At 43.0% G+C, this 288358-nt stretch overlaps 5 protein-coding genes across 5 annotated transcripts; all 5 read right to left on the bottom strand.

Moving 5' to 3' along the window:
• Positions 1 to 19575: 19575 nt before the first annotated feature.
• Positions 19576 to 47605, bottom strand: LOC311309102 (potassium channel subfamily K member 5-like). Its single transcript, XM_084438268.1, has 5 exons — positions 47137 to 47605; positions 29003 to 29114; positions 24477 to 24643; positions 24157 to 24325; positions 19576 to 22787 (listed from the first exon to the last, which is right to left on the bottom strand). Exons 1-5 carry the CDS (start codon positions 47320 to 47322, stop codon positions 21841 to 21843), a joined length of 1581 nt encoding a protein of 526 aa, XP_084294394.1. The 5' UTR covers positions 47323 to 47605; the 3' UTR covers positions 19576 to 21840.
• A 25083-nt stretch (positions 47606 to 72688) lies between these two features.
• Positions 72689 to 79264, bottom strand: LOC311309592 (potassium channel subfamily K member 17-like; the record flags this gene model as incomplete). Its single annotated transcript, XM_084438922.1, has 5 exons — positions 72689 to 72921; positions 73938 to 74106; positions 74911 to 75077; positions 75309 to 75423; positions 79049 to 79264. 5 exons carry the CDS (start codon positions 79262 to 79264, stop codon positions 72689 to 72691), a joined length of 900 nt encoding a protein of 299 aa, XP_084295048.1.
• Positions 79265 to 81044: 1780 nt separating this feature from the next.
• LOC311309591 (potassium channel, subfamily K, member 16-like) lies at positions 81045 to 90451 on the bottom strand (the record flags this gene model as incomplete). The annotated part of the gene is made up of 6 exons (XM_084438921.1): positions 81045 to 81110; positions 82311 to 82477; positions 83575 to 83743; positions 83982 to 84148; positions 88230 to 88344; positions 90239 to 90451. 6 exons carry the CDS (start codon positions 90449 to 90451, stop codon positions 81045 to 81047), a joined length of 897 nt encoding a protein of 298 aa, XP_084295047.1.
• Positions 90452 to 92751: 2300 nt separating this feature from the next.
• LOC311309589 (kinesin-like protein KIF6) lies at positions 92752 to 175127 on the bottom strand (the record flags this gene model as incomplete). Its single annotated transcript, XM_084438919.1, has 12 exons — positions 92752 to 93211; positions 109771 to 109886; positions 112874 to 112960; positions 113444 to 113529; positions 113940 to 114075; positions 116695 to 116782; positions 117239 to 117304; positions 120629 to 120679; positions 155171 to 155226; positions 161541 to 161643; positions 174222 to 174410; positions 175046 to 175127. The coding sequence occupies 12 exons, from the start codon at positions 175125 to 175127 to the stop codon at positions 93201 to 93203; spliced, it is 1071 nt and encodes a 356-aa protein (XP_084295045.1). The 3' UTR covers positions 92752 to 93200.
• A 607-nt stretch (positions 175128 to 175734) lies between these two features.
• LOC311309588 (kinesin-like protein KIF6) lies at positions 175735 to 201257 on the bottom strand (the record flags this gene model as incomplete). The annotated part of the gene is made up of 12 exons (XM_084438918.1): positions 175735 to 175779; positions 176234 to 176339; positions 179988 to 180091; positions 183016 to 183102; positions 184877 to 185020; positions 185319 to 185525; positions 192901 to 193030; positions 193634 to 193743; positions 194762 to 194909; positions 195807 to 195881; positions 199944 to 200056; positions 201198 to 201257. 12 exons carry the CDS (start codon positions 201255 to 201257, stop codon positions 175735 to 175737), a joined length of 1329 nt encoding a protein of 442 aa, XP_084295044.1.
• Positions 201258 to 288358: the final 87101 nt, after the last annotated feature.

The raw sequence follows: 288358 nt of genomic DNA, 5'->3' as shown, positions 1-288358 counted from the left end.
AAGAGGGAAGTTTTAGATATACAATATTTAATAATTAGCTATACAAATAAAGCTTTGATTGATTGATTGATAATTGATGTTTTGTTAATTGTAGATGAAGCGAGTTCATTTTAGTGTTATTTTTTTTGAGTGATGCATTTTTTTTCCCCCATCTCTGTTTTATCCTGACTTCAGGGAATTTGTTTTCACCCTTAGGGGGTGTTATTTTGTTGAGACGAGAATGTTTTTATTTTATTTTTATTTCATAAAATCGCGAGAGAAATTCTATAGCAAAATCCAATTGCCTTGATCATGACTGGGGACTGGGCGTGTTAAAGTAATTCTTACACGGCCCCTGATGTCACTGTAGGCTACTGCAGAGCCTAGATCCCTGCTACTGTCCGATTCGGTAAATGGACAAAAGCTAGATCCCCACTGACAAACTACATAGACTGACGAGCCCGACTGGCTCTAATGACACTTGAACAGACACCCTGTTTAAGTTTTCCTGACTGAATAACACAATTTTTCCCCAAAGCAGGATCATCTCCTGCCAGGAAGAGGGGATGATAGAATGTGGCTTGCACTTAACCATGTTTCTGAGTATCTTCAACAGACTGCTAATAACCGTTCCTGACCAAAGAGGGGGTTCCTGACCAAAGAGGGGAACAGGGAGACCAGACCAGACCAGAGGACTCAAAGAGGGAACAGGGAGACCAGACCAGAGGACTCTCCTTTTGCTCTTCTGTTTTGTCTCTGTTGTCTCTCTCATCTGTGGATTCACAGGTCTCTCCTCCCATGTCTCTCAAAGACATTGCCGACCTGCCCCGTATGAAGTCCCCACTAAGGAAAGGAGCAGATGAGCAGCCTGAGAACAGGCCAGAAAACATGGAAGAGAAGTAGATGTAGCGGGGTGAACCTACCCGTCAAAGAGATGTAGCGGGGTGAACCTACCCGTCAGAGAGAAGTTGCGGGGTGAACCTACCCGTCAAAGATGGAACAATCAGGACCAGGGCATTCTGGCCTGTGTGGAATAGCTGTCAAAAGTAGCTGAGAGGACGGTCCATGCAGCCGAACCAGAGATCTCAAGGGCAAAGCGGTCACCGACACACTGTCCTCTCCTCTGATGAGCAATCGGAGAGTGACCTTGACGGTCACCGCCACACTGTCCTCTCCTCTGATGAGCAATCGGAGACTGACCTTGCCGGTCACCTCCTTCTCGTGGTTGTTGTATGACAACGTGGACAATCTCAACAGCAATGACTGCACCTCTAACCGCACACACTGGAACCTACATTAAACATTCAGAGACGCAAACATGGAAGCTATGATCCAGAAGAAATTACATGCGATTATTCACAACAAGAGTGAATGAACTTTGAAATTATCTTGAAAAAATATCATATTTGTTTACAAGAGTTACAATGGTTGAAACATGAGTTGATAAATAAGTTTGGGTTTTTCCTCTAAATTGACCAAGAGTTTTTTTGCCCTTCTTACACTGGTAACCATTCATCTTTTTACCTTGTTTCAAACACCAAAATCAAGGTTTTTGGTGAATGGTTGTCCACTTTTAGACTATAAATAGTATATAATCATGTCATCTTTTTTACCTTGTTTCCTGTCATATTTCTGAAACAAGGGGTTTTGGTGCGTGATTTTGCACGTGGAAAGAAAATAATCTATTTTTTTTGTTAAATATTTCACAAAATATATATTTTCTTTTTTTTTTTGCTCCACCTAGTGGAGAGATTATTTCCTTTCCACATGTATAGCATAGCTGAATGTTTACACTTTGTGTTTGGATTTTATATTTTATTTTTGTGTACCTGTTCAGGCACAAATGGGGGATTGTTGCGGAATTTACATCCAAACACCTTAAACCTTTGTTCTCTCTCTCCTTTTGTAATTCATCACCTCCCCCAAATATTCACATAGCTGTGCTAACATACAAAATGGCCTCCAGGAGGCCATACACTTTGAATCTGTCTACAACAGAATAACCATCCTTTGTCATCCTTTGTCCCCAATTGCCGCCTTTTTCTCATGTCACATGTCTGTACTCTTGGCCACGCCTGCCATTTCATATGACGTACAATGGAGTAGCCAATCACATCCTGGAAGCACCGTACCTGTGTTTTGATTGCATATAAGGCACAGCAAGACCCAGGGCCGGGACTTGTCTGGATAAACCACTCTGTTGCGTTGTCCAGAAAGTCCTTGCGCTCGTATGTTTTCACAATAAACCAGACTTAACCTTTTGAGCGAATCTTGGTAAATCCTTTTTACTAGAACAGTAATTCCATTACACAACTCACACACATTGCTTATTTTGATCGTATAGAGCTTACTGTAACTGCAGATCAGGGCCGCCATTTCTCATTTTGCAGACTGCTGTGTACACGAAGCAACTGAGTTTGACAGTCCCCTTCTCGAGTTGGGTTACTGTATTGTTTGTATGTATTATATGTAATAAACTTTGTTGAACTTAGAACTTTGGCATTCAACTCTCTTCTGAACAATACCTTCGTCACAGACAATTCCACAACAATATTGAGGTACAGTACACCTCAATCCTAGACAATTTCGTCAGTTGGTGAAATACCATCAGTTGGTGAAATGGCTTTCACATCTTCCTCTCAACACCAACAAGAGAAAGAGATGACCAATGACAGAAAAAGCACTTCACCCCTTCCTGCAACAACTATCATGACCAGAAGCTGTAGAGAAATGTATCTGTATTCTTTTGAACAGTAAGCCACAACAAATGCTAAATCTAGATCTAAAATGTTAATCAGAATTCAAAACAATTTCATGAAACAATTCATTACAAATTTATTTTTGTTGAAGTATCATTCAGAACAACATTCATGACACAAGCAGACTAATGCATTTTTTAATTGAGAGGGAAACATACAAGGTACTGTAGAATACAAGTATCTGTCCACAACGTAGGTGCTGGTGTTGGGATTTGATCCTCCAATCCACAGATGCAAGGCAAGCCAGGGCCAACAAGTTGAACCTGTTCTTCAACAGGTTTGACACATGGTCCCATGCTCAAACCTCCCCCCAGACGCCCCAACCCACACTCTCTCACAACCCCTGCTTTGGCCTCCGATACATCTGCCCCCCCCTCCTGAAGGAGAGGACCAGGGAGAATAAGATCACCTACAGCAGGAAGATGTGGGACAAGCTGCAGCAGAACAGTAGAGAGTTGTGGAATGGAATGAGGGTAAGTACTGGCTACAAACAGACCAGCCAATCCACAGATGCAAGGCAAGCCAGGGCCAACAAGTTGAACCTGTTCTTCAACAGGTTTGACACATGGTCCCATGCTCAAACCTCCCCCCAGACGCCCCAACCCACACTCTCTCACAACCCCTGCTTTGGCCTCCGATACATCTGCCCCCCATTAGCATTTTTGGTCCACTTACAATCGGTCAAGCGTTCATAAGGACCGGGTCCTACAAACATGCCGGAACCTGGTAAATAGACGAAGGACAAAAGAGTCCAATTGACATAGATATCAAGATATAGGAAATAGCCTAAGACCACAGGGCTGTACCACTTGCCATGGTCGAGTATCACTCACCTAGTAGGGGTTAAGGGGAGACGCTACAGTCAAAATGGTGTTTTTTCTAAATCTTTCAATTTTCAGATTTTTTGATATTCTTCTACTGTAACATGTACAGTATACTATCCCTACATTAACAGCGGAATGGCGAGACTTGATTAAAAACGGCTATTTTTCAAATTGTTGTACTTGAAATAAGCATATGAATGCATAATGCTTATCTTTATCGGGCATTTTCTTAAAATTACGTTTTTTCTGTACCTGACATCACTCGGAAAACTTCCAGGGCAGGTGCATTCACTAAACTTTACATACTGACTCTAAGATGTATTCTGCAAATATTTACAGCTGGAATTGTGAATATATTGTTGTCTTTTCATTTTAGGTTGCATTTCGTGTCTAAAAATAGGCAGAAAATTATTTTTAATGGATGTATGCAGTATTTTTTCAATATCTCTTGAAAATAAGCTTGTATTCACAAACCCAGCTGTTAATATTTAAGTTTTTTGTATATTGTCATAACAAAAGTAAAACTTTAAGCCTGACTTTATCCATTGTTTAGATAGTAGGTACCGAAATATATGCTAAATTACGCATATTTAATGAGTTATTGCCTAATTTGCATACCTAAACTTTTTTGGAGAGAGAAAGTGTAATTCAAGAAATATTTCTCTTGATGTGAACATTAAACTGGTAAAAATTCATGAGGATATCTTTAAAGGAAAAAAAATCCTATTCAACTGTAGTGTCTCCCCTTAAGTTGCACCCCTCATACAGTACATTACGCTATATAGGAAGTAGCCTAGGACAATATCACTCAGTAACATATGCTTATACTATATTCTGTTAGCATAGCATGGCACAGCCAACTATTCACATACAGTAAAAACTGTTCAGTTACAGACAAATAACAGTGTGTGTGTGTGGGGGGGGGGGCGGGGGGGGGGGGCACCAAATCCTAATCTCGCCTAGGGCACTAAAATGGCTTAAACCGGCCCTGGTTACAGACCTGATTATATGACATCGCCATCTACCCTGTATTGCGGACGTCTTTTAACCTAGCACATTTTCTTTCACATTGTATCATACTTCTTAGATATTATTGTGGAGAATGTACATACCCGTGCGTGAGACAATTCAACTTACGGTTCATGAGTAATATGACTTTGAAATATGAATACCCATTAGCATATAGCGCTAACTTGAGAACACTACACATCACACAATCTTAAAAAAAAAAAAACTTGTCCTTATCACTTTTGATGGAGAATATTATCTAGAGTACACCAGTGTGATGGCAACTGAATCAGATAAATCAGATAAAGCATGAGATTTTTAAAGCATTATATTACCATTATCTTCCGGACAAAAATTTTAAATTTAAAATACCTGCCATTTCCTTTTTTTTTTTTTTTTTGATATCTGCAAATGCTTCAGCACAATGTAACATGGTAGTGTCGTCTTCATGCTCAGTCCATTTGTCCAATCCAGTCCCTAGATTATTGTTGTAAAAAAATATAAGCACTTGAAATTAGTGGGCAGGTGTTTTTTTCTTTTTAAATACCTATTTCTCCACCATCTTGGAATGGTTTTCTCAGCCCACCCTATAGGGGGGGGACCAATACACCATACATGTACATTGTGTACATATATGTACATTATGTACATGTACAATATGTACACCATACATGGTCATTCTTTCTGGCATAGTTAGCTGTAGCATGCCAATTTAAAACATTTTTGGTCAAGGACTTTTTGAATTATTTGACCCCGTCAATGAAAAGAATAGTCGTGGGAGAAGAAGAAGTAGAAGAAAATACTAACAATTACAAAAATAAGAATACTAACAAATATAGCTGCAAGCAGCAATGTGGGGGCCAAGCTTCAACCAGCACATCGAAGACAACAAGTGAATGCCATAGCTGCATTCAAATCCCTACTGCAGTTTTGAAAATAGGGCATACGGTTCAGAATAAATGCACTTAAAACTTTGACAGGTTAGTGGCGCTAGAGAGTTTGAGGTGTCGACATAGACTTGGTGACAGGGGTCACGGGACTGTCCCCGATAAGTGTGCCTAATGTGGTTATGATACATCAAAACGTTACTAAGGTATGACCACACTTCCTGTTTGGCGGCTTGGACGCCAAATTCGATTAGCTGTAGCGAGCGAACGCCTTCGTCAATCGAAAATCCCTGTAAGACTTTTGTGGACAGTGGTCTACAGAATGTGTACAGCCAGTCTCATGTAGATTGGTGAAAATCCCTAGGAGAAGATACATTTTAAGTGTTTTACACAAAATACAAAATGGCGGGAAATCCAATTGATGGAATCATTGGGTGCGATAAACTCGGCATGAGCCAGGGATTCCAACGGTACCTCATTTTTGAAAATCCGTCACATAGGTCAAAAGTTGTGTGCCTAAACACACTTCCAACTTTGACATGGTGGTGGTGCTAGAGGGTTCAAGCTGTCGTGATGACACTTGCTGACAGGGGTCATGGGACTGTCCCCGATAAGTGTGCCAAATGTGGCTTTGATACATTAACAATTTGCTGAGATATGACCCCATATCCTGTTTGGCGGCTTGTACGCCAAATTTGATTGGCTGTCGCGGGAGAACGCTTTTGAGAATCAAAAATCCCTGGATAACTTTTGTGAACATTGGTCTATAGAATGGTCTAGATAATGTGTATATGTTTCGTGCAGATTGGTTGAAATTCCTAGGAGGAGATACATTTTAAGTGTTTTTCACAAAATCCAAAATGGCGGGAAATCCAATATGACGGAAAATGATGTCATAGGGTGCGTTGAACTCGGCTTGAGCCAAGGAATCCAACGGTCCCTCATTTTTGAAAATTGGGCTTACAGGTCAAAATGCACCTCCAACTTTGACACGTTGGTGGCGCTAGAGAGTGTGAGGTGTGGACATGAGACTTGGTGAGGGCGGTCAGGGCACTGTCCTGAATGAGTTTGCCAATTTTCACAACTTTTTACCATACGGTTCTATGGGCTGCCATAGACTCCCATGGCAGAAGAAGAAATAACTAGAAAATTGCATTTCCTGTAGAAAATGCATGTGAATGCTGACCAGCTGAATGGAATAGTGAAAGCATTGCTGAAAATGCATGAATGTGAAATATCTGAAATGTCAAATGCATCACACCTGAACGGCTGAAAATCCTGGAAGCTGAAAAGCCTGGAAGCTGAAAAACCTTGAAGCTTAGCTGAGCTGTGAAACTGGCAGAATTGGAAGCTGAAGTGCATTACATAAAGAAGCTAAGAACTTAAATACATTGCTACAAAAGCTGGAAGATAAACTGTTACACTGTAATGATGGAATGTATAGCTAAAAAGATTGGAAGATGAAAAACTTGGAAGCTTAGATGAAATATGAAACTGGGAGAGTTGGAATCTGAACTGCATTGCCTAATGAAGCTAAAAACTTAAATACATTGCTACAAAAGCTGGAAGATAAACCGTAATACTGTCAAAGCTGAAACATGGAATAAATGATGGAATGTATTGCTAAAAAGCTTTTAGGCTGGAAAATCTGGAACCTTAGCTGACATGTGAAACTGGCAGAATTGGAACTGCATTACCTAAAGAAGCTAAGAACTTAAATACTTTTAAACTTTTCAACCTGAGTGGTTTAAGCCTTGAACTGAGCCTTTAGCTCGAAAGATGAGCAACAGAGTAATACTGTCAAAGCTGAAAGATGGAATAAATGATGGAATGTATAGCTTAAAAGCTTGGAAACCTGTCGGGGACAGTACGGTGACCTCTGGGCAATCTCCATGCACCCAATGGTGACGGTGTGTCTCTAGCCCACATGGGCTGAGTTCTGTGTTCCATAGCGTGGATAGTGGTGTGGTGGAAAGACTCCGCCCCCTTGGTTCAGAGTTGGTCGGGGGCAGTGCATTGACCTCCGGACAATCTCCTTGCACCCACTGGTGAAGACTGTGGGGCGAATTCACTAAAGCGGAATTGTGGCCGTTAATTGCACCATTACATTGCTTTACATACATTACAGTTGCTCCAGCTATGTGCTCCGTTGTAAAAACCTATTCACTAAAGACATTGCGCTAATAATATCCCAGCGCAAACACGCCCATTCGGTGTTTGCAGCTGAGTGCAATTTGCTGCTGATATAGGAAATTACTATAAATACTGCGCATACAGTGCATACAACTCCTATGCATATCATTGGACGATGGCAGACAGAAAAAGAAAGATACAATTTTCAGACAGCGAACTTGGAAGTCCTCACGGACGAGGTTCATGTCTCACAGGTTTCCGCAAAAAATATCACGGCTGCAGCAAAAAATCATATTTGGGGTTTAATTTCCAAATCAGTCAGTGCCATTGGTGTGTGTAAACGCGGAAGACTGCAAACGGAGGTGGAATTATTTGAAAAGACGAACAAAGGAAAAATGGTAATTTGATGTCATGCAAGATGCAGCACGCTACGATGATCTGGCATACTTTTGGGGGAGTGTATAACATTGCCCCACCGGTACGATCTAGGCATCTAAACGGCTTTTCAGGATTCCAAATGTGCACTCAATCACACCGCGCGTCCTGATGTGAGCCCGGTTGTACGCCGCCTCTCCAACGTTGGAAGGCCTACGCACGGGAGTCATCGTCCATGGCTGAAGATGATACCTGCCGTCACCTATGATACAAAAGCAAAATATTTTCATGACCATTCAAATAAAAAAAATATTGTGTATGTTTTTTTTTAAATTTATACCTATATCGGCCGCCAGCCGTTCAATGAACGGCTATAGGGAATGCGCAGTTTCGCGTATAGCCTATTACAGTATATGCACAGTTTCGCGCTATGTAGGCTATTATAAATAAGTATTATTCATTGGGGGAGCTTGGACTCGCTGGGGACTGGTGGAGAGACGCATAGTCTACAGAGCCTCCCCAGACGCGACTACATCCTCCAGTTGGCTATAGAGCTCTGCGCGCTCTGGCGTCCAAACAGCTACCGGCGGCGCCCCACAGTGTCCACAGAAGAATACCCCCCCAAAAAATACCTGCATGGTGAAGACAAGCTGCAGCAAGAACAGAACTGTCTACCAATGCACGAAGTGTACCAAAGCTGTCTGTGGCAGTTGCACTGCCAAGGTGCAGAGGATATGTGCGGAGTGTATTTGAGCTGTCGCCTCAACCGCGAGTAAGAGCAGAGTGCATCAACTCGTGTATAGCCTACAACTAGTAGCCCATAGCCAATAAAACGGCTTATTGTTTTATTCATATATCAACTAGATAATTAGATAATTATTAATTGTATTAGATAATTATTAAACATCTAAGTTCTATGCTGCATCTGTAATCTAAAGACATATAGGCCTAGCCTACCGTAAAAAGCGATGCATTTTCATATATTAACTTAGATAATTATTAATTTGATAATTATTATGTACCTACGTTCTATGCTGCTGTTCTATACAGATGTACAGTAGGCTACTGTTTTATTTGGATCCTTGGCCAAAATGCTGTTCTTGTAGCGTTTCATCAATCTAATCTCCTTTTGTGAGTGTAGGCTATACTATTCTTGTTAAAGTGCAACGATAACATTTTGTTGTGTTATTTTATTGCCATATAGTCATTTTGTGAGTAGTATGAAAGGACAACATTAAGCCTTGAGTTGTACAGTACAATCTAGACTGTATACCGTAAAAAATTATGCGTTCTTACGGTACGTCGACCGAACGGCTACTGGCCGATATAGGTATATAGTGAGCCACGGTGGTTCTAGTGTTAAATCAAAAAGTGACATTCTTCTTCTAAATATTCTCTCACGAACAACATGCCTGGAATTGCGATGCCTTCGCCTTGCAACAATCACTGCTGCCATGATCAGCGGAAAGGCTGGCCATGACACACCCCCTGCGCTTAAATACCACCAAGTCTCTGAAAACGGAATTCATTTCACTTTAACTGCGTTAAGCAATTGGCTCTGATCTTTGTGAATTGGGCGGATTTTGCAATAATGTTAATTTGCATAGATAGGAAACATTCTCCGCCCATATTACCTAATTTAAATATCAGCTAATAATACCGGCGCAGAGAAATGCTATTACGAAGGGAACGCAGTTAACACCGTATTTCACACTTTGCGAGGGCTTTGTGTATAGCAAAGGTTATTTTTGACTTATTTGCACAGGTTTTGCATCAGGAAAAGCTGCGCAATCCTTTAGTGAATTCGCCCCTGTGTGTCTTTAGCTCACTTAGGGGCTGAGTTGTGGGGTCTGTGGCGTGGATAGTGGCATGGTGGCGAGACTCCACCTCCTTGGGTCACAACCCATCGGGGACAGTACAGTGACCTCTTGGCAATCTGCATGCACCCACCCGTGAAGACCATGTGTCTCTAGCCCCAGTGGCGTGCTGGCAAGACTCCGCCCCCTTGGGTCAGAGCCGGTCGTGGACAGTGTAGGCCACTCCACCCCCTCCAGTCAGAGCAGGTCAGGGGCAGTGCACTGACATCCGGGCAATCTCCTTGCACCCACTGGTGAAGACTGTGTGTCTGTAGCTCACTCTGGGGCTGACATGTGGGGACAGTGGCGTGGATAGTGGCGTGGTGACGAGACTCCTCCCCCTCGTCAGAGCCGGTCGAGGACAGTGTACTGCTCCCCGGGCCACCCACATGCACCCAACCGTGACAACTGTGTCTTTAGCCAACTCACGGTCTGAGATGTGGGGACCGTGGCGTGGATAGTGGCGTGGTGGCGAGACTCCGCCCCCTCAGGTCAGAGGTTGTGGGGGGCAGGTCAGTGATTGCCAGGCCATCCCCATGCACCCCTCACTGGAGACTGTGTGTCTATAGCCAACTCCGGGGCCGAGCAGTAGCTGTGGAGGTGTTGTATGGAAGTTGAGGTGAGAAGCTGTAGGTGTTTGTTATAAGTACTGCTAGTACTACACTCAAAAATAAATTAGACCACTCATCATAACTCATAGTTGTATAGTTGTATTGAGTTCAATAGCTGAAAGAGTAGAAAAGCTATTAATATGAGTTTACAGCCTGAAAAAGAGTGTCATTCTGAATATTTCTTTGAATATAAGGAAGGTAGGAAGGAAGGAAGGAAGGAAGGAAGGAAGGAAGGATGGAAGGAAGGAATATGAATGCTACCACAGTAGTCTGACACTGTGAGCATCCTCTCATTCGCTTCAATGGAAAGGCATGCCGGCTTCAGACAGCTCTCACTCAAAAAGTATAAAGGTCACAGATATTGTCTAGATATTGACACTGTTGGAATCCTGAGAAAATGCTGAACATTTTGGGCTATGATATGTCTGTGTAGCTTAAAAACTGTAGGCATGGCGACAAGCTAGAAAAAGGGTAAAAATGCTAAATTTGCAGCTCAAAAGTAAGAGTGTGGGCCCATACGTTTCAAAGGAGAGCGCAGTTGCTGAACAAATCGTCATACAGCGAAAACTATAAGTCACACGGCTTAGATACTTACATTGTACGAATCAGCACAGTTGTGTTAACGTTTTAATATATAATGTGTATGAGCTGTTAAAACTGTAGGAGCGACAGCAGTTTACAAAACATGTAGATGTTTTCAAAAAACAGGCTGCCACACTCTAAAAACTGAACATTCCACACATCCACTTCAATGTTAAAAAAGGTACAAAACAAACTTAAATTACATAAAAACTATAAGGAATTTTAAAAATATGTTGAATGTGCTGAAGGTCCTGAACATTTTAAACTTTGAAGGCGGTTTCTAGCACAAAAAATTAAGGAGGAGATAGGTTTCAAAGCTGAAGAGGAATTTCAAGGTCCACCCATAGACTTCCATTGTAAACCAAAAATATTGAAAAAGCTGAATATTTTGAAAAGTATAAAAGATATTTAAAAAATCCGAAAGATACCCCATAATGACCTTAAAGGGCTGAACATTTTGATTGTTGAGTTGTTTCTGTAGCTCAAAGTATGAAGGAGTTGAAGGCTGAAGAAGGTTTCAACCCCCCCCCCATTGACTTCCATTCAAATAAAAATGTTGAAAAAGCATAATATTTTAAAAAGTATAAAAGTAGTTAAAAATCGGAAAGAAGTCCCATCGTGTCCTTAACAAGCTGAACATTTTGATACTTGAATGGTTTAAATAGCTCAAAGTATGAAGGAGCTACAGTGAGACAAAAAATTTACAGAAGAAGAGGTAAAACAAAATTAAGAACTGGGGTGCGCTCAAATTCAGCGAACATAGAAAACGTTTGTGAACGTTTGCGAACTATTTTCCCTTAGCTTTGTGTTCGCCGCAAACGTTTGCTAACAGAAACAGTCTGGAGAGGTAGTTCGCCAGTAACAGAACAAGGATCACAATGGACCCAGACTTAGGCTGCGTGCACACTATGGGTATTTTTAAAATGCGCTGCGGATTTCGGCAGCTTATTTTCCATTCAAAGCTATGGGAAAATATCAAAATGTGGGCGGATATTGAAATGTGCTGCGCATTTGCGCTGTGCGCTGGCCAGAGCGGATTCCTGAAGTTGAAAATAGCCTCTAAATAGCCAGAGCAATCTTTCTACTTTTTGACATGACAGTAAAAGCCAAAAAGTTGCGAAGTGCAAGTAAATAATGTAACGGTTGGTTACAAGATAAAACGTAAGGTATAGGCAATGTATCGAACTTGGGTAGAGTCAAGAATGTTGTTATGGAAACAAAATACACTTTGCGAGAGCCGCATCTCTTTTTCAACACAAAATCCACTCTGGGTAACTTTATCTGCTATATAAAATATCCGCAGTGTGCACACAGCCTTACTGGAGATGTACTCCCAGATGGGGATTGTTGCGTTTATGCGAACTATTTGGAAAGTTCACTAAAAGCCGTTCAAATGTGACCGTTTGGAGAAAACATGTTTGCAACGAAGATTTGCCTCTGTTCGCTGAATTTGAACGGACCCCTGGATAACAATAGTGTGAATGCTCTAAAAAGAACTGGATAACAATAGTGTGAATGCTCTAAAGCATTCACACTAATAAGAAAAGGTACAAGAAAAATGCAATTACAATTTTGCCTACCAGTCTCAATATAGAAGTGGACAGTGATATGTTTTTTTTATTTTATTTAACCTTTATTTACAGTATACTTTTTGTGCAATCTAGGTGCTGCTGCACTCTTGATTTCTTGTAATTTGGGATTTCTTGTAATCCACTTTAGATTGTGTTTTTGGTATATCTTGTCATATTGCTGCTGACAATACAATTTAAGATACAAATACAGTATCTATCTATCTATCTATCTATCTATCTATCTATCTATCTATCTATCTATCTATCTATCTATCTGCCTGTCTGTCTGTCTGTCTGTCTGTCTGTCTGTCTGCCTGCCTGTCTGTCTGTCTACACCATGCTTCAGCTCTAAACTATTGCATAATTAAACTACTCTCCTTAACTGGCATGGTGATTGTTCATAACAGTTCAGCTGTGTAAAGTAGTTCATTGGTTAAAACAGAATAATTATACATTGTAGAGGCATGCAACTAGTGTGAAAGTAATTCACAATGTACACTAGTTTGGCCAACAGAGGGCACCACGCTTAAAATAATGTGTACGTTAAAGAGATCGCAGACACTATGGGTTCCAAAATACATGACATCATAATCTGTAATATAGATGGTAATTTAAAAAGTGAGACACTATTCTCAGTTGTCCCTCACTGTTTTACAACCTTAATATTTACTTTACTGTATGTGTGTGTGTGTTCATAGAGTCTCCCATGGGATTGTAAACTTATTTTTTAGACTTTGAAAATGTTATTATTGAGTCTATAATCAACCGATTGAAAGGGCACTTTCTTGGGTGGACACACAGAAGACACAACTATAAAGGGGAAAAATAAATGACATTCTAAAAAAGGGTGTAAATAAAAACATCAGATAAAAAGTGTATATGTCTTCAGTGTACAGTAAAGACGGTGCTTTTCGCCAACGCGCTGTACACACGGATGGATGTCGGATGTTGAGCCAAAATCACCAGGATTGGTACCCCTCTAGGCACATTGATGGTGTTCATTTATAATACTGTTGTATGATCATCTACTGGTACATGTTATGTCTCCTGTTGTACCTTAAGTTTCAAGTTACAACTTAAGTTGTCCCCAGAGGGTAATTGGTTTGCAGCAGAAGAGCATTAGAGAACATAAAAACATAAAATCCGCACGGATGCATAAATGTAAAGTAGTGGATACACAGCTAGTGCTTGTAAGTGTTAAGCAGATGGCCTTTCTGTGTGAGGTTAAGGTCAAGGAGACCCATGTCCTTCCTCTAAGCAAACAATACCCATACTCTATGAGAATAGCTGTGAACACTTTGTTTTGCTCCCCCCACCTCCCCCATCACCCACTCACCTCATCAGGAGTGCCCACCCCCTTCCTTTCTCGTTGTCCAGACTTTTTAAACACTAGTTGGACCATCGCCAACACGCTTCTCCCAGGGTCCCCACCGCCTGCCCCAACCTCCTACCCCTCTTCACCAGCCAGGGGTGTCCAAAAGCTTCCGTTCTAGGAGGCCCTGCTGCAGCAACTAAGGAAACAATTGGTGTCATGGAGGGCATTCATCGCTCTCCCTCTTAGCATTGGTGTGTGTTTGCTGCTTTGGACCAACACTCCATCTGGTTCCTTCTCTTCCTTTGTTGACTGCGAAGCGAGTTTGCATCATCCAAGCTGAATGTATTGTATTCCAGGCAAGTGAGGAGCTATACACCACACTTCCACACAGACAAGAAAGGTTGAATTTGATTCTATGGGTATAGTGAAAGATCTAAATGTTGGTTCACAGAGAATCGCAGCCTGTTCATGTCTGTTATAGATCGCAGGTGAGAGACTGACGACATACATTTTAACACTGGACAGCATGTGTGTCAGATAAAATCAAACAAGGCCTCAATGTAATCCATGCTCTACACACTGCACCTGGTAAACACACGTTCTGAAGTTAGGATGACCGTGTGAAAGACGGGGGATGAATTTCTGGCTCTTCCAAAGGGGCTTGCATAATCTATCCTGTCTTAAGGTCTCCAAGATTTTTGAAGCTTTAGCTCACTCTCACTTACACTCTCACACACACACACACACACACACACACACACACACACACACACACACACATACACATGCAAAGCACACACACATATCGCACGCACGCATACACACATACACACACACACACACACACACACACACACACACACACACACACACACAAACACAATACAAGAAAAGGAAACTCAAAGATCAGATAGTCTAGCCTGTGGGCATAGGATTCCTGAACCTGTAGGAGAAAGTATTAGAGGCTTGAGAGTTTGACACTCTGACTCTGATGTAACTTTTCAAGGACTGTGTGTGTCAAACATCTGTGTGTGTCAAACATTTGTAAGTTTTTTTTATTTCTCTTAGCAAATTGCGAATGATGATATGTTAGTCTTTGCCACTATTTGTTGCCTGTGATCTGTCATTCAACACATCTGTGTAAGATTCAGCAGCTCATCACACCTAGGCTTAATTTTTCTCTGTACACATGCAGTAAATGCACATACTGTATGACTCCATTCAGAGAGGTCCATGCACCAAACAAGGACTTAAAAGTTGACCTTTGCTATAATTCTAACCTCGATTCTAATTATTTTGTTGGTGCTGACAAGTCAAAAAGGGTCTCTGAAAATGATGTCTGGGTATCGATAACGATACATGGGTCACGATACAATACGTATCACGATACATTGCGAGACGATACGATACAATACATATTGTGATACATTGCGATGCTCTTCATAACTTACTGAAAGCTTTAAAATACAGCTGAAAAGCAACTCCATCCCCGCTCCCTGGAGGTGATCCTGAGGGCGAAGGGAATGTAATCCATTTAAAACATGAATTTACATATGACAGAATTCTATCCTTAATTTATATCTATTCCCTGTCTTGCTCTGTATATATTCCTTGTGTACTTTTTTTTTTTTACTGTTTCGATACTGTACTGCGGAAAATGTATACATTATTGCGGGAAAAAATATTGCTGTATTGATTTTATTGCATAGTCCTACTGAAAATTGTGTATTACGTTATGCCACACTCGCACTATTTAAAGTTTGTCATCTAATCGTTTCAAGGTACCACCTCAAAATGATTGGATGACCTAGCTGCCTGTCAACCTACTTATTTGTTGGGGCTTGTTTGGATTTTCAAAATCTTTCTGGTAGTAGGATACAGCAAGGCTTGATTTCTGACAAGAAGCAGTTTTACTAGTTTCTGTCTCCATTCCTATCCGTAGCCATTAATAATTTAGTTTGTATGCCTAAACAGAAAGCTAACCTGCTATTTGCAACAAAATCTATTAGAACCCGGTGCATTTAAGCAGACTCTTACAGTTAACTCCCCCCTGAACATTCTGGAAATATGTACATTCCAAATCCTATACTTCCAGCGGCAGGAGATCGCAGGATAGCAGATTGCAGATTCTGTGATTTTGCTACCACACAACAACATATCTCTTGATAGACTTTTGTAATTGTAGTTGACTTGCTCTCCATGTATTGTAACAAAATGTTGTGTGTGTGTGTGTCAATAGACTGACGGCGTAGCCTGTGAGAAGATAATCACCACATATGTTGTGCCAGTAATAGAGTATGTGGTAGCCTATACATTTTGTCAACTGTGAACGCAGTAATGAAGAGTGAAGAGTAATATGACACATTCACTGAATAAATATTACCTTTAAGCATATTGTAAATGGTAAAGGTAAAAGCATATCTTTAGTTGAGTGTAGTTCTGGTCCATTGAACATTATCAGTTCATGCCTCAGCATATTGCCAATACTGATTTTCAAGTAAAGTAGGTCCTGCCTTGCCAAAGACCAACTCGGACCCTGTTATGTAAAATCTGAGGGGTCTATGATGGTATGGTTTTTAGCTTTGTGATGACCCAGGTAAAAGCTATTTAACCGACCAACTTCAGACAATGGCATCCATTTGCAGACTATCCCAACACCAACTGGCTGGTATGCACGCAGTCTTTCCAGCGCATTAGGAATGAATCCCAAATGTAAACATACTGTACTAGCTTTCAGCCCCAGCGCTTTTCTTTCACCCACAGGGTTGAGAATTCCACTTATTTGCAGATTAGCTGACTTGAACAGTTCATTGAGGGAGTTTTTAGAGGACCCATCACTTGTGCATTGCCGGGATGGGGGAATACTTCATAAAATCGGGTGGAATGAACTTTAATTTGTTCGTTGATTCGTCCGTCACACTGTGCCAGAGACCACCAGTAGGGGACGCTTGCCAAAGGCCATTTTTGTGCGAGGCTAGTCGAATGAGCGAATGTCCCTCTCTTCCGTTGTTGACCTGCAGTTCTATGTTGCTACCACAAGAGGCAGTGGTCCCAGAACATCAAAATAAAAGACTATGACACCATTGGTTTTCAAGAGCTCTGGTGGCCTAGTGGTTAAGGAGCTTGTCTACCATGCTGATTGTTGGGAGTTCAAAACCCACTGAACTTTGGGAGTTTAAAACCCATAGGTGGTGTGGGGTGTGAGGGGGCGGAGTCTTGCCTCCACGCCACGGACCCCACAACTCAGCCCCTGAGTGGGCTAGAGACACACTTGTCTTCACCGGTGGGGGCAGGTGGGTACCCCGGGGAGGGGTCCACAGCCCCTGACCCAATATGGCGTGAGGGGGTGGAGTCTTGCCACCACACCACTGTCCATGCCACAGACCCCACAAATCAGACCCTGAGAGGGCTAGAGAAACACGGTCTTCACTGGTGGGGGCAGGTGGGTAGCCCGGAGAGGGCTCCACTGCCCCCAACCCAATATGACACGAGGGGGCGGAGTCTCGCCACCACACCACGGACCCCACAACTCAGCCCTCGAGTGGGCTAGAGACACAGGGTCTTCACTGGTGGGGGCAGGTGGGTGGTCCGGAGAGAGGTACACTGTCCACGACCAGCTCTGACCCGAGGGGGCGGAGTCTCGCCATCACGGCACTATCCACGCCAAGGATCCCACAACTCAGCCCCTGAGTGGGCTAGAGACCCACGGTCTTCGCCAGTGGGTGTATGGAGATTGCCTGGAAGTAACTGCACTACACCCGAACCGCTCTGACGCGACGGGGCGGAGTCTTGCCACCACACCACGGACCCCACGGCCAATGGGCCTAGGATATAGACACTTAACTACCGTCGGAATGGTGGTGGAGCATCCATCGGGGACCCGCTGTAGGTCCGCTAGCCTTGTGTTATATTCCGCAGGAAGTCCACCAACTCGTCCATCGGGGACCCGTTGTAGGTCCGCTAGCCTTGTGTTATCTGGGTTTATCCCTTACCTTTGTCCAGAAACAGAAGTTGAACCAATTACAGCAAAAAAGCTAACATTACAGGAATCATCAGTGTAACTGCTTTAGCCACTGACCGCTACCATTAATGTTATGGAAGCTGCTGCAAGTTGTTGTGAGCTCATGAGCTAACTGGCTATCCCGCTCTCATTGTGCTGGATTAACATTGGAACTGATATGTGCAGGTGACAAGACCCATCTTTATTTATCAGACAGTATTTCATGTAATTTCAATTCACAGCTATTTCAGTGCCACGACTAGCTTCCGTCCTACCAGTCCTGAACAGAATCAAGTCAGCCTCGCACCTAAGCCAGGCTGGACCTGGCCTGGTTCCCATTGCCAAGTACATTTTACTTTGCACATAAAAAACTGTGCTTGCTGTAAAAGTATAGTCTATTCTACCTGTCTACTTTCTGAATCCACAGAGCTCAGAGCTTGAGGTGTTAAGTAACTCTTTTGGTGCCTGTTCTCAATGTTAGGATTCTCATAGGTTAGTATCAAGAATAGGTGCATTGTGGGTACATTGGTTATAGTCATTATATTTCGCAACATAGATCAGATGACTCTTAAGTGAGTATGTGGGGTTTGATCGCAAAATGTACTGTTGTGCTCCCTGCTTCTGCGATTGAAGTCAGGGTACGTGCTTAGAGACTTGCACTTTGAGACTCTCGCTTCATAACGACTGAAGCTACATGTATTGTATAATACTGTAGTGACCCAGGAAAAGGAGTGGATCAGCAGGGGAGAGGGGTGGGTTCGCTCTGCTGGGGTATATACTGTAAGGGGCTGCGTATTTCAGAGTCCAAGTCAAGTCTCCAGTCACAAGCAAACGAGCTCAGGTAGGGTCTCCAGTCTGTGTGACTTGAGTCCCCATCTCTGTCTCAAAGAATACAAACTGTTCTCATGTTATAGTAATACATTCATTATTGGAATATATTGTTGATATCAACTGGGGTGGTTATCATCAAACCATTTGAGTTGTAAGTGCACTACATTTAACTCCCAAAATGTGCTTTGAATTTACCAGTGAAATGGATACACCTTAAACTGCAGAATGTTAATGATTTGGAACCTTGAGCTTTCTCTTGTTACAGTAGCAAGAGTAGTATATGTGGCTTATCTTCTTATCTTACTATGAAGGCAGGAACCTCTGTATGTCCATTTGTCCGTCCTTCTCACCATTATTTCGGGAACCCACGCTGTATGAAGTTGATATGCGGCAGGTGTATTGCTCGGTACCCTAGGCCTAGAACATGTACTGTCGCGTAAGTTGTTTGGATCAGCGGTTTGTGAAAAAACAAAAAAACAAAAAAAACCTGTTTCGGCCCATTCCCAACAGTCACTAGGACCCAGTGTGGAGCTCCGTTCTCTTGCCAAGCTGGGACAGGACCTGGAGTGGAGTCACTGGAATGGAACACTTCTCTGGCATCAAGGAAGGAGAGTGGGTAGAGTGTAATAATGCATAGCAATAGCCTCAACGGCCTTTATAAGGGTGCAGGCAGAATAGCCACAGGCCCCGACCGGCAGTAGTTTTTTGACATTGACAAACATTTTTTTAAGGTTAAGCTGGTCATGAGTACTAATTATGGTGCCAAAGGACAACAAATAAACATGCCCACGTTGGATGATATTCTCAAAGTTCTTTATTCAAAATGAAATAAAATCCCTGCAAAATTGTATATATTGTATGTACAAAATAATCTTACAAATGTTAATAATTTAATCATATAAAAGTATGCTGGAGTTCTATAAAGTGGAGAAACGAATGGAGCAAGACATGGTCAAACATGGTCAAATGTTAAGAATTTTGTTATTTGTTGATGAAGAAACAAACGCTTTTAATTCTATCAATCCAGATAAGTACCATAGAAAGTACTAAAGCCTTCATATAATGCTGCAGGTCAAGTAAGACTATTTGAAATAGAATGATGGGTCCTGTGTGTCCTAGATGTTCTCTTAGACTAACAGCTACACAAAATAACAACTAGGTATAGTTCCTGTGTATAAAATTCAATAAGGGTTGAAGATATTAAGGTGTTCACACCTGCTTCGTATGTTCACAGTAGTCAGTCCAGGTGTCAGTTTGGGACATAGTCATTTGACCTTTGTACATATGACTGCAAATGCCCTCATGGATTTGCTATCTGGGACACTGCTCATAGGTCACAGCTGGCATAAAATACACAACTAAACAGTATGTTTGAGCTGAAATACACAGCTCAATTTTTTTTTTCTTCTTCACAGATTACGGTTTCAAGTTACACACCGATTAATGTTTGTGTATGTGAAAGAGGCCGCAGGAGAGATAACAATTACTGAGGAGTTATATCTATGGGTGAGCACAGTCAACTGTCTCATGACTAGCCTTACTGTACATCAGGGGAGCATTGATCTATAATACGTTAACCTTGACCACCCACGTGAGTTATGTTACAGTCATTAATGCCAGCACGAGCCCCCTTAAATAAACACAGGCGGCAAGGTCATGTCCTGGACAAAGCCATGTTTGGATCTACTGTCAGGCACTTTTCCAATGTTTACATGACAAATACAAAGAGCTCACAAAGGGAGAGACTATTGAAAAGTAAAATGGTTATTGTGACACAAAGGACATTTTATAACCTCACAAACAAAGCAGCCGTCTGGCCTGTACAGTAGCTTGAACAGGTAAAGTTAATTAAACCGGATAGAAAATGCTTTAGGGGAAAGGCATTTCAGTCACAGGAATTACTCAGAACCTTCAATGGTCAACATTGATGCATTCAAAATAGGCTTGCTGTGATGGTTAATTATAAACAAAAAAAGAAACCATGGGACAAAGACCAAGACGTGCTCTTACAGTATGTCACTAGCAGCCTGGAAGCGCAAAACAGGAAACAGGCCTTTAAACTCACAAGGTGGTTTTGTGCTCTGACGCAGAAGGATGGTGTGAGAACCTGTCTCAGGAGTATGGGTGCCACTTGGGCAGGATATCCACTTGGCTGAAATGCCTTTAATGGAACAGCCATTAAAGACATGCAAGTCCACTCCGAACTGGTCCAAAAATACTTCAAGGCTTTACTTTCCAAGTTCCCTCTCTGCAATTGGTTCTAAGGACTCTCAAATGATTCCCTTGCCCCACCTATAACCCCTAAAGCAGTCAAAACAAACATCTATTTACATAACTTGCAGTCAAAACAAACATTGAACTCCAACATTTAAAGTAAACATGGATTTCACACAGTGAAACAAATGTATAATGGAGACAGAAAATTGGACTCCAAACTCCTTATCCAATTTAAAAGAAAATGCTTGGCTCAGGAAGTGAATAATCTGTTTTCGAATGGACTTCAAACTCATTGGGTGATGAATTGTGCAATGTGAGAGATTTAAGCCAGTATACCATTTATAAAACACCTGCAATTTCCTTCATCTTATAAATACAACAAACACACCAATATGGTGAATATAAATCAACTGGGAACAGTCCTATAGAGAATTGTCATATTTTCTGTCATTTCTTAGAAAAGAAGGGAAGTTGAAATTTTGGACACATTGAAGCAAAATGTTATGAATTTGTTATGAAAAAAAAGTTGAATACAAAAAGACAACTTTATCAGTAGGTCAAACATGTCAATCGGTCTGGTCTTCTCCAAACATCAAGCATATTACTGATATGAGACTAATTGGAATACAACTTAACTAAATAAGTCCATGTAAAGCAGGCTTCATCTTTTCATTAGATTGATTGAGGTCAGATACTGTAATGTGCATTGTCTTCAATTTCGTATAAAAATGGCCATCCTCTATCATATCCAACTTATGTCAGAAAAAGGAATACTTTAAACCATGTGTTAGTATGAAAATACAGTATACATTGTCATAGCAATACTTCATCTCAATCCCAATCTAAAACTAGAGAACAGCAGCATGTGATAGCTCCAACTCACAACTGTTTCTCAGGACTCTGTGTTATCTTCCTTGGTATATTCCTCCACAAGCTTCTCATAGGAGTGTCCGTGTTCTGAATCATCACTCGTGAACACAGACCCTTCTGACTCGGAGACCTGCTCCTCTTTGGAGTCCGTCTCTGACTCTACATTCTCATCGCATGTGGTAATGGACAGTTTTGCTTTGGCATCGTTGTCATCATCGTCCTCAAGGTTGTTATTATGCAAGTTCTCCTCATCAATAAAGGTTATATTTGCATTCTGGAAGATCAAGGACTGGTAGTCTTTTGAGTCCCATGTCCTATGGCTGCCCATACTGCAACCTCCCACCCCTCCAAGGCTACCTCCTCCACTCTCCTGGTCAACATCTTTGTCTAGCTGGTTCTCGTACATCCTCTCTTGGTCACCCTCTCCCTGGTCCTCAGTCAACAGCATACCGTTCTCTGAGCCCAGGAGGTAGTTCTTAGACTTTGAAAAAGCTACAGTGACCCGGTCGCTAAAGCTATAGCGTCTCTTCTGCCGTGGTGATCGGTCCAGGCTGAGGATGGTGTGGCCATTAGAAGTGACTGCATCATTGCAACTCTTGGAGCGACTCATCTCCTTTGTTTTGGTGCCAGTGGCACCATTGCTGCAGTGGCTCACACCGTTTTTCTTGGCCCCAATCTGCTTGATGAGGTCGTTGTAGCCCTCTTGTTTCTTGGACAAGAAGCTGAAGATGTTGACATCGTTGGCAGTGGGTGGCAGGCGTGGGCTGGCCTTGTTGCTTTCCTTGTAGTGTCTCAGCTCATCAAGGGATAGCTTCCGTCGCTTCCGTCGTTTCTTCAGAGCCTTGTGGGCCTCTACTACCATACGAACCTTCCAGTTGAAAAACAGAGAGAGCCAAGCCAGGCCAAGGTAAATCCACACCTCAACAAAGTACCGGTAAAGAGTGGGGTAGTCGGCATTTGGATCCACACCTGAAATAGAGAGTAAGAAGGTGTGGCTTAAAACTAATACCCTACCATTATTCATATTTGCGCAGGATAAGGTTTTACCATGACATCTTCCATCATTCAGAGTCAGGGCTGTACCTAACTCTAAATTGAGTGAGTTAAATCAGATTCGCCTGTTCAAACCAGAGATTTGATGATTCTTTTCTCCTTTTTTGTTTTCATATGCCTAGGCTGAGGGAAGACCGTGGGAGTCGGCACAGCTGTCAAACTTAAAACTCAAACTCACAGGCAGCGCAATAAAAGACGCCTATTTTTCTTGCTATACATGCATCATCTAGCCCACAATGTGCATTGACGATAATCTCCTCAACTGTGCATTTCAAAGCGTGCGCGAATAGGCTCATGCGTTAGGCAGCAGTAATTAAGGAAATGTTTTGGCCGTCACTAAAGCATTTTCGCAGATGTGAGAGCTCACTGTCTATGGGAAAACTTTTTTTTTCCAGCGGATATCTTAGGCAATAGCCTACAAGAAGATTGATCTAGGAAAGCAGTTTTGTGTTGCGATATTCCGTTTAGGAAATGCCTGTGATTGCTGGCGCATACAGTAGTAGGCTAGGCTCATAGTGGAGGGGAGAGGGGTTCCTTGCCTTCTTCCCTCCGCTACAGTATATCAGTCTTAAGTCTCCTTTTACTGCACAAAATAGCAATGGTAATAGCCTAAGTTTAAAACGAATGACTGGCCTGTCCTAAATAAATCACAAGGCAGGTGACATGGTCTTAGGCCACCAGCCCATCTTGACAGTGGAGCAAAATAACAACTGCTCGACCTCAAAAGAATCTCAGTCGACTTAAGGGTATCCAACTGATGATTCGACTCATCAGCTTTCAGGGGGAAGCCTTATCCAGCAGAGCATTCATACGGGACAATTTCCTATTTTCGGCTGAAATTCGTGACCCGTGTCCAGAATGTGAAGTGAACATAAAGGTCAGGGATTCTACTTTCTAATACATCTGCAGCAGTCGCTCACTAGCTAAACATTCAGATGTTTATTCGCTCAGGACTAGTATTAACAGAGATCAAGATTATGGAGATTTCCAAAAAACAGTAGGTTCTTACAACTGGAGTAATTGATCATAGACTGTATAAGATCACATTAAACACAAGATTAAACTGACTCATCCCAGTGAACTATCTTAGATTGTTCACAAACGTATTGAGGAATGTGTGTTTAATATGATATTCGTTGTTATTTTTTATTCTATATTCTCCATTATTGTCTTGGATTGAACATGGGTTAATTGAATAGAAATATGTGTACACACACACACACACACCTGCACACACACACCTACACAAACCAGTAGCTTAGTTAAGAAAGGGAAAAGGGCTTACCTGCAACAAGGTCACCAAAGCCAATTGTGGTCAAAGTGACAAAGGAGAAGTACAAGCCCTCTATGTAGGTCCAGCCCTCTTGGGACATGAACACAAATGGGGGAATGACCAGATGCACTAGCACGCCCCAGAGTATGAAGATGGCTGTGCAGGTAAATTGTGCCTTACGCTGAAAAACAAAAGAAAACACAATAGTAGAATTGGGAGGGTAGATTCACCAGTCAGGGCTAGGGGAGTACTGGATAAGTGAAACTTTAAAGCCCAGATCACGGACAAACTGATAAACCATATGAGAAAGAATAAAATTGTATGCCCCTTACCAGTGAAACTCCTCTCTTGGTAAGATACTGGCCCAGGTGCTTAGCCCTGCCACCAAAGAACTTTCCAAGTTCACTGATCCAGGTAAGACAAAGTGGCACCCCAAAGAGCCCGTAGAAGATGCAGAACACCCGTCCTGCTGAGGTTTTCGGGGCAATGTTACCATAACCTTTAAAAGAAGAATAAGAAGTAAGGGTGTGTGTCCACCAATGAGCTGTATGTAGCTACACAGCGCCAAGCTCACAGCTGTTGGGAACACACTAGGAAAGCTCTGGACGCTGTATCCATCAATGAGCTGTATGTTGCAAAGATGTTTTTTTTGTTAATAGATATCGATAGCCATTTTTGTTCTATAATTTATATTTCCATCTGAAATGTTTTGTAACGTTCCAAGGCAATTTTTCGACCCGATTGGTCGACTGAGCTCAAAGTGACATTGAAGCGTTGGGCTTTAGCCCAAAAACAAACTTTTTACAACTGGAAAAAAAAAAGCCAAGTGCTATAGTGCTAAAAGCGCATAGAACACAGGTTTTATCTGCAGAGCTCGAAGTGTGACCTACCCATTATAAACAACGAGAAAACGGTGCCAGCGTTAAAATACAGCTTGTTTGTGGACACACCCATTTTTAATTTTGGCATTCAAAGCATTAGCATTGTAAACCTTAAAGGGGAATGCCACTGCAAATCCAGAATTTCCAAGTGACATACTGAATTCCATTTAGTGGAGACTGCTCAATATTCACCGCTCTTTAAGTCCAGAGCTTTGGATTTTCTGCAGTGTTCCCCTTTAGATTTAGGGTGTGTCCACCTAGCTATCTGTATGCAACTGTTCAGCGCCAAGCTTACAGCTGTGTAGAGTAGGGCTGTCACGGTGAATACATTACTCCAGTGGTACAAAAGGGTGGCACCACACCATAGTATGCGATATTGCAGCTTTTTTTGTTGCTATTCTACAACAGCTGGCTCCTCTGTATCTAACTGAACTCCACCATGTTCATAGCCCAGCTAGGGCACTCAGGTCAAGCAATCAGCTCAAAACCAGTGGTGACCAAGCTTTTGTAGTTGCTAGTCCCAAGCTGTAAAAATGCAGTAGGCTGTGAAATAGTCTACTGCTGCATATTAGAACTGCCCAGACTTTGGATGCCTTTAAGTCTTTGCTGAAAACTCACCTCTTCTTAGTGGCCTTCATCTCATGATGAGCTTAGCTGCGGTGCTAATACAGTAATTTCTGTATGTTTTTTTCTTTTTCTTTCCTTTATTGTCTTATTTGCCATTTATTATATTGTATTTTGTTGTTTAGTGCCTTAAGCACATTTAAATTGATGATTAGTTGCTTTATAAATGACAGTTATATATATATATATATATATATATATATATATATATATATATGTATATATATATATATATATGTGTGTGTGTGTGCACCCTATTCATTTCAATACATTTCTATCAAACAAAAACATAGTGATATTGCTGCTGGAACGGTACACACAATTAAACATATCTATGCAGGCTACAAACATTAAAAATAATAAAGAAAATATACATATAAAATAAATATAGGCTAATGCTTTTATGAAATGGTTACCAAAGAAAGACAAGACAAACTGTAAATTAAAAGGCAGAGGCCTACTAATTTCCTTTAGCCGTGAGAATGGTCATGGTAGAACGGAAACATTTGAACCCGCCTAATAATTAGACAAGAATAATAGTCTGGATGGAAGACTCCCTTTGACATGAATACAGACTTATGGTGGATAACATTGCCTTTTTTCATTGCTAGAAGAAGGCCTGAAGGCTGAAACATCTATTTAAAGAGAAAATGCATGAAGCCAGAGTAGCAACACTTTTTTCCTGTTTCTGCTTCCAGTGATCAGCATCTCCCAGTAACCCTTGGTGTGCGTTTATTTTTCTACACATCATAACACTGTCATGTACAAAACAAAACTTAAGTACTTCTTAAAGGAGTAGTAAAGGGAAAATGCATGTTTAGCCCTGTTTTAGGGTTACTTGTGATCATACAATGATTCAGATCAAAACCTTGACAAATTTTCGAGAAAGTTGATAATTGCTCTACCACCGTTTTGGTCATACAATGGATGTGGATGGGCATCTTGAAAAATCATTCAAAAACATGTTAAACCCTCGATTTCAAAGACAAGAAGCTCACCGAGGGTGTAATTGGTGTCCGTTGGTGTTCTGACATCAAATTCGCCGCAAAGTATGAATCCTGTAGGGTTTTATTGATCATTTTATGAAATCCATTGACTTGTATTGACGCGACCGTTGTAGATGTGTAGATCAATCCGCTGAGGTGATTCTACTTACGGTAGCTATTGTTTATGTTAGCTAGGCTAGCTAGTTTGCTCACTGCTAACGCTACTCTTTAGCTCACATACAAGGAAGCCCTAGGCTAGAGTTCAGAAAACGCTTATCAAAATGGTTGATCTAGAAGAGTATGAATTTGATTGTGAGGAATTAGACTGACGGCAGCGCTTATCGTTTCGAGCCTGAATATAGTGAGGAGGAACTACAGCAAATGGAAGAGATGGAGGCTCGCCGAAACCGCAGAGCCAGAGACGGTCGATGAAGCTGTTGCTATACCACGAACCACGGGTGTTTGGTGGTGTGCTTGTTGAGAGTTTAACATGTTTTTGAATGATTTTTCAAGATGCCCATCCACATCCATTGTATGACCAAAACGGTGGTAGAGCAATTATCAACTTTCTCGAAAATGCTAGCTTTGTCAAGGTTTTGATCTGAATCATTGTATATGATCACAAGTAACCCTAAAAGAGGCCTAAACATGCATTTTCCCTTTACTATTCCTTTAAGCACAACTTCTAAAGCATGTTCTGCGTGTGTGCATGGGAGACAGGAGAAGGTGTTGACTATACGGGCCTAACTTTGCAAGCGAGGGAGAGAGGGGCTGCGTGCCATTGTGTGGGACTTGGAGCCAGATTGCCATCACTCAAATCCTACAATCACATTCAGGGCTGTAACATGGTGTTCTGTGTTTGGGTAATAAGACGTTAGTTATCAAGGTAGATGTGGTGGTCTGCAGAGCCCTACGGTTGCTTCACAACACAGCGGTTGTGCAATATTGCAGTAAATGTGACAGCCCTAGCGTAGAGCACACTAAAGCTAGGCTACCAATATTTTACACCTACTTTAGCAACGAGTGTCGTGTTTTTTGCAGACTGCAGATTAACTTGCCAAGTTAGTTAATATTAGCTAGAAGAGATGTACCGTTCCACTTTTTTGTAGTTCCGATCTGATTCTGATACCTGAATTTGGATATCTGCCGATACCTATCCGATACTGATACTAGCGGTCTTTTGAATGAAAGATGAAAATGAAATTCAATGAAAGCATTTTCGAATCCTACTACACGCATATTCATTTTTGTGTATCAGCGCCCAAGTTCATCAAATAATATAACTAATTTGTAAAATATAAGCTTGGAATAAAACCCCTCTGTTCTGCTGTCACTCACTCAGCCTGTGCAACAGAGCACGTCTCAGCCTCAGCAGAGAGCAACGGGGTCATATTTCACTATGACACGATAAGAGTAAGGAGAGGGAGACATACGCCTGTAGTTTGATTTCCTCATTAATGTTATCAGGTTCCCTATTAACATTGGGTTTAAATATGAAATATTGCCGAATAGGCGCTTTTGCTTTTGGAAATCCTTCGCCACCATCTAGTGTAGGCTAACCAACTCCAGCAGCGTATGTATATATATATATCCCCAGACGTCAGGCACAACAAATACACGTCATAACCACCACAATTTACACTTCATAATTTATAATTCACAATTTATAAAATAATCTTTATTGTAGAGAACAATACTTGGCAAGGCAAGGAACATGTCAACCATTGAAAAAGCCTGCAGGCATTCTGAAATGTGGCATGACACCAAAAGAGAAAAATTACTCTGCTGACAAACTAAACCAACAAAAAAAGCTCTAACCTTCAAATAAGAGTTTTTTTCTTTTCTGCCCGATCCCATCTCATCAGGATTACTGTACAATACGTTTAGACTGTACAGTGGCATGATACCAAAATAGGAAAATTGCTCTGCTGACATAAACTAAACCAACAATAAAAGCTCTAACCTCCAAATTAGAGTTTTTTTCTTTTCTGCCCGATCCCATCTTATCAGGATTACTGTACGTACAGACATGTAAAATGAGCAAGCTATCCACTCATATGTAGAGTTTGTCTCATACTGTGGCAACAAAGTTAAACAGATCATTACAGAGAGATCACAAAATGAAATCCACAAGTCCTTCTACAATAACTTGACAATATCCTGCCTTGCTGTGTAAGTTGACATATTCCTTGTCCTTCCCACTACCCTAATCTTCCTTCCCTATGCCTGGAAACGAAGTTGAAGAATATATCACATCAATACAACAATGAATAAGGACCTGACATTACATATGTTTTAAGTCTGAACATTTCTAACAGAAGAAGATATTGGGTCCAACTGCCATTTTTAGTTTCTCTTAACACCTACCAATAGTTGTGATGACAGTAGCAGCAAAGATGACTGCATTGGGCCAGTTCCAGTTGTTGAAGGTCTTGCTGCCTGTTATAGTGACACCCTGTCCTGAAGCATCCGACACCACCTGGGAACCAAATCAGCAAAAAGATGATCCGAGTTAATGGAATTTCACTGGAGGCAAGCCTGAGATTTGACTCGAGACAACATTCCTCTTCTAGTAACAAACACAGTAATATAGCCAAAACAAGCTCATGCCGCCAAAGGTCAATTATATAGAGCCTAAGGTCTGGTTGAGCCAGAGAGGAGTGGGACTAGGGGGGTGAGAGAATTGTTGTCTAAAGACCCATTTCTTCTACCACCTCCTTCCTGTGAGCCATTGATTATATCTCCAGATGCACCGATTAGCTGGCCTTTGCCAATGACTGCACTCAGGGACCCTAGAGGATCATTGCTGACCTGAGGGGTTTATACACTGCTGCTTATGTTAGTAGAGAGACAGGAAGAGGTGAACATGGTTGTCCCTAAACAATAATTTTGCAATCACATAATAAAATACAAGTCCCAACTGGTGTTCTTGGAGCTAGCCAAAATCCCAGTCTTAGTAAGTTTAGTTGAACTAAGGTTTTGGCCGTTAAACATCTGTATTATAGATATGTCTATAATGTCTTAAGTGTCTTTACAGCTGGGAACTCGATCTCTGACAAAATGCCCCGCTGATGTGACAGACAGAGAAATTCCCACCGACAAGCTCCCACCTACAAGACATTTCAAAACTAGATCATGCTCTTTCATGAGTGCAACTTCACTGACACAACGGTGTGAATTGTCCTTTGATAATGCACAACTGAGCTTTCTGACATATGCAGGGCCTTATGATTGTAGATCATTATTACTTCTGCAGTTGAGATTGAAGAAAAGGGACAACACAATTGTGTCCACAGAATACCATCATTACAAGCTCTGTGTACTTGAACAGGAAAAATTCATTCCCCTGAGAATGTGTACTTCAGGCAACTGCTGAAGTGTTATGGGACAATGCATTACCCCATACCCAAGCTCTTCAATTTCTCTAAAATGTGCTCTTGTGCAAGCGATTGGCAAAGTGAGCCTAAGCTCTTAAATACTGGAAGCCTTTGGTTCCTTAATAACGGGGCTGTGACAGTTCATCTCTATAATTAAACAAGTTCTAGGGTAGGGAATTTCTTTGTCTGTTGAACCAACACAGTCATCCCTGATCTTCTCTATCAGGACAACAGACTTGATAGTCAGAGCAACCCCAAATTAGAATGGAAGTGTGCACGTCTGTAAGTGGACAACTGACCATCTGACCAGCCTATGCGTAATTTTGTCAGACCACTGCTTGAAAAAACTGCTTTGATTAAAGAAATGAGTCCCCTCCATACCCAAGAAAGGTGTTAAATGTGTCGCATGGAATGTGACTTTTTGGGTTATTCCTGAATAACCGCGTTGGTGGTCGTCAGACTACAGGCTGTGTGAAAGGAACACCTGCAGACAGTATTTCACAAAAGATGAAAAAATCGAATATGTCCTGTGACTACAGGACTGCACTATAAACACAGAGAACCATGTGATATTGTTATCACGAGAATCCAACTACAAGGAACTGACTGTTATCCAATTGTGCAACACATACTACTTTGACCCTGTCTAAGCAGCACCAATGAGGAATTGAAAGTTGTTACAGAAAAAAATAAAGTGCTATTTTCTCAACCTACAGCATACAGTCCTGTAAGATAGACCTCTCAACAGTAGATCTCTCAACTAGGTCGATATGCTAGCCACACGGTGTCTAGGAGATGGAGAGAAATTCTAGGAAGGCAGAGCAAGGCCATAAAGCTATTGAGTTGGCTATAACACAGGGAAGGTTAGCAGGTCAGCTCTGGGTCAACCCAAGTCCAGTAATGCCAGAATTCTCCTGGAGAGAGGCCGTAAACACCCAACTACACATATGCTAAGGATAAAATACACACTTGTGTGGGCAGTGGTGGTGCACATGCCTAGGCATAGCTACATTTTAATAAATATCTCAAGAAACGAGCCAGTGGGGTAGCAGGCAACAATTACTCAATAAGTACACTGTGATGACTGCACCTCCAAAGAAAGAGACATGTATTACTAGTATATTGATGTTCTTGCCAAGGCTCTCATGATCATCAGGGGTGGTAGGGAACCTCTGACCACTGCATCTGACCAGTGACTGACAGGTTGCTGGTTCAAAACCAGGCCAGGCAGCACTAGAACATGCACTGATGTCACTGGTAAGGTTTTGACATGGTGGATTGGCACCAAAAAATCACTAGCGAGAGCAAAGAAGACTAATTAACCCCCCCCCCCCCCCCAACAAAAAATGAAAAGAATGAATAAATATATTCATGCTTGAACTCACTTTCAAAAATAATTCTCACCGTATGCTAAATACGGAGTGAATGGTGGGCATTTCAAACTGGATAAACGGTGATGTGCCACAGAGTGGTTCATATCAGTCCTGCCACCTCCTTAATTCTGGCCGATGCCAACCTTCTACAACCCTGCAAAGATATTTTGGTGGGTGTATCCTCATATATCCCTCCAGTATTATAGCCTCCTTGACTTAGCCTCTACTTAAGGTCCTACACAGCCAAGAGACACAAAAACCACAATGCACCATGTACTGTACCTGTACATTCCCAGTCAATGATCAAAGTGCATTCTTCACCAGGAGCAAACAGTCTGAAGTAGCTTGCTAGAGTAGAGAAGTTTGCTACAGTAAAGCCCTTAAACTAGAACAATGACAGTCTGCTGGTCTGTCTACAGCAGTCACCTACAATTTACTTAATTCATTAATTGATTTTTGTAAACCATAGAGCTGATCTCATTATTGCATTACAACTGTTTATTGTAGGGGTAGTATGCATGGCCATTCTCCTCATCCTGTTGCTACAGTAGGAAGCTGCACAGCTTTTCTCTCAAATATAAACATGTATTACTTGTAAAGCTATCAAAACTGATGGTTGTAGTAGGCGATTAGTAGGCTACAACTCCATTTTTACATGTTTGCTTAAGGTTGTGAGTGGGAATTCTCTTCACCTGGTAGCAGTATACTGTATTACTGTAGCTTGCTGTGCACATTTCTAATTGATCTAGAACATGGGTTCCCAAACTCCATCAATGTGGGCCTCCCCTCTGAAAACAGTGACACACCCGCACCCCCCCAAATTTGTCCATTTTGCAAGGCAGCGTTGCTAGCCTATAATGTTACACAGCTAAGTTAGCTCGGTGGCACCTGCTGCTAGTTAACGTTATGAAGTTTTCGCACAATACATTCATGCCTGTTGGGGGAGACTCTCTCTGCACTATCCACAAATTCAGTATACATCTCTCCCATTATTTATTTCGATTTTCTGACCTTTAAAATCACATTTCATTCATAAAAACCATAGACATTTTAAAAAAGTAAAACATGTTTTTCCTTTCTTTTTTTTTTCTAACCATCCCTCTGCGCCTCCCCTGAATTTCTTTGGGGCCCCCCAGGGGAGGCCCGCCTCACAGTTTGGGAATTCCTGATCTAGAAGATTAATTCTAGCATTGGCAACTATTAAGAATTTAGCATTGACAACCAGTTTGTCTCTAAAGCTGTATAGGACAAAAAATACTTTTTACAGTTCACTTAATTTTGCTTCCCTCTGGGAAATGTAGGGGTAGGATCTATGTCCACCCCCCTTTGCTCTCTGTAAAGTGCATTGTGTTGCCTCTGTGTATGAAATGCATTATATAAATAAAGTTTGATTTGATTTGACTAATACATGAACTAATGCTGAAAATGTGCCCCGTCAATCAAGCACAACACAATTTAAAAGGATCACGCTACCGGAAATCAGGAATATCACAAATGATTTCACTAAAAATAAAACAGGTCAGGTACTGTAGCTGTGTGATTGGTGTGAGAACATTCCACCTAGAACTGTCAGTAGATTTCAGCAGAGATTACATAAACGATACAAGGGGGGGGGGGGGGGAGTAAATGCTGTGTCAGGTGCTGGAAACTAGACAAACCACTTCCAGAGTATCTCTACTTCCCCTGCACAAATGAACTTGTCATGGGAGAATTCTTAGACAATAAGTAATCATTAATTAGCTACATTTTAAAAGGCAATTGGCTAGATTTAAACCAGGAGAAATAAACATCTGACAGGAATATTAAACTCACTAAACTACTTTAAGTGAAAGGTTGGGTTGTGTGTGAGTGTTACTTTTAATTTTATTTGTATATTGTCTAGACTTGTATGCTGTTGTATCAGGTCTTGTTATGGAACAATCAACAAGTAAAATGGCAAACAAGAAGGCTGTGTCATGAATATTCCAAGCTACCAGTTACAAATTACAAAAATTCAGCATGCAAAAAAATTCAGCATACAAAAAGGCCTGATTTGACAAATGAAATAATCTGTCAAAAAATGCACACACAACAAAAATTAATTGTTTTAAATGGTTGCTTGACACAAGTCCCCCATCTAGTAATTCATAACAATGGTTTGGGGCCAATGCCACCCGACACCCTCCTCAACCCCAAAACCCAAAAATTACATCTTGCAATTTTTGATGGATGTTGGTAAATATGAGCAGAATACCACTGTTGAGACAAGTAAACTTATGCCGGGGAACTGAGCTAAAATGGAAGGCTAAAGTACATTTGCATGTAACTTCTTGAGGACTGCATGTACATTTGCATGCAACTTCTTGAGGATTTAAAACTTATACAGAGTAGTAACCCCAAGGTGCAACAGGAAGGTGTTGAAACATGAATGGCCAAATGAACCATCAGTCAAAGTATGAATGTGTTTGGTGTGTGTGTGTGTGTGTGTGTGTTTCAACTATTACAGGGCACATACTTATGCACACTGCAATGCAATGTACAAGTCTGCACGAGTTCAACATGTTCAGAGCCAGAACTGTTTTCAGAACATCATTGGTGAGTAGGATTAAATGTAGGCTATGCATTTAGAATGTTTGGTAGTCAAAAGCTCATATATATATATATATATTACACAGGACCTTGAAGGTTGTGTGAGCAGCGACATGGAACACACAACACAAAAAACATGCATTTCAGTGGGCTTGTCTGATTGGTCCTCTGCATTTCTCCCATCCCAGCTGTCCTCCCCCAGGGGCAGCCAGTAGCAGTGGGCAGTAGGGATGTCACGGTGTGGATTTTTCCCCCACTGACTAATAAACCCATGACAACACCGCTATTACTGTTAACACCATCTAGCCTACAATAAGAGAGTGATTACTTTAATCTTTAACGACCTTTGCCTTATGTTGAACAGCACTGTTGTGTATTTGAATTTGGTGTTGTGTGCCTCCATGACTTGTCTGCAAATGTGCAATCACAGAAAGTTAAGATATAAACTCACTTTCAAAAATAATTCTCACCGTATGCTAAATACGGAGTGAATGGTGGGCATTTCAAACTGGATAAACGGTGATGTGCCACAGAGTGGTTCATATCAGTCCTGCCACCTCCTTAATTCTGGCCGATGCCAACCTTCTACAACCCTGCAAAGATATTTTGGTGGGTGTATCCTCATATATCCCTCCAGTATTATAGCCTCCTTGACTTAGCCTCTACTTAAGGTCCTACACAGCCAAGAGACACAAAAACCACAATGCACCATGTACTGTACCTGTACATTCCCAGTCAATGATCAAAGTGCATTCTTCACCAGGAGCAAACAGTCTGAAGTAGCTTGCTAGAGTAGAGAAGTTTGCTACAGTAAAGCCCTTAAACTAGAACAATGACAGTCTGCTGGTCTGTCTACAGCAGTCACCTACAATTTACTTAATTCATTAATTGATTTTTGTAAACCATAGAGCTGATCTCATTATTGCATTACAACTGTTTATTGTAGGGGTAGTATGCATGGCCATTCTCCTCATCCTGTTGCTACAGTAGGAAGCTGCACAGCTTTTCTCTCAAATATAAACATGTATTACTTGTAAAGCTATCAAAACTGATGGTTGTAGTAGGCGATTAGTAGGCTACAACTCCATTTTTACATGTTTGCTTAAGGTTGTGAGTGGGAATTCTCTTCACCTGGTAGCAGTATACTGTATTACTGTAGCTTGCTGTGCACATTTCTAATTGATCTAGAACATGGGTTCCCAAACTCCATCAATGTGGGCCTCCCCTCTGAAAACAGTGACACACCCGCACCCCCCCAAATTTGTCCATTTTGCAAGGCAGCGTTGCTAGCCTATAATGTTACACAGCTAAGTTAGCTCGGTGGCACCTGCTGCTAGTTAACGTTATGAAGTTTTCGCACAATACATTCATGCCTGTTGGGGGAGACTCTCTCTGCACTATCCACAAATTCAGTATACATCTCTCCCATTATTTATTTCGATTTTCTGACCTTTAAAATCACATTTCATTCATAAAAACCATAGACATTTTAAAAAAGTAAAACATGTTTTTCCTTTCTTTTTTTTTTCTAACCATCCCTCCGCGCCTCCCCTGAATTTCTTTGGGGCCCCCCAGGGGAGGCCCGCCTCACAGTTTGGGAATTCCTGATCTAGAAGATTAATTCTAGCATTGGCAACTATTAAGAATTTAGCATTGACAACCAGTTTGTCTCTAAAGCTGTATAGGACAAAAAATACTTTTTACAGCTCACTTAATTTTGCTTCCCTCTGGGAAATGTAGGGGTAGGATCTATGTCCACCCCCCTTTGCTCTCTGTAAAGTGCATTGTGTTGCCTCTGTGTATGAAATGCATTATATAAATAAAGTTTGATTTGATTTGACTAATACATGAACTAATGCTGAAAATGTGCCCCGTCAATCAAGCACAACACAATTTAAAAGGATCACGCTACCGGAAATCAGGAATATCACAAATGATTTCACTAAAAATAAAACAGGTCAGGTACTGTAGCTGTGTGACTGGTGTGAAAACATTCCACCTAGAACTGTCAGTAGATTTCAGCAGAGATTACATAAACGATACAAGGGGGGGGGGGGGGGGGGGAGTAAATGCTGTGTCAGGTGCTGGAAACTAGACAAACCACTTCCAGAGTATCTCTACTTCCCCTGCACAAATGAACTTGTCATGGGAGAATTCTTAGACAATAAGTAATCATTAATTAGCTACATTTTAAAAGGCAATTGGCTAGATTTAAACCAGGAGAAATAAACATCTGACAGGAATATTAAACTCACTAAACTACTTTAAGTGAAAGGTTGGGTTGTGTGTGAGTGTTACTTTTAATTTTATTTGTATATTGTCTAGACTTGTATGCTGTTGTATCAGGTCTTGTAATGGAACAATCAACAAGTCAAATGGCAAACAAGAAGGCTGTGTCATGAATATTCCAAGCTACCAGTTACAAATTACAAAAATTCAGCATGCAAAAAAATTCAGCATACAAAAAGGCCTGATTTGACAAATGAAATAATCTGTCAAAAAATGCACACACAACAAAAATTAATTGTTTTAAATGGTTGCTTGACACAAGTCCCCCATCTAGTAATTCATAACAATGGTTTGGGGCCAATGCCACCCGACACCCTCCTCAACCCCAAAACCCAAAAATGACATCTTGCAATTTTTGATGGATGTTGGTAAATATGAGCAGAATACCACTGTTGAGACAAGTAAACTTATGCCGGGGAACTGAGCTAAAATGGAAGGCTAAAGTACATTTGCATGTAACTTCTTGAGGACTGCATGTACATTTGCATGCAACTTCTTGAGGATTTAAAACTTATACAGAGTAGTAACCCCAAGGTGCAACAGGAAGGTGTTGAAACATGAATGGCCAAATGAACCATCAGTCAAAGTATGAATGTGTTTGGTGTGTGTGTGTGTTTCAACTATTACAGGGCACATACTTATGCACACTGCAATGCAATGTACAAGTCTGCACGAGTTCAACATGTTCAGAGCCAGAACTGTTTTCAGAACATCATTGGTGAGTAGGATTAAATGTAGGCTATGCATTTAGAATGTTTGGTAGTCAAAAGCTCATATATATATATATTACACAGGACCTTGAAGGTTGTGTGAGCAGCGACATGGAACACACAACACAAAAAACATGCATTTCAGTGGGCTTGTCTGATTGGTCCTCTGCATTTCTCCCATCCCAGCTGTCCTCCCCCAGGGGCAGCCAGTAGCAGTGGGCAGTAGGGATGTCACGGTGTGGATTTTTCCCCCACTGACTAATAAACCCATGACAACACCGGTATTACTGTTAACACCATCTAGCCTACAATAAGAGAGTGATTACTTTAATCTTTAACGACCTTTGCCTTATGTTGAACAGCACTGTTGTGTATTTGAATTTGGTGTTGTGTGCCTCCATGGCTTGTCTGCAAATGTGCAATCACAGAAAGTTAAGATATAAACTCGGCCCTGTGCTTTTTATAATCAGAAATTATTTATTGCCATGTAGTTTCTCAACATAGCCTACTAGGAATGTGCACCATCCCTGAAGCAATTTCGAAGTATGTTGAAAAACTACATGGCGATAAACAAAGTCTGATTCTGATTATAAAGAAGCACAGGACTGACTCTAACGTTCATCTCATTCTTACTTTACTGTGATCGTGCATTTGCAGGCAAGCCGTGGAGGCAAACAATGCCAAATTACCTCCGCAAATCTTTGTTATGAACTGAATGCTGCTAGTATAGGCAAAAGAATAGGCTCCTTGGTGGCTAGGTTAGCTGTTAACGTTAGCTAGACTAGCCAGCCACTAAAGGCTATTCGCTTTATTCATGCAGCTGCCATATTGGTCAAGTCTGACGTAATTGGTGGGACGAATGCGGAAGTGCTCGCGTTCGCATTTGGAAATACATGGAAGTGAATGCAGCTGACGGCTAACGTGAAAACTATGGCAGTAAAAAACAATCTGAGTCTGGTAATGATGAGTTTGTAATCCCGATCCCAATCCCTTCTTCAGCCTGTTTTTTTTGACTATTTTGGTTCTTGGAGTGGTGTTTTTATAGTGAACTTTTTACATTGGAGTCAATGGGCACTTCCGCATTCGTCCCACCAATTACGTCAGACTTGACCAATGGCAGCTGCGTGAATAAAGCGAATAGCCATAACGTCCTCCTCCACTCCCCTGCCACCCCTCTGTATTCTCTTCACGTGAACTGAAACTGAAATGTGATTCCTCTAGACTCTGTGCTGCGTGTACATGTTTTTTGTATTGGTTTCTTTATGGGGGAAACCCTTGCAAACACGGGGAGAACATGAAAACTCGGTAGAGAAAGGCCTGGGAGATACCCCACCCGAGTACCTGACAAATAAAGCTAAATCTATTTTGTGAGGGAGATGTTGCTGTTTCATGTTGCAAAAGTGATTCCAGAAATACAATCAAACAGTTTTCTGAAATGATTGTGTTAACATGCACAATAGCCTAAACCTTTCACAAGGTCTCTTTGAGAATTCCAAAAGGGGCTCTTGCTACCTCAACCAAATAGCTGTAACAGAGCTTAAAAAAAAAAAAAAGACAGGTGTCCACAATGTAAACATGAGATCTCAAGAAGTGAGTCAGTAGATAAACAAACACGTATGTGCCATTACTTGTATAAAGTGCATGATTTATTTGTAGGCCCTCTCTGAAAATGTTGCCAAGAGCAGACTTGGAGACCCATTGCTACACTCTGATAACCAGAGAGCAAAACCACAATGACAAACTGCAACTGTTATCACAACAGCTGAGCAGTGTTACATTCCAAAGGTAGTTTTCCACTCTCGTGAAGAGAGCAATGGAGGCCGGATGCAGTGAACAGATGCTAGCATGCACAGTTTGACTTTGTGGCAAACAATGGAGTCACTTAAAAGTGTGCTGACTCCCTGTCAGCACTGCGATGTGCAACAATCAATGCAGCCAGAATTCAATATTGAGTCTAAGTAAGTCTATTTGCCCCGGTTTTAAATCTATCCAAATGCTTTTTAAAATGTTGTAATGATTACTTATTATGTAAGAACTCTACCATGATAAACCAGGTCCGGGTCGGGGTTATGTTTTAGGTGCCACGTGTTTGTTAGTTAGTTTGTCTGTCAGCAGGATTATGCAAAAACCACCCGACCAATTTTCATTAAACTTGGTGGAGGGGTGTAGCATGGGCCCATTACATTTTGGAGTGGATCCGAATCATGGGGCGGATCTAAAGTTTGACAGCTGTCCCGACTCCCGCGGTCTCCCATCAGCCTCTATATGAGAGAGAAAAAAAAGAAGAGGAACGAATCGTCGAATCTCTGGTTTGAACAGGCGAATCCAATTCAACTGACAAAATTCAAGGAACAGGTGAATCTAATTCGTTTAACAAAATTCAAGGAAGGACTAAGGCATACCTGTTGGTTTCAAATGTGTTTATTATAGGCTAGTGCCTAAAGTTGGATTTCAAAGAAATATTTAAATTGTTCAGAGGAAATAAAACAAATTCAGGTGGATGAAAATAAAATGTATGAACATTAAAATGATTGATTTGATAAGAAACAGTATCTCTTGTGCATTTAGCAATAGTGTAGAGTAAATTGTAGTACTGAGTAGTTTCAGAGCACTTGATGCAGGTGGTGTCTGGGAAACAGATTGTCTCCCTCACCAGCCAGGGAATGAAGATTAGGGATGGTGATTAGGGAACCGGTTCCCAGTGAATCGATTCCTTGGAATCGTTAGCCAAAATCCTTAACAATTCCGCTATCGATTCCTGTTGTTGCTGCGCATGCGCGATGACGTCGCACGCACAATGCCTTGTTTTGTTTTATTAGACCGCGGTAGAAGAAGCCAGCAACATGTTGTCTAGGCATAAACGTTCAAAAGTGTGGTTACATTTCATGCGACAAGATGACAACACGGCCACTTGCAAAAAACGTATATCACCAAAGGGGGGAAATACTACAAATATGCAAAAACATTTGGCCACACAGCATGCGATAACTTTTGCAGGAATGTCCCGTTCTTGATGCGCTCCAGGGTGACGACAGCAGCGCAGCTAACGTGTAGTCGAAGGTAAACTACTCCAGAGTCCCTGTCTATTGTGTTAGTGCCATTTGTTTAATTGTGTAAACCAGCTTTCACTATATGAATAATCTCCATTTCCATCCATGTAATTTAGATGATGACGTTCAGAGTCAGGCTCGTGGTCAGTCTGGGTCAGAGGCTACTTCTTGTAGAAGTAGTAGAATTGTTAATTCTCCATACAGTTGATGGTTGCAGACCTACTCGGTTCCATTTGGACTTCACTCGATTATATTTGTTGCCAGTTGCCGCTGCTAGTTTTATTTTTGTCAGCTCAGCTCATATACCCTTTTTAAATGGAAGGAGCATTGTACTTTCCATTAGTAACATGTTAGACTGTTATTGGATTTAAAATTCAACAGAATAATAATTCATGTTTTATTTATCTTTTTCTATAGAAAAAATACTGATTTGTTTATGTCAGTTTTATTTTTAGTTCAAGGTGAATACACCTAAAAAACAGCACTGTAATTGGCATGTTCAAAGTATATATGAAAGAAAATTAATGTTAATAACCCTGTTTGTACTCTTTTGCCCAATGAGAATCGATAAGAGAATCGATAAGGAATCGGATCGATAAGCAGAATCGAAAATGGAATCGGAATCGCTCAAATCTTATCAATATCCATCCCTAATGAAGATTATCCTCAAGTGTTCTTCCACAGTGTCAATCCAGTAGTTAAGAATTGTACTCACCATCATCCCTGCAATACAGCAAAGCGCTCAGCTAGGTCACACTCCAACAGATTGAGCTTAATCAATGTGATAAGAATAGTTAATTGCTAGGCAAGGCTACTGCAGCCCAGGCAGGTGGAGATAAGTTCTGTGCAGGCATGCACCACAGAGCAAATGGAGACAGAGGGAGAGAGACGTAGGGAGGTAGAGAGAGCGGGACAAAGAGAGGGAGAGAGACCTTGAGAGTGCCCTTTTCTAGTTCCCATTGCACATGACAAAGCATTTACTTTTTCCCCCTTCCTTGTATCATTTATGCCATCTCTGCTGGAGAATCTGCTGACAGTTCTAGGTTGTTCTCACACCAATCACACGACTATAGCTCATCTATTTTTTGTGAAATCACTTTTGAAATTCCTGATTTTGTTACGTTCTCCTACATGCATTAACTAAAGTAGCAAACCTGCTTTAAAAACCAATTAAAACTAAACTGAAATTGAAAACAAAAAGTTAAAATTATATAAAAATAAAAACTAATGGAAAAAGCAAAAACTGAAAAAGCAAACCTATTTTAACCTTGGTTGACAGAGCGAGAGGTAATGTTTTCGGTGGCACGTGTTGGTTCGTCTGTCCGTTAGCAGGATTCTGCAAAAACTACCATACTGATTCTCATAAAACAGGGTGGAAGGGTGTAGCATGGTCCAGCTTAGAACTCATTACATTTTGGAGTGCATCCAAATCACAAGGTGAGTCCACAAGCCGCACAAACACAGCTGGGCCAGACATTCACCTCCATTCATTTTTGGGGGACTTGCATGTAGGCTCAGGAATGAAAAATGCATCCCATTCACCCCATTCATTGTTAATGGGGGGATTGAAACAGCCATTCACCTTTCATTTTTTGGACTAGGATTATGCAAAAACTACCAGACCGATTTTCATGAAGCTCAGTGGAGGGGTGTAGCATGTGCCAACTTAGAAACCAACACATTTTGGAGTGGATCTGAATAACAGGACGGGTCCTCGAGCCGTCCAAACACAGCTGGGCCAGCCATTCACCTCCATTCATTTTTGGGGGACTTGCATGTAGGCTCAGGAATGAAAAATTCACCCCATTCATTGTTAATGGGGGGATTGAAACAGCCATATCTCAACATGGGAAGGTCACAGAGACTTGGGGTTTGGCAACCTGGTCTCACTTGGCAGACTTCAGAGTTTGTCCATCGCCTCCAAACGTCACTTCTAGACAGCCTCCAAACGTCATTTCTAGACGGCATCATACAAATATCCGTGGAGGCGCTCGGGCAGCGAGCATTGAGCAATTCCCCTGCGCGCCCGTGCAGGGGTATTGCGATATGTGGAGCGCGCCCACTAAGCACCGTCCGAGTAGCTCCACTCTTGGGTCCAGTTTCGTAAATTAGCCTGATCCCTGTGTCCATGTCTATCCTCTGTGTTGATGTAGATGGTGCTTGTGTACACTGTGAATAGTTAGCTAGCTAGCATCCAAGCATTAGCTAGTGTTAGAATACGAGCTAGCTAACGCGAACAGTAGCTATAAGAACAGTACCTAATGCTAGCTAATAATAATGACAGTAAGAATGTGAGCTAGTTGGCTAGCTAGTAAGGTTGTTTGCTAGTTGCTTGTAAATCGTTGTTGACCCACCCAACCCAAAGTTGTTTGACCCACCCAACCCACCCTCCTCAAAAGCGCTTGCAAATTTATACCCCTCTTCTATCACGTGTTCCAATGTGAACAACCAACCACAAAACTCTGAGAACAACCAATCAAAAACTTAGGCCTATCCCACGTCGTCTGCCGACGTTTATAACTGTATGATGCCGTCTAGAAATGACATATGGAGGCGATGGACAAACGTTGAATTCTGAAGTCTGCCAAGTGAGACCAGGCTGGGTTTGGACAGGCATAAAGCTCTCAACCTAATGAATACAGCAATATCAAACATGTCCTGCCCTGAAATGCATTGATGGGCAGAGGTCTGTGCTCTCTGAGTTATGCATTTTTATTGGTTTGGGACACACTTCACCAAACCTTTAAAGCCCAATTAACCCTAGTCTGTCAGTCCAAAACAGTGGGTGTTCTAACTGGCGGGCCACCTTGGTTTGGTGTGAATTGGTGAGAATACCTCGTTGGCCGCCGCTGAACCAGAGAGGTTAGACTCACTTTTTGGCCATTTTAAGTTGTGGAATCTGCATCAGATGTTGGTCACAGAAGTCCAACATGCTGCCATGTTAATTTTGCATCTATACTTAATTCTCTCCCAAGACAAATAAAGGAGCATGTCAAGCCTTCTCTGACAGAGTGGCTATATCACGTCACACCGTCTCTGCTGTTTTCACTTATCACTTCACTGTTTGCATTCCTAAGAAGCACCTCACACTCAGCTGAAAACGGTGTTTGCAAACAGTCGACATTCAAAGGTTTTTCTCTAATTTGCTTGCTCAAAAACGATTAGTCATTATAGAGTCAGCTGCACAAAATGCAGAGAAGACTGCAGCTATCAAACTCATCAGCTTCTGAGGATTTCACTTGTTTACAATGTCTGGCAAATACTTCTACTGCTACTTCAAACATGAAATGAGTAAACCAAATTTCATCCCTACTCTTACAGACAGATTTTTACTATTCAGTCTTTAATTAGCCCCCCTTTGGAATTTTTCAGTTCGTGTTTAGGCTATGTCATACCATCAGGGGTTAAATTGGGCCAGGGCTATCTGGGGCTCAGCCTGTCCAATGGAAGACCGGCATGCAGGCCATTTCATCTCAAAGACAGATCATTAAAGGCTTGATATTTGCTATTTATGAAGCAGTATTAAGTGCCACCATCACTGCTGCCACTGCACGCACCCATGCCAACCGTACTAAAACAGCCCCCCCCCCACATAACAAATTAACAAATCCCAATCCCTGCATACCAGGTATGTAAGTTCAAGGTATACATTTTATTTCCAATAGCAAGAAAACATTGATTTGTTTGTTGAAGCTCCAGGCAAGCAGGTATTGTCCCATCTCAGGGTCTAGACCTGCTACTACTACACCAATACTGCAGCAGTGCCAGACAGTACTCACAGCCCTGCTCCACTACAACCATCAGTACTGTCACGACTCACAGCCCTGCTCCACTACAACCATCATCAATACTGTCACGACTCACAGCCCTGCTCCACTACAACCATCATCAATACTGTCACGACTCAACCCTGCTCCACTACAACCATCATCAATACTGTCACGACTCACAGCCCTGCTCCACTACAACCATCATCAATACTCTCACGACTCACAGCCCTGCTCCACTACAATCATCATCAATACTCTCACAACTCACAGCCCTGCTCCACTACAACCATCAGTACTGTCACGTCTCACAGCCCTGCTCCACTACAACCATCAGTAATATCATGACTCACAGCCCTGCTCCACTACAACCATCATCAATACTGTCACAACTCACAGCCCTGCTCCACTACAACCATGAATACTGTCACGATTCACAGCCCTGCTCCACTACAACCATCAGCTTTCCAGCATTGCCATAGCTATTGTGTCTATAACATTGTGTTGACAATGTGGTTGGCTAATGCTAATATATCAAGGATGACTAAACATATATCTGCCAAAGAGTGGAGATAACACTAAAAAACATTTTTAACATAAATTGTTGTAATGACCAAGTTTACTATTATTAGTAAAACAACATCTGGAACATGACAGCTTTGCTTCAATTTTGTTTCAAGTTTCTGACTTTGCTTCAGTTAATTTTAAATTATTTATATATATAATTAATACATTTTCCTGTCTAAAGCATTCAAGTCAGAGCAAGACAAAACATTCACAGTAGGGCCTTGTGACATCTTCAATAATACATAGTGTAACATGTCAATTCTTGCTACTCATCTTTGGATTTATTACATATAACAGCGATCATCAAATAGTTCAAGTCAACCTGTCTGAGTTAATGACAAACTAAGGTCCTCCTTGAAGGGCACAGACATGTACTAGTTGGTTAATTTGTAATTTGAAAGTCTGCAACTATGTCTTCCAAAACAAGAAGCCGTGTACCAGACTGCCCCTTGGACCTTCAAGTGCATTAAGTAATCTGTAGCAGGCAAGTACAAATACGATAAGATACCACCACAACAACTGAAGGACAATAAACTCAAGGTTTGCCCTTGGACCTTTAAGCGAATACTCACCTCCTGAACAGGATTTCAGTGGTCTCTAATGTTATAGTTGGTCATTGGAAAATGTATAGACTTGGGTAATATAAACTTATAGGCGGTTGTTTGGACATTTTGAATAGCTTACTGTCCTTCTGCCCTCCTCACGTCAGCTAAAACAGTGATGTGCATGGACAGCTAGCTGGAGTCTGCTTTGTATTCACTATATCTTAATTTCTTCTCACTTTATTTGTTTTTATATAATCATATTTGATGTTAAGCATTCTAAGCATTTTAAGAAGATATATTTATTGGGATGCTGTCATGAAGCTAGCAACGATTAGCCGATCAGCTAACGCCAGCTGTGTCAAATCCAATTGCTCATGAACATCAACGATGTTGCACTGTGAGCAGCTGTTGTGCGAGCTTGATTTTACTTTCTAAATTGTTTGGGGTCAGTGATATTAGTGTACAGATACTGATGTGACAAATGTAAAACATGCAGTGAGTGATGGTTTTGTTTTTTCTCGTATCAGCTATATTTTTGTCCGCCATTGTTTAAAAAATGTTAGCCTCATTTTGGATGTCAATGCATCACGTTCACAAAGCATTGTGGGATTTTTTGTTGTGCGCTCCTGTTGAATGTGCATCGATGTACTATCGGCAGAATAAACCTGCAAATAAAACAAAATGTATACACTTTTTTCCCACTGCTTCACTGACACAAAGGGGCAATACTTTGTTGGTGGAAGACAACATGTTTACCGTGCATTATTTCTTTTAAAGAGCACACCCTAGAAGTCTAACTGGCCCATCAACAAGCTATCAGGACCACAGCTAACAACTGCTACACAGCACTAACTGTGCCATATTTAAATGCGTCTCACCCCCTATTTCTACCCTCTATTCAACTACACACAAATAAAGAGACCTGAAACTAACAGGTGCCTCACCTGAAGGAGGAAAAGGCATGGCACATATGTATACCATTTCACTCCCAAACCCTGAATGGAATGGGGGTAGTGGGTCATAAATCTTCTCAAGGTCTCAACATTTGGGGCAGAGAGGGCACATGTTAAGACATGTTCAGTTTTTGGTCAGATACACAAGAGAGCCCAAATCCATGTCTTCTAAAAGACAACATTGTAAACCAAGAGTTATGTTATTATAAAAGTGTTGAGATAGGGTAGATAATAGTGTTTGCAGAGGCTGTTCAATCTTTGTTTTGATGCCATGCTCCTAACTTGATGCCATGCTCCTAACTGCCAATTCATTTAGATAAATGTAGGTATTGTGGTTATTCTATGTTCCATATTGTACCAGGACATTTCTGTTGAAATAACTGTGATGTTCTACACGTTTGTTTTCACATGGTAGTCTACTACTGTCTCCACAAGCAGAACAAAGAAAAGAGAATCTTTCCACTTACATAATCTACAGTATCTGACAGAATCGTAAAATATTCCAAAATAGACAGTGCCAAATATATATGTTAAGTGAATTGATACTTTCATTGGGCCAAGCTTTTGTGATATGTAATTCAATGGTTAGCAAACTTAAGAGTTTTCACTAAAAACACGCTTTCTGGAATACCCCCAGGAGTGTGAGCAGACTGCTGACACTACAGAGGTCAATGATACTGCTACACCCATTTTTAGTATCATTTTTACGGGACATAAAATCTTAACCATTGAACATTGTGAAACGTTTAAAGAAAGACTGTTCAAGAACGTTAAAGACAGACTCACAGTAAACTCTTGGTAGGCTATTATAGCATATCACAACAGACAAATATTCCTGCAATTAAAAGTGTATAATAGTCCCAGCATTATCAACCAGTGTTAGGAGTTATGGAGTTAGGTCAGATAAGGCTCGTTTCCTAGAGCAGGGATTTGGGGGTTTTGGAGTTTGAATGACTCCTAATCTGTATTTAGAAGTGACTGCATCACACTGAAGTATAACTGAGTGAATACAGACATATGGGGCTCTGTTTTGACCCCCAAGTGAATCGTTGATATTTGACTCATCCGCAAACTCAGAGTGAAATATATATAACGCGATCAAATGTTTGTTGAACTAAAATCGATCTATGACAAATAGCCTAATGAGTTTGCCTTTCTGTGACACATGGAGTTAGTATTTTCTTTCAGTCTATGCTATTTCTACCGCTACGAGCAAAATGTGGACACATTGCTCGCGTGCATGGTCTCCTGATTGTAAGAGTTTGCTTTACAAAGTGACCATGTTATAGTGGATTTTCTTACCTCCAATATTTTGTCCAAGTCATCCTTCGTGAGACAGGGATAGTCCTCGAGTATTTTATTCTTTCGAGCACTGTATTGTTTTGCGGCGTGTTCCCAATTGGGTTCCTCGAGAACTTGGAATATCGCTGCCCCAATGGACAGATAAAAAATGATTGCCGAAGTCAACAATGGACCTTTATCTACCATACTTATGCACAATGACTACAACTTTAAAATAGCAGGAGAGGGGCCCCGAATAGCCTAAAATGTAGAGCTATAGCCTATCAAGCTCATGTTCAACACTATCTTTGGAGTAGGTTACTTATTTCTTCCGCACTACTTTCATAAAAACCTTTTCGGAATAATCCCATGTAACATCAGCTTCTTTAGTGTAAAACTGTGCAAAATTGTTCATAAAGTTAACAGGACCGCTCGCATGTTATCCTTGTGCCAAAGGTCCGATAAAGTGAGAGGTCTCGCTGCGACCCAGTTGTTTACTCTCCACGTGCGCATACAGTGTGATAGCGTGCAGCCTCCTGTGTAGCAGCCTCTACCTAAACTTTGCAAAGGAACGGAGAAGAGCAAAGATCTATCCACGCGAGAAATAATTTGCTGCGCGACAGGTAAACTGAACTGCATCTTGCCTATTAGCCTACATAAACAGACGCCGCTCAATGTGTGCTGAGTTTATGCCTAAGGGCTCTCAACATGCTGGAAGTGTAATATTTTCGCAATTTCTTTAGAACTAATTCCGATTTCTTTGATGTTGTGTTAAGCAATAGTCAACCGTTTTTAAGCAACTTCTAAAGTTGCTCAAAGTAGGTAAGAAGTAGCATTTTATCGTCAATCTGCGGCAAATGGGCACATTTTCAAATCTTTTTATTAGTAAGCTTCTTTTTTTTTTCAATGAACTTGCATTATTGCACTATATCTAATTGGGGGGCAGTATGAAACCGGACAGAGTCCCTGTCATAGCCGGATAGACCTGATTTGCATTTGATTGCACGTTTTACATAGCCTGGCTTTGCCAGAGAGTCCACCAAGCCCGAAAACTTGGCGGACTCGATTTGCCTCCATGCGGGAGTTGAAGGCGAGGGCGGAGAAATCCGATGAAGTGTGCAAAAATTACACTTTTCCATAGGCGGGAGAAGTAGAGTGTTGCGGGTGCTGCAGCACCCCCTGGTATTTGAATTGCATCTTGTTGCAAGTGTGTAAAAATGGAGCCTGCTTAAATGTATGTAAGCCTAAACATGTTGTCCCCCATGATGTAGGCCTATCGCCAATTTGTGTCTACTGAAGAAGGGAAGATAATTCAAGGAGTTCGATTGTGCTAGTGTTAGGCTACTATTATGACTTAACACAATACACTTTCATTGTGACTTAAATTGTGTTTTTATATTTCATGTCAAGATTCAAGATCTGTTTATTAACCATGTATATGGTTCACAAATACTAGGAATTTGACTAGGGTTAAGGCATACGGTGTTGCAGACGACACAGGACAAGGGTGCAGGACAGGACAGCGCAAAGACATGACAGTGCAAAACTGTACAAAAACAAGACCAGGTCCAGCCTGGCTTATGTGCGTGGCTGGCTTGTTTCATTAAGGGGGAAATGGTAGTCCACCAGATGTATAAAACATAAACAACAGCGTTTTTTTAGCTACATATAGACTAGAGGAGTTTCGCTCAGCATAGACGGTAATCTCTGAGAATGTTCCGTGTGAGAGTCCAATGCTCTGACCACTACTCCATCCATCCATCCATCCATCCATCTTCATCCGCTTATCCGGGGTCGGGTCGCGGAGGCAGCAGCTCCAGCAAGGGGCCCCAGACATCCCTTTCCCTAGCAGCATCAACCAGCTCTGCCTGGGGAATCTTTAGCCGCTCACAGGCCAGTGCGGAGATGTAGTCCCGCCACCTAGTCCTGGGTCTACCTCCCAGCCGGACACGCCTGGAACACCTCCCTAGGGAGGCGCCCAGGAGGCATCCTCACTAGATGCCCGAACCACCTCAACTGGCTCCTTTCGACGAAAGGAGCCTGACCACTACTCTACTTGTGGAATTTAGGTAAGGGATAAAAAGGTTGGAGTGAAAGTATGAACGTGTGGAGGTTTGGGGTATAGTCCCATAAAGTCATCCCCACCGGGTCTTGAACCCTGGTCTCCCAGGTGGGAGTCCAATGCTCTGACCACTACTCTACTTGTGGAGTGGAGATGGCGGGTTGATTTTGGTGTCCTTGATTTTGTGCTGGGAATACTGCCTCTTGTGGAGCCAACAGAGAGATGCAGGCCAACATTGTCGGGAGTAAGGGAGGGAGGGGGGGATCTGACAAACGCTATACTAGCTGTGCGGCTGGTCAGCCACGCACAAACAGTGCAAATACAGAAACAGTGCAAACAAAATACAGTGCAATGTGTAAATTACGATGCACTAAAAAAGGGGATGGGCAGTGGCTAGTTTTCTGTGCAAAACTAGAATGGAAGACGCCTCCTTCCCTCTACTAGTCTGGGGGTCCACCTTGGGCAAGTGGTAGTACCCCCTAGCCCCCCTACCTGGGGTTACAGGTAAAAAACCCTTATGACTAAAAGGAAGAGAGACCCGGCCCGGAGGAAGCCCGGGGCCCTCGTCTGGAGCCAGGCCCAGACGGAGGGCCCGCATGCGAGCGCCTGGTGGCCGGGCTTACCATGGAGCCCGGCCGGGCCCAGCCCGAACAAGCAATGTGGCAACACCATCTCATCCTCCATCGTCCCTTGGACCCACCACCCGCGGGAAGGGGGGGACTCTGACTGTGGTTTGTGCTTATGCACCGAACAGCAGTTCAGAGTACTCAGCCTTCCTGCAGACCCTAAGTGGAGTCCTATTTGGGGCTCCTGCACGGGACTCCACTGTCCTACTGGGGGAGTTCAACGCACACGTAAGCAATGATGGAGAAACTTGGAGGGGCGTGATTGGGAGGCATGGCCACCACGGTCTGAACCCGAGTGGTGTTTTGTTGTTGGACTTCTGTGCTAGTCACGGTTTGTCCATAACAAACACCATGTTCGAACACAAGGATGCCCACAAGTACACCTGGCATCAGAACACCTTAGGCCGAAGGTCGATGATCGATTTCGTTATTGTATCATCTGATCTGAGGCCATGTGTTTTGGACACTCGGGTAAAGAGAGGGGCAGAGCTGTCCACTGAACACCATCTGGTGGTGAGCTGGTTTCGATGGCGGGGGAAGCTTCTCGACAGACCTGGAAAACCCAAGCGGGTAGTGAGGGTGAACTTGGAACGTCTGGAGGAAGAGCCTGTCCGGAGTGATTTCAATTACCACCTCCGGCGGAGCTTCTCAGGCATCCCTGTGGAGATTGGGGACATCGAGCATGAGTGGTCGGTGTTCAAAGCCTCCATTGCTGAAGCTGCGGCTGGGAGCTGTGGCCTGAGGGCCATAGGTACCTCAAGGGGCGGTAACCCTCGGACAGCGGTGGTCAGGGAAGCCGTCCGACTGAAGAAGGTGGCCTTCCGGGATATGTTAGCCCGGGAGACCCCAGAAGCAGTTGCATGGTATCGACTGGCCCGGAGGGCTGCGGCTTCGGCCGTGACCAAGGCAAAGCAGCGGATGTGGGAGGAGTTCGGAGAAACCATGGAGAAGGACTTTCGGTCGGCACCAAAGTGTTTCTGGAAGACCATCAGACACCTCAGGAAGGGAAAGAGGGGGACCATCCAAGCTGTATACACACTGCTGACCTCAACTGAGGAGGTTGTTGAGCGTTGGACACGCCGTTTGACACGCCTCTTTAACATTGCGTGGAAGTCTGGGTCAGTGCCAAAGGAGTGGCAGACTGGGGTGGTGGTCCCAATATTCAAAAAGGGGACCAGAAGGTGTGTTCCAATTATAGAGGCATCACATTACTCAGCCTCCCAGGGAAAGTTCACCTATGGTCATGAAGGATGGGTCATGACCGAAAGAACGAGATCACGGATACAAGCGGCCGAAATGAGTTCTCTCCAGAGGGTGGCTGGGGTCTCCCTGAGAGATCGGGTGAGAAGTTCAGTGTATGTACAGTGAATGTGCAGAGTGTATAGTGTAGTGTGGTGGATGAGCAGTGTTATGTACAGTGTGTGCAATGTATGTGCCGTTGAGGTAGTATGTGGAACAATCAGAGGTCGTGTGCAAGTGGTGCAGGGGCATATAGAGTCAGTATGGGGGGGGGTGTTGTTGGGGGACACAAACCTTGTTAATGAGTCTAATGGCTGTGGGAATGAAGGTGTTTTTGTGGCGTGAGGACCCGGTCCCGCTGGCCCGCAGTCTCCTGCCAGAAGGGAGTGGGTCAAAGAGACCGTGGCTGGGATGGAAGGAGTTGGCCACAATCTTATTGGCCCGTTTTAGGGTCCTGGAGGCATGCAGGTGCTGGAGGGATGGCAGTCTATAGCCGATCACCCTCTCAGCGGAGTGGATGATGTGCTGCAGTCTGCCCTTGCCTCTGTTGCGCCTGAGAACCAGACGGTGATGGAGGAGGTGAGGATGGACTCAATGATGGAGGTGTAGAAGAGTACCATCATTGCCTTTGGCATGTTGAATTTCCTTAGCTGCCTCAGGAAGTACATCCTCTGCTGTGCTTTTTTTGGTGATGGAGCTGATGTACAGCTCCCACTTGAGGTCCCAGGAGATGGTGGTGCCCAGGAGGTGGAAGGATTCAACAGTGGTCACTGGGGTGTCATTCTGTGTGATGGGGGTGAGGGGGCTGGATTCTTTTTAAAGTCTACATTCATCTACACTGTCTTGAGAGTGTTGAGCTCCAGATTGTTTTAGCCGGTGGACTCGTTGCCCCTGGAGATGAGACCGATGACGGTGGTGTCGTCTGCAAACTTCAGGACCGACTAGTGGCTGCGTGCAGCTGTTTGTGTACAGGGAGAAGTGTAGAGGGGAAAGAACAAAGTCTTGGGGGGAGCCTGTGCTGCTGGTCCTGTATGGAGTCAGAGACATGCTCGCCCAGTTTCACATGCTGCTTCCTGTCATTTGAACCATCTTGGTGTTTGTTTTCATATCACGTTATATAAAAAGTTAGAATTATTATTATCTAATTATTCAGATACTACTGTGATCAGATGGGCAGATAGGCATAAACGCTCCTATCTGAAAACATCGACCCCAATCTGGGTTGAAAATGCGTTAGGCAAAACTTTTTTTCTTTTTACACAGTGCTGTGATAATATTATACTGTAGGACTAGCCCAAGGCGAAGGCCGTAACCATGGAGTCAACATTGGTGAGGGGATCAAATCTGGCCCCCCACCCCCCTCCCCTGGGAAAAAATCACAATTTGAAACCCATTTCCTGCCATTCTAAAGTAAAATATATACTTTATTATCAGTAAACAAGTGTTTTTTCTTGCTCAACCATTTCTGATCTGAATGGCAATGCTTATTATATCAAGAAACATTGACTCATCTTTTGTACTACCATATACTATACGTACAGTACTACGTATATTATCATCTGACTGGTAACGTTACTCATTTTCTCACTGCTCTTAACTTACTTTTTTTCTTTTCTGAGGTAGCCCAAAAACTGTTGAATGTCACTGCCACCCTTCCTCTTGCTCATGATGACTCACTGTGAAATTACATATGCAGCGCTACATACAAATCCCCTTTACATTAGGCTATCACAACCCTCTGTTACCTTCAAAACATTTCTGTTCAACTTGTTGAAATCATTTCATTTTGTGGTCATGCGAACTACATTACTGCCTGTGATTCTTGTTTTATGATGTAAAGTATTTACTTAAGAATTACAGCACACATTTCTGCACCTCACAATTTCCATATTCATGTTGGAAATTTCAATTCAAAGAACAATGTACTGAGATGGATGGTTAATGTCATGCAGCTTTTAACTGGGGAATCACATGATTTAGAGCCGGTGTTTTCAACTGGTGGTCTGCGGCCCCCTGATGGTCCGCGAGGGCATTACAGTGGTCCATGACACAAGCGAACGAGGAGAAAGTCAGTGCGTCCACCAGGCGGCCGTTCGTGGACGCACAAAAAATCTGCGCTGAGGAGGGGAAAGGAGATGTCGGCAGTGACGAAGTCCCACGCGAATCGCTGACCCCCGAAACACAAGTCCACAGTCCTTGTGCCATACGTGCGGATAGGGGTGTCGTTTGCGGACGTTAAGGGCGGGCCCTGAGCCCCACCGGCAGTGTCGTCTGCTGTAGCCGGCAGGACGCTCCTCTGGGCGCCGGTGTCGCAGAGGAATTTGCACCTGGAGAGGGTGTCTTTGATGAAAAGCAGCCGGTTTGTCACGCCCACGCTCACGGCCGCTACGGAGCGCAGGCTTTGGCGTTTCCTGCCGCGTTGTAGCTGCAAGGGGAGCGGCACCTCTTCGCTTTTGTGGCAAAGCGGGCGTGGAAGTAACACAAGCCTGTGCTAGCGCGGCCGTTGGTGGCGATGGGGGCCTTGCTAGAGGGCGCACCAGTGCCCGGGGGCGTGTAACTGCGCATTGGGGCTAGCACCTTTAGGGGCAAAACGCTGGATGGCCAGGAAGAAACGGTTGGCCTCCTCTGCTAGTAATAGTAGTATTAGTGAGCGCTGTCTGTATGTGCGGCGGCATGTGTCGAAGAAACAGCTCTATGAAGAGAAAATTGGGTTATTATTCTGTACCCAGCAGGTTAAGCATCATTTCCATGTGTTCGGAAGGTTTGTTGTCCCCCAGGCCATTAATAGCAAAAAGACGCCGGGCTCACTCTCACCGTGACAGCTCGAAGATCTTAAGGAGATTAGCCTTGAGCCCTGCATATTTATCCTGGGCAGGGGGAGATGTGATGAAACTTACTGCCCTGGCCGCAGTGGAGCTCCTGAGCACCGAGACGACGTGGTAATAGCGTGCGCTGTGATCCCACAGAGGGCGAATTGAGCCTCCGTCTGCGTGAACCACGCTGCCGCGGATGTCTCCCAAAACTCCGGCAATTTGAGAACGGCGGTATTTGCCATGTTCAGTTCAGTCCCGGAATCTTCGGGACTGACGTCAGGGTCACCAGTGTAGTGCCGAAGAATTGGAGTCGGAGTTGGAGTGTCAAACAAAGGAGCTAGCTTTACTTTGGTCAATGACATTAACCTAATCGCTACCTTACTGGGAAGTAAACTCGCTAGGAGAGCCACAACAACAACAATCTTGGCAGTATGTCAAAAACATTTGTCCGTGCGGAACCATCTAACTTGACTCAAAGTCCCGTAGGTGAATTACAGTATGTAAACACCACACCATTACATTTGTTTATATCTCTCTTCTGTGAATGAGACCTTAGCCCAGGGGTGATAGATTCTCAGCCCTTTCCAGTGCATTCAACAAAGCGAGAACATAACAACACGATAGTAACAGTTAGCCAATCAAAAATATCTCATGGGGCTGAAGATATTGTCGCCCCTAGCCAATCAAGAAATAATTTCCCCAAGCTGGACTGCGTTCTGTCTCATTGCGCCCTCAAACACGGTAAGTTGAGGCTGCTTGATGCCGTCTCACTATTAGCAATGATGATGAAATAGTACTTGTCATTGTAAAATAATGTTAGCTAGCTACGTTTTCTAAGATTAGTGTAGCTTAATTTCATAAAAAATGTAAGGTTCTTTATTATGATCTCCATGTCTGATAAATGGATAAGCAGGTGATGCTTGCTCACATTAGTTAACAAGTGCTAGCTTGTAACATTAGCTATGCTAGCTAACGTTAGTGCAACACGTTAGCTAGTATACGATTAGTTGTAATTGCCATAAAGATCAGAAGGTTTTTTGTTAGGTATGATCTCCATCCTTAATAAATAGATGGCTAGCAAGCAGGTGACTAGCTAACGTTAGTAGTAGTGCAGCACATAGTAGGTAATGTTTTACGTCTGCTATAAAGTTAGCTCCATAATCTAACATGATAGGATTCACTTGCATTAATAGCAACTAGTTGGCTTGCTAAAATGACCAAAAATGCTCTCCATCAACATCCTCTGAACCAGGCTCCCAAGCTCTCCATGACCATCCCTCTGAACCAGGCTCCCAAGCTCTCTCAATCAACATCATCTGAACCAGGCTCCCAAGCTCTCTCCATCAACATCCTCTGAACCAGGCTCCCAAGCTCTCTCCATGACCATCCCTCTGAACCAGGCTCCCAAGCTCTCTCCATCAACATCATCTGAACCAGGCTCCCAAGCTCTCTCCATGACCATCCCTCTGAACCAGGCTCCCAAGCTCTCTCAATCAACATCATCTGAACCAGGCTCCCAAGCTCTCTCCATCAACATCATCTGAACCAGGCTCCCAAGCTCTCTCCATGACCATCCCTCTGAACCAGGCTCCCAAGCTCTCTCAATCAACATCATCTGAACCAGGCTCCCAAGCTCTCTCCATCAACATCCTCTGAACCAGGCTCCCAAGCTCTCTCCATGACCATCCCTCTGAACCAGGCTCCCAAGCTCTCTCCATCAACATCATCTGTCCCAGGCTCTCTCCATCACCAGACTGCCCCAAGCCTCTCCTCACCAGACTGCCTCAGACATTCCAAGTCCTGTCACCTCTCTTTTGAGGTGAGTGTATGAGACAGTATGTTTGTGGGTGACTAAAGTATCTTTTCTGAGCATGTCAGAGGCCATACACTGTATTCTGTTGTCTCACATTCTTTGTCATTCACAGGCAATCCTGCAAAGTCTAAGGCCACCAGCCTCTATCCCAGTCTCTCTCCTCACCAGACCCCTATGCCAAAGTCATATGCCCTCTTTAATGAAATAATGTTAGATAAAAATTGTTGGTGTTTCACCACACCTCAGCACCATAACTTAAATAGGTGATGATTTTTTTTAAAGAACAGGGTAGTACACAGAATAACATTTTCATGTACGTGAAAATGGAGCTACCTGTCGTCCAGGTCACACATATGCTATTTTAATGGCACTCTATCAAACAGTAGATTTAAACTGCGGTGTTCCACAGGGGAGCTGCCTTTGCCCACTCCTTTATTACATATTCACAAAATTGCCATCTACTATTAGAGAAGCATCCCTGACTATGTACGCAGAGGATTCTACTCTTCATTATGTTGTAATTCATAGTCATTCTAGTCAAAAAGCCTGTTCAATAACATTCAACATAAGAGTTGCAAATTTGCTTTTTCAATTAAATCAAGTTTAAATTCTGTTTGAATTTTAACTTGAGGACCCGCTGTAGGTCTGCTAGCCTTGTGTTTTCTGGGTTTATCCCTTACCTTTGTCCAGAAATAGAAGTTGAACCAATTGCAGCAAAATAGCTAACATTACAGGAATCATCAGTGCTTTAGCCACTGACCGCTAGCATTAATGTTATGGAAGCTGCTGCTAGTTGTTGTGAGCTCATGAGCTAACTGGCTATCCCGCTCTTATTGTGCTGGATTAGCATTGGAAGCATTGGAACTGATGTGTCCAGGCAACAAGACCTATCTTAATTTATCAGATAATATTTCATGTCATTTCAATTTACAGCTATTTCAGTGGCATGATTAGCTTCCGTCCTACCAGTCCTGAACAGAAACAAGCCAGCCACGCACATAAGCCAGGCTGGACCTGGCCTGGTTTATATTTAATTTTTTGTCATTTGCTAATGATTATTTCGGACAGTGGTATGTGGTTACCTGTCGTAGAATAGCAATATCAGTTAGGCTATACTCCACCTGGAAAAAGGAAACAAAAGAGGCCAAAAACAACCTGGTGAAGAACTGTGCCCTCAGAACTGAAAACAGTTAAAGTCCAGGTTAACCCAGTTCAAATTTTTGTTATGAGCTTCACACACCACATGAAAACATGTCATTAACCACCCAGCCAAATCTGAGTGATTAAAAATGTCGCTAAGTATATAAAATACGGCTTCAAAATCGGTTAAAAATCAGCAGCATTCTCTGGTCTGAGACTGTGGGGGCGTGTCTGCTGAAGGCACCGAAGCCACACCCAATTGCGTGGGGGGGAGGGTGTGGAAGAACCTGTCAAATAGTACCGTTCTCTGGTCTGCATATTGTCACACTGGCACGCTGTCTCTTTTGTGGTAGGAAGGCACAGCTTTGTGAAAACAGAGAGGAGTTGAAATTACACTTGTCTAATGAGTCAAACGCACAGATGCTTCCTCCTAACCTACCTCCTGACAAACAACACAGGTAAAACTGTAGCTACTCTATACCAACGCGCCAGTGTTACTGCCCTTAGATGCAAAATACAAAAACAGGCAACGAGGAATGTATGAGTCTGTCCCTATTTTCTCCCTGCCACCTCCGGACCCATTCCTATCCCTCCCAGGCGATCCTGTCGTCCCTTGGGATCAATGGAAAAAGTTGTTTAAAATGTACCTTTTAGTCACTGGCTTGAACAGCGCTGATAGCGCGAAGAAGCGTACACTACCGCAGTTGATAATCGGGACAGACTCATCCACTCTCGTTGGCAATGTTATGTGTGAGAATAACGAGCACTCGGCTTCAACTTTCCCGCAACATATCCAACAGAACTGGAATGTTCAGCCAGTAGCCGCCGAGCACCGCTTCACTGGGAGAAGGTGCGTCTTTCTCCAGCTGCAGCTGGTCTACCTAACCATCCCCCTCGCTCCCGCCTCCCGGTCTCCCGCTGGAGAAATATACTGTAACCATTACCGGTGAACCCATACGCACATCAGCCACAAATATGGCAGGCAGTTTCTGTATAGTTAACGCTTATAGTCATAATATATCATCCGTAACGTTATTTGGTGGGTGGTCGCCTGGTCGGTGCTGCTAGCTATGTTAGCTAGACACACACTCCCATCTGCAACAAACTACATAGCTAATGTTAGCTATAATTCCTCCTAAGATTACATATAATTCATCATAGCTGACATTACCACATAAATGTCAAGACACATATTTTGTAGATTAATGTAGCAGTGTATTTTCCTATTGCTTACGTTACCTAGCTAACGTTATAACGTTAATTAGCTAGCACACAAGGCAGCGGTGTCGGCACCAAAGGTTGATGCGACAGGAGGAGAATGGAGGCCGGGGAGGTAGATAGTTGGCTCCGCCGAATTCACCAGGACCAGTCGTGAGTCCGTGAAACCCAAAAGCCTCATATTATAATTGCAGAAGCTTCTGCATGAGCTTGATGTTGAACTGGAAGGAGTCAGAGTCGACACACCACTGTAGCCCCAAAGCTCTTTCAATGGGGAGGCTATCCTTGTCAAGATCTAAAGTTTTAACTCCCTTTGCCTTCTGCTCTTGCGGGATGGAGGCTAGAACAGCCCGGATATTGCTAACCCACTGAGTGAGCTGAAAACCTCCTTTACTGCATAGGGCACGGAGGTCTTTCACTAGCTGTCTAGCTTCTAGTTCTGTGGCCACTGACGTTACACAGTCATCTACATAGAAGTTGTGTCTGATTGTCTGAGCTAGGTGAGGGAGGAAACTACATTGATGGTCGTCGGCGGTTTTTCTTAAGGCGTAGCTTGCACAACTTGGGGAGGACACTGCATCAAATATGTGCACTAGCATACGATACTCCCTTGGGCGCTGACTGATATCTCCTTGTGGCCACCACAAGAAGCGCAAATAGTCTACCTGGGACCTGTCTACCCTGACCTGGTAGAACATTGACATGATGTCCGCCATGAGCCCAATGGGTTCTTTCCTAAACCTCAAAAGGACACCTATTAGAGAGTTCGTCAGGTCAGGACCCTGCAGTAGCTCCGTGTTGAGGGACACACCTTTGTAGGAAGCGGCACAGTCAAAGACCACCCTGAGCTTCTTCTTTTGGGATGGTACACCCTGTGGTGTGGTACATACCAAACCTTTGGCTGGCTCAGTTCCTTCTCTGGGACCTCCTCAGCATAGTTGTTCTCCAGGATGTCATTGAGGAAGGCAACATACTCCGGTTTGAACTGCTCGTTCTTTTCCATTTTCCTTTTTTGGCTTTGGAGGCGCTGTTCTGCCATTGGGCGGTTGTTGGGCAGGTTGACTGTGGTTTTCCTGAAGGGTAATTTCAGACTGTAGTGTCCGTCCTGTAGGACTGCCTCATTGGCTATCCCTATAAACCGCTTGTCTTCTACTGACATCTCTGTCTTTTCCTCTGACGCTAGCTCACTGAAATCCTGGTTGTACTGCAAAACCAGAAGCTCTTCCAGATTAGCAACCGAAATTCTGTTCACTGTTGCACTCATTGCGCTGCCACCCCCCCCTCTAAGTGGCCCATTTACAACCCACCCCAATAGTGTTCGGACTGCGTAGGGGCCCTCACCTCGGCTATTGATCACCTCCCATGGCTCTAACAATTTTGGAGCATTCGTGCCTATCAACAACTCCACCTTAGAATTGATGCTGGGAAGTTTGACCTTACCTAGGTACGGCCATTGTGCCACATCTTCCTGTCTGGGGATGCTGCTTGTGGTAACTGGCATTTCTTTCTGAGTGAAGACATCAGGAAGTGGTAGGAAGTTCTCGCTGTCCAGTGCTGAAACTTCCAGTCCAGTTATGACATGAGTTGGAACAGATTTTTCCTGGTTCATTGTGCGAAGTAGGATGTGTGATTTTCCTCCTTTTAGATTGAGCTGGGACATGAGATCTTCAGAGCAGAAGGTGGCAGAGGACCCAGGATCCAGGAGAGCATACACCGACAAGACCTCACTGCCCTTTCCTGCCTTAACATTGACTGGAACAATGGACAGCACACTGTTTTGGTCTCCGGCCCCTATATGGCCACATAGCCCTGCTGCTGTATGGCCTACAACACTAGAGGGTCCCTCTGCCTCCCTAAACACTTTATCTTTCCTATCTTTCCTGTCAATATGTAGGAGACTTGGGTGAGCTTGCTTACATAGACTACAGGTGAGACGCCTTGTGCAATCTGAACTCATGTGGCCTACGGTGAGACAACCAAAACACATACCCTTGCTCTTTATGAAGCTGAGCTTGTCTCTGTGTGTTTTCCTGGTGAATTGTTCACACATCTCTAAAGCGTGCCTACCTCTACAAAAGGGACAAGATAGCCCAAACCTGGACTCTTTAGGGGCAATGGCAACACTTGTGGCAAAACTGCTGCCTGCTGACTTTGAGACCTGTGACTTTACAGGGGGTCTAGCCTTTCCTTTGCTGGCTGAATAGTCCTGAAGGTCTCCAAAGACTGGATGGGCTGCCATGTGAGCTTGCTTTTCTATAAAGCTGACCAGGTCTACAACCCTCACCCTGCGGTTGTGCTCTTCCTGCTGCACATAGGCTCTGTTGCGCCATTTCTCCCTGAGCTTAAATGGTAACTTAAGCACGATGCTTCTCATGTTGGACACTGTGTCCAGTTCCTCCAGGTACTCCATCTCCTCCATCGCATTTCAGCAGCTCCGGAGGAACATGGCATAATCCTGCAGCGACTTTGAATCCTCTGCTCTAATATGGGGCCAGGACAGTGCCTTGTGCAGGTATGCACACGAGATCTGGTAATCATGGCCAAAGTTGTCCTTCAGTAACTTTTTTGCTTTCTGGTACCCCCTACCTGCTGCTACACAGCTTTTGACTAGCTTTTGAGCTTGGCCCCTTGTATACTGGATGAGAAATTGCAACCTGTCTCTGTCATTGTCTGTTTAACACTCAATCATGTGCTCAAAGGAGTGGGTGAATGACTTGTACTCCAGGATTTGTCCATCAAAGAGTGGAATGGTTGCTTGTGGTAGAGTAGACAGAAGTTGCTGTTTCACAAGAATCCTTGTCAAGTCGTTTTGAGTCTCCAGAATTTTGGTCAGGTGATTGTCCTGTGTTGAGCTGGGTGTGGATGGAACTTGCCATTGTGACTGTGCTCCAGGTGACTGGGAGCTGATTGGGGGAGCAGTCTGAGGTGAGGTCTGCTGAGGTTGAAACTGGGAAGCAACTGGGAGAGCATGGTGAACAGAGGTTTGTTGAGGTTGCAGCTGGCGAATGGCAGGCGAACTGTGAGCTGAGGCCCGCCAAAGTTGAGGTTGGAAGGTAGCAGGCAGACTGTGAGCTGTGGCCTGATGAGGCTGGGGTTGGGGTTGAGGCTGGAGGATGGCTGGTGGAGCACTGCGAGCTGTGGCCTGCTGAGGTTGAGGCTGAGCTGCACTGGTGGGTGTAGGATGGGCAGCCAACTGACTTTGACTCATAGCTGTACCTAGACCAGTAGTGGGAAACTGTATCTGAACACCTGCCTTGGGCCTAACGACTAGGTCTCCTACTGCTGGATCAGAAAGTGAACTTTCCACCCTATCCTGCTGTGATGCACCAGCCGCTGCCTCTGCACCTAACACCGGTCCCTGCTCTGAGTCTGCACCAGCCTGTACAAGACTATACACCAAACCTTCCTGCTCCTTCAGGTAGTTGATTTTTTGCATTCGCTGCTTCTATCTCTGTGCTTAATTCTAAAGCTTCTCTTCTTTTTCTAAATAGCTGTTCCTGCTCTTTTAAAGCATGTTTTTCTTGCAGCCTAGCTGCCTTGGCAATCAAAGCTGCCTTCTCTGCCTCTGCACTAATGCGCAAAGATGAAGATGAAGAGGTTGATTTGACTGACGACTGTCTGGTACTGACTGATTTGATTGATGACCGTCTGCTACGGATTGATTCTGAATCAGTGTCAATGTGACCAGTTTGTTGGAATAAACTTGCATCTCTTAAATCCTCTTGCTGAGGGACAGTGACAGGGGTGTCAGGGGTTTTCTGAAGTGGGGGGCTTTCAACAAGTGATATCCATCGTGACACATTGGAGAAGAAAGCGTCCACTTGCGTGAGTTTGGGCCGATACCATTTTTCATCGTCATCCATTCGTGCGTCTTCGTCTATATGTTCAACATATGAGTCATGCAAAACTTTAAATTCATCGTAAAAAGCAGTAAACTTTGTCATGTTTCCTTTCACTTCCTCTAGAAAGTCTTTATCGGCCATCAAGTTATTCACAATCTTCATTCTCCGTGTTAAGTGGGACATCTTCCCTGACCGGGCGGAGCGCAAACGCACAGCCTCCTCTGCCATGCCTTTCGGAGTAAATGCCTCTCCGTCTGAACTCTTCAAATCCTTTTCCGAGGTCATGCTCGTTACATATTTTCACAAAAATAAACTTAACCAAACACTTATACAATTCTCTACTTTTGATCAAGCACAAAAGGTTTCCAAAACAATCCTTAACTTTTACGTTATTTCACATTCCGTTTTGGTCCAAGTTCAATGCCATGCATTCAATCCGCGCGCGCTTTCATTTCCTTGAACACGTCGTATAAAAGTTACAAAATAAACGATCGTGGACCAATAACACAAAAGTTTGCGAACCTAACCTAACCTAACCTTTGGCACGAACCTAATCCAAAGTCAACAGTCTTTGTTCTCCGCGCACCAGGCGCTCCTATGGCGTTTCTTTTCCCCCAGCGTTTTGGTGCGCAAAGTTGCAAATATCATTCCAAAGCGACTCCTCAGCACGTCATTGACTATGTGAAGTGGCAAAAACTAAAGATTGTTTTTTCCTATAACCCCAATGTTCCATTGTTTGTACCACGTTCGGAGTGCGGGTTCAGTTGTCAGACTCACAGCCTTTCTCCTTATGTCAACATTGTCTCCATTCCTCAATAAATCCATCCATTAATCCATTGAGCCAGAGATGAGTCCACTGTTGCTCTTTGGTGACGTTTATTCACAAAAATAAATATAACAAATAGAAAATCTTAAATGTTCGGCATGAGGCCGTGCCTGCTACTAAGGCTGAGGTCAATGACGGTATCTGCTGTATCCGCCTTCTCCATGCTGCGCGTTGCATGCACCCCTATATGCGGGAGCGCTCACCACCTACAGGGGGGGGCACACTGACACACGCAAATAAGCCTCAAGTCTGGACATAAACATAAACCTAAACGCGGCTCCTACAGTTATGTTTAGTCCAGTCAAGACTGATGTGTGTGGGTTGACTTTGTACAAATTATATTTATAGTTTAATGGACTAGTATTTCCTAACCAATTAGCAGAAGCTGCACCGTATAGTCATATACACGGCTATCAGTGCACATTCCTACTGTAATTTCGTTAGTTAGCTAGCTTACCGTTAGTTAGCTAGCTTGCCTCTAGAAGCTATCGTACACAACAGCCACTGTCTGGAACTGCAATCGTTATGAAATACTACACTGTAGGGCTCCATCTAAAAGTTAGTGTAAGAATAAAGCATAATCATGGTTCAACAAAATAACTGCGATCACGTCAAATAATTGCGGTTTGACAATTATGTAATAACTATTACAGGCCTATGTATTTTGACAACAGAGGCTGTTTTTGTTAGTGCCCATAGCTTGTGTAAGGACATGTCTTTGCAAATAGGCTACTATCAGGAACTAAACCATCTCATTGGCTCATGGGAATGGGCTCTGTTAGCTTGGTACATCATTGACTGTTCCTGAAACAAATCTCACATTCCCAGCTCTGGAGTGTCTTCTCTGAACATCGATAAGTCCATAGAGCAATCCTTTTGCCATGCAAGTTTTGTAATTTCCATCAGTGCAGTAAAACCTACAGTACAGTGTATAATCACACCATGTACTCCATAACTGGGGGTGATTCAGCTTTGAACTCAATGGTTCTCATGACTACAATGTGTTAGCCTATCTTTGTTCAGTGAAAATACAAGGATACTATGAACTCAGAGGATTCCCAGGGGCCAAAGTCAGTCAAGTTGTCTTTTACAAGCTGGAAGGCAGATAATATGTCATAGACTCTTTCATAGACTTTTTACAATACACATACATACATGCACATACATAGGGACGGAGAGAGGGACTGAATCAGCAATTTGTTGAATCACACTGTGTTTTAGCCTGTCCTCAGGGATGTCATCTTTTCAAATTGTGAACTAAGAGGACCTTTTAGCTGTGGCACAATAACTTTTAATGGGGTGTGTACTGTACATGGTCAACTTTGAAGGAATCAAAAAGCAGCATTTAGCTCTGTTTACAGTAAAGAAAAACATTTTTACTAAGCTAACAAGTACCCTTAAAGCTGCAGTATGTAACGTCTTCGCTATATACCTGTTGTGAGCTAGCAATAAGGGAAAATTCTGTCTGCCAAGTTAAATTCAAGTTAGCTTTGTTAGCTTCAATCTCGTTTGTGGGTTTGTGTACCCATAAGGTCATAGAATAATGTTCTGTGTTTCCTAAAACAAACTGTTCATATTGAGAACACAAGAACAGCTGTAAAGACTTATTTTGCGCAAAATGTTAATGTGGATAAAAGTGCTTGGTGCAAATGTTGATTATAGCCTCATTTGTAAATAGGCATTTATCTAATTAAGTGTTCGAAATTGCACCTGTTCGACGGTACGCTTCGGGGATCACAGTGACTCTGGTGAAATCATACCAGTTTGTTTGTATGTGTCAAAGGGTTTAGTGTAGTGGTACATACTGTATGTAGTCTCTCTGAGCATTGTATTTCATTCGCCTGTGCTTCTCAAAGATGCTGGTACCGTCTTGAGTGCATGCTTCTAAGCGCGCATTTGGGAAACAAATCTAAACTATACAAAATGATCAAACTACCTAAACAAGAGTCTGATCTATGTTGTGAAATATAACGACCATATCCACTAATACCCACAATGCACCTAACCTCCATACTGACCTATGAGAATCCTAACATGTAGAACAAGGTCTAACTAAACACTAAACCTTAACTTCTACTGTAAACAATGTGGATTTGAGAAGGGCCCCTGAATAGAATGGACAGACACAAAGTTCTTTGTGCACAAAGCAATATGTATTGGCAATGGAAAAATGAACTGTGGGTAGCACACCTAGTGGTGGGCTCTGCTACGTTTGATGTTTAACAGATTTTTGCATTCATGGACAGTAGTGAGTTCATAGCAGAGACCATCAATTTTCACTGAAGACTTGTGTCATGATATTGCATAATATAACGTAACACAAGAAGAGCTGTTGGGTCTGCTCAAGATAGGGTCATTTATGGATTGCCCTTCAATCCATAAATGCCAATGACCCAAGGCATTGAATCCTGAATGTTAATTACTGTCCTACCAAATATACTGCTAAGGTTCTGGTGGTCTACCCTAGCTGAGAGAAGCACTGCTTTTCAGAGGTCACGTGTTTGTAAATCAGAGGACCTCTTCTTGTGTGCAGTGGATATGTTCACTATATATCTGCCTGTGTGTGTGTGTCTGTCTGTCTATCTATCTACATTGCCAAATACCAATTGTGTAGGGTAATTGCATTGATTCCACTCCTTTAACCAGTGAGACCCTATCAGAGCTTAAGTGGACCAGAAAGAAATCCGATACCCCTGTCAAATGAAGGGACAGTGCGGATGCAAGGAGTACTGTGGGTCCACAGACAGGCAGGTGGACACCAACCCATTCATGAGTGTATGTGTGTCTGTGTATGTGTGTGTGTGTGTGTGTGTGTGTGCATGTGTGTGTACGTGCGAATGAGAGTGAGAGAGAGAGAGAGAGAAGCTGAATGTTACTGGAGTGGTAAATATTAACAGAAACGTTGTATGTTTTGTTAGTAAGAACAGAGGTGAAGGTGACTTCTGGGTACGTCATTATGGTTTACCTCATAATGATGACACATTTGTTCAACAATGGCAGCCATTAGCTAGTTTTGGAGACTCCTTGCAGCTGACATTCCGGTCCTATGTAATTCAGAAAAGGTACAGTACACCAGAACTGTTCTGTTTTCGAGTGTGGCCCCAAGTCAAACAATACTTTGTAACACCTTGTCACTTATTACAGCAGAATGTTTTTCCTTGTTGCTAAAGAAGGATGGTATACAACCTCCTATTATACACAAGAAAAACAACAAAACAATGCTGGTGGTTCTCCAAGCTACCTGAAAGTGTTAATAAATTTAGTAGCTTTCTCAGGTATGTCGAATCTCTTGGGCATTCCTTTGACCATAACCCTCAATGTGGCAGGGTAGAGCAGATTCAGATCTTTATTTGTCACATGCAAACGGTACAGTGTACAATCACTGTGAAATGCTACTGCTGGCTCTGTGATGTGCTCAAAAGTTACAGGTAATTACAATATACATTATGTATATGCTACTGTATAAATATGGAAATAAATAAACAGCCCGGGGGGGGCATGGGTCTATGACATGGGTGTATTTTGTACTGTATAGAGACTGTATCTATAGATAAGTGAAAATACTTGACATGTGTGGACACTAGATATGGTGACACTACACTAGATAGGGTTATTCAGGTGCCAGATAGCCTGCGTAAAGAAGCTCCTTCTGAGTCTCTCCGTGTTCGCCGTGTGTGTGGTACCTTTTCCCTGACCGAAGCAGAGAGAACAGTCCATTGTCTGTGTGGCAGGGGTCTTTCAGGATTCTGTTGGCCTTTGGCTTGCATCTCTTGGTGTAGATGTCCTCGAGGTGGGGGAGTGGCTCCTCTAAGGTAAGTTCAGCTGACATCAGTGTATAGTCCATCTTCTTTAAGTATTCCATGGTTCTTAAAAATAGACGTTTAACTACAGTATGGTTTACATCCCTTGTACTGTACATTTGTCTGCGTATGAACAAATATAGCTTTGACCAATTTTTTATATTTTTTGCTGCTTTGATTTATTCATTCATTTTCACTTAAACCACATAACTGCATCATATAGTAATTCAAAGGTGATTGAAAATGTGAAATTTACTTCGTCCAAAACGTCCAAGTTTACAAATCCTGTGTTAACCACAGACTGACACTATCATGTCGGAAGCCCATTTATTTTCCTCAGACAAAAATGCTTAGAACTGGTAGGAAAGTGCGGACTACAGTGTGACGTCAGACACCAGTGCTCTTACATATTAATTTAATCCAGATCGAAGGCACTTTGTGCCAGTTAGAGGTTTTTCAGGTTCAATCACAAAGCAGAAGTTTGGTCATGCTGGTTTGGACAGTGCAATCATGGGGGGGTAGAGAGGTTAACACAGAGAGAGAATATGTGGGATGGAAAGACAGAGAAAGCTAGTAGTGGCACCTATTGGCTCAAACCTAATCCAATGAGTGCTCGTCTAAGTACTGGGATGGGGAAGGAGGAATGGAAGGCTAGAGGGAGGGGGGAAAGTGTATGGTGCAAAGTCCCCCAATCTGGTTATGTGGCCTTCAGGTTCTGTTTATCAGGGTTGAATCTTTTTTTTACCTGTAGTTATCTCCTAAAATGACTGTCCTTTATCAGACTTCAACAGATTATTTTATAGATTATTGTTCATTATAATGATACAGTATATAAACTTCAATATAAATATAAATAACTTAAGTAATAACTTGAGCTTATTACTTTTGATGACATGGTTGATAAGCTTTTTAATGATTAATATCTAATATTCTCCTGTTGAAGCTACAGTATATGCTTATCATAACATACCGTACTGTAGATAGGGAAAGCCACTGATATAGGAGATAAGAGATAAGACACTGCACTGTACATCTGTACTGTACATGGTATATGTAGTATGACTCCAAAGCTTTAAGACTCTAAATGACTCTAAGACTGCTACTGTGAGAAAAGTTAAAGAAGCAGTTTTCATCACCATAGGGTAGAGCCAATTCTGAATTGAGTTGAGAATGGCAGGGACATTCCAATTAACTAAACACTTCCAGAATGAATTATTGGAATAACAGGAAGTAGAATTTCATTTTATATATCAATAATCCCACTGGCCTCTCCACCTTGTACTGTACCCTACAGTTTCTCACCATTACCCTCTTACTTATGTAACTATTGGTACATGTATGTGTGTATGAAAACCACCTCCTTTACCCTAAACCAGGTTTGCATTGGGCCACCCCCCATGCAGAAATTAAGTTTATGTGTGTGAAAATGAAAAAATATTGTCCTTGTTCTACCACTGTGACTGACTACTGGTTCTAATACAGTAGAAAGCTTTACTGATGATGACTGGGATACTGTCAGTTAATTTACTCTTAAATGTACAGTACTCCTTGTAATGTTTGCATTATGCTACGTTAACACCTACGTGATTCACCGGCGATTCTTGCGGCGAGTTTACATTGAAAGTCAATACAATTTGCGCGAATTGGGCGGCACGCCACAGCTGCCTAGCCGGGCGGCGCGGTAGGAGCAAATCAGGCGGCGTGGCACGGGCGAACCACCGCCGGCGGCGAAACGCCAGAGTTGGATTTTCTCAACTTTTGCGGTGGATTCGTGCGGTGACCGCCACATTTCAATATGCGTGCGCTGATCTGCGATGAAATTCCAGCGGTACCGCTCACCGCCGGTACCGGCGAATTCTGCGTCGAGATCAGGGTGAACCCCGAGGCGCAACCTGCCGGTTGCCGCTCTGGTGTGAACACAGCATAAGTTGCGTTGGATAGAAGTGTGTGCTAAATGACTAAAATGTAAATGTAGAATCTACCTCATCAAGCTTCACTGAAAGCAAGTATAGGAGAGAAACTCTGCCTGCGACAAGAAAAGCCAAACTTAAGCACTCAGATTTGAGTAATGTACCTTTTGGTCTAGTGCTAAGATGGTTGGATTCCATCTTTCGCTTTCGCTTTAATTTATTATTATTATTTTTTTAAATACAGTTATAAATCCTGTGACACCAATTCTAAATTCTGAAGGTGTTAAATTCAGCTCCAAAAATAACAATAAATTTGTTCAGATGACACAAAACACAGAGAAAAGCACTGATCTTACACATAGTGAGTACTCATTGACTCATGGCCTAATGAGTGAGAGTAGAATGTAGCATGAGTTTCAGGTCACTGTGGATGATGGATGTTGACTTCTGTGGGATCAACCTGTGTTTTTTTTTTGTTTTTTTTATATTTTTTTTATTCTTTATTGCCATCAAGCTGCCAAGATACAACAGATTACAAAATATTTGGTGGCTAAATCTGGCATGTTTACATTTGATTTAAAATGCTCATTAACATGCACTGTCCCTATATTGCTTTTATTTCTTTCTTTTTTTCTTTTTAAAAATACATGTATGCAAAATCAGTCTACATCTCCAAATGTCTTCATTCATATGCTATGAACCAGAACAACATTCTTCAGATACTACATATCAAGTGTTTGAATAACAGGAAGTGTTCACATCAGTCAAATGATGAGTACTCAGCAATGTTCAATATCTTGCTGTAATTTGTACTGTATGCACATATATATATATATATATATATATATATATTTTTTTTTTACAAATGTCACCAATATATTTGACAATAAACCCGAAACCAGGATAATGGTTTGGTTGGTTATTCTGGTTTGGTAACCAGAATATTTTTTTCCACAAAATGCTGTCTCCAACATTTTGACTGTTATAATGATTTTCATTTTAAAAACCCAGTTTTTCACATGTAATATCATTGCCTCAAGTTGTGCTGTGTGGCACAGTGGTAATTCACCTTCTTGGGGGATTCAGAGGTTAACGGTTCAAGTCCCCAGGTTGCCACGCCCCCTTGGGTAGATGCACCCTCCTGTTTCTGCCCATCTGTTGTGAACTCGTGTGCTTTAAAAGTTGACATACTGTACTATATCCATAAAAAATGCCAGCCTACTCATTAGGAACAATTTGGGGTTCAGTGTCTTGCTCAAGGACACGTCCACATGTGGTCAACTTAAAAAACTATTTTATTTTACAATTTCTTGGGCTAGACATTCCTTCATTCCAATCAAGTCATCTGCATCTTTGCTTCACTGGTCTTCTACTCCTTCTCCAAATCCTATTTTTGACACTTCATTGCAAAGCGCTTGGACCCCGATATTTAGAATTACAATGCATTCCATAAAAATACAATTTTGTAGATAAGGATGTTAAGGGTTATGTATCTGTACTTAAAACGCTTATGTCAGTGATATACATGACTTAACATGCCTTTGGCTATAAATTAACTTGGTGTATCTGCATTGCTAAGGTTTTGCCTGGATTTGAAGCCTGGCAGTTATGAGATTAGCCAATTTTAATTTCATGGAGTTCACTCCCTCTTATGCCAGATTTACAGAGCTCTTTAGTCGGACATGGATCTTTGCCACCATTTTACATGGGATCTATAATTTTTAATGAATACTTAATAAGATAAGATGAATTTTAATAATCTCCAGGGAGGGGTGACAGCAGCAAGGAGGAATAGATCAGAGTAATAAATATACATAGAAGAGTACAACATAGATACAATACTACTACTACTACTACTAATAATAATAATAATAATAACAATGATAATAATAATACATAAAGACAAAAGCGTGTTGTTACAATTATATATATATATATATAATAGTACAGTATATTGATCGTTTTCAACAACTACAACTACTAACAACTACACAACTACTGTATGTACTATAACAGCAAATAAAAACAATGACATACTATAACAACAAATAGCAAGTGTCAGGTTGACCCAAATAAATGAGGAACCAGTGAACTTTTCACCAAAACAAGCACTGATCCAATATTGTTCAATGGGCTTTGGAGTCTCAGGGAAAATGCATGTTTAGCCCTGTTTTAAGGTTACTTATGATCATATACAATGGTTCAGATCAAAACGTTTACAAAACTAGCACTTTTGAGCTTCTTGTCTTTGAAATCAAGAGTTTAACATGTTTTTGAATGATTTTTCAAGATGCCCATCCACATCCATTGTATGACCTAAACGGTGGTAGAGCAATTATCAGACTTTCTCAAAAGTGCTAGTTTTGTCAATGTTTTGATCTGAACCATTGTATATGCCCTTAAAACAGGGCTAAACATGCATTTTCCCTTTACTACTCCTTTAAGAGCAAAATGGCTGACTTCCTGTTGGATGTTGGGTATAGCTCCAAGAGACATTTTAGTGTGTCTCGATGAACTAGATATGCCCACCGAATTTCGTTCGCCTACATCAAACTGAAAGGTGGGGCTCGCCATTGTAAATTTTCCAGGGTGTGCTCTTGAGCCGTTTTGCCACGCCCACTTCCGGCACCTATGAAATATCAAAATTTTCACCGGGACTGATGCATCTGCAAAGTTTAATGCGTTTTCATCGATGTTTAGGCTGCCAAAAAGGCATTTGTTTGGGGAGAAGAAGAAGAAGGTAGGAGAAGGAGAATAATAATCCTTAGAATTTCAATAGGGCCTCGCACCGCCAGTGTTCGGGCCCTAATGATTGTATCATAGTTTCTTGACTGCTAAATGAGCATATTGACAGAACAACTCCCCAGTGATAAGTAACTTTAGCTAAATGTATCATACAAAACTCAAAGAGGGTGCTAATGCATAATATACACAGAGCCTATCCCTACAGCATAACTTAATTGTATCATCAAAAGGGTTTTCAGGATACATTTTACCTCAAGCAGCCATTTGTAAGTTTGTTTTGTGGTGGAAAGGGAGTTAATGTTAATATGTGAAAAAGAAAAATAGCTAGCCATTCCTAAGCTACAATAAATAATGGTGATAAATGTGTGTGGGCATGACAGGCGTAGGCTTTTATGGATATAGCGTAAAAAGTCACCTAGGTCACCTACAACCAGGTCAGTGGTGTTCCATAAATTGTCCCTCTTGTTATAGTCTTTGCACATTGGGAGCTGTGGGTCCTTATACACAGATCAACAAATACTCAATATAGGGGTAAGTGACATGATCAATAATTCCCATCACAATGTAGAATTGTAGGATATATTTGTTAAGCGTTGTTTAAATTTTTGGAATCTGTGATATACAGTAAAGTGCCTACAGTATGGAAAGTATTCACCTACCTTTGACTTTTTCACATTTTATTGTGTTACAACATGGAATAAAAATGTATTTAATTTAGATTTTTCTGTCACTGATGAACACAAAGTACTGTATAATGTCAAAGTGTTTTTTTTATGATTTTTCACGTTGCCAACCCACATCCATTGTATGACCAAAACGGTGGTAGAGCAATTATCAGACTTTCTCAAAAGTGCTAGTTTTGTCAACTTTTTGATCTGAACCATTGTATATGATCATAAGTAACCTTAAACAGGGCTAAACATGATTTTCCCTTTACTACTCCTAATTATTAAATTAAATCAATTTTTATTCCATATTCATTTACAATAAAATGTGGAAAAAGTCCAAGGGGGTGAATATCTTTCATAGGCACTGTATTTACTTTCATTGGGTATAGAAGTACCTGCCTTACTTAGACATTTTTGTTGTTGTTTTGAGAGGCCTAACATTCAATGCTGAACATTTGATAGTGTAGTGGATTATGTGAGCTATTTTCTCACAATTTGTATGGTGATTGAGGTTATCTGAGAGACACAGTGAGTTCTTTCAACGGTAGCTGACTGACAACAGCTTTTTGTTCTCTGCAGGGTGATGTGATGCTCCCTGTGTAGTTTGGATATTATTAGGCCTTGGGGTTACCTACAGTAAGCGCCATGTTTATTGGCTCATTCATTGATGTGTGATAAAGTGTGATAAATTCTAAGAAACAACTCAAGCAAATGTCACTGTATAGCAGAAGAACCACTTATCCCTCCAAAGTAGTACCGTACTATGGAGGTGCCAGGTCACTGCCCTTTATCCAAGCTCAGACTTGTACTGCCTAGAAACTGTGAGCAGTCACCTCTCTATTCCTCTATACAAAATCAAATCACCCGTGTATCACCCATTCACTGGAGCCTCCTTGACCTCCTCCACCTCTGTGGATGCGGTTCCAGGTTCTTCATCCTGGCAGTCATCTGTGCCACTCCACCAACGTTTGAGATGGGCGTTGAGCCTCTCTAGAATATCGATGGAGTGGTTTATGACGAGGGCCAACCACGCCAGGCCAAAGAAGATCCAGGAGGCCGTGAGAACACTATACCACTCTGGGTAGACTCGGTCAGGGTTCCAGTCTAAGCGTGCGGAGAGTTGGAGGGAGAGAACAATGAGAAATTCTTTATTGAATTCTACAACTTCTATTTACACCCTATAAAGAAACACAAAATGTGTAGCTACTGTAGGACATTATTCAAACATTCTCCATATACTGTACATGTATATTACCAGTGTACTCATTTGAAACACTGCATCAAAATTCCAGCTGCTCTGTGATGCAGTTAGCTAAAGTGTTGCTTTTGGAAGGTGGTGATGTGTGTTAATGTCAGAAGGTTAGACATCGAGACCAGGTCACAGTTTATGTCTTGTGAGGGCGAAAACAATATTGTTGACCAAGATAGTGACACCTGTAACAGTGGACTCAGATCTACAGTTGAAAACAATATTGTTGACCAAGATAGTGACACCTGTAACAGTGGACTCAGATCTACAGTTGAGTCCAGCTCGATGGCTGGGGTCGCTATGCAGTTTAGTGTTCAGTATAACAAGTTAAATTAGTTAAATTCACTCTTTAATTACCGCCACCTACGCCTGCAAATTGCCATCTTTCCGATGTAGCAGCTGTACAAAGCATGAATTCAGGATCTGGTCACATCATGTGTGTTTGTAAGTCAGAGGACCAAGATCAAGGCCAGGTAATAGCTTGTGAGGAAGGGAACTGATGACGAGCACCACAGTGAGTGAAACCTGTATAATTAGTACAACAGGTCACACCATGTCCCTATGATAATGCAATGCATGTTTTCCCACTTTTATCTCGGCAAAATATATATTAGCTAAGCTGGACCAAATGATCAAATATGTACCATAATTCTCAGAATACTGTGGAAGTATTATATTGATTCCTTAAGCATGATTTCACCTGTTGAGGTGCTAATTACTAAAGTTAACTTAAGAGAAAAAAAAGTCATGTCATTTGCAAATTTGGACCTGTTGTCAGGCCTTTTAGGGTGATGAGTTGTCCAACCCCAGCCATGGTATGCCACTGTATACCTATATATACATAGTCCCCAAAGCTGATGGTATGCTATACCTGCAACGTAGTCCCCAAAGCCAATGGTGCTGAGTGTGATGAAACAATAGTAGATGCCCTTGGGGTAGGTCCAGCCCTCTTGCTGTTCAAACACCATCATGGGCATCACAAAGAACAATGCTACTCCACAAAGGTAGGACACCAGGTGAACCATGAACCTAGTGCACCTCTAACCAAGGTGGACGAGAGGACACAAAAAAGTGTGTAACAGAAAATAAGAGACTACTGGTGAGTCATAAAAAGGCATATTCTCAATAAACAATATTGATTGCTTTGAAGATAAAGAACAGCGACAAAGCAGGGCAAGAGGTAAAGTTGCGTGTGTTTGTTCGTGTGTTCTTTGTGTTCGTAGCATGGGCCAACTTAAACCATTCAATTTTGGAGCCGATCCGAATCGCAGGGCGGGTCCACAAGTTGTTTCCTTGTTTGTCCATTCACGTCCATTAATTTTTTGGACTAGGATTACACAAAATCTACCACAAAATCTACCAGACAGATTTTCAGGAAATTCATTGGACACCCAGCATGGGCCAACCCAGAACCCATTACATTTTGGAGCAGATCCGAATCACGGGGCATGTCCATGAGGCGCCCATGCCCAGGCGGCCAATCACCTCCATTCAATTTTTAGACCAGGTATACACTAAAACTACCAGACTGATTTTCATGAAACTCCACAAGCCGCCCAAACACGGCTGGACCTCTCATTTTTTGGACTAGGATTACGCAAAAATTACCAGACCGCTTTTCATGAAACTCGGTGGAGGGGCAATTTAGAACTTATTCAATTTTGGCACACACACAGACACAAAATACATTCATGGGCGGAGGTCTGTGCTTTCTGAGCACCATTTTTTAGTAAGTATTGCTGTGCAGCGAATACACTCTTGTCATGTCATAGCATACCCTTGAACTCAATCTATGTACATTTTTAATTTCAGTCAAGTTTCTGTGCTATAAATGGAGTTCTCACCCTGTGGCTGGTCTTTCCCTGGAGGAAGTCACAGGTTTTTCTCTCTATGACCAGCATGTACTTGCCCACCCTGTTAAGGACCACCACGTTAAGGGGAATCCCGAACAGAGCAAAGAACACACAGAAGATCTGGCCAGTCATGGTGCGAGGACTCATGTTCCCATAACCTGGTACACAGAAGTAGATCACAAACAGATTCAAGCAATTATTCATAACTATAATATAATTGCAGATTATTATTTATTAAATGTCCATTTGTGGACATTTAATGTCCAGGTACATTTACTGTAGGTACAGAAAAATATAATTTTACTGAGCTAAATCTGTGCCTGGAAAACCGAGATGAATTAGATATACTATGAGATAAATTTTTTATCAAAAGTTCCTTGAAGTCTTACCTATGGTGGTGACCACCGTAGCAGCAAACACAGCAGAGCTAGTGAACTTCCAGAAGCCATCCATCGTTTTGTTGCTATTCACACTAAGCCCAACCTTCGAGGCTTTCAGAACCATCTGAAATCCACAAGAAGGACCACTTCATTGTTAATAATCACTCTGAATAGGGTAAGTACAGTGGCTTTAAAAATGTTAACTTGCTTTGAAAATATTCATCCAAATTGGGCATTATTTGATAATCTACAGTACTGTAGCTGTAGTCCTCTATAGCATTTTGCTCTTTATAGCTTCTTAAAACTGTCCGAATGCAATTAACAAGCAGGATCTCATAACCACAACCTGGTAAAAAAAAAAAACACAACTATAGCCTACAGTACCTCTCAAACATAGCTATTATATAACATTTGGCCTGCTGTGTGGACATACTGTACCAAGTGCCCCATATTCTAATGATCATATGAGCACAATCTGGGCATTTAGGTCAATGGCACACAGTTGTCATAAGATGTCAAAGTTAGTTATGTCACACACCTGTGTCAGAATGGAAGTATTGACACAGCCCATTGCATAATAGTCTTGGCATGGTTCATCCCAGAAGAGAAAGCTTAAACTCACTTGCACAAAGTTATGCAAGGGCTTGGGGTTAGACAGGCGTGATATTTCTTAGGCTAGAGGTGAAAATCTATGTTATATCATACAGTATGTGGTGTATGCTATTTCCATTATATACCAGTCTATACAATCATAATAACACCAATAGTAATTAAATTCTAAACAGTTTACTCCACTTTCAATTTCAACATTAATAAGTAATAGACTTATTTGTAAGTGCTAACTATGTACAGTATACTGACATTTTGATGCCATTTGACAGGTTTTTCAGTTCCCATATGCCCTGAAGAGGGCACTCTTGTTTAAGCCAAACTGACCAAGAGAGCAGTGGTGCATTAATGAACCAAGGAGTATGTCCTATTTGTCCAAAAATGTATCCTCCCCTCAGTCCCTGGATTGCTACCGACTTGTCTCCTACCATTATGCATATGAAAATGTATGATTGTTGATATGCATACTCATATTACTTGTCCTAATACTAGAGGTGACCGATGGTACCTTCAAACACCTCCAGAAGGAACAAACATGGAGGATACACATGTGCATGCTTTGCCAGATGTACTGTATGACCAAAACCCACAAACACACATAAGCCAATCAAATGTAAATAATAATAATAATAATAATACATTTTATCTATAAAGCACACAATCTTAAGGTTCTGATGAAATCAATCTCAAATGGGCAAAAGAGAGAAGATTGAATAGAGGGAAATTGATGGAATGATATTTCTCAGCGGAGCACCATCATTTCTGTCTGCACAAATATGTACATTCTTTCTGCAAGATAGGCTTTCAATAAAAGAATGGATGAACAAATGAGTAAATTAATGAATTGGCAAAAAAAAAGTTAAAGTATCTGTAATCAGAAGATTAATAAATGGCATGAGAAGTGGTGGATGGAAAACAACCAACATAATATTGTATAATAGCCAAATTATATACTAGAAATGGTGCTCTGCGAGCACAGACCACCGCCCCTGAATGCATTTTGTGGCTCTGTGCATGCCAAAATTGAATGGGTTCTAAATTGGCCCATGCTACACCCCTCCACCGAGTTGGAGGTGAATGGCCATCTGGGCCGTGTTTGGGCGGCTCGGGATTCACTGGGGCGGAGTTAAAAATGACTGGAGGTGAATGGGTGGCTGTATTTGGCTGGTTCTGTGGCGCCCCCCTCGGGTCACAGCCAGCGGGGACAGTGTGGTGCACTCCTGGCTCTCCCCCTGCACACCCAGCCCAAACACAATATCTCTAGCACCCTCACACAGGTAGCTGGATTCGTTCTAAGTTTTTGTTTTCATTTTGTATAATCCTAGTCCAAAAAATGACTGGAGGTGGAGTAGTGAATGGATAGTTCTAGCTCCCCCACACAGTTAAGTTTTGATTTCATTTGTGGATCCAGCCTGTGATTCGGATCTGCTTGAAAATGTAATGGGTTCTAAGGTGGCCCATGATACACCCGTTCACCGAGTTTCATCAAAATCGGTTTGGTAGTTTTTGCGTAATCATAGTGCAAAAAATGAATGGAAGTGAATGGGCAGTCTGGCTGCGTTTGGGCGGCCTGTGGACCCGACCTGTGATTCAGATCCACTCCAAAATTTAAGAGGTTGTAAGTTGGCCCATGCTACACCCCTCGGCTGAGTGTCATGAAAATCAGTTTGGCAGTTTTTGCATAGTCCTGGTTCAAAAAATGAATGGAGGTGAATGGCCAGCCGTGTTTGGGCAGGCCGTGGACCCGACCCATGCGTCAGATCTGCACCAAAATTGAATGGGTTCTAAGTTGGACCATGCTACACCCTTCCACTGAGTTTCGTGAAAATCAGTTCAGTAGTATTTGCGTAATTCTGCTAAAAATAAATAAACAAACACACACGCTCAGCACCAAAAAATTACGTCTCTCCCTGCGCTGTCGCTGGGGCGGAGGTAAATATAGTATCATATAGCCGAAAGATTTATATTTTAAGGCTGATAACTCAGTTCTTTAGAATTTTTTCACAAAACTTCAGCAACTAGAGCTATTGTTTTCCATATCCTATGAACTAGACCTCAATTTCAGGTAGGTGTGGATTGGTCTATTCAGCGACCACCACTGGAGGTTTTTTATTTTTATTTTTTTTACAAATTCTGACAGTGTCCAAAATTTAATGGGGTTTGAAAGCTTTCAAATGATGTGCCATACATTGAAATCTGCAAATATTTGAAGAAGATATGCTTTCATGAATGTTGGTACACCTGAAATCACTAAACAGAGAAGGCTTCAATGATTCAAAGCTGTTCGCACGTCTTACAGGACATGGACAAAATATGACTATTTAGTGATCCTAAAGCTGTTGCTTGTTATATTGAGTGGGTTCTTTGCAACTTCAATTTTCGGGTTAGGGTTAGGGGAATATCTTTTGGGATCCAAGGAAGATATATCATTTTGACCAATTCCATGAATCGGCTCTTACAAAGTACTTGGTTCAACGCCCTGGAGTCAAAAGCAGAAACACATTTTGCAGATTCTTGTTAAGTTAGGGCAAGTGCACTGAAATGTTGACTGGACTACACCTTTTTTCAATGTGTTTTCAGAATGACCAATCAGAGGAGGACACAAAGGCAAGTACTGTAGCAAGTGCAGAATTACAGGCAGTAGGCATTGGATTTGCATGGAAAGAGATGGCCATGTTGCCTAAATGTAATCTTTCCAGCAGTGAGTTAACACATTTTTACTTTTAAATGGAATACTGAGATGCTGCTGTTTATATCTTTGCATTTGTTTACCATACATTAAAGGCTGAATTCAACACTAATACAGCATAGAACCTGGCCTACGTACAGTACATGTTATACTTTGTAGAAGGTACAGGGACATTCACCAAAGGTAAAGTCTTAAAGAAGCTTTAAGAATCATCCCCTCATCACAAGCTTTCCAACAACTGCTGAGTTAAATCTTTTATCTAGTTTATATTACATTTACCTACTTACACAACAACAAATCTTACTCATTAACTCAAATTCAACACATGACAAATTAATTTGATTCAGCAGAGATAGTAAAAAAAAGAACATGGAATAACATATAAAGAGTAAGAACACTCTGCCCCATCTCTTATTCTCCCTATTTCAGATCTTCCGCAATTGTCTCTCACCCCAGCCAGTGCTTCCATACCCTCCTGGTTCAGGCAGGAGTAGGTGTTCAGTAGCTGGCCTTTCTCCTCCAGAATACGGTTTATATCTTCCTGAACAAGTCGTCCTTCCACCTGCCAGAAAACCACCCCACCAATCAACACATAGGCCCCATACACCGCTCCCAAGATCAGGATGGAGGGCACCCGAGTCAGGCTGCACTGCTGGAGGAAGCCCATTTCAGTACTATGGTCTGGATTAACAGGGCAACCTTACTTTAGTGGCGAAGGTGAAGTGTGTGGGTTTAGCCTGTCTGGGTTCTCAGGCAAATTAATCTACAACCTCACTCCTGTTTGAAATTTCCAGTGGCCTGCCATGCAAATCTCACAGGCTAGAGAAATGGGAGGTCTGAGAGAGGGAGACATAGTGGTAAAGACTGTGGTTTGACGATTTGTTGTATTATGTGACCTTGACAGAAACTGTGGGCCTTTATAAGTGACATGTCAGGTCATTCTATCTTGTCTGAAAACCCCCAGGCCTAGCTTTTATAATGGGAATGAGAGATTTAGAGAGAGATACTGTATGAGGCATGGGCATGGGTCACAGGTAGAGAAGGCTGTATTGAAAGAAAGAGATACAGAGGGCTGCAATGTGGGCTCAATCTCAACAATCCAGCATGGCAGTTGGGAGAGCTACAGTCGTACTCTGGCCACCAAAATGAGCGACCAAATTGTAGCGTAATACTGTATATATTGATGTGACTAAATTATGTGATGTGTTAAACTTTACCTAGGCTAGTTAATTCTTTATGGCTGGTATATGCTTTTATATATTTCCAATTCAGTATCTGCACATCTGAGAGTATACTGTGCATTTATTTGAGAACTGGACATGGGAACAGACAAGGGAAAAGACATTTTAGGATTAAATGTGCATGCCCTTCTACTCATCCATGACATTCATTTAAAGGAGTCAACAAAAAATCACAACATGTGACAGTAATGCACTTTATCAGTGGATTTACTACTGAAAAGCTAAGAGGAGCACAAATTATACACAGACTTAGACGATGCGGCACCTGAAGGACTGGGGAGTTTCAGGCCAGCACAGATGCATGGGTAATTGTTTTTAATTGACTATTTTGGATTTGACCATCATCAAAGCAAGCAGCCTAATTGTCCTCAACAAAGCAACAAGCTATGATGTCCACTAATGAGGTAGCATGCGTGTGGCACTTGCATCTAGCTACACACCTCTCAGATTCAGCTCAGACAGTAAGGTTAGCAATCAGTTTGTTAGCTTATAACCCAGCTAGCTACTGTACTGTAAATGTAACTGTAATTACTTGCTCATTCATTGTCTGATTTAGTTACCACTAACATACCTGTAAATGTGTTCCTTTGTAAACAGACATTAAAACATAATACTAATAATAATAATAATAATAAAAAAAACAATAATTAATAATGCATAATAATTCATCATTATTAATACATTACATTTATATAGTGCCTTTCTAAAGACCCAAGGATGCTTTACAGTGAGAAACAAGTCAGACCGACAAGACAGACCAGAACAAAAAAGGGCACATTAACCGATTACTTGTAACTAACTAACTAACTCTGGGGTTCTCAACCTTTTAATTACTGAAAAAATTGGGAGGACTGAGGACTACCTTCCCAAATGCATGAGATCTGAGGGAATGTTTGCTAGCTACGTTAGCCGAACACATTTGTCTCAACACCAACGGATGTGAATGGCGTGGTGATATTCAAACGTAACTAGTCATTGAAATTATACATTTTAACTTGACATTTTTTATTTATATGTGAATTTTTTAGTACATTTAAATACAAAAGTAACTAGCTTTGTAAATGACCAAACTTTCATTTTATTTTTTTCAAACCATTTGGCAGTAGGCTACCACTGCCTCCACGGCCCACATGATGGAGCTCTGCAGACCACCGGTGGGCTGCGGCCCATTGGTTGAGAAAGGCTGAACTGACTAACATACTAAAACTACAGGCCAAAGGCCTTGGTGAACAGGTGGGTTTTGACGGCTGAGGGCTGGGGCGTTATAAATGTCTATGGGGAGAGAGTTCCATAGGGTGGGGGCTGCCACACTGAAGGCTCTGTCCCCAAAGGTTTGCAGGCTGGTGCGGGGGGTGAAGAGCAGACCCGTGTCTAAGGACCGCAGGTTCTGGGATGGGGTATGTTGGTGGAGGTCATATACTGTAGGTACTTGGAGTCAAGGGCATGGAGGGATTTGTAGATGAGGAGGAGTTTGTAGGAGATGCGGGACTTGATCGGAAGCCAGATAGATAGATAGATAGATAGATAGATAGATAGATAGATAGATAGATAGATAGATAGATAGATAGATAGAGGGGAAATACAGCAGTAAGGACAACAACGAAGACACAGTCAGAGACTAATTACAGTAGGTAAAAGTACAGTAGGTAAAAGGATACTGCAAACCTCTTGGTCAACTACTACAATTTCTGCAAATCAGTCATTATAACTTGTTTAAAAAATCATCAACTGTATAAAATGTTAGCAAAAGAAGAATATTAACATGTAAAGTAAATATATATATATAAAGGCAGCATTTCCAGTATATTTTACTAATATAATTATATACATATGGTTTGACCCAGGAAACAAACATTCAACTCTCTACTAACAACTACGAACTATAAAGTTTATTAATTTATAGTCTGTCGCCATTAAAATAGCACATCTTTCCACTGACGACAAGGTCCTTGAGGTGAACAAGTACTGTACTGTAGCTCTCCCCTGCACGTTAAAATAATCCAGATGGATTTTATGTACTGTACTAAAAATCGAAATGTGGCCTAAATAATTCATAGGCATGTAACAGTGGAAATATGGAGAAGAGAGATGACATGATTAGGTATCTCATTAAACCAACTGTTTCTGTTGTTTCTTGTGTCAGTTGGCGAAGGTGAACCACAACGCAGGTAGCCTACAGCTGAGATGGAATGCAAATGATAAGATGTGAAAAAACTCAAAATCACTATGTGAGGAGGCCTCGTGAGCATTTAATTGTATATGGTACATCTTGTACACATGACACAAACATCCTTCAATCCACATACCACACATACCACACATATCACTCTTGTAACTTAGTACATTTAAACTGGTGCGTCTTTACCTAATATATATCTCCTTTAACTGCATAACAAGTATCCAGTTCCCATTCTCAGACCATGACAGGATGACTCTCTGCCCCAATCCCTCATCCTATTTGTTAAGTGACACCTCTTTATCCTCCTGGGTCTCGAAGCCTGAATGTGTTAGCCCAATGGTGTGTTCCATTAAACTGGACATCATGTTGAGGATGATTGCAAGCCATGCTAGAGCAAAGATGATCCACACTCCTGCCAGGCTCCGGTACACAGATATGTAGTGCTTGTCTGGGTCAGTTCCTGGGAGAGTTGCGAAGACACAAGAACACTGTCACATGTACTGTAACTTGCCATCATGTAACTTAAGGAAACACAATCATGTTTTTGTATTTTTCGTTTCCAAAATGTAAATATAAAGTAGTCTTCCACTAGTCTGGTATGACCATCCCGATCTAGCAAGCTCACTGCTTCGCCCCATAGAGAACGATTATGTGGGAGGGGGTACTTGCCTTGACAGACAAACACCTTCAGCCAATGAGCGTTCAGCAAACTTTTGCCAAATCTAGTCGGAAGTAGCCTCGCGTCATCAGTCTCTCCTCGGGGAGAAGAGCCTGGTGTCCATTTACTTCACTGCCTTAAGCCCGCCCCCTCATCCGGCTCGAACCTGTAGAGCCCGCCTCCAACATCAGCTTGCTTTATTTTTCCTTAACCGGTAGTTCTCCTCGCATCTTCTTTTACAATTTTCGTCTGTGTTATGCCTGGCGATGCCATCGCGAATGTTATCTAGGCTACTCGAAACTTCACCATGTGCAGCCTACAGTAAAAACATTACAACAACCGTTTTTCTTCCGGTCCAGACTGGATGATTATGCGATGCAACATCGCGCTTCCGCTCTAGACCGGCAAAACAACTGCGAACGAGAAAGGCCCTAGACTAAGTCGGAAGAACGGCAAAACTGAGAAACTCCGCTAGTGCATACTCTTGTTCTTGTTTAAGTGTTGTGTGATTAAGTCTATTTCTGCAATAACTGCACTTATAGCTGCGTTTATTCTTCTAACGTTAATGTTTGCTTCGGGAGCCGCCATGTTTGTTTAGCGAGCAGCAGGGACACGAACCAATCAGGGGCTGCTTTCCACTGTGCGGCGGGGCAGCAGTTAAAACACAGTCCCTGATTGGCCCGGTATGGTCTGGATTTTGGCATAATCACTCTGGAGGAGGCGAAGGCCAGACCGTTCTGCGTTAGTGAAACAGAATGAGCTCTCGAGAACGGGATGGTCGTACCAGGCTAGTCTTCCACTACATTTAAATTAAATTGTTAAATCATTTTACTTTTACACAATACTGAGATCTGAAGGTCTCATCTCTACACATTTTTACTTCCAGTAAAACTACTCACCCACAACATAATCTCCAAACCCAATGGTGCTGAGGGTGATGAAGGTGTAGTAGAAACCCTCTCCATATGTCCAGCCCTCCACACAGCTAAACACTAGAGGAGGGATGACCAGAAACAGCAGGCTGCCCATGATGAGAAACAAGCTCACAGCTAGAATGTCCACTGATTGCTAGAAAGACAATCAAGTAAAGGGGATATTAGGAGCTTTCCTTCATTTCATATATTTCATGACTGATGTCATTGGGTGTAATGGAACCTGCCACCTAATTATACCAAGTCAATTTTGTTCTTTTTTGTAGCAAAACATTTAATGTAAGCTACTTTAAAAAGGCCATACAGGAAACTCATGGTAATATAAATTTATACACTGCTTTCTTAATGGAGTTTGAAGGGATATCCTTATACACCTTGTGTGGTACCACAGACACCACGCCCCTCTCCAGACGACTCAGGTGGAGGGTGAGGCACTTCCTCAGCTGGTTGAGGAAGGACAGGTTGAGAGGGATCCCGCATAATGCATAGAACACGCAGAAGACCTGACCAGAAACAGTGCTAGGGGACAGGTTACCATAACCTGTGAATAAACAATTATCTTCTATTAGCATTTGTTGGGTACACCTAACTCCAATAAACCAGACATTGTAGAAAAAGTCGACAGACATTCAAACACTGCACCAACACCTTAAAAACTGCAACAATGCATAAATCTCAACCTAACAAATAAACCAGTTGAAATTACAATAAAGATCACCTCTTTTTAAAGCTGCATGAGAACTCGGCACTCGGTGGCCCCTCTGGTTGATTAGTCTACAATCAACTTTATGAAAATTTATGATGAAAACAATGTTTTTGTAGCCTACATAACACATCATGGGAATGTCTTTTACATTTTATTGAGCCAAATGAAATATGACTATCCATAATATAAATCCAATCTGTGAACAACATTTTCTCATGTACAGGGGTAATTTGATAAGCCTGGCGTCGCCAGCCTGATCTTGCGAGTTCACATTTGATTTCACTCCGCAGATCAGTCTGGATATCCAACCGTTCTAACGGAATCCGCTTGAACAGAAATTTGTTTGTGCCAATCACAACCGTTTATCTAATATGGGGCGGGTTTAATAAGATGACGGAACAGAAGCACCGTAGAGACATTTTCGCTGATTGGTTGTAAGTCTATCCAATTGCGTCCAGAGGCATTTTGATCTACGCCCGTTGGTAACGCCCCTTGGGAATCGGAAAGCAACTGTGAGTTTCCAGACCCTTTTCATTTTTGTGAATTGGGTCTGGCAAAGCCAAGCTATAATTTGATAACATGGCTTTTCTGGCTGTCTGTATACTATAAATGGTAAATGGACTGCACTTATATAGCGCTTTTCCACCTTAGCGGCACTCAAAGCGCTTTACAATGGCCTCTCATTCACCCATTCACACACACATTCACACACCAATGGCGGTAGCTGCCATGCAAGGTGCTAACCTGCTCATTGGGAGCAATTTGGGGTTAGGTGTCTTGCTCAAGGACACTTCGACATGTGGACAGTCGGAGCTGGGATTCGAACCGCTGACCCTTCGATCATTGAACGACCCGCTCTACCAACTGAGCCACAGCCGCCCCACTATATCCACTATATTGTAGGATACCGACAGATATTAGGCGAATTGATTAATCCAACGAGCATTAGTGTGTCACAGACAATTCATGCTTTGTGTATACATCATGGCTGCATTATACAACGCATCCTTGTATTGAACCAAAGGAACCAACACTGACGCCGTCTGCGTAGCCATTGGGTTCGTGTTAATCAGTCCTCTGCATGTCCTCTCGCACAGTGCATCCTCTCCAAATACAGACATTCTGAAAAGTTGGCCTACCTCCTCAGAATGACCTACCAACCATTATATTGTGCTTAATTAATAGGTAACACATCGTCAGGTAGAAAATGTCTATTAGAATGTCCTATGACCCATTTTATTGTGCATAAACCATGGGTAGCACATCCTGTCAGGTAGGAAATGTCGAAATGTCTATCAACATTTCCTGCCTGACAGGATGCGCTACCCATGAATTGAACTTAAAGGACCATACTTGTCTAAACATGATTTGATATCTTTAAACTAGTCACCCAACAAGATATATCACATTACCACAATCAATTTTACAAAACAAAGCTCACGTTAAGAGATATTTGCATTTTCGCGTTTTACTTACATTTCAAAAGTAAGTAAGTAAGTAAGTAAGGTTTATTTATATAGCGCTCTTCACAGCACGGATGCACAGAGTGCTTTACAGTAATAAATTAAAATGGCAATACACAACACGAGACAAGAGTGTTGAAGAGACAAAAGTTGAACGTGATGGCTTTAAAACATATTTTTTATTGTTCCCTCGTTGCGCTGACAAACTTGCCCCAGTTAGTTTCAAACAATTTTCAGTAACTCACCCCAGTTAGTTTCAAATAATTTTCAGTAGGCCTAGTTTTTATTTTATATTATTTTCGTTTGAATCCGTTGAACTCCTGTGTTATATTCTCTAATCCACCTATGCTAGATTCTCTAGCCAGTGTTACTAGCAACAGCTACCATGTAAACAGGAAAAAGACAGACCGTTGGTATAGGCTGTGCAAAGAGGGTTAAAACGAAAATAAAAACTACTGGAAAGTAGTTGTCTGGAGCTATCTCCCCCCAGAGGAAAAAGAATCCTGGCTCAGGAGACCGATTGGAGTTTTTCGGTGTATGCACTGCCCTCATTGTAATCATGTTGTCTGTCAAGCTTTGTTGACTTTAAGGGCCCATTCATAGTCAACGCAAGCGACACTAGTGCGAGCTACGCAAGGTGACGTTGACGCGTCCTTGCGTAGCAACGTGTGTCGTGCAGAAATTTGTAACTTTACGCGAGCACAAGTGCTATTTCACACAAACCGATAGGGGCGCTGACGCAAGGCAGCGACCCCCGCGCGAGTGAACCACTTGCGTAGAGCCACGTTCACAGCGTTGTCTATGAACCACGCTTAAAGGACATTGTCCTTTAAATCTAACAAGACCTTTCATGTTAAGGATTTCATCAACTGTAACACGACTTTTGTTATTTATCGTCTATCCTGCCCCTGTGATGGTGTTTTCTATGTAGGTCGTACTAAACAACGCCTACGCGGTCGATTAGCTGAGCACAAATACACCATACTAACTCTTACAATTTAGATTATCCCATGGCCCAGCACTTCATGCGGTTTCACAATTAGAACGACTCACTTTTGAAAATAGAGGCCATTGAACATATTAGACCTCTAGTGAGAGGAGGTGATTGGATCCGGAAGCTAAATCAACGAGAATCTTTTTGGATCCATCACTTAGATGCGCTGAACCATCCAGGTCTGAATGAGGACATAGAGCTTAAATGTTTCTTTTGACTTATGGCTTTATGATCTTCTGTATTATAGTTTAATGTATTATTTATCTTTCTCTGTCTTGTTTGTGCTTTTGTACTTATGTAGTTTTTTTCTCTCTCCAGGTAGCCTAATGTCTGGGTATGAGAGCTCTTACCTGTAGGCTATAGACTGCATATTTGTATAGGCCACATATCCTGATCATACTGACCCAGTGATTGGATAATTGTCCTGCAGTGATTTTCTATTAGGCATCTGTCTGCTGAAGGGTGTGGCTTGATTGTCTGATATTATGCATCTGTCCGATTGTCTGATATTATGCATCTGTCCGCTTAAGGGTGTGGCTTTGTCTATTTAGCCCAGACAGTTCAGTGGTGTGTTTACCATTCTCTGCCCTGAAGAAGACCAGTGCAGTCGACACATGTCCGTTTTTAATATTTTTAAGCCCATGATGACTGAATAAAGGCTTTTTTATCCTACCTTCCTCATCTTCTGGTTTTGAGTACCTGGGGACCTGCTGTTTTTGCATTGAAGTTTCCCTCCCAAACCCCAAGAGCACCTGAAAGACTTGTATTACCCTGTTATCACCTGAGCGCCAAGTTGAATCTGCTCTAGTTCAACTACTGAAAATTATTTTCTAACTAGCCGGGGCAAGTTTGTCAGCGCAACGAGGGAACAATTAAAAAATAGGTTTTGAAGCCATCACATTCAACTTTTGAAATGTAAATAAAATGCGAAAGTGCAAATATATTTTAATGTGAATAATACTTTGTAGAATGGATTGTCGTAATATGATATACATTGGGTGACTAGTTTTAGGAGATCAAATCATATTTAGACCGGTATGGTTCTCTAACATAATGGGTGGTAGGTCATCCTGCGGAGGTAGGCCAAATATCCGGGCTGAGAACAAAATCAATCACCCATTTAGCTATCAACATCATCATCAGCTATCATCATTATCAAACATTTTCCTGGCCTTTCAAGAACCAGACTAGGCTTGGCCTATATGTCCCGATTAATGCTCATTATTTTACATTTTGTTGGCTATAATGTATGAATTGGAACTATCACAAGGTATTGCTTTGACTCTTAAATAGATCAGCAGATGAGCTTTAGTAGGCATAGCATCCTTTTTGTTAATATTAGATTGGGGAAAAATGAAAACCCTAAAAACCCTGATTATTTAACCATAAAAACGTTCATTCTCATGCAGCTTTAAATGACCAAATGTGAAAGGGACCAATGATAGACTACTACACTCACCTATTGTAGTAACCACAGTGCCAGCAAAAAAGAAGGAACTGCTAAAATCCCAATTACTCGGGTTGGTAGAGTTTCCAGATGGGTTCACCCCATTCTCCCAGGCTTCCAGTATCACCTACAGAGTTAAAAGTTAACAGTTGTCTTTGGAATATTCTTATGGCCTTTCTTAGACAAATATTTGTAATTAGGAACCAACTCAAAGATTGAGTCAAATGTGAGATTTGTGTAAGTACTGTTACTCTGACTTCTTCATAAACACCAAAGTGTTTTTGCATACTATATTGATTCACAGGTTTATACGTTAATATAGAATGTGGCTCTGTGTAAGAAGACTTTGGTTATTGTAACTTTAGTTACTGTTGGCTATTTGACATTACTCTTTTAGATATAGCTAGAATTTTGTGGACAAACGGATTTTAAGGTACTGTACAACAAAAATGTATAATCAATCTGATGACAGAAATACCTTTTTGCCTCCGTGCCTGGCGACCGCAGGGGCAGGGGATATATTTTCAGTCGTATATGTTCTTTCATTAGTTTTTTAGCAGAAAAAACAACGGTGGGGGGTTGTAGCATGGGCCAACTTAGAGCACATTACATTTTGTAGCGGATCTGAATTACTGGGCGGATACACAAATTAAAATAAAACTAAATTTGGCTATATTTGGACAATGCCCTTCACTTCATCTTTTCGTCTTTTGCCAGATTCACTGTACTGCCCGGTGGCTGAGTGTTTTTTAAGGTGTTGCAGTAGTAATCTGTAGTCCTCGGTTTGAATCATGATTTATTTTTTTTTGTTAAAAAAAAGAAAAGAATTTTGGCTCTTCGTTACAATGAGTCAAATCAGCTTTAGATAGATCAAGTTAATTTATTTGCTGTTCAAGCAAACACTATTATCTTATAGCCCCATTTCAACTGAGTTACACCAACAATATGCATCAATGCGCAGAGGCCTGTGCTCTTTCCTTTCTAGTCTGATAATAAAATGCAAATGTGGAAATTCAATGTTCTAGTTTTGGAACCAAAGTCTTCGTTTTCTAATCAGTAGGTCAAGAAAACCTTTATTTCTTACACACTCCACTTAGGTTTCCTCATACACAAAATATTGCACATACTTATTAAAAAACATAAATTTACTGATTTAAAGCAGAATTTATTGGATTAAGATGAACTACCCAGCTACATTATATTGATAGTAGGGCTGTCAGTCGATTAAAAAATAATCTAATTAATTACATGATCTGTAATTAATTAATTGCATATAATTTTTGCTGGGCCCCCTAATGAAGATAATGAAGATATTTCATTAAAAATATTCTATTATTGTGGCAGACAAATAAAGCATTGAATAGACATTACAAAAGGTGGCTTTAGAAGTCAATATATTGTTTTATTAAATTATTTGCAGTATCTTGTTATATGGAAGGCTATCAATCAATCTGAGCAACATATTCAGCTTGCGCCAATACATCCATGGATTTTCGAAACTATTATTGTGAGAGCTTGATGAGAGCTTGTAGCTGCACTGGAGGATGTAATTTGCAACGTTTCCATTAAGCCCCTGTCTTCTACCATAGCAATTGACCTGCTGTCTGAGCTACATAGCCTACTCATTCTGTGCAGCCTGCTCTCTGTAACCTACCGGATCTGCCGGGTAAAATCGATTAATAAAAAAATAGTTTAGTTTAATAGTAAGTCTTTATTTTTTAGATGAATTTGCATTAATTTAATTAACATGTTAAAAATGGCAGTTAATTTATCTAATCAACACATTAAATTGTCCTGTTACATTTGATAACTATGAGGTTTACTACCATTCTAGGATCAAGCTAATAACATTCTAATAAAGTGGATGCATTTCCTGTATCTACAGTAACATACAGTAAATATATGGGTCACTGTGAATAAGTGCAAAATGCACAATCTGTGGCTAAGAACAGTACTTTCTGGATCATTAGCCACATTGCAAAATAATACACAGAAAATATATGAACATAAAAAAATCAGACCTTCACAAATTTCTCCAGGGCTGGTCTGTCCAGACAGGTGTAGTTGGTCAGGAAGTGAAGCTTCTCTAACTGAAAGTGTTCACGGTTGTTGCTCTCGGCTTCTCTCTCCAATATCTGGAAGATGGTGGCCCCCAACAACAAGTATATGAATTGGGCCAGAACCAAGAATGCAGTCCTGCTCACCTTGACACGGGTCACCTGGAATCTCGCCATCAATACCCAGAACTGGGCAAGATGCAGGGAGATATGCCGTGCTGTATAACTAGGCCAAAGAAGGATTAGATGGTACTGTACTCTTGCTGCTAAAATCTTTTATCTCCTCCTCGAAGTAGAACCCATAGGCTTAAAACTCAGACAAGTACAACTTCATTCAAAATAGTGGCTTGTAGGTCTCACGTAGAGTTCCTCGAAGCAGTCTTCCATCTTTGGTGTAAATTACAATAGCCTAAACAGACTGAAATGAATGGAATTTAGTCAAGGGCAACAACACCAATCTGAATATTCTATTGATGAGGTGTTCCCCTTTAACTAAGCTAAATTAAGCCCTAGACAAAATGTTCAGGTTTATTGTATCCTCATTGATTGATGTGGCTGTCCACACTGAAGCAGGTATTCTGCAATCTGATCTTTATTGGGTAAAGGCAGCAGCACAGTTTGGTTGTGGTGGTTTCTCTGACAACCATCAGAATCCCCCCACCCCCTCCTCCATAGAATTATAGTGACACACAAATGCAAGCATGCATGTATGCACAAACAACACGTCCATAATTTTTCCTCCTCTTTCCTTTTAAGGAAGCAGGTGCATCCTCTGGTCAGCAGAACATAAGTTAATATTTTACCTGATGGGGTGGCAGGCGCAGAGTTGGGGGATGCATGTTCCATAGTGATGACATTGTTGCATGTGGGATTACTCCTCACTGATCACTGACAACATATGTACATGTAGCACAGTAGTAGCACCAGGCATATTTCTAGATACAAATACTCAACCTTTTGAATTAAATGTTCTTCAATTTGTTATCATTGAAATAAGTTGACCTACTGTAGTTTCTTATGTGGTAGCCAGTAAAACTCAACGACTCAGGGGTCATAGATTCTCATTTAATTCTCTCAGATTAAAATAAAAATCACACAATTTGCTATAGCTATATCTTGAAAAATGGGGCTACAACGTTCTTGACAAAGCAGTGAAGACCTTAACAGACGTTTCTGATGAGCAGAAAACGATACACTGAATATGACCTTATATGACCAGATCACCAAGGACCTGACATGGTCAACAAACATACTGTAGACACTGTGGTGAGGAAAGCTCATCAGAGACTGTACCACCTCAGACCACTGAGGAAATTCAGAGCGTCCCACGAGATCCGACGGGGCTTCTACTCCTCCACAATCGAGAGCATCCTGACTGGGAATATCACCATCTGGTACGGAGACAGCAGCTCTCAGGACCGCAAGGCCCTACACAGAGTGGCAAGGTCAGCTGAACGTACCTTGGGGGAGGAGGGGGGCACCACATCGGTAACCAGGCTATTTTATATTTATAGAAAAGGTACTTATTGTGTAATTGTGTACATTTGTAAAATTGGAATTTTGTAATTTGTAACTTGTAAATTTGGAATTGAGTATAAGAGTTTATCTATACCATAATCTTGGAGCTGGAAGCAACACTTCACTGTGAGCGTACACCGTACATTACATGTGACGAATAAAAGGAATCTTGAATTGTATACATTTCTTAAAAAAAGAAATTAATCAGTCAATCTAAAAAGTTATTAATAAGTATCAGCAAGCAGAGTAACCCAAAATGGAATCAACATGTCAGAATCAGAAGTCATGGAAAATGTGACTGGGCAGTTTGGCAGGGATGGTGACCTGGACTGTGATTGTGGCTTTCTCCTAAGACAACTTTGAACCTCAATGCAAATTTCTCACCTCCCAGATCATCTGTAAAACAAATCTCCCCTGAGCCATGCAAAAAGGCTTTGGCTTTGCCATCAACAAAATGTGTATGAGGAGTTTTTAGAGGTCAGCCATCACAAGTGAATCTGTTCATTTGATGGTTTAAAAAATATATTGTACTTAATAAAGGGGTACAGATTCACTAAATTCACAAATAATGATATTCAATTAAACATTTAATATTTTGATATTCAATAGAAGCAATTATATGACAATTCATATTTTTACAAACTAAGAACGAACATGTACATGTTTACATATTTTGTCCACTTACTAATTCTGGTCTTTGCCAATGACACTGAAGTGAGTACTTACCACAACAGGTGGAGATCAACCTGTAGGGGTGTGAATGGACATCATCTACAAGATTTACACCACTGTCACATTTATTGTAGAGCAACACATGGAAAAAAATACAATTCATATGAGGACTACATTTGAAACACAACTTTTACAACACGTGCCATCTGGTAAAACCTCTTTGAACAGTAGAGATACAGTATCATGATTCATTCCCCTCTTTAAACACATCAAGGTTGTCCGGAGGTGGGATGCAGTTAATGTCTGTTCTAGTAAGCAGTTAGTCCCTCTGATATCTTGAGAAAACATTTGTTCAGATTAAACATGCAGCACTGCCTGTGATTTATACTACTACAGGCTGCTGTTACATAACATTGCACATCTATAGTGTGTGTGCGTGTACGTGTGTGTGTGTGTGTACACCAACGAGTCTGTGGCCGAGGCAGGCCACCTTGGTGGATGAGAACAGAAGGCGCCATCAGTTTTTTGTCAAACCTCTATCATCCAAAATGGAAAAGGCTGACCACAATAGACATCTCAGGATCTTGTAACTTCTGTTTGAGTGTGTCACATTTCAATTTGTTGTCGGATGTCTGGAAAGTGTATTGTTTCACTTCATGGTTGCAGATGGTTGACCAGCAGGCAGGAAAAAGCATTTGGGGGAACCCTTTGGAAATTCTCCATCACAGGTCATTTACTAGTGTGGCCCTGAAAGGCAAAAACATTGAAAGGAATGGGTCTCAATGGGGGTTTACATTTTTCATTAATTCTATCTTCATTACACATTAATGACATTAACATAAATGACTAGATTAACTCTTCATGGTAATGATTAAGATTAGAAATAAAATTGGATATTTGTACAGAAATAAGTCCTACGGGTTAAGTTTAAGACTCATTGTACATAATACAGGTACCATGTAGGCTACAACTAAACGCTTACAGTGCATCAGGAAAGTATTCATATCCCATCACTTTTTTTTTTCTTCTTTTTTTTTCTTACATTTTGTTATTAGTTAGTTACAGCCCTAATCCTAACCCTTCTCAGAATTCAACACACCTCCATAATGACAAAGTGAAAAACGTTATTTTATTTTTTTTGCGCAAATTTATTAAAAACATCCATCCATCCATCCATTATCATCTGCTTATCCAGGGCCGGGTCGCGGAGGCAGCAGTTCCAGCAGGCAGTCTGATTGGCTCAAGTGTGACTGACATTTGATGCCGATTCAGTATACTGAATCGTCCAGAAAGAGGGTCCACCCTCTCCCACTAAGCAACAACATCCCCTGACAAGGTATTCACACCAAACCGAGGCAGCCCGCCAGTAAGAGCCCCCACTGTTTTGAGCCAATTAGGGATTATGGCTAGTAGCATAGTCTAGAATGTTGTGAGTTTAAAATTCAGTTGTCCAGCCATCCTGCCGTTCTCCATTCACCACGGATCTTTCCAGTAATCCAAACTCTATCCAATTCCTATTTTGATTTTGGATCATTGACTCACACAAACCAATCAATTCTTTGTTCAATGATTACAGATCTGATTCAGACTATTATTCCCGATTAAACTGACAACATCGAGGGGTTCTTTTGCAAAAACAGACATCTCAGTTTGTAGGCCTATTAGCTATCCTAAATCATATTTGCCCATATCTGCAGTGAGGTTTTAAATAGGCCTATTCTTCTCTTGATGGTGATGTTACAGAGTGACAGCATGCGGGGCATGGACAATTGGCGTATTCGTAAAAACTTTCACACACCTTAATATTTATTCACCAGTGACGATGTGAGGAAGGCATATGGATCCCCAAGGTAGAGAACTCGGAGAACATCAGCAAGTTCAGAACCATCTCACTGCTAAGCGTTGAAGGCAAGATATTCTTCAGTGTCACAACGACTAACTGAGTTCCTTCTGAAGAACAGCTATATTGACACCTCTGTTCGGCTGTTTGGAATATACAGGAGTGGTCACACAACTCATCAGGGAGGCTCATGCAGGAAAAGGAGACCCGACTATGCTATGGCTGGACCTCACAAATGCTTATGGATCCATATCACACAAGCTTGTTTAACTTGCCCTCCAGCAACATCATGTTCCCAGAAAAACCATGGATCCTGGATTATTACAGCAATTTCAGGCTAAGAGTTACTGCTGAGTCAGGTACATCAGACTGGCACCGGCTTGAGAAAGGAATTATTACAGGCTGCACAATCTCAGTCATCTTTTTTGCCCTCGTCATAAACATGATCGTCACGTTGGCAGAGGTAGAGTGCAGGTCTGGAGTGCAACAACCCCCAATAAGAGCCTTCATGGATGACCTGACTGTCACCACATCTGTCCCAGGCAGCTTCTCCAAGGCCTACAGAAGTCCATTACTTGGACAAGGATGAGCTTTAAGCCAGCAAAATCAAGGTCTCTAGTGTTGAAGAGGGGGAAAGTAGTGGACAGGTTCTGGCTTTCATTGGCTACATCCATTACAGAGCAGCCAGTTAAAAGCCTTGGGAAGCTCTCACTGCAGCCTGAAGGATTCTGCTTCCATCTAGAAGGCTGGCAAAGAGCTTGATTTACCAGCACTCAATCCTGCCCCGGATCCTGTGGCCCCTGCTGATGTATGCAGTGCCCATAACAACAGTTGAGGCCTTGGAGAGAAAGATCAGCAGCTAGCTATCTAATGCAGCAGGGCGTGCAGGCATTGGCTACTTCCCGGCAGGGTTGACAAGGCCCAAGGCAAAGAGCGTCAGCACCTCGTTCAGGAGGAAGTGCGGGCAGGCTTGGAGGAAGTACGAGCTAGCAGGATGGTGGGAATGGGGCAGCAAGGAGCTTGAGCTAAATGGGAAAACGTTCTGCAAAGAAAGATCACCTGGTCCAACATCTGGAAAGCAGACTTCCATCCTATCAGGTTCCTAGTCCAAGCTGTCTACGATGTCCTGCCAAGTCCAGATAACCTCCATGTTTGGGGCAAAAGAGAAACACCTACCTGTCCCCTTTGTCCGGGAAGGGGATCCCTGGAGCACCTGCTTAGCAGCTGCCCAACAGCCCTCGGAGACAGGCATTATCACTGGTGCCATGACCAGGTGCTAAGGGCCGTGGCTGAGAGCATAGCCTCTGCCATTAATACCATCACGGGACACCACAAGCCAAAGACCATCAGGTTCCATAGAGCTGGAGAAAAGCTTCATGCACAACCAAGTGCAATGTCCGGTCTCCTCACCACTGCCACCGACTGGCAACTGGGAGTGGACTTTGGCAAACAGCTAAAGTTCGTGGCCAGAATAACATCTACAAGGCTTCACCCAGACATGATCATTGTTTCCGATTCCACCAAGCAACTAATCATGCTGGAGCTCACAGTGCCCTGAGAAGAACGCATGGAGGAGGCCAATGAGAGGAAGCTTGCCAAGCTGGTTGACGAGGCTGGTGGACTTGCTGTGAGCCTGTGGAGGTGGGCTGCAGAGGATTTGTTGGCCAATCACTCTGCAGAGTGCTAGTACTGCTCGGCATCACGGGACAGGCAAAGAGGAAGGCAATCAGATCAGCAACTGAAGCCGCAGAGAAAGCCACTTGATGGCTTTGGTTCAAGAAGGCAGAACCGTGGGCAAACACTGCTAAGACACAGACCAGGATCTGATCAATCCTGGCCAGGTCACCTGGGCAAGGGTGTCTAATGTTGAAAAACCTGAAAAACCCAACGACCCCAGGTTACATCACTGATGATGTGTCCCAGCGCATCTGCAAGATGTATCTTCACCATTCACAAGCACAAACTTCTGAGTCAGGATTACTGACATAAAACTGTTCAATAAGTCTTGTCATATTCAAGTTTCATCATATTATGGGAGCTATAACGTATGGGAATGGATGAAGGACTTAAGACTAACTGATTATACGGACTATAAATTGGAACATTTGGACTGAATTTGATCATTGAATAGAGAATATTATTCAAAAATAAAAGGGCAGGAGTGCTCGGAAGTTCAGATAGGGGTGATGAAGGTGCTATTTGGTCAAGAACACAAACTGAGCTGGGGAGCCTACCCACGTGCATAGTGGCAGATCTCAATAAAAGCTTTTTAACTTTTTGCCTGTTACTTTTCTTTGAACAAGAGAAAATTATTATTTTAAGTGTCTACTCTTGTTTGGGTTATGATTTGAAGTGTCTACTTTTTTTCAGGATCCTGTAAACATTGAATACAGTTTAGGTTCATATTATCCGCTTGCGTTATTTGTGTTATTCTTATTTCCAAATTGATATTAACTATAGTATCCACTAAGATACTATATAGCTCAAACTCATAAATCACCGTTTGGATTTTTAGAATGTGAAGTGAATACAGCGTTAGTATAGGCCTATTCCCATAGTCTTTTTCAAGAGCCTCCGGATCTGCCTATTACACTAGAATGCAACTCCGGATTTCGACTCTGACCACATCGATCTGCCTTCGGGTTCGAGCTTTGTTTTGGTCACAGTAATGAATTGCTAGGCGCAAACGTAGGTCTTTTTCAGGGAAAACAGAAAAAAGCAGTAGTGTAATCCAGGCCCAAGTCCAACAAGGGGCAGACCCCAATCAGCAGCCAGGCAAAGGATGTTGTATTGTGACCCCAGGAAGAGTAGCTGATGAGTCTCTCAACAGCTAATGGGGATCTTAATAAACAATCAATCAATCAATCAATTGTATTGTATTGTATTGTAGAGGCAGAGAAAGAAAGAGAGAGAGAGAGCGGGAGATGGAGACGAAGACAAAGATGTGAAGAAAGAGGGAGAAGGGGAGAGAGGATGAAAGAGGCTTCTGAAAGGATGGCAAGTAGAGAGAGCGGGAGAGAAGAACAGGGAGAGGAAGAGTTGAGTTAAAGGGGAATGAGAGAGGGATGATGGAAAGAAGCTGCTGGAATGATGACAGAGAAGGGACTGTGCTATGGCTCAACAAGGAGGGGCTGATGCTAAAGCTGAAAAGCAGACGACTGGTTTGTGAACATAACTTTGGGAACAATAGTCTTGCTTACTGTGAAATAGCAGGGTGGAGGACTGTGGCACCGATACACTCCACGGCTCCCCCCCCCCCCTTTTTTTAGCGGGACCACTGAGTGTGAAACTGCTATGACCACCTTTGTTCTAGGGTGCCTTGTGTCAACAGACGGTGGGAGACAGGACAGGCCGAGTGACGTCCTGTAGATAACATCAAACAGACTCCCCCTTAACAAAAGAACTGGAGTGTGACCAGTTTTATGAGGGTCACTGTTCTTCCTCACTCCCTCTCTGAGAACATTCCAGAACACCAATATACTGAAGTCATAAAATGCATAGAAAGTCAAAATGCATAGAAACTGCTATTTCAATCATGAAACTGAGTTATTCTCCAAGTACAATTGTTTATTCTATAATGTAGAGCATACCAGTGAATAAACAGGAGCTGGGGATCGAGCGGGCTCAGAGCAGTATTAAAACTGTGATTCCAACATGTGGGTGTGATTAAAGATGTCATGTTTGGACTTTATGTGCTCCGGCTAATGTACTGAGTATGAATATGCCATCCTTCCTGATGTCCTCCCAATGTGTTGTTAATGAGATCAAATACTCAAGGATTAAAATATAACCATTAAATAAAGTGCTGCCAGTCCCCCAGACACTGAGGGAGGGGTCAACGATGGCCTGGCCTGAACCAGGGGCCAATCAATCAGCTGGGGGTCACAAGAACCCACCCCCCGGTGAATCACGGGTATATATTCTTGAAAGTGAAATTTTTCTTTCTCGTTTTGACCTCGTGTTTTTTGTTGTGTGATACACCGTAACATCACGGATCCTTTGTGCCATTAAAGCAAGTAACTTTGTCTCAGTGGAACTGCAAGGAAACAGCCTGTTAGGAATCTGCGAGTCAAAGCGCTGAGTGTCTACTGAAATAAAACCATCCACGAACTGTTCATTGGATCAAACTCTCGGCAAGAGCGGGAGTGGAGAAGTTGAGACTTTTGCAACTTAATTCTGGACCATTTCGGTTGGCTGTAAACCAAACAGCGCCAGAATAGACTGTACTGTACTCTGTTTTTTGAGCGTCAAGTCTGAACTCCGAGTCTCTGCGACTCCCAACGTTTGCCAAAAATGAAGTCTCCGACGTAACTTCAGGCGGGCACGGATGTCAATGCCGGGCTAATCGGCAGAGGCTAATCAGTCACACCCCGTATGACGCAACCCACCAGCTGACTGTCAGCTGTCATAGCATTGGTTCAGCTCGCAGAGTGCATGTATTTAAGCTGTCAAAACATGTCATCGTTCGCTCTTGCCATTACTGCTGATCGCTCGTATCTGCCTGCTCGCTGCTTCCGCGTTCTCTGCTCTTGCGTTCCGTGCTCATGTTTGTGTTTGGTGCGTTTTGCTACATGCTGCCCGCGATGTCCTCTCCGGTCCGTGGTTTGGGGGTCCGTTTAGTGGCTTCGTGGAGCGGGCGGATTCCGTCGTGCCATGATTTTGGTATGGTTGGGTCGCGATGCTCGCGTAGCTTGCTTTGGGAGTTGGGAAAAGTCCATCTTTGAAGCGTTACCTCCGCCGCCAGCCACTGGGTTCATTCATATATAGATGTGGGAAGTTAGAAATGTCACATGCTGCAGCATTTCACCTTCGCGGTATTTGGCAGGGAAATCCCGTTGGTAATCTCGTGGGATTTCATACGGGTGTTATTTCGTTTTAGTGATGCACCACCGCCAGGTGGCGTCTTTGAGTAGATTTAGCAGGCTGGGCTCAGTGTTTTTCTCCTATAGTCTACGAATTAAGCATCATTAAGTTTCACATTCTTTAATTTAAATGCTCTGTTGTAAAGCACTTTGAGCTGAATTTATCTGTATGAAAGGTGCTATACAAATAACGTTTAATTGTTATTATTACCTTGTTCTCAAACACGTTTTCTCCATCTGGATGTAATTTAATTATTACGAACACCTATATCTAGGCCTACAGTAGCCTATCTATCTCGGTAACTGACATCGGGTCAAGACGTGGTGGCTGTTAGGTCAAATGCGCAAAATAACAGTATTGTAAATATATTTGTTAGTAAAGATGTGGTGAACGTGGGGGTTTTGCGTTTTGTTTCTGGAACGCATTCAACTGGTAGGCTACTCGTAAACCCCGGAAGTAAATTTGAAGACGGGGCACCAGCTAATGTAGCCAAGTCTGAGCGCAGTAGGCTATATGGCTTCAGCACGATACAAAGAAAAAATAAGCTTGATCGACTTGTGGATCCATACAAAATTGACATAGTCGCCATGAGTAAAGATCACTCATTGCCAATCATATCCGGACATTAACTATCTTGTGCATAGATAGTGGCAGGTTTGACAGTGAGTGCGTTCACATGCACAATATACACAATATTTTGTTATTTGAATGATCTTGAATATATATATATTCAAGATCATTCAAATAAGAAAATATCGTGTATGTTTTTATTTATTTATACCGGCCGCCAGCCGTTCCATGAACGGCTATAGGGAATGCGCAGTTTCGCGCTGGCTACAGCCTATTATATGCACAGTTTCGCACTACATAGGCTATTATAAATTATTATATAAGTATTATTCATTGGGGGAGCTTGGACTCGCTGGGGACTGGTGGAGAGACGCAGAGCCTCCCCAGACGCGACATCCTCCAGTTGGCTGAAGAGCTGCGCGCTCTGGCGTCCAAACAGCCACCAGCGGCGCCCCTCGCAGTGTCCACAGAAGAATACCCCCACCAAAATACCTGAATGGTGAAGACAAGCTGCAGCAAGAACAGAACTGTCTACCAATGCATGAAGTGCACCATAGCTGTCTGTGAGAGGCTATAGCAGAGGATATGCGAAGTGTATTTGAGCTGCCGCCTCCACCGTGCGTAAGAGCAGAGCGCATCAACTCGTGTATAGCTACAACTAGTAGCCCATAGCCATTAAAACGGCTTATTGTTTTATTCATATATCAACTAGATCATTCGATAATAATGAGTAGCCTAGTAGGCTATAAAAGGAATTAAATAGGGTCTAAGCCTTAAGTTGTAGCCTAGGCTACAGTACAATCACAAGACGCATAGGCCTAGCCTATCGTAAAAAGCGTTGCGTTCTCATAGGCTTATATTAACTTAGATAATTATTAATTAGGCTCAGGTCATAATGTCCGTTGAAAATAATTCCCTCTAAGCAGAATTTGAATTGTATTAAAATAGGCTAAAATTAAATTTCCACATATTCTGATTCCTTCTAGGCCTTTATAAAAAAACAAACATTTTTTTAATGTGTAACCTAGGCTATAGGCTATTGCGATGAACAAAACAGCCACAATGTAGCCTGCTTAGCGAGCGAGAGGGCAGTCTACCATAAAGCGTAGGCTATAGCCTAACCATATTAATATATCTAGACTACATGCATTGTGGTATTTCTTTATATAGCCCAGCCTACAATTGTTTCTCAATAAACAGTTATGTCATCCTCTGAGTCCGAATGTAGGCTAATAGACCGGGAGCTCTAAATGCCTTCCCAATCAATGAGACATGGTTGTAAAAATGATGTTTTATTGATGAAAAGGGTAAAACTGAAAAACAAATAGGCATCAAAAGATAAAGTAGGCCCATTTAAAATGACCAATTACATCTTCAAATCCCTTCTAATCTTGGCCTTTGATAGGGTTTTTTCCCGCCCTACTGCCAATTATATCCGAACATTAACTATCTTGTGCATACAGAGCACAAACAATGAAACAATGAAACGAATAGATTTCCTCCCTGTCTGTCTGTGGCATTCGCTACCAGCAAACACTGAAAACACAGGTCCTCAATTTATTTAGATTAGACTAGCCTATCCAACTGGACCACTCCAATGAATGTTGAACGTAGCCTACTTTTATTCTTTAGGTTTTACAGAATCGGCCTACAAAGTCCACACATGCATGCGCCATCTGACTAGCTCGTCACTCGCCAGCGAACCTGGACTAGACTATTGTAACCCCCCCCCCCCAAATTCTTTCATATTCAAATAAACTGGATGAACCGGTTTCCTAGCCCTGTCTCGCAACTCCCCAGACCATCAAGAGAATTTCAATATGAAAGACCTTGGGATTCCAGGAGTCAAGGCCGTTTCAGACGGGGAGCGATATTCCGCCTGCGTTCTCGCTCGGATCAGCGGGGGACGCACGCGTCCTGCGCGCAGCGGGGAAAGCTGACTACAATTCAGCTCTTGTCGCGGGCGGGCGTGTGAAGCCTAGTTCCATATGAGAACACTCCTCGGTCCAATTCCGTATAGTAGATCAGCCTGTGTACTTTCAACGAATGTATTATTAGACATAATATCATAATAATATATATAGCCTTCAACGACCTCCTGAGCTGCCTGCCTGATGGTCTCAGGGCTAAAGAGACCGCGCGTCGTTTTCCTCACCCTAACTATTGGCATGCTATCAATGAAAGAAAATACATTGTAAATAAACATGGTTTTAGGCTATTGTTTTTATGTAGGCCTATATGTTAAGCTATTTGTGTTCATAAGGTAACGTCATTGTAAACGAAAGTAGCCTATAGCCTATAATCCAATTGACTGGAACCAGGGGGTTTGACAAAAGTTAAGAGGCAAAATAATTTGTCTTGACTGCATTCAAGATGTATCTTTCACATTAAAACTACATACAAAGCATACCAATAGCAAACTAAAACAAGTGAACACAATTTTACAATCCAAAAATGCTTATGAGACCATTATTTTACTTATATGGGGCAAAAGTGGTTTCTCTTCCTGCTTCTGCCTAAGCCCTCCACAATACCACAACACAACGGTGTCATGTTTTACCGAAGGAGAAGTGAAGAAGACGGTAGCTATCAGTAGCTTAACCCTCTTGGCGCCAGGTTTTTTTTCTTTTTTAACAATATTTTGACATCGAAATTTCAAAAGAGTGTGGCTTTAAAGTGGTTAGAGATAGAGACTCACTGTAAATTAGACAAATGTTGAGAATGATCCAAAGTTTATGTTGGGTCTAAATTTATCCAACTAATTTGCATATTATGATGTCATAGGGTGGCGGCCAACTTGAATTATGCCATTTTTCAAGGAAATATGGGATATTTTGAATCAATTTGAACTTATTTCAACAAATTTCCCCACCTCTGTCCATTTGTTATGTTATCCAAACATCAAATGAACAGGGAAACAGAAAATGGTAAGCCAACAGTAGTAAACAAACTAATTACTATGCCACATAGTAGCATCACTCATGTAAACAGAAGGCGTCTCTTAGCCGCAGAGGCCTGTGTACCTATCTATCCAGTGTACCTATCTATCCAGGTGACACTGTTTAGTTTTTCAGAGTGTGGTACCTCTCATTGCAAGGCACAGCACACAGAGCCACACACTGGCCCTGCTGTCCCCTCTCAACATAGGCCTACTCATCATTGTTTACAAAATGCAGAAATGACAGGATGATTTCAAATCTGTTCCTAGATCACTTTGCCAAATCCAGGTGTAAAAGTTGGCCAAAACTGTGCCCAGTAATCCTCAATCTCTGATTTCTCTACCAGCCCCATGGACAAATATCATCCAAAACTTGCTCACAATATAACCTTATGGCAGCCATTTGGAGTTTTTCCAACGCAATAATCTACTCAATTCTGCTGACTCGCTCTCTCAATAACTCTGCTCCGCTCAACCCACAACTGAATGAACAGTCATCGTGTGTATTTATAGTAAACGTGAGAGAGGACAAAAACATATCTATAAATATACTGTGCTTACTGTAACTGTACAAAATAATTGTTGTGATTGGTCATAAATTGTGCGCGCGTGATTCATTTGCAGGCTGCTCTTCCTCCGAGCGGCCGCGGTGTCTGAGCTGGAAACATGACGCTATAGTCAGACTGGCCGAGTGTCATGGAGAGTGAGAGAGACTTACCCTCAGCTCTGGGGAAATCGGTTGTAACGTGAACCACGGAATGCGCAGGGCTTCGTCATCTAAATCATTCCCAAATGACCAGGAAAAGTCGCTAGATTTGTCGAGATTATTTTGTTGTACGTGGGATGTGTTATTTGTACAAACACAACGCAAAAACTCAACTTTAGACGGTAGGCTATCTTGCAATCGAACTCTCCATCCTGGTATTTTCTAGTAATTGTAGATCCCCATCCACATGGATAGACAAAGTAGGCTACTGCACCAGGCAAAGCAACCTATCCCCATTGTTTACAACTTTGTGGTTGGACCTAAATACGGAAGTCGGCTACACAAATGGATAAACCGAAGCTTGCCAGACAGCGCAATTTGTCTACTTTTACAGGTAAAAAACCGCTTGTCTCTAGGTCAAACTATTTCAGAAATATGCCGTCCTAAAGAAATTATGGTATTTAGGAGCGCTGGCGCGCCCCGTGTATAAAAGAGGGAACTCGTAATGAGATTTTCTCAACTATATTGCATTGGAAGATGGTGTCATACTGAATCGAGAGCAAAGCTATACATGTCTGCCATCTAGTGGTGGCGGGAAAATCGAGGTTTCAGCGTGTAAATATCATAAAATCACTATGTTAATCAGTAACGCAGCTTGTCGCAGAAATGCGACTTTGGCGCTAAGAGGGTTAAGCAGTAAGCTAATGTTAAGATCATTCCTCTAGCTGCTTTGCTGCTAATGCGAGTTCGTCTCCGTTCCTGCCCGAGAAACAGAAGTTGAACTAATAGCATCAAAATCAAAATAGCTACAGGAATCATCGTTGTTAAGTTAGCTATCTGCTTTTTAGCCACCGACAGCTACCGTTAATATTATGGAAGCTGCTGTCGTGAGCTAACTTGCTATCACGGTCTTATCGTGCAGCTTCACAGCCTGCTATTAGCAGACAGCACTAAAGTTGACAAAATCACACTTGCACATCATTAGAATTCCAACCATTTATATGGGATTTATCATTCAACTAAACATGGAACCTGAATACTACCTGATATTTCAACCTGCTGCCATCAGTGATCGGCGCGTCTGCTTGTTTGAGTCATGAATATCTTACGCAGTTACATTCCATGTAGTGTCCCAAAACTGTTAAATCATTCCCCATGTAGTTCACTATGAGTCGCACTCAATACATCCATGGTAATAGGGAATAGGGAGTGAGTGAACCATTTCAAACACATCTCTGGTCATCTCCGTTAGCCATCTTACTCGTCCTGATGCCATGTTCCATATGAGAACACTCAGTTAGCCTAATGTATTAAACTTCTACTTGTCCCGACAGTTAACAGATATAGACCCGGCGACAGTTACAGAGATATAAACTATAAATAGATAGGCTTTGTTCGTAATAATTAAATTACAACCAGACAGAGAACAAGGAGTTTGAGAACGGTAGGCTCATCTAATGTGCGAGATGAGCTACAGCAATGAGTCAATGAGTGGTATTACTGCGCCCTTATGGGCAGGCGAGCGGTGGTGCGGAATGCCGTAAAGCGCCTGTTAGAATACCGCGGGTCAAGTTACATTCTTATGTTCCCACATCTGTATGAGCCGCTGATGTCACGGGTTGTTCATGCCTCGTCCTCCGCAATTTCTCAACTGTCGTATACGTACGCTGGGTGCCATTCACTATTGAAATGTTAACAGTTCAGAACGTAACTACGAGGATTCTCGAAATGTACTCGGTTTATCAAAATACCCCCTCTCGGCTTGTTTCGTGAGTCGCTGGCTGGTGCCATCTACGTGACAGGCTGTACTGCTCGCTTGCTAGCTGGCTAACGTTCGTCAAGGTTTCTTAAATTGCACATAAGGGGTATCGTTATATTTTGATTGCTAATACTAGCTGAATGATTCTCGCATTTCAATTTTGTTGCAGCCCGAGGAATCCAGCAAAACTGCTGCTCTACTCGCTGGCCCATGGTTTGTGAGTGCCAACACGCAGCTGGCGTTTGCCGTTCAGTGTAGCTAATGCTAGCTAGGTCTCGTTAGCCGAATTGCCTTCAGCCGTGTCCGAAACTAGTTCAGTGGCATCAGGCTGTGCATGTAATGTAAATTGTGCATTGTAATCTATTTAATACAAGCGATTATGCTCTGCAATCTGCTGCGTGTGACTATCATGGATGTATGAGGTAAGGGTAACCCTAACTCTAACCCTGATACGTTGACGACATGGATAGCTTGTGCTAGCTAGCGCTAGCTAGCTGACCTGAACTTGTCCATGCAACGGTGAGAAGTTGTTGGGCTGCAGCTCTGACAGTGTCAGTCTCAGGCTTTGCCAGTTCGGATTGTTTTATTGTCCTGTTCAAGGCGGATATCACCGACGCGTCAAGGTGATGCCCCTCTGTCCGTCGCGATGGCTTTTATTCGGCGTCCGGTGGTGCGGCCTGTAGGTTCAGCTGGGTTTTGGCTGTCGCAGCAGCCCTAGGACTCTCACTTGCCTCTTTGCATATAGCCTCTTTGCATTTATACCGATGGATAGGCCTACAGCAATATGCAGTATCCACCAGTTTGTTCATGGCTAGCAATGGTAGGCCTGCAGCTGTGGGATTAGCTCATGTTTGGGTTGCTGTCAAGATGCCACTCTTATGTTGCTATAGCCTACAAATATCTGAACAATAAGAATATTCGGTTGAAAGTTTTCCATCCACCCTTAACTGGATGGGGAATAGGCACCGCGAAGCGATCAATTCTCACACATGCAGGAGCCAGGCTGTTCGGTGCATTTCTCCGGTCCGGTCGCGACCCAGTCTCTAGAATACATGTTTTGGACGCGTTGCAGACTGCATCTGGCCACCATGGGGATCTGTGCGCCTGGCCCCTCTGTATGAATGCCGGCTCCCGTTCGTTCTTCGCCTGCTGGACGGTTTTAACTTGTCGATTTTCCCTCTGCCGACCCGGGCCTGGGTGTCGCGGCCCTGCGTAGCACCTTCTCCCGGCTGGGCGTTCCTCTGTCCAACGGGAACCGTTCGGCCCGCGCAATCAGGTAGAGTTCCTCGGTGTCCTCTTGGATAGTGTTAAAAAAAAATTAAAAAAAAAATAAAAAGACAAATGCAGGCTCTCTGCCCCTCGAAGCTGGATCGGATTCGGGGTGTTATGTGCGACTCGCCATGCGTGTCATGGCTCCGGGCCGCTCTTCGTTTCCCGGCTGGCCACGCTGCCCGGTCCGTCGAGCGCTGCGGGACCTGGTCAGCTCGGACGTGTGCCGTCATTTGATCCTCCGTTTTGGTCCCTGTTGTGCGACGGGTGGAACGGCGTTTCTGTTTGTTACACCGTCGGCTGTGACTCGTCCGTGTCCCTCCGGTGTTTATTGATGCCGCGGCCTCAGTGGTTTTTGGGGGATATGTTCGGGAACCGATTTTCTAGCACTTGGCCTACCGAACTGACCTCGCCGCCTACCAAGTCAGTTCCACGGCGCATGGAGCTGTATCCCTTTGTCGTCGCTAGTATTTTGCGGGGGTCCTAAGTGTTCTAGAAAACGCTTTCTCTTCTGCGATAACAAAGCACCGTGAATATTATCAACTATGATCGTTCGAACATTCCGTTCATTAATAAATTAATGCACTGCCTCACATGGCTGTCCGGGCAGGGGAACTTAATTTTCCACGCGTCCTCATCCCCGGCCTCAACAATCAAATCGCTGACTCGCTGTCCCGGATTGATTTACAGAAGTTCCGCAGACTGTGCCCGGCTGCGGCCCCGTCCGGCCTGGTCTGCCCTCTTTTCGGCAGACGGTTCTGGACCGAACGATGCCCTGGTGCCCTCCTGTAATCCGCTGCCCGATACATGAGAGCTGGTCTAGCCAAGACCACATTAACCAATACCACTGCATGGTCTCATTTCACTGCGTTCTGCTCCATATTTGATGTACCTTCATGCCCGTTAACATTTCGGTTTTATCAGCATTTATAGTCCATCGTGTTGAGTCGAGACGGCTGTGGCCTCAGTCGGTTAAAAGTGTCGTAGCAGGTGTACAATTTCACATGAGCTGCCTGGACCCCTTTATCGGCATACGAACGCAATCTCGGGCCCAGCGTCCAGGCCGTTTTGGATGCTCAAAAGCGATGAGCGGACCGTAACCAAGTTGTGTCGTGTCACTGCGGATTTCACGTGGTTTGTGCAGATATAGCCTTCTTTAAAATGCATAGTGTAATTGCTCGTGAAACTATAAATTAATAAACGTATTAGTAAATTAATAATTAATACATTAATTAATACAATTAGAATTAATATTAGCTAATAATTATAATTAAATATTATTAATAAACTTCTATTAATACATTCATGGTGAAACGGCACGTTTGTTGGTTAAGAGCTCCCCTTGCTGGCTATTCAGGTTCTTACAGGCTGCAATTGGCTTACCCATCCTAGACAGAGAGCTCTCCGCCGACCCCTTCGTGTAACATGTGGGCCTCGGAGCTGCCGGTGTGTTCATCTAAATTATCGCCTAAAATTATCAAGTGGAAGCTAGTGCTTCCACTTGGAGCTGCCGGTGTGTTTGTTTTGGGGGGTATTGCTGCATTCTTCTGGTATTCCACTATGCTTTGGCTAGTGGAAGCCGGGGAATTACACAAGCTTAGTCTCTGTGGCGCTCCGTGGTGATCGTGGGCCGAAACATCTCCGAAGGGCCATCCAGCGGTCTCTCCGGTCACCATGGAGGCAGAGACACTAGGCTGTATCTCCTTTGGACTCCACAAAGCGCTGGCCCGTGGAGGCCAGGGACTATAATGTACAGCAGTCCCCCTGTGTCCATCTCACATGCTCTTTGACGGTCTTAGTGGGCTGAGTTACCTCCGAGCATCTTCCCGATCGCGGCCCACTCTGATCGTCATAGAGGCAGGGGGCTAGATGCCATTCCCTCTTCCGGCACTCTGGGCCAAGCGGCTCAGAGGGGGGGAACATCTAGATTGCCGCTTTCCACATGCGTGGAAGGCAGGGGGCCCCCCAAACAGATCACACCGCCAAAATTCATATGCGTAAAAATGTATATGCTGTGTATATTGTTGCATGCTAATAAATGGGTACATTTTGACTAAAGTGATCTTGACTGGAAGCCTAACCGTGAAGCTGCATCGAAAGAAGAGCACCCTGCACCAAACCCAACAATGCTGGTCACGTGGGTCTTCGAGACTCCAACGAGAGCCGCACAGCCGAGCGAGCAAGCGTGCCATATCAACGTAAGGTCCTGCCTAACGCTCTCGTTTGATGTGGTCTGTGGTGCTATGCTGTTTTGAGCTTAGAGAATTAGGACAGGCTGCAATCTTATATCATTCATTTCCCTTCTGCTTTCCATACTGCCACATTTGTGTTTCCATCTATAATTGATTGGTGTGTTTTCATATTATCTTGATATTTGATAAGTATACTTCAATAAATATTAAATGCTTTGATCACGTCGTTGTAGCGTCATCAACTGGTCTCTAGGTCACTTGCTTGAGTCAAGACCTCTTTCAAATCGAGATTGATAAAACCAGACTATTGATGAGGTTATCTGTTTACCTGTACAGAACAGGATGGTGCCCCATACGAGTTGATTTAATGTATTAAATCAATTTTCCTTCATAGTTGTGATAACCGCGGTATAATCATAAATTACACATAGTCAGTCAGATTTCCATAGTTAGAAACTCCTGAACTGCTACAAAGGGTAACCTATTACCAGGAGAGGCCAGTGTTGCATTAGAGTGGGGGCTCAGCACAAAGTACCTCTCTAAATTCTAAGGAATTTACCTGTTAGGAGGCATGTATGAACAGGGTTTCACTGGAAATCTGCACAGCCAATGTCCTGTGTCAAGACCTAGTATATAATTCCCTGGAATCTGCCAGGAAGGCTGTGCTGTGAACAGAAGCCGTTACAATACTGGGTAGGTCAGTCTGGCGAAAGACATGAAATACTAGGATTTTTTCTTTGACTGACTTGGTTCATTTGGGCTTCTGTCGTATTGGCTGTTAAAATAAATGGCACCTTTTGCAATAAAAAATATTTTTCTATATTAATATAAACCATATAATTTATGAAACACCTGAAGTCTATTTTGTTACTATTATATAATGTATATATTTTTGTAACAATAACATATGTGATTGCTCGGTCTAGACCATCTGCTGGACTGCCTTGCTCGTTCTGTCTTGGGATTGGCATGTTTGTAAAGATGCAACACAGGAATGTCGTGGCATGTGGCATTTGGCTCATGTATGAATGGCAAAAATAAGTCGAGGCCCCGGGTAGGATTTCATAGTAATGTACAGGGAATTGTGTGTGTAAAGGGTAGTCTTCTGAGTATGGAACTGTGTATCTGAGTGTGAATGTTGTCACATTATGTAGTTAACTGTGATGCACCTGTTCTGCTGAGCAGGTTTTGTCTTGCTCTAATGAAGGCCAGGATATCTGCATCTGTCTGCTGGTCTCCAGTCAGCGGGATGGAAGAGGAAGCAAGCTCAGTGGTGGACAGGGCTCTGAAATATAGGCATGCACACGCACGCACGCACGCACGCACACACCCACACACACACCTCATAATTACTGTACATGTACTGTATAAACCCTCAGTCTCTCTGACACAACACACACACACACACACACACACACACAAACACACACTCTCTCTCTCTCTCTCTCTCTCCAGACAGATAAGTGCTCTGCTCACACTATTAAAAATGAATAAAAACCTTCGGTAGTAATTCAGTGGTTAATTCAATTCTTTGGTTCATGTGGTGAAATGGAATGTGTTCCAACTCTCAAGTGTTTTTGCTAAAGTACCACTTTCTCTACTATTTTTTTTCTCACTAGACAAACATAATTTTGAACTACTGTAATACTGCAACTGAGTATTGATTGCTGCAGCTGAGAACTGAGAACATGTCTGAAGTACAGTCGATCAACAGAGCTGCAGTACTAAAGGTGTTACAGCTGAGTGCAGTAGATTAACAGAGCTACAGTACTAATGAAGGTGTTAGAGATGAGTATACTAGAGAACCTTCCTGGCCGAACCTTACAAATGAGTGCTGCCCAAGCTGAGTACGCAAAGGCATCACTCATTTTGAAAACGGACAGAAAAGCTTGTGGCTGCGGTTACGGCTTTTCATTCGGAATGAAATAATAAGAATGAAATAATTCGGAATGAATGTTTTTTCCTGCGAGTTTACATGGGAAATAGTCATTCTGAATGAGGGTTGAATCAAGGTCGTATGCACACATACATAAAAAATAATCAACATTTTTGACAAATTGATATAAGCTGCATAGAACAAGGCACAGATCCATCTTCTCGCGCGCTATGTACATAATCGCGCCAGAAGGGAAAGGAAACGAGTTTGCGCAGAAAGACCGGAATTAATTTTTTGAAGCGTATACATAATAATTTCATTCGGATTGATATTCGGACTACACCATCCCCTTACATCAGATTAGATTTTCAATTCGCATTGGCCATTTTCATTCCGATTGAGGTGTTTACATGATCACTTTTAATAGGATTGGGCTTTCATTCCGAATGAAAAGGGAATTCAATTGGCCATGTAAACGCAGCCATTATCACCATATCACCAATCATATGCAGTAAGAAAATACCTTGACACATATTAATCATCTTTATTTTCCTTCAATGATATAGATCACTGCATCCAATCTCAGACATGGCTAACACCTTAGATTACCCCGGTCTCAATAGAGTTAGGTAGGGCTGTCTTTGTCTTTATGCACCATCTTTGTGGAACAACACTCAAAATATTTTAGATTGGAAGTGCTGGTGTCACTTGGCCACATTCTAACACAATTTGTTTCTGATTTCTTTCCAACACACATATACAGTATATACACATTATATTCTGACAAGCCTACTGTATCTTACAGACCTGCAAACTCCTAAGAGTGAAAAAGGTGACAGGTCCGAAACCAAGTTATGGTACATCCTCCCCCGGAAGAGATTTTTTGTGATTTGAATATGCAAATTACGCTTTTTGGAGCGTTTTGAAACTAGAATTTCTGTGTGCGAGTAGATACATGGCTCTTGCGAGGCGCATAGTATATCCATCCCAATTACAACCCCAAATACAATCATGTAGATATCCAGATTCACAGTTGAAACATTTTAATCAGAATTTCAATGTTTCTTTTTCCCTAAAAAGAGAGAACAGATATCTCATAAAAAGTTAGTTATTTACTTAAGCAACCCTTTTTTACACTTTATTCTCTCTGTTGCCTCTCAAAAAAAGACAACCAACCTCCATTGCCTGAAATGCAGGAAAGAATGAGACAGGGAGACATGAGAGCTCTCAGGGATGCCCCGATCAGATTTTTTTGGGCCGATACCGATCACCGATTATCAGTATCAGGATCGGCCGATACAGATACCAATTTATAAAAACACACACACAAAAAACGACTTCTCCTCTTAGAATGGTCTTATCCATATTATTGTATCGATATGATGACACTGTCTTTGCTTGCATATTTTTAGATTAAGGTTGCCCATTATTATCACGTATTAACTGATGAATAGGCCCTCCAAATATAATTCTGTATATATCAGATTCAGTAAACTTCATTCTTCAGTATACCATTCGGACCAATGCCAAGTGAGTAAAAAAAAAAAAAGTTGTGTTTTTTGTTGTGTAATTGTTTTCCGTGACTTTTATTTTGGAATTCCTTGAAAGAAAGCTACCGGACATAAGTTTTGTTTCTGCTTGAGGGGCAACTAGTAGTGTCCTCTATCCTAATTTTAAACCGCAAAAATATCCAAACTACAGCTGATCAGAGATTTTGTTAACAAGTGATTAGCAGCAGCAGCTTTGGAGATATTTGGGCTGCATGAAAAAACGCTGTATGAGGAGATCCTGGGAGAAAACTTGCGCAATTGGAATGGATGTTAGACGCTGTTGACATGACGTTGACATTCAACTGGAGATCAAGCAACGTTACATCCAACAACATGATCTGTATTTATACCCTCGTCTGCTGTGGTTAGTCACTATTTCACGTTCTGAATTGACCCACCACTCTATAAAATTTAGCTTGTAGCATCCAAGTTTGTACTTATATCTATGCCAAGCTTACCAGTTAGTATTATCCAATAAGGTTTATTCTAGCCTGAACATCAAACGCAGTCCCTCTCCCCTCACCCCCCCTCCCCCCCTTTTTTTGGAAAACTCCCCAGATCTGCACGATTCATATGAATGACCCAATTGACAAAAAAAACCGCGATTGTAGCCGAAAGGCGACTAGTTTGCAGGTATGATTTTATCTGCTACCCTAATACCTCAGATCTGATGAGGGTGCTGAGGCTGCAATGTTCCACACAGGAGATAAATCTAATGAGTTAGTCCAATGATGTATAGTATAGAAAGAGAACCACACTGCACTTGTCAATGTGGACCAATGCTTACATTTGAATACTAATAATGAAAAAAAGTAAATGAATGGAGAGCTTCTCATTTTCTCTCACCTCAGGTCCTGTTCAGCAGGAGTAGAGGGGTTCCCAGTTTTTGTCCACACTGGAGAGTCTGGCACATAATTGTTCAGACTGGGCTCTCTAAACAACAAGTTAGCATTTAAGGCATTAACTGTTTTTATATAGTGAGGCAAAAATAAGATGCTCAGTTTTAGCAGTTGATGTGGCGCATAGCTGCCAGTGCCAGTAAAACAATAATACAGTAGAACAGCATACTGTATAATAGTCTATGTGTTTAAAAGTTACTAAGTACTGCATAATAGTCTGTGTTCAAAAGTAACCTTACTGGGCTTTACATAGGAAAATGGGCTCTACTTGGTTTCACTGAAGTGGATTCATTCAGAGTGGCATGGATGTGTAGCTTTACTGGAACAAGGGCATGGCATGTACATCAGTACTGTCTGTTTCTCCATCAAGTTACTGCTTTCATTGACAGTATTACATGGTACCATTACATGATGTCAAGCAGGTTTGGATCTGTCCATTGGAACACCTGTGAACATTTCAAATCATGTGTTCAGAGTTCAGACAGAATGTTATTCAAAGAAAACCTTAAGGCCTTACCTAGTCAGTGGAGTGCTAGGTGAAGTGAGTTCTATGGTCTGATTGGTTGAAGTGTGTCCTTTCGGAGAGCTCTCTGACCCTGAAACCTGGGCAGAATAGACACTAGGTGAGTGAAAGAGTGCCATCTGGGTATTTCCAGGAGAGACCTCTCTGCTCCCAAAAGGTACAGATTATACATATAAAGGTTTCATTAAACCTTAATAAAGCCTCGATAAATGCATATGTTTCACTGCACAGGCATTTCCTACAGTAGGTTTGCTGTCCTCTTTCTCCATTCCTTGTTAATCTAGCATTGGTACCACTCACATGCACAGTCTAAGCTAATGAAAATGTTAAATTAACAACTATCAATTACATACAAAATGACTCATTATGCGGATTATATAATTCTCATTATGCAGATTATATAATTAGAGCCTGTGTCTGACATGCTATGGGAAAGTTATTGTCTTACAACATTTTACAACAAAATTATTCCAAAGACAGGTAAAATCACCTGTAGTCTAACAGCCTCCTTACTCCACCACTCCTGGAAGTCCTTCTGGAGTTTGACCTTTGCCCTCTCCAACAGGAGCTGCAGGTGCTCAATCTCGGTCTTCAGTGCTTTCAAGCGGCCAAAAGTGACCTTGTAACTGATAAGACACAGTACTGTGTTAACATCACACAACGTATGCAATCTACTGTGTAAAGGGCAAATTTTACTATTCCTAATATCACCACGCAAATACAGTGCATCTGGAATGTATTCAAACGCTTCACTTTTTCCACATTTATTATGTTACAACCTTATTCCAAAATTGCTTAAATTCATGTTTTTTTCTCAAAGTTCTACACACAATACCCCATAATGACAAACTAAACTAACAAATGACAAACCTTTACTCAATACTTTGTTGAAGCCTCAAGTATTCTTGAGTATGATGCTACAAGTTTGGCACACCTATTAGGGATGGGCATCAATGATTGAAGATCGATAATTGATTGATAAGGATTTTGGTCGATCACAAAAAATGTGCTTGATAATCATTAATAAATTCAGTGGAAATTAGTTTGTCTATGTTCTGTGTGAGAAATGTATTTGTTAAATTAGTAGGCTACGCGATGACGCAACAGGTTCCTGAAGTAACAGTGTAGTTGATGCATATTAATATTTAGCCAGTCCAGCAGCAGCAGAACAGCCTAGCCATGTTGAAGACGAAGCGGGCAAAACGAAGTTTGGCGTGGGATCATTTTTATTTAAAAGGCGACACAGCTTGCTGCAGGTTGGCCAAATTAGCGCAAACCTACCTCTGCATCCCAGCAACCTCGGTCCCCTCAGAGCGAGTGTTTTCTGTGGCTGGCTTAACTGTCCCCAGATTGCGTTCGCGTCTCACCCCTGAGCATGTTAATATGCTCATCATTCTGAACAAGAACCAGTAGGCCTACTAGGCTCTCACTGGATTAAGTTAAAGCTGGACGCTCTTAAGGACACTAACGTTTACAGTACATTTTCAGTCATCCTCCTATGTGTATTTCCTTTTTTTTACATTACTGCTGGTGAGTAACGTTATCTTATTTTTGCTATATTTTTATTTATTTAAGTAAAATGTGTTGTTAAACAATACACTACTCACTGCCTTGTTTATTTATTTAAGAGGATTATTATTGGACTGAAGTGTCTAGTTTGAATGCCGTTTTGAGTGCAATCGCGTCAGCATGCGTGGACAGCCTAATGTAGGCTAACGTTATCAGAACACAAGAAATAAGGCTATTTTCAAGGAAACATGCTTTATTTGTTATTTCTGCCTTAGGAGTTGTTTTAATGGAAAAAAAGCTTATAAATTAATCAATAGTTGATTGCTAATTCTTTCAATTATCGAAAAAGAAATGTTGATCGTTTGCCCATCCCTAACACCTATTATTGAGCAGTTTCTCCCATTCTTTGCAGATCCTCTCAAGCTCCATCAGGTTGGATGGGGAGCGTCAGTACACAGCCATTTTCAGATCTCTCCAGAGATGTTCAATCGGGTTCAAGTCTGGGTTCTGGCTAGGCCACTCAAGGACATTCACATAAGCCACTCCTTATTATCTTGGATGTATGGTTAGGGTCATTGTCTTGTGGGGAAGGTGAACCTTCGCCCCAGTCAGAGGTCCTGAGCTCTCTGGAGGTTTTCATCAAGGATCTCTCTGTACATTGCTGCATTCATCTTTCTCTCGATCCTGACTAGTCTCCCAGTTCCTGCCTCTGAAAAACATCCCCACAGCATGATGCTGCCACCATCATGCTTCACTGTAGGGATGGTATTGGCCAGGTGATGAGCAGTGCCTGGTTTCCTCCAGACATGACGCTTGGCATTCAAGCCAAAGGGTTCAATCTTGGTTTCATCAGACCATTTCATTTTCATTGTCTGATAGTCATATAGGTGAGTTTTGGCAAACTCCAAGCAGGCTGTCATGTGCCTTTTACTGAGGAGTGGCTTCCGTCTGGCCACTCTCCCATAAAGGCCTGATTGGTAGAGTGTTGCAGAGATGGTTGTCCTTCTGGAAGGTTGTCCCATCGCCACAGAGGAACACTGGAGCTCTGTCAGAGTGACGATCAGGTTGTTGGACACCTTGCAAGTTTTGGCCAGGTGGCCAGCTCTAGGAAGAGTCCTGGTGGTTCCAAACTTCTTCCATTTACGAATGATTGAGACCATTAAGCTTGTCGGTACCATCAATGCTACAGACATTTTTGTAACCTTCCCCAGATCTGTGCCTTGATACAATCCTGTATCGGAGGTCTACTGTATAGACAATCCCTTTGAGTTCATGGCTTGGTCCGTGCTCTGACATGCACTGTCAACTGGAACCTTATATAGACAGGTGTATAACTTTCCAAATCATATCCAATCTATTGAATTTACCACAGGTGGACTCCAATCAAGTTGTAGAAACATCTCAAGGATGATCAGTGGACACAGAGCTGAGCTCAATTTTGAGCGTCATAGCAAAGGGAGTGAATACTTGTGTATTATATGTGATTAATTTTTATTATTTTTTATAAAAATGAATTTGCAAAACAATCAAAAACATTTTCACTTTGTCATTATGGAGTATTGTGTGTAGAGTTTTGAGAAAAATGAATTTAATCCATTTTGGAATAAGGCTGTAACATAACAAAATGTGGAAAAAGTGAAGGGATATGAATATGTTCCAGATGCACTGTAAATGCATATTTAATGGAAATATGTACTGTCAGAAAACACACAAATGTAGCCGAATACCATACTTACATTTTTTTCTCCTCTTCAATCTGTTTGCGGAGGTCTGCTTCTATTTGGTCGACCTCTTCCTCAACCTCTACTGGAACCATTGTCACACCTATGGAAAATGGAACAAGTAGTGTGAATTATGTGTTCTTTGTGTGTGTGTGTGTGTGTACGTGCGCGTATGTCAGAGAGAGACTAAGAGAGCGGAAGGGTCTCTACTTAAAAAAAGGAACAGTGATACAGTAATTGGGCTTCATGCAGAGAAGACTACTTAAAATATTGGGGCAGATAAGCAAACAAATTGTGCATTTTATGACTAAAGCATTAAACTTTCAGCATATAATCTACACACCCCAAGGTTTTATTTAAGATGTGGAACCACTTTATGTCTGTCCTCTGGTGACCTTGAGGGGTCATTGATCTCAGCATTGCATTTTTCCACTTTTCGCCCCATTATTCTCCATTATAATAATATATATGCTTGTTAAAATGGCAGTTTTGCTCTAATAAAGACATTTACTTACTCAGCCATGGATGAGAAGGCATAGAAGCCACAATGATGACCAACAGGGCACAGTGGCACAAGTCCTGTCATAGAAAGGCATCACTGGCTCTCCACGCTCCCTGTTTTCATCTACCAGGTGACATGGAGAGGGTCGATGTCGGAACCGCTTAGTCCGACTATGTGGGTTCCACAAGGGTCTGTCCTGGTTCCTCTCCTTTATCCCTTCTGCACTACATCGCTGGGCTCTGTCATTCGCTCGCATGGCTTCTCCTATCACTGCTATGCCGATGACACTCAACTCGTCCTGTCATTTACCCCTTCTGATACACAAGTGGAGACACGCATAGCTGGGTGCTTGGCTGACATCTCGGAGTGAATGACAACACTTCACTCAAGCTCAATCTGGACAAGACTGAGCTGCTGTTTCCTTCTGGGGAGGGCTGCCCGCACCGGGACCTGGCCACAGTGGTGACACTGACTGTGACTGCAAGGAATCTGGTTGTGATCCTGGACGACCAACTGTCATACTCTGTACGTATCACATCCGTCACACGCTCCTGCAGATTCATGCTCTACAACATCAGGAGGATTTGCCCTTTCCTCACTGATGAAACAGTGCAGGTGCTCATCCAGGCCCTGGTCAACTCCCGCCTAGATTACTGCAACTCCCTCTTTGCTAGGGCCTCGGCGTCAGCCATTAAACCCCTGGAACTTGTCCAGAAAGCTGCTGCTCGCCTGGTGTTCAACCACCCTCAGTTCTCCCACACAACTTCCCTTCTCCGTTCCCTACACTGGCTCCCTGTAGCGGCTTGCATCCAGTTTAAAACCCTGGTAGCCTACAGGGCAATGAAAGAGCAGCTCCCTCCTCCAGGCCATGGTCAAACCCTATACCCCCTCCCAACTGCTACGCTCTGCTAACTCGGGGCGACTGGTTGCCCTGTCACTCCAAGGCCACTGCGGTCTTTTGACACGGTTACGGCTATTCTCTGTCCTGGCCCCACAGTGGTGGAATGAACTGCCCACTGACATCAGGACAGCGGAGTCGCTGCCAATCTTTCGCTGCAGGCTCAAAACTCATCTCTTCAAGAAGCACTACCACGATTATCCCTCTTAAGCACCTATTGCATTTTAGCTTTTTGCTATTCTTGCACTTTGCCTTCAGCACTAGACTATGCTCTTAGTCACTTGTTTTAGAAATGAGATGCACTTGTGAGTTCTGGCAAGTAGTAGTACATTTGCTTTTCCTACGTTAAATACAATTATTGTAAGTCGCTTTGGATAAAAGTGTCAACTAAATGCCTGTAATGTAAATGTAATGAGTAAGATATAGTCAAAGCAAACTGCAACGACGGTGGAAGTCATTAGAAGAGGTTGAACTGTCTGATGTACCCAAGGTTCACACATGGTCTGCTCACAGCCATGTCCGCACTAAAGACCCTGTGAGCTTTTTCTGCAACAAGCCAGCCAGCTCTGAACTGCTACATGTTATATGAGGTATCAACAAAACTATTCATACTGTAGACACTGATCTGGATCCAAGTAGCTGTGCTAATCTCACATTGTTCCATGCACTCACTGGAACAGCATGGGAGACTTGGAAGGCTCTCCCTGAAGTGACTGAGGCTGTCAATGAGCTCCTTCAGATGCAGGGTGATGTGAGTGAGCTATCCAAGTCACGGATGTACGTCAGGACAAGTGAAACCACAGAGCTGAATGAAGCTATAAAACAGCTCTTCACTCAAAAATCCAGAACTCTGGAGAACATACCACCAATGAAGGCTGCGCTAGAGCAACACATTAAGCGGTCCACTTATCAGGCCAATGTCTGGTGCAAAGCCTTGGAACCTGACCCTCAACTGCCAAGCCCTTCTGATTGTGGCTGGGTGAAAGAAGGAATGGGAAGGTAGCCACTGTGGACCACCCTTCCAGAAGCCTCACAGAGCTGCTATGAATCCATTGTGGTTGCAAGAAAGGGTGTATGACGCGCTGCAAGTGCAAAAAGGCTGCCCTCAAGTGTACTGCCCAAGTTGCTTGTGCTCAGGAGACTGTTAGGCCACACTAATAAAATATCCGTCTGGTTGCACCTATTAAAGCAATTTTATGATGACTAGTGAGTTCCACGACTCTCCTTTTTGATATACTGCTTTTGTGCCTACAAAAAAGTAAATAAATAAAAAAATTAAAAAAGGCCAGGTCCATCCTGGTTTATGTGCATGACTGGCTTGTTTCTGTTCAGGACTGGTAGGACGGAAGCTAGTCATGCCACTGAAATAGCTGTGAATTGAAATAACATGAAATAATGTCTGATAAATTAAGTTAGGTTAGGTAAGGTTGTCGCCTGGACACATCAGTTCCAATGCTTACAATGCTAATCCAGCACAATAAGAGCGTGATAGCCAGTTAGCTCATGAGCTCACAACAACTAGCAGGAGCTTCCATAACATTAATGGTAGCAGTCAGTGGCTAAAGCAGTTACACTAGCTGCTCCTGGAGGTACCGAGGTCAAAGCGGAAGCTCAGGGGGGATAGAGCCTTTTCAGTCGCTGCCCCCAAACTTTGGAATGACCTACCCCTGCACATTCGACAGGCTTCATCACCGTCCATTTTTAAAACTAGTCTTAAAACCCCTTTTTATTCCTTGGCTTTCAACCGGCCATGAGACTTTGCTCCTGTTTTAAATTGCCCTACTGTATTTTATTGTTTTTGTTGTTTTATTACTGTTTGTATTTATGTATTTATGATTACTCATGTACAGCACTTACTGTACTCACTGTTGCAGCCATGGTTGTTTTTAAAGCGCTCTATAAATAAAGTTGAGACAGGTTGGGACAGGATCTGACCTATAAGGCAAGGGGTAAAGGTTGGAGTGAAAGGATGAACATGTGGACGTTTGGGGTATAGTCCTATAAAGTCATCATGGGGCTTTGAACCTCCGTCTCCCGGGTGGGAGTCCTATGCTTTCACCGCTACTCTACTTGTGCAGTGGAGATCGGCAGGTTGATTTTGGTGTCCTTCTTTATTTTAGTGTGCTGGGACTACTGCCTCTTGTGTTGCCAACAGAGAAATGCAGGTCAACATTGACCGGAGGGAGGGAGGGAGTGATAACCGGACAAACGCTATTCTAGGTGCGCTGGTTTACAGCCATGCACAAAAAAACACTGTCTCTTGTCTAGGTGCGCTGTTTTACAGCCATGCACAAAAAAAAACTTGTGGTAGCAACACAGAACTGCAGGTCAACAACACGACGGAGGGTTCTGGGACCACTGCCTCTTGTGGTAGCAACATAGAACTGCAGGTCAACAACACGACGGAGGAAGGGAGGAAGGGAAGGAGGGAGGGAGTGACAACCGGATATTTGCTGTCTTTGGTGCGCTGGCTTACAGCCATGCACAAAAATGCATTCATGGGCGGAGGTCTGTGCGCTCTAAGCACCATCTCTAGGTAAATAACCTACCTTGGGCTGCTCTTTGCATCCTGCGCATCTCCAATTGCTTCTTCAACTCATCTGAGAGAGAGGAACAAAAGGAAGAGTTGTGAGCTTTCATTTGTGAACCATGATGTTGGATGCATCAGCTGTCCAGTGAGGAATTTCAAGCATGATTAAGACCTCAAGCATCTATAGTTGATACACATATAAACAAATTCAAATCTCATTTTGTTTTTGTTCTTCATACAGAATTACCTTACAGACACAGGTCATCATGCTACATGGGAACGTTTGTGCTTTAGACATTGCACTGCACTGACAATGCACTGTAGCAGTATTTTTACATTTTCACACTGAGAGAGTTGAACCTGTGATGTTATTGGCTGCATTGAGCCAGCTATCAGATACAAACATGAATGTAGTCATATTTTGCAGTAATTATTGTGGGATTTGTGTTTTGCTCTTTGAATATTCACGCATGCATAGCCACATGTAGATACAGTATGGCTGTACATGTTCAGTAGAGCCATTGGCCTCGGGAAGTCTACTTCATTGTCCAGTTCTGTCCCATCCATGGGGTTTTCAAAACAGTAGGTAGGTACGGTACGGGGGAAATTGGGGTGCAGTATACAAGAGGCACAATCAAGGCAGTACAACTTGAACTTAAAATGTACAGGTGATACAAAATGTACAATAAATCTACAAGAGTAGTAGTATCACGAAGTAGGAGTACCAGGTACAGTAGATATCAAGTACAGTAAGACTCTCAGTAAATAAGTGTCCTGTCCAAAGACCATTAGCACCCTCCAAGCTGACTAAAGTCCATTGTGTCCAGCCATTCAGGGGATGAACAGTATTGAACAGTCTGATGGCAGCTGGTACAGTAGGAAGCCAACCCTGCAAACTACTTGGCATGATTTGTTTCTCAAAAAGTGACTTCACTTTTTTTAAATACTATTCTTATTTTGTGGAAAGAAATCAAGTTCCTCAAGGGGAGGGACGTGTTCAAATCACTGCACCATTCAAAAACGTGTCATCGGCTGAAAGAAGACTTCAAAACGCTTATCAGCACTGTATCAAGGACGGGAAAGACCTGTGTCATCTCAGGACCCTTTTCCTCTCCTCGATATGGTGATGTTAAGTACAGCCAGATGCGCAGCCTCCACATCTGGCTAAAGGGATACTGCTGCCGCATGAACTTACCTTTTGCGGATAACTTCACCACCTTCTGAGACCATGGGGACCTCTTCGCTAGGGACGGCTTCCACCCCAACAGGGCAGGTGCCCGCGTACTATCTATGTCTATGGAGCTAGCCATGAAATCCTGGTCCTGGACCTCGCCCGAGGTCTGATACAGGGTGAGTCCGGCCCGTCTCAACCACCGTACTGCTAAACATAAACCTACAGTACCCACGGTTCGGGCTACACCAGCTCCATCTCACCGGCGCGCCACCACCATAGACCTGGACTCCCTGCCCCTCACTGAGACCTGGCACAGCGACGTTTATATTTCTATAAACTAATTTTGCCCATCTGAATATGCCATTCAGCGAATTATCTCCCACCGCACCCCTATTACCATAAGGAAACAGCCAGGTGGATCAAATATGAAAAACCTGATATCCGTTCCAGTGAATACACTATCCAGGCCTACTAGACAGGCGAGCCAGCCTTTTTCTCCGGAAGCTATTTCAATGGCGATCCTAAATGTCAGGTCTCTACCAAGCAAAACTTTTCTCATTAATGATCTTACATGTGAACGTAAATTAGACTGTATGTTCCTAACTGAAACCTGGCTAAATATAAATGGATCAGCAGCCCTCATCGAAGCCTCTCCTCCCAACTACAGTTTTTTTCAATCTATCAGAAGCGGGAAAAAAGGTGGAGGAACAGCCACCATAGCTACAGATGCCCTCAGCTGCAGGACCATCTCCTTTGATGATTTTACCTCTTTTGAATACCACGCTATTGTCTTAAAATGCCAGCCCCCAGTTCTGGCAGTAACCGTATATAGGCCTCCCAAACAATGCCCTGCTTTTTCAGAACTTCTGTCCACCATCCATACAAATTATGATAAGATTATCATCATTGGAGATTTCAACATACACGTGGATACTGAGGCGGACTCGAAAGCCAGGGACTTTATCAACCTCCTAAACTCCATGGATTTTACCCAACATATCACTGAGCCAACCCACAACTGCGGCCACACCCTTGACCTAGTGATTACTAAGGGCCTGACTATCACTGTCTCCTCTATTAGTGACCTCGCTCTCTCCAACCATTTCTGTATCTTCTTCACTGCATTGGTTCCTAAAGTCAAAAGAAGTACTGAGCGCTTTATCAAGAAACGTTATCTTACCTCCGCAGTAGTCGATAGTTTTAGAGAAATAATGATCACAAACAATTTATCAACTCCAGAAGTGGGGCCGTCAGGCACTTTTGAAGACTTAGCAACCACCTTTAACACCAGAGTAAGGGCAGCCTTGGATTCTGTAGCACCTATTGAACTGAAAAGGATTACAGCCAATCATAAAGCTCCATGGCGAAATGAGGAAACAAATCAACTTAAGAGAACCTGCAGAAGATCTGAGCGTATATGGTGAAAGACCAAGCTACAGGTCCACCATGATATTCTCAAAGAACATCTCTCTGCCTTTAATAAAGCAATAAGAAATGCAAGGAAAGACCACTTCTCAAAATTGATATCTATAAACCGAAATAATTCAAGAGTGCGCTTCTCAACAATTGATAGCCTAATCCCCCCCCCCCCCCGTAAAAACAACAGATAACCTGCTCTCTACCTCCAAATGTGAGGAATTTGCTGCTTACTTCAGAGATATGATCATGAATATTAGGAGGTATATCACCCAGGAAAGGCTATGCATCCCGTTCACAGATCCTCTTCCTCCATGTAATGGACACATGAGCTTGTTTACACTGGTGGACACAGAAATGTTGAGAAAAGTAGCATCCAAACTCAAATCCTCCACATGCCTGCTGGATCCCATCCCCACCGATTTTTTCAAAATAATTTTTGACTCTGTATCCTATGACATTTTAGCCATTGTCAATGACTCCTTATCTACAGGTGTCTTCCCACCAATACTTAAAACTGCTTTGGTGAGACCCGTGCTGAAGAAAAACAACTTCAGACACTTAAAGTCCAGGTTAACCCAGTTCAAATTTTTGTTATGAGCTTCATACACCACAGGAAAACATGTCATTAACCAGCCAGCCAAATCTGAGTGATTAAAAATGTTGCTAAGTATATAAAATAAGGCTTCAAAATCGGTTTAAAATCAGCAGCATTCTCTGGTCTGAGACTGTGGGGGCGTGTCTGCTGAAGGCACCGAAGCCACACCCAATTGCGTGGGGAGGGGGTGTGGACGGAAGAACCTGTCAAATAGTACCGTTCTCTGGTCTGCATATTGTCACACTGGCACGCCGTCTCTTTTGGGGTAGGAAGGCACAGCTTTGTGAAAACAGAGAGGAGTTGAAATTACACTTGTCTAATGAGTCAAACGCACAGATGCTTCCTCCTAACCTACCTCTTGACAAACAACACAGGTAAAACTGTAGCTACTCTATAACAACGGGCCAGTGTAACTGCCCTTAGATGCAAAATACAAAAACAGGCAACGAGGAATGTATGAGTCTGTCCCTATTTTCTCCCTGCCACCTCCGGACCCATTCCTATCCCTCCCAGGCGATCCTGTCGTCCCTTGGGATCAATGGAAAAAGTTGTTTAAAATGTACCTTTTAGTCACTGGCTTGAACAGCGCTGATAGCGCGAAGAAGCGTACACTACCGGAGTTGATAATCGGGACAGACTCATCCACTCTCGTTGGCAATGTTATGTGTGAGAATAACGAGCATTCGGCTTCAACTTTCCCGCAACATATCCAACAGAACTGGAATGTTCAGCCAGTAGCTGCCGAGCACCGCTTCACTGGGAGAGGGTGCGTCTTTCTCCAGCTGCAGCTGGTCTACCTAACCATCCCCCTCGCTCCCGCCTCCCGGTCTCCCGCTGGAGAAATATACTGTAACCATTACCGGTGAACCCATACGCACATCAGGTGCCACAAATATGGCAGGCAGTTTCTGTATAGTTAACGCTTATAGTCATAATATATCATCCGTAACGTTATTTGGTGGGTGGTCGCCTGGTCGGTGCTGCTAGCTATGTTAGCTAGACTAAGGTTATATACACACTCCCATCTGCAACAAACTACATAGCTAATGTTAGCTATAATTCCTCCTAAGATTACATATAATTCATCATAGCTGACATTACCACATAAATGTCAAGACACATATTTTGTATATTAACGTAGCAGTGTATTTTCCTATTGCTTACGTTACCTAGCTAACGTTATAACGTTAATTAGCTATAAGCACACAAGGCAGCGGTGTCGGCACCAAAGGTTGATGTGACAGGAGTAGAATGGAGGCCGGGGAGGGGGATGGTTGGCTCCGCCGAATTCACCAGGACCAGTCGTGAATCCGTGAAACCCAAAAGCCTCATATTATAATTGCAGAAGCTTTCGGGAGTGAAATGTTTGCTGCAGAGGCGGGCGCTAGCGGTGACAGACTCCTCTGTAACACCATGGCTCTTCAAAAATGCTAACCATTTGCTTCTCATTTCAGCTTTACTCGGGAGTTGAAAGAAGGAGACCTTATCATCCCATTCCTGCTGGCATCCAGGAAGGATGCATTTTCGTTTAGTTTTATGCATAGGCATTGCTAACTAAGAAAAACTAGCTAATTCTAGACTGCTGGTTAAAACTAGCTAATTCTAGACTCAAGATTGAGCAGGAGAACCGAAGATTCAAATCCGTTCTAGCTTTATATAGTGTGAGGGCGGGGATATGCTAAGAACACCGCTCTACGTCATCAAGTACCATTTTAAGCCCGCCCAGAAAATCCAGAAATCAAAACTGGTCAAAAACACAAAACTGGTCTAACTTCACAATTCAGTACTACACATGGTTCATCCCATTTTTGCATGTTATCAGCAATGCATCACTAACACATAGTGTTTTCAAGCAAATCTCTGATTTTGGTTAACTGGGACTTTAAGTTCTTAGCAATTTTAGACCATTCTCCAATCTTCCCTTTTTGAGTAAAATTCTGGAAAAGATTGTTTTCAAACAGATTAATGATTTCCTAGCTACAATTTCTACCCTTAAAGGAAAATGCTCGTTTTTGACAACCTGGACCTTATTTACGACATATTATAAGAAGTTTGACTCACCCAGATCACTTTTGTGTTGTTCGGAGGCCTGTAGAAGAAATTTAAAATCCAGCGCGAGCCAGTATATCCATGTAATGGCGGCGCATGGGGCATAGGGAATGCAGTTTCTCAAAATCCATTTTCGGCCGCTAAACGGTTGTTTTCATCAATCACATTGCATGAATCGACAGTTGATATTCCTCTACGCGAGCCATTCTTTCGGTTTTCAAATACGTGGTCTGTAGCCTCTGTAATATGATCTTTACAAGCCTCTCCCCCACTTGCTCCAGCACGCATGCGCACAGGCCAGCGCGCAGCCTGCTATTCTCCGGCTAACATTCTCTGCGCTACGATCGTAGTTGGTGCCGAGAATATTGTCGTCGTCATTCGTCAGCAACAATCCGATCGTAGCGCAGAGAATGTGAGGGAGCATAGCCAGTGTAAAGATCATATTACAGAGGCTACAGACCACGTATTTGAAAACCGAAAGAATGGCTCGCGTAGAGGAATATCAACTGTCGATTCATGCAATCTGATTGATGAAAACAACCGTTTAGCGGCCGAAAATGGATTTTGAGAAACTGCATTCCCTTTGCCCCGTGCGCCGCCATTACATGGATATACTGGCTCGTGCTGGATTTTAAATTTCTTCTACAGGCCTCCGAACAACACAAAAGTGATCTGGGTGAGTCAAACTTCTTATAATATGTCGTAAATAAGGTCCAGGTTGTCAAAAACGAGCATTTTCCTTTAACCTTTTCCAGTCCAGCGTCCGCGCCCAATCCATCATAGCACAGAGACGGCATTAGTCAAAGTTGTAAATGACCTCAGAATTAATGCCGACTCAAAAGAGCTCTCTATTCTCGTCCTCCTGGACCTGAGTGCAGCCTTTGATACTATACATCATGCAATCCTCATCAAAAGATTGGAGAAGTGGGTTGGCCTCTCCGGTCCAGTCCTTAATTGGCTTAGGACCTATCTAACCGGTCGTGATTTCTTCATTGCCCTCGGTGACCATAGTTCAGGAAAGATCCCTATGACCTGTGGGGTGCCCCAAGGATCGATCCTAGGACCTCTACTTTTCAGCCTGTAAATGCTACCCCTTGGCAGTGTCATTAGGAGGCACAACATTAACTACCATAGCTACGCAGATGATACCCAACTCTATATTTCTGTAACACCCAGTAACTACAGATGGTTGACTGCCTTGTCAAGTGTATTACGGATATAAATGTATAGATGTCACATAATTTCCTCCAACTAAACCAGGACAAAACAGAAGTACTGATCATTGGAGAAAAAGCTGAAAGAGAGAAACTATCTGCACATTTAAAAACTCTGGAAATTGACACCAAATGCCAGGCTAAAAACCTAGGTGTCATACTTGACTCATCTTAAATTTGAAAACCACATCAAGAATATTACAAAGACATATTTTTACCACCTAAGGAACACTGCCAAGGTGCAACCCTTTATCTCTCAGGCTGACACCGAAAGACTAATGCATGGTTTCATCACAAGCAGGCTGGACTACTGCAATGCTCTACTATCAGGCCTACCAAAGAAAGCAATCTCTAAGCTACAAATTATACAGAATGCTGCAGCACGAGTCCTCACTAAGACTAGACGAAGGGCACACATCACACCAGCCTTAGAATCACTACACTGGTTACCTGTCAACTCTAGAATAGACTTTAAAATACCATTACTAGTCTTTAAATCTCTCCACAGTCACACACCAGTATACATTTCAGATATGCTTGTTAGGTACATTCCCAACAGACCACTCAGATCCTCAGGTACTGAACTTTTAACAGTTCCAAAAGCCAGGACCAAGAAATACGGAGAGGCAGCTTTTAGTTTCTATGCCCCCAACCTCTGGAACACCCTGCCGGAGTGCCTAAGAAGGGCCGAAACAACAGAGGTCTTCAAGCGAGATCTCAAGACGTACCTTTTCGACCTAGCCTACAACCACTAGCCAGGACCTTGAGACACAGAAAGGCAGCCTCAAACCTACCTGTGAATCCTCTTTATACATTGGTGTATATCCTGCTATGCACTGTATGTATATCAAGTAGTGTACAGAAGCTGGCTACCCTGAAACAGGCTTGTTCTGTTTTGACATGTGTTGCTTGAATGGCTCAGCGTGCTACTAACCGTTTTCTGCCTCCCCTAGTGCCTCTCTCTCTCCCTCCTACCTTCTAACCAGGTCCAGTGGATGCCCCACAGTCGCCCGCAGACCACCCTGAGTTCGATAGATACCCCCGTGACAGCTGTGGATGTTGTAGTATCTAGTTAACACACACACACCTACACACAGACACACATCAGTCCACATCTGGCTTAGGCCTGGACCTGATGCTCTTAGCCTTTCTGGCTCTGAAAATGTAATTTAATGTAATTTATTGCTCTATAAATGTTCTTAGCCGTTAGACAAATATATTCCAGGAGCTTGCTCCAGGTTGCCTGTTTTAATATCTGTGTTGCTTTTATGATTCTGTGTGCTACTAACCCTGTTCTGCCTTCCCTCTCCCTAGTGCCTCTCTCTCTCCCTCCTATCTTCTAACCAGGTCCAGGGGATGCCCCACTGTCACCAGCAGACCACCCTGAGTCCGATAGATACCCCTTTGTCTGCTGTGGATGTCGTAGCATTTAGTTAACACACACACACATACACCCAGACATACACCAGCCCACTTCAGGCCTGGGCCATGGCAAACACACACCAGTATTTGCCATGTCTCTCGTATGATGTTTTTAGCCTCTCTTACTCTGAAAATGTAATTTTATGTAATTTATTGCTTTATAAATGTTCTTAGCCGGTAGACAAACATACTCCAGGAGCTTGCTCGATCGCCTTGTTGAGAGGGGTCAGGGAAGAATTTTTACAGCTCACGTATCTGGCCCCCGGGTGATACTGTTTTTTTGCTTCCCTCTGGAGTATGTAGGGGTGGGTCGTATGCCCACCTCCCTTGTTCTCTGTAAAGCGCATTGTGTTGCCACTGGGTATGAAATGTGCTATACAAATAAAGCTTTGATTGATTGATTGGACAATGTGTGAGAAAAAAAAACCTTCACCAAGTTAACGATTTTACCTGCCCCTTGCCAATCAAGATGTACCACATCTAAACTAGTTTGTAAACTAGAAATGGTGCTCAAAGAGACACAAAACTGGTCTAACTTCACAATTCAGTACTACACATGGTTCATCCCATTTTTACAAGTTATCAGCAATGCATCACTAACACATAGAATGTGTTTTCAAGCAAATCTCTGATTTTGGTTAACTGGGACTTTAAGTTCTTAGCAATTTTAGACCATTCTCCAATCTTCCCTTTTTGAGTAAAATTCTGGAAAAGATTGTTTTCAAACAGATTAATGATTTCCTAGCTACAATTTCTACCCTTAACCTTTTCCAGTCCGGCGTCGTATGCCCACCTCCCTTGTTCTCTGTAAAGCGCATTGTGTTGCCACTGGGTATGAAATGTGCTATACAAATAAAGCTTTGATTGATTGATTGGACAATGTGTGAGAAAAAAAAACCTTCACCAAGTTAACGATTTTACCTGCCCCTTGCCAATCAAGATGTACCACATCTAAACTAGTTTGTAAACTAGAAATGGTGCTCAAAGAGCACAGACATCTGCCCCTGAATGCATTTCGTGACTCTGTGCATGCCAAAATTGAATGGGTTCTGAATTGGCCCATGCTACACCCCTCCACTGAGTTTCATGAAAAGCAGTCTGGTAATACTTTAAGGGGAGACACGGTAGGTGAAAACATCGTTTTTCAACGCCCTGGTCAAATTTGAGATTTTGTGCTAGTTTGCTTCCATAACATGTCTTCTTTCATACTAGTGGAAATAAAACATCAAAAATACTCATTTAGATGTTTATTTTACTTCATTTAGTCTGTTTGCGTCTGTAGATTCTTCCTAAAATCACCAAAAGTTAGCATTTTTTCACAACGAACCAGAGCGCGGCCGTCTTTTGGATCCGCTCATGTGATATATCGATAGATAGATCTCTCTCTCAAGCTTGATGTTATGGCAACCAAACCTGATAGTTTCATTTGTATCAGCAACCAATCGTGGAAATACAAAGGCAGGTTTGATGCTAAACGTGAAATCTCATTGGCTGTTGTTGATTTCTGAGAACGTGATTGGTTCAGCGCGTCATGTGACACGTTTCCATTTCCTGATATCTAATCCAAACAATGCCGTCTGTTGGAGCCAGAATTAACTTTATATTGATTTGACCTGAGAAAAGAAAATGTGTAAGAAAAATAGATATATGGTATATGGAATTATGAATGAGCTGGATTGCTGTGTTTGATCGAACATATATTGGAAGTGCCGCTGCGCACTAAATTGGATGTTTGATGTGCGAACGAAATCATAACAAAGTGTTAATCATGGTGAATAAGTATAACGGAGGTGCCGCTGCGCACTACTGAAATGTTTAATGTGGGAACGCAATCACAAACAAACAAATGTCAAACAGCGCTGTGAATAATATCAACTAAAAAACTGATCAACTGAATGAACTTAAACGAACACTTCTGTGTAGACCAAAAGGAAAGAGATCGTGTACATGGCCCGTGCTAAACAAAACAGATGTGATAAAAGTGATCTAAAAGAAACAATGACAGAACAAAGCGCAAAGACTGCTGCCGAAGCAGAGGAGTTATTAAAATCATTAGTTGCAACCCGCAGAGGAAAAATGGGAGTTTGCACCAGAAAAATGAATGAAATTAAAACTTTGCAGGAAGGAAATGCTGCTGATCAATCACATGATGTTTGGATCGTTCTCGAATCATTCAATCGAGCCATCAAAGAATTCAATGATGCGCATCAATCTGTGCAAGCGCTCTTATCAGAGGATGAGAACGCCATAGATCAAGTGGAATGGTATGAGCCCAGAATGACAAATTTCCAATACTTTATTAAGGACATTAAAACATGGAAAATTCAGTTGGATCAATTGGAACAGGAAAAGGTTTCACACCTGGACAGCATTTCTAATGCATCTCACAAATCCAGAAGGTCTAAGGATGGATCAAAGGCCTCGACTAAGGCCTCCACAGTCTTCTCTGCATGCAAGAAAGCAGAGGCTGAGAAAGCAGCCCTGGTGGCCCGTGCAGCAGCACTGCAGAACAAACATGCTCTGAAACTCCAGGAGGTGGAACTGAAACTCCAGGAGGTGGAACTGAAAACCAAAATGGAAAGAATGGAGCTGGAAACTGATATAGCAGCATCAGCGGCCAGAATAAAAGTCCTTCAAAGTGTCGATATGGAGGATGACGATCAATCTCAAGGAGATGGCATGAACGCGTATCTGGATGATCATAAGTCCAAGACCACAGATAATGTGGAACCTGAAATGTCAGTGTTGGAGTTTGTGGAAATTAATGCTGTTCCTAAAACACCATTACAAAAGGCTTTAGACCACCACAATCCTCAGGTACCTACTGGAAGGCCCAGTCAATCCAGAACTCATGATCAATCTAGACCTCACCGTCAGTCCAGAGCTCACGATCAATCTAGGGCTCACAGTCAGTCCAGAGTGAACAATATGGACATTCAACTTCAACTACATTCAACTACAGGCACTGGTGACATCACCACTGGCACACGGAGGCAGAGTGACATTGCTGACCTCATCATCATGCAGCAGAAACTAGCCTTACTCCCGGCTAGGGAGATCACTGTGTTTGACGGTGACCCTCTAACCTACCAATCATTCATCCGCTCGTTTGAGTATTTGGTTGAAGACAAGACTAATAGCAGTCATGACAGGCTCTACTTTCTTGAGCAGTACACCTCTGGCCAGCCCAGGGACCTTGTACGCAGCTGCCTGCACATGGACGCACAGAAAGGCTATGTTGAAGCCAAACGGCTACTAGCTAAACACTTCGGAAATGAAGTCAAAATCACAAGCGCGTACGTGGAGAAAGCATTAAATTGGACAACCATCAAAGCCGATGATGGGAAAGGACTGCATACTTATGCACTTTATCTAAGAGGATGTTATAATGCGATGCAGGATTTAGAGTATATGGATGAGCTTGACATTCCCTCAAATCTAAGGTTGATGACATCTAGGCTTCCATACAAGTTACGAGAAAGATGGAGAGCAGCAGCATATGACACATTGCAGAGAACCAACAGGAGGGCTAGATTCCAGCATCTTGTGGAATTCATGGAGAGACAAGCTGAAATCCTTTTGGACCCATTATTTGGGGATATACAACAAGATCCCCTCTCCGGCAGAAAGGTGGTCCCAAAGACCAGGACAGCTGACCTCAAACAGCAGACAAAATCACTGAAGAGTAGAGGGAGCAGCTTCGCTACAACAGTAGCTGTAGTGACTGATGGTGCCTCTGCAAGTCATTCATTCAAAAAACAGCAACAGCAGCAACAACAATGCAACATACCGGTTTCATGGGCTGCTACTGCCACATGTGTATTTTGTCAAGGCAAGCACACACTTACTGATTGCCCAAAGTTCAAAACTCAGCCACACAAATCAAAAGTTGAGTTTCTTAAGGTGAACGGCAATTGCTTCGGATGTCTGACAAAGGGACATCTAAGTAAAGACTGTAACAGGAAGCTCACATGTCAAAAGTGTCAAAGGAGGCACCCGACCGTGCTGCACATTGAGAGGACAGAGACCTCAAGCCCGGAACCTCAACAAAAGGTTGCTGCCGTTGAAACTAAGGAAACATCAGTCAGCAGTGCTCTCGTTTCAGCTGGTGAAGCAACCGGGGCCGGCAAGGATTGTGCACTGGCGATTGTGCCAGTCCGGGTTAAGGTGGCTAAGGGAAATTATTTCGTCTTAGCCTATGCATTTCTTGATCCCGGCAGTTCAGCAACGTTCTGCACGGAGAACCTAATGAGGCGTCTGAATGCGAGAGGACGTAAAACAGAGATCCTGCTGCAAACAATGGGGCAGGAAAGACTGGTCAAGAGTTATGAACTCACTGGTTTGGAGGTAGGCCATCTAGAGGGTGGTATGTACCTCGACCTACCAAGGGTTTACACCCAGGATAAGATCCCAGTCACAAAGGAGAAGATGCCCACCCAAAAGGATCTGAGAAGATGGCCGCATCTCAAAGGGATACAGTTAAATGAGATTGATGCAGATATCGAGCTTCTGATAGGAATCAATGTCCCTAAAGCGATGGAACCTTGGTGCATAATCAACAGCCAGAGGAATGGACCATATGCAGTCAAGACAGTATTGGGATGGGTGGTCAATGGTCCACTCAATTCTTGCACTGCTATGGAAGGATCTGGACCTACGGCAGTGACGGCCAACCGCATATCAATTGCTGATCTGGGAGAGCTCCTCATCAGGCAATACAACCAGGACTTCTCTGAAAAGGAATACGAAGAGAAGAGTGAAATGTCGGTGGAGGATAAGAGGTTTATGGAAATCGCAACAAGCTCAGGATACCTCCAAGAAGGTCACTACCACTTACCCTTACCTCTACGGCGTGAGAAGGACATGGTCATGCCAGACAACCATGATATGGCAGAGCAGCGCACCATGAACCTACTGAGGAGGTTCAAGAAAGATGAGCACTACGCAAGGGAGTATAAGGACTTCATGGTGGACATTATCAATAAAGGATATGGAGAGAAAGTGCCGCAGGAACAGTTAAACCGGAAAGACGGACAGGTATGGTATATACCTCATCACGGTGTCTATCATAAGCAGAAGGGCAAGCTTAGAGTAGTGTTTGACTGTACATCGACATACAAAGGCACCTCTCTTAACAAGGAACTCCTTCAAGGCCCTGACCTAGCAAACACCTTAATTGGTGTCTTGCTCAGGTTCCGCCAGGAACACATTGCTATTATGGGAGATATAGAAGCGATGTTCTACCAGGTGCGAGTCCAGGACAAGCACAAGGACCTACTGAGATTCTTCTGGTGGCCAGGCGGTGACACCAGCAAGCCCTTGGAGGCATATCGAATGACAGTGCATCTCTTCGGCGCCGTGTCATCACCCAGTATCGCCAACTTTGCTCTACAACAAACTGCGGAAGACAACACCGAGAGGTATGATGAGGAGGTAACTGAGACTATCAAACGCAACTTCTACGTTGATGATTGCCTCAAGTCCGTAGCCACAGTAGAACAAGCTATCAAGCTCACCAAAAACCTCCAGGAGGCATGCTCCCAGGGAGGCTTCATACTGACCAAATGGGTTAGTAACAGTCGAGAGGTACTGGCATCTATACAGGAAGAGCATCGAGCAAAACACGTCAAGGATTTGGACATGGACAGAGAAAAGCTGCCTCTGGAAAGGGCGCTTGGGATTCAATGGAGCATCGAAAGTGACACGTTCACCTTCAGAGTCACCATCAAGAGCAGACCACCGACTAGGAGGGGCATCCTCTCCACCGTCAGCTCGATCTACGACCCATTCGGTTTCCTTTGTCCGTTCATTCTAAAGGCCAAGCAGATTCTCCAAGGGCTCTGCAAGGCAAAGTTGGGTTGGGATGAAGTCATCCCAGAGGAATTCTCCAAGCCATGGCAGAGATGGATCGATGGGTTGGAGCAGTTGTGTTCATTCCAAATTGACAGGTGCATGAAGCCTAAACACTTTGGACAGGTCATGAAAGCAGAGCTGCACCACTTCAGTGATGCGAGTGAACTTGGATATGGCACCATAAGTTACCTCAGATACACGAACAGTAAGGAAAAGGTCCACGTTGCATTCGTTCTGGGAAAGTCAAGAGTTACTCCACTCAAACAGATGACCATTCCCAGGCTTGAGCTGGCGGCTGCTACGCTTGCCGTTAGAGTAGACAGGATGCTGAGGAGGGAGCTCCAGCTGCAACTTAAAGACTCCACTTTCTGGACAGACAGTACATCTGTGCTGAAATACATCCACAACCAGACTAGGAGATTTCATACTTACGTGGCCAACAGAGTGGCAGTGATCCATGATCTCTCACAAGAAAACCAGTGGCGACATGTGACCACCAGAGAGAACCCGGCAGATGATGCTTCACGGGGATTGCATGTGGAACCATTCCTAAAGTCGAGATGGTTAAGAGGTCCCGAATTCCTGGAAAAAAGTGAAAATGAATGGCCAAAGACCCAGGAAAACGTGGGAGAACGGCCTCTGGATGACCAGGAGGTAAGAAAGGACATCACTGTGAACAGCACAGGCATACAGGAGGATCCAATCAGCAAACTAATCCAGCACTACTCATCATGGGACAGGCTGAAGAAAGCTGTTGCTTGGATATTGAGACTGAAAGGACAACTCCTACTGAGTCAGAAGAGGAAAACCCTCATGAAGACTGACCCAGGATCAGATCCAACACCAAGAGCAGAAGGTCTGTCTGTGGATGACATAAATGAGGCAGAAAAGGCCATCATTCAATTTGAACAGAGACAACACTTCAAACAGGAACATGCCCTGTTGGAGACTGGGAGAGCAGTCAAAAGAAACAGCTCCATCTGTAAACTGGATCCTATTGTGGACCATGGTATTCTGAGAGTGGGAGGACGGATAAGTAAAATGGCTATGCCAATGGAAGTAAAGAATCCGATTATCCTGCCCAAAGACTCTTACATATCCAAACTAATCCTACGACAAATCCACCAGCAGGTTGGACACTCAGGGAGAGGCCACATGCTGTCCAGATTACAACAGAAATTTTGGCTGCCTTCTGCAAACTCATCTGCTAGAAAGATCATCAGAAGCTGCGTTTTCTGCAGGCGCATGCAAGCCAAGGTTGGAGAGCAGAAAATGTCGGATCTTCCAGAGGATCGAGTCTCTCCAGATCTTCCACCCTTCACACATGTAGGTATAGATTACTTTGGACCGATTGAAGTGAAGCGAGGCCGTGCTCATGTGAAACGATGGGGAGTGATTTTCACTTGCTTGGTAAGCCGAGCCATCCATTTGGAAGTGGCAAGCTACTTGGACACTGACTCCTGCATCAATGCCCTGCGCCGATTCATATGTCGTAGAGGACCCGTAACAAGCATTCGTACGGATAATGGAACGAACTTTGTGGGAGCACAGAAAGAGCTCAGGGAGGCTCTGAAGGAATTGGATCACAAAAGGATTCAAGATGCACTGCTCAAGGATGAAGTCAGATGGACGTTCAACCCTCCCTCTGGAGCCCACCATGGTGGAGTTTGGGAAAGGCTAATCAGACTCGTAAAAAAGATCTTGTATTCTGTCTTGAAGGAGCAAACGCTAGATGATGAGACATTGCAGACGGCTTTATGTGAGGTGGAGGCAATCATGAACGACCGACCAATAACAACTGCGTCAAGTGATCCTAACGATCTAGAGCCCCTCACTCCAAACCACCTACTCCAGCTGAAAGCCAAACCAATCATACCACCAGGATTATTCCATAAGGGAGACCTCTACTCACGGAGGAGATGGAAGCAAGCACAATTCCTGGCGGACCTCTTCTGGAGGAGATGGATTAGGGAATATCTTCCGCTCATGCAGCAAAGGAGCAAGTGGAATAACCCTAAACGCAACCTCAGTCCTGACGATCTTGTTGTCATAGTCGATGACACAGCACCCAGGAACTCGTGGCTCCTGGGCCGTGTAGTGAAGACCTTGCCAGGTAACAAAGGTCTTGTTCGGAGTGTGCTAGTGAAGACAAAAACTAACATTCTACAAAGACCTGTTGATAAGCTCTGTCTGCTCCTGGAAGCAGTTGACTGAGCTTGAGACTTCGAGAATCAACAGTCAACACACACACACACAAACACACACGCATATACACATACCGTGACTGTCTTGCATCCAGCAGCTGGACTATTGCACCTTTGCACACACGAAAGACTTGAGCCTATTCAGGTGCTATGAACTTTGGAACTATTGACCTTTTGTCATGGACTATGGACTCTGAAACAATGATATAACGTTGACGTATCATAATTGATGTATGTTGTTTGGTGAATTGCATGGTGTGGTGTACATTGTACAATTTATTGGTTTCTTGAATTATGGATTATTGGCTCCGTGGACTATAATTTGAGTAATTGTTTTGCTATGGCATTACCAATTAGGGGCCGGAATGTTGGAGCCAGAATTAACTTTATATTGATTTGACCTGAGAAAAGAAAATGTGTAAGAAAAATAGATATATGGTATATGGAATTAGGAGGTCAGAACGTAACAATTGAGATTATGGTATAATTTTCTACAGTATATTGTTATGTTTGCATGCAGTATGGTTTGCCATGGTTTATTCTATTCTATGCTTACCTGTAGGCCTCACCCCCCCCGGGGGGTAGTATCTGTAGCTATCTATTAATTGAGGTAAGGAAACGCCCCTGAGGGGAATCCTAGTGAGACGGGGTGCGGAACAGCTTTTTGACCACGCTAACACGATAACACGATAACACGACACGCTCAAACAAAGACAAAACTAGACTAAACTAAACCAATGCAAATCATGGAAATATAATTGTATTTTGTTTATTGGGACGAAGAGCCGCGCTAAATATTTTGTTGTACTTTTACGCATAATAAATGCCATTTTGGTTGGAATTATAACCCTGGATCTCCGCGTTGCTCTATTGGAATTTTGGATTGTATACGTGCGTCATTAACCCCGCTCCCGCTTGGACAGTGGCTATTGGAATGCAGTAGGCCTACACGTTTAAAGAATAAGCCACTATACCGTCTGTAAAGCGTTCTAAACGTAATAAGCAACAATGACAACAGTGTTTGCCCGCAAGGTTGAACAGAAAACAAGAGAAACTAAATGGAAAGGTTTACATTTATGAGATATAAAGTGCCTATTCGCGCAAGTTGTCATTAGCCGGTGCTAGCATGTCCAGTGAGCAGCAGGGAGATGGGGCTGGCGTTAGCATGTCCAGTGAGCAGCAGAGAGATGCGGCGCGTTTGAATGAGCTGATAACTGGGTTGATTTGTCCTAATTGTGCAGGAACTGGTCTTAAAATTAACATAGATCCTCAGAATAGAGGGTTATGTAGTACCTTGCTCTTAGAGTGCAGTCTTTGTGAGAAATGGCTATCGCAAAAGTGTCAACAACTAGGAATGATGTTGCATTTGATGTCAATGTGAGGCTGGTCCTCTTAGCGCACGAGTTAGGGTTGGGGTATGCAGCTCTCCAAAAGATTAGTAAAGTGTTAGGGATCCCAGGGCTTCATCTGAAAACGTATCAGAAACATGACAGAGAGGGTGACAGGTAGGCTATTGAAACGTGTTCCCTCTTTCTCTTTCTCTCTCTCTCTCTCGCCAATATCAGAAGCCTATACATATGCAGAGAGAGTCTCCCTCTCTCTACCTGTGGCATTTCTACATGCATCCATAAACTGACCAAATAAACTTTTAATTTCAGTTGCTGAAATAGAGAGAGGTCTGGAGTCCTTGCACAGAAGCAGAGAGCAGATTAGGCAGGCATATGCAGATGTGGACCCAGAGGTAGGTAAGCTGACTGCCAATAAATGCAAAATGTTACAAAATTATTACAGTTATTGAGAATTATTACAATAATTCTCAATAACCAGCGTTCAGTGGACAACATGAAGGCGGCAATATGGGGTAGTCCGCTTCACTGATGACAACCCCATGCGCACCAGGAACATATTGTGGTTTTAGGACAGTTTTATGGACTGCAGCTGAGTGGGATCTACAAACTAGCTGCTTAGAATAGTTTTGTAGACTGCAGCTGAGTGGGATCTACAAACCAGCTGCCTAGAACAGTTTTGTAGATAGCTAGTGTGGTGCCATCTGAGGATGACTCTGTAGACCTATGACGGCGTAGCCTGATGTCTCCTATGGTGTTGCTTTTGACGATGGTTATATCACTTGTTTGTTTGGCAATCTATATTTAGCTTCTATTGGTGTTTACCCTGCATTGTTTACCACATCTTGTCCTGTGTATTTATGAATCAGCTTACTCTTCATGTTCATTCATTCATTCATGTTTTCTCCATGTAAAACGCTTAAAAAAACACAAAAAGCTAGATAATCTGTTTTCTCATGCATGTCCTCGTCAAATGTGTCTATCTTTGTCCATGATCTGTTTAACAAAATAATACAAGCTTTCTCAAAGGGAATGTTCTCTTCCCTACTAACATTGTCTCGTCTCTAGTCTCGTCTTACTAACATCCCACTCGTGGGCTGTACCTTGACGTGGTGAGTGGGCTTCCAACTAAACAGGTCTTACTTCTCTATACAAAATGTCTACTCCTGGACTATTCTGAATCCACAACATGCTGTGTTATTCAGTTTTCTGTTTCTATGTGTTTTCAGATGTTGTGTAATGTTGTTACTAATGATCTGATTGGATATTGTGTTTGTAAATATTGGTTTACAATGCAAATGTATGGTTTTTTACAATACAAATTTTCAAAGCCCGTTTTCTCAAAATGAGTTATTTCTCATCTTAGGGACATCAAAACCACCACTTGAGTAGCACCTACATACACCTAACTTTCCAGTTTTGTTCCAATCCATATTCTGAGAGTTTGTCCAAGGGGGATTTTTAAAATTTCATTCATAGCCTGATTTATATAACAGTTTATCCCTAAAACATGGCGAAAATTGGTCTTTTAATGACTGTTGACAGTATTTTCCGATTTCTGAAGTGAAGAAAAGAGATATCAAAAATCCCCCTTGGACAAAGTTTGAATAGGGATATGTGAACAAAATGAAACAAGAATTTTGAATCTGGCTTGAACCAGTTAAAAAAAATGATTTCCTGAAATTATGCAAATTAGCGCATATTTAGCGCATATAATGCCTAATTTGCATATTTATCCATAAGATTTCAGAAAAATTGTAATACAAAAAAGATGCTCCTTAATGTACCTAACAAACTTGGGGAGTTTGATGGTGATACCTATTAAGGATTTTTTTTTTCCTATTCACCTGGGGTGTCTCCCCTTAAGTAAAGTAAGTGTAAAAAAAAATACAGGTGGATTTTGGAATTCAAAGTGTGTTACAGTATATTTAAAAAATGTATAGGACCCTACAGTTGCCAAAAAGGTCATGCAAAATTACTCTTTTCAATATATTTATTGGGTTTCAGTTTTTAGCACAAAAACAATAACAGTCCAAACATAGACAATAATAATAAAACAGAACGGACAAACACAGAAACTAAAGTAAACAAAAAAAACAGAAAAACAAAGATAATAAATATATATATATATATATATACATATATATATATATATATATATAAAACAGCTCTGATAGTCAAATCCATAAATAACCTATACAGGAGGTTACAGGGGCAACTTATATTGCAATTAGATCACAGCTTACACAAGGTCAAGAATTATAGGAGAGGTTAGGTCCTAGGTAGTTCATGTAGGGCTGCCAGTCTTTATAAAACTAATTTGTTTTGGTACTGTATGTATAATACATGTAAGAAATCCCAATGGCATCAGTTCAGATACGTTATGCCAGCCATTGACAGATGGGCCTTTTTATTTATCCACTCTAACAGAATATTTTTCCTAGCAGCAAAAGTAAGGATGTTATACAGTCTTTTGCTAGCTGCTGTGGTAATGTTTCCTCTTTGGGAGGCCTTGAATCAATGACATAGGGTCCATCTCCAGATTTCTGTTGAAAATCTTTTCTATTTCACATATAATATCAGACCAATACTTCTGTATTTTACAACATTACCATAGGCAATGGGTTAAGGTACCTTTTTTAGTTTTACATTTAAAGGAGTAGTAAAGGGAAAATGCATGTTTAGCCCTGTTTTAAGGTTACTTATGATCATATACAATGGTTCATACAATGGATGTGGATGGGCATCTTGAAAAATCATTCAAAAACATGTTAAACTCTCGATTTCAAAGACAAGAAGCTCACCGAGGGTGTAATTGGTGTCCGTTGGTGTTCTGACATCAAATTCGCCGCAAAGTATGAATCCTTCAGGGTTTTATTGATCATTTTATGAAATCCATTGACTTGTATTGAAGCGACCGTTGTAGATGTGTAGATCAATCCGCAGAGAGGATTCAGGAAGTGGAACTACTTATGGTAGCTATTGTTATTGTTTATGTTGCTAGGCTACCTAGTTTGCGGAAGTTTACACACGTATGTGCTGCGACTAAATAGTTCTATGCTAAATATTTTAAAAAGCCTTTCCAGATGAACTAGAATCTTACTTTATGGCGAATTATATGTCAGAACGCCAACTAACACCTAGGAGTTTCTTGTCTTTGAAATCGAGTTTAACATGTTTTTGAATGATTTTTCAAGATGCCCATCCACATCCATTGTATGACCAAAACGGTGGTAGAGCAATTATCAACTTTCTCGAAAATGCTAGCTTTGTCAATGTTTTGATCTGAACCATTGTATATGATCATAAGTAACCTTAAAACAGGGCTAAACATGCATTTTCCCTTTACTACTCCTTTAAGACAGTGAGGATAAAATTATGGGTTAAAAAAATGCCTGCGATGAGGGGATATGTATTCTATGTATAATTTTAAGTTGGACTGATTTACTTCGAGAGCAGATGGATATATTTTTAGCATGGTTCCAAATGTCCTTCCATGTGTCCTCATCTATAGTCACTGACAGTTCCTTTTCCCATATATCTTTAACCCTATGTGTATTGCTAAGCGACATGTCAAATAATACTCCGTAAAACAAACTCAAAGATACCTAGCCTGGTTGTTGAAACTTAATTTTCTCAATAGTAGATATCTCAGGGTGTTCTATACTGCCATACAAAGGCAAAAGACCTTAACTCGCGCAGTGCAGAAATGAGAAAAATGACTAGTTTTTTTGTTGTCCAGCCAAATCTATTGTAGGTAGGATATTGAAAATTTGACAATTATTTGTTTTTCTATGAAGTAATTTATCTACATAAAAATATTTAGTTCAAACTTGACCTTTGACCCTTATTTGGAAGTTACTGTACTCTGCCTTTGCATTGCCTGCAAATAATACAGAGTTATGTCAAGGCAAAAGGCAGTAACTTCCATTTGATCAATCAATTGGTTGATGATCACTATACAAAATCAGTATATGATAATAATGATACCATCTGCATACAATCTACTGATCATGGCACAATTAGGCTTGATGTAATATAAACATACATATATTATAATGTAAATGAGTATGAATTCATGTGTATTTGAAGGCATTACAAACTCGCACATCATTAGGACCTATTTATTATATTATGACGGGTGCCCACACTGTCGTGGAGATCTACTCACTGGATGAATTCTAATTATTATATATATATATAATTATTTAACCTATAGGTGGTTAAATACCTTGTGTAAACCATTCCAGAGAATGGCTGTGACCACAGCATTATGAAGATTGCAAGAAAAAAAGACATCAATTCATAGCGAACCTGATTGGATGTTGTTGTCCGTGCATGTGGAGGATAACTTTTTGCAAACAATGTTAGACAATGTTGAATGCAAGGATTACAACCAACGCAAGGATAGTGGACTCAGACTCGCGTTTTGTATTGAATTGGATTAATGAATTGGACTGAATGCAGCGTACTCAAAACAGCTTTGGATATAATTTGTTGGCATTTGCAATAGATTTGATCAGGTTAAAGAAAAGGTAGGCAATGTTTATCTTTACTTAGGCCTAATTGTGAATCATTAGTGCTGAACATGCATATTGCGTGCGTGCGTGTGTATGATTAGGCTAGGAGATGTGTCGCACTCGCGCCTGTCCTAGAAAGTGTCTCACACTGTTGGGCTATCACAGTCCGCCAAGTTTGTTTCGCTGTTGAGCTGTCAAAGGCTGATAGGGATTTTTTTTTAAAATTGCTTATGATTTACGATAACTTACAGCTGGCAAGCATTGCTTCTTTCCAATGCTTTGTTTGCATTGTTCTGATCGCATATGGGAGCAGTGTTGTTTCTCAAGTTATAGCTAAGGTGTGTGTCAGAAATGCTTCGGTGACAGATATTATACAAATATAGAACCATAACTTGAGCGCAGTAAACAGTAGGCTAACTCCACGTTGATGCAAAGCAAAACCAAGGCAGAGTAGCCTACAGTATCTCAAATCGAACATTCAAGAGTGCCGATAAGTTGAAGTTAAGCCGTAACTGAAGTTATGTTCTTCTGCCTTGGTTTCTGTAGCGCTTTTGGAAGTTAAGGTAAAGTCAACCCACTATTTTCTCGAAAAAACAACACAATTGACTCAAGATACTTGTCCACATGATTAAGCATCTACTTTATGTCACAAAAATTAAGTTACGGTCTTTTGGCTTTGTAGGGCAGTATAAGGGTGGTACTCTTAGTAATGTAATATCTTATTTGCAGAAATCAAAATAAGTCTTGTTTTGGAAGGTGATATTTCTGTCTCATTTGTTCAAATTAAAATTAGAAAATAAATCTCCCAGTTTGGTTATATTTATGTTTTTCCATTGCTGGAAGCCAGCGTCCAACATTCCCGGAAGAAATCTGGGTTGTTCTGGGTAAAAGTAGTGGGGTAAAAGTTGATGTTAACTTAGACCTCCCCTCCATACGGCGGACTGTTCTCCATGCCGTCAATGTATTGATTGTTATTGGATTAGCACACTTATCTCTTAGATTCTTAAAATTCTTAAAAAATAATAAATCCTGTAATCTACATTTCGATAATGATGGTTCAATGTCCAACCAAATAGAATGAGAGTCGTTCTTTACCCATTCTGATATAAACCTCAAATGAGCACACAACTGATACACTTTAAGATTTGGTAGGTCTAGGCCACCCACTGAGCCTGACAGCTGAAGAACAGACATATTTAGTCTAGGTTTGCGTTTATTCAATATAAAGGAGCTAAGCCAACCGTTCAAATCTTTTAAGACACTATTAGAAAACAATATAGGAATCATTTGAATGGGATAAAGCAATCTAGGTAATACATTTTTACTATGGCTATTCGTCCTATACAGGAAACAGGTAGTGAGTTCCAGTGCTCTAAGTCTCATTTGACAAAGTAGTGAAACAAAATTAGCTCTATACATTTGATTAAATAATGGAGTAATAGAAATGCCTAAATAAACAAAACCTGAAGGGGACCATTTAAAGGGAAAAGATGGCACAATATTAGGTATAGTAGAAAGACTGCCTAGAGGCATGGCGTTTGACTTGTTTAAGTTAATTTTATATCCAGAGAACTTACTAAACAAGTCAATGATCCTAATGAGAGAAGGTACTGATAACTCAGGATTGGATAAGAACACTAACACATTGTCAGCATAAAGTGTTATTTTATGACAAACATCTCCAACTTGTAACCCATATATAGAGGATGTCGTTCGAATGGCCTCGGCCAGCAGCTCAATGACTAATGCGAATAATAAAGAGGACAACCTTGTCAAGTGCCTCTGTATGTAGAAAAGTATTCTGATCTTAACCCATTAGTCATAACCGCCGCTTGAGGATTATTATATATTACTTTAATCCAATTCACAAAATTATTCCCAAGACCAAGTCTCTCTAATGTGTAAAATAAAAAAGACCACTCGACTCTATAAAATGCTTTCTCTGCATCAAGAGAAAGCACTAGACCATCAACAGATTTCTGTTCAAAGGCCTGAATAACATTAAGGAGACGTCTGACATTGTTAGTTGAATTACGGCCTTTTATAAATCCTGTTTGATCTTCTTTAATTAGGATAGGCAAGAGGTCCTCTAAGCGAGTAGCTAGGATTTTAGAAAGCAATTTTCGGTCCACATTTAAAAGGGCTATCGGTCTATAGGAGGAACAAGACTCAGGACATTTCCCTTTTTTCAGTATAAGTGATATGTTAGCCTCCTTAAGAGTATGTGGTAATTCTGCACAGGAAAACAAGTAATTAAACATTCCAAGTAATGTTTCTTAAAGCAAGTCTTGAAACTCCTTATAAAATTCACTACAGAACCCGTCAGGTCCTACTGACTTTTCTGTTCTTCTGATATTGTAGGGAGATTGATCTGAACAAAGAAGTCTTCCATTAATTGATGCACATCACTTGTCTGTTCAGAAGAGTACACATTTGTGTAGAATTTCTTAAAGCTGTCGTTTATTTATTTTCATAAACCTTATTACCCTCAGCGTCAAAAACAGCTGCTATAGATTGGGACTGTTCTTTTCTTAACCAGATATGCAAGGCATTTTCCTGGTTTATCTCTGTGTTCATAAAACCTCTGTTTACTATACTTAATTTGTTTCTCTGCGTCTTTAGTGAGAAGACAGTATATAGCTGATCTGAGAGCGGATATTTCTTTCCATAATGTAGGTGATGAGAGCTAAGCTTTCTCTTTCTCAGACAGTTTCCCTTCCAAAGATTTTTGTTTATCCAGCTGTTGATGATGAGTTGATAGTCAAAAATGCCTTAAATTCAGTGGAAAAATAAGATATAAAAGTATTATCCTTAAGAGTAACAGTGTTGTCTCCACTGTCAAGGTTGGATTATAATAGGACCTTTGAGTTTTATATCCAAAACCACCATAGCGTGGTCAGATATAATTATACTGCCTATGCTACAAGACAAGACCATGTGTAATTCAGTTCTAGGTAGGAAAATATAATCAATTCTAGTCTGACACCCATGAGGTGCTTTGTTGGAAGGATGAGAACTTCTCCATAAATCCTCAAATCAAAAAGAGAATTTGCCTGAGGAGTAAGAGCCCTGGTACTATGAGGAAATTGGTCTATAAGTGGGTTTAATATACAATTAAAATCACCACCTACAATTACTATATCAGCTGCCATTTCTGCAAGGTCCAAGAACACTCTGGTAAGAAAATCTGATGGATGAGCCGGTGGATAGTAAATGTTCATTAATAGAATATCTTGCCCTTGAAGGCTGCCTTTAATTATAACATAACGACCATGTTTGTCTAACACAATCAAGCACCTTAAAAGGCAGAGTCTGATAAGTATGTCAACACCCCTACTCCTAGTTGTAAATGATGAAAAAATACTTGTCCAAATACTCCCTGATGTAACTTCAAATGTCCTACAGGTATATCGTCAAGATGTGTTTCTTGCAGCAGTGCTATGTCTATATTTTATTTTTTCAAAAGGGTAAATATTTTCCTTTGTTTTATGGGATTATGAATACCTCGTATATTCGTATAGGACAGACGTGAAGCTTATTTGCCATTCATTTAAACTATTAATATAGGCTTAAGGATAAGACTAGCAATATGCTGAATCACTCCATTTAATAGACCAGAAAATACAATGACTGAGCTGTATACATAAAAAGCAAGACAAAATATATATAAAACAAAACCTAAAACTAAGGGAAATGGGGGTCAGTGAAGTTGTGGAACCTTATAACAATCGGCCTAGGACGTTGTTTGGGTCCAGGCTTTGGCGCTATAGAGCGATGTGCGCAGTCCAACTTGATGCGTCCTGTCTTGGTTGTCATTTTAAGATAGTCAGGTATCCACTTCTCAATAAAGTTCACAGGATTCGTTCCTTCTGTACCTTCAGGTAGACCAACCAAGAGCACATTGCATCTGCACCCACGATTGTCTAAATCATCAATGTGTTCCAGTATTCCACTCAGTTGTTTCTCCAAATCAGTCACTTTGGTTTGCAACAAGTGGTCTCCACACTAGCAATTCTGGCCTCTGCGTTGCCGACTCGAATTTCCAGAGCCTGTATTTGAGTTGTTTGGTCCCTTATAGCAGCAAGTACTGTCAATTTTAGCATCGATGACCTTAGTGATACTGTACTTTCGGTTATTCTGTCCATTGCCTGGAAATGTTTGGCTCAGTGCTGCTGCTGGTGTTCTCGTGGTCAGACTCGTCGTTGGAGAGTAAAAGTCAGGAGTCACTATATAGATAGTCATGTTTTGAAATCTAAGACTTTGGCCAACATACATAAGTACATACATAAGTAATCAAGTAAATTGGCAAATTTCACCGGAGCTCAGTGAAGCGTGCTCTCTCTACGATGCCATCTTGCCCCCCAAGACATGCATGCAAAATTACTAATGTATTGTATGTACAGATGGGGGAACTTGGGAGCAGTAACCTCAACACAGCGCCTGCGGCATTCCACACCACCGCTCGCATGCCCATAGAGGGAGAAGTAATACTACTCATTGACCCATTGCTGTAGCCTCATCTGGCACATTAGGTGAGCTTACCTTGTTCTCAAACTCCTTGTTCTCTGTCTGTTGTAATGTAATGTCTGGGGCCCCAGCGTCAGCCATTAAACCTCTGGAACTTGTCCAGAAAGCTGCTGCTCGCCTGGTGTTCAACCACCCCAAGTTCTCCCACACAACTTCCCTCCTCCGTTCCCTACACTGGCTCCCTGTAGCGGCTCGCATCCAGTTTAAAACTCTGGCGCTAACCTATAGGGCAATCAAAGGAACAGCCCCCTCCTACCTCCAGGCGCTGGTCAAACCCTACACCCCCTCCCGACCGCTACACTCTGCTACCTCGGGGCTACTGGTTGCCCCGTCACTCCGAGGCCCCTGCGGTCGATCGACACGGTCACGACTCTTCTCTGTCCTGGCCCCGCAGTGGTGGAATGAACTGCCCACTGATGTCAGGACAGCAGAGTCGCTGCCCATCTTTCGTCGCAGGCTCAAAACTCATCTCTTCAAGAAGTACTACAACAATCCTCCCTCCTAAGCACTTATTGTATTGCATTGTATTGTATTGCACTGTACTTTAGATTGCTATTCTTGCACTTTGCCTTCAGCACTAGATTATGCTCTTGGTCACTTGTTTTAGAAAGAAGATGCACTCGTGAGGTCTGGCAAGTAGTAGTACAATGGCTTTTCCTACGTTAAATGCAATTATTGTTAAGTCGCTTTGGATAAAAGCGTCTGCTAAATGACTAATGTAATGTAATTATTACGAACATTATCTATCTATCTATCTATCTATCTATCTATCTATCTATCTATCTATCTATCTATCTATCTATCTATGTAACTGAAATCAGGTCTATATCTGTTAACTCATATGGAACAAGGTATCGGGACAAGTAGAGGTTTAACACAGTAGGCTAGCTAACTAGTTAGCTAGCAGAGTGTTCTCATATGGAACATGGCATCAGGACGATTAAGCTAGCTAATGGAGTTGACTAGAGATGTGTTCGAAATGGTTCACTCACTTCCTATTCCCTATGTAGTGTTACTCGTACAGTGAACTACATAGGGAATAGGGAGTGTCCTAGTACAAGACTGTCAAACCTGCCGCTCTGCAAGCTCTGTATGCACAAGATAGTTAATCCATCCATCCATCCATCCATCCATCCATCCATCCATCCATCCATCTTCATCCGCTTATCTGGGGTCAGGTCGCGGAGTCAGCAGCTCCAGCAGGGGACCCCAGACATCCCTTTCCCTAGCAGCATCAACCAGCTCTGCCTGGGGAATCTTTAGCCGCTCACAGGCCAGTGCGGAGATGTAGACCCACCACCTAGTCCTGGGTCTACCCCGCGGCCTCCTCCCAGCCGGACACGCCTGGAGCACCTCCCTAGGGAGGCGCCCAGGAGGCATCCTCACTAGATGCCCGAACCAACTCAACTGGCTCCTTTCTACGCAAAGGAGCAGCGGCTCTACTCCGAGTCTCTCCCGGATGACTGAACTTCTCACCCGATCTCTCAGGGAGACCCCAGCCACCCTCCGGAGAAAACTCATTTCGGCCACTTGTATCCGTGATCTCGTTCTTTGGGTCATGACCCATCGTTCATGCCCATAGGTGAGGGTGGGGACAAAGATAGACCAGTAGATCGAAAGCTTTGCCTTTTGGCTCATCTCTCTTTTCGTCACAACAGTGCGGTAAAGCGACTGCAGAACCGCACCAGCTGCTCCGATTCTCCGGCCAAACTCCCTCTCCATGGTTCCCTCACTCGTGAACAGGACCCCCAGATACTTGAACTCCTTCACTTGGGGTAAGGACTCATTTCCTACTCGGAGCGGACAGGCCACCGGTTTCCTGCTGAGAACCATGGCCTCAGATTTAGAAGTGCTGATTCTCATCCCAGCCGCTTCACACTCAGTTGCGAACCTATCCAGAGAGTGCTGGAGGTCGCAGGCAGATGATGCCATCAGGACCACATCATCTGCAAATAGCAGCGACGCAATCCCCAGCTCACCTAACTGCAAACCCACCTCCCCACGGCTACGCCTCGATATCCTGTCCATGAAAATCACAAACAGGATTGGTGACAAAGCGCAGCCCTGGCGGAGGCCAACCCCCACCGGAAAGGAAGACGACTTACTGCCGAGGACCTGGACACAGCTCTCGCTCTGGGTGTACAGGGATTGGATGGCCCTAAGTAGGGACCCCCTCACCCCATACTCCCACATAACCCTCCACAAGACCTCTCGAGGGACCCGGTCGTAAGCCTTCTCCAAGTCCGCAAAACACATGTAGACAGGTTGGGCAAACTCCCAAGCCCCCTCCAAGATCCTCGCGAGAGTGAAGAGCTGGTCGGTGGTTCCACGACTAGGACGAAATCCGCATTGTTCCTCTTCGATCTGAGGTTCGACTATCGGCCGGACCCTCCTTTCCAGCACCTTGGAGTACACTTTCCCTGGGAAGCTGAGTAATGTGATGCCTCTATAATTAGCACACACCCTCTGGTCCCCTTTAGGGATGGGACCGATCCGATCCAATATCGGTATCGGGTGCCGATACTCATGTAATTCATGGATCGGAAATTTCCGATCCACGTGGGGAGATTTCCGATCCGCCTGCTGTGTTCGCGTTGTCTGCTGGAATGATTCCACTAGTGATTCCTGCCGGCTCAATTTTGCTGCTACACGCTAGCCTGCTGGCTGGCTGCAAAATGTGGAATGGGACTTCCTAGAACAGAGGCCTGTCTCAATGAGACACAATGGGAGTTATGAGACACGCCTCCATTCAGGAAAGCCCATTCCACAGTTGGCAGCGAGCTAGCCTGTAGGCTAAACTTCACAACATGTTCACTGTATGGAGTTATTTTACTCTTGAAACACCGCAAAGCAAGACAGCAACATGTAATGTTTGCAAAGCGGTCGTTCCGAGAGGTGGAAGCTCTGTCGCAACGTACAATACTACTAATCTTATCAAACATTTGAAAAAGCACCACCCAAAAGAGCACGGCGAATATTTAGCCAGATGAAACAAAACGTCAAGAATCACTCCTGAAGTCATTCCAAAAGCAGGCTAAACTTCCAGCAGACAACGTAAAAGCCAAAATGATTCCAGAGAAGTTGCTCAACTTTATCATAGTCGACGACCAACCATTGAGTGTGGTGGAAAACGAGGGGTTTCGGAGCCTGATGGAGCACTTGCAGCCAAGGTATAGTCTACCATCCAGAAAATATATATCAGAGACTGCGCTACCCAAACTATACAACTGAGTGTCGTCCAAGTTAGCTGACAAGTTAAAAGGAGTTCCAGCCCTGAGCTTTACCACAGATATTTGGACCTCGGATGTGTGCCCAATGTCACTGATCAGCCTCACAGTGCACTGGGTTGACTCCACAGACTACAGAGTGCGGTGCTTCAGGTAAAAAAGTGCAGGGGTTCACACAACAGAGCTACAATCGCAGCCTCCATTACAGAGATGTTAAATCACTGGGAGATCGCACTGGATAAAGTGCATGTCATACTACGGGACAATGCAAGTAACATGAAGGCAGCGATGGAAGACATGGCAGTCCCTAGCCTAGGCTGTTTTGCTCATTCTCTGCAGCTCGTCGTGCGCGAGGGGCTAATATCCCAACGCAGCGTTAGCGATGCATTAGCAAATGGCAGGAAGATCGTGGCACATTTCAAGCACTCCTAACTCGCACAGTCTCGCTTGGAAGACCTACAGCGTGAAATGCAAGGGACAACGACTACCCCAAATCGTCTTGTTCAAGACATCCAAACAAGATGGAACAGCTAATTTTATATGATCAAGAGCCTTCTTCAAGAGAAGTGACCCCTCTGTGCATATGCTGCTGACCATAACCTGCCTGCAACACTGTCAGCCAGCGAGTGGGCTTTACTAGACAAAACAGTGACGGTGCTGGAACCCTTCGAGGAGTTGACCAGGAAAATCAGTTCAGCGACCTCCTCTGCAGCCGACGTAATCCCAGCCATCACCGTTTTAAAACGCCTGCTCGCCGAGGAGAACAGTACTGACAGCGGCATCAAAACAATGAAAAGCACGCTTCTCCAAGCGGTCAACAGACGATTCAGAAGATTGGAAGGTGAACCCCTCTACGCTGTTGCCACTTTAGTGGACGCTCGATACAAGGACAGGTTTTTAATAATGCCCTATTTATTTATGATGGCTAAGTTTTAAACTGAAAAAGTTATATCCTGCCAAACAAAAACTACATGTTGATTAAGTCCTAGCTTTAAAGGGTGTGTGTGTGTGTGTGTGTGTGTGTGTGTGTGTGTGCGTGCGTTGAGTTGTACTCAACCTATTTCATTTTTGTGTTAGATTCTTTACAGGTGGAGACACTGCCAGGAGTGCCAAGGCTCTCCTGACACAAGAGCTTCAGAAGATGGAGGAAGCACTGCACAGGCCATCAGCTGATGAATCAGAGGCAACCGAGGCAGAGCCAGCACAAAAGGTCGCTCGCATGGAAGCTGGTCCAAGCACTGGTTCTCCTCCAAGCACAAGTAAGAGCAGCTTCAGCAGCCTGTACGACAGAATTCTGGAGGAGCATGATGAACCTGCGGCATCAGGGGGTACCCAGGCAGCGGTTATCCAAATGCAAATGTATTTGAAAGAACCAACGATTGGTGAGAAAGACAGCCCTTTCCAGTACTGGGCAAACAACCATGCTCGCTTTCCTCTCCTTGCTGCTGTTGCAGTAAAGTTCCTCAGTGCCCCTTCAACCACTGTCGAAAGTGAAAGACAACATCCAATATTGTGGATGAAAAGAAGAATCGTCTGACAGCAGAGAGGGCCGCAATGCTCATATTCCTCAAAAAGAACCTACCAATGTTTAAGTGAGATATAAAACACCAGATCACTCCCTCAGTGTTTTGGAGGGATAATTTACTTGTTTTGTTTGGAAGAACAGTTGCACAGACTGGTGTTTAGTTTAATCCAGGTCGCCTTTTGCCAATGCCAAACCTCCTATACTGTACTTGATTTGTGCTGTTCAGATGCACATTGTTGTATTGATAGTGTGGATGTTTACACTGATTGCACTTTTATTTTATTTTAAATATTTGACACTTGAAAACCTTGATTTGTTGCTGCTACTTGAGCCAGTGAACTTAATTTGTGCTGATCAGATGAAGCAGCCCATTGTATGTATTTTCTTTTATTGGGAGGGAGAGCAGTGTAGAGATGTTTACACTTTATTTCATATTTGACACTTGAAAACCACATTGCTGCATAGTAGTCTCTACTTGATTTGTGTTTGTGCTGTTCACATTTATATGACAGGTAGGCTATTCTTTGCTTTTTGATAGTGTATATATTTGCACTAGTAAACGCTGCCTTGTTACACATTTTAATTTAAGTCAGACAAGTAAACCCTTGTGGCTGCTGGAGAGTGTATTTCCTTACAAAGATGTTGCACTTTTATGGAATTTAATAAATATTGATAATCAATTTTAAGCTTTTCTGACCTGCTTTTCTGAGCTTATACTTCCCTCAAGTTACCTTTTGGGGTGCATGTCATACTTGCCTGTAGAGAGGAGTTTATTACAGTCTCATAAAATCAACGATAATGATAATAATAATATTCAAGCAAAAAGAGCTCTGGTATCGGAATAGTATCGGTATCGGCCGATATCCAAATTCAGGTATCAGGATCGGAAGTGAAAAAATGTGGATCGGTGCATCCCTAGTCCCCTTTTTTGAATATTGGGACCACCACCCCAGTCTGCCACTCCTTTGGCACTGACCCAGACTTCCACACAATGTTAAAGAGGCATGTCAACCAAGACAGCCCCTCAACACCCAGCGCCTTCAGCATTTCTGGATGATCTCATCAGTCCCTGGGGCTTTGCCACTGTGGAGTTGTTTGACTACCTCAGTGACCTCCTCCAAGGAAATTGACGACCCACCATCATCTTCCGGCTCTGCCTCGATCGTAGAGGGTGGATTAGTCAGGTTCAGTTGAGGTCAGCAGTGTCCCCTCCTTGCTGTATACAGCTTGGATGGTCCCCCGCCTTCCCTTCCTGAGGTGTCTGATGGTCTTCCAGAAACACTTTGGTGCCGACCGAAAGTCCTTCTCCATGGTTTCTCCGAACTCCTCCCACACCCTCTGCTTTGCCTTGGTCACGGCCGAAGCCGCAGCCCTCCGGGCCAGTCGATACCCTGCAACTACTTCTGGGGTCTCCCGGGCTAACATATCCCGATAGGCCTCCTTCTTCAGTCGGACGGCTTCCCTGACCACCGCTGTCCACCACGGTGTCCGAGGGTAACCGCCCATTGAGGTACCTATGGCCCTCAGGCCACAGCTCCCAGCCGCAGCTTCAGCAATGGAGGCTTTGAACACCGACCACTCATGCTCGATGTCCCCAACCTCCACAGGGATGCCTGAGATGCTCTGCCGGAGGTGGCAATTGAAATCTCTCCGGACAGGCTCTTCCTCCAGACGTTCCCAGTTCACCCTCACTACACGCTTGGGTTTTCCAGGTCTGTCCAGAAGCTTCCCCCGCCATCGAAACCAGCTCACCACCAGATGGTGATCAGTGGACAGCTCTGCCCCTCTCTTTACCCGAGTGTCCAAAACACATGGCCTCAGATCAGATGATACGATAACGAAATCGATCATCGACCTTCGGCCTAAGGTGTTCTGATGCCAGGTGTACTTGTGGTCATCCTTGTGTTCGAACATGGTGTTTGTTATGGACAAACCGTGACTAGCACAGAAGTCCAACAACAAAACACCACACGGGTTCAGATCATGGTGGCCATGCCTCCCAATTACGCCCCTCCAAGTTTCTCCATCATTGCCCACGTGTGCATTGAAGTCCCCCAATAGGACAGTGGAGTCCCCTGCAGGAGCCCCAAATAGGACTCCACTCAGGGTCTGCAGGAAGGCCGAGTACTCTGAACTGCTGTTCGGTGCATAAGCACAAACCACAGTCAGAGTCCCCCCCCACAGTCCTAAGGCACAGGGAGGCGACCCTCTCGTCCACTGGGGTGAACTCCAACACAGAGGCGCTCAGCTGGGGGCTAGCTAGTATAGCCACACCTGCCTTACGCCTCATACCGTAAGCAACTCCGGAGAAGAACAGGGTCCAACCCCTATCCAGGAGTTTGGTTCCGGCGCCGGTGCTGTGCGTGGAGGTTAGCCCCACCAGGTGGTATCGCTCCACCTCCCTCACAAGCTCCGGCTCCTTCCCCCCCAGCGAGGTCACGTTCCATGTCCCCAGAGCCAGCCTTTGCCGCCCGGGTCTGGTCCGTCGGTGCCCCCCGCCTTCACCGCCACCTACTTGGCAGCGCACCCGACCCTGACAATTCCTCCCGCGGGTGGTGGATCCACAGGACGATGGAGGATGAGATGGTGTTGCCACGTTGCTTGATCGGGCTGGGCCCGGCCGGGCTCCGTGGTAAGCCCGACCACCAGGCGCTCGCAGGCGGGCCCTCTGTCTGGGACTGGCTCCAGACGAGGGCCCCAGGCTTCCTCCGGGCCGGGTCTCTCTTCCTTTTAGTTGTTCTTTCATCAGGGATTTTTACCTGTAACCCCAGGTAGGGGGGCTAGGGGATACTACCACTTGCCCAAGGTGGACCCCCAGACTAGTGGAGGGAAGGAGGCGTCTTACTTCTCCATTCTAGTTTTGCACTGAAACTAGCCACTGCCCGTTAATGTCCGGATATAATTTGCAATAATGAGTTATCTTTACTCATGGCAACTATGCCAATTTAGTATGGACCCACACCTCAGAAAAAATGTGCTTGAGAACAAGGTAATAATAACAATAAAATGTTTTTTGAATAGCACCTTTCATACAGATAAATTCAGCTCAAAGTGCTTCCCATTTCCAACGGGATTTCCCTATCAAATACCGCGATGGTGAAATGCCGCGGGATGAATAATTTCTAACTACCCCCAACTGTATTGTAGGAAAATAACCTAAACAGCCTAAAAAACATAGAAAAACCTAAAAAACAAAGGAGTGCCCTTTTAACACCTTGTTTTCCAGTCATACGGGATGTGAGGCACAGCGCAAGGGTGTACAATTTTAAACTTGTGTACAATGGAAGGAGCTTTTTATGAGAAGCATTTTAAGGGATTTGAACCAGTGAGTTTGCAGTAGTACTATAGATCAACGAGTCAATATAAAATATGGGTGGTATTTGAGACTGTATGATTGGGTTTAAAAAAATCCAAGGCCTTTACTCCACATTGCATGCTTTAGTATATTCCCAACTGAAATAAAGGCATGGAATGAAGATGACTTACTGACTTTGTTTTTGGATTTGTTCAACTCCTCCCCATACGCCTTGGCATCTACAAACCTGCAGAGCAGCACATACATTAAGTTAATGAGTGATGGTCACAGTGATATGCAAGAGAAAACAACAATGATACGGTGAACAGGAATACAGTAGAGGATCAATATCATTTTTGTGTGCAGATTCTTATTTTTTATCCCCAACCTGTGAGTACTAAAACATATCCCCAGCCTGTGAGTACTTAACAATTTGTTGACAGAACCTTTACTAACCCAACCTGTGAGCACTTTACACTAAGTACTATACAATTTGTTGACAGAACCTTTACTAACCCAACCTGTGAGCACTTTACACTAAGTACTATACAATTTGTTGACAGCATTTTTTGTCTTCGACTTTGCTTACATGCAAGTCAGTATCAATTATAACAGCCACCACAGTACTTAAACCACTTGATGCAGTCTATCACAGTGCACTGCACTTTATTACTGACGATCATTTCAGTACACATCACTGTACACTGTATAGTGATCAAATGAAGTCAAACTTTATTTATATAGCTTATTTCATACACAGAGGCAACACAATGCGCTTTACAGAGAGCAATGGGGGGTGGGCATAAGTCCCACCCCTACATATTCCAGAGGGAAGCAAAAAAAACAGTTTCACCCGGGGGCCAGAAAAGTGAGCTGTAAAAATTCTTCCCTGACCTCTCTCAACGAGACGATCGAGCAAGCTCCTGGAAAATGTTTGTCTATTGGCTAAGATCATATACAGTGCATGGGCTACATACTTACGAGAGACATGACTAACAGGAGAGTGCACAAATAGTTACAGAGAAGTTGCCTACATGGTAGACCATTATGTGTTAGTAGTCTCTCTGTAGTCTCTAATATGATATTTTAGTGAATCATATAACAAAGCACAGTAAGCACTTAGCAGAACAGGCTCATAGAGAATGCCGCAAGGCAGAGGTGGGGAAACAGAAAGCAGAGAGCCAGAGGTAAAAAATGGGTAGGGTTTGCAGGATAGGGACATATACATCAGTATATGACGACACAGAGTGGGAAGGAGCTAGTCATGGGGAGGCAGAGGGCCTTTCCAGGAGCCATAGGGTGGACTTTTGGCTGAGGACGAGGGGTAACTCCACGTCCCTTTGTGTGTGTGATTATTTTCAATGACGACTAGACGGTGGTTTTGTAACCGATTATACGACTAGTCTAAAAACAGGATTCCCAAGTTTCTACAACAAGTGCTAGTTAGGAAAATTTAAGATGTTTCTCAAACTATGCAAGCTAAGATGCATGACTATTCTTGATGTTTCCCAACCACTCAGTGGCAGCCAATTTGCACACGTTGCGCAGGGCTGTCACACACTGTTTGCCAGTGCAAAACAGTAGTTCAGCCTGTCCTTACAGTTTATTACTTAGCAAAGATATCAATGTGATTTATTTTGTTTAATTGAAGAAGAGTAGGCCAGCCTATAGCCTGTAATGTTTCAGTAGGCTAAAACTAGATTTCACATAAAGACCGCGGATGTCAGAGAGGGCAATAACGTTCGAAGGCAAATTTATTCAAACATTGGTCCACAAAGAATGATGCAAATAATAAAGTGAAAGAAATAATAGCCTACCGTGCAAAAAATAGCCTAGACGAATTGTACATTTATGAAAGTGTTATATATACTGTAATGTTTTATATGGACCTGCGTGTCTGCAATAAAGTTCCTCTATCTTTCTCACCAACATTCAGCGGAAGCCAATTTTCACTCGTTGCGCATCTCGCTCCAAGTCTGGTTTGGCTATTTAAAACACGGGGTACTTTGTGACAGTTGCTTGGATGTATACTAGTATACATAAACCTATGTTTTGCGAATTTATTGGTCTGCCTCCTTCAGAGTTCAACTCGGCAATTAGGCTGTGAAAGCGAGCGCGCCTCTTGGAATCTAGTCATAGCCCATTGTTGCACAGATTTCCGTCACGTCTTGACTTTAACAAACCAAATGATTTGGCTACATGAATTAATATGAGTACACTTTAGTACCATACCATACCATACCACTTTATTTATAGAGCACATTTAAAAACAACAAAGTTGACCAAAGTGCTGTACAAGTCAAACAACGATAACACACAAAGAGCACATAGTAAAACATACGCAGTATGTCACATGAAAAAGGACAAGTCTCTTAGGCCATGTCAGGAAAACGCAAAAGAATATAAGTGTTTTGAGGCGTGATTTAAACACCTGCAGAGTGGGTGCCTGTCTAACATGCAGAGGCAGCTCGTTCCAGAGCTTAGGGGCTGCCACTGCGAAAGCCCGATCCCCGCTGAGCTTCAGCCTGGATTTGGGGACAACCAGGAGAAGCTGATCAGAGGACCTGAGGTACCTTGAAGGAGCATAGGGTTCCAGTAGTTCTGAGAGGTAGATGGGTGCCAAGCCATTTAGGCACTTAAAAGTAAACAGCAAAATTTTAAAATCAATCCTAAAACGCACAGGAAGCCAGTGGAGCGAAGCCAGTACCGGGGTAATGTGCTCTTGCTTACGTGTACCAGTTAGCAGACGAGCGGCAGCGCTCTGGACTAACTGCAGGCGAGAGAGAGAGGCCTGACTGACACCAACATACAAAGCATTGCAGTAATCCGAGGCGAGAAGTCATAAAAGCATGTATTACATTTTCAAAAACACAGCGTCATAAAAAAGGTTTGACCTTGGACAGCCTCCTGAGCTGGAAAAAACTCTTTCCTACTACAGCATTAATTTGTTTGTCCATCTTTAGGTCACAGTCAATTTTCACCCCTAAATTAGTGGCAGTTGGCTTCACAAAATGTTTAAAAGGGCCTAGATCAGCAGGAGGAAACACATGAGCATTGCTGGGACCAAACACCCTGACTTCGGTTTTACTATCATTAAAACATAAAAAGTTTAAAGCTAACCATGCTTTGACATCTTCCAGGCATGCCAACAACAGTTTTAAAGAGTCAGGGTTGTTTTGTTTCAAGGGCAGGTAGATTTGACAATCATCTGCATAACAGTGGAAGGAGACTCCATGTTTCCTGAAAATAGATCCTAGGGGGAGTAGATACAACATAAATAAAATTGGCCCAAGAATTGAGCCCTGGGGCACCCCGCAAGGGAGAGATGCAGTGGCGGATACAGCGTCGCCCAGGCTAACACAAAAGCTTCTCTCTGACAGGTATGACCTGAAAAACTCCAGAGCTGAACCTTTGATGCCAACCCAGTGCTCCAGAAGGGAGAGCAGAAGTTTGTGATCCACTGTGTCGAAAGCGGCAGTAAGATCCAACAGTACAAGAAAAAGAGAGTCACCAGAGTCCGTAGCCAGAAATATATCATTAAAAATCCTTAGGAGTGCAGTCTCGGTACTGTGCAGCACTTATAACCAGACTGGAACACTTCCAAAATACCATGTGTGTTCAGAAACAACATCAGTTGAAGGAGTACAATTTTCTCCAGAACTTTGGAAAGAAACGGGAGCTTGGAGATTGGCCTGAAATTGGAAAGGACAGAGGCGTCCAGGTTAGACTTTTTAATCAGCGGTTGTACCACAGCATGTTTAAAATTTACTGGTACATCTCCTGCGAGGCTGTGATTCATAATGTTCTGGACATCTGGTCCTATAGCCCTGCTAGCCTCTTTGACAAGCCGAGGGGGAAGGACATCTAAGGGGGAGCCTGAGGGCTTCATAATGGAAATTATTTCCTCTAGCTGGGAAAAAGACACAGGCTCAAATTGGCTAAAAGTAGCCAGGCAGGTGACAAAAATAGAGGGGTCGTGTGTCGGGGTGGAGATGCTGGCTCTGATGTTGCCTACCTTATCAGTAAAAAACTGCAGAAAGAGCTCACATGTTTCAGAGGAAGCTTCATGTCGGACTGGCTGGGGGACATCAAGAATGTCATTAATAGTTTTAAACAGAACCTGAGGCTTCTGGCAGTTGATTAAAATTATATCAGACAAATGTTTCGTTTTTTCAACTTTGACAATTTGCTGATATCTACGCCAGCTGTCCCTCAGAATGTCAAAAGACACATGCAGCTTGTCCTTTTTCCACTGACGTTCAGCCCACCTGCATTCTCGCCGCGCTTCCCGTGTGCTGTCGTTCAACCAGGGCTCGGGTTTAGGTTTGGAGCGCCTGGTTTTCAGAGGAGCGACAGAGTCCAGGATTTGCAGACAGGTGGAGTCAAACTGAGAGGTTAACTCCTCCGCGTTAACACACACAGGGCTGACTGGGCCGGGTAGAGTAGCGCTGGTAAACGCAGACGAGAAGCAAAGAGCAGTGGAAGGGTTCAACATACGGCAACGACGGGCCGGTGCAGATGGTTTGTCGATAACACATGGGAGAGTTACAGTACATCAAATAAAACAGGCATATGATCAGAGAAAAATGCACCACAAACTTCGATGTTAAAAACGGATAGACCATAAGATAGGACAAGATCGAGTGTGTGCCCGCGCTCGTGTGGGATCAGTCACCGATTGCACAAGATCAAATGAGTCAATAAGATTTAAAAAGTCTCTAGCCAACGGCTTGGAGGGACAGCACACATGTATGTTCATGTCTCCCAGAATTAGAAAGTGGTCATATTTAGGCATTATTTCAGCCAGGAAGTCAGAGAAGTCAGTGATGAAATGCTTGTTGTATTTCGGAGGTCGGTATATCACCGCACACAGTACAGGGCGAGAGCGACCCAGCTCGAACATGTTCAGCTCAAAGCTGGAGAATGAGACCAAAGACAGTTGTCTACAGTCAAAGTTTTGCTTATAGACGGTCGCAATTCCCCCTCCACGGCCGGTCGTCCGCGGAACATTGAAATACGTACAGGCAGGCGGCAAGAGTTCGGAAAAGGAGCTTGACTCACAAACGCCCTGCCAAGTCTCAGTGATGCACAAGAAATCCAATTCGCGTGTGATGAAGAAGTCATTTAAAATAAAGGTCTTCTTTGCTAGCGATCTAGCATTCACCAGTGCTATCCTTGCGGGAGCCGCAATGTGCCAAACCGTCCAGGGCGCTCGGGCCAGAGGCCGAAGGCTGCGGGGGTTCACCACTCCTCTGCGGAGACGGGGAGAACAGAGGCGGGTAGACCTATGACACTCCTCGCTGCCGGTGACAGGTACCAGCCAGGCGCCGACAGACTCCAGAGGGCGACGGAAGACACAGTAGCGATGGAGGGATCCACATCCGACCAAAGTAGACCCGGGACAAAGCACCAGTGAGGCTTTCAGCTTCGCCAGTCGGCCGCCGCGTTTACCTCGGCAGCTTCTGGCTCGCCTCCGCCGGGGAGGAGGGGCCGCTGCCCGGTAGAGGTGAGCAGGTATTCCCGCAAGTAGCGGCGGAGAAAAAGTTTTCTGTCCCGGATCAAACTTGACAAGATTTCTGCTAGCAAGCTGGATATCCAGAAGCGCTTGGCGATCATAAATCCGTAGAGACTTGACATTTTTCGTGACAACTGTCAAAATCAGTACAAACACAAACAAAACTGACAGCGGCAGACGGCAAGCCACACACACCGGCGCCATCACTTCCACTATAGTGGCAATGTGCCGTGCACCCCTGATCATTGAATAGCATAGGTTAAATTACTATAATATTAAAGACCGCGGATGTCAGACGATAGGCTATGTATTAGGTGTATAGGCGCCAAATCCGGAGCTCCCATACAAAAGGAATGCAGCATAAACAATAGGGATTGTGCAGATGAGTGAATGAGGTGACTAATTATTTAAGTCTTTTTATAAATATTTGTATTTGTATCTAATTCTATTATATTTCATTTAATCGACTATTATTTCTTAAACTACTAGCAAAAGCTGCGCCGTTTAGTCGTTTAAACGACACATCCCTACTTTGGTCACATCAGTATTAACATCACATCATATACATCAGTATATGAGGTTTCTTTAGCATGAAGTTTCTGTTTGTGAGTGTTGGAGCTGTGTGTCTGTCTGTCTGCGTTTGTGCATGTACAGTCTGAACTGTGTGTCTGAGTTTGTGTGTGAGCTGTGTGTTTCTGTGTTTTTGTGTGTACATGCTTTTCAGTAGAATAAAATGGAAAGTCTGTGCTAGACGGTTCCATTGGTAAAAAAAAAAAAAAGGTTCCATCAACTTCACATTTCATAGAGCTGTGCTCCCCTCAATCCATGTCTGCATCCTAATATAAAGGTCCCAGCTGAACGCTGATTGGCTACTTGGGGTACATGATACTTGGGGTACAACACTAATATGGTTTCTCCTCCAGGTATAGTAGTAGTTGTTCCTTTTATACAGTATTTCTCTATATGGTTAGAAAATACTTCTGAACCAAATCAAGGTACCTCCCAATGAGTTGCATTCCTAACCACAACAGCTCTGAGCATCTCACCTCTGTTTCAGAAGAGCCTTGTTTTCCTCAATGCTTAGGCGATCCTCATGGTCCCTCTGGAAGATCTCAAAGGCCCCCTGTCTGCCAATAGATAGCTCTGGGCCTGAGCAAGGAGGAGGAAAGGGACTGCGATGATTAGGTTGTCATTTCAAAAGGAAATCCATGCATTATTGCCTTTGCAGGCTAGACCAATGGTATGCTAATGCTTCAATTACACAGAGTACAAATTCAACGTATAAGCTGATGACTATGCTGTGCTAATGTTCATATGAACATGTAAACTTGCAAGGCAAACTGAATCTGCAAAGTAAGCTGATGATTGTTATTAAGCATCCCCTCGATGGATGATGGCAATGCCAGATGATGTCCAATGGCTGCAGTGGAGCAGGGAGGTAAGATTGACTATTTTGGATTTGGTTAGCACCATGGCACATACAGTATTTGTGTAAATATCGTTTTTACTGGATCGGTACTAAATTCGGCTGACCTATGAATGTATTTGGTACTCGGAAACTCAGAAACCTGAGAAATGGTATAGCAACCTTAAAGTCCCAGTTAACCAAAATCAGAGATTTGCTTGAAAACACTATGTGTTAGTGATGCATTGCTGATAACATGCAAAAATGGGATGAACCATGTGTAGTACTGAATTGTGAAGTTAGACCAGTTTTGTGTTTTTGACCAGTTTTGATTTCTGGATTTTCTGGGCGGGCTTAAAATGGTACTTGATGACGTAGAGCGGTGTTCTTAGCATATCCCTGCCCTAACACTATATAAAGCTAGAACGGATTTGAATCTTCGGTTCTCCTGCTCAATCTTGAGTCTAGAATTAGCTAGTTTCAACCAGTAGTCTAGAATTAGCTAGTTTTTCTTAGTTAGCAATGCCTATGCATAAAACTAAACGAAAATGCATCCTTCCTGGATGCCAGCAGGAATGGGATGATAAGGTCTGCTTCTTTCAACTCCCGAGTAAAGCTGAAATGAGAAGCAAATGGTTAGCATTTTTGAAGAGCCATGGTGTTACAGAGGAGTCTGTCACCGCTAGCGCCCGCCTCTGCAGCAAACATTTCACTCCCGAAAGCTTCTGCAATTATAATATGAGGCTTTTGGGTTTCACGGACTCACGACTGGTCCTGGTGAATTCGGCGGAGCCAACCATCTCCCTCCCCGGCCTCCATTCTCCTCCTGTCGCATCAACCTTTGGTGCAGACACCGCTGCCTTGTGTGCTTATAGCTAATTAACGTTTTAACGTTAGCTAGGTAACGTAAGCAATAGGAAAATACACTGCTACGTTAATATACAAAATATGTGTCTTGACATTTATGTGGTAATGTCAGCTATGATGAATTATATGTAATCTTAGGAGGAATTATAGCTAACATTAGCTATGTAGTTTGTTGCAGATGGGAGTGTGTATATAACCTTAGTCTTGCTAACATAGCTAGCAGCACCGACCAGGCGACCACCCACCAAATAACGTTACGGATGATATATTATGACTATAAGCGTTAACTATACAGAAACTGCCTGCCATATTTGTGGCACCTGATGTGCGTATGGGTTCACCGGTAATGGTTACAATATATTTCTCCAGCGGGAGACCGGGAGGCGGGAGCGAGGGGGATGGTTAGGTAGACCAGCTGCAGCTGGAGAAAGACGCACCCTCTCCCAGTGAAGCGGTGCTCAGCGGCTACTGGCTGAACATTCCAGTTCTGTTGGATATGTTGCGGGAAAGTTGAAGCTGAGTGCTCGTTATTCTCACACATAATATTGCCAACGAGAGTGGATGAGTCTGTCCCGATTATCAACTCCGGTAGTGTACGCTTATTCGCGCTATCAGTGCTGTTCAAGCCAGTGACTAAAAGGTACATTTTAAACAACTTTTTCCATTGATCCCAAGGGACGACAGGATCGCCTGGGAGGGATAGGAATGGGTCCGGAGGTGGCAGGGAGAAAATAGGGACAGAGTCATACATTCCTCGTTGCCTGTTTTTGTATTTTGCATCTAAGGGCAGTAACACTGGCGCGTTGGTATAGAGTAGCTACAGATGTGGGAACATAAGAATGTAACTTGACCCGCGGTATTCTAACAGGCGCTTTACGTCATTCCGCACCACCGCTCGCCTGCCCATAGGGGCGCAGTAATACCACTCATTGACCCATTGCTGTAGCTCATCTCGCACATTAGATGAGCCTACCGTTCTCAAACTCCTTGTTCTCTGTCTGGTTGTAATTTAATTATTACGAACAAAGCCTATCTATTTATAGTTTCTATCTCTGTAACTGTCGCCGGGTCTATATCTGTTAACTGTCGGGACAAGTAGAAGTTTAATACATTAGGCTGAGTGTTCTCATATGGAACATGGCATCAGGACGAGTAAGATGGCTAACGGAGATGACCAGAGATGTGTTTGAAATGGTTCACTCACTCCCTATTCCCTATTACCATGGATGTATTGAGTGCGACTCATAGTGAACTACATGGGGAATGATTTAACAGTTTTGGGACACATGGAATGTCACTGCGTAAGATATTCATGACTCAAACAAGCAGACGCGCCGATCACTGATGGCAGCAGGTTGAAATATCAGGTAGTATTCAGGTTCCATGTTTAGTTGAATGATACATCCCATATAAATGGTTGGAATTCTAATGATGTGCAAGTGTGATTTTGTCAACTTTAGTGCTGTCTGCTAATAGCAGGCTGTGAAGCTGCACGATGAGACCGTGATAGCACGTTAGCTCACGACAGCAGCTTCCATAATATTAACGGTAGCTGTCGGTGGCTAAAAAGCAGATAACTAACTTTACAACGATGATTCCTGTAGCTATTTTGATTTTGATGCTATTAGTTCAACTTCTGTTTCTCGGGCAGGAACGGAGACGAACTCGCATTAGCAGCAAAGCAGCTAGAGGAATGATCTTAACATTAGCTAACTGCTTTAGCTACTGCTAGCTACCGTCTTCTTCACTTCTCCTTCTGTAAAACATGACACCGTTGTGTTGTGGTATTGTGGAGGGCTTAGGCAGAAGCAGGAAGAGAAACTACTTTTGCCCCATATAAGTAAAATAATGGTCTCATAAGCATTTCCGATTGTAAAATTGTGTTCACTTGTTTTAGTTTGCAAACATATGCAATTTTCTTAGCATATCTACTGGCTACATGATAACATAGGTTTCAAGTTTCGTGCGAGCAAGTCGTGCCTGCAAGCCAGGGAGAAATGACAGGAGACCGTGGCGGGGCTTAGAACCAGAGGGGTGCGCGAGTGACATTTGGGCAGAATGAACAGGTGAAATGAAAGCTCTCGAAGAGATCTTTCTAATGCTATTGGTCAGCTTTGTATGTAGTTTTAATGTGAAAGATACATCTTGAATGCAGTCAAGACAAATTATTTTGCCTCTTAACTTTTGTCAAACCCCCTGGTTCCAGTCAATTGGATTATAGGCTATAGGTACAATGACGTTACCTTATGAACACAAATAGCTTAACCTATAGGCCTACATAAAAACAATAGCCTAAAACCATGTTTATTTACAATGTATTTTCTTTCATTGATAGCATGCCAATAGTTACCCTACTAACACAGTACGTAAAACTGACGGGACACATTGGTGGTATTGTGGTAACTTTGCGACGGTACCAGCAGCGGACCTAGCTGACACCTAGCTGACACTTGCCTTTTCAGTCGCAAAATAACCAAAATAGCCATCCTCAAGGACATTGTAAGGGAACGTAGCCGCCACTGCTGCTTAAATCCGTAACTACGATGTAATTAAATAACGTGACAATGTGGTTGGATCACAGTCCCAATCTGACTTTATTGGAAATGTGTCACAGTGGGTCAGAACATTTGTAAATTACTTAGGTTTTAAAATAAATTTTGAAGTCATACAGTTACAGAATTGTAATAATGAGGAGAAATCCTGCATGTCTGTTTTGTGTGTAATTTCTCATTTACAGTTAATATTAACACTAAAGATTTGCAGTCTAGGCCTAATAAAAATAATGATAAAAAATATGCCTATGAATAAAGTCCTAATTTTGCAACCTAAACGTGAGCAATGAACGCTGAGCAGTGAACGTAAAACAAAGAATGCAAGGCATTGGGCTACTTTCTTAGGTGACACAATTGAAGAACTAGACAAACAAGTTACACACTCTGGTACAGTAGGTGGCTGTATGCACATTAAAGTTGTTTGCGATCCGCCACTAAACCCAGCGAAGAAGAAGAAGACGACGACGGGTTACATTTCCGCTCCGTTTGAAACAGAAACGATTGAGAAAGACCAACACGCTGTCTTTGTCCCCGCGACAACACAGATCCTGTAAGTATCTCAATTTCAATGTATACATAGCTAGCTATGTATTTTGGTATCGTCCCAGATAAAACACCAACGTTATGTGCAAGCTAACCTTTTGTAATGATTATCTATATGCAGATGCTCTCTTCCAATGTTAGATAACTAGCTAGCCAGCTAACGTGATTAGCCTTTTTCTGTACATCATGGCTAGCTAAGTAGCCTACGTAAAATTACTCTGTCGCAATTATTGTTATAACTTTCGCTTTTGTGTAATTGTAGCTTAAATTATAATGTTGGCTTGGCAACTTGAGAATATTTCAGTTATAAAAAGTATACAACACTATAACTTTTATGAAGTGTTGTCGTGGGCCATTGTTTCCTAATTACGGGCAATGGTGGAGTCTTCTCGAGTCTAGCAGGCTCGCGCGAGCTCCTGCACGTTCGTACTGTTTCATCGCTTGGAATAAAATGCGATAATTAGCTTACTCATTGATTTCGCATTAACCCACGACACCATTAGTATGTGTTTGTTTTTAGGCATTCATTTTTCCGAAGTTAACGTTAACAGAATACTAGAAGCCCCAACAACAGAGCTAGGCTAGCTAGCAGGATTTGTTATAGCAGCCATCTTGGCTTTTTTGGTTACAGCAGCCATCATGGTGGTTTTGGGATGTGATTTCATGTTACTCTTAACTGTTGAAATGGTTGCTCATGCTGTCAAACGGGTAAAGAATTGTGTACTACGTTTTCACTCACATACAAATCCAAATTTAGCATAAAAGGTACTCATGATGTGGACTACTAATATAGTGTCTTGCAAAATCTATTTAATTACTGAGTGTGAAGGGTGGTAGACATGTTGCCCTGTTCCTCTAAACGTGTCAGAAATCACGTGGTCCTGTGGAGTGTGCATGTAAGCCAACGAGAGGGTCACCCACCCACTCTCTCTCTCTCTCCCTCTCTCCCCTCCCATGCTCTCAGTTGCCAACCTCCCAGTTCTTGTTTGAACTGAGCAAGAAGCAGGTGAGCGGGACAGGAAGAGGCGCTAAGACGGGGACAGGCGTGGACAGGGGCAGTCCTGGGACAGCACCACAGGCTCTGTGAGTCTTGTTCAGTTGAATGCCCTCATGAGTATTAACAGAAGAGCACCATATACATATGCACTCATACACTCTAACATGTCGCTCTCTCCTCAGCTCAGCCCAATGGTCTCTGATGGTTCTGTCTGGCCAGCCCTTAGGTGGAGAAACACCTGATCATCAATATACGCAGGCACACGTAAGTACAAATGCACATACATTTCCATAGACGGGATAAACAAATGGGAATATTGATATTGAGTTAATGTTAGCGGTAGACATGTGAGATTCATAAGACGCATCACTGACGCCAGTGACACCACAATATCAGGGAAATTGAGCAATTGCTTCCCTGTAGTGCAAACTTGCAAGATTCGCTCAGTTACTAACGCTTCTTGCCTTTTTTGTTGGTTTTCTCTCTCCTCCTTCCTCTCTGTGCAGTTCTCCTGTGTGCTGAGCCGCTATCCCATGTATTGCCACTGCTGACAGGGTAGAGCTCAGCCCCATGCAGAAGTGAGTGATGAGGAGAGGGAAGATAATTTTCCCGTTTTTTTCCCCTCCAGTTTTAGGAACCGTCTCAAGAATGTGTTCCCCACTTTTATGCCTTTAAATCAGGGTTGGAGTATTCCAGGTGTGTGGCCATGGCCATGAACACCAGTAGAGGAGGGAACCAAGTGTCTCATTCTCTCTCCACAGTTGTGTGGTTGTTACCCCCCACTAGCTACATATTCATTCAATCTTTATTTAACCTCGTGAATCAATTGAGAGTAAGCTCTCATTTACAATGACGTATAATCACTCTATATTTGAACTTGTACTACAGGTGAGAGAATCCTTTTTAATGGTCTCTCTCATTCGCTCTCCTAGCTGTGATGTTAGAGTTGTGCAAGACTTGGGTGTTCTCCTGCTCTGAGTGCCCATTCTCCTATACCTCCCAGATCTACCTCCACAAGCACATCAAGAGGAGCCATGACAACCTCTGTCTCTGCTGAGGAACACACAGAGCATTATGAAGTAGCCAGTGCCTTGGCGAAGGTGTTTGAGCAGCAGTCATCAATGGATTAACTCCCAAGACACAAGGAAGAGACAGCGCAACACGCGCTATGACTCCAGTGACGAAGGTAATATAATAAAGTGCATTCAACAGTCCCAAAAGAGTACTACTTGAGTTGACTAATCTGAGCTAATTTACCTCTACTACATGTTCCAGTGCCCAGGCAGCCGGTCGGCAGAACTCAGACCAGACCAGCTATGCCAGGTGCCAGAGCCGGAAGGCCTGCTCTGCCAGTTATCAATGCAGGTATCCATGCATGTTTGTGTTGGTGAAATGTCTATGCATATTTGCACACTGACAGTTAACTCAGGACTTTCTGAAGACTCATGTTCTCAGTTCACTAATTCGCTCATCTCACATCTCACTACTCGGCAGTAGATGTTCATCGCCCGGGTCCTTTGAGCCAAGGCGCTGTGAGCCCAGGCCCTTCAGACGTCCAGGCACGAGCAGCATGCATCAGCGATTAGCACCCCGGCCAGACCAGGTCAGGGTCTGACATGTCTCATGTCGAGTTGATTCTTCCCCTTATGCCAGAATCACTACGCCGCCAGCACCATAGTTTCCTGCTCATCCCTTTATCCTCTGGTTTTCAGGTAGTTCTCTGATGCCATCGCCTGTGAGACCAACAGCTCCAGCAGTGTTGCCATCAAGCTCTGCAGATGCTGGTATGCTGAATTTTGTGAACTACTTCATGCTGCATGTAGGGATATACTTTGAGTTGAATATCCATTATGGGACCGTACAATTACTTATAGCCACATCTGTGTTTAATATCCAGACTTCCAGAGGATGATGTGTCAGCAGTTCTCCAGCGTCATGCAGAGTCTGAGGGAGATGGCACAGACAATGATGAGGCTGGAGCAGAGGCTGGAGCAGAGACTGTCCGGCGAGTCTGCAGACAGCTATCGGGGAGCAGTACTGGATGACCTGCACCCTGCTAAAACGGAGGAGGAGCTGCTGGTCTTGGAGGAGCAGCTGAAGGACAAGGATCATCAAAAGAAGATGGTGAGTAACTTTAGGGCAGAACTTTGTTCCTTATTTTTGCAGGGAAGTGTTAAGGAAATGTAAAAGTAAATTATTGTCTTTATGTTTTGCAGACACGATATCTGAGTTCCATTGGCGGCAAAGATCTGCCAGATGTGGTCCGGCGGGTGCTGTCAGCCATTGCCATACACAGAGTGTGGTGTGTCTACAGCGTCCATGGGAAGAGGGGGAAGAAGCCTCTGAAGAATATGACCCTCTACAATGTCATATTACGTAAGGGATTGTTCATATTTTCGCAAAATAATACATTGTCTTTGCTTCATGCCATGTGCATTGAAACCATTCCCTTTTTGGTTAAAAGGTGCAGTTATGGCCTGTAAGCCAAGCACCACTGTGACGGAGGTGTCTGCCCAGCTGCAGGAGATGCTGAAACATGCTCGATGCAAAAAGGTATGTGATGTCAGGCAGTTAATTTTCTCGTATCCAGTGACATGGCACGCTTCCAATGAACGTATGCGACTTGCTTTTACAGCCATTTCATTATGTCCTTAGGCATCTGCTCCAGCCCAGCTGACCTCCCCAGCCCAGCCCCTGACCGCAGCTCCAGCCCTGACCACAGTGGAGTATTCAGATGAGGATGACCTCTTCAGCCCAGACCCTCGATTCAGATGTGGGTGACCTCCAGCCCAGCCCGTCTCCCTAAACCTGCCTTTCCAGCCTGCCAGGATGGATGCCTTTTTTGTAAAAAGTTTTTTTAAATTTTAACTCTTTTTTTTTGTGGGATACAACGGTCTGTTCCCGGTCTGCTTGCCACAGAATGCGCACTATGTTTCATTTTTGTTTTTAGAACTTTTGCAACTGTCAGATAATGGGTTGCTAGCCAGAGCTTGTACATACTTTTTTTTGCTTTTCTGGCTATGCGTAATGTGACAGACCGTAAACCTCATCCTTGTAAATATGTATACTTTTAATTTGTAATGTACTTTGTGTAATAAAATGTTCTAAACTGTTGATGGTGTTCAGTCTTATATTGGTTTGTATCATAATGCTTGCTGCTATATCCCCATATAGCATTAATTCGTTTTTGTACTGGTAAAAGCTAAATATAGCCAGTGGTACTGCAAATGCTAAATATAGACAGTGGTCAGAGTTTAGTAAGTAAGTGACCATATTTGCACCGTGCGAAAAAGACGTGCAGACCAAGTCATATAAATACCTGTAAATCTAGTGTCAGCCAAGTGAGTTTATTACAGAAGTTCCTGCCCACGTTTTTTGCACGCGGCCGCAACCATATTTGCACCGTGCGAAAAAGACGTGCAGACCAAGTCATATAAATACCTGTAAATCTAGTGTCAGCCAAGTGAGTTTATAACGGAAGTTCCTGCCCACGTGATCACGTGCGTTCTTTGCACGCGGCCGCAACTTCTGAATGACGTGTCGTTCTAACGTAGCGGCTACTAATCGGCAGATCTCGCGTTTCCGTAAATGGCCGAGTAATTTCCGCACGTGGCGCAGATAAATCGTCACCTATAGCGGCCGCATGTAGAACGTTTGCGCACCCTGCGTGTGTTAGTAGGGTAGGGTGAGGAACGACGCGCGGTCTCTTTAGCCCTGAGACCATCATCAGGCAGGCAGCTCAGGAGGTCGTTGGCTATATATATTATTATGATATTATGTCTAATAATACATTCGTTGAAAGTACACAGGCTGATCTACTATACGGAATTGGACCGATGAGTGTTCTCATATGGAACTAGGCTGCACACGCCCGCCCGCGACAAGAGCTGATTTGTAGTCAGCTTTCCCCGCTCCGAGCGAGAACGCAGGAGGAATGTCGCTCCCCATCTGAAACGGCCTTAACTCCTGGAATCCCAAGGTCTTTCATATTGAAATTCTCTTGATGGTCTGGTAAGTTGCGAGACGTGTTAAGGGAGTGCATCAGTCGTGAGCCGTGACAGTAGGCTACCAGCCTGCGCTGCGCTCAGCACAAAGTTGGATGAATGGATGGACTTATTGGAATCCTGGAAAATGTTTATTGCGCTCTAAAATCATGAAAGCATAAATGTAAAAATGCAGCAACAGAAGTAGTCTAGATGAGATGGTGGTTTAAATGAATGGCAACACATAAATTGAGACATAAATTTAGACTGGTGATAATGCTGATAATCTACAGTAGGGCCTACCTCTGGCTGAGTTCATGGTTACAGCCATTCATCTCTTACACATGGGCCTATACAATACTTGCACAATCTACTTTGGACGTTAAATCCATCTATCAATCAAACTAGCGAATTCAATGGCCGGTCATGGCAAAGCACCCGCTAACGCAGGTTACCCCCCTCCCCACGATCCAGGGCTAGGAAACCGGTTCATCCAGTTTATTTGAATATAAAAGAATTTGGGGGGGGGGGGTTACAATAGTCTAGTCCAGGTTCGCTGGCGAGTGACGAGCTAGTCAGATGGCGCATGCATGTGTGGACATTGTAGGCCGATTCTGTGAAACCTAAAGAATAAAAGTAGGCTACGTTCAACATTCATTGGAGTGGTCCAGTTGGATAGGCTAGTCTAATCTAAATAAATTGAGGACCTGTATTTTCAGTGTTTGCTGGTAGCGAATGAATGCCACAGACAGACAGGGAGGAAATCTATTAGTTTCATTGTTTCATTGTTTGTGCTCTGTATGCACAAGATAGTTAATGTTCGGATATAAATGGCAGTATAGCGGGAAAAACCCTATCAAAGGCCAAGATTAGAAGGGATTTGAAGATGTAATTGGTCATTTTAAATGGGCCTACTTTATCTTTTGATGCCTATTTGAACGGACTGCATCGATCAATGCAATGACTCTCCATGTTTTTAAGTTTTACCCTTTTCATCAATAAAACATCATTTTTACAACCATGTCTCATTGATTGGGAAGGCATTTAGAGCTGCCGGTCTATTAGCCTACATTCGGACTCAGAGGATGACATAACTGTTTATTGAGAAACAATTGCAGGCTGGGCTATATAAAGAAATACCACAATGCATGTAGTCTAGATATATTACATTATGTTTAGGCTATAGCCTACACTTTATGGTAGACTGCCCTCTCGCTCGCTAAGCAGGCTACATTGTGGCTGTTTTGTTCATCGCAGAAGCCTATAGCCTAGGCTACACATTAAAAAAATGTTTTTTTTTATATAGACCTAGAAGGAATCAGAATATGTGGAAATTTAATTTTAGCCTATTTTAATACAATTCAAATTCTGCTTAGAGGGAATTATTTTCAACGGACATTATGACCTGAGCATAATTAATAATTATCTAAGTTAATATAGGCCTATGAGAACGCTTTTTACGATAGGCTAGGCCTATGCGTCTTGTGATTGTTCTGTAGCCTAGGCTACAACTTAAGGCTTATTTGGCCCTATTGAATTAATTTAAGCCTACTAGGCTACTCATTATTATCGAATTATCTAGTTGATATATGAATAAAACAATAAGCCGTTTTAATGGCTATGGGCTACTAGTTGTAGCTATACACGAGTTGATGCGCTCTGCTCTTATACGCACGGTTGAGGCGGCAGCTCAAATACACTTCGCACATATCCTCTGCTATAGCCTCTCACAGACAGCTAGGTGCACTTCATGCATTGGTAGACAGTTCTGCAGCTTGTCTTCACCATGCAGGTATTTTGGTGGGGGTATTCTTCTGTGGACACTGCGAGGGGCGCAGCCGGTGGCTGTTTGGAGGCCAGAGCGTGCAGCTCTTCAGCCAACTGGAGGATGTCGCGTCTGGGGAGGCTCTGCGTCTCTCCACCAGTCCCCAGCGAGTCCAAGCTCCCCCAATGAATAATACTTATTTATAATAGCCTACGTAGCGTGAAACTGTGCATATAATAGGCTGTAGCCAGCGCGAAACTGCGCATTCCCTATAGCCGTTCATGGAACGACTGGCGGCCGGTATAAATAAATAAAAACATACACGATATTTTCTTATTTGAATGATCTTGAATATATATATATTCAAGATCATTCAAATAACAAAATATTGTGTATATTGTGCATGTGAAGGCACTCACTGTCAAACCTGCCGCTATCTATGCACAAGATAGTTAATGTCCGGATATGATTGGCAATGAGTGATCTTTACTCATGGCGACTATGTCAATTTTGTATGGATCCACAAGTCGATCAAGCTTATTTTTTCTTTGTATCGTGCTGAAGCCATATAGCCTGCTGCGCTCAGACTTGGCAATATTAGCTGGTGCCCCGTCTTCAAATTTACTTCCGGGGTTTACGAGTAGCCTACCAGTTGAATGCGTTCCAGAAACAAAACGCAAAACCCTCACGTTCACCACATCTTTACTAACAAATATATTTACAATACTGTTATTTTGCGCATTTGACCTAACAGCCACCACGTCTTGACCCGACGTCAGTTACCGAGATAGATAGGCTACTGTAGGCCTAGATATAGGTGTTCGTAATAATTAAATTACATCCAGATGGCGAAAACATGTGTTTGAGAACAAGGTAATAATAACAATTAAACGTTATTTGTATAGCACCTTTCATACAGATAAATTCAGCTCAAAGTGCTTTACAACAGAGCATTTAAATTAAAGAATGTGAAACTTAATGATGCTTCATTCGTAGACTATAGGAGAAAAACAGAGCCCAGCCTGCTAAATCTACTCAAAGACGCCACCTGGCGGTGGTGCATCATTAAAACGAAATAACACCCGTCTGAAATCCCACGAGATTTCCAACGGGATTTCCCTGCCAAATACCGCGACGTGAAATGCTGCAGCATGTGACATTTCTAACTTCCCACATCTGTACAGTTTTACCTGTGTTGTTTGTCAGGAGGTAGGTTAGGAGGAAGCATCTGTGCGTTTGACTCATTAGACAAGTGTAATTTCAACTCCTCTCTGTTTTCACAAAGCTGTGCCTTCCTACCCCAAAAGAGACGGCGTGCCAGTGTGACAATATACAGACCAGAGAACGGTACTATTTGACAGGTTCTTCCGTCCACACCCCCTCCCCACGCAATTGGGTGTGGCTTCGGTGCCTTCAGCAGACACGCCCCCACAGTCTCAGACCAGAGAATGCTGCTGATTTTTAACCGATTTTGAAGCCTTATTTTATATACTTAGCGACATTTTTAATCACTCAGATTTGGCTGGCTGGTTAATGACATGTTTTCCTGTGGTGTATGAAGCTCATAACAAAAATTTGAACTGGGTTAACCTGGACTTTATTATTACAGTGTTACCTCTTGTCTTGTGTGGTATAGTCGGTGTCGATTGGTCCATCAAGTTGGACTCTGAATATCCTTCCCCAGCCAGTGATGATGCAGGCAACCCAAAAGAACTCTGAGAGCATCTGTTGGAGATGTTGGCCAGTTGACCAGCAGCATCCTGGGCTCTCCTCTTCTCCTTCTTCAACATGCTCACCAGGATACCTGTGGGTCTTGGGTTAAGGAAAAGTGTTTCTCCATGGACAAACACATGTATTGACACTGATAAGAGGACACTCATATCTTTGGGCGGCACGCAGCTCGGGAGGTAGTGTGGCCGCCCGGGGATTGCAAGGTCCCCAGTTTGATCCCAGCTCCTGGCAAGTGTCCTTGAGCAAGTGTCCTTGAGCAAGACACTGAATACCAAAATCGCTCACATGCGGCATGGTGGCGCAGTACTTACAGTACAGTAGCACTGCCTCCTCACACCAAGAAAGTTTCCTGGACTGATGTTCTCTCTGTGTTCGCAAGTGTTTCCCCCATAAAGAACCCAATACGAGAAGCATGCAGAAGAACAGATAGCTAACACTGTCTGTCCCTGATGAAGGCGGACAGGAGCACTTGGATTGGTCGCCGGGCGTGGCTCATGCACATGTCCTTGTCTGCTCCCGGCTGCCCTTTGCCCTTGGGGGAAGGACGAAGGGATGGGTTAAGCACAGAGAACGTTTAATCTGCGGCAGCCTACTGCATGTGTGTGTTCATGTTACTCTTTGTACAGTATGTGTGTTAGTGTCAGTTGTATGACAAAGAAAACCTTCTTCCTCTTGAACATAACACTGTTATTACTAAAGGCTGGATACTGATCTCATTATCACGTTGTGTTAGCATCTCCCTCAGCTTGGTGAATTCTGCAGGCCGGGGGCTATCCTGTGGCTCTGACATATGTGAAGGAGAGGAGTGGCCACCAGCCACATTTCCAGTCCCCAGACTCTCCTGTATCATTACCTGCATTGGAAGGCAAATTAGCAAATGGATTAACTACACTGCTCTATAAATCAGGAGCATCAAGCTGATTCACTGCTGTATCTATTCCTACTGGTATTGTCATACTAGGTAACTCTATTCAACTTAAGACATTTCATTTTGAGCATAGCAAGCAGAAAAATAGTGGGGAAAAAAAGAAAAGAAAAATAGACAGATACTGAAATATGTTCACCATTAAATTATGTAGCTAGAAAGAGCAATGAAACATTGTAAGTACTGTAGAAAGTCATCTTATGAGCTGAATGTCTCAAATATGGTCACAAAGTATTGGTACATGCAAGAGTATACAGTATATACTAGGAGGCGAACTAATGCTTTGATTATTAGGGTGACCAGACGTTCCTTTTTCCTGGGACAGTCCTGTATTTCAAGCCGTTTTGAGGTGTCCCGAATTATTCTGAAAATACCATTACTGTGAGTTCTCATTGCAGTATGCACAGGCGGACCTGGTCTACAGATGAGCGCACGACAAGTGCATGCATTTAGCAGCACCAATCACAACATATCACAGAAAAATGTATCCAATCCCTATCCCCTTATCCTCTGCACACTGCGGGCAAAAAGCAATGATACAGCTTTACAGAAGATCAAAAGAAGGAATTCAAGGAAGGAGACTTCCCGACGCTAGTAAGGATACTTGTGCAACACCAAGAAGCACTAGGAAGCCCCCCCCCCCACACAATAACATTGTCTTCTTGAGTTGCACCGTCTACTACTGTAAGCGCAAACATAACTTGTTGCCTACCACTTTTGTAACCAGGGGATGTTGTGGGTGACAGACAGTTATTCTACAGTACTGTACATGTTAGCTTCTCTTTATTTCAGTCTATACCAACTAGAAGACTATTTGTCAGGAGACAGTCTGCCAAGACTCGTGGGGGTGTCCGCCTTGGGAGATGCATGATACTTTAAGTCTATGAATCTGTATATAGCCCTCTTACAGAAGCTACCATAATAAACTAATACTGGAGTGTTGGTATTAACTGCCCCCCAGTGTACAGTACCTTCAGCAAAGAGAAACAGTAATGGATTTTTCTCATGTCCGGCTCCAATGCCAGTGTGACCTCAGGATCAGGGTCATTCAGAAAAGCCTTGACCAGTTCCTCCAACCTAGGACACGCGCACACACAGACACAGACATACACACTAGCATTAGCATGCCTTTAATGCTGGAATGAGAGACAGCATGGATTCAGCTGAAAATGTTCTCCATCAATCAACAATACTGTATTATGGGTGAGTCGTAAATGAGAGTCTATGTCCAAAATTCAGAACAACCCCTTTATGATATCTTGTGTAAAATGTACAGTATGGCTTTTTCTATATGATCATCTTTCTACCCGGCACCTGTTGGAATAACATGGATGTGTGAGCACTCTCGTATTTCTAAAAATGAAATTATCTTGGTTTTATCAAACATAAGATTTATGCTACCAATTCCGGTGGAGCCATTGGTAGACATTAATATATATTTAAACCATGATATTTTATTGATCTCTTAAAGGGAACCACATATGCTGTTTTTACCTACCTAAAATCAGTTTCTGAGGTCTCAGAAAAGTGAATTTTAATGTCTTATGCTGAAAAAAACTCACATTTCGCCCATGAGCTATCTTATTTCGTCTGTCTGAATGGATTCCTGTGAAAGCCCCGTTGACCAATGAGATGGAGGGGGAGGGGTGCCAATTTCTACACGAAGACTTGGGACAAGATGTAGCGATACGTGTGTATTTTTGCAGCCGAAAACAGAACAGCGATGCGGCATAATTCCTGATTTGACGCGCTCGACTCGGCTGGAAAAAAATGGCGGAGTTCAGAGTTGAAGCAAACCCAGCCGCTAGGGCGGGATCTGGGCGGGACTATGATAATGCTCCTCGATCTACGTCACCAAAACGTCAGTAACAACGCGAAAAACTCTGAAAATCCGAATGGCTTGTTGAAAGGTGGAGCTTCCAGGGCAGGAGAAAGTGTGCTGACCATAAACAAACGACTGGGTTGTTTGATATCAACTTTTGTACATTGGTAGGACCATCAGAGACCAACATGTGTATGATATACACATTACAAAATTGATTTAGCATGTGCGGTGCCCTTTAATAAATTATGTCCTGTATTTTTTCTGGAACCAAGTCTGAAATAAAGGTTGAATGAATTAATCATACTCATTGGCATCTTGACTGTGTCAGGCATGTAGGCGTAGGCCTACTCCATGTCTGTAGTGCAAAAAAAAACGGAAAAAAAAACGTTTTCATGACTTCCAGCTACACAGAACGATTTCAGTGGGCAGGAGTACTTGCCTTGACAGACAAACTCCTTCAGCCAATCAGCGTAACAAAACATAGATCAATTTTTTTCCAAATCCAGTCAGAAGAACGGCGAAAATGTATTTTCCACTTTGAAACTTGTTCTTCTTTAACTGTTGTTAAAGTTTAACTGTTGTTATTGAGACAGAAAATCCCACATTTAAGATTTTGATACATTTCAGAGGAGCACAATATCAATCTATATTCCACACATTAGCATCCACTATAAAGGACAGAACACATTTTGCCAAGAGGCCAATTTGCTACTATTCATCCCAAATCTGAAACATTTCATAGGACAGTTTCAGCAGTTTTTTTTTGAAAACTTGATGCTCCAGTAACCTACTTATGCACTTTATTCTTCTAACGTTAACGTTACTGCTCGTTGCTTCATTCTACTAGCGGACTCCTATTGTATTTCTCGTCATCATCTACGGGAACCAATCAGGGACTGGGGGCGGAACAAAGGTTAAAGTGCAGTCTCCTGATTGGTGTCCTATTTTCTAGGAAATCTCAAATCGTTTTGGGCGGCTAGAAATCCAGACTTATCCTGAAAATGTTTTTTTTTTTCGTGATGAGTCTGGTTTACCAGGCTACATGTTTGTAGCTGCCAAAGTCTGTGAGGAGGCTTGGCAGAAGGTTGCCAAACATGTATATGTGGAAAGTATAGTTTATAAATGCTCACTTACTGTAGCTATATTTTGTAATTTCAATACCTTAATCAACAATTTGACTTTCAATAATAAATTTTTTTACCCAATAGTCCTTGACTTTTCATAAAATACTGCTGTTGGTTTATAAAGCACTGAATGGTTTAGGGCCAAAATATATTTCTGATCTGCTGCTACGTTATGAACCATCCAGACCTCTCAGGTCGTCTGGCACAGGCCTGCTTTCTTTCCCCAGAGTTAAAACAAAACATAGAGAAGCAGCATTCAGTTTTTATGCTCCACATATCTGGAACAAACTTCCAGAAAACTGCAAGTCTGCTGCAAATCTCAGTTCTTTTAAATCAAGACTGAAGACTTTTCTTTTTGTCGATGCTTTTTATTAAATCAAATAATTATTCATTCATACACTGCACTGTGTTGAATATGGTTGATTTTCAGAGAAATGCCTTTTAATATGATCCTGTTAGCTATTTCCTAATTATGATGATTGACCTCTGAGTATGCCTGTCGGCTTAAGTTTTCGGTAAGAAACGGTGTCCCTCTTCCATAGACTTATGAGATAAAGACATTCCATGGCTGGTACACTCTGGGCCAAACACCATTGTTGTGGTTAGAGATAAAGGCCTGGGCGCCGAGGCGGCATAGGTTAACGTGACAAAACAAGGCCACAGAAGAGACCAGAGAGACAGTCTTATCGGAGAAGAGACAAGGAAGGGGGGGACACATAAGAACGTTGCAACGAGACCAATACTTTGATTTGGGTCCAGACAGCATACAGAGAGGTCAACTGTACATTAGGCCATGCCATCGTCTTTTGTATGTCAAACCTTCTGTAATAAACCGCTTTTGCTTGAGGCTCAGATCCTGTGTTGGAGAGATTCATTTGGAATACACCTGAAAAAGAGACACTGGACTGTGTGACTGTGTGATATTGTGTGAGATTGGGGGCCGTCTTTTATTGAAATCAAAACACAACGCAGAGCTGAAATAAGGACAATAATAAAAGACAGCGAAAGTCATCAACTGTAACTTTTATTCTTGCATTTTATTTTTTCCTGCATTTTGTTTTAAATGTCCTTTTTTGGCATTTCATTTTATATGACCTTTTGTGTTTCTTACACTGTCTTGATGCTTTAATGTCTCATGTAAAGCACTTTGAATTACCTTGCTGTTTAAATGTGTTATACATAAACCTGCCATGCATTGCCTAAACATGCCTGTGTGTATTTTAGTCTAGTTTAATTGCAATTAATATAATAAACAGACACAATAGCATGTTTTTAGTTGTATTTATGTTCATACCAATGGAATGTGTTGCTGCCTGCTTCACCTTGGCTTTCATAAATTAAAACATGTTGAGTGTTGTTGTCTTGGTACTGTAGCTTTACTTACCTGTGTAACATTTAGCTATGTCAGGAACGTACCTGTATGCTACAGTATGTTGTTTTAACAGTTAGATAAAAGTAAACCTTACAAGTCGATTATAACAACCACATTAATTCAATATTTGATTGAAAACCACAACTTAAAATGTCCACCCTTGTTTGTGCAGGAGTCAAGTTTTGAGGGGAAATGTGGTTTGGAGGAGCCATGATTGCTAGACTTTAGACTAGCTAGCAACGCGAACGCGCTAAAGGCTTTCATGAATGGGGGTAGGCTGAATAATTATTGTTACCTCCTCAATCGGTGTTACAGTAGATAGTAGCGAAATGGATGTTCATATACTGTAGTCTATATGAAAATGTTTGAGATTACCACTTTAAATGGCTCAGATAAAGACATACGTGTGGATCTCTTCTGGTGTTAGATGATCCTCCCTGTGCTCTCCTGTCACCATAGAGAGTTCTTCCTTTAGAGACTGGATCTCCCTTTTCAGGCGCACAATCAGCTGAAAGACCCAAAAAATCCCACATTTAAGGTTTTGATACATTTCAGAGGAGCACAATATCGATCTATATTCCACAAATTAGCATCCACTATAAAGGACAGAACACATTTTGCCAAGAGGCCAATTTGCTACTGCATACTGATGACAGATTCATCCCAAATCTGAAACATTTCATAGGACAGTTTCAGCAGTTTTTTTTTTAGACAACTTGATGCTCCAGTAACTTAAGCAAATTCAGGAAGGCCTGGGAATGTAGCACCTCTTCTCTAGTTGTTGGAGCATGCAATCTCTCGAGTGCACCAAAACACAAAATAGCACTAACCAACTATCAGGGGAAAATATCGCATAACAGTTTAGCTTATGTTTGTCTTAGGCCACAGGGGCACCACTGGGTTGGTAGCTGATGTTAACCACCATCTGGGCTCTCTATTGGGGGTGTTCCAGGAAGCGCAATTAACCGCCAGGTTGAGCTTGAACTTGTGTGAAGTCAGAATTTTTGGTTTCATAAAGCAAACTCAAAATGGATCCAGCTGTTATTATTAGCTTTAGCTAGCCGGCTAGCAATAGTTTCGTTACAAGGTGAGTGACTTTTGAATAATATTATTTTACTATTACTATTACTGAACTGTACTGATTACGGTACTGAACTCCTAACAGTTCCAAAAGCCAGGACCAAGAGACACTGAGAGGTAGCTTTAAGTTTCTAAGCCCCAACCTCGGGAACACCTTGACAGAGTACCTAAGAAGGGCTGAAACATTGGAAATCTTTAAGCGAGATCTCAAGAATCTTTTACCTTTTCAGTCTAGCCTACAATCACTAGCCAGGACCTAGAGACACAGAAAGGCCGCCTCCAGCCTGCTTGTGAATCCTCCGTATACATTGGTGTACTGTATATCCTGTTATGCACTGTGTGTATATTTAGATGTGTATACAGATGCTGGTTGTCCTGCAACTGGCACATTGTTTTAATATCTGTGTTGCTTTTATGGCTCTGCGTGCTACTAACCCTTTTTTGCCTCCCCTCTGCCTAGTGCCTCTCTCTCTCCCTCCTACCTTCTAACCAGGTCCAGTGGATGCCCCACTGTCACCCGCAGACCACCCTGAGTCCGATAGATACCCCTGTGTCTGCTGTGGATGTCCAGTACAGCCACTAACCCTGTCCTCTTCCCTAGTGTCTCTCCCTCTTATACTCTAAACAGGTCCTGTGGACTCCCCCTGTCTCCTGCAGGCCACCCTGAAGCAGGTCCCGGAGAACCCCCCCGTCCTCGGCCAAAGGTCCACCTTACGGCTCCTGGAAAGGCCCCCCACCTCCTCGTGACTAGCTTCTTCCCACTCTGTGTCGTCAGCTGTCCCTATCCAGCCAACCCTACCCCTTTTTTACCTTTGGCTCTCTGCGTTCTGTTTCCCCACCTCTGCCTTGCGGCATTCCCTATGAGCCTGTTCTGCCAAGTGCTTACTGTGCTTTGTTATATGATTCACTTAAATATCATATTAGAGACTACAGGGATAGCTAACACATAATGGCCTACCATGTAGGCAACTTAACTAATCTGTAATCTGTAACTATTTGTGCATTCTCCTGTTAGTCATGTCTCTCTTATGAAGTATCTAGCCCATGTTTACTGCTCTATATATGTTCTTAGCCAATAGACAAACATTTTCCAGGAGCTTGCTCAATAGTCTCGTTGAGAGAGGTCAGGGAATAATTTTTACAGCTCACTTTTCTGGCCCCCGGGTGAGACTGTTTTTTTGCTTCCCTCTGGAATATATAGGGGTGGGACCTATGCCCACCCACCCCCATTGCTCTCTGTAAAGCACATTGTGTTGCCTCTGTGTATGAAATGCGCTATGCAAATAAAGTTTGATTTGATTTGATATTATGCAGTTGGTTGATGGTGATAACCATGGTGATAAGTTTTAAACAAAAAAAATCGTAACTCCTTACCTCTAGCTGCTCCTGCCGCGATGTTTAGTTATAGGTTATTTCTATAGTATTCTATATTGTTCTTGTGCCCTTAATTTAACATTGTATTTTACTGTATTGTTTACTGTTATCTGCATTTTTGCACTGTATTTTTGTATTGTATGTGTTATTTGGATTGAGCATTCAGTCTCACTGATGTGTAACTTGCTGCCTTATTGGCCAGAACCCCATTGTAAAAGAGATTTTGATCTCAATAGTTTTTTTTGTGTGAAATAAAGGTTAAATAAAATAAATGAAAAACTAAATATGTCAACAGGGGCACAACAAACATGCAGAAAAATGTATTAAATCACAAAAAAAGCAAACACAGTTTATGTCGGATGTGGCCATGTACAGAAACTCCATTCATTAAAATGCGTTGTCCCCCACTTGTAACCCAGTTCCGGAGCTGCCGTGTGTATCTATACTGTATAATGTATTTGATTAACACTTTATAATAACTATCCTTAACAAGCAATCTATAAACCAATTGTAAATTATTGGATGACTAGTGTTTGTAGGCAATTATAAAGGACCAGTACTGACAATTTAATCATACACAGAACCACTGCATGAAAATCAAACCTAGTTATGCACAATATAGGGAATGTCCCTCTAATAGACCAGGCTCAGTTGTCAGGCCCCACTGAGTTGTGAGTTTGATTCCAGCATCAACCGTGTGGTTCTGTGTAGACATACTGTGTATGCACCTGTTTACAAACCATGTCTTAATAGTTCATTTTCTACATATGTTTTGTAAATGCTCATAAAGGACAGTTATTATAAAGTATTACCTGTATTTGGATAATGGATGCATTCAGTAAGAACTACAAACGGCAGGAAGATGTACTTCATTTGCACTTAATTGGTCAAAGGTTTTTCAAGAAAATGCTGGATCCTTTTTATAGCCTATAGGTAAAAGTGTTGTATTGGTATGGTACTGTAGTCTGACTAACTTACCAGGGCGGGGTCCAGCTCTTCATTCAGCAGAGCCTCATTCTTGATGAGAGCTACACGCTGGGCAAAGCGACAGGTGGAGATGGACTCCTGTAACATACACACAGGGTTGGGGAGTAACGGATTACAAAAAACAGTAACTGTAATCCGTTACAGTACAATTTTAAATATGTTATCTAGATTACAGTTAAATTTGCTTATTAACGGGGATTACAGGCGTGATTACAATCACCCCTCGCCTCCTCATCAGTTTTACAAAATAACAACAAAAAAAGTAGTAGTAGGCTAATACCAGTTGCACACAGCGCGCCAACAAGACTCCCACTGATGTGCTCGTTGGACCACAGCTGCCAGACAGACAGCGAGCAGCACGGGCATCATGGCAGAAATACCGCAATGTGCATTAAAATCATGGAAATACCAGCATTTTTTTTATTTACCTGTCACAGAACCACAACAATATTACAGCACAGTGTAAACTATGCCTCCCAGCCAACAAAACCCTCTCGATGGCCAAGGACTCAATGTCCAACCTGAAAGAGCATTTGCATGTAAGTTAACGTTAGCTAATGTCAAACGTTAGGGTAGCCAGCTAACGTTAACCTTACTTCCACTGACAGCTAAATTAGCTATCAGTATGCTTCTACAGTATAGCACTAATGTTCAACCAGAAAACCAGACCTAAGCGCCCATTCAGATTATTTTCACTCAATAGCGCCTGTCAGCGTTATTCAAGAGCTATAACTAACGGCCTGGGAAAACTGTCAGTGGGTGCTTTATCCATAATATATAAGGCTGTGTCCACTGGCAAGTTGTATAGCTGAATATCGCCAATCACAGCTGCTTAGAATGCATTAGATCTGGAGTTAAGAGCTGGCTCCGACGTTTACACCTAACATTAGCTACATTAGCAACGAGTGTCGTGTTTTGCAGACTGCATTTAACTAGCCAAGGCAAGATGACACGCACCCTAACCTCTTGGCATTAACACTTGCTCTCACTGGGCAGGCGCTGGGCAACTGCTGTTTAGCTATGTTGTCATCTCTAGAACACAGTAAAATAATAAATAATGTAGGATTTCTGGTGAAATACACAGTACATTTTATATCTGGTGAAATACACAGTACATTTTATTTAAAGTAATCCAAAAGTAACTGAAAGTTATCCCTTTACTTTTAAATTGTGGTAATCGGATTACGTTACGGACTACAAAAGTAACTTGTAACTGTAAGGGATTGCTTTTTAAAAGTAACCTTCCCAACCCTGCATACACAGATGGTTAAAAGACAATGCGTGACTACTGAATCATCCTCTTGCCTCTACACTCTACACTGTTATTCAAGGACTGGATATGTTTGAAACTAGTACCGCCAGGGTTTTGCGCATACCAATATCTGCCAGGCAGCAGTCAGATCTTTTACAAGGTATCAATTCCATTTGAAACATAAAATCACTAAAATGATGTATTGACCTAACAGGTGTCAAAACACACTTTCAGCAAGCACACCACTAATAACCTTGTTTGTCATAGACATCTGTCGTGAAAAATCTTTTCATGATGGAAGATATTAGAATTTTGATTTGATTTTTATTAAAATTCATGCTTGCAGTGGAGCCAAAGGCCCACTGAAAAATGGCAGAATTTTACAATGCATAAAAAGGTTAAGAAGAAAACAGACAATAACTTAGCATATACAAACAACTATAAAGGTTTAAAAAAAATAAAAAAAATAAAATAAAAATAGAATAGATATATCTATATCCATTATGAATAGATTTTTTAAAGTTGGTGTTCAATCAAATCAATTTGACAAGGGCTAATACTGGAGTAAATGAAACCTGGTGACATTAGCTAGTGTCTTACATCAATGTTCCTCTTCTCCAGAGAAACAGTGGCGATCATGGTGGTCATGCAGTTTCCCCCTAGGCTGTCCCTCAGTACAGATGTCATCATGGAGTTTCTGTACGGGATGTGAGAGCGGTTCTTCTCTGACAGAGCAATGATGACCTGAAGAGAGAGGAGGAGATTAATGAATATATAAAAATTAGACATTGTTATTATGTTTTCTCTAAGTATGGTTTTGAATGTGAATGTTGAGGTTTTTATGCTTTGTTAGTTTTGTCACATAAAAACAATCAATAAATCATTGTAATAGAAAAAGAAATAGAAAAAGATAAAGATAAAGAAATGAATAGGCAAGGCAAGTTTATTTGCATAGCACATTTCAGCAACAAGGCAATTCAAAGTGCTTTACATGAGACATTACATGAGACATTAAAAGCTTCAATAGAAACAAAACTCAGACCTGTTCCAGGAAGTGCAAAGAAAGGTTGATGTACTTGGCTTCAGTCAGTTGTTGCCCGCCCACGCCAGTCTTGCCCACTCTCTCTGAGCCTGCCAGGTCCACCAGGTGAAGTTTGGAACGGCGCACGGTAGCCGAGCCTGGCTCACGCCCACACAGGTGCACAGTGAAGATACAGTGGGAGCGTGTAGATGCCTGGTTCATGGGTGTCTGGGGAGTGGAATGGGAGAGGATAGCGGTTCAAAATGGCAGGAAACATTAGGATTAGACTAAGCATTGTTAAGGGATGAAAAGGAGGAACGATTCAGCAGGCCCAAGCTTGGATGGGGCCCAGAAAACCAGCCCCCACTAATCAATAAATTATAAGGGGGCCGGTGGAATCTTTTTCATGGGGTAAAAAATTCCTGGCGATGGCTCTGGGATTGGGGCTCTCAAAACAATAAAAACATTTTATTGAGGTAATTACATAGTTTTCTGTGAATACTCAAAGATGAACAGCCTTTTTGTGTCGTTTGTCACATTTAGCCATAATGGAAGATGTTTTTGACATTTCTAAGATTAATGAACAATCTTGGGTTGTCAATGACATATAGGGGAGAAAACACTGCGCACTTATCGCCAATTAATGTTTTTAACATCTTGTAGTGATTTTCAGAGAACATTCTAGACATTATATTTCCTTCTACTGTATTGTGATTGGGTTAGATACTGTAGATCAGAAGTAGTCTGAATGATTGGAAATAGATAAGATAAGATGGAACACATTTCCAGCTCCACAGTCCAGTGGTGGCGGGTTTTACACCACTCCATTCGACGCTTGGCACTGCGCTTGGTGATGTAAGGCCCTCTCGTGCAACATCAGTGTCTGACCTCACAAATGCTCTTCTGGATGAATGGGCAAAAATTCCGAAAGACACATTCCAAACTCTTGTAGAAAGCCTTCCCAGAAGAGTGAAAGAGTGAAAGCTGTTATAGCTGCAAAGGAGGGACCAACTCCATATTAATGCCTATGAATTTAAAATATAGTAATACACATAATTACACATACACGCAATCGGTGAGCGCAGTGTCAAGGAAATTCAATTTTTGATGCCCTAGAACCCGCTTATAAACTGTGGACTTCATGATCACATTATTACCAAAAACAGTTACCAGTTTTGATAGGCTATATCAGGGGTGCGCAACATTTTTTGAACCAAAATCTACTTTTCAAGTAGCCAGCCTGCTGAGATCTACGAGTCCAGTTTCAACATCGCAAACGCACATAAGTACATACAACACACAGAGGCGTCATGCCTATAGAACTTGAGGGGGCACACATCACATCACAAACCCTCCCTCTCCATCTCTCTCAAACACTCTCTCTCTCACACATACACAGATCACTCACATACATCACTCACTGCTCTTCGCTTGTTTGGTTCAGAACCACTGGGACGGACAGCGACATTAAGCCTAACTCGGCGATTGATAAACAGTAATCACAACGTAGGCACAGGCCTACAATCAAAGATAAATGCAGAGGTCTTAAATAAGTAGCTATAACTAGTGCAGCAGCAGCACAGCAGTCAACTGATCCCCACCAGCCTCGCGAACCATATAAACAGAAGCCACGACGTAAATTTAAACATGTTATCTTACCTTTACTTGAACACGAAGTCCATGCGCCTCTCCTTGTGAAGGAACACATCCGTGACTTTAGTGTAGAAATCACTCGCCTGTTGAAGTTTGGAAAGTCTCTCTTTTTCAATTGAGATCAGGGCCAGTGGTGAAAGGCGTCCTTGTCCAGTGCGATTTCGAGTGAGGGTCTTCACTCTCTTCAAAGTTGAAAATGACCTCTCAACAGATGCCGTTGTTGCTGGTATGGTTAGGACTAGTTTAAGCAAATTTGTTGCCTCTGGAACTGTTTCAACCAAGTCATGCTGAATGATCCATCCAAGCATCTCCTCGGGTGTTTTCTCCCTCACCTCTTGGATTTGGTAAAGCCCAACTAAATCTGCCTTAAGTCTAATGAAATTGAAATGTTTAGCATACAAAGCCAGGCTCTCAAATTTGGCGTGGTCAAATTCTTTTGACATTTGGTTAAATTGCTTGCAGTCAACAAGGCCAATGAAATTCAAACATTCAAAGTTGCTAAATCTAACCATCTGTGTGAGCGTGTCATTGAAAATTCTGTCATAAAGTATCTTCCTCTCGTCTCTGATGGGTTGGTTGGATTTTGCTCACCTCTCAGTGAGGTTGAGCTGGCTACATTTCTGGTCAAATTGCGTGTAGCGCGCATCAAAGTCCTGAAGTTTGTTTTCCAAAGCGGTCATTGTATCTTGGATCCTAGAACAGCAATAACGTCCATTCCCTTTTTTTGCAGCACATTAAGCAGTGCATCAGTGATGTTGAAAATCTCCTCATATGTGTCCAGGAGAAAGCACGTTGAGGCCTTTGCCAGCCAGGTTTCATAGCCTGTAGCCATCATTAGAGTTTCATTATCCCAGTCTGTAGGATTATCGATTATCGACTGAAACATGGTCCGCAAATCCGAGTAGTGATGGCTGATGTCTGAACGAGTCGTGAGTGCGAAGACCACCGTGTCGGTGCAGCTCTTGGTAACCGTCGTTTGACGACATCATCCAGAAGTTTCGTGCGCTTTGTCGATTTGTTGAAGAATGATGAAAGGCCTTCCTTTTTTGAAAAAGACCTGGCTTTCTGGAATAGACCTCGCCGACTGCGATAATACAAGATTTAATTTATGAGCGTAACAGTGCGTGAAAATAGCCTCTGGGATCTTTTCTCTAATCTTGGCCTGAACCCCTTTTAAACTAGATGCCATAACGGCTGCCCCGTCGTATGTTTGGGCAACTAATTTTCCAAAGCAGTTGAATTTAAACAAAGCGCTCAAAACATTATCAGCGATAGCCTCGGCAGTTCTATCATTACTCACATCATCAAAACCTAAAAAGGCTTCTTTCACCTCTTGATTCAGCACGTAGCGCAGAATGACTTGAGATCTGTGCTCTGTTTGTTACATCTGTTGATTTATCAACCTCTACGGCAACAAATGGGGTTTCAGAAATCTCATTTTTGATGTTGTCGATGATAACGTCTCTTGATTGTTCCAAGAGTGTCTGCCTGCAGGCCTACCTTCTCAAGACAGTGTGTTGCTACACCACTCTCAGGATGTTGTGATTTAATTAGATTTAGCTCCCCTGCATTTTAATCATCTTATTATATCACATAATATTGTAATCATAATCATCCTATGGTATACATTGTTTTAGACAGCCACAACATTAAATGCTGTAACAGATATCTGCTCAATAGTACCAGATGAAACCAATAATAAACTGCTCAACAGCAATATCAGATACGACCACTAGATGTAGCCATAGGGAACTGATCTGTTGAAAGTTGAGTTCTCCTACTTAGGTCAGCAGTTTAAGGCTGCTGAGGCGAGCAGTTTTATGGCGGTTGGAATAGTGTATGCTCTCCCTGACTGCTTAGATATCCCGATTTCTTCCTGTTAAATTCCCAATTTTCTCCTCTTTTCCCCCCTGATCTGTCAAAAGATTGAATTAATTAATGCTCGCACTGCAGTTTTGTCTACAAAAACAGTCTACGATTGCCCATGTACCGATAGGGTTCCCAACTTTCTCCCTATTTCCCCCCCCTTTGCCGGAAATAATGGCGTACTACAGGGACATATTTGGGCATAGGTTGGTGCTGAGTCGGCATATTAGATACCATTGGATTTGTGCCAAAGTAGGGATGAGGTTTGGAAAGTGGGTTGTGGTCAAGAAAGAGGGGGGATGGTGGCAGACTATTTAAGGTGTAACACAAAGACATGGGTGTGTCTCTTTCCCGGGAAGCACCGGCTTTACTGCTATTTTGTTTCTGAAAAAGCAATAAAGTCATCGCATTGGACTTCTGCGTGCCTCAACTTGTTTTCATTTTGGCCTCAGGATTTATTTTGAACTTTCAACTATTCTGAACTAAGATTTATTTTGAAAATTTACCTAAGACATAGTAAATTATTTTACTCAACAAGGACACACCATCGCCACGGCCACACCACTCTCAGAACACACCACCGCCACGCCCACCGCCACGCTCAGGACAGTGTAGTAGGGAACTGCTCTGATAGATGGCGGTAGGTTGCGCAATGACTTGATCCAAGCCGCCGTTGAAAGAAGTAGTAAGAAGAAGACAAGGACGACGATTTATATGTAATACCATAGAATCCAGGCTAAGAACAATACAATCACTGTTTATCTGATTTGTTTGTCATAAATCCGATATTATTGTTTTACATGTATAGAAAGATAAGATAATATTGTTTGCGATAAACAGCAAATCAATTTGACTACTCATTCTAAAAAGCCATCATGATTCCTTCGGATCGGCTCTACAATGTTATGGGTTCTAGGTTGGCCCATTCTACACCCCTCCACTGAGTTTCTCTCCGGTAGTTTTTGCCAGAGTGGTGTGGGCGTGGCCTCATTGTCCTGAGAGTGGTGTGGGCGTGGCGATGGTGTGTCCTGGGAGTGGTGTAGCAACACTGTGTCTTGAGAAGGTAGGCCTGCAGGCAGATGCCTCTTGATTGTTAAGGTCCCCGTAGCCTTTCTGAGTCCACACACTATAATCAGTAGAAAACAACGTACAGGAGCAGCAAAAGAGGCGATTGGTCTCGGCACAGCCACATAGCCATTTCTTCAGCTCATACCAGGCTTGCTGGAATCCTCTAGCAACTCTCCCTTTCTGGGTGTGGAGAGCGGTGAGCGGTGGCTTCGGGCGGTCTTTAGCCAGTAGTTCCGTTTTTCTAGTCCAGTCCAGTTTGCGAAATCCCTTCAGGTCGCTGACAGTAATGTCCATTTTCACAATGTAGAGAATGCTTACTCCTGCAGGTGGCGCCAAAAAGCTACATGAAAATGAATGACTCCTGCTGCACTGGGACCTAAAATACGACTATTTTAATGAAAACAAAACAAACGGTTTATATTAGCACTTTTATTTTAATATTTAACTTTCCTTTTTCATTTTTTCGTTGGGTAAGCACTGCTTACCCTGCTTATATGGACAACACGTCCCTGATACAGTCTGTATAGATATATGTACAATAATACTCAAGTATAAATACATATGCACACATCCACAACACTCAGGAACACTCAGGCACTGTTATAGAGTCTGATGGCCACAGGTACAAAGGTGCCTTAACCGTTCTGTATTGCACCTGAGCCTCCCCATCTGCCACAGTTCGTCATGGAGAGGATGAGAGCGGTTGTCCAGGAAGGACCTAAGATTGTCCCTCATCCTCTTGTCCACCACAGCCTCTAGGTCAGGGGTCATCAACTACATTTGTCCAAGGGCCAGAATTATTCTCAGCAGACACGGTGGGGGCCGGACTCAAATCATATATTTTTTTAAATATATTATTACCTTCACTTTCTTATGAAAGTAAACTGTAACTAATTACTCATTTTCAGTAACTTGCCCAACAGTGGTGTGTACAGACTCCTAAGACCTACTGTATACTGCACCCCAGTGCTTAATTTATAAATCAGGAAGTCCCGGAACACAGCCTATATGTGTGCAAGCGTACGCATGATGTAAAGCACCTTGAATTGCCCTGTGGCTGAAATGTGCTATATAAATAAACTTGCCTTGCCTTGCCTTGCATGCGCGAACTCCGCAAATCATGCCCAACATTTCACAGCCCAAATGGCCACTTACTTAGCTGTGGGGCTTACAGAAATGTAATAATTATGCCAAAATGAAACCAAAAAGCATTAAACCGCTGGCCAGCATACTAGGCTACTTGTAAATTCCCCCATCAAAGACTCCTCACCATCTCCGTAGCCTAGCCTACTCACGTCCTCGTCTCACCTCTCTCCCTGATTCCAGGATCTCCTCCTCATCCCTTCTCGTTCTAGCAATCTGTTTCTTCTAATCATGCTGGCAATTGCTTTTGCTATCTGTTGCCGCCACCCTGTTCCGCCGAAATGACTTTGGCCTGCTTTAGTGCTTAGAAGCCGCTGTGAGCCCGTTCTAAGGACTCTTGAAAGCAACATTTAGCCTACTGTCATTGTGCATGTGAAAAATAAAATGAAACAAAATGTCAAACAAAAGCATATAAGTAAAATTTAATTTAAAATGAGAGCTAGCCTACGAGTTGTCCATATTCTTGCATGAAGATAGGCTACTGCACAAGTCATTCTACCGCTATTCACAAACAGCGAAGCAAGCACAACTTTGCGAGTGACCCTGTCTTAATTTCTTGCATCGGCTTATGTAGGCTAGGCTACTGGCTAATAATAATATTACATATTTTTTAGAACCCACTGTCAAAATCACATATTTGGGGGTGATAAATCATTCCTAATGAAATTATTTTGATCACAACTATTTTTGGTGTTGCTTCAATATTGGAAGATGATTTTTTTTAGATATTCAAAATACTTCTGAGGGCCGGATGGGAAGCTTTGGGGGGCCGGATTTGGCCCATGGGCCGCCAGTTGACGATGCCTGCTCTAGGCTATCCAGTTGTTGCCCCACAACAGAGCTGGCCTGGGGCTCCTCACCAACGTGTTCCGTTTGTTTGCCTCCCTATCAGGCCACGGCAATGAACAGCGTGCCGATACCAAGTAAACAGTAAATGTTTAACTATCCCTTTAATATTAATGATGTTATTTGGACCTGTTTTAACATATTCATGATGAATGTACTAAGTCAAAGGCGGTATTTGTATTGTCATACATTGTTTTTTTATTATTATTATTATTATTGTTTTTTTATTATTATTATTATATTTTTTTAAACTTTTTCTTCAGATGTCACTGAGTTTGAAGAAAGGGAAGCAGGAAATTAACAAATGTCCTCTAAAACATTATTTTTGGTTAAAGCTGCAGTATATACAATTTTCACAAATATTTTAAACATAACATTTACATATTGCTTTATTTCTATGATCAATCCAGAGGAATAAGTCATTGAGGTCCTCTGTGAGAACTGTCTTTGTAGACCGCTGTTTGCTCTGCCTACAGCAATTATAATAATTTGGTGTCGTGTCGATACCACCAGGACTTAGAGCTGAGGGTGTCGCCTCCATTAGAGGCGTGGCCACTCCTGGTTCAAATCACGAAATTCAATTTAGGAGTGCGGGCGTACCCAAACCCACAAACCGTGAATGTGAAGCAGACTGAATTTAGCCTGGGCTCGTAATGCAAAAGTGACATACTGGCGCTTAAATTAACAACTCCAGGTGCAATGCTTTAAGGCATGAATTACAATTTTAATTCTACAAACACTGCGCCTGAGTGACTTTGTGGAAAGAAGGTAACACATGTGACTCACTTTGTAATACTGTAATAAATAAGAACAGCCCTTGATATAGGTGACCAAATCATTGAGGCCAGCAGACTTGGTAAAACTTTCTTTGTTGTTAAAATGTGTGTGCAGTGTTAAGATTTTTGTAATAGCTGTAATAAAGCATGGTTAACTTACATTCAGGATCAGTCTGTAGTAACTACACAATGTCATTAATTGTAAGTGTGAAGAAAATGTTACAAATGTTCTCCTAAAATTACAGACTTACTTCAGCAATCATGCGATTAGTGTCCCCTAGGAAGAGCAGGTTGAGAGCCTCCTCCTCGTTTGCCGACTGCTGGAGTGACAGATTCCTGAGATGGATGTTCTGATCAGGGTCCTCCATGATCATCACCTTTCTGGGAACAAAAGAGTAACCAATGATAAGACAGTACCAAAAGAATGGTAATACCATAAGTGTAACTACATAGCAATACATGTAGTAACAACATTGTAGTTACATAGGAACTGCTATGTATTACATGATATTATGCTACACTGGTACACTACACAAGCTACACTGGCGTGGCTGTGAACACAGACTGTAGTTTAAAAAAAAATCCACAACACACGTTGCTACGCAAGTAGCTTTACATAGCGTGGGTAGCTGGCGATGGCAAGACTACAGTATGAATGCGCCCCTAAGCATAGATGTTACCCAATGTATGAAGTGGGTTTTGTGCCAGGGGTTTTGTGTTTATTTAATCTATTGGAGGTGTTTACAAACTCAAAGATGTGTTCATGAGAAGCAACAGATCAGTGTCTAATGTCCACATTTCATCACACATTAATTCACATTATCAATGCTACTTCATAAAATTATTGACCACCAGACCAAAGCTTAAATAACATATTAAACACACATTAGATCACCATATGAGGCAAGACAGGAATGCTGAGAATGTTGAGTGTGTGGTAAGTGTGTGGTAAGTAGAGTATAGAAGACATGATGAGATACTGACGGTAGGTCCTCCAGCCGCGAGGCCTCATGTCGGGGGTCCAGCAGGTCGTAACCCACCTCGTTGTAGATCTCAAGGTAAGATATATGGGTGGTGTACACCATACTACTGTCCTGTGGGTCATCAGACAAAACAAAATAATCCATTAGAGATTTCTCACTTGGCTTTAGGCAGTGCATTTGGATTTGTGTGTATCAGGGTTTCTTCCAAGATTCTGATAAAGAAGCAGGAGCCAAAATTGTCCTAGGTAAAAATTATTTTCTAAAACAGTTGTCAGTTACTTCTGATGACTTTGACACATACTCAAATGTAACTATATACTAAACTAGCTTTGTCTTGAGAAACTCATATTTCGTCACTATTGGCTTACTTGTACTGTTTAAGAACTTCACAAGGAAAGCCATGGCTTGTGAAAGTCCGCACTCAGTCAAGTTAGGTAACTGAGAAATAGGCTCATTTGGCTTATTAGAGATGCTTGAGCAGCTGCTTGATTTTCACACTCCAATATAAAATTATTTTGCATGTCGTGTAGTGGACTATATCAAAGCAATGGTAATATATAGGTATTTGAGGGATAGGAGGCAAACAGCGATTGGGAATATTCCACGGTCATTTATCCATTACCTTAAATTCATTGGGCGAGGATGATTTAAGTGCCAGCTGGTAGCCCTAAACTATGCAACAGGTAGCCCCATGGGATGCTAGTCAAACACAGCACGCATCCACGCCACAGATGAATGCTTCACAACAATGTTTATATATTAAATATAGTTAGATATATATACAGTAGTTAACTTGTCACATTACTTTATGCATCAGCTGTATCGAGTAGCCTAACCTCGTCTCTCGCCTCCTGTGCCAACAGTTCTGCACTATTTTTCCCAACTAGCAACTGACTGTAGTTTTCAGCTTGTGAGTGGTAGAATGACTTTGTGATCGCGTTGCCAGATAATTGCCAGTGAACAGTTTTTGTGGACAGTGCATAATATAGTATGTCGGTGGTTAATTTTAATCATCTAACCACCCACCTGATAACCCTAAAAATGCTATGGAGTGAATGCAGATACACACCGCAGCTTAACATACTGTAACTTAGCAAAATAGCATATCCATTCCAGTCCCAAGACTGACCTGGCTGAAGTGCTGATAGAGGTAGGAGAGTGTGCGAGGGATGATGCCCCGGTCATTGTAGCGCTCTGCCCCTCCTGTAATGGTGAAGGTCTTCCCACTGCCTGTCTGGCCGTAAGCAAAGATGGTACCATTGTATCCCGCCAACACACTAACAAGAAAAACAGAGAGATGTTACTATGTAACAAAACAAAATACTACTAGTAAGTTCTAAAAGAAGAACCATCAACTAGCAGGTGAGAGTTCACTGAAGTATCGAGCACTAGACATTATAGAATATCCATTAGCATCACAAAACCAAATAGCCTACTAAATGTCAGATATTGGCAGTATTCATCATTTTATTATTGCACCATTAGAATGACTAATGACTATCACTATACAGTCTGACCCCTACTCCATCCATTCACAGTTTTACACCCAGTTCTCTTCGGGCATTGGGAGTGGTAAGGTCTACGCTTGTGTAATGTGAAAGGTGTGCACAGCACAACCATGCAGACTCAAACACTTCTATTTGCATTTTGTTTCTCTTCATCACTAACCCCTCATAGCCTAGTAGCCAACCCCCCAAAATGACGTTAGTTTTTAGTTTTCAAGGACAGGAACACGGCCCCTCAATTCAATTTTGTGGCCATCATCCGCAAGAAATCCTTCCTTCTCTCTCCTCCTTCTCATCACGTCAACACCCTGTGTGTTGGGTGGTCCGTCCTACCCATACAGAGCACACATACATAACACTGGTAACTCCACATTTGAACCAAGTGTGGCTATGCCTCTATGGAGGGATGCACCCTCAGCTCCAAGATTATTATTATTATTTTTATTATTATGTTTATGCTATGGTGTCAACCCAAACCCAAATTATAAGAAAGATAATAATCGCTGTAGCTGAGCCAAATAGTGATTTACAAAAATGTGTTTTTTACAGGGGAGCTTAATCAATTATGCCTCTCGATTTAGCATAGCAATATAATAATATTAAAATCATGAAATCTTACGAAAATCTTACATACTACAGCTTTAAGAGCTAGCTATTCCAGGGTCATACCTGTCTGCCACTGGCTTGGCAATGGTTTCAAAAATCTCTTCTTGCTTGACCGTTTGATCAAACACCTTTTGAAATCTGAGGGTAAGAAGAAAAATTAAGTTACCACATTTATACTGAACTATTTTTTTTATAACAATAATGGAATATAACTTAACCATATCAGGCCCAAACATGCAGTGCATATAGAAAGTCTACACCCCCTTTCAATTTTTTTCACCATGTGTTGCCAGCATTGAAAATAGATTCAATCAAACTTTTGACACCTTTATTACAGTACATATTGAACCTTCAACTTTCAAGTGAAAAAACGGTATATTTGTGAAAACTAATAAAAAATATTTTAAATATATTGATCGATTCATACTTGCCGTTTACTGGCAGAGGAACAAAATGTGTTCTGGAAGGGTATAGCGTGTATAGAGCATGTGTACACACTGACCACAGTGGTAAGAAACAGACTCAGATCTGATCTTTCTACTTTTTCTTGTTTTATTGATTTTCAGAAAGCTTTTGATTTTGTTGATCATGATTTTTTTTGAAGTATAAGCTCTATCAAATTGAGGTTAATGGTAAATACTTTGAAGCAGTAAATGCCATTTACAAGGAGCCTATTTCTTGTGTCAAGGTAAATTAATATCTCACAGATTGGTTTACTACGCCCTCTGGTGTTAAACAAGGGGACGTTTTGTCGCCAACATTATTTGCTATTTTTATAAATGATTTGGTTACTGAGTTGAAGCAACTGGGGAAAGGGGTTCAGTTTGGCCAGGTATTTATTAATTGTCTATAATATGCTGATGATATTATTTTACTATCAGAAAGCGAAGAGGATTTGCAAATTATGTTAACCTGTGTAGCTGGTTGGTGCAGAAAATGGACTTATAAATAAGAAGAAAATACAAGTCATGCATTTTCTAAAACCAGGCAGAGAAAGAAGCAATTTTCTGTTTTTTATTGGAGATAAATTACTAGAGTTTACAGATAAATATAAGTATCTTGGGTTGTTTTTAGATAAGAACATGTGCTTCTTACAGGGTACATCAGTTCTAGCAGACTCGGCAGGCTGGGAGGGGTTATAGGGAAAACAACATTTCTTAGAGATTTGGGTTATCATACTTACTCCAAACTGTTTCATGCCTGTGTGTGCCCCGTTTTAGATTACATGTCAGGAATATGGGGTTACAAAAAGTGGCAAAAAAAATGAACATGTCCAGAATCTAGCAATTTGTTTCTTTTTGGGCCTTCATAAATATGCACAGATTGTGGCAGTAAATGGGGACATGGGCTGGGATGGGTGCGAACTAAGATGGAAGGCCAGTATGGTAGGCCTGTGGAACAGGCTATTAAGCCTGCCATCTGACAGACTGGCCAGTAAGATATTTCATTGGGATCTGTCTATGAGGGGTGAATGGGCCTCAAAAATATTTGATTTGTTGGAAGACACCGGACTCCAGGAATATTACCTCAAACAAATAAAGGTGGATGTTGAGGAGTTTAAATACCTAGCTCATATGAAGAGTGTCAAAAGGTGGCAGGAAGAAATCTGTCAGAAACCCAAACTGCGCACCTACTGTTTGTTCAAAAAAGATTTTCAATGTGAAAAATATGTTAAATACAATTTGCCAAAAAGTCTGAGATCACTATGTGCACAGCTAAGATGTGGGATTCTACCTCTTAATATTGAGACTGGGAGATATAGAGGAGTAACAGAAGAGGACAGAATTTGCAAATATTGTGAGTTAAATTAGGTTGAAAAGTGAGATTCATTTTATCTTATACTGTCCACGGTACCATGATTTACGTTATTCAATGTTCGATAAAATCCAGGTGCTTGGTCTAGATTTAATTAGTATGGAGAATGGCGCCTGTTGAAACTTCTTTTCAATAATATATTTGTGTTTGCTGAATTTCTTGCTAAAGCGTGGGATAGGAGGAGAAAAGCTACCTTTATATAGGCTCAGTCTATGCTGGGTGCCCAGTGGCTGGTGGCTCATGTCCTGCTCCGGTGGATGTCATCTGGAATGTGGTTGCCTGGGTTCTGGGTGGCTCTTACGGGGCGCGGAATATGGGCTGTGGGACGTGGTACGCCTGGCGTGGATGGAACCAAACTACAGTGTCTGTGTGTCACTGTGTGCATGGGAATAGAAGTGTGCAGGTAGGCTGTGTCAGCTCAGGCTTCCTTTTGTGAATTCCTTTGTGTTTATTGTTTTGAGTTATTGTTTTGTGTTTTTGTGTGTCTTGTCTCTGTGTTTACACTTAAGATAAATGAAGGTTTACAGGTGTTTTACTGTTTGTTTTGTCTGTGTCAAATTTGTAAGTTTATTTATGAGTTATTTGTTCTTGTCTTTTTGTTTTTGTAATTAATTAATTCATTCATTCATTCATTCATTCATTCATTCATGTTGAACATATATTTTGGCAGCAGTTACAGCTGTGAGTCTGTGGAGATAGCTCTCTACCTACTGTTTTCCTATTCTTCTTTAGAAAACTGTCAAGATCAGTCAAATTGCATGGGAGTGTTGATGAACAGTTGGTTCAGTTGGTTGGAAATGACTTTTTTTTGTTTGTTCACCAGACATTTTTCCAGTCACAGTTATATTGCATTTTCCCCAATTCGTCTACAGTAAATAGTTTTTACATTCAATTTCTTATCCTGAATAAGCCCTGATTTAAACTGAAGGCAAAAAAAAATAAAATGGAAGTGAGGAGGATTATAACTTGCCATAAGAGAGGACAGACATACCAGTAGAAGAATGTAAACAAAAAATATCAGAGCAGTCTTTTGGTCAGTGACATATGGGTACCAATACTTAAGGAACAAATAATGTTAAAAACAAGCAGCTTGTTTTCTTTAGCATCAGAGATTTTTTATGTGTCGTTTTTAAACGTGTCACGTTCACAGAACAATGTGGGATTTTTTTTTTTTGCTGTGCTCTTCTGTTGAACTTTGCATCACTGTATTATTAGCAAATGCAAATGACTCCTACATTTTTACACTTGCATTTCTTTGACACAAAGGGTGATACATCATTGGACAACATGTTTACTGTATTTGTTAAGTCATGTTTTTATATTCAATACTGTAGTGAGACAGCTAGGGGAGGAGCCGTCTCCCTAAGAACTGCGAGTGACTGACTGATTGAGGATTGCATACACCTGTACACGCCCAGCACGGTGGGGAGATGGAACTCCTCAAAAGGGAATTATTGGGAGTGTGTTTTCGTTGGCCGGGTGAGCGTTCTGTCTAGCGGCTGGGGCTCAGGGACTGGGTGGTGCATTCGCATGCTGCTTAGGGCTGCCGGCGTGAAGATAGCGAGAGAGTGGGAGCTTTTCCAGTGCTAGGAGGAGAGGCTGGTTGCCTCTTTTAGGTAGCTTTAGTGGGGACATAGGAGTATCCTGGCCGCCGCTCTCCTTCTGCATTTCCAGCAGCGGCCCTACAGCTACAGGTGCTGCTGCTCGCTCAGACTGGGTCTAGAGCGCCGCCGACTGGGAATTTCCCCCGGGGAGTCGGACGGCGTCACAAGCGAAGGCCCGGGGGGGGGGGGGGGGCCTCGCCATTGGGCGAGTTAAGTAAACAGTCTTTTTAGTATAGGCCTATATGTGTCTTACAATTGCCTTGTGTGCAATTTGTTCTAAGTAGCCTAAGGGAGCTAGTGGGGTGATTGCAGGGGTGGGCTGTTGCGGCTTTGGGGGAAGGAACGGGACTCGGTCAGTAGCTTTTAAGGCTTTAGTGTGCTGTGTGTAGCCATTAGCCTATGGTGGTGGCTTGTTGAATCACCAAAGTGTGCTGTGTTTTAACCATTACTGCTGTGGTTTGCGGTGTCACCCGAGTGTGCCGTGTTTAGCCTATTACTGCTAGTCCAGAAAGTTAGGTAGGCCAATGTGACAGTTTGCGCCGCCCCTGTGATTACTGTGCACCTTGGGCCCTAATGAATTTTGACAGTCTGAAAATAAAGTTTATATTTTTATATTAATGCTTTTGTCCCTGTGTGGTGTTATTTGATGGCTCTGGCAAATATATTTAATTTGGCAGCTACCGCTATACTGGCAAAATAATGCTATGGGCCTAACAGTAAGTAGCCTAAATTAGATACAGTATGCAATGATCACATAAAGCTGCCAGAATCAGATAATCACCTGAACTTGTAACTCTCCTTCTTGTTGTTGATGAAACCATCAGCCAGGTCCTTAGGTACCACAAACTCCAGGCTGGAGTCTGTCTGTCCATCAACATTGTCCACAGAGTACACCTGAAAAAATTAGAGAAAGGGCTGGTGTTAGTTTCTTAACATACACACAGGGGACACTTCCCCCCCCCTTTTTTTTTTCTTCTTCTGATCATTAACTGACCCCCATTAATCAGTTGACAGTTAACAGATAAGCCTAAAATAAACGACAGTATAAAATGCAAGGATGTGACCCAATGACTACAGGCAAATACTTTTTTTTCCATTCAAGAGGCCAGGAGTGGAGGATCAGGAGGAGATGTGCAAGTTACACTAATAGACAAGATAAAAACATTACAACAAATGATAACAATGCATAGACCATTATCTACAGTTGTTACTATTGGCCATGCAGTATGGGCTACCTAACTGATGATACAGCCAAGTCAAAGATCTCTTTGTGCTCAACTATGTTCAGATACTAGCTATAGAAATAGGCCGGTTAGTGGTTTTCTAGGACCTACAGTAGAGGATGACAGACTCTGGTGTGTGATTTGGGAGAAATTGAAAATTGTTACATTTAAATTTTAGGTTTTATGCCTTGTATGTTGATATGAGATGCACTTTTTTTCTTTTCTTTTTGCTTTTTTTAAGAGAATGACTTTTAGTAAGGTGGTTATGAGATAATTGTGTTTCAGAAAAGGAACTTTAGCAAATGTAAAAATTATGTATATTTGTGTTAGTTTTTTTTTTTACTATTATTTTTTTCTATTTTTCGTGCATACATAATGTATACGTGTTTTATAAGACCATGGGCGCCTCGAGTGCATAACACAGTATAACAGAAATCAATCAGAGGTTAGGATAAAAGCATAGATGCCTACGTTAGGTAGACTTTCTAGCGGTACTGACACCTGTCTGAAATTCTCGCATCCCCGTCATCCTCACACGCTTCAGAGTACAGGATTCGTGTTTTAAAAAGATGTCTGAGCAGGCACAAGTCGATGTAGAATATATAATATATAATATTCCAAGTTGTAATCTAGCTAGCCGCTAACTATCTGTCTCTATGAGGATGAAGTGGACTCTAGCTAGCTAGCACACAGCTGAGCGAGTTGTGGGGTGTCAGCGAACTGTAGCAAGCTAGCAACTAATACTTCTACATTGTTAGCTAGGCGAGGTTGCCAATGAAATGAAGCCGGTAGCCACGCTACAAAAAACTCACCGAGGCGGTTTTCTTGGTGGGTTTAAGGCGGGCACATATCTGAATGGTCTGTTTTACCATTTCCTTTTATTATATGAGAGATATTTTTTCTCAAATGCATGGACGCCTCTTGAGTGATTCCTCACTCCTAATGTTGTGGCGAGCAGGCAGTTGTTGCCGGGTGAGGGAGCAGTCATGTGATCTGAGGTAAGGCAGACACAGGATCGGATCAGATGGCAACACGACAACGCTTTTTTTTCTTGCAGGGGAAACAAAGTATGACATTGTATCAGCAGCTATTAGTAGTTTATCATGTGCTTTTATCCAAATTATCAGTAAAGCCTTCTATGAGAACAAGTGACACCAGCAGTGCTAAAAGTAAGAACTTTTTTTACGTTTTATTTTTAGCAGTAGAGCACCATATCACAAGCAACAGTAGCAACAGATACCTGCAGAGCTGTGTGCAGAGCACTGATTAGTCATATTTCCACTTCAAGTGAAGTGCCAGGCGGACATCTAGTGGCCAAAATGGGAATAGCACTGCCACACTATTATGCAGGGTAACAATACAATGGTTGGGGTTAGGTTTTGAGTGGGGTAGAATGGTTATTCTTAAAATCCACAGACCTACTTTTGTCTCTTCATGTGCTGGTTCAGTAAAAGCATTTTGTTTTTCTCCTCAAGTTTGCTGACAACACCACCCTCATTGGGAGATTTATATTTTTTTCCCTTCTTGTAATTTCTCTTGTAATTTTTCCTTGTAATTTAATTTGATATATTATGCATACTATCCATCCATCCATCCATCCATCCATCTATCTATTCCGCTGTACTTTTCCCACTGCGGCTGTACCTTTTCCACTGCTGAAACCCCAATTTTCTCCCACAGGGATCATTAAAGTATATCTTATCTTATTGACCATCTGATGTCCTGGTGTGGCCAAAATAGTCTGGAGTTCAACACTCTAAAGACATTGGAGGTTGTGGACTTTAGACAGAACTCAGCCCACCCTGGGTGACTCCCCACCCCAGTCGACTTCCTGTGCACCATCCTCTCCCAGGACCTCAACTGGGAACTGAACATCAGCTCCCTCACGTAGAAGGCACAGCAGAGAGTTTACTTCCTAAGGCAGTTGAAGTTCAACCTGCCAAAGCCAATGATGGTACACTTCTTCAGTATACTGCCACCATCCTCACCTCCTCGATCACCATCTGGTATACTGCTGGACAAGAGCAGACTGCAGCATATCATCTGCTCTGCTGAGAGGGTGATTGGCTGTGGACCTGCACTTCTCCATGGCCCTGAAGCAGGCAGGAAAAATTGTGGCTGACCCCTCTCACCCCAATAACAAACTCTTTGAACCACACTGCAACTGGCCTCAGCTACAAGGCATTGACACTGTCTATTTTGTACATGTTTGTTGATTTTATTGTATAGTATTGTATTTGCCACTTAGTTATTGTATTTTGCACTGCCCTGTCCTGTTCTTGCAATATGTTTATTGTCATGCACCAACAGACCAAAGCAAATTCCTCGTAGGTGTAGTAAGCTTACTTGGCAATTCTGATTCTGCAGGTGTAGTACCTTAGAGACCATGAATGAAAGCAGGTGGGTTATATGGTGGTTAGGATTAGTTAGTTTGCTTCTTTTTTTTTTTTACTTTCTTTTTTTTTTTTTGGGGGGGGGGGGGGGTAGGATAAGGCCAACACGTTAGAATACTGGGAATGCACAAGCCCTCAACAATTTGGAAACACTGAAGGAGGAGGCTTGGGCAAGGGAGGCTTTGGCCAGGGGGGAGTTTGGGCAGAGCCAAGAAGAGTAATGAAATCCTAGGGAAGCTATGAAATGGGCTGGTGCTGTTACAGTACATGTTAACCTATTAATTATGTTAACACTGTAGTTACATAGGCAATTTAAGGTGGTGTTACCCAAATCAGTTCTATATTCCAAAGATTTATCCTTGAAAGCCACTCCCTCACCCATTTCAATTCTACCATTGTATTGATCTAGGCTGCAAAACTAAGTGGCTGTGTTGATGCTAAAGGTAGCATACAGTATAGTTTCTTAGCATAACTTGATATAGGTTATTACTGAAGACAAAAAACACATCACAAACAAAAATGGGCTCACCTTATTCATGTTTTGCTGATGCTAATCAATGTATTGTTTAAAAGTTATATTTATTTATTTTGAGACCAACATATGCATCGCATGATTGTAACCAATTAAATTGCCTGTGGATCTGACAGGGGATCTTCTGAGCACAGTACTGTTCCTCTCTAAGATCTTACTACTGAATTGCAATTTATTTCAATTTATTTAAGGTGGGTGTAAGATTTGTCTCTCAACATCAAAGGAGACTTTAAGCATTTAGTGTTGAGACGATCTCTACTGTTCAAAGCAAAGGTCTGCTTTTTTATATTTATTTTGTGGTGCTGGTTGGTGGGGATCAAGGGGCCTGCATCTCCCCCTCCAACCCCAGCTGCTGTTCACACTTTTCTATGCCAAAGACCTTATAAAGGTTGCCGACCAAGCCTGTAAAACCCTTGGCATTTTTATTTCCCATTGCAAGGCTGGCGTAATACATAATAACAAGGAGCAATACCTTTTTATGCCCCATGTAAAAAATATAACAGGGGTGTTTTCAATGACATCATTACCAGCACTTTTATACAACTCTGAAATATGCCCCTGCCATGGTGTGGTTAATGAGATGATCAGTATGCATGAGGACTGTCAACTGTAGGTAATTGAAACCACCTTTGTTATTTTGTTTATGATAGCAGGGGTGCAGTAAACTTATCCAGTAACTAGGCCTCTCTCAGCATGAGGTCATACCCTGTCTTAAAGAGTGTTGTATGGTGTGCCATTACAAAAAGGGCTGGTGTTTGCTGCTGCTGGTTTTACGAGCAGATTTGTGTATCGCACCTGTTTGTTTGTTTTAGCCATGACTCTCGTTAGGCTCTTCATGGAAAATCAGACATACTTATTTTATTTGTACACAGTGCATAATAATACTTGCCAGTCAGTGCTTTGCTTTTCATCACACATGCTTGATGTTTTTATTGTTTTGATTGCAACGATAGAAGGGTCAAGTCTGGCATGAAGAAAAATGCTAAGAAAAACAGCAGCAAATTGATTTAGAAAATGTCCCAAGGCCTCGTAAGGAGGGTTATCCAATGTGGCCAGCCTGTTGTATGCATATAAAGAAGATTGATTACCAAAAATCATCCAAAGGGGTTGTACATTACTGCGAAAGTGTTGAAATAATACCTTGGCTGCAAGTTATAACTGGCTTATTTTCAAGTATTAGATCAGGGGTATTATAGGAGGTCCATAAACTGGAGGGGATCCTTGGGTAGGGATTTCTCAAAAATAGCCTATTTATAAAATATAGGTTATAGGTTATATATTTTTATATATGCAAGAAAAAACATGTATACATTATGCTGAGAACACAATTTGTATGTATTTGCCCCTCACGCACATCCAAGAGTTGCTGGCTTCAAAGGAACTACGCCCTGAACTCAGGCCATGTGCTACTCACCCATGTTTTCAAAAGGGGATGTAAATAGTTGAACAATAACAAACAAGAGAAAAGGGACATATTTTTTTTCCATTCAGAAGAGAGCTGGTAAGGTAGGTGTGTAAGCCTGAGTGAGTGATGAGGACACCCAAAGTTACAGGACAAAGCACAGTGATAATCATGTGAAAGTCATGTTAATTTTATGAAAGGCTCACATAGCTTAATTTATGACATCACAACATTTATCACAACTCAGCTGTTACTGTACAATACATAAATTAAAAAGTAGGCTAAAGCTGCCCCGCTAATATTTCTGACAGCCAAATAAATTATATTGCCCTACATACAGCTAGCCATATTAAGTGTTTTTTGTTTTGCTTTTTATGCAAATATGACGTGCGTCCCTGTCTTAACTTATAACCTGGGTGGGACTCGCTGGTCAAGAAAAGGTTGAAGACTCCTGTATTAGATTAAAGCTGGAAATACACCAAGCCATCAGTCCAATGAAAACAGCTGGGGCTCTAACCGTCAAGAGGTAGAGGTGGTGGGGCCACATTTTTAGATTCAATAATTTTCAGCCCCTGCTGAGAGAGAAATCGGCTCCCGATATATCGGGATGTCAGGTGAAAATGAGCCTGTAAGCATATTGTGGCAAGCAGCGTTGTGAGGCAGAGATCTTGGTTTTAGAGCCGTTCCTGTGTCCCCACACAACCCCAGGTAATGCTGTTTTAACTTAAAAACACACAGTATGAACATGACACCAGTCGGAGGCAATCAATCTCCATAAGAATATTGACCATGGTACCCCATCAAAAATTAAACATTACTACAGGGAAGAACAGACAAACACATACAAATCATATTACACAACCAGCACAAGTCCACAACATGAAACAACAATTCAAACGTGAACATCAACAGTCCCAAGCCCCAGCACATAATTAGCCTAATTCCATCCTTGGTCGCGCATAATTATCGTGACTCTGCCCCTGGTCGGTTCTTTGTAGATGACGTCACAAACAGGTGCACTTTCCAGATGGAGGTTTCTACACTTCCTACCAGGCGCGACTGCATTTGAAGTAAATAATTAGCTTCATGAAGTGTAATTGGACACTGTAGCTGCCTAGCCAACTAGTGATCCAGCCGCCTCTTGACTCTGCTAGTTTATGTGTTTCACATTTTGAATTTGCTGGCATCTTATCTCAGGCTAGTAATGTGTTGCCAAGAGGGACAGGTGTTATTCTTTTTAACGTTGCTCATGACCAGAACAAATTAAGTTTACATTACAGATCTACAAATATGGCTAAATACCATTAGTGGTCTAGCTTGTGAAATAAAATGAGTGATAGCCCAAAGGAGTAGCAAAGCATCAAATGTTCAGCCTTGACCATTGAATCTTTAGTTAACTGTCAGCTTAAAGCATAGCCAGACCTATCAACACACTTAATTTACACTGTGCCAGCGCTGGAGAAAGGTCTGGCTGGACTCATTACCATTTGGGATAGGAGGAAAAAATGCTGTGTTTCTTTATACCAATCACAATCGTCTTGGGTGGAGTGGTTGCTAGGTTGTTGTTTCACGTAATCTGTATTGAATTTGATTGGGCCGGGAATCAAATCTGTCGCCACTGATTGGGAAGTAATAAACTAGTGACAAGGCTTATCCCCAAAACCTACATTCGGTGAGTCAGACTAGTTCCTGAGTTTACATTGCATTTTTAATCCTTTTTAGTCTGGTTTTAGACTGGTCACAATATCAGCTGCATCCCTTGTTGCAAATGGTGTTGTCTGTGCTCCTGTAATGCCCTCCAGTGCCAAATTGTCATTGTGTAACAGTCTAGTAATAAGGCCATATGAGGCAGCAAGTTGACACTGTATCTGGACTAGGGGTGTCGTGATATACTGTATTTGCGATAAATGTGGCATTTAAACAATGAACATACTAATATCATGTAAATAATCCAGCCATTATACTGTATATTGTGTGAAAGAAATTCAATGAGGACAATGACTTTTAAAAACCCTGAAATGCGCACTGTGATCCCCCCCTACATTTTGTCCAAACAAATTTAAACCACCTGATATCAGATTGTTTTATTGAACCATAGTGTCCTAATTCCAGGACTTCAATGGTCTCTTTTTATTGGACACAATGACAAATATTACACACACATGGTAGCGACAAACACAGCACACAATACACACATGCTTTCTTCAGGTGTCGCTGGTGGAAATTGTTCCTTTCCTTTATCACATCCAAGCTGTCCTACACCAAGTAGGTCCCTGAGATCCTCTGGCACTGAATGTTTAATGGCTCCTGGAGCCAGGACCAAGAGACATGGGGAGGCAGCCTTAAGTTTTTATGCCCCCAGCTTCTGGAATACCCTGCCAAAAAACCTAAGAATGGCTGAAACTGGAAACTTTTAAGCGAGATCTTAAGACATACCCTTTTAATCTTGCTTTTATCATGTACCTGTTTTAATTAAAAATATAAAAATGTATTTTTTATACTCACTTTCTTTTTTTCTGTTTCTTACTTTCTATTCTCTTTTACCATATATGATATGTCCTTTTTATTTTCTTATTTTTATCTGCTATTTTAACTATATTTTTATTTATTCTATATATTTAAGTGTTGAGTCCAAGTCCTGATCAGGGACCGAACTGAAGAGCATCTGTTCTTTTGCATGTTTTTTGTATTGGGTTCTTTGGGAGGAAACCCTTGCAAACACGGGGAGAACATGCGAACTCCCCTACTAGTCGCCACGTCTTGTTATTCCAGCATTTCTGCCTGTGTTGTCAAATTACGGCCCATAACTTTGCACCACCCCGTGCCTTAAAGGACAATGCTCGTTTTTAACAACCTGGACCTTATTTACGACATATTATAAGACGTTTGACTCACTGAGATCACTTTGGTGTAGTTCGGAGGCATGTAGAAGAAATTTAAAATCCAGCGCGAGCCAGTATATCCATGTAATGGCGGTGGTCGGGGAACCGAGAGTGCAGTTTCTAAAAATCTATTTTCTGCCGCGAAACGGTTGTTTTCATCAATCTGTCTTTATGAATCGCTAGTTGTGCTTACATAGAGTGTAGGCCTGTTGTGGTTTTTCACATGCCTCTGTAATATGATCTTTAGAAACGTCTTTCGAAACGAAATAGCTTTCCCACTTGCTCCAGCACGCATGCGCACAGCGCGCAATCGTTGCTCCAGCATGTGTGCGCATGCGTGCTGGAGCAAGTGAGGAAGCTATTTCTTGTCTAAAGACGTCAAAAACGAGCATTGTCCTTTAAACGTTCATATAAGATATGTAATGGTAGGATAATTTCACATCACTATTATAGTGACCAACATTATCATGGTTATCAGTATTGTTGTGGTATTGTTAAAGGTGTCCTATTATGCTAATTTTCAACAATTTAATATCTTTGGGGTCCCCAAAACACATCTTTGAGTATTTTTTGCTTGAAATACCACTCAGAATAAGCATTCTAGCATGCCTCTATACCCCTCCATTGACCACGAGATCAGATTGAGTGGATTGAGCGCCTTTTCATATGTAAATGAGCTCAGCTAAAAGCAAGTCGGCAGGCTAGAGAACGAGGGCTGTTGACAGTGCTATGCTACCTCAAATATAGCTGGCTAGCCTGGACCATCCACTGTGACAAATTTAATTGTCCTCTCTCCCTGACTAAACATGATAGCGTTAGTGCCCATGTTATTATCTCCACGGTCGCATGCGGTTACCTCTAGCTACATTTGCTAGCTAGACACCAGCAGGCTATATGACACTATTCAACTACAAACAATAAAATCTAGATTCTGTAGGCTGATGGGAATCCAATGATGTCCACTTCTTAACATTTGATCATTTTTAATGACCGCTTGATGAACTAGAAGTCTACCAATTTCATTCCACTTCTAGCATAAGACCTAACGTTACTCTACAATGAGATGAGCATCCGGGTTGAGGCAAAAGGGGAGTTTGTTCGTGTTAGCTAGCTAGCGTTAGTACTATATGCAAACAAACACAGCATAATTACTTACAGTTTCTGTAAGTAATAATTTCCACTGACAGGTGTTGCTTGATCATTCAGAAAGAGTTTATTTGGAAAGCCTGCATTGTACTGACCCAGGTTGGAAAAGCAATCGGGCAAAAATGGCTAGCACACACTGCCAGTGTTTTGCCAATTTCAGAGTTGCCATCCAAATAAATTGTATCCACTCGGCTCTGCTGTCTTTTGAGCTTGGGAGACGATCTGTGCTGCTTAGTTAATCCAAGAACAGAGCATTTTCTGTGCAAAGACATTATGCTAGTTAGCGGGGTCCCCGACTGTGACGTAAAGTGACACGGGAGATTTGAATGGCTTGCAGGGACTGACTTTTTTTCTAATGTTTTCATTTCGGCTGACCACAACAAAATGACTGGGTTGTTTCATGTCATACTTTGTGTGTTAGTAGGACCATCAGAGACTCAAATGTGCATGCAAAAACAATGAAAAAGTTAGTTTTGCAAACGTGGACCCCTTTAAAATGTGCTAAAGATGTTGGAAAACTACTGATACACACTGAAATCATTTCACCAAGTTTTATATTGAAACCACAAATAAAATTAGCAGCACTACTGTATGCACTTTTTATTTGCATACACATTAATGTGTCTTGGAGACTGTTGCTAGCTTGTTGATGCTGGACATTATTTACAGTGGGTTTTCCAAAGCACCATAATCAAACATGGTTTTAATGCTAATTTTATACATAATACATTTAATCTGATTTTATTGTGGTTCATTATACCAGTTATCGTTACTGTACAACCCTAGTACATATTATAAGTTTTTCATATACATTGACTTTCATTTGTAAAGAAGTCTCTTACTGCCATCTAGCAATAGGAATCACTTATTGCAGCTTTAAACATGCATTTTAAGTGATTGCATTTTTTTATGATTGCTATAGATATTGCAATAATATCGTTATTTTTTGCCATGATAATCGTATTGTGAAAATTTGGTATTGTGACAGCCCTAATATGGATCCAGGATCTGGCCCCCACACGTCCTCTTCTAATCTGTCAGTTTAGTAAATTACAGTGTGTGTAGCTTGCAAGCATCAGCTTGTTAAATACCTAGGTCAGTACAGTACTGTAGGTCAGTACAATAATGCTCGCTAATTCATTCGGACAGCTATGCATTTGGTTTTGGACATAATGCTAAGCAAAGTTATATCTGGATCCTATTAAGGACACAAAGTTTCTACACACACCCCACACATATAAACACAAAACTGACTTGTTACAGTAGGTCAATCCAGTTGTGATTGTATTGTATATCTGCAGTTTTTTTTTATTCCCGTGGACAGATTTAGCTACTAAGTACGCAGACTTCACATGCAAACACGGGGAGAACATGCAAGCCCAGCAATCACACATCATAAAGATATGTGACTCATGCAGTCCAGTTACAATAACGGTTCAGCAGCTCTGTATCTTTGGACTTTTCTTTGTTATTCTTCTGCCTTTTTTCTACCATCCATCATTCTAGCACGTTGTAGCGCTAGTATATGCCTTTACCTTGTTTCTGATGCTTTATTGTCTGTTTTATTTTTATTTTGATTGCTATTTTAGAGTCGCGATGTGTCTAGCGTACAAAAGAGATGACCTACTCGCGTTCCGGGGCAAAGCGGGCGCCTCCCCAGCTAGAGTGCCGGTGGAGATATGCATACACCAGCATGGGAAGTGATACCGAGTGAGAGAGAGAGTCGTTCACACCAACCTTGTTTAGTCCGGTTGAACCGAACCAGACCTCTTGTTGTGGTTCATTTGGGTGGTGTGAACGCAGGAATCACACTCTGGTGCGGACCAAACAACCGCTCTCTGGTCCACCTGGACGAGGTGATCTCGGTCCGCTAGCAAGTGAACTCTGGAGTGGTCAATTTCTGGTGTGAACACCATTCAAAACAATCACAGGAAATGTATGATTTTATGGGTTAAAAAAGGTATTTCTTTTCCAGTGCACCCGTCTTTGCACTGCAGGAAGATGGCAACTAGTTTGTATTCCGTGAAAATGGCAGGGGACAAACGTGATGAAGTCAGACGTAGGGCTGACTTTGATCGCTGGACAGGTCATTGTTTGTTTTATGAACTAAGTCCCACAATGTCTAGGCTACAAGTTCAAAATAGGATTCATATTGTCGTTGTAATCCTCTTTACTCTTATGTCATTGGCTACATTTTGCATTTTGGGAGTGCAGAGTGCATTTGTCATACCATTATGTAGGCCTAGGCTACATGTTATCATTTGTATTATTACTATAGACCAACAATAAAGATTATTATGATTATGATGATTAAACGATGTAATACCAGTGCATTTAATTTAATTAAATCATTGGGATAGATGGGAGGGATGGGATAAATGGGAGGCTTCATGTCCAGACTGGCGCAAACTCCAGGAGTAGAAGCAGCCTACTGGAAAGCAGGACTACATACAGTACATATTAAATTAATATATCCTAATAGAATACAGAATAAATTAGAAATGTATAGTCCTGGGGAAAAAAGTTCCCAAAGTCATTTGGTCGAACATAAATTATGCCTGTTAGTCAACCAAGATTTTCTTTAGTTGAAGACAGCCCTAGTCAGATACCTCCCTGAAATGTTGGCACATTTCTAACCTCCGGTGTTATTTTTGTGACAAAATTCTGTGCTGAGCGCATGGAGGTATGGTTGAGCTAGCGCAGACCCAGATAGCAAGCGGATCTGGGCCATATACAGGCCAGATCTGGCCCTTGTGGCTTAGTTCCGGCCCATATATGGCCCAGATCTGCTTGCTATCTGGGGAGGCAAGCTTTGAGTGCAGACCAAGGAAGAAAGAGGCGTGATGATCACAGCACCAAAAGGTACATTGCTTCTCCAATGACAAACCATGGATTAATAAGGACATAAAAGCCCTAAGGGCCTTAATGGCGAAGAGAGGAGGCCAGTCCATCCAGAAGGAATTGAAGAGAGAGCTGCAGAGGGCCAAAAAAAGCTACAGAGAGAGGGTGGAGATTGAGTAAACTAGAATTGAACAACACCAATGAAGTGTGGGAGGGGATGAAGAGAATCACAGGGCTGGGTACTTCAGGCCCAACTGTGGGGGAGAGTCAAGAACGTGCCAATGAGTTTAACTAGTTCTTTAAGAGCCTGTGCAAACTACACAATTTTTTAGGTCTTTCACGAAGGTTACCATGTCAGATTAGACGATCATAGTTGCATAAATTCTCGCCGTGTCATGGCTGGGACACTGTCAACACTACACAAATGACCGCGACAAATCATAGTATGCTGTCTTTCACGACCATGCGTCATTGCGCGAGTTCAGGTAGTCTGGTCAAGGCATGGAAGAAGCACTGTATTCCAGCTTTATTTGTACTCGAAATTATGGTGGCGGGGTGTTGTGGCAAATAATTCCGACTCCCCCTCACTATCTTTGAGTTTTGAGTTATCTTTTGACTGTCGAAATCATGACAGCCTATGTCGGCTACCACAACTAGGCTATATCTGCCTCATTAAACTACAGTTGATACAGTTGAAGTATTACGTTTCGCCTGGGATTCATCTACCGACTCAGTAGCCTACCATCAAGTGACCTAAAGATGCAGGCTAACCACAGTAAATGTGAGGACGGATAAGGTTATGACTTTATATGAATAGGCCTATTACATGTTAACTATTATGTAGTCTAGGTTCTTATTCCAAGTGCTCTTTTAGTTAATTATCATGTAGCCTATGTTATAGCAGTAGCTAGCCATAGGTTTTGCGATGTGGTCATCTCAAAACCTAAAATAGCCTCGCTTTTTGTGACAAGTTGCTATCTTGTCATGTCCTGATCAGAAGCATCATGCCTATAGAACTTGAGGGGGCACATGCCCCCTCAGCTTTGGGGGTGTTATTATTATATTATTTTTCTGTTATTGTTTGTTTACCATTACATTTTACAATGCAGAGCTATGATTATTTTCTCTACTGAGCTGAATGTATTATTTTAATTATGTCATAGACCACCTCGAAAAGCCACCATAACCTCTTTCAAAAAGCCAAACACTCTCTTTCCCGGTGGATTTGGTTCCTTCCAAATTAACACTGGACCTGGCCCCCCTCGCCTCGTCTCAGATAAACACGTTTTCATGGTCTGCTTGCATACATTTAGATTAATTGATGAACAGATCCTCCAAATATTAGGCTATTCAGTATATCAGATTCCATATACTTCATACTTCAGTATACGGTATATCATTCGGACCAATGCCAAGTGAGTAAGAAGTAGATTTGTTTTCCCTTAGCCTGCTTTTATTTTGAAAGTCCTTGAAAGAATGCTACCAGTAAGTTTAATTTCACACCGCTTGAGTGGCATCTGGTAGTGTGCTGTGTCCTGATTTTAAACTGCAAAAATACCCCCTCGGTTTTTTTGGTTGCATGACGCCCCTGGTCCTGATCTTTGCCAAGTGGTAGAAACGATAAACACTTGTTTTGTCAGAAGAGTGCAGATCGAACTAAAAGCAAGGGGAGTTGGATTCTGTCGGGGAGTTGGATTCTGTCTGGGAGTCGGAATTCGGCGCAAGCTTGCTCAAAGTCAAAGAAGAAAAATAAAATAAAGGAAAAAGATTGTGGAACCGTTCCTGGGTGTCACGAAGAGGACAGTATGGGCTGTCTATATGGAGTGATTATCCTGTCATAATTCGAAAGCGCAGTTTTTTAATTCAAGAGCACAGATTTTAATACAGAGCAAGACATTTTAATTCAAGAGCATAGTATTTTAATCGAAAGCAAGATATTTTAATTCCAGAGCACAGTATTTTAATCGAGAGCAAGGGATTTTAATTCGAGAGCACAGTATTTTAATTCAAGAGCATGCAAAATCCTTCCTGTGTTCTCAATACTCAAGCTTTCAAATGCACTTATGATTTTTCTCAATACAGTATTCTGCTTTCTCTCTATACCGCATGCTTGCACTATACTCCGGGTCGCTCTCAGAATTTCCTTTGCGGCCTAAGTCTGCGCTTACGGATATTTTCTCCTCTCTTTCAATTAGTTTGTGTTCACTTCCTCTGGCCGAAACATTAGCATATTCCATTGACACCAAAAATAAACCGGTGAAATAGAGGATCTGTCCATGTATCTTTTATTGGTGAGTGCTACCATGCATCTTTCATGTCCTTTTTGATGTTCACAATTTTGGTTTAGCACCACAACAAAGTCTATTTTTTGAGGAAGGCGCATCCATTTCTATTGCAACAGTGTTTATTATTGGCTTCAGCGATGTTTGTCCTTGTTGCCAGGAATAATTCTGTCAATTTAATAGCTTTTTTCCTACAGGACTTGCTGAGATATCGTCTGTTGGGGAGGTTGCTCAGTAAAATACAGTACATCCTCATCCATCCTGCCGTAGACCTGGATCATGGGCGATTTTATAAGGGGATTGGCCAGCCCAACTCTGCTCAAATTCTTAAAAAAAGAAAATAAAAAATATTTATAATTTATAATCTTTTACTAATTAACACAATTATTGAATACATAATTGTGGTTTGTACCAGTTTGTGTTAGGTCATCATTCATTGTCAAAGTGTATTTATTACTTAAACTAGGCTACCTTTAAAAAAAAAAAAAATCATAATCCACCAATGGCACAACTCGGTAACGAGTTGTGGCATTACCGCAAAAAAATGAGATGTGACTGTACTGCTCAGTGCTCAACAAGCTACAACTAGCCAACCTTCTCACAATGGCGAAAAGAGCTATAAAAACAATTGACCACTTCTTCATAATGAAAATAAAACTGGCAATGCTAATGAAGAAGCTACCACTCGAATATGACACCGCAGCAGGTGCAATCGAATGCAGAAGTGCTCCAGAGGCTATCGAAGCTAGCACTAGCAACATCACCATCGGCGAGGAAGCTAGCACCAGCAGGCAGTTGCAGTTTGATGTTGTGATGTTGGGTAGGGTTAGGGTTAGCCTAGTGCTCGGTCATAAAGCTGCAGATGTCGTAGCAAATTAGTTAACACACACACACATACACACAGACACACACCAGTCCACATCCAGCTTAGGCCTGGACCTGGGCCCAGTTCCCTTTCCCCTCACCCTAACCCGGGTCCGTATCCTTTTCCCACCCCCACCCTACCCCCGACCCCTGCCTCTAACTGGACCCAGGAACACCTACACTCACGCTCACACACACACAGACATACACCAGTCCTGGGCTCGGATCCCCTCACCCCCACCCTAACCCGGGTCCGTATCCTTTTCCTATCCCACCCTACCCCTGACCCCTGCCTCTACCTGGACCCAGAAACACTCAGAGATCCTCGATGGCTGGGAGCTCCACAACGATGATCCTTTGTGCTGACTTCACCACCCTCTGGATGACATGACTGTTGTGGACGGTGGTGTTGCCGTACCAGGCTGTGATGCCTCCAGTCAGGACACTTTCAATTACTTCTCTATCAGTCAGTGTTGTGACCTGCTGCTTCTCCCTCTCCTCTCCTGCATAGCCATAGGAACATGGGCGTGGAGGGAATCTGGCCTCAGCTGGAGAGACTTCCTGCCTGAGGAAGAGGACGTCCAGACCTTCATCTCAGAGCAGGTCAGACAGGTGTGCACACACTCTTTATACAAACACAAACACACCACACACATCACACCACAGACTGGAGGGGTCACAGGAACACACATTGAGATACAACGCCCATGGCTCAACAGCATTCCTTCAAAAGGAACAAGAGGCCTCCAACCTCCATCACCATCCAGGGGGAGGAAGTTGAGATGGTGGACTCATACAAGTTCCTGGGAGTGCACCTGAACAACAAGCTGGACTGGACTGACAGCACTGAGGCCCTCTACAGGAAGGGACAAAGCAGACTGTTATTCCTCAGAAGAATCAGGTCCTTCGATGTGTGTAACAGACTGCTGCGGATGCTCTACCAGTGTTATAGCCAGCACACTGTTCTTTGCCGTCGCCTGCTGGGGAGGTGGCATCAAGGCTGGGGAGTCAAACAAGCTGGTGAGGAGGTCTGGCTCTGTTGTGGGGCAACAACTGGATAGCCTGAAGTCTGTGGTGGAGAGGAGGATGAGGGACAAATTGAAGTCTATACTAGACAACCCCTCTATGATGAGCTGTGCCAGCAGCCATCAGACTGTATACCTGAGCGTTCCGAGTGTTGTGGAGGTGTGCATGTGTCATGGGGTCTGGGATTGGAGTTGGGCTGCGTCTTGGCGCACAGCTGCAGAGGGTTTGATCATTAGGCTAGAGTGCCTCCTCCTTGTTACGTGCCAGGAAAAGTTGGGGTGGGGCTGTGTCAGGGCGCGCAGCGGTAGGCAATCCCCAATCAAGTAGGAGAGGATGATTTAAAACTGTTTGGTGAAGCGCAAACGGGGAATCGTTTTTTTTTTGGACTGGGGAAGAGACGGTCGGGGACGGGAGACGTCTCGATCCCTGCACAGGACATTTTCTGTTTAGTTTTGTTTATGTTCTATTAGTTGGATTGCGCATTGGGAGTAGGCTATTGGCTGTAGAGGGAGAGAGAGACTGATCCACTGGGACGCTACAGACTAGGTCTGGCTGCAGTCGGAGTCGCCAGCTATTCTCCACCAGACAAGACTACAACCACAGCGACGTTCCAGACCTTGAGTGGGCGTCTGAGAGGAGACCCAGGAGAAGACGGTGGTAGAGGGGAGAGCTGCTTACTAAAGGTAGAGGGGTGGTGATCCGGTTACACCCCTCTTCCAAGTTAAGTTTCCCCTACTGCAAATGCCCATGTTCCTGATTGGTGTGTCTGCCGATAACCTGTTTACTGCTGAGCCTGTTCCTGAAAGCCCTTCTCTCCCCTGCCCTGTAGATCATCGCTGGACCCGGTAGGCGAGCCAGGCTGGAACTGCTCGCAGTACATCCTTAACCGGCCACAAGGGGGTGCAGAAGAGGCGGATGAGCAGAGACTGGGGTTGGCCAATGGGGTTGTTTTTCTTTCCTTTTTTTGTGGGGATTTAAGTCTTGCAGGGGGAAGGAGTCAAGACTCTAAACTCCCCTCGTAAATATATGTTTGTCCTGTCTTAGGCCCCTTCGTGAATTCCCTCTATTATTGAATGACTACGACACATAGCTGTGCCCCAATAGATAGCCGATGCTCTGGGTCTGTCCCAGCCCCTCCGAGGCCCTATCTTTTCACTATCGTTTCCACTGAGTGCAGTGTTATTTTGCTTTGCAGTGCTATTCTTGAAAATCGAGTTTTTGCAGTGCCATTCATTGTAGTGCCCCTGGGGGATTTTCTCACTGTAAGTAGCTGCGGGTGATGAGTGCAGTGATGGGCAGCTACCATCCTACTTAGGCCGACCGTAGGGAGGTGAGAGGAGGAGAACGGGGTTGCAGTTGGTGGCAGGGCTGACTAATAGAGGGAAGGGAAGTGAAGGAGCTCTGCTGAGATTTTAAGTATTCTAATGTATTATGAAGCTCATGTAATAAAGACTATTTTTTTCAGAAATACTTTGGTCCTGGTTTTCTGTGTGGGAGGTTGGTCAGAGAGATCCAAAACCCTGTGTGGGTGGAGAAGGGTGTCCCAAACTGTGACACATGTGTGTATGTATATGCGCATTACTAGATATATCCATACTGCCTGTATGAATGTATGTATGTATGTGGCACAAGGCAGGAGCTCAGCAGCCACACTTCAGTAACTTGTGTTACATGGGTTTATAAAGATTTTATTGTTTTTAAGAGTCTCGTTCATATGTTATGTCTTTCGTCCTGTTTTTTTGTCCTAAATGTTTTTATGAAATGACGGAAACAAGAGCTGGCACAAACATTTTCAAGTACTCGCATCTGCTACGAGCTTTAAAAAAAAAAAAAGCGCCCCTCCACTGTCTCCTGATCTCGATGAGATTAGCCGGACTTCAGGAATAAAGCGCACAAGAAGCCGACCGAGAGGGACAAAAGGTGGAAAAGCTGTGCAGAAGAATATCTACCTTCATGGGACACAGACCGAACAAACATCCAAGACGCAAACAAAAGCGCACTCTCGTCCAAATACCCATCCAGCAGAGTCCCAAGAGGCTGCCGTGGTTGCCAAATGTATTCACTTGCAATGCAAGATCCCTAACAAACAAAGTTGATGAACTCGAACTGGTCTTGAATCCAGAAAAAGCAGACATTGCTTGCATTACTGAAACCTGGGCCCATTCAAACATGAGTCACTGTACATCCAAAACTTCCAGCTGTTCCACAAAGATAGGTACTCGGACACGGGAAAGAGAGGAGGGAGCGCGGCCACATACGTGCACCAAAGTCTCCAAGCCAAAAGAAGAACTGATCTGGAAACAGATGATATGGAGTGTATCTGGATACAGCTGTGACCCACCAGACTTCCAAGTTCTATATCAACGTTAGTGATCGGGTTTGAAGAGCTTGGACCTCGGACGGGGGACATGGTTGACAACAGTCACCAATGGATCTCCATGCCCCAGCCAGGCACCGCCGTCAGGAGGAAGGGGAGACTGCGGCGGCCTGTCTTCGCCGGATTCCTGGACACCCAGACACCCTCGCCGACACCATTATGTCCATGGAAACTCCCAAAAAAAGTTCACCTACAGTACCACCAGCCAAACAACTCGCCTCACTCCATTCCCTCTCTTTGGTCCACCGTCGCCTGTCCAGCGCGTCATCAGAGCACTGTTGCTGATTCCTTATGAAACGCGGGAGACATCGCAAGATCTGTGCGCACCAGCCGTGGAATTACTGTGAGATCTCTGCACTCCCAGCTAAACAGGCAACGAGTAAATTTCAAGGTACTCAGGCCCATGCAGAAATCCACCCCCCCTTCCCCTCCTCCACCTCCCCCATCAATGATCAAATTGGAACTTTTCAATGCAAATTTGTTAGGAAATAAAGCCTCCCTCATACACCGTCACATTCTTGAAAAAAAGTTAGATTTTTTCTGTACCACAGAGTCCTGGCACCAGCCCAACGTTTTTGCCGTTCTAAATTAAACTTGTCCACCTGGCTATAGTTACTTAGAACAAGCCCGCAGCCACAAGCGCTGCGGTGGCCTAGCTGTCTTCTACCGCCATGAACTGGAGCTGTCCCCTGTGCCTCTGCCACCACAGTCTTCATTTGAATGTCTAGCATTCAAGTGTAAGTCCCCTGCCCTGACCATACTTCTCATCTACCGCCCCCCCCCCTAAACCCAAGTCAGAATTTTTCGCACAGTTTCAGGACCTCCTCACTTCCCTCTGCACAACCTCTGAAAATGTCATAATTCTTGGTGACCTAAACATTCACGTTGACAACCCCTCCTGTCACTCTGCAGCCCCCCTCAAATCCCGGACTGTCTCCTTCCAGCGCTCAGCTCCTTGGTACACCGGCAAGCTGCGGAAGTTGAGGACGGCGCTATGTGGCCTCAGGGCTGACTGTCCACAAACTAGCCTATAGAGAGCACCAGAAGGCTTACGCCAAATCCCTCAGTGTTGCACGGTCAAAATTCTACTCAAATATCACAAACAACAGCCCCAGAAACTCTAAACAACTTTTTTCCACTGTCAACCACCTGCTCAAACCCCAAGTCCCACAACACTCAGTGGCCACAGACAAGAGGTGCAATGAATTCATCTCCTTTTTTAAGGAGAAAGTGAACAACATCCGCTCTCACCTCCACAGCTCTCCCACCTCACCTGTCCTGACTGTGGAACCACATCCTGGGCCTGCCCAACCTCTATGTTGCTTCTCTACCATCACACGGCAAGAGGCTGAGGACATCATAAATAAAATGAAGCTGACCACCTGTGCCCTGGACCCTTTCCCCACAGCCCTGGTGAAGTCCCATCTCTCTGTCCTCAGCCCCCTCATCACCAAGATCATCAACGACTCCCTTCTAGCTGGTCATATCCCATCTTCCTTGAAAACTGCTGTCATCAGACCACTCCTCAAAAAACCCACCCTAGATCCAGATGTCCTCTCCAACTACCGGCCTATCTCTAACCTCCCATTAATTTCCAAAGTAATAGAAAAAGCAGTTGCCGCCCAACTCCAGCACCATCTCAAACAAAACAATCTGTTCGAAAAATTCCAGTCTGGTTTCCGCCCTGGCCATAGCACGGAAACAGCCCTTGTCAGGGTCACGGTCACCAATGACCTCCTGATGTCTGCAGACACTGGCTCCCCATCCCTCCTCCTTCTGGATCTTTCAGCGGCTTTTGACACCATAGACCACAACATCCTTCTCCACCGCCTGCACTCCATCTCCGACTCCGTTCAAAACTGGTTCACCTCATACCTCACAAACAGAACTGAGCATGTTGCCATCGGAAGTGCTAGATCTGTCACCCACAATGTCACATGCGGTGTCCCCCAAGGTTCGGTGTTGGGCCTCACCCTTTTCACTCTCTACATGATTTCCCTGGGCCATATTATCAGCAGGCTTGGTATCTCTTTTCACTCCTATGCCGACGACACGCAGCTCTACCTCAGCACAAAACCCACTCCCTCTACACCTCTGCCACTATCCACATTAACATCTTGCCTGGAGGAGATAGAGGCATGGATGAAGCTAAACTTCCTGCAGTTAAACAGCTGAAAGACAAGCCATTCAGTTTGGCACACCGCATCAGGTCCAGTCATCCACCATCACCAGCATCTCTTTCTCCGGCCAAAACACCCCCCTCTCCACATCCGTCATCAACCTAGGTCTTAGAATGGACCCGCATCTTACCTTTGAGTCACACATCAAACACCTGTGCAAGACGTCCTTCTTCCATCTCAGGAACATCGCCAAGCTCCGCCCCATGATCACCCTGGCAGATGCCGAGAAACTCATCCATGCTTTCGTCTCCTCCAGGCTGGATTACTGCAATGCTCTCCTCATCGGAATCCCTAGCTACAGCCTTCAGAGGCTCCAGTATATACAGAACAGCGCTACTAGGATCCTGATGAGGGTGTGCGAAAATATGATCACATCACCCCCATCCTCAAGTCCCTTCACTGGCTCCCCATCTCAATCAGAATTGATTTCAAGGTTTCCCTCCTCACCCATCAGTGCATATATGGCAACGCCCCCCCCCCCCTACCTCAAGGATCTTCTCACCCCCCAGACCACCTCATGCACCCTCCGCTCCTCCACTGCAAACCTCCTCAAACCCCCACAGATCCACCTTAAAACCATGGGCATGCGGGCTTTCTGCTCAGCTGCCCCCAGGCTGTGGAACGCCCTCCCCGACCACCTCAGGGCCCCACAGTCTGTAGAATCCTTTAAGAAACATCTAAAAACGCACCTTTTCACCAAAGCTTTCTGATGACTGCTTTCTTAGGTTGCATGTTTTCCATATCTTATGCACCATGAAATGCATTTATCATGTTTTTAAAATGCCTGTTTGCTCTTTTTATCTTGTCTTTCTTTGTCGGGCGGCTGTAGCTCAGTTGGTAGAGCGGGTTGTTCAGTGATCGAAGGGTCAGTGGTTTGAATCCCAGCCCTGACTGTCCACATGTCGAAGTGTCCTTGAGCAAGACACCTAACCCCAAATTGCTCCCAATGAGCAGGTTAGCACCTTGCATGGCAGCTACCGCCATTGGTGTGTGAATGTATGTGTGAATGGGTGAATGAGAGGCCATTGTAAAGCGCTTTGAGTGCTGCTAAGGTGGAAAAGCGCTATATAAGTGTAGTCCATTTACCATTTGTCCTTCCATGTAGTTGGCTGTAACTACTTTGTTGTTTTTAAACACCTGTTTTATAGCACTTTGAGATTTTTTTCTAAATGTAAAGTGCAAAACAAATAAAATGTATTATTATTATTGTGTACTCCTAGACATACTTATTAATACAGATTAGATGTATGCATGCATATACATAACTTATATTCTTTATTTATTCTATTCTATACTGTACACATGCTGTGGCGCTGATTTAGGCACCAATCTACGGTGGCCGATGCGTGCAAATCACAACGGCAAATCCGGAACACAACGGCAAGTCCAAAAAACACAACCGCAAAGTTCAAACACAACAACAAAGTTAAAAAACACAACCGCAAAGTTCAAACACAACAACAAAGTTAAAAAACACAACAGCAAGTCAGAAAACACAACTGCAAGTCGGAAACACAAATGCAATACAGAATACACAACAGCAAGAGAGAAAACACAATCGCAAATTGGAAACCACGATTGCAACTCCCAAAAACACAACGACAATAACCAGAAATCACATTAGAAATGTGTCAACCGGAAAGGGATTTACTACTTGTTGAATCTGATTGGGCAGCTATAGTGTCAATCACAGTGGGACATGTGCGGGAAGCGAATATTTAAATTAATTTGAAATGATACGTTTAATGACTGGGTTTAAGAATGGAACAATTTTTCTCCCACATGCAGGAGCCTATCTTGCCTCCTGCCAGGCTGTTATCTTGCCTCCTGCCAGGCTGTTGTTATAAATAAGAAGTTCTTAACTACTTGCCTGGATAAATAAAGGTTATTGATTGCTGATGAGCTAGCTAGCTAGCTCATTGATGTCATATCAAATATTGGACATTTGTATCTATAGCTAGTGACCTGCTTTAGGAGGCTAGTGGCCTCTAAGTAGTTTGCACAAAACAGCTGATCAGACGTTACGATGCATAGCCAGGCTCTTGGCTAGTCTATGTGACACCTAGATGGCAATAATAGCGAAAATAATGAAGATATGTTTTGAGTATATCTGTGGTGGTGATAGGATAACATTCATATACAGAGAGAGGACGATTAGTTGTTTTGTTGTATATTATTTCAATATACAACAGAGATCATTCTCTACAAAATAGATTACATCCTAATTCGTAGCATCATCATTCATTCATTGTCCTAGTGATTTTGACGTTAGCTGGTTGGCTGGAGCAAGGGCCGACTGCTTCATGTTGAAACGCAAAATGTCGCAGCCCAGCAAACACCCCAAGGAGGTTGGTTTGGTGCAACCAGTAGCGCAAGTTGGGTGGAGTGCGCGGTTCACTGCACCCTGGTTACGCACTGTTCCTGTGGGTGGGTGTCTCTCTGTGGCACGGCGGCGGACCAGTATCCAGTGCGCATATTGAGAGATACGGGAGCAGCCCAGTCTTTTATACTCTCTGATATTCTGCCTTTCTCTGAAAAGTCTTCCACTGGTTCTAGTGTATTGGTGCAGGACATCGAAATGAGCTATGTGTCGGTGCCTCTCCATCTGGTGCACTTCAGTTGTGATAGCCAGTGGAGTGTAAGGTGGCCGTGCGTCCGTCTTTTCCAATAGGTGTAAATGTTCTTGCTCGGTAACGATATTGCTGGTGGCAGGGTTATGCCTATGCTGGAGGTTTTGGAACATATCCCTCTGTTCTACAGCCTGATGTGTTGGCCCAGAGCTAGGTTTCCTGAAGTGTTCCCTGTGTGCGCATGTAGCCTACCCGTGCGCAGGACTGAGTGAGGACTTGGTTGATACCGTGTTCGCGACTGAGTTGTCTGACTCATCAACTGCCCCAGTTCCATCTATGCCCACTTCGCCTACCGCTGACACAAGTGCTCGTAGTCAGAGCATGCTCCAGAGTAAAAACCTTGTGTCCGAGCCTACCCAGCTACCTATGACACGCAGTAACCTGATTTCCTTACAGAGGACAGATGTTGAGTTGGCCAAGTGTTGGGAGGCTGCTCGGGATTTATGGATGATGCTACGAATTAGGATGTAATCTATTTTGTAGATGATCTCTGTTGTATATTGAAATAATATACAACAAAACAACTAATCGTCCTCTCTCTGTATATGAATGTTATCCTATCACCACCACAGATATACTCAAAACATATCTTCATTATTTTAGCTATTATTGCCATAGGTGTCACATAGACTAGCCAAGAGCCTGGCTATGCATCGTAACGTCTGATCAGCTGTTTTGTGCAAACTACTTAGAGGCCACTAGCCTACTAAAGCAGGTCACTAGCTATAGATAAAAATGTCCAATATTTGATATGACATCAATGACAATTAGCTAGCTAGCTCATCAGCAATCAATAACCTTTATTTATCCAGGCAAGTAGTTAAGAACTTCTTATTTATAACAACAGCCTGGCAGGAGGCAAGATAACAGCCTGGCAGGAGGCAAGATAGGCTCCTGCATGTGGGAGAAAAATTGTTCCATTCTTAAACCCAGTCATTAAACGTATCATTTCAAATTAATTTGAGTATTCGCTTCCCGCACATGTCCCACTGTTATTGACACTATAGCTGCCCAATCAGATTCAACAAGTAGTAAATCCCTTTCCGGTTGACACATTTCTAATGTGATTTCTGGTTATTGTCGTTGTGTTTTTGGGAGTTGCAATCGTGGTTTCCAATTTGCGATTGTGTTTTCTCTCTTGCTGTTGTGTATTCTGTATTGCATTTGTGTTTCCGACTTGCAGTTGTGTTTTCTGACTTGCTGTTGTGTTTTTTAACTTTGTTGTTGTGTTTGAACTTTGCGGTTGTGTTTTTTGAACTTGCCGTTGTGTTCCGGATTTGCCGTTGTGATTTGCACGCGTCGGCCACCGTACCAATCACTTGTCTGCTCTTATCTCATGGGTCTAGCTACCAATCTAGGACCAATCACTACACTGTATATGGAGTATCCCAGTTTGTGGCCTTCAGTGCGAGGATTATACACTATAAACTGTAGCAATAAGGACCTAGATTAAACAGTCTTAATTTAAAATGCATTTTAAGATAGTCATCATTCTGTCAATTTAGTCAATTTAGTGTCATAGTATTGAATGTGTACTGTATATCCAGTACATTTCTCTTTGGAACAGTTTTTTCAGGATATCCCCTCCTCTTGTAGGTATTGTGACTTTCTCAATCCCACAGAATTTTAATGAAGAGGGTGAACCATGATTTGCTTCCGCATAATGTTTTGCTAAAAGAAGCACCATCCTCTGGAACAGCCTGCCGGAGGATTGAGAGCACCACATTCTGTACGAACATTTAGAAGTTAACTCAAGATGTATCTTTTTAGCCTTGCATTCCCTTAAACCCCATCCTTGTTGTATTTTTATTGTGTTCATTTTATTGCTTTCTTTATTATTTACATTCTTTGTTTTTTTTTAATCTTTGAATTGCCTCTATGTACGAAAGGTGCTAGATAAATAAAAGTTGATTTGATTTGATTGCCTCTACGGATAGCAGTTTTGTGCTCCAATATTCTTTGTTTAAGAGGCCGTTTGGTTTCCCCAATGTAGGCTAGACCACAGGGACATTGCATGTAAATCACATAAGTAGAAATACAGTTTATGAATTCTCGAATAGGAATTTTCCTCCCAGTGTTAGGGTGATTGGAAGTTTTCTAATTTGTTGCATTGTTGCAACATGCACAGTTACCACACCTATGCTAATTTGTTGTTGTCAGCCATGTGTTCTTGTTTTGAGTCATATTATTGTACATGACACTGTTTTTGATAATGGGTGGTCTTCTGAACGACAAAAGGGGAAGGGATTGCAGAAGTCCTTCAATGATTCTTCTGCTTGAAGCACATGCCAGTGTCACTTGAGTGTCTCTTTTGTGAAGCACAATGATTATATTCAGTAGAGAAACAGGCTCGACTTGGGTTCTTTGGTTTTTGTCTATTAGACAGGAGTTCAGAGTGAGAGGTGGTATTATGTATCATTAGGTACATTGTGAATAGCAATATCTATCTATCTATCTATCTATCTATCTATCTATCTATCTATCTATCTATCTATCTATCACCTTATTTTCTGCATTTTTTGCAAATACCATTCATTTTTCTCATGGGGATTTTGGACTAAACCCCAAATGTGGGAAATGCTAACTTAAAGCCTATGATTACACCTCACCACTCTCTACTCATTCCGTCTTAAGTGTGAGCCTCCATATCACTCTGGGGTTATTCAAAGGCCTTATTTGGGAGCGTGGGTGTACCAAAACCCTCAAACCATAACCCTCAAGCAGACTGAATTTATCCTCGCATCCCACAGGTACAGTAGTTCCTGAATTTCATCCAATTTTGAAGTAAAGCCTACTCCCCACCTGCCACACAACATAATCTGTCTCTCAGATTCCAACACGTCTAGATCCCCTTGATTCTTTCAGACTAGTGTGGTTGCATTCATTGAGGGAATTGGTACATCCTGATCAGAGGATAAACATCAATTCTTCAAAATCAAGGACACCAACATCAAACCCCTTTCTTGAACTGTGAAAATGTAAAAGTGAAAATAAATATCTTTGTGCTGGGCAACTCTTCTGTGCTATGTGAAAACATTAAAGCATTCGATTTGTGCACAAATTGAACATGGGCCCTGAGTGAAAACAGATGTACAGTTTGTACAGTTGCCTGATTGGCAATCCAAGTAATGGGCTGTAATATGTATATCCAAAAATGTTCATCCATCACATTAACATCTGCTTTGGCAGGCCAGATGCAATACATTCAAATACACAAAAAACATATTTTGATTAATTGTAATTCTTCTACATGAACCGCAAGTATATTTTTGAGTTGTCATCTCTCTAAAGTACATACTGTATCAGACCCCAAATAAAAAATATAACCCATGCTTTGGCCATTTATCTTTTGTAATAATTCTACATTTTCCAATGCTGTTCACCAAGACTAACATTTTCTCAATCAACTACACCAAAATAAATCCAACCTCCTTCCAAATCCAACTTCCCCCAGCCTTTTCTATGAAAAATAATTAGGCTATTATAACATTGGTGGTATTACTGACATGATGTTAGTTTTATGTTGAGAGACACCCATTCCAATCTATTAATCTATTTTTAGCACCACTGAAGGGTAGCATTTTAGCGATGCCTCAAAAGACAAAATATTGTACAATTCTATAATTGTAATAGATGTGAATGGCCCTTAGAAGTAGTGCATTGTGGAATGATATTGTATGTACAGAATCGTGACACTTTTCTTGTCAGTATTACACTTTCCTTATTAGAATATTAGAATGTGAGTGAATAATAACAACATATGTAATTTATGTGGCATTTGGCAGTATTTTTCAGAGGGTTTAATGTTAATGCAATAATTCAGTTGGACAGCTGACCACTTTATTGAGTGATTGGTTTGGGCGTGTTGCATCTGCAATGCATTTTCCGCCAAAGAGAGGCCCATGAGAGGTAGCGTGGAAACAAAAGTTAAGTTTGATTTGAACGTTTGCCAGCTACTAAGCTAACCATGGAGTTGCCTGCAACATTCACTGCCTTACGCAGATGTTTGTGGTCAAAAAGGCTGAGAAAAGGGGACAAAGGTAGTCTAGAGTAGACTTGATTGTACAACCCAAACTTTTCACACAGTAAAGGTGTTCATATTTCCCTTTAATGCACCAACATGTCTGAATGATTTTCAGATCAATGATTTTAGGGAGCCTGAGCACACACAAGAATAATACAGTATGTACCTGACTGGTGAAGGATTTGAAAAACTGCCAGCCACCTGATTGTTATTCTCTGCTTTCGCTTCAAACACTAGCCAAACAGATTTCCAAAGCTGTCCAGGTGGCTTTGATACTTGTATGACCTTCACACATGGTAATGCACCTTTGAATAGCCCGTTCAATGTAAGGGGCAGCATCTAATATCTACAGTAGTAGCAAAAAAATCAGACAACACAGTATTTTTAATGTACATATCATACCATAGCCAATAGGAGTACAGATGCCCCCTATGTGAGGGTGTGCAGCGCCTCATTCTGAGTCCCACAATCTTCAGCTAGACTGGACACAAGAAGAAGAACCTTGAAGAAAGAAGAACAAACCTGCCATCAGAATTCCATTTCCACCGAGGTTGCTCACTATGACTGCCTGGAGCTCACACTCCACAGAAAAATAAAATTTTCAAGGCAGCCTCTGTCATTCTATGGACCATGCTCTGGACTCATATCTAATGTGTCACATTGGCATGGGGAAAGGAAGACAGAATGTGCACACTAGATATGCTCCCATGAACATTTATTCCCACCTCAGGTTGACGTTTCGGGCATAAACATCAAAGAAGGGCTTGTGCCCAAAACGTCACCCTGAGGTGGGAATACATGTTCATGGGAGCATATCTAGAGTGTGGACTCTATCTTCCTTTCTACTTGCATTTTATGTCCAGCACCTAGAGCTCATCACTGTGTGTGATGTGCATGCTTTTTAAACTTTTTCACATTGGCATAGGCCCTCAGCATGTCAGGGACAGCCTAGCGGACAATTGGACTGTTGGGGCTCAACAACACACACTTTGAGTTTATCCAGGTTGAAGAGCTTTTCAAGGATGGCATGTGCAAGGTCCCACAACTGTAGTCTACTGAAATCAATTAGCTTTATCATTAGCCATTTTACAGTCAGAATGGGAAAGGCACACTGTTTATGAATTAAACAACCAATACCAATAAATAGTTTTCTATTTATTCAAAATGCATGTCATTGCTCCTCTGGTGCCTCAGATAGACAGCAATTGGACAGAGAGTGGGTAGCAACACTCTGTACACATCGGGCTTCAGTTACAACTGAGAGACATTCCACCTGCATAAGTTTTCAGATGACTCTGCTATTGTTAGATGTGTAAGAGGAGGACAGGATGAGGAATACAGAGGCCTAGTTGTTGAGTGGTATGCACAAAACCACCTGCAGCTCAAGGTGGGGGAGACCAAGAGATTGTGGTGGACTTCAGGAGGAAGAAGGCTCTACTCATCTCTGTTTCCTTCCAGGGTGTAAATGCTACTGTAGTCCAGTCACTTATACAAGGACAACAGGCTGGAATGGGCAGGAAGCACAGAGTCTATTTACAAGAAGGAACAGACCTGACTTACAGAGAACAAGGGAGGTGGGCATACGACCCACCTCTACATATTCCAGAGGGAAGCAAAAAAACAGTAATCACCCGGGGGCCAGATAAGTGAGCTGTAAAAATTCTTCCCTGACCCCTCTCAACAAGGCGATCGAGCAAGCTTCAGGAGTTTGTCTACCGGCTAAGAACATTTATAAAGCAATACATTACATTAAATTACATTTCAGAGTAAGAGAGGCTTAAAAAGCATCATAGGAGAGACATGACAAATACTGGTGTGTGTTTGCTATGGCCCAGGCATAAAGCCGGAAGTGGGCTGGTGTATGTCTGTGTGTACGTGTGTGTGTGTTAACTAAATGCTACGACATCCACAGCAGACACAGGGGTATCTATCGGACTCCGGGAGGTCTGTTGGTGACAGTGGGGCATCCACTGGACCTGGTTAGAAGATAGGAGGGAGAGAGAGAGGCACTAGGGAGAAGGAAGGCAGAACAGGGTTAGTAGCACACAGAGCCATAAAAGCAACACAGAACAGGCAACCTGGAGCAAGCTCCTGGAATATATTTGTCTATCGGCTAAGAACATTTATAGAGCAATAAATTACATTAAATTAAATTTTCAGAGCAAGAAAGGCTAAAAGCATCAGGTCCAGGCCTAAGCCGGATGTGGACTTCTGTGTGTCTGTGTGTACGTGTGTGTGTGTGTGTTAACTAAATACTATGACATCCACAGCCGACACGGGGGTATCTATCGGACTCAGGGTGGTCTGCGGGCGACAGTGGGGCATCCACTGGACCTGGTTAGAAGGTAGGAGGGAGAGAGAGAGGCACTAGGGGAGGCAGAAAACGGTTAGTAGCACACTGAGCCATTGAAGTAACACAGCTGTCAGAACAGAACAAGCCTGTTTCAGGGTAACTTGATATACATACAGTACATATCAGGATAAACACCAATGTATACAGAGGATTCACAGGTAGGTTTGAGGCTGCCTTTCTGTGTCTCAAGGTCCTGGCTAGTGATTGTAGGCTAGGTCGAAAAGGTACGTCTTGAGATCTCGCTTGAAGACCTCCGTTGTTTCGGCCCTTCTTAGGCACTCCGGTAGGGTGTTCCAGAGGTTGGGGGCATAGAAACTAAAAGCTGCCTCTCCGTGTTTCTTGGTCCTGGCTTTTGGAACTGTTAAAAGTTCAGTACCTGAGGATCTGAGTGGTCTGTTGGGCATGTACCTAACAAGCATGTCTGAAATGTATTCTGGTGAGTGACTGTGGAGAGATTTATAGACTAGTAATAGTATTTTAAAGTATATTCTAGAGTTGACAGGTAACCAGTGTAGTGATTTTAAGGCTGGTGTGATGTGTGCCCCTCGTCTAGTCTTAGTGAGGACTCGTGCTGCAGCATTCTGTATAATTTGTAGCTTAGAGATTGCTTTCTTTGGTAGGCCTGATAGTAGAGCATTGCAGTAGTCCAGCCTGCTTGTGATGAAAGCATGCATTAATCTTTCGGTGTCAGCGAAGAGAGAAAGGGTTGCACCTTGGCAATGTTCCTTAGGTGGTAAAAAGATGTCTTTGTAATATTCTTGATGTGGTTTTCGAAATTAAGATCTGAGTCAAGTATGACACCTAGGTTTCTAGCCTGGCATTAGGTGTCAATTTCAGTTTTTAAGTGTGCAGATAGTTTCTCTCTTTCAGCTTTTTCTCCAATGATCAGTACCTCTGTTTTGTCCTGGTTGAGTTGGAGGAAATTATGTGACATCAATACATTTATATCCGTAATACACTTGACAAGGCAGTCAACCAAGATGTAGTTACTGGGTGTTACAGAAATATAGAGTTGGGTATCATCTGCGTAGCTATGGTAGCTAATGTTGTGCCTCCTGATGACACTGCCAAGGGGCAGCATGTACAGGCTGAAGAGTAGAGGTCCTAGGATCGATCCTTGGGGCACCCCACAGGTCATAGGGACTTTTCCTGAGCTATGTTCACCGAGGGCAACGAAGAAATCACGACCGGTTAGATAGGTCCTAAGCCAATTAAGGACTGGACCGGAGAGGCCAACCCACTTCTCCAGTCTTTCGATGAGGATTGCATGATCTATAGTATCAAAGGCTGCACTCAGGTCCAGGAGGACGAGAACAGAGAGGTATTTGGAGTCAGCATTAATTCTGAGGTCATTTACAACTTTGACTAATGCCGTCTCTGTCTCTCTACTTCCTGAGGATGCTCTGGTCCTTTGATGTATGCAGAACAATGCTCAACATCTTCTACCAGTCTGTTGTAGCGAGGAGGGTTCTTTGCAGTTTTGAGGAGAGGGCAGGCTATGTACTGCGGTTCAGCCTGGAATCAGTGACAGTAGTTGCAGAGAAGAATGCTGGTCAATCTGTGGGTCGCCATGGACAGTGTCTCCCACCCTCTACATGACACTCTGGTCAGGCAGAGCACATTCAGCTGCAGACTGATCCTGTCATGGTACTCTATGGAGCACGTCCGTACGTCATTCCAACCAGCTGCCATAAGGCTTTTCAGTGCATCGCCTGACTGGCTGGACACTATGGACCTGAGCCAGCTTGGAGGGAGCTAAGAGTTTGTTTTTGGTGTCCAGACTTTTCTTAGATGGGACATTTACAGTTCACTTATTATTTATCAACATATACATACTACAGTACTTACATTATTAGATTAAACATTAATTTGACTATACAGTAGCTGTGTCAGTCGATTGTAGCAACTGTTGTGAGCTGCTTTGCATCGTCATAAGGAGTCTGAGCACACTCATGTGGCATGTAAGACTAAAGAGAAAAGGCACCTTATTTTACACCTTATTATACAAACATGGGTAAGTGATTTAAACCGATCATTCGTCAGCTAAATGGTTTGGCTACAAATTTGAAAGATTTTGCAGCTTTTATAATACCCTGCAGTGCAGCTACTGTTTCTTGTTACAATTTGTTGTTTTTAAATTAAGTGTTCTATTAATTAAGCAATAAAAAAAATGTGAAAATCATTGTTAAATTAGTCATTAGATTGATCGACTAATCATGAAAACAATCGGTAGTTTAATTGTTAGAAAAATAGTCGTTAGGTGCAGCCCTAGTACCTAGTACTGTCGCCTCACAGCAAGAAGGTCTCCGGGCCTTTCTGTGCTGAGTGTCCATGTTCTCCCCATGTTTGCAAGGGTTTCCTCCCAAAAGAACCCAATACAAAAAACATGCGGAAGAACAGATGCTCTTCAGTCCGGTCTCTGACCAGGACTTGGACTGAGCACTTGGACTTGATCCCCATGAACGATGGCTGCTCACTGCTTCTGGCTGCCCCTGGAGGACGACAGCTTGGATGGGAGAAATGCACAGAACAATTTCCACCAGTGACCACTGACGATATGTGTGTGTGTGTTGTGTGTGCTGTGTCGCCCTCACCCACGTGTGTTTGTGTGTGTCACATGTGGCCCCTTCGAGGTCCATGTAGGTATGCACTGTTGTATAGCTTGAGCTTATGTAACCCGTTTTACTCGGGTAAGGTGTGAAAGTTTCACAGAACATTTTGGAACCAGTTTTTGGACTGCTTTGGTTCAACGGACACAGTGAAGCTCTCTGAAAGAAACAGCTATCTGTTTGATTAAATGAAAAAAAAAAAAAAAAACGATTTTACAATAATGTTGCATAACACAGAACAGTTTTTCTGGCTTCTCAGTCAGACTGAATATAGCTTAAACATTGATGGCACAAGGAGAGATGATAGACCACCAAGAGAATAATATGTTCTATTTAAAGTATGAATGGAATACAAAATACAAGGATAACAAAATACAAATATAGCTGCAAGTAGTGATATGGGGGCCAAGCAGTGCAACCAGGGCATCAAAGACAACTAGGCTATAGTTATAGAGCTATAGCGCCCCCATTTTGTTTGATCAGGCCAGTAACGGAGGTTTACCCTCTCTCCATGGGTGTTGATAGGCATACAACGTATGGTGATGTTTGGTTGAACCGTTCAGAAGTTATACACCTTTATGTGAAAAGCCACACCCTCTGCAATCTTCATTGACTCACCGTATCTCTGACTTTCGAACTTTTGCTGAATTAGATCTTTGGTCCCTAGATTGTGTAAATCGAGGGACATGCAGATTGGTGAATGTTCCTCGGAGGAGATAGATTTTAAGTGTTTTTCACAAAATCCAAAATGGCGAAAAATCCAATATGGTGGAAAAGATGTCATAGTTGGACTCGGCATGAGCCACGGAATCCAATGGTACCTCGTTTTTGAAAATCAGGCTGATGGCTCAAAAGTTGCATGCCTAAACGCACCTCCAACTTTGACACGTTGGTGGCGCTAGAGGGTTCGAGGTATGGACATGACACTTGGTCAGGAGGGTCTCTAGCCCACTCAGGGGCTGAATTGGGGGGTCCGTGGTGTTGACAGAGGCGAGACTTCACCCCCTCAGGTCAGAGCTGGTCGGGGACAGTGTACCCCTCTCCGGGCCACCTACCCGCCTGCACCGGTGAAGACCGTGTGTCTCTAGCCCACTCAGGGGCTGAGTTGTGGGGCCCGTGGCATGGATAGTGGCATGCTGGTTAGGCTCCGCCCCCTTGGGTCACAGCTAGTCAGGGACAGTACAGTGACCTCCGGGCAATTTCCATGCATTCCACCATTGAAGACTGTGTGTCTCCAGCCCACTCAGGGGCTGAAAAGTGGGTTCTGTGGCGTGAATAGTGGCGTGGTGGTGAGGCTCCGCCCCTTTTGGTCATAGCTAATCAGGGACGGTGTACTCCTCTCCGGGCTACCCACCAGCCCCCACCAGTGAAGATCATGTGTCTCTATTCCACTTTGGCTGAGTTCTGTGCTACCACATTAGTTATAAAAGGGTGCCTGTCCCTTTAAGAGAGGCTGCAAATGTACACAAATTCAAAAAAAGCAACAGCTGCCACCACTCTAATCCCAACTGACACTCTGATCCTAAATATGGTCCGCTTCAGACAGCTCTATCGCAAAAACTATAAATGTTACAGCTTATATATTGACACCATAGGAATCCTGAGAACTTGCAGACCATTTCTATGTATAATATGTCCGTATAGCTTAAACACTGTAGGTTTATGACAAGTTAGAAAAAGGGTAAAAATGCAAAATTAGCAGCTCAGAAGTTAGAGTGCGGCACCATACGTTTCAATGGGGAGCGCAGTTGACAAACAAATCATCATACCCTGAAAACTATAAATCACACAGCTTAGATACTTACATTGTACGTATCAGCACAGTTGTGTGAATGTTTTGATGTATAATATGTGTGTGAGCTTTCAAAACTGTAGGAGTGCCAGCAGTTTACAAAATGTGTGAATATTTTCAAAGCAACAGCTGCCACAAAACATAATGATACTGAACATTCCACCAGCAGTTTCAATGGCACAAAAATTACGATTAAAATGTAAATTAAAAAACGATAAACAAATATCAAAAATCTGAATAAATCCGGGAAACAGCTAAAGACGATTTTAAAGTTTGAAAGAAGTTTCTAGCACAAAGTATGAAGAAGTAGTTAAGGGCCAAAAAAATAAGGAGAATAATAAGAAAGAAAGAAAGAAAGAAAGAAAGAAAGAAAGAAAGAAAGAAAGAAAGAAAGAAAGAAAGAAAGAAAGAAAGAAAGAAATAGTGGGAATATCAGAAGTTGGGCTAGCTTTTACAAGCTAGCCAACCTAATAATAATACGAAAACGTAGAATCACTTAGGGTGCCTATGCAGCTTTGCTGCTTGGCCCCCAATGATTACAGAAGAGATGAGGCTAAGTAATTCCATCATTAGATAAACATGTGTTATCACATTCTGCTGCAGTTAGGAAATATGTTCATAGGGTTAGACCTATTGGGAGCAAGCACACACATTATTTCCTATCCTATAATCACAGTCAACAAATATTTTGCAGGTAACAGGCTTCTCAGCCTTTTTTGCCTTACAAGACATTACTGGCACCTTCCCATCCATTCTGTTGCTGTTGTTTGTCTGTCTGGCTGTCCGTATCCACAATAGGCTAGACAATAGTGGCTGGGAGTGTCTTTTGATTTGTAGGGAATGGAACTGAAGGTGGTGGTGGTGGTGGTGGTGGTGGTGGGGGGGGGGGGGTTGTGACATCACCACTCTTTGTACAGTATGTTTAAGCAAAACTTCATACATACTCAATATTTGTGTATGAATAAGTTATACACACATATTGAATTGCCATTATTTTCTCCCAATATATAGTTATGCTAATTAAAGGTGTTGTGACATTTTTCATATACTTGGTCTTTACTCCCACCTGGAGTAAATGCAGAGCAATTCTATAATTTCAATTGCTGACTAAAGTATGTCTCCAGAGTAAATCATATGCTGAAATAAAAACATCCACACAGAAGGATTTTCAAACTGTCTCCCCGGTTGCTGGCAAACACATGTTCAACATTTGTTTTCTGGCTATGATTTGGTGCTATTGGAATGGTACAGTATTATTGTGGTGCAAATACAATTGAGTAAGAGCTGCTGATTTGATCAAGGACGGAGTGATTTGCACTGCAATAAGACTGATAACAGAAATAAAAACAAATGATCTCAATGGCAATACCCAGCAAGCATGCATGTTGCACGTGAAAGGCGGCTGCTTTATGTTGTCAAATGGACTAATGAGGTTGTAATGCATATTGAATTGTATAAGGATTCCATTATTAATACCATACATTCTGCATGGATGACATTTTCAAAGTTAGTTCCGCATACGCATAAATCTCGTACAGTAGGTTTACAGGGATATTCCCATCAGAATGCATCTAAAGTAAATGATTAAATAAATGAGTTTTACAATACAGTATGTTTCATGATTATTATGATATAACAGAAAAGTAATCCCAGAATAGTTCTGTTTATCCCATCATATTAGTATTTAGTTAAACACTTTTAGTAGACAGTATGTGAAATTGGTCACAGCTGACCTGCTCTATACACTAAATGAAAAAAATGCCTGCTGTTTCTTCCATTTGGACCAGGAGCTTGGCCGTCAGGGAAACTGTTATATACATGAAATGCTATCATTCACCACTGAAGGCCTGTGGTGCCTTAAACAATTTGATGATGGCTAACAGTGGCGATATACAGTAACACTGTTTATGACAGACGCTCTGCTCCCCCACCCTACTGCCCGATCTCCTGCATGTTTTTGCTGAGAAACATGGAAACAATTACCCTAAAATACAGAAGGAAATTACAATGAACTTACTCAGAATAGATAGGCCTAAATACATTTTGAAATAATTTACAAATTATGTGAAAATGAATGCTAGGCCAGCTGCTTTTGCAATTGCTGTAGACATGGTGCAGCACAGCATGATATACTAAGCAAGATACATTAATAAAAGGGAATAAAAATATCATTATTATCCCCTAAAAATAGTTTGAGTACATAAATATAGGTGGAATTAAGTGCACTAAGAAATGTTCAGCATATAATTAATATGTCTATAACTATAATGTCTAGAACTAGTAGATGCAAGTATGCAATTTCCCTCTGGGATCAATGAAGTCTATTTCTATTTATCTAGATGGAAATCAAATGGTATTGCACAAAGCACATACCACTTAACATGCATCCCCAGTGCATAATAATTCTACATACTGTGCTTCCTCATGGGCTTTGTCCCACAGATTGCATACAAAACACCTGATGATGACTCCACTGCTGAAGAATTGGACATATGTGGATGATGGTGTGTAGTAAACAGTGCTCTGGGGTTTTATAAATCTGGCTGCTCAATTCTCCAGGAGACTTTTTTTTAAAGAGCAGTAATAACTGCTTCTGCAGATGTACTGTAGTAGACTACATCTGTCAGTTTGGAGAAGCAAATGGATGGTTCATGGCATGGTTCTTTTGTAAGATACCGTGGCCCACAAGATGAAGACAAACCCATGTGGTCCTCTTATAACAGAGCAACTCTTCTTGAGCATGAGACGAGTCTCCCCAGGGGGGTGCCAGAGAACTTCATGGGAGGCGCAAAATGATAGCAGAGTCCAATTATTTGTTTTTATACAATTTACATTATTATACAATTTTCATATTATATTATTATAATTTTTTTATAATACGTTACAACTGTGGAGCCAATCAGAGTTCTCTGATAATGAATAAATATAAAACAGACATTATGTCATGCAGTTGTTAAAATAAAGTTTTTTTCCCCACCTGAGCTAGCATGAAGGTTATTATAGTTCACAAAAACTAACTAAAAAACAAAAACTAGGTGTGAAAAAAACCTTTTAGTTAACTAAAATAAAAACAAAAACTTGGCTTTACAAAAAAATTATAACCAACTAAAATAAACTAAAATTAATGAGAAAATGTCTTCTTTTAGTCTTTTTCATTTCATACGTAGGCTAGTATGTTTGGTGGAAACAAAATCTATCCTCCTTTTTTTGCTGTGCCCCTGCGCAAAAGTAACCTGACATGCGCCAGATGGTTTGTTTCACACAGAGTGAAACAACATGAGCTCGCAAGATCAGGATAGTCTCATGAGGCTAGCACAGAAGAAAAACAACAACCTAATACTGAAACTAATAAAAAACTAAACTAAAACTAAGCATTTTCAAAAAACAAAAACTAAACTTTCAAACCTGTTTTAGAAACTAATCAAAACTAAGCTGAAATTGAAAACAAAAAGTTGAAACGATATAAAAATTAAAATGGAAAAAACAGAACTATTATAACCTTGGCTAGCACTGATGCTTTATAGAGATCATAGGATTTCCCAAACTGAATACATACCAGGCATAAACACAAAACTGCCTGCCTAGCTCAGTCTGGTTACAACTAAGATAACTGCAGAAAATTATACATTTTCCATGCTACTGTGTATGCAAACTTCACATGCATTTTTAAGCTAGCCAATCAATGGCAATGGCAATGGCAGGAATGCTAGCACATCACATTGGTATAGCACAGAGCAGTGGCGTCTTTAGGCCTGGGCTTTCGGGGCTAAAGCCCCGGATGTTTTATGAATAGCCCCGGTTGAAAAATGTATATGTACACATTGTATGTATGCATGTATATGTATACAAAATCCGGGGCTATATACAGTATATTCATCTGTCATTCCGATCATGCATGAAAGCCCTCAAAAATGATACGCCTACATTTTGGATCCTCTGTGTCATTCAAGAAGACTTGGCAGGCGTGCACTGGCGTAAGAGGAAGGGAGAGTGTAGACAACTCGACTTGGAGTTGGTAATGTTAGCGCAGCCTCTGAAAAATGGATATAAGAAGCTTCTTTTTTTTTTTTAAGAAAACAAAACGGGATTCCAGCAGCGATCAGGTGGTGGAGGATGAAGTTGCTGTTGGAGAGAATACCGGTACAAGCTCAAGTTGGGGCAGGCTCTTTTGCTAGCTAGCGTTAGCTAGTCTTTAGTCAGTTGGTCTTAAACGTTTTTGTCAGGGTTCATTAGGCTAAGATATTGAGTGCGTTTACATGCACTCAATAAACCTTTCTTAAATGGAATATTGACAATATTCCGGTTGCGCGCGGCCATGTACTGTAAACATCAATAAACCGTTTGAATAAACGGAATATGGGCATATTCCGAATATTAAAAAAACGAATAAGACCCCTGGTTTATTCCTTTTCCAAACCGAATATCGGGTCATGTATACGCTTATCGGTTTATTCCCACCAAAAGGAACATGAATTTGTGCTTTGCGCATGTTTTATTCGCAAGGAATCTTGGTTCTAGATTGCTGAACTAACGTTAGCCATTCTCAAAATGCAATACAACACAAATCTATAGTATATTTCATAGGTAGGCCTACAATTTATTTTATTCTGCAAAATCAATTCTGTAATCATGTCTAAACAAACTAGTTTTGTACTGACAAATGTGATTTTGAACAATCACACTACACAAATCTAGTGTATTTTATTATTCTATTCATTGCTGCTGTTTTGATTATATTTCTGCTTGTTGTGTTGTCTCCTGTTCTGTGATTGTGTTTATGTATTTCCCACCAATCCTGGCTGCGAATCTTCATCCAAAGGGCCCGGGGGGCTCTGGTGCAAACGAGTGGCATACAGCACCGGTGTTTAACATTTCCTCTCGTTTTTTCCTTTCAGTAAGGAAGTGAATGAGGAGGAGTGTGAAGTGGTGTTGCTGGATGAGAGCAAGCACTATAGCGCACCACAAACGATGGTTACATATTGTAACCCTAGTTCTATGAGTGGAGTGGAGCCCCACAGGGCTAGCTCCTATTGGCTAGCGAAACCCAGCTAGCCACATTAACTGAAGAAAAAAACATACACGCACCTGTGTCCAACCAAGTCCGGTGCACCACTGTATAAGCGGGCTTCGCCCGCACATCTGCTCCTAACCGAAATTTTCAGCAAGCAGACTGCGGGGTCAGCAAGTCTGTTCCCCGTGGGGCTCCGCTCCACTCATAGAACTAGGATTACAATACGTAACCATCATTCTATTTCGTGGAGCTCCGCCCCACAGGGCTAGCTCCTATTGGCATAAGCGGAGCTACACGACCGCACCATACACTCTTGCTGGCCCCAGTAAAGGAATGGCCAGTCAGGACACGAGCCAGGGCTCCAAGGCGAGACCATACTAACAGTTGATCCGACCAAGCACTGGCCCCACCCCGCCACACTCAGTCTATCACAGCCGAGGGCAAGGAGAGGTACGTGAGGCGAGAGCTGGACCAAAGCGGTTACTCCGTAACAAGCCCGTCCCAGCCTCACTCATAAACAGGAGCGGAACGTCACTAGACGGGCCTGCTCCTACCTTAGCTGAACCGGTGAGACCTGCATGAGTCACGTCTGCTTTCCTAGCAGGAAAAGACCCCGCGGCTCGAACCGGTTCTCTAGCAGCAGCGAGACCTGCCGTGGCCCATTCTGACTCTTTCACAGAAGACCCGACGGCTCGAGCCGAACACCTACATGAAAACATCCTGTCTAACACTGGCTCGCACTGGCGGCTGTATTTAGCACAGACGACGCCACAGAGACAGAGGACATGGACAAAAGGAGACGGGGACGACCAAGTCGCCGCCACACAGATGTCCTCCACCGACACACAATTGAACGGCAACTGACGTGGCCACACCCCTTGTGGAGTGTGCCCGAACAGTCCCAGGCAGAGGGCGACCCGCAGCCACGTAAGATTGGGCGATGCCCTCACAGATCCAATGGGAGAGACGCTGTTTCGACAAAGGTGAACCCACCTTCCCCGGGCTACTGTGGGGTAGTGCGGGATAGTGTGGACCGCAGCTGTGCGCTGGACGTAACACGCCAATGCACGCACAGGACACAATAAATGTAGGCGGGCCTCTTCCTCGCTCGCATGAGGCAGAGGATAGAAGGCTCCCAGCTCCAAATCATGTGCCCTATACACGCCCCGGACCACTTTCGGAACGAAAGATAGATCCGTGCGCAACACAGCTTTGTTCCCATCACCCGTGATGAGAAAAACTGTCAACGCCCTCAGATCACTGACCCGCTTGCCCGACGTCAGAGCAAGGAGCAGCGCGGTCTTAATTGAAAGCCACTTGATAGATATCTGCTCCAATGGTTCAAACGGCGCAGACGGCGTGCGCCAGCCAGGAAACGTTTAACCAGGGGATGCCCAAAAACTGTAGTTTTGGCGAACCCCTCATAGCATGCGGAAATAGCACACGCATATACTTTGATAGTGGATGCTGCCAAACCGCCACCATGATCCATCAGGTGCTAAAGGAATTCCAAAATCGCCTCGACAAAGCATGACTCGGGAGCGAAGTCTCTTTCTTCACACCAACGCGCAAAAGCAGCCCATTTGCCAGAGTAAACCAAGGCAGTGGAAGCCGCGCGTGTACTCTGAATCGTACAGATCATGAACAGAGAGAGTCCCCTATCAGACAATCTCCGCCGTTCAAGAGCCAGGCCACCAGCGGCCATCCCAAGACTGGAGGCACACAAATCGAGCCCTCTGCCTGGGACAGCGCGTTCGGCCAATGAAGGATGTGCCACGGTTCTACAGTAGTCATGCCCATCACTTCTGCATACCAGGCGAGCCGGTCCATGGACCGTAGCGGGGCGGGACCCCGTGGCAGGTTGTTTGGACTTGTGTGTTCGCCAGCGCTTGCTCCCGGTCGCAGCATCAGCCAGAGCACGCGGACGTGCCGACACACTGCGCTCCCCCGGAGCGAGGAGGAGCCGGTCCTGCTCCTGGCTGCGACACTGCTCCAGGATGTTAGACACAGCCGCCGAGTGCGGTGCCATATGTTTCAATGGGGAGCGCAGTTGTTGAACAAATCGTCATACAGCGAAAACTGTAAGTCACACAGCTTAGATACTTACATTGTATGAATCAGCACAGTCGTGTTAACATTTTGATATATAATATGTGTGTGAGTGGTCAATACTGTAGGAGTGCCAGCAGTTTACAAAAGGTATGAATATTTTCAAAGCAACTGCTGCCCCCACTCTAAAAACAGTTTCTGAACATTCCAAAATTAGTTTCAAGCAGTTTCAATAGGACAAAAAATAGTTTTAAAAGTTACATTTCTAAAAAAATAAAAAAAATAAAAAAAAATCTGAATGGATCCGTTAAAGAGCTAAACATTATTAACATTTTAAAGTTTGAATGAAGTTTCTCGCAAAAAGTATGAAGAAGTAGTTAATGAGAGAAAAACTGGGGAGAATAATAATAAAGAAAGAAAGAAATAGTGGGAATATCACAAGTTGGGCTAGCTTCTGCAAGCTAGCCCACCTAAGAAAGAAAGAAAGAAACAGTGGGAATATCTCAAGTTGGGCTAGCTTGTAGCTTGTTCACCTAAAAGAAAGAATGAAATAGTGGGAATATCTCAAGTTGGGCTAGCTTCTACAAGCTAGCCCACCTAATTAATCGCCAAACAGGCTACCTTCAGTTAGAATCTAGTTACAGTAAAGTAACCTCTATCGTTAGCTAACGTACCCCCCTCCGACTTTTAGATCGCTAACATTTTTAGCATAAGTCAATGGAGTTTAACATAGCGAAAAGTAGCATCGCGGCTAGTGGACAATTTCTAACTGGGAGTGAGAGATGATGAAATGAAAATATTTTCTGTTGCTGTAGCTACATAAGTACTGGTCCCCCCCAACCCCCCCTCCCCCCCCCCCCCCGCGAACAACTGGCGTGACAATCAAATGAACAGGGGAAGGGGATAAATCCCACTCCAAGTTTTTGGTCACACTTGGCAGCCCTGCTATGTGTCTACTAATAGCCCTCTAGTCCACACCCCTGTCTACAGTATATATCCCCCTAGCCCACACCCCTGTCTACTACTACAGTGTATATATCCCCCTAGCCCACACACCTGTCTACGACTACAGTATAGCCCCCTAGCCCACACCCCTTTCTACTACAGTATAGCCCCCTAGTCCACACCCCTGTCTACTACTACAGTATAGCCCCATAGTCCACACCCTTTTCTACTACAGTATATAGCCCCCTATATGGAGTGGAAAGATGCAGAAGAGAGCAGAGCAACAATGTTAACTGATAAACTAGAAGAATAACGATTTTAGGGAGGGAAAGAAATGACATGAAAGAGCAGAGACACCAAGAGATAACAAAGGAGTGATGTGGAGTGGAAAGATGCAGAGGAGATGAGAAGAGAGCAGAGGAGATGAGATCAGAGGATATGAGAGAGCAGAGGACGAGAAGAGAGTAGAGGAGATGAGGAGAGATGAGATGAGAGCAGATGAGATGAGAGCAGATGAGATGAGGAGATATGAGATGAGAAGAGAGCAGAGGAGACGAGAAAAGCGCAGATGAGATGAGGAGAGATCAAAGGAGATGCATAGAGAACAGAGGAGATGAGAAGAGAGCAGAGGAAATGAGAAGAGATCAGAGGAGATGAGAAGAGAGCAGAGGAAATGAGAAGAGATCAGAGGAGATGAGAAGAGAGCAGAGGAGATGAGATGAGGAGAGATCAAATGAGATGAAGAGAGAGCAGAGGAAATGAGAAGAGAGCAGAGGAGACGAGAAGAGATCAGAGGAGATGAGAAGAGAGCAGAGGAGACAAGAAGAGAGCAGAGGAAATGAGAAGAGAGCAGAGGAGATGAGGAGAGAGCAGAGGACATGAGAAGAGAAAATAAGAAGAGAGCAGAGAAAATAAGAAGAGAGCAGATGAGATGAGAAGAGAGCAGAGATGAGGATAGAGCAGAGAGGATATTTGGTTAGATTTTGGATGGCGTATGCTGATAGCATCCTTTTATGACCAGGACAGGAGAGAGGAGAAGAGAACAGCAGGAGAGAGCAGAGGAGATGCAGAGAGAGACATGAGAGCTACTGGAGAGGTGAAGAAGAGTTGAGTATCAGATAGATAAGACACAGAGTTAACACAGTTTGTCATAGTTCCAATTTGTCACAATTTAAAAGGAGCTTGTGTCACACGATATAAGCTCAGGGGTTAGTACATTTAAAGTAGTGAAGCTCAGATCAGGGTTAGTCAATTTTCAAAATTGAACAAAGCATTACAACATACAGTGCAATCTAGCATGACTGTACCATCAATGTAAGGCCCTTATTTTTTCTTTCAGACTGAATGAATGAGAAGTCAGATTGCACTTATTTTGTTTATTTTGATTTCATGTTGGGAACCTTTTGGTAGAGCACATTATCTCACATCTTACATTCATTTTACTCTGAAATAACTTGAAAATGGTTCAGTTATTGGATGAAATTCAAAGGATTTCTTGGGATAAGCAGCTAGGTATGTAGGTAGCTATTTATGGCTTGTAGTTAACTTTACCTATTTTGTTTATTAACTTAGTTACAGCATACGTAACATTTTCGCTGAACGCATTAATTTGACTCCCTGTGGGGCTAAGCCCCTGATGTCCTTGGATCCTAAAAACGCCCCTGGCACAGAGAGTCCGATTACATCACCCGGACACATTTTGGCAATCGGACAATTTTTGGCATGACTGTGTCCCAACCAAAGTGCTGTAAATATGACGACTCGTATCTTAAAATTGGATTTTCCTGGATGGGGCCTGCCAATGCTCCATGGCCACAGTGTGTCGTCTGTAAAGAGGTGCTGCCTAACGACAGCAGGAGGCCTTGTAATCTCCGCCAGCATCTGGAGACTGTGCACCAAATACTGGTGTCAAAACCCCTGGAGATTTTCAGCAGAAAACTTATGGAGACAGAAGTGAAAACATTTAGCACAGTGAATACGAAGACAACTGAAACTTTGTGACCATGACAAATAAACTCCACAACATCGGAAAACATTACTGCTCCCTGCTGCCAAAGATGTACAGTATGCATGCTATGATATTGATAAAAGTTGCTGCTGCCCAAGTGGGATGTCATCTCACTGTCTGACAATACTGTGCAGGGCGGTGTTTCCCAGAGCCATTGTAGCGATACTTGTGTAGTAAGCTACGTTGTTAGCTACATTGTAAGCTCTCCCTTATGCTTACACGTTGTTTCCCAAAGCCTCCTTAGCTAAGGTATACCTTTAGTTAAGGGATACCTTCTGAAGGTACATTGTAAGCTCTCCCTTTAGCTTACGGGTTGTTTCCCAGAGCGTCCTTAGCTAAGGTTTACCTTACTTAAGGGATACTTTCTTAAGTGCGGTCAGAACTCATCTTAAGCTGTCCCTTAGCGATGCCCTCCATTCATCCTGTCATAGTTTTATCCTGATTAGGGAAAAATTATACTTTTCAAAAGGCGACTTACAATATAGTGCAGATCTATCTACCTTATGTGCACACATTACATAATAAGTCTACAATCAACTTTATGAGAATTCTCGATGAAAACACAATTTTTGTAGACTGCATAATACATCATAGGAATGTTGTCATTTCACCTGTCTATTCTTATTGTGATGGTAGCCAAATAAAATATTGGGACTAGGCTATCCATAATATCAATACAATCTGGGAACAACAACAGAATATTCTTATGTAATGGAGCAATTTGATGATTTGGCATTTCTAGCTGGCTGTACCTCACCACTATATATTGTAGGATACCAACAGGTATTAGGCAAATTGATTAATCTGATGAGGCTTGCTAGACCTGGTGGACACAGGTGTAATTGATTACATTAATTCCCTTCTATTTAATGTGTCACAGCCAACTTGTGCTTCATGTATACACCATGGCTGCATTACAACGCATCCTTGTATTGAACCAAAGCAACCAACAGCGACACTGTCCGTGTAGCCATTTGCTTCATGTTAATCATTTCATCAGGACCAACTTCAGTCTTCTGGATGTCCTCTTGGACAGTTCCATCCTCTCCAAATACCGGCTGAGAACAAAATCAGTCACCCATTTAGCTATCATCATCATCATCATCATCATTAGCTATCATCATTATCATATTTTTTCCTGGCCTTTCAAGATTGATTTTTTGGATATATGACTTTTGTAAAATACCTCTTTAAGGTTGTACTGATGATGATAAGCTAACGATAGTAAAATATTGACAGTGTGCACAGACATGTTTTTTTCTTTGTTATCATTCATTGCATTCTGGGTACAACATCCGATCAAACATGTTAAGGTGAGCAGAGGTTTAACTTGAGCAAACGTTACAGAATTCTTGAACAGTGGGAGTGAATGGGAGCAACCCAATGAGTGAGTGAACCATCTCATCATCTTGTAAGATGTTGGAAGCTGAAAAAACAATAATGGACTGACACTTACAAGGTGTAAATGTTTCCAATCACTGGGGAGCATACCCGTGTTGTAAGACATTGTCAATCGTATTAGGCTTTCTGTCAACTGAAAATTGGTTGGATTAGATAGTCTGTGTTTATAGAGCTAGGATAAGGTAACATATTTCTTCAGACTTGGTTAAGATTTAACTGTGTTATGCTGTTGCTAGTCTCGCATAGCCAGACCTATCTCTACACTTTTGTTTACGAAGTGCCAGCGCTGGAGAAATGTCTACTGGACTCATTACCATTGTGGGGGGGGGGGGGGGGGAGGCTGTATTTAAACCAATCACAATTGTCTTCGGCGGAGAAGTAGCTAGGGTTATTGTTATTGACCGACCACATGAATCAGCGCCACTGATTGGGCAGTAATAACCGAATGACAAGGCTTATCCCCAAAACCTACATCCGTTGAGTTAGACTATGCTATTTCTGCAAATGTGAAATGTCTGACCGTTTGCATATTGAGGACATGAGAACAGCTGTAAAGACTTATTTTGTGCAAAATATTTATGTGGAAAATAGTTCCTGGTGCAAATCCTGATTGTTGGGTCAATCCTAAATACACTAGTTAGGTGTTCTGTGTACTTGAGGGACCACTCGAGTGATGTCACACACATTTGATCATATGTCAAAGGGTTAAGCTAATTAACCTTGTTGCAAATCTAAATTTAACAGCCAAGACATTAGCCAGATATTCACAGCAAGGCCAGTGGGTGCCAAGGCTAGACTGTGCCCAGCTTGAGCTTTTAGTCACGAGCCTAAAGCTTTGTGAGTGAGTCTGTTTGTGTTTCCACTGTCCCGGCAACACAATCAACACAGAACAACACACTGTCATATACCCCACCCTTACTCCTTACTGTGTTGGATTGCGGTTGTTTTGCTTTCGAACATGAAGCTTGTCAGCTAACTCTCTGCAGTGACAGTGGAAGTTTGTAACATTTGCAATACACAACGAAAGTGCCAGGTTCACTTCTGTATAATGTACAGAAAACACAATTTGGAGACAAATTTTGGGAGACACCTTAACAGTAAATTTACATGTGGATCAGCTGATTGTATTTGCTCCATGTCAGTCTAAGTTACTAATTCTTAAATACCATCTACTAATAAAACATTGTTTTTATTTATTCTGTAAAGCCCTGCGTGCTACATTTGCTTGTATGAACATGTGCTATATAAATAAAACTGACTCTGACTTTGACATCGTAATGAAAATACTTGGGTTTCCAGTTTCATGCCTCACTCTGTGTGCCCAGTCAAAGCTGTTACTGGGGTTACAGATGTAACCATCATACTTGCTTTACCGTATTATACTACATGGGTCATTAAACACAAAATGAAGGTCCATTAACGGTGGCAAGCTGAACCAAGTCTGGTTTCAGATTAGCCCAGTGGGAACCTTAATGTGGATGTGTTTGAGCATGTGCATGGTAAAGGTCAACTGATAGGACCTTGAATTGACCACAAGAGGTAAACCTTCAATTGCCAATCTCCCTTGCACACTAATCCCAAACTCACTCCCCATTCACCTCCACCATCCCTTTCCAATGATGCCCCGAAACACCATCTTTGCTACCTGTCAGTTACAGTATATGACGTTATAAGAACTCAGGCGCTATGAGCATGGCGACTATTGTTGGTGAAATCCACGCAGCATGATGAACAACTTCCCTTTCCTGCCGGCCCACAGCTGCAGCCGGGTTTCGCAGCTCCTCAGGGCCATAAATCAGATCCTTTGTACTCCAGAAGGATTCAATCAGCCACAGGTGTGGGCTCTGCCTGAGACAGCCTGGGAGTAGCTAGTCGTGCTCTGGATGCATTGGATACTGGAGAGCAGAGGCCAGGCCACAGAGAGCGGGAACCAGAGGGAGAAGGGACCAGTGTGAACAAGAGTGATAGGACCAGAGAAAGAGTGCTGGGGTGCCAAGGGATTCAGGATGGTTGAGGGCAGAGGGGGCTGTAGGAGAGTGGGGGTCAGGACCACATGCGGCCAAACCTCCTTTTTGGAAGCCTGTGAGGGGAAAACTCGCTGATGAAATGTGGCACAGGCCCATGGAATGCAATTTCAAGCTTCCACATCTGCAGGAAAGAAGAAACCAGGTTCCTAATTTTACAATGATGATGTCAGTGAGAATACATGACAGTGAGGAGTCGAAGAGCCAAGTTTCTTTTCTTTCTTCCTTTTTTTCTTTCTTCCTCTTGTGCTTTCATGATTTTTTGGGGTTTGGTTTGTGTGAGGCTGTGCGGCTGTATTCTAGCGTGTATTTCTCAGTCCCTCCAACTCACCAGGGAGTACATTACCAGTGTTTTCATTCAGGGATGGAAAAAATGAAGGGTGGTGATTATATTTTATGGGAAATTGTGTTTATCATGCAGGATAATTTATATTAATTAAACCAGTTTGTTCACCTGATTAGGTGAACTCATGATTAATATTTTACCTGTCAGTGAAATGGGGGAGATGATGGCCTTGAAGTTAGAGATGTGGGCAAGTAACCGAAAGGTGCTAGTTTGATAGGGCTGCTAAAGTTGCTGGTTACACTAGCCCACATGACTATTACCATCGTTGTGCACTTGAACAAGACACTGAATCCTACACTGCACTAGCTGGGCGGTAATTTGATAGCATTGTGGTGTGCCTGTGTGTGTGTGTGTGTGTGTGTATGTGTGTGTGTGTGTGTGTCCCTACCCCTTAAAATTCTTCTCCAGGCTGTTACCGCAAAAGAGATGTTCTCAGTCAACTTGCAAATTAAGGGTTCAGAAAAAAAACTGAAATTGGTTGTAATCGTGTTCAGTCTCATGTTTCCAGTGGCTGTCTGCCCATTGGGGCAGTAGGGGCGGTGCCATGTTAGTTTTTCTTAAAACACATACTACATTAAAAAAGTATAGCCTACAGAGTTGCCGATATTTTTTTTCACAAAGATAATCAGATTAGACTGTGTTCTTGGTGCCTGCGTAGCCTAGTGGACGGTGCTCCCAATTGTCCTCTCTTCTCATCAGTTCTTCTCCTACACTCCTTTCCTCCCCTTCTCTCTGATATTTCGGTTTAGGAAGTGTGGTAGCAGGGAAGAGGAGGAAAGGAGGGGATCCTGGGTGCGTCCTAAAACATTGTACCCTCCGTTCCTCCACTCCTTCACTACCACTTCCACACAGAAATATCTGAGAAGAGGGGAGGACAGGAGTGGAAGAAACCAGCAATTGAGGGGAAGAGAAGACAACTGGGACACTTCATCTACTCTCCCATCACATGCTGCAATGACAATTGTTGATGACCTTACAGTATGCCAATTCTGTATTAGTTTTACTATGGATTGAAATACACTATGATTGCAGCTGAAACATTACATAATTTACTGTATGAAATAAAAAATGAAGCTGAATGAAATTAAGATGCACAGATTATAGGATAGGATAAAACATATCTGATTTGCTGAAGTTTTGTGAAAATGTCTAAAGCACAGAATTCCTAAAAAAGAAATCCTTTAGCTATAAGTTGTTTTCCATCTACCACTTTTCATGCCATTTATCAAGCTTCTAATTAGAATGTGAAATAGGCTATGTTATGTCAATAAAAACATTAATTTGAAGAAATTACTAATGTGTTAATTCATTCAATTCATTCAAAGCCTATCTAACATAAATCATATGTGCAAATGATAATTTGCATAGAATTGTGCACATTTGATTGTATTATTCTTGTGGGTGTGAGTTTTGGTCTAGAAAATGCTTCTGCAAATAATACATGTGTATCCTCCATGTTTGCATCCTTCAGGAATCGTCTGAGAGTATCTTCTCTCACCGCATTGGTACAGCACAACAATCATCATGCATATTCATATACCAGAGGAAACAAGTCGGCAGTGATTGGGGGAAGGTAAAAATGTTGGACAAATGGGACGTATCCAGTGAAACGTTTTGGGATGTACCCAGTCTTTTATCTCCCACTCCCAGGTACTAGTGTTCGAATGGAGCCTTCAGCTTCAAAAATGAGCGAGCAAGGAGGCGTATCTTCCATAAGACATGCAAAATATTGGTTCTTTGAGTTTCCCTAGCAAAAGTACAAATAATATTATATATATATATATATATATATATATATATATATATATATATATATATAAATAAGTGTTAGGACTGAATATCAATATGTGAAATAGCATCTGATTGAGTAATGCTATATTAAGAAAGCTTAGCATTAGCTAGCTAGCATTAGCGTTAGGGTTAGGTTAGCAGTTAGTTAGGGTTAGGGTTAGTTAGGTTAACTGCAACTTGCATTGTTGGGCGAAGGAATTTAGCCGCTACACGGTTTTTCTAGATTCTGTCTAGCTATGGCATCCCACCCTCCCACTTTCCCTCTTTATTTGTCGTTACGTTTCTCCGGTCATGCAGTGTCCAACTCCAACTAACGTTAGCAAGGAATTGCTCTGATTACAGTAACATTAACGATAGCTAGGCTGTCACATGTAGACTGGGTGATGTCAGGCAATGAACATGCAGATTCAATTGGCTAGCGACGCGTGAGATAAACAAATGCTGTAAAATACTACAAAGGCTGTGCAGGCTCAAACTAGTTTCCTACGTTCCATCAAAAGGGAGAAATTCTCATTGATTTATTGGGTTAAAGATGAGGTCCGGATTGGACGGCTTCTGGGTCCGGATCCGGACCACGGTTCGCCTGTTGGTGATATAGGCTGTACATCAACCTGCTGAGAGAAGACCGGCTTACATGACTATACTGTACAGACGCTGATGGGCCTTCTTGATGATGGTGCCGGTGGTGGTGTTGAGGGACCAGTTCAGTTTGTTGGTAAAATTGACACCCAGTAATTTGAAACTGATGACTATCTCCACGGGGTGAGCTTGCCTCTGCTTCCTGAAGTTGACAATCAGTTCCTTTGTTTTGCTGATGTTCAGAGAATGGTTGTTATGCTGACACCACGCTGCCAAGTCTCTAACCTCCTTTCTGTAGGCCGTCTCGTCGCCATCGCTGACTCAGCCTACAATGGTGCGGCCAAGTTTATGGTGGTGTTGGAGCCCTTTGTGATTCTCCATCCACGTGGTGCACTGCTCTGGTGTCACTTTTTCTCACCTTTGTTGATAGCCTGCTTTTCTTGGGCAAATCAAGACCAAATCAAGCCTTTGTGGGCAAAAGGTCACCAGGTCACTCTCTCCTTTATTCCCTTCTCTCTTCTTAATCAGTTATGCTTAATTGAATAGCAAATATTATTTGGGGGCCAGAGTGGTACCGAGGTAACGTGATGAGCCCATACATTTTAGTTTTACTTGCATATCCATGCTCTCATTTCCTAGATGCCACTAGGTACCTTTAATCAAATTTTACCTTAATATAAAAAAGATGGGAAACGTTTTCCCCATGATGTGCCAGAAGCAATGTTTTTTTTTTAAGTGAGAAGAGAGAGAGGGGGAAAGGCCCTAAAAGACACGTGAGTTATACTAGCAGAAAAGCTGCACAAAATCAATTTTGCCTACCTGTGGATCGGATCTAGTTAGATGTTTACTTTGATCAGCAGAAAAGCACTTTTCCCCTATTTGAATGTGTGCCATCGTACTGAATTTAAACTGCAGAGAGATTGTATTTACATATTAACAAAACCAGCCAGCGGACAGACTCACATTTCTCAGTCAGTGGCCAAATGGAACCATTTTGCAGCTGAACTACTGAGTGCCCAAAACCAAAGCTGTTTTTGACATGAATCAAGGTTAAAATGTATAAGAGCCAAGGCACGCACAAATACACACACACACACACACACACACACACACACACACACACACACACACACATATACACTCACATACAGTACACACAGACACACAATCACATAGACACACATCTATTTGCCTGAAGTGCTATTTACACACATCTCCCACACATTCAAAACAGACAAGTGTCATTTCTCCCATCAAAAGTTGTAGAACAATCCACATCTGCTTGCCACACAGTGGGTCGGAGGGCTGCTGTTGCACATGTGATTTGAATGTGACAAATCCAGGTATTATTTATTAATGTGTGACTGAGGTCAACAACTGAATAAGGGCTTCCTCTCCAACATGCCATCAAAGTATTCAATGAAAAATGATGTCAAATATAATGTAAATTTTTGACTTGGTAACATCTGCCTGGTATGTTGTAACAATCTGTACTGCATGTCATGTATACTCGGCAGTCTTTAATTATGATGAAGTAGCCGGGAACTCCTGAAAGGAGCTGTGGACACAGGCCTACCACTCTGGTAGAAGAGGAGAGAGGACTGCCTTGTTTAGGCTACAAACAGTGTATTCATATCAAATCACCTTGTATCAATTACAGTATGAGTAAAGTATTAAGTAAAGTAAGTAGCCTTGAGAACCACTGGTTCTCGAGCCTAGTGGCCCATGGGGCAGGAGCCTATCTCCTTATTCCTTAGCGTGAGGCAGCTTGATGTACAAGTACACCCCCTGGACATGACGCTAGAATGTTGCAGGGACCCCAATCCAACCCTTGATGCTGAGTGCCAAGCAGGGAGTTACTGGGTACCATTCTTTGGTAATAATTCCATTATGAACACGGTTGTTAATGTTTAAAAAGGTGACTGGATAGTACACTGTATGTTATTACACAAATAACGTAACATTATCCATGTTTCATATATGATGAGAAAATCTCTTTTAGTGATATCCAACCAGAAGCAAGATGGTGACAGCACCTTGAGAGTTACTCTGTAATTTAAAGTGTGCTATATAAATAAAATACATTATTATTATTATCATGTTTTATGTCATATTGAGAATTGTGGATTGCGGCTAGTGAGATATCATGTCATGTTCTCTTAAACAATAGTAATTGGTGACTGTGTCCTAGTCATTTATTTCTGGGGCTATATTCAACAGTGAGAGAGCAAGAGAAGCAGTAGGCTAATTGTGATTTTTCAATCACATCTATTATCGTTATGGTTACAGATGTCAATCACATACAGCATATAACTGAGCAGAGTAACTACTGTTGCCAAGCACCAATGAAATAGAGGTAGATTGGATTGGTTTAAAGTTGAAATGTTGGCATGGCATGAATGGTATGGTACTGTACCTTAACCAAGAGTATGGTACCTACAGTATCTATGGATTTTGAATTAAAAACGCCAAAAGGGTTAAGAACTAAGAGACAGAGACTTATTAGTTCCACTCACCTCAATCAGGGTGCATTATGGACCTCTCTTTCTTCTTTAGTCCCTCTGAACCTGAAAGTTATATAGGCCTACTTGTCCATGAATTGCAGTGATCATGTGTTATGCCAGATGTGTGGATACTACTATAGCTGAATTCCATTAAACCATGTGTGGCACTATTAAAAAACATTTTTTTGCAGAATTGTTTGGATGAAGATGTGCCAAAACTTGACAAGACATTTTTAATAGCACCATATTGATCCCATCTACTATGAAAGCTAATCCATGAACCAAACTTTATTGCATGTAACATTTGATGCAGAACATATGATATGGAATATGAATGACATATACTGATAGTGCTAATAATATAAATAGCTGCACTACTATGGCATTTTACATGGGGATTTTGTTTCACAAAGTCAATGTTCTGGTCTAAATCAATTTTCTTTGCCGCCAATGGCAATGTGTTATCATTCCAATGCATTTATATTGCATGCTTTGGCACTTTAGAAATGCAATCCTAAAGGTAATGTTTTTCTCAACAGCTTTTAGGTAACTTTTGGTTATGCACACTATGTGTGTGTGAAAGAAAAAGCCTTTACTTGCTCTAGCACTGTGATTGCTGGTGTACTTGTTATATAAGGCTTTACTGACGATGACTGGAATGTACAGAACAATCGGTTCACTTACTGCACATTTACATTACATATTGTCTACCTACTCTAGACAAAGGGGGGCACCACAGAGCCACCCCAACACAGCCTCCCATTCACCTCCATTCATTTGGACCTGAGCTCAGGAGCTAAAATGCCAGTTTTAAATAGCTAGCTAGCTAGCTAGCTAGATAGCTAGATAGATAGATAGATAGATAGATAGATAGATAGATGCTTGGTATTGCTGCTTGCAGCTATTATTTTTAAATTCTGTACTTGTTTTAGCGTTATTTTATTGCTTGTTTTTATTGTCTGAGTATAGTGTGTATACATAACAAATCAAATTAAACTTGAACTGGTGTCTTCTGCTGCTCACATATTTTAAATAAATAATGGAGAGATTTACAAAGAATACCTCAAGTAGCAGTTTAGTTACATTATATTCTGTTCACAGGATCATAGAGATGAGCATCTGACAACCTTGCATGTGATGTTGCGAAAGGTTGAGGAGCTTAGTCTCAGAAGCACCCTACTGGCTGATGAAGTACAGTATTTTGGCCATAAAGTGGTGTTACAGTAAGAGAAGGCTGACATCCTGGCTTTGGGCAAGGCCTACCTTACTGGAGTTCATGTATCTCTCAGCTAGGCTGCTCTGGCTCTCAAAAAGTCACAAAAGGAAGGTGGATAATGAAAACAGAAGTTTTACAGAAGAATGCACAGACATAAATGCATTAATCTTTTCCCAATGTCGCTATTGTTGGACCTTTTTCAGTCTGTTCCTGGAGCACCTCAGATCATAGTTAAATGTTTGAGGCATTTTACATCAGAGGAGATGTACAATAATAAGAAAAGTAGTGTGCAGGACTGTATGGCATTTATTTCCACATAAAGTAACGTTTGGCAGTGCTCTTCCCATGGTGTTACCAGTGCCTCAGAACTTCACATCTAAGTTACAGGAAAGGTCAAAGGAGAGGCTAAATGGATCAACCTATTACTGGGCATTTTCTGGTAGTAATCAAGGAACTACCAAGAAATCTCTCACCTCACCTGATTTAAAAATATCACATTCCATGTGATTTATGCTGTTCACACTGTCATTAAAAAAAAAATCTGAGTCATATATGAGCAAAAAAACAAAAACAAAAAACAATTTGGGCCACTTTTGACTGCAGTGTGAATGAGCCTGAGTCCACTGGGGGTGCTTACAGTATATCACAGATCCTTTTTCCCTTTGCCAATACATATTGCGTTATACACAAACAATACTTCTACTGTATGAGACAAACTATACTTATGACTACAATACAAGTGCCTTTTGTCAGACTGCAAGGGAGAAGCAGCACATCCAATTCTCTAGTGAGAAATTCAGTGGAATTGAACTCTCTCTAGGGGGCATGTATTGTACAACCTGTATATCTGTTCAGGGGTTGGCAGCCTTAAGGCTTTGTGCTACAGGTATACAGGTCCGCACACCAACAGCTTTTCTTATTGTTGTGTATCTCTCCTCTGATGTAAAATGCCTCAAACATTTCCCCGAGACCCTCCTTTTTTGTGCACACAGACCCCAGACACAGCTGGCTTGGAACTGGCTGCCTTGTTTGTGTACCAGTTTTCACATGCATGATTTGGAATTTTATTAGCAGATCCCTGAACATCACAACTAGGCTCCCCAAGCCAGACCACCTGCAACAATAAAAAAATGCTCCGGAAACCTGTTGGCTCAGCGGGATGGAGATCAACATTCCACCGCTAGCATGCAGAAAAAAAACATGTCTCCCTCCCTTGCATCTGATTGTTATGTACTGTAATGATCCATAGGGTCTCGCTTATTTGGAGTGACAAAGATTAGAACCAACAGACCTGTTTGTGGTCTTTTTATTGAGCTGGGATTCATTATTCCTAAGACAATCTTGATAAAAGTCTCTGAATACGACTCCACACGTATATATTTAAACATTAAATTATGTAATGCAAATTTGAGCACATGGTGAGTTGTAGGACCATAGCTACATATTCTGCATTAATATAGAGACTTCACTACAGTATGCCCATTATATTTTAAATCTGCCCTTTCCTAACAACAGGTAAGTACTACATGTTTTGCATTTAACAGCATATTTAATTCACCCCTGTTAACAATAATACTGTATGCTTATGTTTTTGAACAGTACAAATTGACTAGTGTTACATTTATACACCTTTCTTTCCACATAGCCCATGCTCTTTGTCAGTAAGAGAAAAGCTATGACCAAAATATGCAATTGTTTGCACTTCCAAAATTGTACCTCCTCAAGGTTGTCAAGCTGTGAAGGGGAGGACATTGTTATTCATCTTAAAACAACAGGAGACCAGACTGATGTTGAAACTGTACATGTGTTTCCCCTGGTTTGTGTGCCTTTGAAGGAGTTTTGATGAATATGTCTTGTGTGAATGTACGTGTGACAAGTTTTCATAGCTTTTGGGTTACTAATGTAACCACGGCACAGTTCAAAGTGATAAATCCAGCCATGTGATATTAGGCAGCAGCTTGAACCAGGGAGAGGCAAAGTACAGACATTAACTTCATATCAACCTTGAATACATTAATATAATTAATGAATTAAATCTAAAATAAGACTTTGCAATCATTCAGAACATTCAAACTAGTGCCATTAATGATGACTGGCACTCACATGTCAATTGCTAAATGGAGTTTGAAGCTTTGGGATACTCATGTCTTGGAACAAAGGCTGTAGCTGTTTTGGATGAAAACAGCATGCAGTTTCTCTAGCCACTAAAGGTTTTTCAAGTAGGGTGGTGGTAGTATTTTACAGTATGAAATTGAAACTTGCTGGTGGTTCTCGGTTGCACGGTGGTAATTGAGGCCATTCCTCATTATAGGCAACATACAGCAAAATGAGTTGAAATTACAATTACATTACATTTGAATCCAGAAATTTAGATCATCAGCCAAGTGGAGATGGAAACACGTAAGGTCAATTTTAAAAAGCCTTATTTATTTCTAACATTGAGTGCTGACTGACACCCACAAAGTGAGCAGGAGCAGCCACAGATCCAAACTGAACCCATCTGCCTCAACTTAAAACAATTTCAATAATTGCAACCAATTGAGCTGCTGTCAGTGATTAAAGTAATTTGGAGGAGGAACATCTTTGCCCTGTCAATTATTAGCTCATGATTACAATAATGCTGGAAATTGCCTTTTGGAATGAAATGTTAGCTTAGACACCTGGCAGTAACACTAAAACCACATAAGCTGGACGCTCAATGAGAAGGATGAGCAAACATGCATTTAATGGGATGTGACAGTAACTTTGCACAGTTTAAGTGCACACATTTGAACAATTCTGTCAGGGCATGCAATACATGTGTCATGGTAGGACTTCTAGAGATCTCCTGTTCGCTTGGTTCATACAGCAATCATGTGTTTGTTTACAAAATACCCACCTTTAGATAGTATCCTATTTGAACAATATGTGGTGAAAATACAGCTGCCGATCAAGACAGTCATGCACGTAACAGCTGCCGTCTGATATTGAGCATTGAGGGATCTTTTGGAATGAAAGGGTTATACTAACGTTAAGCTAGGGCCTCATGCGGGAGTAGTCGATTTAGCAACTTTGTGTTATCGCTCGGGAAAATGTAAATATAAAATGGAAAATGGAAATGTAATGTAATGAGTGGCAACGTGAAATAGAAACGCACTAGTGCAGTGCCCATATAACTGATTAATTCCTTATGAAGTCTATTGCATTATTACATATTTCTTACATGCACTAAATACAATCAATTAACTCCTACAATGTTACATAGCAGTGGTCATATTTTGCCAGATCTCACAGACAGCTGGTTAACTTCGTTAGCTTAGCATAAACACAATTCGCTATTTGTATACTTACTCTGAACCTATTTGAAAATACACATTCATACAAAGTTAATATTATATCTAGTTAATATTATATCTTGAAACTGGAGTTGAAGCACAGGCTGTCAGCATTGGGATGATAAATTAGGCTAGAGCTGGTCGGATGGTATGCAAATTCTTTATTGCAGATATTCTGCCACGTCTTTGCCTGATTTAACAAATCTAATTTGGGCCTGGAGGGCAGTGGCTAGTTTCAGTGCAAACTAGAATGGAGAAGTAAGACGCCTCCTTCCCTCCACTAGTCTGGGGGTCCACCGTGGGCAAGTGGTAGTACCCCCTAGCCCCCCTACCTGGGGTAACAGGTAAAAACCCATGATGAAAGACCTAAGAGGAAGAGAGACCCGGCCCGGAGGAAGCCCGGGGCCCTTGTCTGGAGCCAGGCCCAGAGGGAGGGCCCGCCTGCGAGCACCTGGTGGCCGGGCTTACCACGGAGCCTGGCCGGGCCCAGCCAGAAAGAACTACGTGGAAACACCATCTCCTCCGTCCCATGGACCCACCACCCGCGGGAGGAATTGTCGGGGTCGGGTGCGCTGCCAACTAGGTGGCAGTGAAAGCGGTGGGCACCGACGGACCAGACCCAAGCGGCACAGACTGGCTCTGGGGACATGGAACGTGACCTCGCTGGGGGGGAAGGAGCCGGAGCGTGTGAGGGAGGTGGAGCAATAACAATAACACCTGGTGGGGCTAACCTCCACGCACAGCACCGGCGCCGGAACCAAACTCCTGGATAGGGGTTGGACTGTTCTTCTCTGGAGTTGCTCACGGTATGAGGCGTAAGGCAGGTGTGGCTATACTAGCTAGCCCCCAGCTGAGCGCCTCTGTGCTGGAGTTCACCCCAGTGGATGAGAGGGTCGCCTCCCTGTGCCTTGTGGTTATGCACCGAACAGCAGTTCAGAGTACTCAGCCTTCCTGCAGACCCTAAGTGGAGTCCTATTTGGGGCTCCTTCAGGGGACTCCACTGTCCTATTGGGGGACTTCAATTCACACGTGGGCAATGATAGAGAAACTTGGAGGGGCGTGAGGAGGCATGGCCAGCACGATCTGAACCCGAGTGGTGTTTTGTTGTTGGACTTCTGTGCTAGTCACAGTTTGTCCATAACAAACACCATGTTCGAACACAAGGATGCCCACAAATACACCTGGCATCAGAACACCTTAGGCCGAAGATAGATTTTGTTATATCAGCCGATCTGAGGCCATGTGTTTTGGACACTCGGGTAAAGAGAGGGGCAGAGCTGTCCACTGATCATCATCTGGTGGTGAGCTGGTTTCGAGGGTGGGGGAAACCTCTGGACAGACCTGGAAAACCCAAGCGTGTAGTGAGGGTGAACTGGGAACGTCTGGAGGAAGAGCCTGTCCGGAGAGATTTCAATTGCCACCTCCGGCAGTGTTCAAAGCCTCCATTGCTGAAGCTGTGGCTGGGAGCTGCGGCCTAAGGGCCATAGGTACCTCAAGGGGCGGTAACCCTAGGACAGCGTGGTGGACAGCGGTGGTCAGGGAAGCCATCCGACTGAAGAAGGAGGCCTTCCGGGATATGGTGGCCCCGGGGACTCCAGAAGCAGTTGCAGTGGCTGGCCCGGAGTGCCGCGGCTTCGGCCGTGACCAAGGCAAAACAGCGGGTGTGGGAGGAGTTAGGAGAAACCATGGAGAAGGACTTTCGGTCAGCACCAAAGTGTTTCTGGAAGACCATCAGACACCTCAGGAAGGGAAAGCGGGGGACCATCCAAGCTGTATACAGCAAGGAAGGGACACTGCTGACCTCAACTGAGGAGGTTGTTGAGCGTTGGAAGGAGCACTTTGAGGAACTCCTGAACCCGACTAATCCACCCTCTACGATCAAGGCAGACCCGGAAGATGATGGGGTGTCATCGTCAATTTCCCTAGAGGAGGTCAATGAGGTAGTCAAACAACTCCACAGTGGCAAAGCCCCAGGGACTGATGAGATCCGTCCAGAAATGCTGAAGGCGCTGGGTGTTGAGGGGCTGTCTTGGTTGACACGCCTCTTTAACATTGCGTGGAAGTCCGGGTCAGTGCCAAAGGATTGGCAGACTGGGGTGGTGGTCCCAATATTTAAAAAAGGGGACCAGAGGGTGTGTGCCAATTATAGAGGCATCACATTACTCAGCCTCCAAGGGAAAGTGTATTCCAAGGTGCTGGAAAGGAGGGTCCGGCCGATAGTCGAACCTCAGATCGAAGAGGAACAATGCGGATTTCGTCCTGGTCGTGGAACCACCGACCAGCTCTTCACTCTCGCAAGAATCTTGGAGGGGGCTTGGGAGTTTGCCCAACCTGTCTACGTTGTGTTTGTGTTTTGTGGACTTGGAGAAGGCTTACGACCGGGTCCCTCGAGAGGTCTTGTGGAGGGTTATGCAGGAGTATGGGGTGAGGGGATCCCTACTTAGGGCCATCCAATCCCTGTACACCCAGAGCGAGAGCTGTGTCCGTGACCTCGGCAGTAAGTCTTCTTCCTTTCCGGTGGGGGTTGGCCTCCGCCAGGGCTGCGCTTTGTCACCAATCCTGTTTGTGAATTTCATGGACAGGATATCGAGGCGGAACCGTGCGGAGGTGGGTTTTCAGTTCGGTGAGCTGGGGATCACGTTGCTGCTATTTGCAGATGATGTGGTCCTTATGGCATCATCTGCCTGCGACCTCCAGCACTCTCTGGATAGGTTTGCAATTGAGTGTGAAGCGGCTGGGATGAGAATCACCACTTCTAATTCTGAGGCCATGGTTCTCAGCAGTTAACCGGTGGTCTGTCCACTCCGAGTAGGAAATGAGTCCTTACCCCAAGTAAAGGAGTTCAAGTATCTGGGGGTCTTGTTCACAAGTGAGGAAACCATGGAGAGGGAGCTTGGCCGGAGAATCGGAGCAGCTGGTGCGGTTCTGCAGTCGCTTTACCGCACTGTTGTGACGAAAAGAGAGCTGAGCCAAAAGGCAAAGCTCTCGACCTACCAGTCTATCTTCGTCCCCACCCTCACCTATGGTCATGAAGGATGGGTCATGACCGAAAGAACGAATACAATCACGGATACAAGCGGCCGAAATGAGTTTTCTCCGGATGGTGGCTGGGGTCTCTCTGAGAGATCGGGTGAGAAGTTCAGTCATCCGGGAGGGACTCGGAGTAGAGCCGCTGCTCCTTTGCATCGAAAGGAGCCAGTTGAGGTGGTTTGGGCATCTAGTGAGGATGCCTCCTGGGTGCCTCCCTAGGGAGGTGTTCCAGGCGTGTCCGGCTGGGAGGAGGCCGCGGGGTAGACCCAGGACTAGGTGGTGGGATTACATCTCCGCACTGGCCTGGGAGCGGCTAAAGATTCCCTAGGCAGAGCTGGTTGATGCTGCCAGGGAAAGGGATGTCTGGGGCCCCCTGCTGGAACTGCTGCCTCCGCGACCCGACCCCGGATAAGTGGATGAAGATGGATGGATAGATGAATTTGGGCCTGAATGACCCCGTCGGCTACGTCGTCTGTCACGCAAAAGCATAATTTCCTAAACGGAAAGTTTACTTTAAGTCTGTGTCTACATATAGAGCTACTCCTCCTCCTGTCTTGTTTTCACGGTTTGATGTAAAAAGTTTATATCCGTCCATTTCTACATTGCACTCTTTCTTTGTTCAACCAAGTCTCAGAGATCGCGACGACACTGAATTTACCGAACTGGGCCAGATATTCTTTTACTTTGCTGTAGTTTTTATTTAATCTCCTATTTAAATGTATGATTGAGAATGTACCGTCCATATTAAATTTTTTGTATTGATCATCGGTGTAATATTCACAATTGTTGGTTAGGTCTATTTTATTATTAGGGGCCAGGCAGCTTAGCTGCCGGAACCCTATTGTATTTGCCTATATTATTTATTATTATTACTATTATTATTATTCTCCATCTTCCACTGAAGTCTGACTTCCCGTGGACAAGAAATCACCAAACTTTGCACATACCTCCAGTACTATACCCAAAGTCGTCAACCTGCATTGTAGGTCAATAAAGCTGAAGGTGGCGCTACAGCAACAGTCTAAAGTTTAAAACTTTACAAAATCATAACAAATCAGCCATAGGTGCTATCACTGTAAAACCACCATGTCAATGTAGTCCGACGTGAGACAAAACCTTCATATGCTCTGACCTTGCAGGAATTTTGAAGTCCATCACTCTGATTTTTTCATAAACTGTAAAACCTATCAAACCTATATCCTCCCACATTTTTTGTTCAATTGACACAAAAATTGATATACTGTATCTTCAGATTGTCCTTACCAAACGATCCTCACAGATTTTTGAAATATGAAAAATTTAGCCCACAGCACATCAAAAGGTTTTACTGTTAACAGTTCTGTATACAGTTCCTATTAATTCTCGCCAAATCAATGTCTGTTCATCCTCATAAAAAGTGACAACATTGGCCACATATCCAAGATGTAGTGTGATTTTTTTCAGAATTTTATCTCAAAAATTGAATTTTTAAAAATATGTTTAATTCTGTCCTCTGAAACCAACACTTCATACAGAGAAAAATACATTACCCACAATCCAACCCCCGCTGAGGATTACAATGACTAAATCGATTGATTGGCAACTGACTGAGTACACAGCTGCTGAAGTTAATGTTCAATTATGAAGAAAAGCAAACAAAACCTGTAAAAATTAATAAACATGATCTCATCCCACATTTTTCAATCAATTAACACCAAACTTGCTACACTGGATCTTCAGACTGTAATTCACAAACTAATTGAATTATCAAAATCGAGCTTACAATGCATCAAAATGTTTTACAAATGTTTTACGATACGATATGAATGTACAAAATGAACATTGGAATGTCAACTTTCTTGCTGTCTTCCTATTCTCTCGCTTATTGCTCCTAAACTTGTCGGAAATTGCCTGGCCCCGCCTCATCGCTGCGTAGCAGCTTTAATAGTAGTTGTCTTCCGAATCAATATCTTGGTCGAACTCATAGAATTTATGTTCTGTTTGTTTATGTTTGTGTGTATGGTCATTATCTATTTGATCATTCTCGTCACATTCCCTGTGTGGGAACAAGTGGTCTTCCTCAGAATCTGTCATGTATTTTTATAAGAATTGTAACAGCTCACGCTACAATGACTAAATTAAATGAAACTGAAAGGACTATATAATTACTTTGACTCAATGCACTAAATAATATGACTACTAAACGTATAAACTAATCAGAAACGGCGATGTAAAGACACCGGCATACCTCTATGTATAATATGTAATTTGGAAAGGTGGACACTCTACTAAATAACTGGGGGAGGGACACAAGGATAAAGAAATAACAAACTGTACATTTAATAGAAGCTGCATAAACACACATAAAATACAAATACAATATTATCCTAACTAGACCCTATACTAAATGGCCTAAGCTAACTATGATACATTCCTATGCTAATCCTATGCTATGGTACCAGATGCCCGGGGTTTGGAGCTCCTGCAGTGACGATGTCCACGGAAAGGTGAAAGTCCCAGATGTGGAGGGGGAGCAGGTGAAACTGAAGGTGAAGGGGGGTAGACTGTCCGTCGAAGGATAGCCGGCTACAGAGTTGGTGGTCCACGGAAACATGGTGTGACGAAGGCTAGCTAGCTTAGCTCTAGCTAGCTAGCAAATCTCAGCCGGCATACATCTGCGCACAAGGCAGGAACAGTCCTTAAACTCCTCTTCACTTCGGTCCGCTTCAACGGACGGCAAGTCCACTGGAATGTGGGCTAATAAACTACTTGTAATACTTTAGGCTCTAACTAATCACACTAAATTCAGTGCTACAACGCAGACACACCGGCTTTCACCAACGGACACAGCTCCACTCTCTCACTCACTCCAACGTGTCTAGACACTCGGACAGACACACACATTAAAGAGCTTGCGCGTAGATCAAAGAAAAGCCTGAAACTACACGAGTGCCGACAGAACTACGGCATCGCTATTTAGACACACAACATGCGTTACGGACAAATATACATACAAATATATTTGGCATGAAAATAATAAACTAAATCAAAGTGATAAAAACTGATCTTAACTGAACTAATCTAAATATGCTTCTGGACATCGTAACAGCTACCCCCTAATCCATCGTGGATTAGCTAGCTAATATAGAGACGGTACAGAGCCTCGTCAGGTAAGTCATGACTATGTCAGTCATCAGGATGGGAGTCAGGGAATGCAGGCAGTTCAATCAGTTGGTCTTCCCCCAAACAGAAACCTCCACCGCCCTCACTCTACCATCTACACCTGGGATGATCTTCTCCACGCGGCCCACGGGCCACATCGCTCTCGGCAGGGACTGGTCAACTATCATCACCACTGTTCCCGTGGCCAGGCGCTCTCTATCCTTATTCCACTTCGGTCTCGCTTGCAGGGAGGGTAGATAGTATAGAAGGATGTGGGATCAGAACTGGTCGGCCAGCACCTGACTATGTCTCCACATCCTCCGTCCCTGCATCTCCGTTGGGCAGTAGACACTCTGAGGGAGGGTAGGGTCCAGCCGCCCCATGTTGTAGTTTGGCATCACGGGATCAACATCAGCTACATCAGTAGACACGCAGCCCAGAGGCTTTGAGTTGAGTACACCTTCGATCTCGATGAGAACAGTTGCGAAGACCTCATCGGTTACTGTCTGGGCACCCAGTATGGTGTACAACGCCGCCTTGATCGATCTCACCTCCCTCTCCCAAGTCCCTCCGAAGTGGGGAGCGTTCGGTGGGTTGAACTGAAAGTGTACTTGGCTGGGGGCTAGTTTGCTCTTCAGTTCTTCCGCCATGGACTCGAAACTCTTTCTTAAAGGAAAATGCTCGTTTTTGACAACCTGGACCTTATTTACGACATATTATAAGAAGTTTGACTCACCGAGATCACTTTTGTGTTGTTCGGAGGCCTGTAGAAGAAATTTAAAATCCAGCGCGAGCCAGTATATCCATGTAATGGCGTCGGACGGGGCACAAGAATGCAGTTTCTCAAAATCCATTTTCGGCCGCTAAACGGTTGTTTTCATCAATCAGATTGGATGAATCGACAGTTGAGATTCCTCAATGCGAGCCATTGTTGTTTTGGTTTTCAAATACGGGGTCTTTAGCCTCTGTAATATGATCTTTACACGCCTCTCCCCCACTTGCTCCAGCACGCATGCGCACAGGCCAGCGCGCAGACTGGCTATTCTCCGTCTGTAGGCTACACTCGCGCTCACATTCTCTGCGCTACGATCGGATTGTTGGTGCCTAGAATATTGTGTGCAATATGGCTGAATATTTGTCAGATTTAGAGGATCTAGAAAATGAATTAGAATATGACGGACGTCCATATCGTTTTGAGCCGCGAGTGTAGCCGGAGAATAGCCAGTCTGCGCGCTGGCCTGTGCGCATGCGTGCTGGAGCAAGTGGGGAAAGGCGTGTAAAGATCATATTACAGAGGCTAAAGACCCCGTATTTGAAAACCAAAACAACAATGGCTCGCGTTGAGGAATCTCAACTGTCGATTCATCCAATCTGATTGATGAAAACAACCGTTTAGCGGCCGAAAATGGATTTTGAGAAACTGCATTCCCGTTGCCCCGTCCGACGCCATTACATGGATATACTGGCTCGCGCTGGATTTTAAATTTCTTCTACAGGCCTCCGAACAACACAAAAGTGATCTCGGTGAGTCAAACTTCTTATAATATGTCGTAAATAAGGTCCAGGTTGTCGAAAACGAGCATTTTCCTTTAACTCCGCCTCTCCCCCTCGGAAGTTCGTCCCTTAGTCGGACAGGAGGGTACAGGGTGTTCCTCTCCTGGACTGGAACCTTCAAAATGACATCAGGTGCTCTGCTCTCATAGTCATACATTTAAAGACGATCTGAAACAGTCCACTCCTGTAGAATGAAATGCCTTCTCTCCTATCTTAAGGCGACAGGGTGGCAAATCTGCCATCTTGGGTATAGCAGGTTGAGCTCTCCACTTCTGGCACTCAGCACAGGTTCGACGGCCTCCCTCCATGGATAATCTTGATTTCTTGATTTATTGTTCCAGAAATGATGTTCAAAATGAAAGCATACTGTTCACGTTATCAAAATAATAAGCATATAGAACACTGGCAAGCAAGTGCTGTATTAACAAGCTGCAAGGTCTAAAGACTGTGTGCTTTCCCAGCCAAAAGCCACACTACTAGGCCTTGGTACTTCCATTAAGGGGCATATTCGCCTGCAGAGGGAGCACACACACTAAACAGAAATTAACATCACACACCAATGAACAATTAACATCACAAAAAGGATAACATAAAGAATTGGCTCCTACATAAACCGACCCCTAATTGTTTTGTATCACCAAAATCAATTATTATTTTTACCATTTAAAGGAAGCCTAAGTTATCTTAATCATCAAAAAAGTTAGAAATATCAGTAATTTCAAGTAAGTATAATAAACATGAGGTGTGTGGTGTGACGTGCTACTCACAACCTTTAGTTAGACTTCAATGGGTTCCTGAAGCAAGATGGCTGCTCTTCTGTGTCTTCTAGCAGCAGACAGATCTTTGTTATGGGTCTCTCCAGTATGCTGGTTTGTGTCTTGACCTTGACAGCTCTCACCAGACCTTTGGAGTCTAACTTGACCTCTAACACTCTTCCTAAGATCCAAGAGCCGCGTGGTGTAGAGGAATCGACCACCATCACCACATCTCCAGGAGTGAAGCTTCTTCTCTTGTTGCACCATTTCTGTCTTTCCTGCATAAGAGGCAAGTACTCCTGGCTCCAAAGCTTCCAAAATAAATCGGCCATGTACTGCACCTGTCTCCAACGGCGCCTTATGTACAGGTCGTTCTTCTCAAAGATGCCAGGTGGTAGAATGGGCTTAGTCTTTAAGAGCAAGATGTGGTTTGGTATGAGAGGCTCCAGATCCTGTGGGTCGCTGCTGATGGTAGTGATCGGGCGGTTGTTCAAGAAGGCCTCCACCTCACAGAGGATGGTCTGCAACCCCTCATCTTTCAGAGTCTGCTGTTTTAAAACGGAATGGAGGGCCTTTCTCACGGATCTTATGAGCTGCTCCCACACTCCTCCATGGTGGGATGCTCCAGGGGGGTTGAAACTCTACTGTACACCCCTGTGAAGAAGAGCTCCTTCTATTTTGTCCTGGTGAAGAGACGAGAGGGCTTCCCTGAGCTCTCTCTCAGCCCTGACAAAGTTGGTGCCATTGTCTGACTGTATATGTTTCACTTGCCCTCTCCTACAGGTGAACCGTCTCAGGGCATTTATACTGTACATGAGTCTGTATCAAGGGAGTGGGCAACTTCAATATGCACAGCCCTACTGGTCATAAATGTGAATAAGACCCCATATCTCTCAGTGTGGTGCGTCCTCTTTTGACGCCGATAGGGCCAAAGTAATCAACACCTACATTTGTGAATGCAGGCAAGTCTGGCTGGAGCCTTTCCTGTGGCAAGTCAGCCATCTTCTGCTCTCCAACTTTGGCTCTGTGCTGCCTGCACACAACACACTCTCCTATTATTTTCCTTGAGGCAGAGTTAGCCTTGATTATCCAGTATATTTTCCTTAGCTCTGAGAGAATGTGGTTTCTTCCTCCAGTTCTTTCCTGAATGTCACGTAGAATGAGTGTGGAAGTGTGACTGCTTTTGGGGAGAATGACAAGGAACTTGATCTCCTCTGGCATAGCTGCCCTGCTCAAACGTCCTCCCAATCTGAGCATTCCATCCTTCAACACTGGGTTGAGTCTGTAAAGATTGCTCGTCTTCTTGACACCAGATGTTACCATTTGCAACGCTGCCATATCCTCTGGAAAGCTCTGTTGTTGGGTGTAACAGATAATTGCATCCTCTGCTTTCTCCAGATCCTCCAGAGTGACCGTTTGTCCATCCAGTGTGGTTTTGACATCCGCCATCTTCTGGTCGATGGTCTTCTGAGCACTTCTAGTGACTGTGAATGGGTTGATAGTGGACTGAAACTCTTTTCTTCTCTGAGCCTGCAATTTCAAAGCTTCCTTTAGCTTCTGAAACCATGCCACTGTGACCTTCAGCCATCTCCAGCTGGAGAAGTACGCGATCAGCATGTCTGTGGGATTGTTACCTCCTTTGACAATAGCAGCACCCACTGTTGGGTTTCTCTTGACCTCTGGATCATCAATAGAGAGTGTGGTAGAGTCCAGCAGGAACTGTGGCCACTCCTCTGACCTCCAGATCATTTCTGGGCCATGAAACGAGCCCCTGTTCTTCAGAAAGGTGTCTGCTCTTTGGCCCCTAGAGACAGCATCGGCAGGATTCATCTTTGTGTTTAACATATCTCCATTGCGCCACCTCTGTGGCCTCTCTAATAGCAGAGATCCTGTTGGAGACAAATGTGTGAAACCTTGTATGTTCGTTAGCAATGTACTTCAGTACTGATTGGCTATCAGTCCAAAACATTGAGTGTTGCAGCTGTAGCTCTGAGCGGAGAACCTTATCCACTTTAGTGGCGAGCAATGCAGCAGCGAGCTCCATCCTAGGGATTGTCATTTTCTTCAGGGGAGCCACTCTTGCTTTTCCCATAACGAAAGCAACATGAACAGTGTTCTCCTCGTTCACGAGTCTCAAGTAGCTCACTGAACCATATCCCTGCTCGCTCGCATCTGAGAAGTGGTGCAGCTGCGCTTGCTTGTATGGGCAAGTTGTGTAGTTTGATGCATCGAGGGACTTTAAAATCCTTGATCTGCTGGAGATCTGCTGTCCACTTGATCCATCGGTCCAAGAATCCTTGAGGTACTTCCTCATTCCAAACACAGTTGATGCTGCAGCGCTTTTGAAGAAGCAGCTTGGCTGCAAGGGTAAAGGGGGCGAGAAACCCATAAATGTCATAAATGGAGCTGACCATAGACAGTATCCCTCTCCGAGTGGGTGGTTGTGGTTTGATGGTGACATTGAATGTGAAATTGTCCTCTTCCACACCCCATCGCACTCCAAGTCTTTCATTTGGGAGTCTGTCTTTATCCAGATTGAGCTCCTTCACCACCTTAGCTCTTCCTGCTTTGGGGATGCTGGCAAGCACCTGACGGCTGTTTATTATCCATTTGGAGAGTTGGAACCCTCCTCTCTGACAGGCATACGCGAGTTCTGTGATGAGCAGGATGGCATCGTTCTCTGTGGCTACAGACTTTAAGCAGTTGTCGACATAAAAGTTGTTCAGGATTGTGTCAACCACTTCAGGTCTAAGTTGTTTCCTGTTGTCTTCAGCTGTTCTTCTTAGCGCATAGTTTGCGCAGCTGGGTGAAGACGCAGCGCCAAACAGGTGCACCGTCATACGGTACTCCACAGGGGTCAGACTTACATCTCCCCCAGGCCACCACAGAAATCTCAGAAAATCAACATCCTCTTCAGAAACCTTTACCTGGTGGAACATGGCTTTGATGTCGGCCATCATTCCGATTGGCTCCTGGCGGAATCTGAGGAGCACTCCTATGAGGCAATTGGTTAGGTAGATGACATCAAAGAGAAATGTTTTGTATTCCTCGTTGAATGTCTCGTTCCTTTTGAACTTTCTTTTCAGGCTGGACAGACGCTGCTCAGCCACGAGACGATTATCAGGTAGTGATACATCTTCTCTCCTGAATGGCAATCGGAGACTTTAGTGTCCATCCACAATCTTGGCTCAGCAATCTTCATGAACCGTTTGTCTTCTATAGACATCTCCTTTGTCTCCTCATATGAGTTTTCACTAAAGTCAGTGTTGTACTGTGAGACCAGTAGCTCCTGAATGTTGACCAGTGAAATCCTGTTGGCAGAGACTGAGTGACCTTTTCCTCTTCCTCCTCTCAGTGGTCCATTGACCACCCAGCCCAGCAGGGTCCTTACTGCATATGGACCCTCTCCTTGGCTATTGATGACCTGCCACGGTTCCATTACTGCTGGTGCATGAGTGCCAATCAGCAGGCCAAAGTCAGCATCTATGTTGTGGAGTCTGACGTCCTTGAGATATGGCCACTTGACTAGATCACTTGGGTTAGGGATGTTCTGTTTTGTGACAGGTATGGTCTTATGACTGTATGCCACTGGGAGGGCTACAAATGTGTTGCCGTGTAGCTCACTCACCTCCAGACCTGGGACAATATGACTGCTTACGGTCTTTTCTTGACCCATGGTGCGAAGCAGGATGTTAGTTTCCTTTCCTCTGATGTTCAGCTGGTGCATGAGTCGGTCTGTGCAAAATGTAGCAGTGCTGCCAGGGTCGAGGAATGCATGTATGGACTATCCTGTTCCCTTTGCTGGATTTCACTTTAACAGGCACAATCCGGGTTGGGGCCCTCGGAGGCTGGGGCTTGACTTAGTCCACAGAAGACTGACTGTTTGAGTCTGACTCGTCGTGTGCCTCCATAGCAAGCGGCTGGCTCAGCCATTCATCCTCTGGTTGCAGAAGGAAGTCAGGCCCATTGCTGTAGGAGTTTGTCTGCGACAGGACGTCAAGGGTAGCCCCTCTCGTGATAACATCCGCCGGGTTACGGCCCGTGTTGACATACCGCCAACACTTCACCCCCACCAGGTCTTGTATCTCAGAAACCCGTGTTCCCACGAAGACCTTGTACCTGCAGGATTGCGACTGGAGCCAGGCGATCACCGTCGTAGAGTCTGACCACATTACTGTCTCGCACAGTGGCAGGGTGAGCTCTTCCCTAACCATCTTGGCCAGCTAGGCGGCAACTAGTGCTGCGCAGAGCTCTAGACGGGGAATTGATTGTTGTTTTCGGGGCACAACCCTGGAACGCGCCAACACGAAGGCCACATGAACGTCACCGGCTCCATCTGTGGTGCGGAGGTAGGCTATGGACCCGTAGGCCATCTCCGAGGCATCGCTGAAGACATGTAGGTCGATCTTACTGTTCAAGTCGAAAGTTGGAGGAAAGTAACTCCTCGGAAGGATGATCCTGCTGAGCACCTGCTGGGTAGCTCCTCCTCCCATTCTCTCCATTTCTGAGCTAGGTTCCCGGGGATAAGATCATCCCAGCCTTGCTCTTTCGTCCATAGCTCCCGTACCAGCACCTTGGCCCTGGTAGTGAAGGGCAGAATATAATCCAATGGGTCATACTGGCTGGCTAGGGTGCGGTAGATGTTCTGTCTGGTGGTTGGTTGGATTTCAGTGGGGGTGTTCCGGTAATGTAGAGTGTCAGTCTTAAAGTGCCACATGAGCCCCAGGGTCATCTTGTGTGCCTCTCCAGGACCTTGAGCTAGGTCTCGCTGCTTGCAGCCTTTGCTTCTGGGGGGTAGGTCGAAGGGTGGTAGGTCGAAGGGTGGTAGGTCGAAGGGTGTTCATCGGTAGGGTTGTCTCTCCAGAGAAACCTCAACAAATCCTCCTCCAGCAGCTGGACCTGGTGGAACATCCCCTTTATATCTCCGCTGATGGCCACGCAGTCCTGGAGGAATCGGACGAGGCCTCCTTGGTCTCTCCAGCCTCGTTGCTCTCGAGTTTCTTCACGTGACCAGCAGTCACCAACTTGTTGATCTCCTCTCTATAGATCTTAGCTTGGTGAGGATCTCTGGCTAGTCTTCCTTCCGTGTTCTTAAGGTAGTTGCTTACCACCTCCTTGGGGACATGCAGAGTGGGCATGTCCTCCCTTCTCAGCAGTGGGCTGGCGTACCTCTGTATGCCTTCGATGTTGACTCTGACGGTCTTCTTCTCCAGGAGGGCCACAGCGTATTTATCCTCCTTTGACCCAACCATTTGCTTCTCATTCTTGAATGGAAGAGTGTCTAATTGCCACAGTCGCTCCACATGATTGAGCAGTGTCGCATCTGTCAAAGTCACTTTGCTGTAGAGGCACTTGATTGGGACTGGTCTCTGGTTTGAGATGTGGAACGGACCTTGTAGGGTCCATCCCAGTCTGGTTCTGTCTGCGGCAGGACATCCTCTGGGTCCTAGGTAGACCTATCTACTGGGCTGATGAGATCGATGTGGTCCGAGCAAATCAGCAGTGTTGGTGTTGCTCCACTGATTGGTGGTATTGGCAGGTTGCGGAGATGTCTGTGTTTCTCCCGGAGCTGTGCAATGGGATAGTCGTACTGGGAGAGAGCAATGTGATCACTGGTAAAGACATTGCTGACCGTATACCGTTTAGCTGGCCGATCAGCCGGTAAAGGTGACCTGCTCGCCGTCAATCTCCTTGACGTCCATGCGGATCGTGCGGATGGTCAGCACCTCTCGTGGGCCCTGAATACCCAGCTGGTGGGCTGCTGAAGGTAGGAGTAGGGTTCTCTCTGAACCGTCATTGAGTACAGCATAGGTGTCTAGCATCCGCCCGTGATGGTGTACGTGGACTCGCACTACCTTCAGCATAACCTTCGAACTGCCGCTCTTTGCTGGGTCCACATACAGACATCAGGACTCGTTATTAGTAGGTTTGGACTCATTAGTCTTCTCTTTGGTCCATTGGTTGACATCATGCAGGGCGTCCCAATGTACAGCTGAACAACAGCTACACTTTTTCTTCAAGGTGCACGTTAACGATCTGTGTCCCTTCCGGGTGCATCTCCAGCACCTTTGATTGGTCTGAATCCACTCCATCACCTGGTCTGTGCTCAACTTCTTAAAATCTTCACAGCTCTGGAACCAGTGATCCTTGTCGCAGTAGAGGCAGTGTGGGCTTTTCTTGTCTTTACTCTGCTTAGAGGTTTTCTCTTTTACCGCAGCTTGAGGTTGATCTTGCCCGGAGTCTTCGGATGTGTGCATTACACTTGCGGTTCCCCTTACACTTGCGGTTAGTCGTCTTATCTTTCTTCTCTCGGGAGGCAGGTTCTGGCTTGAGTGTGTCGAGACTGAGGCTGCGGACCTCCTCCCTCAGGAAGGTTGCAAAATCGATCAAAGAGGACCCCGGCTTGTGGGGTTAGATGCGGTTCTGCTGGCGTCTGAATCTCTCCTGACGGAATGGGGGGAGCTTATCCAGGATATTTTTCACACTGGAACTGCTGTTAAGCTTGTGGAGTCCATCCTTGACACCTCAGCATCCCCACTAGGTATTGCACCTTGACATATAGATCGTCCAAAGCTCGGTTGTCACGAATTGGCGGGAGGGCCTCGATGGCAGAGGTCTCTGCCAGGATGAAGTCCCACGGGTGCCCGTAGCGGTCGTCTAGGGCCTCTATGAATTCAGAGTATGGGGTTTCTGACCAACCAAAGGCTGAGATCAGTGCTCGTGCTCTAGGAACCTTGATGGCAGCAGGAGTTTTGGGATGCGGAAGTAGAATGCGGAAGTAGTCTAAGTTTGCTGCGCTCGCCAGTTCTCCCAAAGTGTATTGTTTTATCCAGTTTTCTAAACTTGTATACCATATCTCCGTGTTTAAAACCGCGCACTAACATTGGTGGTACACAATAATTTGATTTTTTGGATCCGACGCTTGGACATCGAGCCCCAAGTCTAGATCAAAACAGCTACGCTGCCGCAGCTAGCCGTGGCTCGCCAGCCCTAACCAGCTCCTGACTGGGCTAGCCCATTAGCCCACAGGGGACAGCCGTCCCCTGCCTTTCCAGTACCAACCCAACACACCGGAGGCCGTGCCTTGCTCCCAGTAGATCGCGTGAGTATTACCAGCACTACTAGGTAAGTAGCCCCACTCTCCCGGCTAGCACTGCTAGCTAGCAGCCCCCACTCCCCCTGCTAGCACGGCTAAGTAAGTAGCCCTACCTCCCCGTTAGCATTACTACATAAATAGCACTCCCTCTCCCCGCTAGCATCGCCTTTAGCAAATAGATTGGCGGTTTTATCTTAATTCCGCAATTATTTTAATGAGTCTCGCGATGGCTCCACACCCTCCCGCCCCTAACTGCTCGGGTTGCCTCCAGCGTAGCCAAAAAATCTCAGAGTTGGAAGGAAGGATCTCTACTCTACACTCTATACATCAATCCGAACATTACCTGGACTCAATGCTACCCGACCCAGATGTCGACGTCCAGCCTCCCACTGCTCCACCGTCGGTGGCATCCGAGGGTGGGAATGTGGATTTTGATCTCCCCCTGAGTGAGAAATCCTGGCCCAGACTCGGAGCAGAACCCAAGCATTTAAGCTCCACCCCTTGGACCACTGTTAGGAGGAAACGAGGAAGGGAAACCTCCAGGGTCCCCTCCCAACACTCCGACGACGACACCCTCCAACTGAGGAATAGCTTTACTTTACTGGCCGAGCCTGAATCCAAGAGGTCCAAGGATACTAGCATCAGCTCCTCGTCCTGGCTCCCTGCAACTGAGGCTCATTCCACACCCAGCCCTCCTCAGTACCATACCCATACTCCGCAGCCCACCCACACCTCTCCGGTTAGTGAGCGGCATTATAGCCAGGCTAATAAGCCTGCTCCCCGGCCTAAGCATAGCCCAGTCCACCGAGGGGACCCCCGGCCCCCACCCTCTACCACTTGGCCTTCAGGTGTGAGGCAGCAAAGGAAGTCCCCTAAGCCCAGTGGGCCCGCCACTGAGCCCGCCCCCCCATCTGTGCTCGTCATCGGATCATCCATGGTGCGCCATGTAGTGGTCCCGAAAGCCCGGACGTGCTGCTTCCCAGGAGCTAAGGTCTCGGACATCAGGACTGTTCTGCCATCTCGCCTCGCAGATTATCCCCTGGCCTCATCCATTATCATCCATGTCGGAACAAATGACATCAAGCTCCAGCAGTCTGAGCGGCTGAAGGAGGATTTCAAGGACCTGATCTCCACTGCTCAGGCACCAGGAAAGACCTGCATCATCTCTGGCCCTTTCTCCTCCCCCCGGTATGGTGATGCCAAATATAGTAGGATCTGTCAGCTCCACATCTGGCTGAAAGGCTACTGCTGCCAGTTGAAGCTTCCCTTCATAGATAATTTTACCACGTTTTGGAACCACTCGGACCTCTTCGCCAGGGACGGCCTCCATCCTAGTAGGTCAGGTGCCCGTCTGCTCAGTATGAATATGGACCTGACGCTGAGATCCTCCAGCGTCTGATGTGGGGTTAGCCTGACCCGTCTCAACCACCCTACTGCCAAACATAAACCTCCTGTACCCGCGGGTCGGGCTACACCAGCTCCATCTCACCAGCGCCCCATCACCATAGACCTGGACTCCCTGCCCCTCACTGAGACCTGGCATAGCGACGTTTATATTTCTATAAACAAATTCTGCCCACCTGAATATGCCATTCAGCGAATTATCTCCCACCGCACCCCTATTACCATAATGAAACAGTCAGGTGGATCTAATATAAAAAACCTGATATCCGTTCCAGTGAATATACTATCCAGGCCTACTAGACAGGCGAGCCAGCCCTTTTCTCCGGAAGCTATTTCAATGGCGATTCTATATGTCAGGTCCCTACCAAGCAAAACCTTTCTCATTAATGATCTTATATGTGAACGTAAATTAGACTGTATGTTCCTAACTGAAACCTGGCTAAATATAAATGGACCAGCAGCCCTCATTGAAGCCTCTCCTCCTAACTATAGCTTTTTTCAATCTATCAGAAGTGGGAAAAAAGGCGGAGGTACAGCCACCATAGCTACAGATGCCCTCAGCTGCAGGACCATCTCCTTTGATGATTTCGCCTCTTTTGAATACCACGCTATTGTCCTAAAATGCCAGCCCCCAGTTCTGGCAGTAACCGTGTATAGGCCTCCCAAACAATGCTCTGCCTTCTCTACAGAATTTTCAGAACTCCTGTCCATCATCCATACAAATTATGATAAGATTATCATCACTGGAGATTTCAACATACACGTAGACACTGAGGCGGACTCGAAAGCTAGGGACTTTATCAACCTCCTAAACTCCATGGATTTTACCCAACATATCTCTGAGCCAACGAACAACCGCGGCCACACCCTTGATCTAGTTATTACTAAGGGCCTGACTATCACTGTTTCCTCTATTAGTGACCTCGCTCTCTCCGACCATTTCTGTATCTTCTTCACTGCATTGGTTCCTAAAGTCAAAAGTAGTACTGAGCGCTTTATCAAAAAACGTTATCTTACCTCCGCAGTAGCCGATAGCTTTAGAGAAATAATGACCACAAACAATTTATCAACTCCAGAAGTGGGGCCCTTAGGACATATTGAAGACTTGGCGACCACCTTTAACACCAGAGTAAGGGCAGCCTTGGATTCTGTAGCACCTATTAAACTGAAAAGGATCACAACCAATAATAAAGCTCCATGGCGAAATAAGGAAACATATCAACTAAAGAGAACCTGCAGAAGATCTGAGCGTATATGGCGAAAAACCAAGCTACAGGTCCACCATGATATTCTCAAAGAACATCTCTCAGCTTTTAATAAAGCAATAAGAAATGCAAGGAAAGACCACTTCTCAAAATTGATATCTATCAATCGAAATAATTCAAGAGTGCTCTTCTCAACAATTGATAGCCTAATAAACCCTGCCGTAAAAACACCTGATAACCTGCTCTCTACCTCCAAATGTGAGGAATTTGCAGCTTACTTCAGAGATAAGATTATGAATATTAGGAGAAATATCACCCAGGAAAGGCCATGCATCCCGTTTACAGATCCTCTCCCTCCATGCAATGGACATATGAGCCTGTTCACACTGATTGACACAGAAATGTTGAGGAAAGTAGTATCCAAACTCAAAACCTCCACATGCCTGCTGGATCCCATCCCCACCGATTTTTTCAAAACAATTTTTTACTCTGTATCCTATGACATTTTATCCATTGTTAATGACTCCCTATCTACAGATGTCTTCCCACCAATACTTAAAACTGCTCTGGTGAGACCCGTACTGAAGAAAAACAACTTAGACACCTCAGTTTTTAGCAATTTTAGACCAATCTCCAACCTTCCCTTTTTGAGTAAAATTCTGGAAAAAATAGTTTTCAAACAGATTAATGATTTCCTAGCTACAAGTTGTACCCTTGACCTTTTCCAGTCCGGCTTCCGCGCCCACCATAGCACAGAGACGGCATTAGTCAAAGTTGTAAATGACCTCAGAATTAATGCTGACTCCAAAGAGCTTTCTGTTCTCGTCCTCCTGGACCTGAGTGCAGCCTTTGATACTATAGATCATGCAATCCTCATCGAAAGACTGGAAAAGTGGGTTGGCCTCTCTGGTCCAGTCCTAAATTGGCTTAAGACCTATCTAACCGGTCGGGATTTCTTCGTCGCCCTCGGTGATTATAGCTCAGGAAAGATCCCAATGACCTGTGGGGTGCCCCAAGGATCGATCCTAGGACCTCTACTCTTCAGCCTGTACATGCTGCCCCTTGGCAGTGTCATCAGGAGGCACAACATTAGCTACCATAGCTACGCAGATGATACCCAACTCTATATTTCTGTAACACCCAGTAACTACAGCTTGGTTGACTGCCTTGTCAAGTGTACTACAGATATAAATGTATGGATGTCACATAATTTCCTCCAACTAAACCAGGACAAAACAGAAGTACTGATCATTGGAGAAAAAGCTGAAAGAGAGAAACTAGCTGCACACTTAAAAACTCTGGAAATTGACACCAATTGCCAGGCTAAAAACCTAGGTGTCATACTTGACTCAGATCTTAATTTGGAAAACCACATAAAGAATAATACAAAGACATCTTTCTACCACCTAAGGAACATTGCCAAGGTGCAACCCTTTCTCTCTCAGGCTGACACCGAAAGATTAATGCATGCTTTCATCACAAGCAGGCTGGACTACTGCAATGCTCTACTATCAGGCCTACCAAAGAAAGCAATCTCTAAGCTACAAATGATACAGAATGCTGCAGCACGAGTCCTCACTAAGACTAGACGAAGGGCACACATCACACCAGCCTTAAAATCACTACACTGGTTACCAGTCAACTCTAGAATAGACTTTAAAATACTACTACTAGTCTATAAATCTCTCCACAATCACTCACCAGAATATATTTCAAACATGCGTGTTAAGTACATGCCCAACAGACCACTCAGATCCTCAGGTACTGAACTCTTAACAGTTCCAAAAGCCAGGACCAAGAAACACGGAGAGGCAGCTTTTAGTTTCTATGCCCCCAACCTCTGGAACACCCTACCGGAGTGCCTAAGAAGGGCCGAAACAACAGAGGTCTTCAAGCGAGACCTCAAGACATACCTTTTCGACCTAGCCTACAATCACTAGCTAGGAACTTGAGACACAGAAAGGCAGCCTCAAACCTACCTGTGAATCCTCTATATACATTGGTCCAGTAGATGCCCCACTGTCGCCCGCAGACAATAGATACCCCCGTGTCAGTTGTGGATGTTGTAGTACTTAGTTAACACACACATACACACAGACACACACCAGTCCACACCCAGCTTAGGCCTGGACCTGGGCCCAGTTCCATTTCCCCTCACCCTACTCCGGGTCCGTATCCTTTTCCCACCCCCAACCCTACCCCCGACCCCTGCCTCTAACTGGACCCAGGCACACCTACACTCACGCTCACACACATACAGACATACACCAGTCCTGGGCTCAGATCCCCTCCCCCTCACCCTAACCCGGTCCGTATCCTTTTCCTACCCCCCACCCTACCCCAACCCCTGCCTCTATCTGGGCCCAGGCACGCACACACACACAGACACACATCAGGGTTTGCCACACCTCTCCCATGATGCTCTTATCCTTTCTTGCTCTAAAAATGTAGTTTGATGTAATGTACTGCTCTATATATGGCTCTGTGTACTACTAACCCTGCTCTGCCTCCCCTCTCCCTAGTGCCTCTCTCTCTCCCTCCTATCTTCTAACCAGGTCCAGTGGATGCCCCACTGTCACCAGCAGACCACCCTGAGACCGATAGATACCCCTGTGTCTGCTGCAGATGTCGTAACAAATTAGTTAACACACACACACGTACACACAGACATACAACAGTCCACTTCCGGCTTTAGGCCTGGGCCCAGTACCCCCTACCCCTCACCCTAACCTGGGTCCGTATCCTCTTCCTACCCCAACCCTACCCCAGACTCCTGCCTCTACCTGGACCCAGGCACACTCACACACACACTGACATACACCAGTCCTGGGCTCAGATCCCCTTCCCCTCACCCTAACCCGGGTCCGTATCCTTTTCCTACCCCCCACCCTACCCAAACCCCTGCCTCTATCAGGGCCCAGGCACGCACACACACACACACACACATTAGTGTTTGCCACACCTCTCCCATGATGCTCTTAGCCTTTCTTGCTCTGAAAATGTAGTTTGACGTAATGTATTGCTCTATATATGGCTCTGTGTGCTACTAACCCTGTTCTGCCTCCCCTCTCCCTAGTGCCTCTCTCTCTCCCTCCTATCTTCTAACCAGGTCCAGTGGATGCCCCACTGTCACCAGTAGACCACCCTGAGTCCGATAGATACCCCTGTGTCTGCTGCAGATGTCGTAGCAAATTAGTTAACACACACACACGCACACACAGACATACAACAGTCCACTTCCGGCCTTAGGCCTGGGTCCAGTACCCCCTTCCCCTCACCCTACCCCGGGTCCGTATCCTCTTCCTACCCCCACCCTACCCCTGACCCCTGCCTCTACCTGGACCCAGGCACACTCACACACACACTGACATACACCAGTCCTGGGCTCAGATCCCCTTCCCCTCACCCTAACCCGGGTCCGTATCCTTTTCCTACCCCCCACCCTACCCAAACCCCTGCCTCTATCTGGGCCCAGGCACATTTATGCACACACAGACATACACCAATGTTTGCCATGTCTCTCCTATGATGTTATTAGCCTCTCTTACTCTGAAAATGTAATTTAATGTTATTTATTGCTCTATAAATGTTCTTAGCCGGTAGACAAACATACTCCAGGAGCTTGCTCGATCGCCTCGTTGAGAGGGGTCAGGGAAGAATTTTTACAGCTCACTTATCTGGCCCCCGGGTGATTACTGTTTTTTTGCTTCCCTCTGGAATATGTAGGGGTGGGATGTCTGCCCACCTCCCTTGTTCTCTGTAAAGCGCATTGTGTTGCCTCTGGGTATGAAATGCGCTATATAAATAAAGCTTTGATTGATTGATTGATTGATTGATGTGCCGCAGCAAGATGGCGTACTTGTACTTCTCATCGTAGGAGTCATTAAGGAGAGTCCAAACACATGCGCAGCTCCAAGTATTGGGCTCGGTCCTCGACCTTAAAGTCAGGAAAGGTGGGTCCCTCAATGTATGGGGGTACTGACTGATAGGGTGACTGGGCAGGAGTCACTGGAACCAGGTTACTCTGATGTGAGGATTGGTGGTTCGTGGGGGGTTCGCTGTGCTAACCTGTGTGAGTCCTGATGGACAGTGGGCCACAGGGGCTGCTGTAGCTGGTGGCTGCTGGATCGCAGGGGGAGACGTGAGACTGGCGTGGAGAAGTTAATCTCCTTTGTGGTCAAAGTCAAGACTGAGGAGTCATCTTAGTATTAACAGTATAATTGTGACTGAACATGTTTTGTTTGCTAGTAGGTGGTATTCATTCTGTTTCGAGCTCGGCGGGTTAGCCACAAACTTCATGCCGCAACGAGAGATCCTGTCTCTGGGTGGACAGCTGTTCAACTCGCCTGGGACCAGGTCCCCTGGAGCTATTTCGCCTGGCTGCCCATCGCGTTGTTGTGAACAGAATGAATACCACCTACTAGCAAACAAAACATGTTCAGTCACAATTATACTGTTAAGACTAAGATGCCTGGATATAAAAATATGTTTTCCAACTGATATATTTGACGAAAGTAGATTAATAAGCAAGCCGCTACAACTAGCCAACCTGCTCACAATGGCCAAAAGAGCTATAAAAACAATTGACCACTTCTTCATAATAAAAATAAAACTGGCAATGCTAATGAAGAAGCTACCACTTGAAATGACACCGCATCAGGTGCAATCGAATGCAGAAGTGCTCCAGAGGGTATCGAAGCTAGCACTAGCACTCACCATCGGCGAGGAAGCTAGCACCAGCAGTCAGTTGCAGTTTGATGTTGTGATGTTGGGTATGGCCTAGTGCTCGGTCATATTGACATGCTCGTGGTGTCTAGATGAAGTTTGATGCGTTGTGCATATTGAATTGTCATACAGATTTCTTATTAGCATACTGTTCACAACTGGCATTCTTTGTAAATAGACGGGACGGGACGGAAGAACTTTTTTATTTTCTCACGTCAAAGTGTTGCCCCCCCTACTCTGAGGGTAAAATCGCCTATGGCTCCTGCGTAGTTCAAAGAAAAGCCCGAAACTACACGAGTGCCAACAGAACTACGGCATCAGTATTTACACACACAACATGCGTTACAAGGCAAGGCAAGGCAAGTTTATTTATATAGCACATTTCAGCCACAGGGCAATTCAAGGTGCTTTACATGAGACATTAAAAGCATTAAAACAAAAAGCAAGACATTAAAGACATTTAAAACAAAAGGCAGGACAAATTAAAAGCATTAAAACAAAAAGCAAGTCATTATAGACATTTAAACAAAAAGCAGGACAAATAGAATACAGGAATAAAAGTTACAGTGCAGTATACTGATAAACATAGCTCCTCTTAGAAAGCAGTGGCAAAAAGAAAAGTCTTCAGGCTTGTTTTAAAAGAACCAAGAGTTGCAGCAGACCTGCAGTTTTCTGGAAGTTTGTTCCAGATATGTGGAGCATAAAAACTGAATGCTGCTTCTCCATGTTTTGTTTTAACTCTGGGGACAGAAAGCAGACCTGTGCCAGACGACCTGAGGGGTCTGGATGGTTCATAGCATATGAGCAGATCAGAAATATATTTTGGCCCTAAACCATTCAGTGCTTTATAAACCAACAGCAGTATTTTAAAGTCAATTCTTTGACAGACAGGAAGCCAGTGTAAAGACCTTAGTACTGGTGTGATATGCTCCACTTTCTTAGTCTTAGTGAGGACTCGAGCAGCAGCGTTCTGAATCAGCTGCAGCTGTCTGATCGATTTTTTAGAGAGACCTGTATACATGCCGTTACAGTAGTCGAGTCTACTGAAGATAAACGCATGGACAAGTTTTTCCAAATCCTTCTGGGACATAAATCCTTTGATCCTTGATATATTCTTCAGGTGATAGTAGGCTGACTTTGTAATTGACTTAATGTGGCTGTTGAAATTCAGGTCTGAGTCCATGACTACACCAAGATTTCTGGCTTCGTTTGTGGTTTTTAGCATTACTGATTGAAGTTGAGCACTGACTTTTAATCGTTCTTCTTTGGCTCCAAAGACAATTACTTCAGTTTTATTTTTGTTTAGTTGGAGAAAGTTCTGGCACATCCAATCATTGATTTGTTCAATGCACTTACTCAGCGCTTGTATGGGATTATAATCTCCTGGTGATATAGTGATATAAATTTGTGTGTCATCTGCATAGCTATGGTAACATATTTTGTTGTTTTCCATAATTTGAGTTAGTGGGAGCATGTAAATGTTGAACAGAAGAGGCCCCAGGATGGAGCCTTGGGGAACTCCACAGGTCATTTTTGTCAGCTCAGATTTGTAATTGCCTATAGACACAAAATAATCCCTGTCCTTTAAGTAGGATTCAAACCAATCTAACACTGTACCAGAAATTCCCAACCAATTTTCCAGTCGGCCTAGTAGTATGTTGTGGTCTACCGTGTCGAACGCAGCGCTGAGATCCAGTAATACTAAGACTGAGATTTTGCCATTATCTGTGTTTAAATGGATGTCATTAAATACCTTAATTAGAGCAGTCTCGGTGCTGTGGTGTGGTCGAAATCCTGACTGGAAGACATCAAAGCCATTACTTAGTGCCAGGAAGTTATTCAGTTGTTGGAAAACAACCTTTTCAATTATTTTGCTTAGAAATGGGAGGTTTGATATGGGCCTATAATTGTTCATTTGTGAGCTGTCTAGATTATTCTTTTTTAAGAGTGGCTTGATGACTGCAGTTTTCAGGGTATGTGGGAACAGAGGCTACTGACACAGGAGGGTTTGTCAGCCTATCAACAGTGGCAAACAAAGCACGCGCATTGTTATGGTTTTTGGTGATGATGTCAGAAAAGAAGGTCTGCCGTGCATTTCTCAGCTCCATATTATAAATGCGAAGTCTCTCTTTATAGATGTCATAATGAACATGGAGATTTGTTTTTCGCCATCTGCGTTCAGATTTTCGACACTCTCTCTTTTCTATTCTGACCAGCATGGCGTTTCTCCATGGAGATCTTCTCTTACCAGAGACCACCTTCACCTTAGTGGGTGCAACGGCGTCAATAATGTTTGTAATTTTAACATTGAAATTATCTACAAGCTCGTTGACTGAGGCCATATAGAGGGCAGGTGTGGACGAGAAAGCCTGAGTAAATATCTCACTGGTGTTTTCAGTGATGTGCCGTTTTGAGATAACCTCTGATTGAGAATTTGTGTGCATGGAGATAGTACTCTCAAAGAAAACACAGGAATGATCAGAGAGCGCACATCAGACACCGGAACCTTAGAAATATTCAGACCTTTGGTGATGATTAAGTCCAGAGTGTGCCCCTTGTTGTGTGTGGGCTCCGTCACATGCTGAGTCAGTCCATAGTTATCAAGGACACAACCTAGCTCTTTAGTCCCTCTGCCCTGAGGGTTGTCAACATGGATGTTAAAATCACCAACAATAACCACACAGTCAAAGTCAATGCAGACAGTAGACAACAGTTCAGCAAAGTCATCAAAGAAGTTTGGACAGTATTTGGGTGGCCTGTAGATGTTTAGAAATATGGCTCGAGAAGAGGAATTCAACTGAAGAGCCACATATTCAAAGGAACCAAAATTTCCATAACACATCTGCTTACATTGGAGGGAGTCATTAAACAAGATGGCTACTCCACCTCCTTTCTTATGCACTCTAGCCTCGCTCATAAAGCTGAAGTTGGGAGGAGTTGACTCAATAAGAACAGCTGCACTGTTACCTTGGTCTAGCCAAGTTTCAGTTAAAAACATAAAATCAAGATTGTGGTTGGTGATAAAATCATTGATTAAAAATGTCTTTCCTGTTAAAGATCTGACATTTAATAAAAGCTAAGTTTAGTGTGCTGAGGGTATTATCTGCACATTTCTCTGTGATAGTTTGTGGCTGACGAGGAATAGATACTAAATTTGATACATTTGTAGAGCCGGTTGAGTGTTTCCTGTTACTTAGCAGATTCACCATTGTTTTTCTTTTACCTATCAAGACAGGAATTGAGGAAGATACCATCACGTTGGGTCCTGGCTTGTCCTGGAAGGGGTCATGAGTGCCATTAGCCTTGTAGCCTGGACCCAGTACATATCAGTTAGAGCTTGCTGTATTTGGTAAACAAGTAACTGAGGGGCGAATTCACTAAAGCAAATTGCGCCCGCTAATTGCACCATTATATTGCGCGTCAGTTGCGCCCGCTATGTGCTCCGTTTTAAAAACCTATTCACTAAAGACATTGCGCTAATAATATCCCAGCGCAAACACGCCCATTCGGTGTTTGCGGCTGAGTGCAATTTGCTGCTGATATAGGAAATTACTATAAATACTGCGCATACAGCGCATACAACTCGTATGCATATCATTGGACGATGGCAGACAGAAAAAGAAAGATACGATTTTCAGACAGCGAACTTGAAGGCCTCACGGACGAGGTTCAAAAACATGTCTCACAGCTTTCCGAAAAAAATATCACGACTGCAGCAAAAAATCATATTTGGGGTTTAATTTCCCAATCAGTCAGTGCCATAGGTGTGTGTAAACGCGGAAGACTGCAAACGGAGGTGGAATGATTTGAAAAGACGAACAAAGGAAAAATTGTCATTTTATGTTATGCAAGTTGCAGCACGATGATCTGGCATACTTTTGGGGGAGTGTATAACATTGCCCCACCGGTACGATCTAGGCATCTAAACGGCCTTTCAGGATTCCAAATGTGCACTCAATCACACCGCGCGTCCTGATGTGAGCCCAGTTGTACGCCGCCTCTCCAACGTTGGAAGGATTACGCACGGGAGTCATCATCCATGGCTGAAGATGATACCTGCCGTCACCTATGATACAAAAGCAAAATATTTTCAAGACCATTCAAATAAAAAAATATTGTGTAGGCTATGTTTTTATTTATTTATACCTATATCGGCCCCCAGCCGTTCAATGAACAGCTATAGGGAATGCGCAGTTTTGCGTATAGACTATTATACGCACAGTTTCGTGCTATGTAGGCTATTATAAATAAGTATTATTCATTGGGGGAGCTTGGACTCGCTGGTGACGGGTGGAGAGACGCATAGTCAACTGAGCCTCCCCAGACGCGACTTCATCCTCCAGTTGGCAGAAGAGCTGCGCGCTCTGGTGTCCAATCAGCTACCGCGGTGGTTCTAGTGTTAAATCAAAAAGTGACCTTCTTCTAAATATTCTCTCACGAACAACATGCCTGGCATTGCGATGCCTTCGCCTCGCAACAATCACTGCTGCCATGATCAGCGGACAGGCTGGCCGCGACACACCCCTTGCGCTTAAATACCACCACGTTTCTGAAAACGGTATTAATTTCACTTTAACTGCGTGAGGCAATTTGCGCCGATCTTTGTGAATTGGGCGGGTTTTGCAATAATGTTCATTTGCATAGAAAGGGGAACATTCTCCGCCCATATTACCTAATTTAAATATGAGCTAATAACACCGGCGCAGAGAAACGCAATGACGAACGCAACGCAGTTAACACCGTATTTCACCCTTTGCGAGGGCTTTGTGAATAGCAAACATAATTTTTGACTTATTTGCACAGGCTTTGCGTCAGGAAAAGCTGCGCAATCCTTTAGTGAATTCGCCCCTGAATGTGCTGTGCCTTTATCAGGCTGGACCCGGCAGGGGGTAAGGGCGGGCATCGTTGGGTTGTTGTCGATGGGGGGTGGTGTGAAGATTCTTCTTCCTGGCGCGGGTGTCTCCCATAATCAGAGCTTTGTTGAAGCAACAGCTCTTCAAGGTTTCTGCCATGTTGTGATATGTCTTCCTTCTGTTTTGGTATTTCTTGTCTCTTGTCCTTGACCATGGCAGAGGGAGCAGATGGATGACACAGAGAATAGAACAGATTGGAGATAAACAGTTTTACTCCTGACCTGTTAAGGCAGAGTCCATTTCTCTGAAAAAGATGGTATCGTTCCCAAAAAAATGGAAAATTGTCAATGTAGCGCACTGAGTGAGTGGTACAGGCAGTTGAGAGCCATGTGTTCAGTGCCAACAGTCTGCTGAATCTCTCAACCCCTCTTCTGACTGGTGGTAGAGGGCCGCTGATAAACACCTCCGCTTTCAGAGAGCTGAATGTGTTCAGCAGATCAATAAAGTCTCGTTTAAGAACTTCCGACTGCTGTTGCGCAACGTCATTTGTCCCCACGTGCACAATGATGTTTTCCACAGTTGGATGTGTAACCCCGATATGCAAGATTTTTTTTGTCATGTCAGCAACCGTATCCTTGGGAAAGCAGAGTATTTTGGTGCTTTCACTGCACATGCTTCTCACATCTTTTACAGTAAAGTCACCCACAATCAGAGTTTGAGGCCCAGTCGGTAGCTTTCCCTGTAGCCTTTTACTTTCTGGTTTACTCTCAGTCCTTACCCTGCTGTGTGAAGAAGAGATGTGATCCAGGTCATCAGAAAGTGGGGCAAATTTGTTCTCCAGTTGTATGGTTGATTGTCGGCGAGATCTGTTTCTGGTTCTCCCTTTTGCGGTTGTCCACGGTGGTGTCCTTCTAGGGACAGGGGTTGAAGAGGCACTCTGCCTGGATGATAATGCAGGCCAGTCAGTCTCATAGTTCTCCAGGGACGGGTCTCTGCCTTGTACTCCCTTTTCCCTGGGAGGTGAATTTCTCTTAGGCTTTGCACCAAGAGAGTTCCAGGGAGGGTTTGTAGGTTTAGTGCCCAGTACATGGCTCTCCTGTTTCTTGGTAGTCTCCTTGGTGCTAATTAGCGGTGTGTTAGCGTGCTCTTGTCTGGTACTGTTTTGAATCCATGGTAAGGTGGTGTCGTTCCCAGTTAGTCGATTGACTTCCACACTCATCTCTAACCGGTTCATTTTTGTTTCCAGCACTGTAATCTTCTGCAGAAGTTTTTGGAAGTCATCTGCAGTGAAAGGGGGCATCTTGCTGCTGTGCTCACGTTATCGTGAGGAGATGATAAAGACGTTGAAATATGGCAACTAAATCTTCAAAAAAAATAAAATATATATTAGAGTCCCCGTGATTTAAAGTATCCAGGAGCCACTGCTCACAGTTTCTTATGGAAGAAAAGCAACAATATCAGCTGAAAAATGCAGAAAATGCAAACAAAGGCGAGAGCAAGCAGCAGAAGCGTCTGCACTGTCCGAAAGCAGGAAGTACACACACAGACAAATATACATACAATTATACAACGGTTAGTTCTGGTTCTTGATTCTGATTGGCTGGAAGCCGTGTTAAAATACTTTGTAACACACACCTGGGACCGCATATCATTCCATTTTCAGTATGAATGCGCCTCCCATTTGATCCAATGCATTGTAGTTGTTGTTGTTGCTTGGCAACCCATTTGTTAGGGGAACTATTTTGCTCCGCGGAATTGAGGGAATGATGCTTCGTTTTGAATAAATGTTAATATTGTACATGGCTGTGCGTCTATTTTACACTAATAGCTGTAGTAACCGTTGTATAAAAGCAATAAACCACTTGAGGCCGTGTGTTATAGTGATTTTATAACAGCTAGGGGGGTTTTAGGCACTCCGCTTCACGCCTAACAACGCCCCCTAGCTGTTATAAAATCACTATAACACACGGCCTCTCATGGTTTATTGCTTAAATATATTTGGCATGAAAATAGTAAACTAAATCGAAGTGATAAAAAGGGAAACCTAGCTAGGCAGGGGCAAGGTTATTTCCTATTCCTTATTTATTACTCAAACTGAGCTTAACTTAACTAATCTAAATATGCTTCTGGACCGTCGTAACAAGAATCAAAATCAAAATTCTCCATAACCATCTCTTCATATGAATGCAGTAGACATTTAGCTCTGTGAACACACATAACCTACATTATACAACGGTTAGTTCTGGTTCTTGATTCTGATTGGCTGGAAGCCGTGTTAAAATACTTTGTAACACACACCTGGGACCATATCATTCCATTTTCAGTATTAATGCGCCTCCCATTTGATCCAAATGCATTGTAGTTGTTGTTGTTGCTTGGCAACCCTTTTGTTAGGGGAACTATTTTGCTCGGCGGAATTGAGGGAATGATGCTTCGTTTTGAATAAATCTCAATATTTTACATTGCTGTGTGTCTATTTTACACTAATAGCTGTAGTAACCGTTGTATAAAAGCAATAAACCACTCGAGGCCGTGTGTTATAGTGATTTTATAACAGCTAGGGGGGTTTTAGGCACTCGTGCCTAACAACGCCCCCTAGCTGTTATAAAATCACTATAACACACGGCATCGAGTGGTTTATTGCTTAATTTTGGCGCGCACACATGCACACGCACACATACCAGTTTGGGCTCTCACTCTCCCATCCGCACACACAGACACGCACTCGCATGCTCGCCCGCTTGCCCCCACATACACAGACACATACAGGCACACGCACAGACAGACAAGCACACAGAGAGCTCTGTTGTAGTCATACCATACACATCAACCCACACATATCCTGATACAGCAGTCTGTGCGCAAAGCAATAAGCAGCATGTACATGTGCAGGGCAGCGAGCGACAGGTCCATGCGACGGGCAGGTCGGTTTTGGCTGCAAGTTCTTAGAGCAGATAGCAAGTTATGCAGCAAGCAGCAAGTCCATTTGCAAGGCAGCAGATAGTAGGTCCATGTAGTAGGCCTCAAGTCCGCCCACAAGCATACACGTTCCACATACACGCGCATCAGGTTCTTATGGAACACACATACACATTCTCGTGGCACACAGATACATATCCATACGTAGGCATACATATAAACACATGCACACACACACAGGCAGCAAGTTCATGCAGCAAGCAGCGAGGCAGTAGGACCACAAACACATACATACGCTCGCACACACACAGCCACACACACCCACGCACACACAGGCAGATAGACTCCCATTCACACATACAGACGAAACTCTTGATATTATATTGATATGAAGATATGAAAGTAAAGCCAAGGCCAATTGTAATAATATCATGAAGGAGCATGATGAAGGAAACAGTACTCAAGAGAATAGGTAATAATCAAGTCTTGATTGAAACTTTTCTTTAAAGCTTTATTAAACATACAGACGTACACATTAAAAGTAGCCATAAGTTGTTATTTTGCATGTGCTCTCAGGACATGTTGTGGTTGTGACCATCTTTGTAAAGAAGAGAGGCATGTAATACACATGTACACAGTAGTGCAGAGTCAGTTGTCTATTGTATAGACAAGGTGTTCAATTGCTCAAGTGTTGTCAGGTGTTGGTTCGAGTGTTCTGAGTGTACAGTGGTGCATAGTCAGTTGTCTATTGTATAGACAAGGTGCAAGGT

This window comes from Borostomias antarcticus, assembly GCF_949987555.1.
Source record: "Borostomias antarcticus genome assembly, chromosome: 5".
Taxonomy (NCBI): domain Eukaryota; kingdom Metazoa; phylum Chordata; class Actinopteri; order Stomiiformes; family Stomiidae; genus Borostomias; species Borostomias antarcticus.
This window is presented reverse-complemented; position numbering and strand designations above follow the sequence as displayed.

What these genes read in the sequence shown, in the direction of transcription:
- LOC311309102 (XM_084438268.1), bottom strand. Translation starts at nt 47,322, where the DNA reads ATGGTAGATAAAGGTCCATTGTTGACTTCGGCAATCATTTTTTATCTG. An exon ending in CCAAGAGAGGAGTTTCACTG is followed by an intron (nt 24,326 to 24,476) that starts GTAAGGGGCATA and finishes TTTGTTTTTCAG; the next exon opens with CGTAAGGCACAATTTACCTG. An exon ending in CTTTGGTGACCTTGTTGCAG is followed by an intron (nt 22,788 to 24,156) that starts GTAAGCCCTTTT and finishes TCTCTATTTCAG; the next exon opens with GTGTGGATCCAAATGCCGAC.